At 39.4% G+C, this 227416-nt stretch overlaps 1 protein-coding gene and 1 long non-coding RNA gene across 2 annotated transcripts in view; both read left to right on the top strand.

Annotated features, from left to right (window-relative positions):
* LOC139077936 (uncharacterized) overlaps positions 1 to 8454 on the top strand; it is a 13111-nt gene extending 4657 nt beyond the window's left edge. The window contains exons 4-5 of the long non-coding RNA XR_011530613.1: positions 1 to 59; positions 8118 to 8454. The exon at positions 1 to 59 is cut by the window's left edge and continues 63 nt beyond it. This is a non-coding gene — a long non-coding RNA (uncharacterized lncRNA). The remainder of the gene's footprint in view (positions 60 to 8117) is intronic.
* Positions 8455 to 30075: 21621 nt separating this feature from the next.
* On the top strand, positions 30076 to 198496 carry PLCXD3 (phosphatidylinositol specific phospholipase C X domain containing 3). The gene is made up of 3 exons (XM_070587662.1): positions 30076 to 30686; positions 131048 to 131756; positions 191878 to 198496. The coding sequence occupies exons 1-3, from the start codon at positions 30584 to 30586 to the stop codon at positions 192029 to 192031; spliced, it is 966 nt and encodes a 321-aa protein (XP_070443763.1). The 5' UTR covers positions 30076 to 30583; the 3' UTR covers positions 192032 to 198496.
* The last annotated feature ends 28920 nt before the right edge of the window (positions 198497 to 227416 follow it).

Raw genomic sequence — 227416 nt, forward strand, 5'->3', positions numbered from 1 at the left:
ATTGGCGTGAGGTAGCTGCGAGCCAAGAAGCATCAAGTATTGATGCCCACCACCAGAAGGTAGGAAGAGGCAAGGAAGGATTCTATCCTGAGCTCCAGATGGAGCACGGACTTGCTAATACTTTGATTTTGGACTTCTAGCTTCCAGACTGTGAGAGAATAAATTTCTGTTGTTTCAAGCCACCAAGTTTGTGGCACATCATTATGGCAGCTCTAGCAAACTAATACAGCATGTATCCTACCATCTGATATACTACATATTCTACCTATTCGTTGTGTTTATTCTCTCTCTCCCCAACACTGTAACGTAAGCTGCTGGGTGGACACACCAGTTCTGGCTCTCTGTTCCACATTGCTCTGTTCTCTGCTGGGTTCTATCCAATCTGACTTCTGCCTAAAGGCTGATTTTAGTCAGTAATATTGTAATAAGTTTGTATGGTGACAGAAGGTAACTAGACTTACTGTGGTGATTATTTTGTAGTATATACAAATATTGAATCACTATGATGTACACCTGAAACAAATAGGCTGTTGTATGTCAACTATACTTCAATTAAAAAGAGAGGGAGGGAGGGAATGAGCGAGAAAGGAAGGAGGGGAGGAAGGAAGGAAGGAGGATTGACTGATTGGTCTTAATGCTTCATGGGTGAACCTGCAAATTAATCTCATGAAGCTAAGAACTGAACTCAAAACAAGAAGTGGAAGGGGCTGGCCCCGTGGCCGAGTGGTTAAGTTCACGCGCTCTGCTGCAGGCGGCCCAGTGTTTTGTTGGTTCGAATCCTGGGTGCAGACATGGCACTGCTCGTCAAACCACGCTGAGGCAGCGTCCCACATACCACAACTAGAAGGACCCACAACGAAGAATATACAACCATGTAAGGGGGTGCTTTGGGGAGAAAAAGGAAAAAAAAAATAAAATCTTTAAAAAAAAAAAAACAAGAAGTGGAAGTTCTAGCTCCCATCTAAGGATAGCAAAAAGAGTAATTTTGGATTTGGTAGAATTTGGAGACTATACAGATTGTGGTGCTACCACAGAGAAAGTTATCCATATGAACTCCCGTCTAATGCTGACAGTGTGCCCAGACGGAGTGGTGAAAGGGGTTAGGCAAGTGCCTGCAGATTAGATGAAGAAAATGCTGATGGATTGGTTGGACATAGAAGGACAAATACCATAGAGAATTCCTGACAGTTATGAAAATATCTTGTCCAAAATTTACTTGTCTTTATTTTTTCTCATACTGTTAGTTTTAATAGCTTTTAATTTTTTTCACAGCACTCAAGGTGTCTCAATAACACTACGCCCCAAAGAAAAATATATTATCTTTGTAAAAATTGTGTTATTGGTGAAGCTAAACATGTTAGAAAAGTGATACACAATGTACAAAGCATTCTCTAGAATGCTTTAGAGCATTTAGAATGACACCAAAAAGAAATGTCAATCACCCAGGAGATGTCCTATACCTTATCCCTGGTCTCTGAATATAAATAGAAAATGTTAGGAGGAGAAAAAAGTAAGGAACCGAAAAATAAAGTGAGGGCCCTTAGGACAGGATAGTGCAATATTTGAGGGAATAGACTATGGAGTTAGAGCTGGATGTGAATTCTGGCACCAAGACTCAATAGCTGTGGATGGTCCTTAGCTACTAATCTTAAATTTCCCAGCCATAATACCTGCCTGAGTGTTGTTGTGGGTTATAAATGAAATACACATGGAAAATACTTAGCTCAGTCCTCAGAAAATGGTACCCATTATTGTGATGTCTCCCAGTGCAATTAGTACCTGTAGGTGAGATTTCTTTTAATGTATTGTGAAAGAACATCTAGTGAGAGAGACTCAGCTCGCTGCTGTGGAGCTGCTCAGAATCTCCTTTCAGGCAATGATCTGAATGTGCTTGTTGACAGTAAGTATTATTCTGGAAAACGATTCATTCACAGCCTTCCTGATTAACTGCCGTATCACTTCCCATCATTATCCTTTTCATCTTACTTGACTATAAATACATAATCTAATGATCCTCTCACTTAAATAGCTCCTTTGATGATGGAATTTTCAAAGTGCTTTTCAGTCTTTCCTTCATTAGGCAAATCCACCCATTTTTCTAGAGTCTATCACTGAGACACTTGAGAACTTTGAGGTAGAAAATTCCCCCTGATTTTCTAGAGAAGATAGAGAGACAGCCCTACAAATGTCAAAGCATCATGTAAAGGAGGAGAAAATTTATTCCAGGAGTTAACCTTATTACTATTGCCTTACTAATGCTGTTTCTTTGCAAGTTCCTTGAAAAGCTTTTACCATATGCATGAGTTGACCAGAGTCCATGACGTGACAATTACACCCTCCTGGAAACTATGCCTCCCTATTTTTAATTATCTTCCTCTTTAAGGCCTGGTATCATGAATTCTGATTCTCCAGCATTACTTTCATCTCTCTTATTTCACATCATGGCAAATATTTATCCAGCTGAGTGTTCAATTTTCCCCTACCAAGGCGGAGTTGGCTATCAGATAGCTATGAATTTAAAACTACACAGCTAAGGAAAACATCCACCTGTAAATGAACCAGGAACTTGATTGGATCTGAGATTTGGCTGGCAATCTGAGCAAGGAGCTTGGCTGTCACCAAATGAGGCATGTTTTAATTAAAATTTTTTGTTACATCATTACAGGGCTTAAAGACAGTACGGTCCTTGAGATTGTGCGCTAGCTGCTTAAGGAAGCTCTCTGGCCATGAGACTTGTCAGAATCTGACCTTTGCCATTCTGGATGATGGGAAAGAAAATGCATTATCTTCCTTGGCTTGCACAGTGGTTAAGAAAATAACTAGATTCTTTGAAATTGCGGAAAAAGTATTCCTCTTCAAAACTAGTTATTTTAGAAAAAGAGTATGAGATCTTTACTGTGCCCTCTGCAGGAAATCCACTCCCCAAGGTTGTGTGGCATCCTTCTCACTTTGCTTAGTTCTCTCTACTCAGATGCTTTCTCCTTTATCTTTCTTTATGGCACACGTTGCAACATTCTCATTGCATTTTATAATTTTTGTAAGGTTATTTATTGTCTCTCTCCTCAGCTGGAACGTGAATTCTATGAGAGCAGAGACTTGAGATGGTCACTACTCCATCCCCAGTCAATAATTGTTGAATGAAAGTTGAATGACTTGAAGGGGATGGTGGGAAGATGGAGTTAAAGATGCATGGTGTAAAATAATGAAATGGACACACTAGCTCGTCTAGGGGCTATTGGACTAGTTTCAAAGAAATTTTCTGAAAACCTAACTCTTCTTGTAACAGCCTAGTTTCTGTCACTGTGGTTAGGAGAAACAGAAATAATTACAATCTATACATAATCTACTATTCTCTGCGTCCCTTTTCCATGAGTTTGGGAATGCTTTTCCCTTAAGTTTGTGAGTGTCCACTGTTATGTCTATTCAACATAGTTTTGAAGGTTCCAGTCAGTAGAAGGAAAAGAAGAAAGTTGTAAAAGTATTAAAGAATGAAATAAGTTAAATTGCCTTTATTTACAAATGACGTAATTACATAAGAAATCCAAAAGAAGTTATAAACTACTAGAATTAATAAGTAATCTAGCAAATTTGCTGGATGGAAAATCAATATAGAAAAACTACTTTATTTCTATATATCAGCCAAAAAGAAAATTAGAAAAACAATAACATTTAAAATAGCACCTAAACACCATGTACCTATGGATTAAACTTAACAAAAGATGTATAAAATATAATTAAAAGTACAAAATTTTGCTTAAAGAAATTGAAGAAAACTTAAGAAAATGGAGAGATGTATCAAGTTTGTGAAAGACTCAATATTTTTAAGATGTAATGTCCCAAAATTGATCTATAAATTCAAAATGAGCCCGATCAAAATTCTAGAAGGTTTTCATGTGGAAATTGACAAGCTGATTCTAAAATTTATATGGAAATTAAAGGACTGAAAATAGCTTAGGTAATATTGGAGAAGAACAAAGCTGGAGGGCTTACACAGCCAGGTTTCAAGACTTACTATAAAGCTCCAGTAATTAAGACAGTGTGGTGTTATATAAGGAGAGACAAACAGGTTAATTGGACAGAATTAAGAGTCTAGAAATAGACCCACACATATAGAGTCTCTCAATTTATTACAAAGGTGTCACTGCAGTTCACTGGAAGGAAGGGTGGTCTTTTCGTTTATTGTGATATAGCATTAAATATTCATATGGAAAAAATGAATCTTGCCTCCTACATTACAGCATACAGTAAAATTAATTCGAGATGGAGTATAGATCTATATGTGAAAGACAGAAAAATAAAGCTTCAAGAAAAGAAGATGTCTTTATGACCTTAGCGTAGGAATAGATTTCTTAAATAAGATATGTAAAGCACTCACCATAAAAAACCCTAATAAACCAGACTTGAATAAAATGATGACTGTTGATTCATCAAAAGATATGAATTGTTGGGGTGAGCCTGGTGGCACAGCTGTTAAGTTCGCATGGTCCGGTGGCCCCTGGTTCGCCAGTTCAGATTCTGGGTGTGGACCTAGGCACTGTGTGTCAAGCTATGCTGTGGCAGCTGTCCCACATGTATAAAATAGAGGAAGATGGGCACAGATGTTAGCTCAGGGCCAATCATCCTCAGTCAAAAGAGGAGTATTGGCAGCAGATGTTAGCTCAGGGCTCATCTTCCTCAAAACAAAAGATATCAATTGTTATGAGAATGAAAATCCAAGCCATATACTGGGAGAAGATATCTGTAATTTATATATCTGCCAAAGGACTAGTATCCTGAATATGTAAAGAGTTCATGCAAATTAATATAAAATAAACCATGTAATTTTTTTTTAATTTTAGGCATTTCATAAAGTGGGATATCCAAATAACCAATAAGCATACCAAAATCTAATGAATCTTATTAAGCATAAAGAAAATGCAAATTAAAACCACAATAAAATAACACTTTACATCCACTAAAATGGGAAAAAGTTAAGTGATTTACAGTGTCAACTCTTATTCCCCTTACACTTTTGGTGAGAGTATTGATATAAAATGATTTGGAAAACTGACAGTATCTACTAAACCTGTATACCAATAATTCGAGAATTTTACCCTTAGTTATATAAGAAATAGAAATGTCGACATTTGTTCACCAAAACTTCTACAAGAATGTTAATGGAATTACTATCCATCATAGCTAAAAACACAAAATATCAAAATGTCTGTCAACAAGAGAATGGATTAAAAACCATGGTGCATTCACACAATGGACTGATATAGGCAATAAAAAAGAATCAACTACTGATCAACAGCATACAAGAATATCAAAATAATTGTGCTCTAAGAAACCAGACAAAAAAAGAGTGCATAGTTGTGATTTTATTTACAAGAGATTCATAACAGGTAAAACCAATTTATTTGTAACAGTGGTCAGAACAGTGTTTATCTCAGGAGAGTATAGTTATTGGGAGGAGCCATGAGATAAGTTCCTCCAGTGCTCCTGGTACTCTATGCCTTGATTCAGTGGTGATTACACAGCCTATACATATGTAGAAACACATTCAGCTATATGGTCAAGATTAGCACATTCTATGTACTTTACGGGATGTGCGTTATACTTCATTTCAAAAGGAGGCGAAGCTAAAAATTAGAGTTTAGTGAAAGTAAAAAGCATCAGTTAAAAGACCATAACCAAATAGGATAAAATAATAAAGATAAGACGACAGATGGAAGAACATAAGTCCCAAATTCTCACACCTTTCAGAGACAGGCAGACCACCAGGGTACAGCATCCTGGGGGGGAACATCAGGCAGCATACGCTGAGGTCTGTGCAGGATTTAGGTGCACTAGAGGTCAGCTAATCCCCTGAGCAGCAGGCTTCCGAGCTAACAGCCCTTCAGCTCCTGTGGAAGGCTCAGCTCATACCAAACAGGTATTAACACCTCAAAGAAGACAGAGAACGAAGCAGCCTCAGGCACCCAGCTGAACTCTCTGCAGTCCAGTAGCCTGTAGCAACCAGAAGGGAACTTGGCGTTTAGCCTTCCTTTTCTCACCAGCAGACCCCTGGAGGATGCCTCTGGCATGGGCTGACACAGGACCTTTGCTTTGTGTCCATTATCCACAAAAAATGCAGTTCCATTCTGTGCAGCCCTTCTTTTTGATGAGGGATTTTTAGGCATAGTCAATAGACTACCAGTAAATCATCTTTTTTTAGGATGTTGGAAAACTATTTGTAATCCATTTTGATGGAAGAATTTGTTCAGGAACAGAAAGAGTATTTTAAACCTGGTGTTTGGATTTCATATCACGTTCTCAAACTTTGCTGTGTAAAATGGATGAAATCAACGGCCAAAGAGCTCTGTCCATATCATTGCTTTCTGTTGCCCTAAGCTTGCTCAGTGTGGATGCTGGCCCAGACGCCGAGTTGAACCAAGAACATTGTAAACTTCTAGGCTTTGGTGTCCTAAACTGTAATGACTAAAATAATAGCCCTGTTTGATGGTGGCCATTTGAGCCTCTTATTCATCTCAAGCTGTAAAGGATGGCACATTAGTATCTGTGGTCACATAACTGACCAGTTGAAATCTCGTAGATTGCTTTCAAAATCAAGTGAAAAAGTGGTTTTCAGGGATGAGGCACTGCAGGAGCTACAGAGCATTGTAACTGGTAGCTCTTTGCCCAGCACATATTCAGACCTGATAACATTGTCTTATATTTATATGAGACCTCACAATTTCAACACGCTTCTGTACACATTGTTTTATTTGGTCTTCATAAATTCCCCCCAAATAGGTATCATATCCATTGAAGGTCCATTCAAAGTCGCTCAGTAAGTGAAGGAATTGGGACTAGAACTCATGTTTTAGTTGCAGACTCCAGTCTCTATAGTTGGTGAGGCTGGACTTTCATAAATGGAATCTGTTACTTTTAAGCTCTTAAATTTGCAAGCTTGAACTAGCAAATGTCTTTTTCTCTTTCTATCTCATTTTGGCACAAAACTTTGCAATTATTGACATTTATACAAGAGATGTTCATCACCATCCTATGAGGTAGGTCAGACAAGGAACATGGACCCTGTGGAGATCTTGTTATATTTCTCCAAATTAATAGACAATCATGAGGAAAGTAGGGCGCTTGTACAAAAAGATAAAGCTACACGTTTTGCTTTAGGTTTAGAGAGTTTCAGACAAACTTTTATTAAATCATTAGAGAAGGGAGACAAAATCATAGCTGCCATCTCAAACACCTGAGAAGAGGCCCTAATATTTTTATAAAGAGTAAAATATAGGGCTTAACCGTAAGAAGGAAGTTAATTAAAAAAAATTAAGTTCTCTGTAAGTTCATTCAACATCTGGAGTGGTTAAAAATGTAGTTCATGAACTATCACTATTTCTTACACTAACCATGTTATTTTTCTCCATTGTTTTATTGAGGTATATTTTACATTCAGCAAAATTCCTCAGTTTTAGTGTTTAGTTCTGCAAATTTGTGCTAACACATGCAAATATATAACCACTACCCAAATCAAGACATAGAATAGTTCCATCATCCCCCAAAATCCTATATCATCTATGTTTTACAATTTTGTGTTTTTACAACTATCTAAAATGTGTGGACAGACCATGACACAAGAAACAGAAGTTGTGATATGTGTGTATATACCAAATGCGGGTATATTTGGGCATTATTCGTCCTAAATTTACAGGTTGGGAAATTGAGATTCAGGGAGGTAAATAATTTCCTTAGAATTGAAATCATGTCTGTCAGATTCCTCAACTCTTATCATTCTTCTGGGGTACACACTGCTGAGACATGGAGATATACAGCTACAGAATACCCCAACCTATGTAGATGGACCTAGGAACTGCTGGACTACACTCCAGCTCCATGGTTATTAAAAAAAAATGTATTTTTCTTTGACAGCAACACAAACCCTGCTTCGTAAATAATTTTTGACTTAGCCCAATGTGAGACTTTTCTCCCCTGTATGAATACTGCTCTGATTTTCAGTAGAAATTTGTTAGAGAACAGAATTTACAGAACTGTACAGTACTTGTAGAAATGTTTAATTCCACAATGCTATGCTTCTGGCTGCAACTTAACCATAAAGTAAGGATGGCTAATTTTATCAATAGGCAAGCTATTCCAGACTGAAACCTCATGGAGAAAGAAGAGATGATTAATGGGACAAGTGAAAATTTGCTCCTTATGGCATCATCCAACTGTGTATATAGCAAGCATCATTGTATTTTAACATGCTGGGAACACTCGTCTGGATTGAATGTTAGTCAATAAAAATTCTCTTTTAAAGGATGGCTGCTGTGGGGTCTGCACTTGTTTCCTGAAGCTGCAGCGACATGCTGAGAATTCAAAGAAAAGCATACTGCATAATACTTAATAAAGTGCTAAAAGTACTAAAGAGGCACAGTCCGTTGTCCATTAAAAATGCAGTAAATTTTTCTGAAAACCAGATTTAATATCGTGTGTTATTTTTCTCCTTCTTGGAACCACACATGACTTAAATATTTCCATGAGATCCGAGATAAAGTGAAATGATAAAAATGATGAAATGAAAAATTATAGCTCTCCTTTGGATAGCAGAAGAAAAAGGAGATAGGGAGATTTATAATAAAAAGTAAAACTCAAAGGAATTCAAACTCAGTCTGTTTGTAATTAAAGCACAGATTTAAGTCGTGAGGTTTTGCAGCCTTGGCAGATGAGCTAAGTTAATTTACAGGTATTTAATTCACTCCACAGGGTAGAGCCTCCTGTTGTTGCTTTGTGAATATAATATTTATATTGATAATTATAAAACTCATTTAAAACATTAAAGGAGACCTAAGTAAATACGATAAAGCCCATTCTCTCTCAGACTCCAAATGGTCCATACTAGATAGTGAAAACTGGCCCAGTGTTCAGCAAGTGCTTCACTTAGGACCTCAGGGGTCGGGGAAGGAGAAGGAAGAGGCAGAACAGGAAAATGTAGCAAGATTCCTTCCTTTGTTTTCTTTGGGTGGAGGAATCTAAAGAGTGTCTCTTTCTCTTTTTACTGCCTTGGCTGAAAGAAATATAGGGCAAACAACAGGAAACGCCATCTCCTTTAAAGACACAGACCACTGACAAATCACTCTACCCTTCAATTAGTATTTATTCAATGGAATTTTTTTTACTTCTCTTGCATTCCTCCCACTCCTACACAGGCACATTTTTATTTTCAAAGTCCAAGGTCATCACATGACTGTTTTCTCTCTTCTCCATAAGAACTGACTCTATTCTAGAGTTTGCTCAAGAATCAGCCCACACAAGCTACAGAACTCAGGGGATTGTGGGCATGTCCCTGCTCTCTCAACTGTGGGGAACAACGCTGTTGAGTTTAGTGGGCAGAACTCTCTCAAAAAAATTCCATTGAAGTCAAACTTCTTAGAGGAAGTAATAGAAATGTAAAAAGAGGTGTTAGTTGACAATATTTACTGAGCACTTAATGGACAATGTCTATATAATTTTCTCTAAGCTTTGTCCTACCTGTGTTTGGAAAGGAGAGTGGAAAGTGTTATTTTCTAAATTGTCTTGAGTTAAAGCTCTGATTGATTACAAAAGGAGAAATTGTTAGTAGAGTAAGCATGTTTTTAAAAGAATAAGAACATTATTCACTACTCAGAAGTCTGTACCTAAAATCCAACTTTACAGCTATCTACTATAATACCCAAATCAGAGTAGAACTATAGTGAGAAACTTCCAGTATTTAATGACTAGTTCTTTAACTAAAAGTAAATTTCTTAGCCTAGCATTTAATTGAATCTCAACAGACTTTGCTAGCCTCATCTTCTCCTTCCTTTTGTAAAAACAGAATAATATAAAACTTCTGTTTGAGAAGAAGAATGTGGAAATGAGAAATATGGGATGCAAGAAGAGAATCAGCTCTATTTAATGGAAAGTTTTGAAGCGACCACTTTAAATTTTGTTTATCTAGGTGCAGTGCAATATGTTCCAAAATATTGATAATGACTGGTGGAGCTTAAAGCCCATTGCCTAGATTTATTAGACGAATGTCAATTATTCCAAACCAGACCACACTTTTCCATACTTCATTCTTTCTCATGAAGTTTCATCAACCTTTAGTTTTTGACATCTGAAGTCCAAGAAGAAGTTACTGTAAAAAATAAGGTAGTAAGTACATGGCAGGCAACTTGAGAATGATAGGTATTCAATAAATCATCTCCTTATATTATAATAATTTGGAATACGTACTAGATCTAGGCTATACATTAAATCTAGTCCAAGGGCACTACTGTCTAACACAAGTTCTTCCCCAGTCTAATTTTTGTTCAAGCTTTTTGTTTTGGCTTATATAAAATGAGTCAATTTTGTACCTCCATATATATGTACATAATTAGGAATATTTTTGCTTTTTATAAGTGTTTCCTAGAAAGTACCACAGTAACTCTCAAAGAACTAAAGAGTTTTGATTAATAAAAAGCGCCAGCCATCATGTTACAGTAAATAACTGGTAATTCCATAAAATATATCTTAATCACCAGGAAATTTCCTGCATCTCAGAGCATCACAAGTCTTATAATGGTCTCCATCTGCTTTGGGTAAACAAACACTCAAAGGCATTTAAGCCTATGCTTAACTGGAAGGCAGGAAAGGCAGGCTCTGGCATGAGAGCCTCTCTGGCTCTTCCTTCAAAATCAGAACTTAAGCTCCAGGTACTGGGAAATGATGGAGTGAGACTGGTGAGGCCCATGCTCTAAGGACACTTCAAGTACGGGAAAGCTGGCATATTTTGTATTCACTATATGCCCGGTACAATTCAAAGACCTTTACATGTATTAACTAATTTCATCCTCACACCTACCTAGTGAAGTAGTTTCTATTATCAACCACTTGATATCATCCATTTTGTAGGTAGGAAAGCAAAGCAAACGAAAAAAATGTTAAATACATTGCCAAAGTCGTAGAACTCATAAATGATGAATCAGGAATTTGAATCTAAGCAAACTGGTTCTAGAACTCGCATGCTTAATCATTATCCCCTCCAATGCGAGAAAACAATAAATCTTTCTAAACTCTAAGCGTTTTGAGATTGTGGAGTTCACAAGTGTAGCGTTAGGCCATTTTCCTAGGAAAAGGGAAATTCTGCGACTATTTGTGCCTTTGTCCTCTGAATTCCTTTATTTCCTGAAGAAAGGTTAGCTTTCTTTCTTTTTTTTAATTCAAATGTTCCTGAGTGATTTACATGAATGTCATTCAAACTTGATGTGAATTAGTTTAAAATCTCATTTTCTTTCAAACAACTAGCTGAGATAATTCACACCCAATGATAAATGGGAAACTTTTAAACAATGGGATCAGAGGTACTGTGGAAAGTGGGATATATCCCTCAGACCTCAGCAGACCCTGCCTGTAGGTGCAGACTTGGGTCAAGCACTATATAGAAGGAAGTCATTTATCACCCTAGATTGTGTGGACCCATGAATAGACGTGAGAGATGTCTTCCAACTGGCTTTTACTAGTCTGCAACAGAATTTGGATGTGTGAAAGAAAGTTCATTGTATTTGCCTCTTTGTATATACAAGAAACTACTCTAGAGAAATGTGCTTATCTGGGACAACTGTACAATGAAAGAAAGGATGGGACACCATGCTGAGGTACAGAACTTACATAATTAAAGGAAAGAGATGGACAATTCCATGAGCAGAGGCCAGTGAAACACTGTCCTCTTTTGATAAAGTGATATTGGCAAATGTTAAGAAATGCTAAATCAGGACCTTATGCATTATTTAGTCGGATTCTTCCTTTTGGGACCAAAATCACACTTTGAGAAGCTATGAAGGTACCTACAGTTCCAGTGATCCTGGCTAACCTAAAGCTCAAATAAAATTCTCAGTGGTTTAAACAGAGCAGTTCTGCAGAAATATCCATGACATGCAAGCATGGATTTTGAGAAGTTTCCCCTCCTTGAGACCAGAGACTGCTGAAACGTAAATGTAAAGCATGCTCCTTTTGACCATAATTGTGTTAAACAGACAGATTATTCCTAAGCAATGGATCTCAGGAGAGGAATTTTAGGTAATATGATGGATGGTGGTGGAAACAGTTTGAGGAGCCAGGCATTTTACCACCAGCTGCCCACTTTACTTTCTGACACTCTTCCTACAAAAAACCAGCAGGCCAACTGCAGGCTTTACTGTGACAACTCCATGCTGATTGCTAGCCCGCTGAGAAATCCTATGAAGTAGGTATTCCTAATATTGTCTGGTGTAGTTTTGGGTTCCCCTGCAAGCTGAATCTGAAACAGGAACTTGGGTGCAGAGTTTATTTGGGAGGTGACTCCTGGAAGTAGAGTGAGGAAGCAAGGGAAGAGAGGGAGGGAAGGAGGAAAAACAAAAGAAAAGGCACATTATTGAGCTGGCTACTGGTGGTGGGCAACCACAGAAGAGTGAGCCTCAGAATTATCTCTCTGAAGGATAGGAAGCTGGGCCATTTATCTATCAACATCCATCCTCAACTGTGACTAACGCTGCAATGAACATGAAAACGCAGATATCCCTTTAGATAGCGATTTCATTTCCTTTGGATACAATACATGTTAAAGTTACAATTGGTGAGCTTCTATTCAGCATCCATATAGCTGGCTTCTATCAGAATTGCTGCTGTACTCCAAGGTCTCTGGTAGTGATGTGACCAAGTGGAGAGAAAATTCAACAATTCTTTAGTGACTGAACTAAGGATTAGGTTTTTTTTTTTTACCTATTAAAAATCATTTCACAGGATTAACTGCCTTTGCTAGACTTGTAAGTCTAAGCTATTTGATACCATGTATCTTTAGAATGTATGGAAGTATTTTGACAAAGATAAGATCGGAAAATATTAGCCAGAACGAAGAACATAACACAGAGTTCTGGACTAGAAGTCAGGAAACTGAGCTTTTGATTCCAGTCCCAGGACTGTCGCTATTTAATTTGTGACCTTGAGTGAGTCACTTGATTCCTCTGAAGTCCTTATTTGTAAAGTGAATAAATGAATAGACTTGGAAAGAAGACATCCAATGTCTCCTCTATCTTTATACTAAGGAATAATTTGCATACCGTGAAATGCATAGATCTTCAGTGCACTGTTTGATAAGTTTTGGCAAATGTATACAACATTTTGACACAGGTATACCCATCACCCAAATCAAGATACAGAAAATTCCCATTATCTCAGAAAGTTCCCTCATGACCTTTTACAGTTAATCCCCAACCAGGGTAATGTCTGTTCTGATTATCACCATATTTTAGTTTTGCTTGCTCCCTGACACCATTAGTTAACTGCTGTTTCATAAAAACAACCTCAGAACTTAAAGCAACTATTTATTAACGGATCAGCAATTTGTGCTGTGTTCATTTGTATGGTTCTGCTTTCAGAACGACTCACTCAAGCATCTGTGATCAGCTGTTAAGTCTGCAGCTCTAGCACAGCTTTAGCTCTGACATTGTATCTCTACTTCACATGGTCTCTCATCCTCTAGCAGACTATCTCAGGCTTGTTCACATGGTGTCTGCATCAGGTTCGAAGAGCAAGTGGGTATGTGCGCGATCTGATCTCAGAACTGGCCCATCATCATTTCCATTGCATTTTATTGACAAAAGTCACATTCCAGCACAGACTAAAGGAGATGAATAATTTACCACTCTTGATCGAAGGTGGGAGAAAACATTGCCAAGGGCATGGGTATGGGAGGTGTAAAAGGGCTTTTTTGCCATCCACTATATTTCTATGAAGGGAATGATACAGTATGTGCTCTTTTGTGTCTGTTTTTTTTTTCTCACAGCATAAAATTTTTGAGAGTCATCCCTGTGGTTAGATCAAACTTAAATTTGTTCATTTTTATTGATGAGTGATATTCCATCGGATAAGTAGACTATGATGTATTTATTCATCCTCCTCTTGATGGACAGTTGGCTTGTTTTAGTTTTGAAATTGAATTACTTTCCTAGGGCTGCCGTAACAATGCACAACAAATTTGGTGGTTTAAAACAGCAGAAATTTGTCTCTGGGGGCCAAGAAGTCTGAAATCAAGGTGTCAGAAGGGCCATGTTCTCTCTGCTGGCCCTCTGGGAGAATCCTTCCCTGCCTTTTCTAGCTTCTGGTGTTTGTAGGCAATCCTTGGCTTGTAAATACATCATCACTTTCAGCACACGGTTGTCTTCTCCCTGTGTGTCTTCACTCTGTGTGTGTCTGTCTCTATGCCCAAATTTTCTTTTTTAGAGACACCAGCCATATTGATTAGGGCCTACTAAAAAGACCTCATTTTAACTAGACTATCTTTGTAGAGACTCTGTTTCCAAGTAAGGTCATATTCAAGGTACTAGGGGTTAGGTTGTCAACATATCTCTTTTGGAGGACACAATTCAACCTGTAACAGGGATGCTATGCGTAAAGTTGTTATGAACCTACTTGTGTAATTCTCTTTGTGGTAATATACCTCATTATTTGGGGGTATGCCCCAGAGTGAGTAATAGGTAAAGCACATGTTTAACCTTGTAGGAAGCTACCAAATAGTTTCACAAAAAGCTGTATTATTTTACACATTTATTAGAAACGTATGAGAGTTGTAATGATTCCACATCCTTGCTGAGACTTGATATTGTCATCTTTTTGAAGCATAGACATTCTATTCAGTGTGGCTGATATCTCATTTTGGCTTTAATTTGTATTTCTGTGATGACTAAGAATGATAAACCCCTTTTCATGTATTTTTTGCTGTTTATATATTTCTTTTGGAGAAGTGTCTGCTCGGTATTTTTCCTTGGCTTCGGGGGGAGTGTTGTTTAATTTTCTACCTTCAAAATGTTATCATTTGATACTATGCTGTATTAGTTTCCTATCACTGCTGTAACAAATTACCACAAACTTACTGGCTTAAAACAACAAGAGGAGGAGGTCGGAAGCCCGAAATGAGACTTATGGGACTAAGACCAAGGTACTGGCAGATCTACATTCCTTCAGGAGGTTCTAAGAGAAAGTCTGTTTCCTTGCCTTCCCAGCTTCTAGAGAAACTGCCTGCATTCCTTGGCTTGCAGCCCCTTCCTCCATCTTCAAAGCCAGCAGTATAACACCTTTAAATCTCTCTTTCTCTCTTTCTCTCCTCTGCTTCTCCTCCTTCCCATTTCCTTCTCTGACTCTGATCCTCCTGCCCTCTTGCCTTCCTCTTGTAAGGACCCTTATAATTCCATTGGGCCCACCCAGGTAATTCAGGATAATCTCCCATCTCAAGATCCCTAACATATTCACATCTGCAAAGTCCCTTTTGCTATGTAAGGTAATACATACAAAGGTTTCAGGGATTAGGATGTGGATAACTTTGTGGGAGCCATAATCCCGTCTACCACACATGCCAGTTGCTAAGCTGTTGCTCCTTGGTGAGAAATGCACTTTTCTATATTTCTGATTTGAAATAATCGGTCTCGACAAAATATATTTCTGCTTTAGTAGCTGGTTCTCTCTTAGGTTATGCCAATAGGAGGCATTAAAGGATACTAGAAGGCAGGAAGAGGAAGAAGGGACTTAATTCTTTCTGTTTAGCTTGATGCTTTTAATAGCTTTACCCCGCATTTGTCCTCAGTGGCAGCAGCAGATGGAGCAGATCCCAGCTTTATGCCACATTCCCAGAATGGCCACACTTCCAGAATCAGTCTCATCACCCTTAGAGGTACCCACATAAGCTGGACAATGGATATTCAAAGGTCTGCGTCTTCACTCATCAGAGCCACTGCTCCAAGCATCTCAGTTCTAGTAACTTCAAATTATTTTCTGTTTCTCCAACTAGAGATGATGGCAGCTTCTTGCAATAATTACAATAGTGTACATTTTTAGATTTTTCAGTTCACCAACATCTGTTTAACCCATTCTCTACATTAAAATCTCCTGGTTGAAATATCTAGTATATTTTTGTTTTCTTGATACACTTGCACTATGATCAGTTATTCAACTCCCCCAACAAATGGCTACAAAGTTAGAGTGATAACAGCCTTAGAAGAAAAGGATAGGAATAACTGTGAAGGAAGAGAAGTTATCTCAAGGCTGTCTGATGCTGGTTCTTTCACAGGAAACATTATGGCATAGAAAGGCGAGTCCATCTTCCCAACAGAATCATTTCACAGGATTATAAGGTCAAAATTTTCTTCTTATTGTGGAGCAGCCGAACTCTCAAAGACATTCACACTGGTTTTGATTATTTTGAAACAGAAAAATCATTTTAAGGAATGCAATACAGGATTATTAGAAAGTCTTAATCCAGCTTAAAGTTAAAACTATGCATAAAACTGACGTAGTTTGGCCAAATTTAATACCTATGTAATTTTTAATACTAGTGGTTTAGTAGTCCATCTCAGTCATCTTAATAAAATTTCACAAGCACACATGTATGCACATGCATGCAAGAGATTTATAAGCTACATAGTCTTATTGTCTTCAAATAAGCTGCCTAAAGAAAATACCCATTTGAATTTCTAGATATGTGCCATAGTGAAGCCACACTCACAATTTATGACCTCATTTATTACATGTTTGAACATCCTTTAGATTACACTCTTGCCAGAGATAAATGGGCTCGACATAAAATAATAATGTTTCAATCATGGAAATGTGATCTTAATCATGTTTAAATCTGCCTGTTATATTGACATTAATTAGCAACCCAGAGCCCCTGCTAAAGCTCCCCACCCACCTTTGAAGAGGTTATTCATCAGATAGGAATGATGTTTGTCTAGGAGTGCACTTCTCTTAATGGACTTAATATCATTATTTTTTAAATGTCCAGATCCTCACCTCCATCCCTTCTGCCCCACTTCCTGCTAAACTTCAATGGCCTATGTAGCTCTTTAAGGTCATTGAGACACTGGGTGGAGGTGGTGTGATATAAATCTATCAGAAGTCAAAACAATCAAGTACACATGCATTAAAAAGAGGACACCTTGGGAGTGCGTGGGAAGAGTTGAGGACCTGGAGCAAGTCACACTGAAGAGTACCATATGTCTGAAGTGGGGTTAAAATGAACAATGGCAATTTAAAGAGAAAAATAAAGCACAAAAGGAAAAACTGAAATGGGGTGTGTGTATGTGTGTGTGAGTGTGTGTGTTTAGAGTCAAAGGTAGATCATATTACTGTGTTCCAATCTGAAGTCTAGTGCTGGTAGTAAGGACTCCAGAGAATGTATTGTAGCTTCAAGTGTGTAGATTCTTTTCCACTTGCTGCTCCCTTGAGTCAGTGCCCACCCTTCTCCTGCATCGTCCTCCTCAAGGCACAGAGCCTCGGGGTTATCACAGAATTTTCTGATACTGTAAGAAAGGCTTGTTTACTGAGACTTTAATGAGCTCTTATGATGAGATTAGTTATACAATTGTCTAATATGTTGACCCATCATAGAAATGACCTGAACAGTCTGAATTATGGTGCAATATAAAAGATTCTCAATGTATGCTAGTTAGAAAAAAAAGGAGAGGTTCTACGGGAAAAAATTAATTTTGATTTGAAAATGTAGAGGTAAGGACAAGGACTATCCTTGAAGTTTAAATTCTAGAGGAATAATACCAAACTTAAAGAGATCTGGATTGAAAGGAAGACCAAAGAAGGAATCAAATCAAGGAGCAAAACCCACCTATAAATTAATTTTAAGTTTATAAACCAGATTTATGATTTAAAACTATGGGCAAAGTTCTAACTGGCAACTTTAGTGCTATGCCCAGACTCCCACACACTCTTCCTCTTCATATCAGAGGATAGTGAGCATGGGAAAAGTGAAAATATTGGAAAAACATATATTAAGGGCTATAAAAATGTTATGGTTGTAGAGAGAAGGTTTGAGGATACTTAATACATCAGCAAAAGAAACATGTGGAACATGGCTACAGGCTACAGTGAGCCAAATGGCAAATAAATTTGAGTAGATTTATATTTAATCATGGGGACATTTGCATTTCTTTGATGACTCAACTGAAAGTTCAAGACTGAGAGAGGCCCTTGGGCACTAATGGGTTAATGCATCTTAATCTCCATGTAAGGTAATAACAGAATTATATGCATAATGTGTGGCTCACCCTAGTGCCTATAGTGTGTACTAAGGACTCACTAACTGTACCTAATATTATTAGTGTGCCTGCCTTCTTCCCTGGTAGTGACTTTCTGGTAATATGTGTTTGAGAGTCTGGATCACTGAGTGAAATATGGCTGAATAATTTCTCTTTTAATTAAGTCAGATGAAGCTATATTTTCTGACACTGTTTTAAAAAATGTTTAAAATTATTCTTAAGATGTTATTTTCCACCTTCTTTTATCCTGGTATATATCCCTGGGGATTAAACAAAAATTTGCTACTTAGGTCTAACATCTGTTGGAATGATATATACTGCCAAAATATCTAAACAAAAAATGAAGAAGTTCAGGGGCCGGCCCAGTGGCATAGTGGTTAAGTTTGCATGCTCTGCTTTGGTGGCCCGGGGTTCACAGATTCAGATCTGGGGCACAGACCTACACACCACTCATCAAGCCGTGCTGTGGTGGCATCCCACATACAAAATAGAGGAAGATTGGAATGGATGTTAACTCACGGGCAATCTTCCTCGAGCAAAAAGAGGAAGATTGGCAACAGATGTTAGCTCAGACTCATCTTCCTCACCAAGAAAAAAAAAGAAAGAAAAAACTGAGGCCTTAATGATACAGGCAAAACATCTGAATAATTGAATGAATCACCCCATTTTCCTCTGTATGTTTTGTGCGAGGGTGGTTTTAGGCATAACTACACAATAGAAAGTGAAGTGAAGAGGAACAAGCTAATTAGTGTTGTCAAATAAATAAGAGCTAGAGGTGCCAAACTTGGTATCTTGATCCAAATTAATTGGTCAAATTTTCTACAGTAATTGTATTAACTGAATAACTTCCAAATTTCAGTTTTTCTTTTTATTGCAGAGAATGGTAAAAAAAAAAAGAAAAGTTTGTGATTTATTTCATGGTCATTCCTTTTTACCCTTTGCCATGTTTTTCATCTAACTTGTGTTCTAGTTTCTCTTCTTGTTCCCCTACTTTCGTTCTATGATGGTTTCTGTGTTTCTTCTCCTTCTCTGTCCATTGCTAGTAGTACAGATTACACAGACTTGTCCACAGGCTAATCTCAACATGTTTAATAGTTATCAGTGGGAGAGGCTTAAAATTATTCTTTGTTGGTCTGAAATCCTTGCATCATATTACTTGCTGGCTGACTTGCCAATATTTGCTTCACAAGAAATCTGTCCACATAATTTCCAAATTTGTTACAATATATTTTAATTGCTCCTATAACTATTAACTTCAGCAAACATCCCACCATCAAATCACATCTTTAAACACATGCTTGTGGAAATGTGCTTACTTTACAAAACCTTATTATTGTTTCCAACAACTATTTTGTATAGTTTATTTTAAAATTGTTTTTAACTAAGTGAATGCCTCCCAATTCCCTTCAGAGCCGTTGTAATGAACTGCAGTCAGTTCAAACCCATTCTTTGCAAATGCTGGATTTTCCAGACCCTGTGTCTCTTAGATATAAGCCAAGAGCCACATCTCAGCTTTTTCAAAGCTTGTGAAAGAAAATAAGAGCAGTATGAATAATCATAATAGATGTATTCTTTTTCAATCTCACTAATCAAAGTTAATAATGAGGTATAATGAGTAATATCTTTGTGGAAAATTATACCAACAATTGTCATGTATGAAGAATTCAAGTTTTATAATTACACAAAGTATATGATAATGCTGGGTTATAATTTTCTTGCGATAAATTATTTTAAACAGAAAATTACTTCCCTGTTATTAGCCAGTACATACTGGGACATTCTTCCTTTGTTACTTAACAGCCTGCAGGTGGCCATATTACTTAACCATAACTTTAAGTATTGCATTTTTGAATTTCCATGCAAAATCAAGATTAGTCTTGTGCCCCTTTGTGTCTAGAAACCAGCATTATTCACTTTGAGAAGTGTGTCATTTTTCAGAGCCCTAACTGCGTGGATTTTCTGCCAAACCTATTAATTTGGAGGTTGCACACTTATGATTACTAATTTTTCTGTTTTAGAAAGGAAGTTCCATAACTTCCTCACCGCACAATGATATTTGTGTGTGGGTGTCCTCTCGTGTTATATCTTCTCAGTTCCTATTTTCTTCCATGTGCTTCACAAACTAGAATCACGCAGACAGGGAAATAAGACATTTAGGCATTTGCAGTCTCCTCTTGGACCTTTTTGTCAGTTGGTAACTGATTTATTATAGATTTTGACATTTATCTCTTCTAGGGCCAAAATTATCTTTGTTGGGGCTGGGAAAGCTACTCCTTAGCCATCTTGTATTAATAATAATTTGTTTTTGTTGGATGTTATATAAATTTTTTTAACACTTTCTGCAGAGCATTAAAAAGCAAGTTTATTTACAAGCTCTTTATGTCAGCTTTCAAAGACACTCTGATTCCAAATATAGCCATTTAGTATTCAGTACAAATATTATATAATCATTAGATAGAATGCATTCCTATGTCTTTTAAATATGCTGTTTCTCTATAACTGTAAAATGGTCTTTATAAGTATTTGCAGAGACACTTGCAAATGTATTCTTAGTATTTTTGTCAAATGTTATTTTCAAGCTATATTCAGTAATTAAGTAAAATTATATTATTGCCTATATGGGAAAGTTAAAAATACTATGTCTTACATAAATGTGATACATAATAAAATAACTTAGTAGTCACATGGGTTACTTGATGTGTAGTGGATAAAATGAGCCATAGATCTTAGGTTCGATTTTTTATCAGACATGCATGCATTTTCTTCTGCTTTTTTTAAAAAAAAGACTAACATTTTGGTAAAAAATACACAAACAAATCATTTTAAAAGAGAAAGGCTTTAGACTATAAAGAATAAATGCAATGATTACGACACACATAGATTCATGGAAATTGCTTATCTTTTCAACAGTGTTTGCCCATAGTAATTACAGATCCAGTGGGTGTAGTTACTTTGAATTTAGAGTACTCTATAGTTCTAAAGTTGTAATTTTATTTTTTAAAAATTTTCCTACAAATTGTCTGTAGGGACATATAACATCGCCAAGTAGTGTGTATTTCCCTACAGACAACTGAGTTAAATAAGAGAACTGAAAGCATCACATTTATATTGTATCCAGGTTACTAATCAGTGAAGTCAGAAAAATCTCAGTCAGTTCATTAAATCATTGGTGATTTTTAAAATCTAAAGTGACTGCTTGACTAAATTAAATAACCAACTTAATATATTGAAACATTATGGATGAGATGTTCTCATATATGGAATTTATTTCAAAATAATCCAATATGGTAGAGAAGTGTGTAAAAAGAAATAGAAATTGGCCATGAGCTGCTAATTATTGAGGCTGGGTGATGAGTGTGTGGAGGTTAATTAACTGTTCTCTCCACTTTTGCAAGTGTGTGAAATATTTTGTGATAAAATGTTTTATTTATTTATTTATTTATTTAAAGATTGGCACCTGAGCTACTATCTGTTGCCAATCTTTTCTTCTTCTTCTCCCCAAAGCCCCCCCCCCCCCCATCCCAGTACATAGTTGTATATACTAGTTGCAGGTCCTTCTAGTTCTGCTATGTGAGATGCCACTTCAGCATGGCCTAACGAGCAGTGCTAGGTCCACACACAAGATCCGAACTGGTGAAACCCTGGGCCAGCGAAGTGAAGTGTGCAAACTTAACCTCTCAATCACGGGGCCAGCCCCCATGATAAAATGTTTAAAAAAAAACAAGTCAGAAACCAAGCTGTGGCTGTAAACCACAAAACAAGTTTGGTATTTACCACCAGGACAGTATAGTCACAGGGTTACAATAGCTGGCCATGATAAACACATGCCTAGAGCAAATTATGAATCTGTTCATGTTCAGCACTAGAGTTGTGGACAGCTACTCTGAGCATCTGTAATTATGGCTTGGATTCAAGATCCTCCAAATTTATGCATTTGCTAAGACAAATGGAGGATGTGAACATTTTCTTATATCTTTATGATATTTTTGAAAATCTAAATAATTTACAGATAACTTTCTTCTGGAATGAAGAAAAAATTTAAATGCATTCCACTTTGCTTTCACCCATCCTACCCTCCCCTTTATAATCTCTTTGAAAAGAGTGGTGTGGCCAAATATTACAATGTTGATTTTTAAAACTCAAGACACTATAAATGATGTGGAATTAACTTTTTCAAATAAAGGGGTTACCGTAACATTTCTTTAATGCATGGTTACATTTGAGCCATTGAGCTAAGCATGAGAAAGAGTAGCTTCAATCTTTAAATTGTTTCTTTATATGATGAAAACAAAAGGAAAAATTTCACACTTAAGGGTGAGGGATTGCATAGAGCTGTAAAGAAAGGTTTAGTACTGAATGAAGATGACTGTCCAATCTTTAAAGTAACCTTTATTAGGCAAAGGTGTGCTCTTAAATGATGCTAGTCTGGTAGTCAGAAAAATGAATAAGCACAAATCGTCACTGTCTCTAATTCTTCCTTGTTTCCCAGTGTTGAGCATTACTCAGAGCTCCCTGAACAGCCAGGCACCTGTTCTGCCTCTCACATCCTGCCCAGATTTCTGACACACTCTTCCAGAGCTGCTCTGCAGTTCTCGGACTAGGACTAAACTGAAAGCTCATTATTTGACTTTTCTTCTCAAAATCTCTTGCTCTAAGGTGTGAGTGGTGTCCCACAGCATTATCCATGGCTGTCAGACAGCCCTAGATATAGATGATTGCCTTTGGGGTTTGCAACAAGAGACTGGAAAGAAATGCAAATTTTAAGAGACACCCTGCAGCAGGAATTGTCTTTACTTCTGTGTAGCTGACGAAGTATTCGAGAATGGCAGAAAGATACAAAAGGTTTTGCAAGGCATGCTTGTGCAAGAACACTCATGAGCTTGCACATGGACGCATATAATTTGCTTTATTGCATCAATCTGTTTGTACATAAAGTGTAAGTGAAAATCTTCTTGGTAGGGAATACATATCAACGTTCCCAATGACATCTATCATTGACAAAGGTCTGCTAGTACTAGACTAGCACTCTTAGACACTCAGATAAATTATATTGGGCTGTGTCCTTCTACTTATTGGTGACAAAGAGAAAAATAGTCCCTGACATCTGGGAGTTCTGCTGGTACTATAAGTCAGGCCTTGATGTTCACCTGTTGAACATCAACACGTTCACGGAACATCAACATCAGACAAGGTCATTCTGTGACCTTGATAAATAAAAACAAAAGAACATGAGCCCTCTGTGATCATATATGAAAACAGAGAAAACATTAATATTGTTCATGACACAAAAATGATCCAACATCCCCCACTCTAATGAGTGACTCCTGCTTCTTTTCTTACTACAACTCTAACCTTAGTCTAATCTCTCCTCTTTCAGGTTAAGCTTTATCAAGATACTCATTGAATTAGCCCCCACACCACTTTCTGAAAGCATCCAAATCAGAGCAAAACTCCACCTTCTAAACCTTCCTCCAAATCACCTAACCTATGAGCAAATTCGTAATAAGTTCTTTATAACACCCTCTTACTGAGACGTCCCAGGGTTCCCATGATGTGCATTCTCCTTTGCTGCAAAAGGTAATAAATCCAATTTGTATAATTTCAGGTGTGTTCCTGGCAGTCATTGGCTGGAGTATAAACTATTATTAAATGGTTATGATGGGAATTTTATAATTGACAAAACAAATATGTTTCTTCAGTCTAGCAGTGTCAATGGTCATTAGTTTGTTTGTCTTTTTATTGTGATAAAATATTGCCATCAAGTTGGCTCCAGCTCCTGGTGACACTATGAGTAAGTGATGTCCACAATGTCCTGTCCTCAACAGCTCTGCTCAGCTCCTGCAGACTCATGCCTATGGATTTCTTTATGGAGTCAATCCACCTCATATTTGATCTTCCTCTTTTCCTGCTGCCTTCTACTTTTCCCAACATTATTGTCCTTTCCAAAGAATCCTGCCTTCTCATAAAGTGCCCAAAGTAGAACAGCCTCAGTTTTATTTTTGCCTCCAGTGATAGTTCAAGCTTAATTTGCTCTAGAACCTACTTGTTCATCTTTCTGGCAGCCCAGGGTATACATAGAGCTCTCCTCCAACACCATATTGCAAATGAATCCATTTTTTTCTTATCAGTCCTCTTCACTCTCCAGCTTTCACACTTGTACATAGTAAGTGGAAATACAAGGATGTGGATAATCTTGGCCTTGGTCTCTAGTGATACTTCCATACACTTGACAGTCTTTTTCTTTTTTTGAGCAAGATTAGCCCTGAGCTAACATCTGCCGCCAATCCTCCTCTTTTTGCTGAGGAAGACTGGCCCTGAGCTAACATGCGTGCCCATCTTCCTCTACTTTATATGGGGGACGCTTACCACAGCATGGCTTGACAAGTGGTGCCATGTCCACACCCAGGATCTGAACAGACAAACCCCAGGCTACCAAAGCAGAAAGTGCAGACTTAACCGCTGCGCCACCGGGCTGGCCCCTTGATGGTCTTTCTTAATCCTTTCATTGCCGTCCTTCCAAGACTAAGTCTTCTCTTAATTTCTTGGATGCAGTCTCCATTTAAATTGATGACTGAGCCAAGGTGAACAAAATTTTTAACAATTTCAATGTCTTCATTGTCTATGTTAAAGTTGCGTAGTTCTTCTGTAGTCATGATTTCTGTTTTCTTGAGGTTCACACGCCGTCCTGCTTTGGCTCTTTCTTCCTTTACTTTTGCAAGTGTATAGAGCAGTAGCATTAAGTGCATTTTCATTGCTCTGCAACTATCACCACTATCTATCCATCTCCAGAACTTTTTCATGAGTTAAACTAAAACTCTCTACCCATTAAACAGTGAATCCCCCTTCTCCACTCCTCATCCCCTAATAACACTGTTCTTTACGAATTTGACTATTTTAGGTACCTAATAAGGACAATATTTGTCCTTTTGTGTCTGGTTTATTTCACTTAGCATAATGTCTTCAAAATTCATCCATGTTGTAGCTGAATTGCATTTCTATTTAAGGCTGAATAATATTCTCTTGTATGATTATACCACATTTTATTTATCTATTCATCTGTCGATGGATGTTTGGGTTGTTTCCACCTTGTAGCAATTGTGAACAATACTTCAATGAGCATTGGTGTAACTATGGTCATAATTTTTTTAGCAATGATGAGTAAGACAGTTTCAGGATTTTTCTGATTCTGCACATGATCCTAAAGCATTCTTCCTCTTCCTTCCCATTTGCCATGCTCTGAGAAATCAAGCATAATGCCAGTAGTGACCCCTGGAAATCTAGATAAGTACATCAGTTGTTTCCAAGTGTCATCACTGACTTTACCAAGATAGCAAAAGGGCTGGGAAGACTTAGGGGAGATGGTATAAAGAGGCAAAACAATTCTGAACCAATTTTTCTTTCAAAATATATTTTCAAGTTATGTCTTATGCTACTTAGTGAAGTGCTAAAAAATAGGCATGCTAAAGGAGGGTTTTTGACGTTGAGGTGAGAGATACAGCCAAAGCATTTGTTAGTCAGCCATTAAGCTATCATTTGCCACTTTCTGCTTGAAACACGAACTCAGTCCATTCAGGCACTTGCTGCTCTATCGTGTTTCTCTAGAGTAGAGCACATAATAGACATTCAATAAATATTTATGAAATAAGTGAGCAAATGAATGATTATAATGAGCCCTTATTCTGTCTTAGGCACTGTGAGAGGCATTATAGGGTATCAGATAATACCACCTCTGTCCACATAATGCTTTAAGGCCAGCTGGGGAGTTAGAAACACCTACAAGATTGGTATAAACAAACTTCAGTGGATGTGCAGCAAAAGGAAAGATTGCTTCTACTTATGGATAGTAAGGGAAGTTGCAGAGATGAGTTGGTTCGAATGGAAAGAATTTGGACAGATGAAAGCATGCATGTGCGTGTCATGTGGCGTTAATAGCACGGACAAAGCCATGGTTCCAAGAAGCATAACAATCAACTAGTTTACTGAGCTTCCACTCTGTTCAGTAAACTTTAAATTCTTCACTTCATTTAAGCTTCCTAGAACCTTCCATTTTCTCATGCCCAGAAAGAAATAATTATTCTCTATACTTCACTTAAAGAAACCAAGAAACATATAGTAACTAATTGGGAAAACCTGGATTTGAATCCAAGCCTTTGGATCCCACAGCCTGTGATACCAAGCACTAGATTATGTTCATTGGGTATTGATTAGCTTATTTTTGGCTGGCAGATAAGGCGTAGATGTAGGGAAAGAGAGGAGAGGTAAGGCTGAAAACTCTGCAGGGTTCACGTGCTGGAGAAAAGTGGGGGTTATCAATTTTTCCTATCTTGAATTTAAGCACAAAAAGTATTTTTATACTTAAATACAGTCAAGTTCTTTGGATGAAATATCTAGGTAGAGGTTGTAGAGAATGGTAAAAATGCATTTATTATTAATAGTTAATTTTACAAAGGTTCTTTATTGTCTTTTGGGATACGATTTTTTTAAGTTTGACTCTGTAAATGTATATTTCTGAACATTGTGGGGTTTTTTTAATGATTCAGCTTAATTGTTTTAAACAGAGTTCCTTTTTAAAATATTGTTCAGCTGAAATGTGTGCTAATGTTTTTTGACCTATAAGAATCCTTGTTTTTCAGAACATAATTCAAAATCAATTTATTTGAAAAAATGCATAGCAAAGAGCCATGTATTTGTAAGGGTGGAGGAGGATATGAAGTCAGGAAACGTTCCAAATGAGTAGCAATGTTTATAAACTGTGCATAGTGGGGTTTTGATGGACAGCTGAGGATTATATAAAACCACTGCAATAAGTCATTTATCTCTATTTCTTTTTTTTAAATGATTTATCATGCTGGTTCTTTTTTTTTTTTTTAAATTATGCCTTTTTGTTGTTGTTGTTGAGGAAGATTGGCCCTGAGCTACCATCTGTTGCCAATCTTCCTCTTTTTTTTTTTCTCCATAAAGCCCCAGTATATAGTTGTATATCTGGTTGTAGGTCATTCTAGTTCTTCTATGTCAGAGGCCACCACAGCAGGGCTTGATGAGCAGTGTGTAGATCTGTGCCCAGGATCAGAATCTGCAATCCCCAGGCCACCAAAGCAGAGTATGAAAACTTAACCACTCAGCCACGGGGCCAGCCCCCTTTCCATTTATTCTTAAAAGAGTTGTTTTTGTTTATTTGTTTGTTTGTTTTTTAAGGTTGGCTACTATTGATATCACACTTAAAAACCATTAGTGTTTTCTCATCTCTGTTGTAGTGGTAAACATGTTGATCCACACCTTGAGCTGTCTGGATGGAGTAAAAAAACTAAGGTACCTATTTACATTCCTCCTCTTCCTATCTCCAGCAGATAAATGTATGAGAAAGAATCACAAAGGAAACAGAATTATAGAATAATAGAGTCAAAAGGGACCCTAGAGGTTAGTAACAACTTCTAGTTTAGTTTGCCAGTGGGCGTGATGGTTAATCTTATGTATCAACTAGGCTAGGCTCTGATGCCCAGTAGTTTGGCCAAACACTATTGCAGATGTTGCTGTGAAGGTATTCATGGATATGATTAGCATATACAATTATTTGACTTTGAGTAAAGCAGATTACTTTCTATAATGTGGGTGGGCCTCATCCAATCAGTTGAAGGCCTTAAGAACAAAGACTGAGGTTTCTTGAACAAGAAAAATTGTTCTTCAAGACTGCAACATAGAAATCCTACTGAGTTTCCAGCCCGCTGGCCTTGCCTTTCAGATTTGCCAGCTCTCACAATCACGGGAGCCAATTCCTTAACATCTCTCTCTCTCTCTCTTTCTCATCTGTACACACACATACACACTACTGGTTCTGTTTCTCTGGAAAACCCTGACTAATACTAATAGCAGGAAAGCTGAAGCCCAGAGAAATTATGTGATTTTCCTAATATCATTTAGTAATTGGTGGCAGAGCTGATAATAGAAAGATGGGGAAACTGGGGATAAAATTGCCTAAATGATTATTTTTTATATTCAGGAAAGAAATTCAGAACTATTGACTTCCAGCCCTGTCTTCTCTAGTGGATTGCATGCAGAGAAATGTAAAGTTTTATGCAAAACCAATACATTAAAAATTCTAACATTCAAAACAGGTAAAACAGGGGAGGGGTTGTTCATCTACTTTACCAAAGACACAGTATATGATTCTTTATAGGGCAGCTTTGCTCAACATTTAGGGTGGTTTCATTTTTTAAAAATGCTTTGTAACCTTTTAGAGACACATAAGTTCAACACACTTGAAGGAGATGTTTTTAAAGTGTATCGTATTAAAAAATGTTATCAAGATTCAGTAATTATTTCATCCTCTTGAATATGAATATTTTATAATGACTGAGAAGGCAAAGAGGGCCCACCCCCATGGTGAGTGGTTAAAGTTCCCCACACTCTGCTTCTGCACCTGGGTTTGCAGTTCGAATCCTGGCACAGACCTGCTCCTCTCACCCACTATGCTGTGGAGGTGTCCCACATACAAAAAAAAAATAAAAGGGGAGGATTGGCAACAGATGTTAGGTCAGGGCAAATTTTCCTCAGCCAAAAAAAAAAAAAAATGAAAAAAAGGCAAAGAGAGGGAAATACACATATGTTGCTGTGTTAATAAACTTAACTCTCACATTTCATATGATGCCTTGCTAATAGCAAAGCTCTTTCATATACACTCTTTCCTGGAAGCTTCACCACAAATCTCTGAGTTACTATTGCCATTTTATATAGAGACAACTAGGACTGACAGAGACTAGAAGACTCGCCCAAACTACTCATAGCCAGAGCAGCTGATTCCCAGAGTTGAGCTCTCCGCATTGCCCTGCAGTGATGTCTAGAGCACCAACATTAGCCAGAAGTGTGATGTTTGTAGATCTCTTGACCAAGAATCCTATAGTGAGCTAAATTCTCACTCTCATCAAAAGTATATGTGGGTTCTACCATGCTAGTAAGAATACTAAGATTTACCTTGGGAAAAAAAGTCCCAGTACATCTCTTTCTCATTCTTAAAGATAACACTACCATACCCTCTCGAAGCTATGAAGTTAGTCTATGGGAGAATGGAAAACTTGATCACAAGGCTAAGGCATTACGTCTCCTCTCTCCATCTTTCCCACAATGGTCCTCATTTAGAGTGAATGTTCTTTGGGCTTTGCATCCCTGTACAATAAGCAAGTTTTGGGTGTTTTTAATTCTATATGATTTACTGAAATAAAACGGCCATTCCCATGTTTTACAGGTCTCTCTCCTACCTTGGTTTTCATTTCCCCAACCTAATGGCATTTACTTTAGGAAAAGGATTTACACACCACTGGATCAAAGACCAGAGGTACCTTTACTGCATCTACTTTCTCTGGGTTGCAAAGACCCACCACATTTTCAGTCCATTACTTATTCCTACTCAGGCCATTCCTGGACTTACCACATTTGTAAGACTTGATTCCTCTCCTCTTTCTCGTATGAGAGCAGGTGGACCAAGACAGCTCTTTGGAGGCTCAATGAGTGATTTCTCTTGAGAAAGGTACAGCTCTCTAGTCTGCCAAGGAATGAAAATTCAGACAGTCACAAAGATCATTTCGAATGGTGCCAAATAAATTCCACCAAATGCGACTGGCAATAATTACAGCATGTCACTGAGAAATCTGATGATTTTCCTCTAGCATCAGGCTTCTGCCTGCTCCTGAGTGTCATGAGAACGACAGAGAGAGGACATAGGCAGCTTTATCCCTAGAAATAACATAGATTTCTCATGATCGGGGAAATGAAGGAGTTGAAGTGCTTCTTTACCTTGAAATGTCTGAAACAGGATACTAGGGATTAAGTAGGAACCACCTAGAATTTACTGCCTTTTCATGACAGCACACTTGTCAACTACTCCAAAAATTAGACAAAGTGGTGAATAAAGACCACCATTTTGTTATAAGCAGGGCTGTGGGCTCCAGCTGAGGAAAGCCATAACCTGTTGTAGCTTACAAAAAGGAAAGCTCTCTGGTAAGAATGGAAAGTCCTGAAAGCCAGTATGAGAGTCAGCTCCCCAGGAGACGATAGAATCCCGAAGTCTACTAGGATTTTAGGTCCAACCACAAGACTGTCTTTTTTTTACAAACAAGACCAGGAAGTCACATCAAAGGGCCGAGCAAGACCATAGGCAAAGCTGGGTAAACCAAGTTTTTAAAAAAAAAAGAATAACGATAAGCCAAGGAGAGCTGCAGAATGGCGAGAAAAGGCAGAGACGCATAGGAGGGATAAGACGGGAGGAGGGAGTCGGGGAGGGAGGGGAGAGAGGAGAAAGCCTAACGCGGACGTCAGGAACAAAAGCTCCGGCGGAGTCTGGCGGAGGCACGAAGGGAGCATGGGGTGTTTTGAATAATTATTAAAATTAGCATGTGTCTGCGCCATCCTGTGGGTGTGGCGCAGAGCGGAGTGTAAACTCTAGCGGGGCTGGAGCAAACATTGGATTAGCGGCAGCAACCTGCCAGCCTGCCCAAGGAGTGCGGGGACCTGCGCGCGGCAAGCAGACCAGCACCATGGCCTCGTCTCAGGGGAAGAATGAGCTGAAATTCGCCGACTGGATGGCAACTCTGCCGGAGAGCATCCACAGCATCCCCCTCACCAATTTAGCCATCCCAGGTAGGCGCGCTGAGGCTGCCGACGGGGCGCTTGGCGCCCGCTCCACCTGCCCCGCCCTGCTTTATTTGCCACTAAGTGGTAACTTGCCCCGATGCCCGAGGGAGGGAAACTCATCTCCAGAGGTGGGTCTCGGGCCAGGCGAGCGCGTGCCTGGGAGCCCCGGGCCTCCTCGCCTTTTCCAAACCTCTGGGGACCGTGGCGCGTGGAGTCAAGGTGACTGCTTTTGCGCTGGGCTTTGGAAGCAGGCTGTGTGAGAGGGCTGGGTTAGGGGAAAGGCTCAGCTGTAGGATGCGCTTCGCGTCCCCCTCCCACGGTTTTCCCCGCAGACTCAGGGGGTGGGGGCGATTTCTGGGTCTGTGGGAAGACAGAGCGAGGTGAGCGCGAGCTGGCGTCCTAAGGGCTCGGCTGGTGGACCTCGGACTCCATCCTGTCACAGAATAGAGCGGATTTGGTAGATTTCTCCGCTAGAACCTACTCGAGTCATTGACATTCGTCTCCAGTCTCCTTTAAAGAGACAAAGCGCTTCCCGAAGAGTGATGAAAGTTCAGGGACCGGCGACGGCATGATCGCTGCCCTTGACTGGGAGCTGCAGGGGGCGAGGGGCGAAGGGCGCCGCGTCCTGGGCTGCGTGCATCCCGAGGGCCTGGCCGGGTGGCCACCTTCTGGATTCTGGTCCAAGTGCTGTTAGCAACGTATAGCGCCCGGGTCAGAAAAGCAAACCCTGTAGACTGTGCGTTTGCTGCTTGGGACAGAAGCCGGGTAGGGGACCTTGCGTGAGCAGCGGCTGAGGGATGGGATTGACAGGCAAACCATAGGGAACGGCGATTGCGCGGTGTCCAGACAGCCTAGAAGGAAGGAATCCTGGGCAAAGCAAGGAAGGGATCCAGAGGCTGCAGCATGGTGCGTGCGACTTGGACCAGAGGACTGGGCAGGTTTCTGGGGCAGCAGCCCCTAGCCCAGGTGTGCAGAGCAGACAGTCGTTTCAGGACAGTGTACCATGGTGACAGCTGGGGACACAGCCATACTTTGTTACCAATTTGACTTTTCACTTGGGCTGAGGGTGCAGACAACTGATCCTTCCAGGACCCAGCTAGAGGGCAAATTACCCACAGGTGGTCCATCCCCTGCCCTGAGCCAAGCCCAGTTATCAAGTTCATCCTTCTGGTCTACCTCCTCTTGCTCTGCCCCATTCAGTGCCCTCTCTCAGTCACTGGGAGAAAACATAGAGAAAAGAAAAAAACGGAAAAGAGGGGTACTCCTAAATATCCCAAGAGGCTCAAACCAGCAGCGCTAGAATTGATTAGCAACTCAAATCAATGGCTGTTAGTCAAGCGGATGTTTGGAGGCTGTGATAGGCACAGGCCACGCTGAGCGCTAACCCCAGAAGGGAAAGGATTGTCTCCTTTTGCCCATCATCAAGAGGTAGCTTCCCAAGAGCCCAGCTATCTCTAAGGAAAACAACACCGCAGCTTCTCCACTCTGCACGTACCCTGCTACCTGGGTGAGCCTGGGGATTGCTCTTTTGAAGGAGATAGTAGAAAGTACACAACTTTGTTGGCAAAATTCCACTCTCATTTCCACAGGCATTCTTATCCTCGTTTCTTTCTTTGTTTTTATTTGGTTTTTAGACAGTTACTTTCACATGGTCTCACCTGAGCATTTCTGTACACAGAGAAGGTAAGAAGGGCGAGGACTCTGACGCCAGCTTTCTGACAGGTGGCTCTCCAGGGACACAGAGAGATTAAAAGCCTAAATTCACATTTCTAGTTCTGAGGGATGGAATGATACCATGTCTGAATCTATCTTACATTTCTGTATTACTTCGCTTTGCAAAGCCCTAGTATGTACACCAGATCACATAATCCTTCCCCAAACCTTGGGAAGCAGGCAGTGCTGGTACGCTAAACTCCATTTCACAGACGTCAAAATCGCAGCTCAGTGAAGGCAAATAACCTACTATTAGGTTAGTGATCTGACCCCTAAAGTGGTCCTTAGGGAAGACCTCCTAGGAATTTTGGAGGGAAATGCTTTGGAGTTCATATCTGGATGATTCAGTTGCAACAAGTACTAACCAGGGTGGGGGGCCGAGGAACTGGGCATAAGCAGGAACAGGGAACTTTTTCTTTTCTCCCCATGGCACAAAGTGAAACCTGAGGTCAGAGACTTAGATATTCTGGTAATCTTAGAGACATAAAGATAATGGCATTGGATGCGGTGGGAATTTCCACTGTGTTCCCAACCCCTCTTAGTAAAGTAAAAAACCCCTGCAAAGCCTCCATTCCTACCCCCTGTACTTCTGAGAAAAAAAAAAAAAAAACATATTTCGCCAAGTCTCCATCCTTGAATTCCCCCATGATCCTGTAAAGTTGGTTTGGTAGATCCATATATATAAATCCAGGTTTTAAAATGAGTTTGGTATCTTTCTGCATTACTCAATTGTGAGAATTGGGGAGGAAAAAAGACATTCAAACTTCGATAGTCAGAGAAGACTAATTGGAGACTATTAAACACTAATGGAATAATTGCCTTAAAATCATGCTAATAGCTTCCTGGCTGCTACATGTTTACTTGGCCAGTTGCTACAGCTTGAATTAAGTAATTATCTCCACCATTTAAAACCACTCCTGATGCACCACACAAGTGTTTCTGTGGAAGGGAACTGCTGCTCAGTCATCCTCAAAGCTTCAGGTTTTCTTAGGTGAAGCAACTGGAGAGTGAAGAGCTGTCTAATTATGAGGCCACCCACTTGGGGCAGCTGACCCAGATTACCCAGGGCTAGTGCAGGTGTGTGATATTCCCCACCATGAGCACGGTTCTGGCATCTCGAAACATTTCTCAAGTGTCTGCGTCTCGAATGCTTACAGAACCAAATCTCTCAGTGGCTGTTTTGCATTTAAATGGCTTCATGATTTGGTATTGACTGGCCTTAGGAATTAATTTAGTGATTGGTATTAGTAGTTTTACTTTTCATTTATTTTTCAAAGGAATGTTGGAACACCTTGACAGCTACTCAGATTTCAGTTTCGTCTGTTATTTCTTCCTATCTCTGATGACACCAAACTGAGTTTTCATTCATACATGCTTGTTTAACAATATCCTGGCATTTTGGATTTTGAATGATACCTTCTCTCACCACAAGCAGGTCAGAGAGGACTAACAGGGATGGAAACAGGAAGACAAAGTATAAAATTCAGGTGAGGTGAGTCTGATGAATTTCTGGCTGCTTTGAGGCAGAGTTCTAACTCTATAATCGTGGTGCCTCCAGAACCGTTGTAAAGAGATCCATCGTGGGAACGAGCAAGCTGTTGCTTGATCTGGGTAAGGTGTTGGTGATCTGGATCTATGACAGGGAGTCATTCTGTCCAAAATCCAAAGAATCAGGAAGGGATTTTTCTTTTCCCCATGGGAGGGGTCTGCTATGCATTTTCTGATATGTGATGAAAGTCTTCTTTACATAATACAGCAAATTGACCATGCAATAACAAAAGATGGGCCAAAATATTGTGAGACTAGAACCTCAGACACAGTGCGTCTTTCCTTGATGTTGGAGGAGATCAGCGAGAGGATGTGACCGCAGGTTGACCTGAGAGCTGGACCTGGGCAATAGGAGACCCCTTAACCCCGCCCCTGTCCTTGGAATGTACGATTTGACCACTGTTCCCACAGCCAGAGCTGGTTTCAAGGAGACAGCCTTGAGAGAGAAATGTTTTGTTGAGACCATCTGGATGGTATATGTGCCTGAACCCCATTAAGATCTCTATACAAACGTTTAAGATTCTGGCCGGTGGGTGCAGAGATCTACTCATCTTGTGGCCGCCCAAGACAAGCCTTGGATGTGAGTTCTCTTGCTTATTAAAACTGCTCCCTTCCAGTCTGCAGTGGTCTGCTTCTTTCTTCCGTTTCTCCTTGCCCTCTGTGTACGGGGGCTAGTTTGCAAACTAATGCTTGAACAGGAATTGATTGTACTTTAGATAAGAACACAGAAATGTTTTAGAAATCAATAATTATACCTGTCGATTTTGTTCATTTCTTCCGGAAAATGCCAACACCAGTGAAAAAAGAACAGTTTCCTAAGTTAAACTAGATGTTTATACAGTTCTGATTTTTGTGTTCTTGTGTCGGCTTTTCTTAGTTTTTAATTTCTTCCCTCACAGTGATCTCTTCTTCTTGTTGCCAGTGTTCCTGGAGCCAACTGTCTTCCTTTTTCTTGTGACTTACTATTCCTATTTCAATTGGGATGAAACAATCTAAGGACAAATCTGTGACTAGCTCTAACTATACAAATTTCTTTTGAAAAGCAGGGGATGTTTCATCGTTTTAGTCAGATGGTTATACGAAAGTTAATCTTTCAAAGCACTCAAAAAGCAATAGAATTGTTTAGGATATTTCTTGTGTTGCCTTTCCAAGTCCCAGTTTTGTTTTTGATTTTGCTAAAAAGAAAAAATTGAAGAATATCTGGAACATAACTTATTCTGCTAGAACTTTTTCCTGATGAGTTGTACTGAATCCCCAACTATTACTAATTAATATCAAGTGATACTTATGCCATTTTACAGTTTACAAAGTGTTTTCTCATGTACACGTGTGCTTTTCACATGTCCTATCAATAATCTTCTAAAACCTTGCTATTCAAAGTTGGTCCAGGGACCAGCAGCGTTGACATGCATGGAAGCTTGGTAGAAATGCAACATCTCAGACCCCACCCCTCAGACCAATTTAATCGCAATCTGCAGTTTAACAAGATCCACAGGTGATTTATGTACACATTTAAAGTTTGAAAAACATTGTTTTAGAGCATCTCTAAGGGGATCTTGATGTAAGTGGCAGAGCCAAATTTGAATATACATCTTTGACTAAGCTCTTTCTATTCAATCATGCAGTCTATCCACGAGTGTTCAAATTTACAATCAGGCTTAGAGCCAGAACCCCATATCTGAGTCAAGGCTAATGGCCCAGGCTGGGAACATTTCTGATAAGTGACATTGCAGTCATCATGCATCTTGAGCGATAAATGTATTTAATTGCTACTTAAGTGTTCAAATTAGGTCACTGTGATAAATGTAAAACCTTTCCCCTCCTTTCCTTAAAGTCCTGCTGCTCATTGATATCAGCCATCAACAGCACTTAAAGTCAGCCCATCTGGTGATGCTGGTGGGCACTTATGACAATCTAGGAAACATCCCTGTGTTAGTTCTTTGTCCATTTAATCTCATTCTTTGTTGTGTTATAGCTTCAGCTACTTTTGTTATATTTATGTGTTGCAGATTCATTCAACTCATCTATAAGCTAGAACTTTTCAATATTGCTCTTGAGTGATAGTGACATCATCAATGCAAAATATAGTAATAATCAGCATCAGAAAGCCACCAAAAACTAAGGTAAACAGTAAATTGATTTTTTATGGAAAGAAAATGATCAATCTTGTTTATATTTGCAAACCATGCCTCATTTATTTGAAGCATGGTTTACATGGAATAGAAACATGCATAAATGTGGTTATAACTCACTTGTTTGACTTTTATTAATTTGGGATAATCAGTGTTCTAAAATAGTTAAAATTTAAAAACCCCTCAAATTGCTAAAATGGATACCACAATGTTTATGTTAATATTCACATACTTTATTCATATGAAAATTTCTCATATCCTTACTCAGAGCTTGTTTTCTCTTATTTAATTCTAACCCCACCCAATCAGAATAGAAAGAGTAAATTACAAAGAGGAACGAGACTGCTGAGTGCCATACATCAGCAATAACAACGGGGAATATTCATGAGGGAAGACTAACAAATGAAGACACAGGGACCCAAAAGGTAGTGTCCCTAAACTCTGCCAGCCTGAAAGTAAAATCAGAGTCATGTTGATTGTCACTTTTGACTCCTTCCAAGTACCGCCTTGATGTGCTTCCAAGTAGTTCTGTAAATCTCTGGACAAATTCTTCTGTATGGTTTATCAGCCAATTTGGGGGCTACCACATGGCATCTGCCATTTTCCTTCTTTCCTGTTTTGGGGAAACTTTGGAGAGTTGTCACTTTTACTGCTTTGACATATAGAGAAACTGTACTTCCCTAGTTTTATGCCTAAAACACCACTGCTGCTGGCAGTCCCACTAGGGCCTGTGCTGTCTGCAGAGGCCCAACATTGAGGATGTTAATGTGTAACAAGCACCCTAGATTCCACTATAGTCAAAGGCTCCCAGAGCCCGTTCCCCTGCTGTGCAAGCTGCTGATGCCAACTTCTACTGACTTCTACTTCTGCCATTGCTGCCGAAGCCATGGATGCCAGCCCTACCAGAACTTTTCAATCATTTTGCCTGGTATGGATGTCAACAAAAGAGCTCTTTGAATTTGTATTGATTCTTTTGTTGCCCTCTTGCCCTGGGACTCAGGTATGAGTTTATGAGGGCTGGGCAGAGGACAATATGTGGGATAGATTTTATTCTGTACTCTGCATCATTCTCAATGTTAGCTCACTCTCTGTGTGTATGTGTGCACGTGCACATGAGTGTGTGTGTGCATGCATAGTGTGTACTGATTTCTCTTAAGATAACTTTCTTCCCAAGAAGCTTCTTGATTTTTCCTACAAGTAGATCTCTGGTGGGTGCTGCCTAATTAATCATTCTTCCAGGGAGGTCCATAGTAGGGATACAGTCGGAGTACGTACCATTCCCAGTGAGCAGCTTGGGACAATGTACATCTGACACACCTAAAGTAATTGCTAATATCTCCATTATTTTAAAGCACATTAGTAGAGTAATTGATGTTCACTGAGCCTTCAAGGAAAGGCTAAATTTCACACACATGCACCTGTATGCACATATTTTAATTATTGTTGGTTAAAGGGGTCAGCTCTATTAATCTGGAAATTGCACCCATTACTACCAACAAGGATGCTTCTTACCCATAAGCATTAGTTGTTTGAAACAAGAGGACATGTCACTTTGATGGGCACTCAAGGAACTTCTAGACACAATCATGGGATTTGATATCCTCAAGAAGCTTATACATTCTCTTATCTCTCCTTCTCTGGGTAGGGTTAGGAGTAATCTCCGAAGATGGGGGACCAGAAAAGTGTCTAAATCGTAGGTTCCAGAAGGCAGGGAAAAGTGAGAGAAATTGACCATGGTTCAGATGGAATTCTTCTTCCAGAAGCTTTCTACAGCACCATATGCTTTTATTATGCTCTGTTAAGAGAGGAAGATGGGTCAGGAAGAGGGGCAGGAGGAGATGGTTAAACATTCTTGAGAAGCAGCCAGGATTAGTCACCTCCGGAGATCAGGTACTGAAACAGATGGCCCGTGATGTGTTAGATGTGCTCTTGTTATGTGATCCTATGTTTCATTACAGATCCTGGGAGTGGACAGCTCATATTCCTCTCTATCTAAATGCCAGCTAATATGATGTCTCACATAGAAGAATTCTTCCTGTGAATTAATTTTTATAAAGCAGCCGTGTTTATCCTTAGTCAACATTATAAATGATGGTGTGTTGCTTGATTCACTTGAGGAATTTTTATTTCATGAAGGAAAGTAGACTATGATGAACGGCAATCTTGGTTGCCTGCCAGGCTTTCCTGCAGGTCCCCTTGGCTTGTTGGGTGCTGAAGAGAATGTGCACATGAAGGAGTTCTGATGGGCAAATGGGAACTTGCCTCAATGTGTGTCTCAGGCCATGCTTCGCTGTTGCCGTATATGGAGGAGAAGGAGGAGGAAGTATGTGAGGAGGAGGACCAAGGCTGCCTTAGCAGAGTTAGCTCTAAACACCCTCTTGCCGTGACCTGTTCTGGGCTTTTCTCAGAAAAAAAAAAAAGTGATCAGGGGGATGTAAAGATCCTGCCTTGAAAGTTGCTCGAAGGGAAGGCTGCAGAACTGTGAAATTGGGCTCAGTCTTTATCACCCCCCTCATGTTTTCATTTCTCTTCGTATTAGTTCAAATTCCTTGGGTCCAGCATTAGAGTCTTACTCTTGAAAATATCCTTAATTCCTTTGTCTCACTCTTTCCTGTTCTGCTTGCCTGGAAAAACCCCAACACAATTAATCTCAATTTTTTGCCTATTCGATCCCAGAAAACTTCAATGGCTAAACATTGCTGGAGAAAAATTGCACAGCCTGGATGCCCCAGCCCACTGGAAATTTCTGACCGTGACTCTTACTGCACGTCCCTAGTGTATTCATTTTCCTATTCTCTTAAATGACAATTTCATACTTCTTCTTGCTCCTTAAATCAACACCTCCTTCCCACCTTGCTCTAAACTTAGGACTTCACCTCTTATTTTATAGAAAAAAAATAGACGCAAACAGAAAAGAACTTCCTCAGTTTCCCTCCATTAACCCACCAACCCACTGCATCTATTTCTGCATATTCTGCATTTTCTTTAGAAGTCCTGGACCCGCTCCTACCTGCTTCTCTACTTGTGTCTGGATCCCATCCACTCAAATCTCCTCAAAGTTTACCCCTAAATGTATCCGCTCTCTCTCCCACATCATTATTTTTCTCTACCTGTCCTGAATCATGCTAGTTAGTACACAAACATTTGTTAATATTACCACTCTTAGGAAAAAGAAAAGCTCCCTTTGACTCCACATGTACCTCTCTATCCACTGCACTGTTTCTCTGATATTTGTAAAAATATCCCCTCTGTCTTCAGGTTGTTATTTCCCTTTCTCTCCTGAGCCCATGCCAACCTCATTATTTCCCCACCACTGCACTAAAATTGTTTTTATCAAGGTTGCCAATGACCTGTATTTTGCCAAAGCTAACAGTTAATTCTGTGTCATTTTATTTGAATGTTCAGCATCATTTGATGGAGTTGATCACACCCCTTTTCTTGGAAACATGTTTTTCCTTTGGCTTCTTATGGCATTCTTTATTGTGGTAAAAAAAAACCCCACGTAACATGAGATTTAGCCTCTTAACAATTTTTTGGGAGTACGGTATTGTTAGCTATAAGCACAATGGTGTGCAGCAGATCTCTGTAACTTTTTCATCTTGCATTATGGAAACTTTATACCCCTTAAACAGCAACTCATCTTTTCTCCTTCCCACAAGCCCCTGGCAACCACCATTCTACTTTCTGCTTTGATGTATTTGACTGCTTTAGATATCTCATATAAGTCTAATAATATAGCATTTGTCCTGTGACTGGATTACTTCACTTTGTATAATGTCCTCAAGGTTCATTTACATTGAGGCATATGGCAGGATTTCCTTTTTTCATGGCTGAATAGTATTCCATCGTAGGTACACACCACATTTTGTTTATCTAGTCATTTGTTGATGGACATTTAGATTGTTTCTATATCTTGGCTATTGTGAATAATGGTGCAATGAACACAGGAGTGCTAATGTGTCTTTGATATCCTTATTTAAGTTCTTTTGGATAAATACCCAGAAATAGGATTGCTGGGTCATATAGTAGTTCTCTTAATTTTTTGAAGAACTGCCATATTGTTTTCCATAGCAGCTGCACCATTTTACCACCAACAGTGAACAAGGGTTCCAATTTCTTCACATCTTCACCAACACTTGTTATTTTCTGATTTTGGGTTTTGTTTTTTTAAAAATGAGTATCCTAACAGGTTTGGGGTGATATCTCATTGTGGTTTTGATGTTAATTTCCCTGATTAGTGATGTAGAGCATCTTCTCATCTACCTGTCAGCCATTTTTGTGTCTTTTTTGGAGCAACGTCTTTTCAAGTCTTTTGCCTTTTTTTTTTTTAAAGATTTTATTTTTTTCCTTTTTCTCCCCAAAGCCCCGCAGTACATAGTTGTATATTCTGAGTTGTGGGTCCTTCTAGTTGTGGCATGTGGGACGCTGCCTCACTGTGGCTGGATGAGTGGTGCCATGTCCGCGCCCAGGATTCGAACCAACAAAACACTGGGCCGCCTGCAGTGGAGCGCACGAACTTAACCACTCGGCCACGGGGCCAGCCCCTCTCATCTTTTGCCTTTTTTTAAATTGAGTTATTTGGTATTTTGCTATTTGGTTGTAAGAGTTCATTATTTTGGAAATTAATTTCTTACAAATATATGGTTTTCAAATATTTTCTTCCATTTCATAGGTTTTGCTTTCATTCTATTGATTACTTCCTTTGCCATGCAGAAGTTTTTCAGTTTGATGTATTTCCACTTCTTCTATTGTTTTGTTGTTGTAGTCTGTGCTTTTGGTGTCATATCCAAGAAATTATTGCCAAGACCAATGTCCAGAACTTTTTCCCCATGTTTTCTGCTAGAAGTTTTACATTTTCAGGTCTTAAGTTTAAATCTTTAATTCAATTAGAGCTGATTTTTATGTATGGTGTAAGATAAGGGTCCAGTTTCATTCTTTTTCATTCTTTTGCATGCATTTGATTTTCCCAATATGTTTGTTGAAGAGACTATCCTTTCATCATTATGTTTTCTTGGCACCCTTGTCAAAGATTGGTTGACTGTGTATGTTTCTGGGATCTCCATTTTCTTCCATTGGTGTATATATTTGCCTTCATGCTAGTACCATACTGTTTTGATTACAGTAGTTTTGTAACATGTTTTGAAACGCAAAGTATGAGGTCTGCAGCTTTGTTCTTCTTTCTCAAGACTTGTTTTAACTATTTGGGTCCTTTTTGGTTCTATATGAGTTGTGGTATTGTTTTTTCTCTTTCTGTAGAAAAGCACCATTGGGATTTTGACGGGGATTGCATTGAATCTGTAGGTCACTTTGGGCATTTTAACAGTATTAAGTCTTCCATCCATGAACATGGGATGTCTTTCCATTTGTTTGAATCTTCTTTAATTTCTTTCACAAATCTTTTGCAGTTTTATGAGTAGAAGTATTTCACCTCCTTGGTTAAGGTTATTCTGAAGTATTTTATTCTTTTTGATGCTATTATATATGGGATTGTTTTCTCAATTTCCCTTTTGGATTGTTTATTTTTAGTGTATAGAAATGAGACTGATTTTTGTATATTGATTTTGTATTCTGTAACTTTACTAAATGCATTTGTTCTAACAATTCTTGTGTGTGTGTGAGCGTAATCTTTAGAGTTTTCTACATATAAGATCATGTCATCTGTGAACACAGATAATTTCACTTCTTTCTTTCCTATTTGGATGTCTTTTACTTCTTTTTCTTGCTTAATTGCTCTGCCTATATTTCCAGTATTATGTTGACTAGAAGTGATAAGAGTGGGCATACTTGCTTTGTTCCTGATCTTAGAAGAAAAGCTTTTACCTTTGGATATGATGTTAGCTGTGGGTATTTCATATATGACCTTTTTTATGTTAAGATAATTTCCTTCTATTACCAGTTTGTTGAATGTTTTTATCATGAAAGAATGTTGAATTTTGTCAGGTGCTTTTACTGCATCTACTAAGATGATCATGTGATTTTTATCCATCATTCTGTTGATGTGATGTATTACATTGATTGATCCTTGTATGTCGAACCATCCTTGCACTCTTGGGTTAAATCCCACATGGTCATGATGTATCATCCTTTTAAAGTGTTGTTGAATTTGGTTTGCTAGTATTTTGTTGAGGAGTTTTGCATTTATATTCATCAGGGATATTGACCTGTAGTTTCCTTTTCTTGTAGTGTGTTTGTCTGGCTTTTATATCAGAGTAATGCTGGCCTCACAAAATGAGTTTGGAAGTATTCCCTCATCTTTAATTTTTTTGTAAGGGTTTAAGAAAGATTGGCAGTAATTCTTTAAATGTTTGGTGGAATTCAGCAGTGAACCCATCTGTGGTCCTGGGGTTTTCTGTGTTCAGAGGTTTTTGATTACAGATTCAAATCTCCTTATTAGTTGTAGATCTGTTCAGATTTTCTATTTCTTCAGGATTCAGTCTTGGTAGGCTGTGTGTTTCTAGGAACTTATTCTCAGTTATACAGTTTATTGGCATATAATTGTTTATAGTACTCTCTTTTAATCCTTTTTATTTCTATGGCCTCAGTTGTAATGTCTCCTTTTTCATTTCAGATTTCATTTATTTGTCTTCTCTTTTTTTCTTAGACTTGCTAAAGTTTTGTCAATTTTGTTTGTCTTTTCAAAAAACCAACTCTTAGTTTTGTTGATTTTTTCCATTGTTTTTCTACTCTCAATTTCATTTATTTCCTCTGTAATCTTTATTATTTCCTTCCTTTTACTAACTTTGGGCTTAATTTCTTCTTCTATTTCTAGTTCCTTGCGGTATAGAATTAGGTTGTTTGAGGTCTTTCTTCTTTTTTAATGCAGGCGTTTATTGCTATAAACTTCCGTCTTAGTAATGCTTTTGATGCATTCCATTGGTTTTGGTATGTGGTGTTTTCATTTCCCTTTGTCTCAAGATATTTTCTAATTTCCCTTATGATTTCTTATTTGACCAATTGGTTATTAAAAAGTATATTGTTTAATTTCCACATATTTGAGAATTTTACCATTTTCTTCTCCTATTGATTTCTAGTTTCATTCCATTGTGGTCAGAAAAGATACCTGGTATGATTTCAGTCTTTTAAATCTGTTGAGACTTATTTTGTGACCTAACGTGATCTATCCTGGAGAATGTTGCATATGTGCTTGATAACAATGTGTGTTCTGCTGTGGTTGGATGGAATGTTCTGTATATGTCTGCTAGCTATATTTGGTCTATAGTGTTGTTCAAGTCTTCTCTTTCCTTAATTGATCTTCTGTTTGGATGTCCTATCCATTATTGAAAGTGGAATATTGAAATCTCCTATTATTATTGTGTTGCTGTCTATTTCTCCCTTGAGTTTTGTCAGTGTTTGCTTCATATATTTAGGTATTCTGATATTGGATGCATTTATCTTTATAATTTGTGTATCTTCCTTGTGAATTGACACTTTTGTAGTGATATAATGTCCTTTTTGGTCTCTTGTGACAGTTTTTGACTTAAAGTTTATTTTGTCTGATATAAGTATGGCTACACCTGCTCTCTGGCGGTTACTATTTGCATGGAATATCTTTTTCCATTCTTTCATTTTCAGCCTATATGTGTTCTTAAATCTAAAATGAGTCTCTTGTTTCAACAGCAGATTAAAAGGATCATGCACCATGACCAAGTGGGTTTTATCCCTGAAATGTAAAGATGGTTCAACGTACACAAATCAATAAATGTGATACACCATATTAATAGAATGAAGGATGAAAATCATATGATCCTCTCAATACCTTCCCATGATTTTCATTTGAATGACTTATAGAAATCTCAAGCTTAACATGACCCAGAAAGAACTACTGAGTTCACCATCCATTACCAAGTTTGTTCTTAATCAAGTTTTCCCCATCTAAGCATTTTGCATCACTATCTATCAGTTTCTCAAGCCCAAAAGTTTGGAGCAATTCTTTATTTCTTTTTTTCCCCCTGAAACTCTAAACCATCATATCTGTAAATCCTGTTGGCTCTTTCTCCAAAATGTATCCCAAATCCTTTCATTTCTCACTATTTCCACTATTACAATCCTAATCTAGTTGCTGTTATCTCCCACATGAATTCCTCTGAAGGCCTCCTAACCAATTTCCCTGCCCTCATTTTTGTCCTTCTACACAGAGTGTCGTTCAAAAGTATAAATTGGGTACATCATTCACTTATTTTAAACCCTCTGCATTTACTTACTAAAATTACTGGCCCCTGTCTGTCTTTCTGACCTCAGCTCCTTCTACCTTTCCTCACTCACTTATTCTAGCCATTCCTTCTCCATACCCTCCAGATTTTTTCTTGTTTTAGAGATTTTCTTGGAATCCTCCTCCAGATCATTACCAGTCTGCCTTCTTTTCTTTCTGGCCTTCAATATGATGCCTTCTCCTCAGGAGATATTCCCCAACCATGCTAGCCAATGCAGTTTACTTCCATCCTTAACATTCTTTAAACAATTGCTTGGTTTACCGTTTTCATAGTGCTTGAGTAGCAACAATTAGTTGCTTTATTTATTTGTATGTTTATTATCTGTCAACTGAATAGAATATAAGCTCCTTGAGGACTGGACCTTGTCTGAATCTTTTCTGATGCCCAGAATATGTCTGGCCTGTGGTCAATGTGTGGTAAATAATTGTGGACAAATAACAAATGACAAACCAGTATAGAGGGACTCTGACCTTGCTTCTGTTCTGTTCATTTGAAAACAAGGCAACCCCAAGGAAGTATTCAAGTCAGCTTTATTTTTCAAGTTCTTTAACAAAAACAGGCTCATTTCAGCAAAGGGATGATCTCAATGAACTTTAATAAAGACTATACTGGGCCCAATGTTTTTTGAATGAGTCACATGACAATTGAAAAGGTGAAATAGAAATTTGTTTTATATGGCAGTTTTCAGCCATTACGGCACTACACGTTCAAGCAATTTTCTTGTAATTTCTACGTTTATACACTTAATGATTATTGATGATGATAACGACTTTGAAGAAATATCAGATTGGACTGTGCCTTCAGGAGAAAAAACTATGCTATTTTTAGTACTGTTTTGGTTTTTAAGTTTTGTATTCTAATTATCTGTAAGATGGTAATTCAAGTATGACCTATATAGTAATGTATTTAATGAAAATATAGTAATCATGCTCACCCCCACAATTATTTTAAATACTGCTTTTATTATTTGTTAGCCTCTGTTAAGGAATATGGGAAATTCTACTAAAATACAACGAAAGTATACATGATAGCCACAAGGCAAAAAAAGAGGTTCCACCTAAGAAACCAATATAATAGATTTAAAATGCCTGTACAAAAGATGTAAGAGCTGGCATTTAATTGCAGAAATGTGTCAACATGGCTAAAGTCAAGAAACGGCCTAGACTAAAACAATGAAAACATACCAAGATCTCTCTTCGCTATGCTTGGAGCTAGAAGTGGTAAAAGGACAGGCTAGATCATGGCTTGTGACAGATAGTGTGAAATTAACAGATGGTAAGAAAAAAAATAAGCACTACCTAATTTATACAGAGGAGATGTAATTTTAAAATGTAGGCTCTAGTTTCAAATACCTGGGTTCGAAGCCTGGCTTTGCCGTTTATTAGCTCTGTGACTTCAGGAAAATTACTTAATCTCTCTGTGCTTCAGTTTCGTCAATTAAAAAGTGGGGATAATAATAGTACTTCAGAGGTTGTCAGGAGGACTTCATAGGAAGAGTGCTGCTTAGGTGGTTGTAAGGATTAAATGAGGATCCACGTAAAGCGCCTAACAGTGGCTGCTGTACACGAGGTTACCGATTTATATTTTATTGGTGATTTTCAATCAAGATGAATAATCTTTAGAAGAAAAGTGAGAAAATAGTAAGAAAAAATGTTTTCGAATGTGTAAAGCTTTTGTGCCGAGGTAATATATATCTCCACGTACTAAGACTAAAAAAAAAACCTGATAAAATATTACAGAACCAAACAGTTGTTTCCAGAGATTGTGAAAACTGAGGTATAAAGATACGTAAATGTCACAATTTCTAAAAGAGCAAAAATGGATCCCAGCAACTGTATAGGGTAATACATGAGTGATTTGTGACTAATTAAAACAAGGAAGTGATGCTAACCTACATGCTGGTTAAGGGAGCACCTTATATTGTGCAAAGTGAGCTGCCTGGGATACATGAAACCCCAGCTGCAGTCTTGGATCTGCAACCAAGTCTTGGGCAAGTCACTTAACTCCACTGGGTCTTTGGTGTTAAAGCTGTAAAACTGCATAGCGGTTGATGTTGTGGACAAACTTGGTTCAAACCACGGCTCTGCTAGTTACCAGCTGAGTCATGGGAGGCTCTAAAAATTCTCTGAGTTACAATTTCCTCAGCTCTAAAATGGAGATAATGACAGTCCCAACTTCATATCCTTTGTTGTGAGGATTCAATCGGATAATATATATAGTATACCTGTCACAGAGTAAGGGGTCAATAAATGTAGCTCTTTTTATTATTCCGTCATGCCTAGTTAACCTCATTTATTTTGCTAACAGGGTCCCTGGCAGGGCTTACCTGGTTCTCTGCCTCTCTAATTTCCTTTTTCCTTGACTCCTCTCAGTTAAAGCCTCTCGACTTTTCTCTCTTCCCTTTTCAGGTCCAGCCGTGCCCTACGCTCCAGAACCAGTCCAGTTATAGACAAGGGACTGTGAAGAGGGCTATTTCAACAGTTGCCTTGCTGTGTCCAGAGCTCAGCTTCTGTGATGCAGCTGGTTCTAGAAGATGAGCTGTTGTGGGAGGGGCAGATGTGAGTAGCCCAGAGAGTGGACTGGATCTTCCCACTGGTGGAGAGGATATTGGCTAGGAAACACAGTGACAAGTGACAGGGAGAATATCCATATCCAGAGAGGACAGTGACCAGCAATAGTTCTGGTTCAGCAGAGGGAACACAGTCCAATATATGGACAAGATAATAGGAGATCTGCAAGTAAAATTCCTAGAAACACAGGGAAAATTCAGCCAGATTGGACTTCCTTGTATGAAGTTTCCTTGTCCGAGTCTGAGCTTTGGAGACCACCTTAGATAACTAGACTTTTCTCTCTAAGATGAAGTACTTCAGCCCCAGACTATACCTATATCCTAGGATGAGAAGAATTCTGTATTATTCTTCCCACTCAGTCCCAGAATACCTTGTGCCTGGCTGAGTTCTCTCTCATTGTGATTTATGAGAAAACTCCCAGTTGTTACAAGGCTGATGGATATATTAGGTGAGGAAGATTGGCCCTGAGCTAACACCTGTTGCCAATCTTCCTCTTTTTGCTTGAGGAAGATTGTCACTGAGCTAACATCTGTGCTAATCTTCCTCTATTTTGTATGTGGGTCACTGCCACAACATGGCCTGATGAGTGGGGTGTGGACCATTGCCCGGGATCCAAACCCATGAACCTGGAGCCACTTAAAGTGGAGTGCGTGAACTTAATCACTACACTACTGGGCAGAAAGCCTAAATTTTTAAATGATTTGTAAACCTGAAGATTAATTGAAACTATTCCAATAAGCCTTAACAAGAGTTGAACTGAAAAAAAATGAAATATAAAATATGTAAGAGCAAGTTGATAGAAACCTGACTTTACGATTTTTGAGAAAAAGACCTGGGGCACATAGCCAACTGGAAGCTGACTATAAGTCAGTAGTATGACGTGGCAGTAAATGTACATCTGGGCTGCATCGCCGGATACAGTTCATAGAACAAGGAGGGTGCTAGCCTGACTGACCTTGTGCTGGGCAGAGCCATCTGCAGCCTGGTGCTCAGTTCTGGGCTTCAGACTTTCAGAGAGACTCTGGAAAGCTGCCATGTGTTGGGGGAGTAAGGGGTTGGGGATTGTAGATGGAATTGGAGATTTACCAAGTCATTGACTGAAGTTTCTGGAAGCCAAATTGCATGGGAATATAGTCACTTCTCTTCACACACATGTAGGAGAGATCTCTGGAGTTCTAAATTAAAGCAACCAAAAAATAGAATTTAAAAGGATGAAGCTTTGGGCAAACTGAAAAAGACGGGAAGAACCTTTTATCAATGTGATTTTTAAGTAGTGAACTCACCCTCCCTAGAAGTGTGTAAAGAGAGGCTGGATGGTCATCTTCTGAACATCTGCACTGACACAGCGGTTGACCCAAATGACCTCTCAGGCCTTTTCTGATTCTAAGAAGCTGTGTGATTTTGGGTATGTTACTTCAACTTCAATTTCTTGTATGAAAACGGGGCAGGAATAGTACCCACATTCATATGATTGTTGTGTGAATTAATGGAATAATCTGTGTGAAACATTTAGCATAGTGCCTGACACCTCGTAAGTTCTCAATGAATGTTATGAGTTATACAAAGTTACCTTTGTTAACCTATGAGTTAACAAAGTTACAGTTACCTTGACAGACTGAATAAATCCAATCTTTTCACCAATCACTACTTCTACCTTACCTGTCCTCCATCTATGGCATATTTTTGCTCTTTTACCTGTATTGTTTTTTAGAATGTTTTACTTATTGTTTAATTGCCTAGAAAAACTTAGCAATCTCTTCTAGAAGGCGGGATATGGACTGAAAATTGAATACAGCAGGAACAAAGCCCATTTTAATTTAGAACATGAATATTATTTCCAAAGCTATTAGATTAAGAACAATATTTTGGCATATCAGTAGATAGAACTTACTTTTCTCTTGTGTCAATGTGATTATCGAGACTGCCCTCCCGTGATGGAAGATGTGCAGACTGTCCACTGCGATCATTCCATTACCACACACAGATTGGGATCCCCTGGGCCTTTCCTGAAGTCAAGATGCCCAAATGACCCTAAGGCCCTGATTTTGAGCAGAGTTCTTGAAGGGGAAAACAACAACCCTGAGTTTAAAATTTTTCCAAGAATGGTTTTCTGCTTAAAGCCAGTTTCCTCTTCAGACGTTTCATTATGTTAATGGACAATTCATTGAAGGGCCATTTAAACAATTTAATGGGGTGGACTACAGTATTTAGCAGCAGTACTTGGTTGGTAAATTGTTGATAAAACGAAAGATTGGAGTGAGAAAAAACTTCCGGACTTAAAGCCTAGAAATGTAAGAACAAACACTTTGCAAAAAGTTGCAAAAAAATAAAGGTGTGTGACTCATGGAGGCAGTAACTTACAGATGGCTCACCTACTTTGGTCTCAATTGTTCAATGAATGTGCATGTAAATATTTTAGAATACTGTAGTGTCTGTGTGTGTGTGTGTGTGTTTTAGGATCTTAAATCATACATTTTATTGGTATCAAGCATTTATCAAGTCAATCTGATTAAGCATTGGAATTTATATACATAGAACTAACCTACCAGCCCCCTCAATGCACATGTTAAAATGGACATTACGTTTTTTAGTAATAACTGACAATTTGGACATCTAGGGTGGGGCAAGTCACTCAACATCTTTGTGTTTATTTCCCTACCTATTAGATGGCAATATCAATAATTCCTTTCTCAAAAGGAGAGGGATTCTATGCTAGTGCATATTTACAATATATGTTTGATAACACAAGGATCAGTAAAATTAGAATGCTTAATTTTGTGTGTGTTCGTGATGCTAAAAGTATTTTGGATAGAGGAGGGCAAAAAATGACAATTTAAAATCTAAATACACGTGACTATTAATTTAAATAGGAAAATAGTATGACTATCTACTTCCAAAATGTGTAATCTAATAGAGCAATCATTTTTCAAGATTTAGTGTTGTTTTCTATTTATATATATATATATATATATATATATATATATAATTTTCTTTTTTGCTTGAGGAAGATTAGCCCTGAGCTAACATCAGTGCCAGTCTTCCTCTATGTTGCATGTGGGATGCCTTTCATAGCATGGCTGATTCATGGCATACATCTGCTTCCAGGATCCGAACTCATGAACTCGGGCTGCTGAAGCAGAATGCATGGAACTTCAACCACTTGGCCACAGGGTCGGCCCCTATATATTTTTTTAATAACTTGTTTTTTAAAAATTATGGTAAAATATACATAGCACTGGATTTACCATTTTATCCCTTTTTAAGTGTACAGTTCAGTGGCTTGAAGTACATTCACGTCGTTGTACAACCATCACTGCCGTCCATCCACAGAACATTTTCCATCTTGCAAAACTGGAAGCTGTACCTATTAAACAGTACCATTTTCAAGTTACTTTTAAAATAATTTTCTCTTTCACCTATAAAACACTTTAAATATTACAAAGATGTAGTATATATTTTATCTTATTTGTGCTTCAACAATCTTTTAAGAAAGATGGGGACCCAAGGCTCAGAGACACTTGGTAAGTTGCTAACTCTCACTCCTTCAGTTGAGTGGAGAGCCAGAGCTGGAACTCAGGTCATTTGGCGCCCAATCTAGTATTCCTTCCTGCTTAATCCCATTGATAATGCAAAACCAACTCGTTGTTTGTTTCACCTGATCTCTCAAGTGACCGGGGTTCTTGTTCTCTGATTGTGCTCATCTACTATAAACTTTGTACTTACTTTCCAAGTTCTCTTTCGATCCCCAGTATTTGAGATTTGTGGCTTTTTTTGATAGGATAGTATCAGATTCCCTTTAATTGAAATCGTTTATGGTTTAAATGCTACATGTAGAAACTGATCTTAAAATGAACTTGTCCAATGGATGAACCTTGAGAACATTATAGTAAGTGAAATAAGCCAGTCACAAAAAGGCAAACACTGCATGATTCTGCTTGTATGCAGTATCTAAAATAGTCAAGCTCATAGAATCAGAGTAGAAAGTAGGGGGAGGGGAGAGGGGGACTGGAGAGTTGTTTAATGTGAATAGAGTTTCAGTTTGCAAGATGAGAAAGTTCTGGCCAGCTGGTGCACAACAATGTGAATATACTTAACACTATTGAACAGTAAACTTCAAAGTAGTTAAAAAGGTGAGCTTTTCTTTTTTCTTTTTTTACCACAATTGGAAAAAAAAACCACTTGCCCAGTCAGGTCAACTTTTACAGGTTTTAACATAATTACCCATAGGTTCGCTTTGCAGTTTTCTGCAGTGTTTGTAATTCTTTGAGGCTCTAACACCAAAAAAGGGCATTTTCTCTAGCTTTGCTCCTGGCTACAAGGCTAATAATCTTGTTTTTCCCTCTTCTTATTTCATTCTTATTTCATTCTTGGTTTCACTGATTGAAGATGGCCAAATCACATTACCTTCTCGGGCCTCTGTTTCTTTAGTGTGATATCAGGCTAATGTACTTTGTCCTCTTAAGTATCCTGCTGGTAAGGATTAGTGAAATAATATATGGGAAGCTTTCAAATTCCTTATATTGGAAATATCTTCCTGGGTGTGTAAACATGTTAGGATTCACATTGCCCAGAGTCACCTTCCAAGGACAATTTCTCTTCTTGGAGGGAGGCAGTGGCACCATATTACAACTTGGACAAGATCAAGATTCATCCATTCAGAAATTACATACTAAACACTAAATATGTTCCAGGCTGTTCTAGAGGCTGGAAATGGAGGTAAACAAACCGGATTCGGCAATTCCATTCTAGTAGTAGAAAAGAGACCATAAACAACTACACAGAAAGAGCCTTTGGAAGAATACACCTAAATCAGAGGGGTCATGTTGATTTTTATGGAAATCTCTGAGCTCCAGGTCATAACAAGTCCTCTTGGAGGACTTCATTTTTCATTTTCACATTAAACTTTGGAATATGGGTACAATGGTTGAGAGTCTGTCATATGCTCCCCATAAGCACTCGTGGCTTGGGCTCTCAATAACCAACTAAATAGTGAAAATTCCAGTCTTTCTTTTAGATAGATAGTCACAAATATCTAGATGAAAGCGTGACCTTTTCGTCTTTCACAGGGATGTTTCTGTGGACTGACTCCCTGATCTTCATGCTGGAAGGTGGGAGAAGGCAGGGAGGCGGTGGCTGAAGTGTGGGTACCAGAAGCCTCCCTCCCTTCTTTAACCTTATTCTACACATGGGCTCAGTTTCTTTCACAGTTTCTTCCCAGGCCCAGGCCCCGTGACAGTTGCTTGCAATCATATTGCACTCTTCATTTACCTGCATCCTTAGCTTCAGACCCTGACCAGGGTAATATCGAAAGAAAGTCTCTCCTTTTTCCTGGCCCTTTTAGAAGCTGTTGATCTAGTTGGAGAGCGCTCGCTGAGTTTTAGGGCCGCCCTGCGCCTTAGAAGTCCGAAGGGAGTTCTTTCAGAGGTGATGGAAAGACAATTGTTGAGTCTGCTCCATGTGTGTGATTCCAAAAGAATAATCTGACTCCTCTTCAGTAGGCTGGAAAGCTCTTCCTGACGCAGAAGTATAGTTCTGGGAGATCCAGCTTAAAGTACTCGAGCAGTACGTTCACAGGAAGAGATCACAGTAACATCAAATACAATACCATTTACCAAAGGCCTGCCTTCTGAGAGTCACTTACATGTATTAACTCTAATCCTTATAACACCGCTGTACAGCCAATATTATTCCCATTTTACAAATGTGCAAATAGAGAGATTAGATACTTGGGCTCACAGAAATACTAGGCTATGGGATGGAGAGCTGTCAAGTTTCAGCTTTTTTAAAAAAATTAGATCTTATATCCTGAATAAAACTCCTAGATTTTGAGTAGCAGTCTTTCTTATTTCTCCAGGACTCTCTTCATTGATAATTATAAGTGATATATTTCTGTGTTGTTCTGATTTTAAGTAATTAAGTGCATATTTCTTTGAGCCCTTTTAGAAACAGTCGGTATTCATGCATGCTAATGTTTTAACTTACTTTTCCATTATGTTATAACTTTAAAATGGACCTAGATATTTTATTAAATGCTTAAACAAGAAAAGCACCAAATCTAATGGTACTTAAATTCATCAAGAGTGAGATTAAAAGTTTGCTTTATGCCTTCAATCCCAAATTGTAGTTTTTCTTTACACCCTACACTTGGTTGCAAAATATCATCATACCGTTTTCTATCCAATGAGAATAAAGCAAACGTTATAAATGAGAAAAATGTTCAGTGCAGCTGCATCAGCCTCACCAGGGTGTAAGTGGGACTCTAAATCCCAATGTTATATTCAAAAGGACATTACCGTGTGGTGAAGCTCACAGAGCCTCTCGACGGATGATGCCTTGGTCCTCAACCGTGGGAGATGGCATTTTGACTTTGATTGCTTTTTTATCAAGAATTTAGAACCTTTCTCAGAATATTGCTTTCAGGGGATTTTTCTTGGCTAATGTTTGGGCAAAAAGTCATTTTTCTTCCTGCTGAAAGGGATCTTTTTCACCAGCATTCAGAATGGAATATGACAAAGCTTTAGTGCCCATCTCTAAAATGGCTTGGATCTTTGTGACATTTGCTGGCAGTCAAAACAAACGCACTTTCCCAAATTTTAAGACAATACTCTAATAGAAAATTAGATGAAAGAAATAAATTTTACTAGAATTTTTTTCTCCATTAAAAAAAAAAGTGGAAAATGGAACTAACATTGGATGATTACTTTCTATTGTCTAGACAGTATGTTGGATACTTTGGCAAACATTGGCTAACATTTGTTCGTAATGGAGTCATTTTTTTAAATTATAGAATTTGCCCCTTGAAGGATGACACTATGATTAATTTGAACTATTTTAGACAAGATCTTTTAAAAGAAGACCATCCTTTTTCTCTGTTTTTATTTTTTAGCAGAATACTAAGGGCCAATATAATTTAATCATTTTTATGATTATCATCATTATTATTATCAGCATCAATCATTGAACCGTATATCCTACAGAGATAATGGAAGAATCTATTGGTATGTGCACAGCTGTTTGCGCATACACTCACCGGATCAACATCTATGTTTTTAAGTTTTTTGTTTGATTGTTACAGTTTTATTTTTATCGTGGTAAAATATACACGGTATGAAGTTTACTATTTTAATCTTTCTTAAGTGTATAGTTCTGTAGCATTAAGTACATTCACATTGTTTTGCAACCATCATCACCACTCATCTCCAGGACTTTTTCATCTTCTTCAAGCCTGTTAAACACTGACTCCCTACTCCTCCCTCCCTCCATTCCCTAGCAGCCACCATTTTTCTTTCGGTTTCTATGCATTTGACTACTCTGGGTACCTCATATAAGTGGACTCATATAATATTTGTGCTCTTGTGACTGGCTTATTTCTTGGCATAATATTTTTAAGATTCATCCATGTTGTGGCATTATCACAATTTATTTCCTTTTTAAGATGGAATAATATTGCATTGTATTATGTATATACCACATTTCGTTTATCCATTCATTAGTTAATAGACACTTGTGTTGCTTCCACCTTTTGGCTATTGTGACGAATGCTGCTATGAACGTGAGTGTACAGAGATCTGTTCGAGTCTCTGCTTTCACTTCTATTGGGTATATTCCCAGAAGTGAAATTGCTAGGTCAGATGGTAATTCTTTGTTTACTTGTTTAGGGAATCTGTTATAGTTTTGATCACTCACCTCTGGCTGCCATTTCTTTGTACTATTAGTGTGCCTGCCTTCATAAAATTTTTGCTACTTATTCACACCTCTTTATTTTGACTGTTTATTTTCTTCTAGCTGAAGAGGGATTTAGCTAAGTTGATTATAATTAGGCTTAGTACAGAAGTAAATAGGCTCTGAGGGATGTTTAATTAAGTAAAGTTCATCATCTTTAGGATATAAATTTTATCACATCTATTTGAACACTAAAAAGTCTTTTTATTTTATATACTTTTAATGTTATAACTGAAAATGTTATTGATAGTGTCTTTAGATAATTAAGATCACGGGAGTGGTGACTTCTAGATAAGTAAGATACTATAGTTGTTGGAATTAAGATTTCTTAATCTAGATATTAATTATATGTGATTAATGTTCTGATAATGGACCAAACATTGGATGATATCCATAGCAGAAAATATTTTGGAAATTCATGAATTCTTATAGATGCTTATTATGTATCTGTGTCAGTCCCTAAGCTCAGTTTTAGGTTAGTGTGTGGAAATATTGAGTGAGTCTAGATCTCAGGTGTAAAATGCAAATATAAGCCTTTGTGCTCCTCTCAAAAAAACAAAATAAATAATATATTTTTGGTACAAATGGCTTTAATAATAGCCAATAATTTCACTCAGAATAAATAAATACCAATAAATAACATGACCACATGGAAAGGGGATGTAATAATCAGTGTATTATTAAATATCAATCTTTAGCCATGATATACGTAAGTCATCCTAAGAAAACTTCTCAGTGGTCTCGTCTTTATCCTCAGACTTTTGAAGGATTACCATTACTCCTGCAGCATTTCAGCAAATTGTCTTCTCTGACTCCTAGCCTTCTAGGCGAGCCAAACTACCCAGCAAATACCAGGCACCTCACACTCCAACCCTGATCGAGACATTTATCTTGGACCCTGGTTCTTTTTCTTCATTCCCACTTGTGTTTTGGGTCCATGTTTCCATCCAATGTCTATTTGGATTCTGACCCCTTTGGCTTTGTCTTCAATTTCTACTTGCCTCTCATACTTGATAACAGAAAGAAAATAGTTCTCTGCAAAATAAAACAAGAAAAATTATCTAAATTAGAAACTTCATAAAAACCAAAACCAAAATGGAAAAGACTTCTTTCTCCTAAAATGGAGAAGCTACTTCACTGAGGATTAATAGCAGGAAATCAGTATATCCTCCTTCTCTCCCTCCCTTCCTCCTTGTCTTTCATTCATTCAATGATGATTTACCTTACAGAACTTATTAGACACTGCTAGGTTCTATGCCCACAAAAAAAATGAATAAGATGGCCTCTACCCTCAAGTTGTTCACAGTTTCCTGGAGGAAGCACACATGTTAAAAAGTGCTGAGAATACAGCATGATCCAAACCAAAGTAGAGATCTTCCTAGCTTCTCTGCAATGTAGACATTGCAGGGGGAGTAGACAGGGAAGATTTACCATTAAAAGTAATACTAAGGTTGAGTCTCAAAGAATTAGTTTTCTTGGCAGAAGAGGAGGCTCAGGGCAATTCCAGGCAGAAGGGTCAATATGTGCAAAAATCATCGAGGTGTCAAGTAATACGGCACATTCAAGGAACTGTCAGTTGTTTGACACAGGCCATGTATTTGGAGATGAGATAGAGCAGTGGATGAGAGCTAGAAGAGAATGAGACAGAACTTCAGCTGGAGCTGAGACAGAAATATCCTGGCACCTATGCTTCAGGAACAATTCTAAGGTAAGATGTAAACCATTACATGGTGAGAAGAACTGTCGAATGAGACGTCATACTAGAACAGCAGTAAGTCTAGGGAATCCCGTGTCACTGCAGTCCTTGGTCTTTGGACTGGGACAACTCAGACTTCACCTTGTAGTGTACCCAGATCCAGGTATGTCATCCAAGACCGTCTCTGGGCAATGGGAATATCTCTCCCCATGGCTTATTGCTTAACATTAATTCAGCTTCATTTCCCTGGGCATTAATTTCTCAGTGAAAAGGAGGCTTTGGATTAGATTCTCAGTCCAACTGGTGGTCTCACTCTAACTTTTTACACAAGGTACAGCATTGTGCCCTGAGCTTAGGCTCCACGCCCTATGTTGTAATTTTAAAGGGAGGGGAAGGGCTAAAAATAGCACTCTATTTCTAATTAATTTGAGATATTTTTGGGAAAAGTGGCTTATATTCATAAGCAAATAGGCTTCTTGATACAGAATCCTAAAGTTAGGCTGGCTTACATTTAGGGACTCTGATTGTTACCGCCTGGCAGTGAGGGCAGTGTAACACGTTCTCTGGCAGGGCAGGATGTCTACCGAGGTAGACAGGCTAAACGCAAGAAAGACATTCTTGCAGCCTGCTGGGAAGGACTGCGGAAGTAGGCAGGGATGCTAGGGACGTCAGAAGTCAGGAAGGAATTTTCTCCCCTCAAACACTCTCTACTCAGGTTTCTATAGGACTTGAGTTTTGTCTTTCCCTATAATCCTCCAAAAGACTTAAGTTATGCCTTGAATTGTCATTCCCATGATCGAGCCTGCTATCCAGTTGGACACCAGGATACCGCCTCTATCTTGGCTTTCTTTTCTTGCCTCCTATTTAAACTTTCTCCAGTTGCCTTCTGGGTTTGTCTCAGCTCCATAACCTGTCAACAAAGCCTAACAGCCAAGCGTTGTTTATGCTGGGTGATTTCACTCAATTTTCTAAACTCCTGTTCCTTTAGAGGGGAGGTCGCGGTATGTGTGATTCATTATGGTACTAAAAATGGTTTCCTCTGGCTAGTTGTTATTTAACTTTTCTGGTACTTAGAGTTCTTGTCTTTAAAATTTGAGGCTTGGACTAGATGATCCCTAGATCCTGGAGGCTGTTTTATCCTATGGCTCTATAGTAGATTGAAATATTGGCCCCAATTCTCCACCTCTCCTGCATCCACTTGGCCTAGCCTCATTATGAGCAGAGGGTACTTCCCTCCCCCTTGACTTTGGAATTGGCCACATGACTTGCTGAGAATAAGACAGAAGGTGCAGTATGCCAGTTCTGAGCCTAAGCCTTAGAGAGATCTCCCTCTTGCATTTCTGCCATTGTTGTGAGAGTAGCTTCCCTGGGTCCCAAGAGGAGGATGGGAGAGATGTGGAGGAGAGCCACACAAGCTGTGCCGCCTGAAGTCAAGTCTTCTCAGCCACTTCAAATTGTAAACAAGAAGTGATTGTTCATTGTTGTATGCCACTGAGACTTTGAAGTTGTTTGTTATGCAGCATTATTGTGAGAATCCCTAACTGATACAGCCTCCATGGCTGTAGTGTTTGGCACATAGTAGGCTTAATAAATATTGATTGAGTGATTCTATTATTGAGAATTATTTCATTATACCTGTTTTTGCATGAAGCACAATGGTCAAGAAAATGTCCCCTGCATTATAGGTATTATCAATCTAAAGTACAGTGACTAGAGATTCTTAAAACTTTTCTGTAGGGGAGGGTGGAGTAGTCATTACCCAGTGCTATACTTTGTCAGATATTTCTTAAAGTTCTGTGACCCCTACAACCACACTCCTAGCCAGTACATGTCTGTCACCGATCCTTAGAGACTCACTCCTTGCAAACTCCCTTCAGAAGTTTCTCGAGTGACTTTGTAATTTTTCCAACTGGTTATATTAGGCCATCCTGACCTAGATCATTTAGGGGAGAAAAGAGAGGCTGCTAAAGAGATCAAGGCCTTTAATGAGACTCTTTTCACTGGAGTCTTTACGAATTAGGTCAGTTACAATCTGATAAAAGCAGAGGCTAGTCTGTAGTGGATAATTAGGAAATTGCACTGAGATATAGGACAGCCTCTTCAAAATTACTGCTAATGCCTAGATGAGTTTTTCTGGAGCAAGCTGCAATGCTGAGAAATCCAGAGTTTGGAAGTTACTTGGGTACAAAGGAGGTGGATTTTAGGGATCATGGAAGAGACATCTTGATCCTGAGTACCACTTCAGAGCAAGGATCTGAAAAAAGAGGCACCTAATTCTATGATGTGCCCTTCAAAGAGAACCAGGTGAGGTCACAGACCTATTAACAACAAGGATGCTGAAACTGAGAAGAGGTAAGAAATTGGCCCAAATTATCTCAACTGCCCAGTGAGATCCTTGTTACTTTCTATAGTGCCATGCGAATAAAGTATGTTGGGGTTTTGGGAGTTTTTTGGGGGGTTTTTTATGCTGAGGAAGATTTGCCCTGAGCCCACATCTGTTGTCAATTCTCCTCTTTTTTTTGTTTGAGGAAGATTGGCCCTGAGCTTCCTCCATTTTTTTGTATGTGGGACACCGCCACAGCATGGCTGGTGAGCCTGGGATCTGAACCCACAAACCTGGGCCACCAAAGTGGAACACGTGGAACTTTAACCACTCAGCCAAGGGACCAGGCACAAGTACGTAGTTTTTTTATTGATCATCTACAGTAAACTCTGTACTGTATGAAGAGATAAAAGGATCATTGGACATTATAGGAAATGCAGCTACTCTTAGTAGCAAGTACCATTTCTTGAGTTCTTACTTTGAACTAAATGATTTTTATCTGTATTATTTCATTTAATTTTTATAATTTTACTGTAAATATAATAATATTATTCCCATTTTTCAGATGAAGAAACTGAAGCCCAGAGAAAATAAATGATTTTTCTCTAAGTTCACAGGACCAGAAATATAAAACATGGGCTCCGGCTTTTAGGAGTTTGAGGGTGTTTTCTCAGGATAACAGGCCTAGAAAAATGATATGTGAGAGGTGAGAACAGTAAAAGTGGCATAAGGTTGGCTAGGAGAGGAAGACCTTGAAGATAAAGGGTCTAGAGGAGGGGGTCTCAAATTTTTCTATAAAGGGCTTTCAGGGCCCTCTGGTGTCTGTTGCACACACTCAGCTCTGCCACGTAACATGAAAGCAGCCACAGAAATATGTAAATTAATGGGCATGAATATGTTCCAAGAAAATATATAGGGACATTCAAATTTGAATTTCTCAAAATTTTAATGTCACAAATATTATTCTTCTTTTGCCTTTTTTGTTTTTTAGCCATTTAAAAATATGAAGCCATAGCATGCAAGCTGTAGAAAAACAGGTGGTGGGCTAAATTGTTCTGTGGTCTGTAGTTTACTGACCACTGGTCTAGTGTCCAGCAGTACATATGTATACATATGTGTATGTTTTTTATCTATCTATCTATCTGTCTATCTGTCTATCTATCTATCTATCTATCTATCTACTTATAGTAGCAGGAAATGGGAGAAGCATAGTCACTGAATACTGATAAGACAGGGAAATCTGTAGAAACTGCATTCAGTAACCATCTCAAAAGCAGTGGAAGATTGGGTGTTAAGCACTGTTATGTCGCCCAGAATAATTTTCCCCTTTACTAAATCCTTGATTAGAAATTTGAGATTTCCTTAACCGTTCTGTGCTTCAGTTTTCTCCTCTGTGTAATGTGGATAATAAGAATATTTACTCTCCGGGTCAGGTTCCCCACATCAACCCCAGGTTCAACGATTCACTAGGAGGAATCCCAGGTCTCAGCATATGGTCATACCCACAGCTGTGATTTACTCCAGCTAAAGGATACAAACCGAAATTGGGAGGGGGGGAAAGGCCATGGGGCAAACTCTAGGAAAACCAGGCACAAGCTTCCCACCATCCTCTCCCAGTGGAGTCACGCAGGACGTGCTTAATTCTCTCAGCACTGAGTGGTGAGAACACATGTGGGATGTTGCCAACCAGAGAAGCACATTAGAGATTCAACACCTAGGTTATTTACTGGGGGCTGATCATGTAGGCGTCCTCTGCCTGGCCTGTATCAAACTCCAGACAGCCAGTTGGAAAACACGTATTCAGCATCAACCATATTGTCTGCACATATAGTTTAGGCACAGTGAGTCCCTCTTTCAATTCTAGGAACGGTGGGAACCCTCCTGAAATCCAAGGTCCTAGATGCCAGCCAAGAGTGAAACTGGTAAGCAGACCTTTCAAAGGACAGCACTCAGGCCTGTTAGGTTAACTCTTATCTACACACTCTCCCAAAGTGGTAAGCATTAAATGAGATAATGTGTTGTGCTTAAACAATACTTGGCAGAGAATGAGACCACAAAACTACACATTTCACTCTCAGCTGATTATCAAGGAGGCAAGGAGGCATAAAGAGAAAGTCTCACAGGACTGCAGATATGGCACATTCTTTTGTGGATATATTTGTGTGTTATGAATCATTACACACTCATAGAACCACATGAGAAAGTGTCATTAACTTCACCTATCACACTGCAGCAATTAGGAATATGACCTTCCCAGTAATATCTTGAGTATTACGCCTTATTGGCTAAACAGATACTTAGAAGTCCACACACAAGGGACAATGTTATCCTGATGTTCAGAATTCCTGTGATAGTGGAGGATACTCATGCTCATGGACTCCTGAAGGTTTGCAGATTTGTTTGAAATTAACAAAGAAGAAGGGACTTTTTCTTGTAAGTTTCCCCTGAAGGAGTGGAGGGAACATCCAAATCATGTCTCATAGTAACTGATCAGGTCACTTCTGTGGACTGTTCCACTGTGTGCCTTTCTTTCCACCAACAACCCTTAATACGGAATGGATCTACTACTGGTTCAGTCATTGTGTTACTCACAATTGGCATCAAGGAAGGATGATAAATGTGCTATCAATTTGTATGAAGGAGCAAGTCATTACTTTGTTTTGTGCTATGGAAGTCCCAGTGATTGTAAATTGATTCATTAAAGGCCTAAGATGTCAGAGTTCCCCTTTTGAGATACTGTTAATCTTCAATTACCCACCAATGCATTTTCCACTCCACGGCTAATTTAGATGCTAATGCTTAATACTAGGCAGAGTTTCCCCTGTTATCCAGAATATTTTCCTTCATGTGCAGATTTTTTTAGACAATAAAAATGCTTTAGAGAGTAAAACGTTCAAAAATAAACCTTCATAAGGTATCATATAAATTGTTAAGGAGATAGGGAAGTTTATAATTATATTTATTATTTTGCATTACCCATAATATTGATGCTGATATTTGAATCAAGCATGAGTTTTTTCTTAAAACATTTGTTCTTAAAAGAAAGCAAAAAAGGGGCTGGCCCTGTGGCATAGTGGTTAAGTTCGTGCACTCTGCTTCGGTGGCCTGAGGTTCACAGATTGAAATCCTGGGCGTGGAGCTACACACTGCTCATCAAACCATGTTGTGGTGGTGTCCCATATGCAAAAGAGGGGAAGATTGGCACAGATGTTAGCTCAAGGACAATCTTCCTCAAGCAAACAAAAAAAAGAAAGCCAAAAAATTATTATTCTTTTCTTTACAGATAATTAAACAATTATCCTTCTATAATGGAGATGTAACTTAAGATTGTGTTAGTATCTATAATGAGCAGTTTTTCCTTTTTTGGTTAGCTAATGAATCTCCTGAGTGTTGAGGAATTGATACCAGGCTAAAGATCATCAACTCTCTAATAATCCAGTGCTTTTCTGACAGAACCATAACCTCTAAACCATCATCACTTCTTAGAAAGCAGGGCCTCAAGCCACTGCAATGTCAGTCTCTGAAATAGAGCAACATGACCTGCTTATTCTGGGATGAGATTTTGTTTATTTTATTATATAGAAATTATGGTCTAGATTGTTTAATTATTTTCTTTTTAAGAGCCTGCTTTAACTATTCAAGGACTTTAAAAGAAATCCACTTGGGTGAAAACTCAATAATGCAGCCATTTCCAATTCTATCATGTACAATTTAATATAGTTTATATGCTTCTTCATCACCTTAAATCTCTTCCTGAGTTTTGCAGACCAGGAAATCTTAAGTCAAGAGGAAAATGGTATTGAATTAGATAACGAAGAGAAAGAATGGATTACCCAATTCTTAGGCCATAGTCTTCTTACCAAATGGTCCAAAACCAGGCAGAGCAGATTGGATGCAGCTATTGATGCTTCCAGAACTACCTGCCTGTCCTGAAATGTATGGAATGGCAGTTTGAAGAATTAGGAAACAAACTGCCTCGACAATAAAGCTTTTGTAACCAGATAGGGTATCCTTTATGCCATAGGCCTACTTAAGTATATCATTCAATTTGAAACTTTAAGTTGTGAACTCATTACATTTAGCAACTTAGATTTTAAGTGGGAAATAGATCCAGATATTTTTTTTTTAAGATTGGCACCTGAGCTAACAACTGTTGCCAATCATCCTTTCTTCTTCTTCTTCTTCTTCTTCCCCCCAAAGCCCCCGACTACATAGTTGTATATTCGAGTTGTGAATGCCTCTGGTTGTGCTATGTGGGATGCCGCCTCAGCATGGCTTGATGAGTGATGCCATGTCTGCACCTAGGATCTGAACCAGCGAAACCCTGGGCCACAGAAACCCTGGGCCACCAAAGCGGGGCACGTGAACTTAACCACTCGACCATGGGGCTGCCCTGAGATCCAGATTTTAATGCAGTGGCATTGTTCTGGGATGGGGCCAGGGGCTTGGAGTTTTGGTTTTCAAGAGAGGAGGGAAGGAGATGTAATAATCCTTAAAACCCAGCTGTATAGAGAGGGCAAAAAGTAAAGCAATATGAAAGAGAAATGCCCTTGCATGTAAACAAATAAACTACATTTTGGTTTTGCTAACAAGTATTTCTGTATGTAGTAATAGGAAAGATCATCTTTAGATCCGATAAACAATCATATTGGTATTTAACCTAGGTTATAAATGAGAGATCAAATCCAGTGGGCAAGTTGACGCTCAATCTCAACATCGTAACTTTGATTAGTGAAGTCAGAGGGGTTTTCAGATACCTTCAAAGATGGGCTTAACAAAATGTTCCTACTTTTGTTGATTCAACTAGACTCAAGACTGGATTGCTCATTTTATTAAAATCTACATGGGTTTGTTGCAGGTGTCCACTTAAGCTATCCAATTAAAATCTGACATTAGGTTAACTGTCACTCTCAGTATGAACACACTATGAAACTTGCTTTTACGTAGAAAGTCCACTTCTAGGAATGTATCCTACTGATGTACTTGACATTTGCAACGTGATATATGTATTAAGATGTTTCAGCATTGTTTGCAGTAGTAAAACATTGGAAACAACCTAAATATCTATCAGTTGGGATCTGTTTCATTTATGGTACAATATAATACTATGGCAGTACTTAAAAAAATATGAAGACAGCTCTATATGTCCAATATGGAATGGTCTTCACAGTATTTTAAGTGAAAAACTATCATACAGAAATCTGTATTATGTGCAATCATTCGTATGCAAGTATACTTCTAATGCTTATATATGAATATATATTTATATTCATGCTCAAAATGCATAGAACATCTTTGGAAGGATACATAGTAATTGGTAACGATCACAGTCTCTTCAGAGGTGAAAAGTTGTTGGAGACCGGAGATGAGAGGGAGATTTAAATTTCACCATATATACTATTTTACAACTTTTGACTTTTATAATGTTTGTGTATTATCTATTTAAAATGTTGTTTTCAAAAATTCACCTGCCTGGGAAGAGCAAACGGATTCGTAACCTGTTCTCCACATTACTTTGTCCATATTCCTATTATCACATTTATTAAACTTTCTCCTGTTAAGAATTTGCTGTTGAATTCCCTTGCTAGTTTGTGAGCTTCTTAAGCTTAGAACCGTTTATGTATTTTAACACAGGATGTAGCTTGTCTGGCATATGGTAGGGGATCGATAATGTCTGAATGGGTGAACACATTTTTATATGCCATGATTCCCTTTAGTTACTGCTTTTAATTTTTACTTTATTGTTTTATTATAAATAATTTGTAAACAAAGTGGTAGTTAAAAAATAATTAGTACAAAAAGGCTTATATTGAAAGCAGAAGTCTCCTGCCTTCATCTAGTCCCTTCCTACAGAGAAAACCGCTCTTATCTTCCTTTTAGCTGTGCCTTTTGATATTTACCTCCATATCTCTAAATAGTAGTCTTATACTGATACTTATTGATTTGTCAATTTTAGGCACCATCTATTGACTTCTTGGTATAGTGCCTGAGGACTTAGCTCTCTTACTGACTCCTATTGTGTCCTACCTCCACCCTTTATCATCCTTTCCTTATAATTATATTACCATTTTTGGTTAAATTATTTAGTTGGTGTTCATATTTCTATAGCTAGGTAACTATTCTTCACTACTAAGCCAAGTAATGCATTATGATTATATTTCATACAGTTTTTTTTCTAAAGTCAAAGATCTCATTTTTTTTTTAAGATTTGCACCTGAGCTAACAACTGTTGCCAATCTTTTTTTTCCTTTTCTTCTTTTTCTCCACAAAGTGCCACCCCACCCCCCCGCCCCCCGCCCCAGTACATAGTTGTATATTCTAGTTGTGAGTGCCTCTGGTTGTGGGATGTGGGACGCCGCCTCAACATAGCCTGATGAGCAGTGCCATGTCTGTGCCTAGGATTCTAACCGGTGAAACCCTGGGCCGCCAAAGCAGAGCAAACCAACTTAACCACTTGGCCACAGGACTGGCCCCTTAAAGATCTCATTTTTAAAAAGTGTTTTCATTTTTTTAAGGAAGATTAGCCCTGAGCTAACTGCTGCAAATCCTCCTCGTTTTGCTGAGGAAGTCTGGCCCTGAGCTAACATCCGTGCCTAACTTCCTCTACTTTATATGTGGGACACCTACCACAGCATGGCTTGCCAAGCAATGCCATGTCTGCACCTGGGATCTGAACCTGCAAACCCCAGGCCACTGCAGCGGAATGTGCAAACTCAACCGCTACGCCACAGGGCCAGCCCCCAAAATTTTCTTTATGCTTATGGCTATTATGTTCTGAATGCTCAGAAAGATTTGTAACTTGCCTATTATAATTTTTCCAAATGCTTGCAGTTCCAAATAGAGCTTCAGATCCATTTTTCCCTGGACACCTGACTCCTGAGGCCTCCAAGCTCCTGTTCCAGTATGGATTGCTCTGTAATCTGATGTGCCGCTGTCATCTGGATTTACCTTTTCTAATCCTGTGTAGAATTTCCTATATGCTGTATACTAAGTCTGTATCTTCCATAATCTAATAAAGACAATGATGATACTAATTAGCTTTTATTATGTGCCAGGCACTGTTTACTGAATCCTAATATGCCTATGAGATGGGTACCATTATTATCTCCATTTTACCGATGAGGAAATTGAGGCACATAGTAGTTCAATAGTTTTCTTAATGGCACACACTAGAATGTGAAAGAGTCAATATTCAAACCCAGGATTCTGATTCCAGGGTCTGTGACTTATTCATTTTAATATACTGCCTCGTGTTCTGAAGATATGTCTTCATTACATGTGAAAGGATATATAGGAGGTAAAATTTTGAGATCTTATGTGACAGAAAATATTGTTTTATGCTCATGGTTGATTGATATATTGGCTAGATATAGAATTTTCTCTTGAAAATCATTTTACCTGAGAATTTAGGAGGCATCGTCTTTTATGTGTATGACCTGTTTGTAAATAACCTCTGCAAACTCTTAGGCACTTCTGTTTCTCTCTATTGTTTTGAACTCTGATAATTATTTCCTTTCATTCATTTATTTTGCTGGGTAATTGGTGGTCCTTTCAATCTATAAACTTACGTTTTTAGCTCTCAGAAATATTTCTTTATTGCTTCTTTGCTGAGTTCCTTCTGTTCTTTTTGTTTATTTATTTATTTATAAAAATCCTATTAGTCTGTTTCCTTAGAGATCCCTTTTCTCCTTTGTTTTTTGTCTCTCTCTTTCATGCTGGAGGCTTCATTCAAATACCTGGTGATCCTGGGTTGTCCACTCATATTTAAGAGTGAGACCAGATAAAAGTTTATGGAAAATTCAATGATAATAATGAAGATGGTGGTGATGATGATGATGATGATGTGTGTGTGTGTTGGTGGGGGCTTGGGGATGCAGTTTATCAACTCTTAGGATTCACTCTGAGGTAAACAGATGGTAACTGTGTCTGTTCACTGAGGTAGACACCTCCCCAGGTTGTTTGGTAGAAGTATTTTTTGTTTTTCTCCTCAGAAGCTCTTCAGGTTATCCAGAAAAGAATATTCTAGTCTTTTGCCTGTTTAGGCTCCTAGCATTAGGGGAACCAGGCCAATGAGAGAGCTGGGATTTCTACTGTTGAGTGGCATTTGCCCACTTTCAATTTCCACCATACACATGCTCCTCCTGGATCAATTTCTCCAGAAAAAACCATTGTTCTCCTTCCAGTTTGGGGGAAGAATCCTTGCCCAGTTGTACAGGATGGAGGAAGAGACCTGTGAGTCTAGCTGCTCTGATTCACAGACTTTTGACTATTGCTTACCTCATTTTCAGCGTATCTCCTTATTGCATCTTCTGGTGCTTCTAAATCCTACACTTTTTCAGGATTTTGTGGAATGATTATCTTTCTTTTCATCAGTATCCTCCTCGTCATGCCCTTAGGTTTCAGCTTCCCCTGCTCTTCTAAGTCATTTAGAATTTATTTGTTCATCCACTTTTTATCTTCCAGATATTTGTTGATGTCTCTTTGTTTCCTTTTACATTCTCATTATTCTTGTAATTTTTAAATCTCTCTCTCTCTTTTTTTTAGTTTAGGAAGGGAATGAAGAGATAAACACACATATTTAATCTGCTGTCTTTCCCAAATTCATTCTACATCATGTATTTTTAAATGATGCCTTGGCTAACAAAGTCATCGGACAGAGATGCTGGTTTGGATCACGGCAAAGAAGGCTTTGTTGAGTTCTTTCTCAACTAGCTCTTATCAGCCCATTATCACTTTTGGTCCCACCATTCTCATTCTCCATCTCACCAAAGAGAAGCAAGGTGTTTGAGAAGATAGCATGTGGATAAGTTCTGTTGGTGCCTAAGACCTTCCATTAGGGTGAAAGAATACAGTAGATGAATTTATGACTCACACCACTAAGAAAAGTAATGAAAACAGCGTATGTTATCACACAGAAAGAACATTTTCCTAGCAAAATAAGTATGGCACAGATGAAAATACACTCTAATTTTTTTCTCGCTCATTATTTCATTAAGTTTAAAAAAATAATTATTGCTGCTTTATAAAAATGTAGCTATGATGCATTTTTTGTAGTCCTGTGATATTTCTTCCCACATTATTAGACTCAATTATTAACTTTATAAGCATTTTTACTTGTGCTTTTTCTGTCTGGTGCTCAATTTTCTTACCTATTTGAAAAAATTCTTCAATGAAATCTTTAAAAACAATTTTATGATTCTTAAATCTGTTTTTATTAAACATTTGTATAGTATTTTAAGGTAAGATTCTTATTAGAATTTTAATTCTATTTGGAGACTACAACACTTTAGGAGATTAGAAAAAGAGGACATGAAAGAGAGCAATACTTTTTAAAGTATTAGTTAATGAGATCTAAGGAGAAAGATGAAAGAAACGGGGTTCCTTTTGTGTCTACAGAAGGATAAGGGGAGAAAAGGAAGAAAAGACTTAACTGGGTAGGTTTTTTTTCTTATTCAAGATATCGTTTCCATGGTTTAGGGAAATTTGGGGCTTAAAAAGTCAGCTAATTTCATAGCAGAGGTATATTTTCAAATTGAATTGAGGGGAAAGGTCTTTTGAGGTTAGTAAAGAGCATCAATAAGGGAGCTGAGACAGCAGCTTTTACCCCAGGCTATTTCAAAAGTCAAGAGCAAAGCTAAGAATAGATGTTCGTAATGGTCAGTCTGGTTTTCAGACCACAGACACATGCTCTCTGGTCCCCATGCCTGCTTAGAGCATCATTTTAGAATATGCAGTGGCTGGATATCTCTAAAGAGACTCTGAGTCACTTCCCTACTCGACCTCAATTTTTTCTTTTAATCCTCCAGTTGATTATTGGGTTGAAAGGAAGCCTGAGACAAAGACCAAGGACAAGGCTTCTAATTCAAGAGAGTGAATTGAGAATTGAGTACAGGCTGAATTCTCTCCCATCTGCTCCAAACTCATAAAAAAATACTGGGTAAATATTTACAAAAATTAAGAAAACACATAAATATTCCAAATAGTAAGAAAGGGAAGTCTTTGGAGACCACAAATAGAAATGCTTGAAAAAGAAAAAAAGACAAGAACCCATCAGGTAAGTAGGAACTACAGTATAGGAACATAAAATGGTATTCTTAAGTTGAATTTCCTTAACAGAGCCCGAGTGGTGAGCACTACACTATCAATGCTGGGACCTCCATGGAACTACTACGGATTTACACAGAAGATGATATCCCTGAGTACCTGAAGACGTCAATACAATAAAAAACATGCAAAGAATTTAGCAAGTTTAGGAATCTACATTCCCCAAAATAAGAATCATTGAATAATCTGAAGATATTTTAAAATAGTTTCATGTCCTTTAAAAGATAAAGAACAAAATGGGAACACCAAAGAAAGTATAGTGGATATAAAACAAGAACAAGTGATAATGAAAAGATTTATTGAAAATTACCATTAGAATTCTTAGAACTTAGTAAAATAATTTTTGAAATAAAAAGAAAACGCAATTACATACATTGAATAGAAGCCTAGAAACAGCTGAGGAGAGAATAATGAGCCAGAAGAATACAGCACAAAGATGTAGAAATGGAAAATATGAAAGAAGAGTTAGGAGACATAGAAGATTCCAAAAGTCCAACATATATGTGCTGCAGATTCAGAAAGGAAAAAGTACAGAGAAGGGTGGTCAGACAATGTTTAAAGAGATAATGACTAAGAATTCCCCAGAACATAAGACATAGCTCTTCACATTAGAAACACCTTTTGAGTAGTGAGGAAGATAAACAATGACCAGGGGAAGCGAAAGGAGTAACTTTTGAAAGAGGAGACTGGAAGTAAATACAATTTTTACCCATATTTATTTTATCTCATCTCATCTCCTTGTTTATCATATGCATTGTACTGTTCACAATATACAAAGCAGTACACATAAGGAAATTTTTTTTGACTGATATAGGGGCACAGTCAAAAAGATTTGCAACTAACTCGATATTTATTTCATGAGAGTATAATCTTAGAATATCTTTAACCAATAGGTAATTGAGCTCAACCAAAACTGTGGGAACTCAATAACTGGACCTCAAAACTCCTAAAACTAGAGACCACAGAGCTCTTCAGATTGAAGCTGACCAATAAGTAAACACAGTCAGTGCAGAGTGAGGGATTCAGTCAGACTAGAAAGATGGAATAATGATCATTTTGCAGTCAGTCCTGGGCATGATGTTGGACTGGTCTATGAGTGCCATTGGACAGCACACTTATGGTAGTCAAGGTGGTCAGCAAGAACCTGACCGAAAGTGTCTAGAGCGATGCCTGTGGCATAATTCCCAATAAAATATTTACATTAAAAAGTGTTGTCACTGATTTGTTGAATTCCTAAGAATTTAGGAAGCCTAATTGTCTTTGAGGGGACAAATATTCAAAGAGGAAGGGTGGCCCTGAAAGTGAATGCTTTGATTGGTAGAAAAGAAGGAAAACCAAGCCTAATAGTGGTTCATGCCAAGGCACAATACAGAGGCTTGAAGATAATAGCTCAGCATCAGTATAGGGACACCTGTCATGGTCAGGAATACAAGCCTTGTGTTGTGGTAATTTCACTCTGGGGAGAACATGGAGCCTTTGCACCCAGATAGCAAAGTCTGGGAAGATCCCTAAGAAGTTGCAAACTTGGATTAGAGATGGAAAGCAAACACTAAAACAAAGACCAGAAATGTGAATCTTTTACCAGCAGAAGGAAGTACAATATGACAAATTCTTTTTGAGGTGGGGCTGGTTTTTAGGTGAGACCACAGTTGTTTTATACAATTGGTTATAAAGTACACAGTATATAAATGTTCCTCAAGACAAGCTTGCTCAGAGTTCTACACATGCTGTTTCCAGTTTCTTACTTTCCATTTATTTTCCTACTGAAATCAATCAGGCTGCTACCCTCAACATTCTACTAAAAAATCTCATTCTAATTCACCAATAGCTTTAAGCTGGCAAAGCCAATGGATACTCCATAGTCATCATCTCAGCATCATTTCACAAAGTTGAGCACATCCTCTTTCTTTAAGAAGACACTTTATTCTACAGGCTGTGACACATGGCACTCTCCTGGATTTCTCTCCTACCTTTTGGCCACTCCTCCTCAGCCCTTCTCCACTATCAGATTTCTAAATATTAGATTTATGCTGTTTCCTTGATCCTCTTCTTTTCTCATTCCATCTTCTCACTCTAGATGAGATCATTGAACACCACCTATATGCAAATAACTCCAAAATTTGTATTTCTAGTCCAGATCTTTCATCTGAGTTCCAAGACTACCCAACTGTCAACATGCCATCTCCATTGACATTATAGATAGGTTCAAAACTGCCCTTCTGCTCCTACCCCATTTCCCCTGCTGTCCCCCCAGAGCAAAATGTCACCCATATTTTTAGGCAAAATTGCTTATGTTAAAATGACCTTGGATTTCAAAACTGGATCTTGATTAGGAGTAACTCTACCTGATGTAGACATCATAGCTTTGGACTTTTCTGAATATGGTGACTCTTGTTACTGGGCATGTCTTTTGTAGGGGTGTGACAGCTACTGTCTGGGCTAAATGTCCTGCCAAAGAGCTGAGTACACATGGGACCCTGAAACTCTCTCAGGCTACTGGGTGTGGTTTTAGTACAGTTAGTTTCTCAGGGTTGTGGATAGTACAGAGTTATTGCAGAGGAGGCACCTACTTTTTCAGTTGGTGATCTAGCAGTTAAGGTTCAGCGCTCTCACCACTGTGGCCCAGGTTCGTTTCCTATCAGGGAACCACGTCTCCCGTCTGTCGGTTCTCATACTGTGGTGGCTGTGTGTTGCTGTGATGCTGGAAGCTATGCCACCAGTATTTCAATACCAGCAGAGTCACCTATGGTGGACAGGTTTCAGCAGAGCTTCTAGACTAGACAGACTAGGAAGAAGGACATGGCCACCCACTTTGGAAAAAATTGGCCATGAAAACCCTATGAATAGTGGCGTAGCATTGTCTGTTAGAGTGTCAGAAGGTGAGAGGATGGCGCAAAGAGACCAGGCAGCGTTCCGTTCTGCTGCACACAGGGGCACTAAGAATCAGAATTGACTTGAGAGCACTAACAACAAACTTCTTCAGTGGATATGATACCTGAAATAAAATTGAATCTGTTAATAGGCAACAGAAATATGGTACTAAATTATCACAACTCAGTTTCTGAAGAGTTGTCCCTGTGATAGGCTGATCTGTTGGTGTGGAACCCAATTGGGTTCTGACGAGGACACTGAATTGGTCTGCTGCTGTGATTTGGGAGCAGAATAAGCTGCTTCCTTCTCCAACATCCAGGCAACCACTGTGACTGGTATGCCATCCTTTTCTCTCCCTCGATTGTCTGATCACTTAATCACTTGAAAGATGATCAACACCTCTGAACTATTGTAAAAATAATGCTAAAAGTAGAAATATCAGTGTTGGTTAACAAGTGAGGCAGTGATGAAAAATGTTTCTATACCCCAGTGTCTTAGAAAGGAAGAAACCACCACAGTTCTGCAACACACTTTATGGAGGAGAGAAAACTAAATGCTCAAGCGTATGTGAAACAGATTGCAGTAACTTAGTGAGGAGTTATTACTTCAAAAAATCACGTTATTCCTTCTCCCCTTTTACAGATTTTTGAGGGAGGAGAGATAATTTCCTGATCTTTTCTAAGATACCAAAAAAAAAAAAAAAATGGAAATTATTTGAGTCATCTGTTACACTGTCTGTGTAGCCTTCTCTAACTTAGAATCCTGTCCCCTTCATTCTCGATGTGTAACATGTTAACGCACCCCTTTTGGTTTTGTCTGTTGAGTCAACGTATGGATTATACAGAAGAGTCTGTTCCAATATCTAGAAGGAATATTGTGCTTTAGTTTAGTTACCAATAAGCCAATATAATACCAAAATGTGTTATATAATTTGATTAGCCATTTCATTCTCCAGATATAGCCCAGATAAATTTTGGTCCTTCCAGATAATAACAAGCCAATTGTTAGATTACAAATATTTGACACTACTGAGAATATTCTGAATGCATTGACTGATAAAATATAAAAAATTAACTTCATACCAAATTTGGAAGCCAGAACTTGTTATCATCCCTTTATTCAAAGACAAAATATTTAGGCAATGACAACAATAGCAAGAAGAAAAACACTGACAGTTCCTAAACAATCACAGAACAGTTCCAATGACTTTACACATTCATAAACAAGAATTGTAAATTACTTACAGACTGTAGACCGCAAGCCATTTGTTAATGATAAAACATGAAATGTAATTATCAAAGATTTCAAGTGAAATTTCATTTTATAAATACATAAATTTGTCATAAATAGAGCAATGAATCTTTTAATTCTTACAGGATAATGAGTATTCACTAGGTAAAATTATTTGTATGAAAACACATTTAATTTTTTGGTTACTCAGACTACATGGCAGTGAAATAGGCTGCTTGGTTTTTGTCAATGTGCCAGGTACTCTGTTCTAAATGCTGATGAGCTGCAATAAACCCTGGAATTTCCATGCTAGGATTCGACAGCTTTCACTCCAAAGGTTCTTCAACTTAAAGAAAAAAAAGTAAATCTGATGATGCACTTGTCTTAGTCGATTAGGGCTGTTATAACAAAATATCATAGACTGGGTGGCTTGTAAACAACAGAAATTTATTTCTCACAGTCCTGGAGGCTAAGCCCAAGGTCAAGGTATTGGCAGATTTGGTGTCTGGTGAGAACCTGCTCCCTGGTCCATAGACAGCCATTTGTTCACTGTGTCCTCACATGGCAGAGGGCAAGGGAGCTCTGTGGGGCCTCTTTTTCAAGGGCACTATTTCTCATTCAGGAGGGCTCTACCCTTGTGATCTAGTCACTTCCCTAAAGCCCCACCTCCAAATGCCATCACACTGGGGATTAGTTTTCAACATAGGAATTTGGGGGGACACCTTCAGTCTGTAGCAACATATATGCTAGCAGAAGATGAGGACCACATTTGTATTACCTGTGCACCTGAGTACTTCTATTTACCCACATTTTGAAAAGTTTACAATTCTGCAGGAGCAAAGGTGAGGTGTATTAAAATTAGCCAACATTATTGAGAACTAACAGTGTGGTCACCACAGGGTCAGGCACTGGAGCGCCAAAAATGAAATTTTCCCATCTCTGAAAGGTTTACGACACAAATGAGAAGAGAAAGCATCCATCAAATCACCTTTTAGAGAAGACTGGGGACCATTATGTTATATTTTACACACACATATCTTTGTTGGAAAATCTCGGTTAATTCAGCCTTCTAACTGTAGTTTCTTTTCTCTCTGCATTGCATAGTTAAGCTCTTTGTTACATACAACCTTGACCTACGATTGTTTCTTGAAGCTATTTCTTGACCTTCAGCATTAGCTCCTTGCAAGGTTTGTGTTTATGTATCTAATCATTTCTTCTTCCCTTCTTCTCCATGACACCTTAGCCCAATCATAGGCACAGAATAGATGCTCAGACAATCCTTGTCGCTTGTTTGATTGTATGCTTGATGGAGGTAGGCCTTAAATTCAGCACAAAAGAAGTTGGTAAGAAGAGGTCAGAATCTGACCTGTAGATTGAGAATGCTGACTGAAGACGTTGGCAGAAAAAGAACATAATGGTAGACTGAGAAATTGTAAAGAGGTGTTGCTGATGGAATGGTGTGGAATGTGTTAGGAAGCAATAAGAGATAAATCCAGCTAACCAGCTGGCAATCTAGAAGCCAGGGCTATGAAATTTTCTTAGTGACCTTACAAATGTAGTATTTTAGGAATATTAACTTGGCATTGGCGTGCTAAAGGGACTTGAGTAGCGTGATGCTATTTAGACATAGCCCATTCATTCAAATGAGTTTACCATTCATTTAAAATTATCGAGATTAAGCTGGACTAACAGGATTTATTCATCTTGGCCTTATTTTTTGGTGCCTTATTGTATTGATTGATTTCTAACCTCCATTTATAGCAATGAAATCTAGTTGAAGGGCTTTCAAGCAAACTACTCTGCCACATTGATGTGGGTGATTTTTCATAGCATTTCTGAAATCTTAGAGACTATTTTTTTCCTTTTGTCTAGTCTGAATGCCATTTATATTTGGAAGAATCAAGACATGAAATCCTCCTAACCTGTTCAAACACAAAAGTGGCTGAAAACATATTTTTGTCATTTGTCCTTTAAAGCTATATTTGTCTTTACAGCCTTGAACCCAAGTGAAGAGACTCAGAAAGAGAAGAGAATGTTTAATCAATAACTTTAATATTTTTCTATTTAGTCATTTGAAAAAGTACTTGGCATTTAAGGGAATTATGTTTTTTATAAAAAATAGATAAGAAAGGAAGAAAAAAGATCAAGCAATACTCTATAGAACTGTCTAAACAAAAGATGCTTTTGATAAGGAAATAAGTTGTAGCAACAGAAACTAAAAAAATATGTCCTTTTTATTTGACAATGTACAACTAAAATGTAGCATATGTTGCATATGTTTGCATAACACTAACCAATGTTTGTGTAAATTATTTTACAGGATCTGATAGGGAACGTTCCCTGTTAAATGTGTACATAGCTTCAGAAATGAATGCAATTTACATAGATGTCTTTGAACGTTTTCCCTTGGAACCCTTGTTTTTCATTTCAGCCCATTCTTCCTGCTTTAGCTTTCTCTGGCCTCCCTGTTCAAACAAAAGCATTCAGATTTCCAGGGAATTCAGCATTACTGTGAAATGACTCGACCCTCTTCCTGGGCCATTTGCTTTAAATCCACCGTTTGTTTTGTCCACCACTTGTTCCCAACGCTTACCCAAGTGCCTGGCACAGGATTGACATTTAACTAATGTTTATTGAATGACAATTATTCAACATCCTATATTTACCCCAACTTTCCTTGTCATTGATAAACTTTCACTCTTCAAGGTAAATGAATGTTTATATTTCTTATTCATCCTGGTCACATTTCTCCTTCTCTGTTACTCCTCACAATTATATTTTCATGACTTCTGGTTCTGTTTTCAACTTTTCAGTTTCAGTTTCTAACCTTTCATTTCCACTGGGGATTTTCTGGCTATTCACTGTGTCCTTTATTCCTTCTATATTCAGTTCTCTAAATATGAAATCCCTAAAGCTTCATCTATTTGGGTCTTATCTTAATATGTTTTCTAAAATATTGCACTGACAACCTGCTACCCTCTCACCTCTGACCTAGCTACTTTTTACCACCATGGACATTATCTAGAATGGGGAGAGGGAGAAGGGAAAGCAATTTATGCATGCTGGTGAAACATCATTCCAGTGACAATTCAGATTTCTTCTCTCCTGTTTAAAGTCATTATTGTCTCAGACACATTGTGTATAATGATGGTTGATACTTCCCTAAGTTAAACTCACTGCTCCTATTGGTTCTTTCCACTCATATCTACACAGTTTTTCTTTGCATCCATCCACAAACAGCACTATATTTCTGTGGCTTTTGAACTGTTTTCTTTCTTAGAACTGCAGAACGTCATTTTTTAGGGGGAAGAGTGAGCTGAGACACAATTGTCTACAGAGGATGGGGAAGAGCCAGGCTTCTTGCATTTCCTCGGGGCTCTTCTCCCTCATTGTCCTGTCCCAATGGGTGACCTGATATATTATGAGCTTTCGTGCACCTCCCAGGAGACCTAGTCCCATGGGAGTTTTTTTTTTTTTAATTGAGTTATTGATAGGTTACAATCTTGTGAAATTTCAATTGTACATTAATGTTTGTCAGTCATGTTGTAGGTGCACCACTTCACCCTTTGTGCCCACCCTCCACCCCACCTTTCCCCTGGTATCCACTAAACTGTTCTTGGTCCATAGTTTTAAATTCCTCATATGAGTGGAGTCATACACAGATTATCTTTCTCTCGCTGGCTTATTTCACTTAACATAATTCTCTCAAGGTCCATCCATGTTATTGCAAATGGAATGATTTTGTTCTGTTTTGCAGCTGAGTAGTATTCCATTGTATATATGTATCACATCTTCTTTATCCATTCGTCTGTTGATGGGCACTTAGGTTGCTTCCACATCTTGGCTATTGTAAACAGTGCTGCAATAAACATTGGGGTGCATAGGACTTTTGGGATTGCTGACTTCAAGCTCTTTGGATAAATACCCAATAGTGAGATGGCTGGATCGTATGGTAGTTCTATTTTTAATTTTTTGAGGAATCTCCATACTGTTTTCCATAGTGGCTGCACCAGTTTGCATTCCCACCAGCAGTGTATGAGGGTTCCTTTTTCTCCGCAACCTCTCCAACATTTGTTGCTATTAGTTTTAGATATTTAGAATTCTCGCCTCCCCCATGGGAGTTTTATTAAATGAAAATAAGCAAAAGGAGTTTATGTGAAACACTTGAAAGCGCACCATTTTGAATATAGTCATACTTCTCTGACAGTAAAGGTCACTTGAACACAGCCAGCCTGAGTATGAACGTCCTGCAAGTGTTATATCTGAGGCAGTGGTCCTAAGTACAGGTTCCTCAGGAGCAGGTCATGCTGGAGAATGCGCTCCTAGGTTCCAGTCATCTGAGAGGAGAATGAGCAACCCCTGACCAAGACTAAACCCTGGTATCTGTTTCTCTTAGTGACTTGTCACCTCCAAGGTACATGAGCTTCATGTAGATAGCTGACTATGTCTACCACAGTCATTTAAATATATAAATATCTCCCTCTATTATTAGTAGGCTATTGTCATAGCTGTACTTAATTTTCTTATCATTTAAAAAAGAAAGCATCATGTTCTCAGACAGAACTTCATGCCATTCACTTTCCACTGGCTGTGTGGTGGGAGGACAAAGGTGGATACCAGGTCATGTGAATGTCAATAGGCCCTTAGATTAGTTAACCAGTGAAAGTGAATTACATATTTCAAGTGTTTACATTGGCTTGACTTTTGTTCGTGTTTCTGAGATGGCAAAAGCATTCCCCAAATATATTTTTGCAGAAAGCTCTTATGTCCCATTGGTTCATGTGTGCTGGGTAGGCGCATTTGCCTATTAGTGCTAATGCATTCTCATAATGCACCATCCACTCTAACAAGAGCAAGAAGACAATAGCAAAGTGATCTTCCTTAATAAAAGGAGTAACTCCAGTGTTTGAGAACTTACATTCCTTTTTTTCAACATGAATGGCCATTTTAGTTTTTGTTCCTCCTTGTAAAGATATTTCCATCCTGAATGTACCTGCTTTACAAAAAGAATCAGCCACTGCATATACCTATTTCATACTTAGAAACACAGAGAATTTTTTGGAACAATAGGTTTTAATGAAGTATGGTGGATAGCTCTATTTTTGTTTGCTATGTGGTTGTACAAAGATCATAAACAGGATTCAGGCAGCTTTCACAGAACTAGACAGAATCTAGGATGCCAGGAGAATTCCAGAATTATTGAGAGTAATAACCAACTGCTTATTATCTATCTACATGGATAAATCCACACTTCCTTCAGATCTCTGCTCAAATATCACTTTCATTATGAGCCTACCCTGTCTATCCCATATAAAATTGAGGCACTGTCCCTCAGCATTTACCAGTCCCATTTATCCCATTCTACATAGCTTAGTAAGTATACAGGAGGATTCAATTCTCTATTTCCCTGGCTTTAGACTCCATGCCCCATACTGCCTTGTTATCTAGGAATAATGGACTGGGCAGTAGCAGTAGTAATATCTTATATTTTTTACATTTTGCAACAAATTTTCACATGCATTATTTTTAATAAAATGATGATATGGGACAATAGCCTTATGAGTTTCTCTTTCTCCCAGGACCTGCATTGTCATACTTGAAAATGTGATAGGAGCAATACAGGTTCCTGAAATCTCCTCTTAGGCTTATAACAGAGTTGATAAGGTCCAAAAGGCTTTTGAGAATCTGGTAGAAACAAATATTCTAAAAATATGAGCAGATATTTAAAAAGAGGCATTGTCTATTTTCAGAATTCATGCATTGAACCCTCACATCGCAGGATTATGTCCTTTTGTACTTAGTTTTATTATTCTGGAGTCTATGTTCCTGCACTTCACTCCACATGGCTTTACACCTAACTTTTCTCCTTCTCATGTCCTCTTCCCATCGGATTTGTATTTCCTTTCTCTTCAGCTTTCGGATTCTCCAATACTGTTCAGCCATTGTCTCTGTGGTTAAGGTGTGTCCCTTTTCTCTACCTGACACCTGATCTCATTGTCCTTCTGGGAGAGCTGGACTGGGCATCTTTCTCTGATGTCGCTTACACTTGTCAGTCATATTCAAAATGCAAAACAATGGTTTAGGCTGTTGAGATTGGGAAAAGAGAAAGTCAAGTCAATGGAAAAATAAAGAACTAAAGGATTTTGTGTATTAATTTACTAGGGCTGCTGTAACAAAAATTACCATAAACTGGGTGGCTTAAAACAACAGAAATTTATTCTCCCTCAGTTCTGGAGGCTGGAAGTCGGAAATAAAGGTGTTGGCAAGTTTGATTCCTTCTGGACACTCTGAGGGACAATATGTTCCATATCTCTTTCCTAGGCTCTCGTAGTTGTTGGCAATCCTTGGTGTTCCTTGGCTTGTAGACACATCACTCCAATCTCTGCCTCCATCATCACATGAACCTCTTCCCTTCGTGTGTGTCTGTGTCTTCACATGGTCTTCTTATAAGGACACCAGTCATTGGATTTAGGTCCACCCTAATCCAGTGTGATGTCATCTTAACTTAACAGTTTACATCTGCAAGCACCCTATTTTCAAATAAGGTCACATTCTGAGGTTCTGGGTATATATGAATTTTGGGAAGGATATTATTTAACCCAGTAATTTGTGCTCTGTTTCTAGCTTTCAAAGGAATGCTGGTATTATGACGTGTTCTTCTGTGTTATTTAGCAGATGTCTGGGAGGTCCAAACCCATGCCAATGAAGACATTTTTTTCTTGTCAGTGGAAATAACTTGTGCAGAGGTAGGTGTTGGGAATATGGAAACATAGAAGCATAAACGTCATGATCGTTGTTTTGGATAAAATCTAAAAAGGACACATAAGTGAACCATAGCCCTGCATAACTGAGTTTTCTCATTGCCAGCATCAGCACATAGAGCAAAGTCAGGAAAATGGGATGTTGGTCTCCAGAATACCAGGGACTAGCTGAGTGACTCTGGTCAATGCAGTGGCTGGACCTCTCTGGGGAAAAGTACCTGAGATGAAAATTTTCTATACTTATTCTCCTGTCCAAGGATTAGAGTCTGGGGTTATATAACTCTGTGCCGAGAAAGTTTCTGTGTTCTGTTGAGGAAATATATTTAGCACCTATCACATGCTGGGTGCTATGGTAGCTTCTCTATAAAACATAAGTAACTCATTTATTTCTCAAGACAACCCTGCAAAATACTTTTTAGCTCCATTTTACAGATGAGGCAAAAGTATTAAGAAAGTTTTAAAAATCCATTCAAGATAAGTAGTCCTAACGAGTCGTTGAACCAGGATTTGAACCCATATCTGTCTATGCTTATACCATACAACAGGCACAAAATGAAGCGGACAAATTCCCAGTGAGTGGCTGAATGAGGGGACAGGCCTATGAAAGAAGAAAGATGTCTAGGAAACCAGTTCCCATGTGGTAGGGAATAGAAAATAGAGAGCATAGTAGCAAAACATCCAGCCAAGAGTCTGACACTTGTATCAGTTCTTTGGCAGAAGAATATTGATAGACTCTCTGGCAGAAAATGGAATGGCACAGGCTTTTAAGACTGGAGTTAGCTGTGGGAGCCTCAGAAGTGTGTTTCTTTAAGTGCAAATGCTTTTAAATTTCTGGTACTAGCTGAGTTGGCCAGGATTGCTCGAGAAAATCATTAGCCATTGTTTGAATAAATATGTCTCTGCCCACACTGACCTTGAAGTAGACTATACAGAGATGCTCCGCGTGGGGAGCAGCTCAGGTGTGTCTCACAGCCTTGTGTATCTGCTTGAGATTTTTCCCTTGGAGGTCATGTTTGGCACTATTTTTGTTGATGTTTGTTCTGTTTGCTCTGTAATCTGTGGCATGTCTCCTTGTCAGCAGTTCCACAGGTCTCTTGGACTAGGTTTCACCTGCTCTGGGAGGTTATCGCCTACTCATTTTAGGTGCTGCCCTGGATGAAAGCCTTATAGCCTCTATTTATAAAGTTTAGACCACTTCAAACATGCCTTCTAAATTTGGTGAAAATGTAACCAGCTTCATTTTAGGTAAATGGATTTTTCTTAAATAATTTCCCTTTTACTTTTCCTTAGTATTTAGTAAGGTTCTGCATTTTCGAAATCCTGATGGTACAGTACTAACGAGAACCAAAGGAAGGTGATCTAGTCCAAACTCTGACAAGCGATTTAACAGGAGACAACATCGGCAAAACTGGGAAGAAGAGAACCCCAAGGGAAGGACACACTGGAGAGACAAAATGAGGGCAGCTCAGTCTGCTTTCCCCATCCGACTCCTCGTTCCAGCACCAGTACCTTGGAGTATTTGTTCTATTTCAATAAGGAACGTAATCCTTGTGAGAGGAAAGCAAGACTTGGCTGACAGTGTGGCAATCAAAATATCACTGTTTCTCAGCATAGCCACAAAATTGTCTTCATCTGAGAACTGGGTAAATATTATACTCCAAGTGTCAGGCAGGACTTGGGAAACCTCCAAACCAACAAAAAATATTTTATCTTACTGTTCAGTGAATCAGTTGATTATATTGTTTAAAGAAAATTGCTATCTGAAAGCTCTAGGATAAAGTGACAAATGTGAAAAAAGGAAAAACCCTATGCAGAGCCAGTTCTCAGGGTAGTCTCCTTCTGATGTCTTTCATTAGGTGAGTTTGTCTGGTCCCTTACAGATAACAAAGATTAGGGGTTGACACCCAATGGAAAATAAACAGAGCCCAGATCTACCCAGCAAAATAATCACTCTATTCCTCTTCTGAGGTGTTTCTCTCAAATGTTCCTGGCAAGGCAGTGCTTTTTGCTCCCTACATAAGTGTTCGGGGCATACTACCTTTATTATCACAGTGGTGTATACCCATCTTTTCTGCTAGACTGTGACCTTGTTGACATTAGTGACAATTTTGTTCTTACTTTTGCAATAAGAGGCACATGAATGTCTATCAAATTGAATTGTAAATGCAATCCCACCATTTCCCTCTTCAAGCAGAGATCTTCTATAACATTCCCCAGAGATCATCATATGGCAAATATTCTATACATTTCCTCTATTAAGGAATTCACGGGCTTACAAAATATTCTACATGTGCATCTCAGGAGCCAATAAATAATAAAACAAATTCAGATGTATATTTCTGCTTTTAACTGAGATGTCTCAGGATGCCTTGAGTGTTTGGAACCCTTGAGTCTTCAATATCTTATGAAGTCTCCTCTAGTGTAAAACTCTTTGTTCAACAGGTACCAAAAAAACATTGTTTTCCCAGATTCCATTTATTGCATTTGAAATGTCCACAAGGAGAACCTGCTCCAGCCTTGGAGGCCTCCTCCAGACCAGAGTTGATGAGGAGGACACAGAGGTGCACTCCAGGATCTTGTGAATTTGGCATAGAGGCAGCAGAGGCTCCACCTCCAGCGTTGTTAGTCGACCTCCTATCCTCTCCCTCCATTTTTCTGCTTCCATCCTCCCCACCATCTATGCTGCAATGCCTCTCCTTCTTTTTCCTCTTCCTATTGGCCCTCTTCTCTCTATTCATCTGGGGAATCCCTTGAACAGAGAGGAGAGAATGAGTTGATGCTGCCCCTCTCTACATTCCTCATGGAATCAGAGTCAGCCCAAGGATTCAGAAGTCCTGCGTTTAGAAAATGTGCCACTGGTAAGGAACTTCTATAGAAAGTCTTAACGGGTAAAGCGTTCTTGGAAAGATGAGAATTAAATGGAAAAACAGTAAATTAGATGCTTTGCTTCTGGAGAGACCTGAAGTCAGGTGTGTCTTTGCAGGAAATGTTCAACCTGCTTCCATCAGTGTTAGTCTTGTAAAGTATGTGTAAACTGCCAGCAGCTCTCCTGACAGCCACCTTTGTCAGGCAGTGCCCAGGGAACTTCATCTTTAAACTATTAATGAATTGAAGGTTAAATTTTAATTCTCTGTCAATTGAAACTTGTTAATCAAAATTCTGTGTTCTTTTATCTTAGAGACTTTTGAAAAATGGAGTATAGAAGATTGTCTAGAGATAACATAACTACCACTTGGTTTGAAGCTTTTATACCTAAGATTCTATAAATGTTAATTTCCTATCAATTGCAACTTGTAAGAAAATCAGCAGGTTTTTTCTCTCCTTGCATCAGTCTTTTATACGGCATCTTCTCAAGCCTGTCCTTTGTTCCTACCTTCACCAAGCTCCTCAACATCTTGATCCTGGGGAAATCAAGCTAAAATCAAGGGCAACTTTGAAGATGGAAGAAAGAATGGACTTCCATAGAACAGAGTCACTTTCTTTTGTCTTAGTTTGTTTTCAGGCTACTATTTCTGTATGTAGACATATTAACTATATTGCTACTCTCTTGCATACTCCTCCAAACAATGCCATTGACATCCTCTCTAGAGTTAAAATTATTAAATATTTGGTGTTAATACCATTTCTCTGGTGAGGGTTATAATTATGCTTTAAGATACATGGTGTAGCAGACATTATTGGTGTTCTGCCTGTATCCTCTTGGCACCCATTCCTGTGCTCACCAATGGCTTCTAAATGCAAGGATTCTAAACACAAAAATAGAGACAATATATACTGCGAGAGTTCAGAGGGGAAGACATGTATATGGAAAGAGTCCTGGAAAAGGCATACACTGGGTTTTGTTACCTGGGGAAAAGAAGATGAAGAGAAAGGAGACAAGGATGACTCAGAACTTGGATGATTGAGAAATTAGGAAAATTAAGGAAAACTTGAGTTTGGTTTTAGCCAAATTATGTGTTTATCTAGTTATTCACTAACTTTTCCAGAAAGATTTAAGGCAGGCTACACTGAACCCATATACCAGTCCTGTGTGGTTTCACAACGTGAGAGGTCTTACAAATTTATCTCACTCTCTGATTCTATCCATTTTCTTAGTTTTGGAAAACCTAATTGGCACCAACTCTCAAGGCATTTTTCAAAGGACTAAAGTATTGGCTAGTGGCCAGTTTGGGATGTGGGAAGTTAGAAGACTCTAGACAAAGTAAATCTGCCCTAAGCTCGGCCCCGGGCCTCTCCTCCACAAGGGCAGGTGGCTTTTTCATCCTTCTCAGTTCATTGAGGTCAACAGGGTTCCTAGCTTGGATCAGCTCTGCAGGCTCCAAGAGTGATGGGAGAAATGGGCTCCAGGTGCCAGTCAAGAGCACCTCGTCAGATGCATTGATTTCACGCAGCCTTTGATGTCTGTGTTTGTTCTGGAGATCCAGGGAAATATGATCTGTAGAGTTGATGTTCCAACTCTTTATGGTATTTTCAAAGCTGTTATGAGGCTGTCATTGCACCAGAGTCTGAGGGTAGGCTTCCTTCTTTCCTTCTTCTTTATCCCCCCAGTTTTGGTGTGTGAATGATTAGTGGTGTTTGTACCATTATATTGCATGTCAACCAGCAAAAGCCAGAATGCTTTTGAATCCACCTTTAATTTATTCACAGCACAGTGTGCAGCCACATGATGATGGCAAGTTAATGGGCTTTGCCTTAATGAGATAACAGTTTGCCTCCCAGGTTGGAGGTTTATGCTAGTTTTATTTGTCAGCCTTACCTAAGTAGATATAAGAAATTGTAGCTTTATGCTGACTTATTATCAGGTCCATTTGCAAAGAGAGACAGATTTTATGGTCTCCTCCTGCTGGTCTGTTCTTTGGGCCATTTCAAGTTGTTTTTCCCCTTCTCTTCTTGGCAGTTAAATGCAACAACCCCTGGGGCTCACCCATGTGGCTTAGATGAAGAGGCAATTCAGTTGCATATTCCATGGAGTTGCATCTTCATTCCAATATGTTGTTATAAAATAAGGTCTAGAAGTGTACTGGCTCTGTCACTCTCCCTGCCTTCCTCTTTACTCCCTCCTTCCCTCTCTTAATCCAGCAGGATTTAGGATCCTGGAAATAATATGACATGAAAATCTAACACCTCCCAAGGAAAGAGAAATTGACAAGATGCTTGGCCTTAGCTTTTTAAATATTTTGGCCTTGTCTTTTTTCTTTCAAATTCTTTTTTCTCTGTTCACTTCAATTACCACTGAGTCTTTAACCCTGGCTAATGACCACATCTTCCCCAGTCTACCTTTCTGGTAACTTATTAATGCTTAGCAGTGAGAAGGGCAACAGCTCTATTAACACAACCAAACTGATTCATAATCAGACATGAACCAGGAACTGGTTAAGAGTTTTACAAGCAGTGAAGGTTAATAGAACCATTCTCCTGACCATTTTCCAAACCAACCTTCATGAGTTTTTCTGACCTCCACCCCCAGACATACAGCCATCACATAAGAGCTTTTGGCATGGGGGGAATGTAGGTGGAAGTTATTTATGAACATTAATAGCTTTTGCAAGTATTGAACAATTATTAGAGTGCCCCTACGTGTAGCCTCAGCTAGGTTCAGAATAAAGCTATTATATTGTTAATCTAGCATTTATCTAGAAGACAGGCTTCAAAATTAGAAAGCTTGTTCAGTTGAAACTAGCACTTATTCATTCCACGGGGATTTTTACACAGACTGTTTGCCAGTATGAAACACTATGAAGCTATTTTTTGGAATTGACTAGTTGAGTCAGATCACAGTCTAATCAATTTCAGAACGAACAGCCAGCTGGATAGAAGCCATACTTTGCATTACTGGTTAATTGCTTTGGTATGAATGTGATTGGCTAATCCATCCTCCAAAGCCAAGGAGACCTTAAAATAGTTTGTATGTGGTAATTCATTGGTGGGAAGGAACTAACCCATGGAACTCGCCCTCTGTCCCCCCACCGCACGCACCCATACACTATTCTCGGATTATTCCGAATAATAGTTTCACCTTCCTCAGTCTCCCCCAAAATATACTTTGTCTTGCATTTTGTTTTTGGAGACATTATTTCATTGATCCTTTCCTTAAAGAAGACTCTGCCACAGTTTCGGAGAAGGACTCAAGGAAGTCTCTCCTCATTGGATTCAAGCCTCGCTTCCTGGTGAGAATTGGTGGCATCATTGCCATATTCACATAGAAAGAGTCTTGAAGAATTTAATAATTCTTTACCTGCTGAACAACTCACTTGTTGAAATTCTGTCATGCGTGTGAGGTGTGGTACTAGCTTTCCTTTGACTTACTGGTTGAAAGGTGCACGATAAGGATGTCCAATCAGTATAACTTCCGCGTTGGGAGTCAGGACGATCTGATTTATGTGCCCTTCCTTAATGAGAGACACTGAATATTGGACATAAATAAAGTCATACTTGAAAATAGTCTGTCACCAGGAATTACTCCCCACAATGCAATAAACCAGCCTTGTTGTGAGTTCAGTTGGCAGGATTTTCAAAGTCACAAATCAAAACTGACCTTGCCCCTTGTTGACTCACACATTAATATAAAGACACAGGTTTCTCTTCAGGGCATGGACCTAGATTCTCATCAAAGGAGAATTTTTTCTAGAGCTATGTCCAGGGAGAGCATGTCACATAATTACACTTTGTTACTAGCTCTCTATGTGACGAAAGCTTATTAGATAAGCTCTTTCTCTTCCTTTCACTTTGAGGATATGAACCAATTATTACTTCCCTCTCTTTTTCTTTTTTAAAATGTAATACCCAAAAGTACTTTACTAATTCTAGTGTCAAAATTAATACCCATACTAATAGCAAACCCTTATATAGAATTTACTATATGCTTCCATAATCAAAAACCTACCAGTTGCTAATAAAGTAACTTTGGCATCGCTTTGCTGTGAGTAATTTGTTTGTGTCTGTTGGCTTTGATGCACAAACAGTTAATGGGCTTCAGCCTAGGGTACCTATTTAAAATGGAATTGGTCATGTGATTATTCATTTTTATTAATATCATTATCTGTGGCTATGAAATTGCTGCTTAAAATGTGTCCTCTTTTATTAATTCATGTATTATTAACCTTCCAGCATGTATTGCAGCTTAACCGGTATTATAGGACCTGAATCGTTTGTTTAAGTAATGAGGACAAAATAAGAAGAATTGGGCTTATATTTCAGCAGGTGGAATTTAGTTCAATTACAGGGAAACAGGCTGTTCTTGGCAGACAAGTTTGATATGACTGCCCGGGTGGGAGAGATTGGCTAATGCTATCTGAGAAGCGCTGAAGGAGTCCCTCTAACCCCAACCCAAAATGTGGCTCCATCTGTTTCTCCTGGCACCTGAAGTGCTGGCATTCCTAATTTTGTTATCCTCAGACAGAACAGTTACAGTATTGGTACTCCCAAGAAGGCTGGAGGGCTGTTGGGAACATGTATGAAAAAACTCTCACCTGAGGGAGATACCCATGGTGAGACTAGGGGACATAATTTTGTATACACCTAACAAATAACCAAATGACTGTTGTGTGAGAAATATGGTTGTCACCATGTTCACTTCTAATTAAGATCACCAATTATAGAGTGAAATTTAAAGATACTGGCCTCGAGATGAGTAATAAAACCTGAGAAGGAAATGTATCCACAGACTGATTTGCACTTCACTAATTTTCCCATTTAAAAGAATGCCTACAGTAATTGAAGTAGAAAAACAGGAGATTCCAAACTTTTACCAACAAAATAGCTCAGGGAAAGTACCAAGACAGAATAGGGTTAAAAGAAAAAAAAGCTGAATGGTGTAGAATAGTATACATGGATTCTCAGATGAATTTGTTATTTTTTAGCACAATCACAGGCTGTTCTAGTATTTATACCTAAGTCTGGTCTGTCTGTACTTCACCCAGACTGCCCTGAAATGCTTGTCAAAAAAGGCAATTATTTTGTTTTATGAACACATTCCAAGTTTCCTTAAAGGGAAGACTCAGTTCAGATTTCTTCACTCAGACTGCTGAACTTCTCAGTAGTCTTGCAAAAGATTGGCCCAGTGTTTCCACCCTCCGTGCTGTGCCTCTCTGAAAGAACCACAACAACAATATTTTTAATGCTTACCAAGTCTCAGGTCCTATAATGACTGATTTTATCTATCTATCTATCTATCTATCTATCTATCTATCATCACCTATCTAAATTACCGAACAAATATTGATGTAGGAGGGCTCCCTGGATCTCTTTTACGTCTATTTCTCCTCATGTTAAGGAGAATTCTGTCTTTGCTGTCTTCATTTTTGGGACTTGTGTAGGTTGGAGTAAAGGGGGAAGGGAAAGACTAAAGCAAACCATGACAAATTGGTTGAGTCACATTGGAAAGTATAGATAGAGAAGGTGGGAGAAGGAGGGACAAGAAAGACAAGAGTAATAAATTTGGATTTGAGATGTTTGTGTGAGGAAAGGGGATTCAGGGGCCACTAATGAGATGGGGAAAGAAGACTAAAGTTTTCTCCTTTGTGGTGGGTGGAAACCCCCTTAGGCATTGTTTTGCCCCTGCAACACAATTTGTTTGTTTCCTTAGTTTAATTATCTTTGGTTGTTAGAAAAGTGTTACTTCTCAGTGTTACTCTGTGCTCAGGCATACTATAAAACCTCAATGATGTATTATGTATGGTTTACACATTCATTATCTCATTTAATCCTCACAATATTGACTTTTATTTTTCTTCCACTTACAGACGAGAAAACTGACTTAGAAACATGATGATTTCGCAGGTAGACAGTAGCCTAGTCCTCATGCATGTTTATTATTATTTTAATAATAATAAATTATAGTGATACATAAAGGGATGAGATGTACCAACAAACCAGAACATCCTAAAGAACTTCTTTGGCACTGGAAGAACTCTTTGTGGGAGATTGTTTGCTGAGTCATACAGCGTGCCAGTACATATGAACAGTCAAATTCACTGTTATCCTGGCACATGAAAGTTTTGCTCTTTTTCAGAGTAATTATTTTCTTTCCATAGAAAAGAAAAATCATCATGGATGATTAAAATTTCAATATGATCATCTAAATAAGACTCTGGAGTCCTTTGCTGATCTGCATAATGTTCTTTAATGGACATCAATAATTGAATTGATTTAGGGAGAATCTAAAATGATCTGTAACTGAAAATCTAAATTTTGCTTTTACAAACACAATAGGAGTTTTTAAAAAGAGTAATTTAAACCAGACACTGATACTTCCACAAAAATTAGACCTCACGTAAATTTAAACACTTTTTCTGCTTGGTCGGGGTGATCAAATCAAGTGTCTGTATCCTATGTGTGGTGACACTCCATATCTCTGCATTTATAGCATAGACTGTATTACTATTTTCATTTATAGGCAGGGAACCTGAAATATATGGAGGTGAGATGATCCCTCATGTTCATTTAGCAAAATTGAGATTATCTCCAAAACTTGGCCTGAACTTCTCCTCCAGGTGATACGTAAGACATGCAGAGAGACAAAGGAATCAAGAAACGACCTTCACAGTGCATGCTGAGGTCCAGAATATGTAACTCTACATAGTGAGGTGGTGGCACATGTGGGCAAATGGGGATGCTGTGAAAAAGTCTCTTGGATCCACATAGTACTCCTGCCTGGAGAGAGATTTCCCCATGAGAATGCTTCGAGAAGCTATTCAGGTGAGAAACTTCTCTTGGCCATGAAAAGAGAAACGGACTTCCCATGAGAATGAAGAGAAAGGTTAAAATCAGAGCAGAACTGATGGCTTCTGATGCATTTGTATTTTTCTCTGTGAGAAATAATGATCTTACAAATAGTGGCAGAAAGGATGCCTTGTTTCTGCTAGAGTTGCATCTCGTTTGGTGAGTGATGACATTGACATTGCATAAGCGAGTTTTCTAAGCTAATTCTCTTCTGTGTCTTGGCTAATGCTGTTCCTTCTTGCCAGGTACCTACCCCCTTTCACTGTAACTTTTTTCAAGACTATTATTTTTTGGGTCTGTCATCTTTTCAGGTACCAAAAGCTTGGCTTGAACTACTTTAAGCAAAATCCCCCCAAAATGAATGAATGAATAGACAAGTGGACAAGATTTAGTGGCAAGATGTCTGGGTGGCTCACAAAAATAAAGGAAGGGCTGCCATAACCAGGCAGCTCTGCTTCCACGGGCCTGGAATACCACTAGAACTGCTTCTGTTTTTCCCTCTGCATCTCCCTATGTATTGGCTGTCAGGGTCACCGCTAGACATCCCATTCTGACAGCCCAATCTTGTGCTATCCTGTGAAAGAAATACCACACTGCACAGAAGGAGCATGAAACCAGGGCTTGGGCATTGGCCCTTGGGGTGACCATATAGGCACAAATCCTGGACTTCTTCAGAGCATCTGGTCAACCCTATGTGCAGGGATAGTGGGCCTGAGAGCACCCCAAAGGGAAGAAATGGGGGGTCCTCATCTGGGCTCAGGGCTCACCCAGGTGACAGTCCCAGACCCAGCTGGTCCCAGATACCAGAGAGGACTTAAACATGTTAAAGAAGGCCCTCCAAAGTATAGGGCCCTACTTGCTCAGGACTATTGCCTTTTTCCTCTTAAGCCAGTTTCCTCTCTGAATTTAGACCCATCGTTTCTAGGTCCATCTCTTTCCAGTCTCCCTAAAAGAGAAGAATCCCTCCTTCCCAGCCTCAGTTCTAAAAATTCTAGAGAACATCCTGCCTGTCTTAGGTTAGGTCTCATGTCTACTTCTTGAAATAATCAAAGTGGCCAGGGGGTGAGATATTCTTTGGCCTAACTTGGGCCCTCTTATTCACCTGTGAGGTGGTGGGGGAGAGGAGTACCATGATTACTATGAAGGACGAACAGTTTCCCAAAATGAAGAGAGTGATATTCCCAGGAAAAGGGTCGAAATCAGAATCAGAATCATAACAGTTAACACCTATAGAGCACGTACTATATGCCACACATTCCTCTATGTATTTATATATATTGACTAATAAAATTGTTACAATAACTCTATAAGGTAGATATTATTTCCTCTATTTTATGGGTTAGAAAACTGCAGCTTGAGAGATTATGTAATATGCTCAAGGTCACATAGCTAGTAAGTAGTGGAGTTAGGGCCTGAACCCAGGTGGTCTGGCTCCTGAATCCATAGACTTAATCACTGTCCTCTACTGCTCTTTATAAATGACCATCACAAGCCAAGCCCATGTCCTACCTGTCTATGAATCCTTCCCCTTCTACACCTGCCCCAGCTGACTTCTCCTTTCCACTTCAAAGTCACGGTCACTTCTACTGAATTTAACGCTAGTTATTGTTATTTTTCACTCTCTGTTCTCTAAACTCTGTCTGCCCAAGTAGCCTCAGTGAATATATAAAGAGAGACAATGTTATACGGTTCTCTTGTATCTCTGGAGAATCTAGTACTTGACGAGGGACCATCATACAAGTCAGTGGAAAGTTGAGACATTGAAGGTTTTAGAAATTAGGTTTAAATATATGGAAGACTGTCAATTTAGGAATATGAGTTTCACTGCATATAACAGAAAAAAAGTCCAAACAATAGTAGCTTAAACAAGATGAATTTTTTTTCCCTTCTCACTTGAAGGAAATTTGGAGAAAGTTAGTACAGGGCTGAAATGGTAGCTTTGTGATGCTTTTGGGGACCCAGGAACCTGTCTTCGTGCCTTGGCATCCCTACTCAGCATCTATCCTTAAGATCAGTTACTGGTCCGGTATTACACCTGCATTTCAGACAGCAGAGAAGAAGAAGGGAACTCTTCAATGGGCAAACTTCTTTTCAGGAGACTTCCTGAAGGTCTCAAATGCTTTAGCTTATATCTCATTGAATGGAACTTTTCGTATGGCTTCTCCTAGCTGGGGTGTCTGGGAAATGTAGGTTTTTATTTGGCCCATTCATGTATTCACCTAAAAATCAAGGTTCTTGTACTAAGTTGGACTGGAAGAATGGATATAAATAGGCAACTCTTAAGTTTTGCTACAAGAGGAATGAAAATAACCTTCTGTCAGTTTCTTCTCAGCGACCTTTTATTTTTTATGGACAAATTTTCCATTCATGACCCATGCAAGAAATTTAAATGCACTCTGGATGTCTCCCAGGAGATACAGGACACCTAGAGAGCAGCCCCGTCTCCTTCCTATGGAAATAGTGTAACAGGAAATATCCCTGAGCAGCACTGTAAATCACCAATGATGCTGTTTTCGTTTGCTTAGAAATTTACCTTGATAAATGTGCTTTTATAGTTATGGGAACACATACAAAGCTTTGCTTTCTTTGGTACTTTTCCAAGGAGAAAAACATTTAGCTGATCACTTACATTTTTCACACTCTGATTTCAGGTGATATAAATAGCTTGTAAAGTTGCTTTTCTAATCAGAGGTTCAGTACTAAATAATAATGTCCGAAGGGCTATGCCCAAGTCAACAACCTTGGGTATTCCTAATGGAGAGCCTTTCACATGTGTTAGTAAGCTGCTTTCATTGCCTGTGCATTAATTAAGGTAAAATGGTTAGCTGTTGAAATAAGTATCCCAACAATACTTTGACTTAAAAATGAGGAATTTTATTTCCTTCTCACTTAAAAGTCTAATGCGAGTGTTCCAGCAGCTTTGTTCCACATAGTCATTCAGGGACTCAGTAATGATTCACCTAGTGATAACCTTTCCAGCCAACTTAAGGCGGAAGAAACCAAAGCCCAGGGCTGGGGATTTCTTCCCAAACAAACAAATTACCTTCTGCACGTTCCAATGATAAACGTTACACATGCCAACAAGAGAATTGGGAAATGTCCGATGGCTTTGTGTCCAGGAAGAAGGAAAAACTGGGTTTGGGTGAATGGCTAGCAGTATTTATCATGCATTGATGGACAACAGTTAATCTCCCTTCTTCCGCTCCCTGCTCCTCATAATCGTCTCCCCCAATACCAAAGAAGTCTTGAAAAATTCGATCACTCAACTTTTCTGATCCAATCTCTCCAACAGTGGCCCTAACACTTGAATGAAGTCCAAACTTTTTGCCAGTATCTACCAGACATGACATCATGTGACCTGTGACCCTTCTTCACCCCACCCCCTCCATTCTTGCATCAGTTAAATTCTGCCACATTGGCTTCTTTCTATTTTTAGAATTCACCAAGCTCTTTGCAACTTTAAAGTTGGTGAATGTGCTGTGTCGTGGGTCTGGAATGGAGCCCCCTGAGCGGCTCACATTGCTGCTTCCTTTTCATCATTCCACCTTCTCCTCAAATGTCGCCTCTGCCAGAAGGCTTTCCCCAACCACTTCCCACTGTCCCCAGTTGCTATTACTAGACGGTCTTCTTTAATACTTATTTTCTGAAATTGCCTTCTTTTATGCATTTATTTATTTATAGTGTTTGTTTTATTTGCTAAGTGTTTAACAACACTTAATAGAATGAAAGTTATTATAGCAAGTCTCTATCTGACTGGCTCACAGCCCTTTCCAGTGGGCCTGATGTCTCAGTATTTCATATTTCTGTTAGTTTCATGTATGTTGTCTTGTCACTGTATTTAGGTTATAAGCTCCACAAAGACAGGGGTGATGTCTTCTGATTTAACTGTATATTTAAACTCCTGCTAGGGTGAGTTTATTAAATCAAAGCTAAAAGAGAAAACTATAGAAGGTTTTTAAAGAGAAAATGGGTCATTTTCAGTCAGAAGGTCAGATTTTCTATCACTCCCCCTCCTAACCTCATGAAATTCTGTAACAAAGCTTGCCCATATGATGCTTAAATAAAAGAGTTTTCAGAAAGAATTAAGGGGACACCTTCTTTTAAGTTCGTACTTTTTCTTTGACTTTACTACATATCCCCAAGTACGGAATCCATGAAATAAATTCATTGAACTTCAGTTGAATTCTGCAGATAAATTATTTTGGTTTTCAATACTTTGTTTGGCTTTGAAAAATCTATCCTGAAGTAGATTTATGTCTTTTATCCAGTATGGTTCACAGAAATGTGAAGTTGTTTTGTCCTTTCTGCAAGCCCTGAATTTGGCCCTTTAAGCCCTCTGGCTGCGCACCTGCTGAGTAAGTGCTTAGCAAGTGGGGGTAGTATTCAACTGAGCGATTTCATGGCTGCTTGTCATGGTAGGTAGTGGTGAGAGTCACAAACTTCTACTGCTGGAATTTCTTAGTAGAATGCCTGCTAAGACTGCTACAAAGAGATGCCTGATAAGATCCTCTCAAATAATTCAGCAGTAGTAATAGCTGATGTTTATTGAACAAATTAAGAAGCAAACTCTGAACTTGTCTGTGTAATTGAACTATTTAACCAAGTCTCAGGTTGGAGATGAGTCAACCAACGCTTACAGATATTATGTAACTTGCAAATGATCACACAGCTGGTAAGAGATGAAGCCAGGATTTGAAACCCAATTCAGTTTTATAATAGATCCTGTTCTCTTAAACAATGCTACATTGCCTCATACTAGAGGGCATTTGACAGGGATGATGCTCAGTGATACATATCTTAGGAAATGCTGTCCTAGATAATTGCTAAGGTAGCTTTTAGGATTGACATTTATGAGTCTAACCTGTTATAATATTCAAAATATCTATCAGGCATTCAGTAAGAATGGATACCTAATTAATCCAAGTACATGCCAGCACATCTTACCTGGAGTATACTTCCTGAACATCATTCCAACTTCTCTTTCAATATCTGCCCCTTCCTCAGAGAGTACATCAAGAACCTCTCACCCCCAACAAATGTGTTATTATTAATTGGTATCCACAGGGTAGGTCAGGCTGTCAGACGCAGAGACACCATCCAGCAGGTAGCGTAGAGTGACTTCAAAGACCATGAGGCCACAAAGGGCTCTGTGTAGTGTGATGCTGAATGGTCATTCCTGTTTCTTCATGGGAGAAAGAGAGTCTCCTTTCTCTGCTAAATTCTGAGTAAGAAACTCTGCTCCTTTAACTAGTCTCCATAAATCTTATTTTCCAAACTTTATCCAGTGTTTTGAAACTTATTTTGCAACAGACCCATTATGTATACCAAGGAATACCTATTAACTGTGCTCAGAATTAGTGTTTTGGGAAGTGCTATCTAATCTAAAGTGTCTTCCCCTCCAGCACATGCTCATCCTCTACCCACCCCGCCCCCCGCCTCATTTGCATTGAGAAAATTCAATTCAGAGAGGCCAGGTGACTTTTCTAAGTTTCTCAGGCAAGAGCTGAGATTTTGAGTTTTCAAGATCTTTGCCATCCAGCCCAGCGCTCTTTCCACTACATTCCTCTGCTTGCACACCACAGCTGACCAGTGTCCATTTGAGTGGTATCCAGTAAACCTCAACTATCAGATGGTACAACCAAACACTAATCTTGGGTTTCAAAGGCTGGTTGACATTTGTTTGCATACTCTGGCTTGTCTAAGGATGTTTAACAGAAGGTTACTTATAATAGTCAAATCTTGGAAAATAATATCCAGTAACATGGCACTAGTCCTATAAATTACAGTGCAACCTTATGGTGGCATCCACCACCTTCATGAAAATGATGACAAAGTTGTATACTTGCTGAATTGGAGAAATACCCAGGGCATATCAAAAAAAATGATAAAGGCAGTTTCTGCAATAATATTCTCAGTATGATAGCATTTAAAATCATATGTGTCTTTGTTTATACATGTGGATGCACGTCTGTATGCAAAAAAAAAATATCTGAAATCCTATTTGCCAAAATGCCAATAGACAATTCTTTCAAGAGCGGCATTATATGAATTTTGGTTTCTTCATATACTTTTTCTACTGCTGGAAATGTTTTATAATGAATGTGTACTACCATTAAAATTAAGAGGAAAAAGCTATGAAGCTATTTTCATTTAGAAAAACAAAACATTAGACCTCTTTCCTTCCCTGTTTACCAATTCTAATCCTACCTACCTTCTCCTAGTCTTCTGCATACCTACTAACACCAGCTCCAGGCACAACCCCAGGAATCTTCTAGAGACAATTCCTCCTGCCGCTACTCTCTCCAGGCTCACTTTCACCCAGGTGCTTGATAATAGGTTTCCTACTTTTCTATATAATACCTGCTTCTTCCCCTTTTATCATATTATCTCCACCCACCAAAATTCTATCTTTCAAGGCCCATTCCAAGATTCACCCCTGGAAAACTCAGACTCTTGGTGCCTTGGAAATCACACCATTGCTTGTGTTCTTATTCTGCTTTTACAAGATTTCATAACACAGGATTGGATACACGGCCTCTCTGCTCCTTGTACCCTGCATAAGGCATGGGACTGAGGAAGTAAGTGGAGAATAAAACCCAGGCTGCAATCTGGTCACCAAGCTGGGCTCCCTCATCTCCTTCACTAGGTCAGACCCTTCTATTATTAGCCATTGTCCCAATTGCAACTATAGATTATCAACACCCATCTCTTCATTACTCAGTGAGGAGGAGGTCTGGGTCTTCTTTTACTCATCATCATATTCCCAGCACCGAGTACAGTGTCTGGCACATAGAAAATACTCAATAAATCTCCATTGAATTAATTAATAAATGAGTGAGAGGTCAAGTGACTTGTCCAAAATCACACAGAGACATCAAACCTGGGGTGCTTTGTGATATAGCAACTTGGGTAGCATTACAAGGGCAAATAAAGATAAGCAAAGACATGTAGAAGAACTGCAAGAAGGGCCAACCCTGGTGGCCTGGTGGTTAAAGTTTTGTCTGCTCCGCTTCAGTGGCCAGGGTTTGGTTCCTGGGCATGGAACCACACCACCCATCTGTCAGTAGCCACACTGTGGTGGCAACAGATGTTAGTTCAGGGTGAAACTCTCCCAGCAACAAAAAAAAAAAAGATCCACAAGAATTCACAGCTTTGGGCAAGTAGTCCCCAAGATTTTTCTTATTTAGTTTTATATTATTATAATTTTTTATTGACGAATATTAACATACAGTATTGTGTTAGTTTCAGGTGTACAGCATAGTGATTGGACGTTATTTACATTACAAAGTGGTCACCCTGATAAGACTAGTAGCCATCTATCATCATACAGAGTTATTACAATATTGCTGACTATATTTCCTATGCTAAACAGTACATCCCCGTGACTTCTTATTTATTTTATGACCGGAAGTTTGCACCTCTTCTCCTCTTCACCTGTTTCTTCAGTGGCTGTGTGAGCATCTCCTGTTGTTTGCCTGTGCAGAGGGAGAGGAGTGAAGGGCTCTGGTACTGCTGCTGAATGTGTTTGCAATGTCTGCACCACTCGGGCTGAAACACTCCATTCCGTGGGCTCCAGTCAGATCAAATCACATCACAGCTACAGGAGTGACCCATTCTTTTTCCCTTCCCATCCCGAGGCTTTTAACGGAAGGAGAATAGAGGAGGGGGGAAAAGTCTGATCACCTGAAGGGAGAAGTGTCATTTTATGTTTTTGTTTCTGTTTATTAAAGAATTGCTTCACGAGATTTTAACGTATTGCTTGATATTACAGCAATTTTCTCTCCCTACTCTGAGAGTGCTGATTAGATCAACTGAGAAAGGCTGCATTCACACCACTTTAATCGTTCTCCGGATGAGCATTTTATTTGCTGATTTCTGCTGTCATCTTGGTGAATCAGTAATAGAAGAAACGCTTCAGCACCAGGAGCTCAGGTCTCGTTTCTCCCGTGCCCGAGCAAACATGGAAAAATCTATAAAATTGCTCTCAGACGTCACTGAGAAACTGGTCTAGCTCCCTCTATCTTGAGGTGGAGGAAAGGGGTGTTCCGGCAATGACTGAGTGGGACACTTGATAATAGGAAGGTTTTGAGGAGCCAATGTTGGTCCGTGTTTCTTGCTTCCTCTTTAGCACTACCTGGCTACTTAATAGGTGGAAAAAGAGGCGAAGGGGAAAGAGATAAGTACCACTTCACAAACACTAGCCATATTCCAGGTTATGAGCATTAGGATTTATTATCACATAATCCTCAAACAGGACGATGTGTTTCGTGTGATTACTTTCATTTAGAGTATGGACTCTGAGGCTCAGAGAACCAAAGATTTGCCCAAGGTTACCTGGTTAGTAAGTAGGAGAGTCCAAATTCTCATCCTGGTCAGACCAGGAGAGGAGTAGCCACAAAGGCAAGGAAGGCAGGCTGGTGCCATGGATGTTACCTCTGAGCTCCTCCTTCATGTGGTGGAGAGAGATGGGCCGTGAGGCTGATGAACGGAGTGGGCTGTGTTCTGCAAGGCTAATTGAACGGAGCTTCAGGTGTGCTCATCATCAGCACCAGCTCGCTGCTTTGGGACCTGGAAAATAAAGCCAAGTTCCTTGAGATGTAAGAAAATGGTTCTGGGTTAAGAGAAAATTATGGGTAAGACAAAGTAAGACGTGGACAGAGTAGGCAGCCTCTTATGTTCTTTCGTGGGAAAAGAAAGGATGCATCAGTCAATTCAACCTGTAAAAAGGTCAAAACAAAAAGGCAAAACAACTGGTTGACTACATTTTTTTTTGTTTTCATCTGCTAGTTACATTATTAATTTACGATAAACAGAATCTTCTTGCTCCTATTTATTCACTCAGAAAATTGCTATTACGAACTGACTGGGGCAAATTCTGCTCAGTGCTCAGGGGTCACAGACACGTCCCTTCGCTCATGGAACCTGGCTGTCTTACTTGCTTTCCTCCGGCAGGTTGTGTTTGGAAGGGACAATTTGAAAGTAATTTCTGAAGGAGTAGACATTGAAAAAATGGCATGCAATTTATCACTGAAATTTTTAAAACCTTATCACATAAATAGGGAACAAACCTCGATTCAGGATATCTTCCCCTGCCTTCCCTTCCCCTCCCCTCCCCCCCTCCTTTCCCCTCCCCTAGTCTCCTCTCATTCCCTTCTCTCCTCTCCCCTCCTCTTCTCTTCCCTTCTTACTTTGCTTTATCTTTTGAATAAACCCATGCTGGACACCAGAAAAGCAATTGTAGACCCCCCCCAAAAAAGAGTTTTTCAGCTATGACAAACTTACCCAAATTTCACAAGGGGAACATTTAGAAAGAAACTCCTCTACTTTTAGCACCAATATGAGAATTGCAATTTTTGCATTACAATTTTTACTTTTAATTACATAGTAGGGAGAGGAGGCCTTGTAATATTATTCAGGCTGGGGGCCTCTAAAAGCCTTAATCTGCTCTGGATTGTAAAGGCAATTTAAACAATTTCACAGCATCCAAAGGCAGGAAACCAGGGAAAGTTGCGTCCTTGTGGGTGGACACTGGGCAGATGGGAGCAGTCCCTCTTGTCTCCCAGACACAGGGACCTCTCACCTCTGCTTCATCTTTCTGTCTCCTCCATTCTCTTCTCACCCCTAACTGGCTTCTCCCTCTTGCTTGTCTTGCTCAAGATCCCATGTGGCTGCCTTGGGCTCTTCCATATACAACAAATCTCATGGTCCTAGCATCCATCGTGGACCAATTGTAGGAGGGTGGCTGGAAATTGGAGGGAATCACATTACCATCCCCCTCCTAAATTTCTAAAATCAGTGTCATCTGAACTCTGAAATCATCTGCTTCTCACCATCAAAAACCTTGTCTGTATTAGAGATTTGTAAGTAATGGCTCAGCAAGACAGCCAGGTCAATGAGACCTCCCTCTGTGGGTTTTAATGCGATATACTCCACATTTAGTCTGAAAACAATCAAACAAAAATGATGATTGGATTTTGTTCTGCTAGTTTTCTTTTTGAGTGAAGAATAGAAAGGTGAACTATATAGACAGGTACCCGGGCATTTAATGTAATGTCTTATGAATATTTCCCTCCCAATTCATGTTGTGTAATTTCTAGAACCTCTTTATAAAATTATCTACCTTGACAAGAAAATTTAGGATAAATTTATTACAAAAGTGATTGTGTTGCATCGATAAGGAGAACATAGTCATGGTTACCAGAGGAGAAGGGAGTAGGGAGAGGGCTAAAGGGGTAAAGGGGCACATGTGGATGGTGATGGATAAAAACTAGACTATAGGTAGTGAGCATGATGCAGTCTATACAGAAACTGATCTATAATGTATATCTGAAATTTACACAATGTTATAAACCAATATGACCTCAATGACAGTAATTAGATAAAAAAATTTTAAAAAGTGATTGTTGCAAGAATAAATCTGTAACCTAATACAAAAGGCACCACCAAGTGATGCATAAGAATTTGTAAGTCTAAATATCAAAGATTTTAGAGATATGTTTATTGCATAGATTGTGGTGATGGTTTCATGAACATATACTAATTTCCAAACTCATCAAGTTGTGTACAGTAAATATATATAGCTTTTTGTATGTCACTCATACCTTAATAAAGCAGTTTAAAAAATGAAAATAAATGTCAAGAATTTTGTATACTCAGTGTAGTTTTTACCTTTGCAAACTCTTACCACAGTCTCTCGTATTTACAGAGGAGTATGCAGAAATAACTATTTTTCTCATTCTTGTTCAAACCAGAGAAGAGGACAGTGGTTCAATCTATGACCGTTCTTCAATTAAATAAAATTTTGAGTAATAACCCAAAATCTGGTGCTTGGAATTCAAAACATCATCAGTGAGAGAGAAAAATCCCTACATGGATACAGATTAATGATTTCCAGCCCCGAGAATTGGCACAGATCTTCTCTAATTCTGCTGTTTTGTGCATCTGTGAAGTGACTCTTGCCCGTCGGGTAACAAGCTCCTCAGTAGAGAGCTCCTTTCTCACATATTTCCAAGTGCAGACAATTTGGTCAAATACTCATTCGAGGACAAGCAATTGGCCAGCCAAAGCTGGGGGAAATCGTTCCCAGAGCCAGCTTGGATAAGCTGCAGATGGGAAGATGATGGGCTGGAGTGGCAGAGCTCTGAGGTGCCAAAATTTCCTCCATCTTTCATTGTAACGTTTCTATTTTCTTTATACTTAACGATATGCTTTTAAGGATGATTTTATAATTTAAATATTTCATTCCCTCTCCCAAAGCTTTTGGGAAATTTATATCTTCAAATTATGCGAGCTCCAGATTATACCAGTCTGGTCCTCTGGAAGGTGTCCTGGGGAAAAGGAGGGAAGGACACTAAACAAATGAGCCTTTCCTTTGGTACGCCGCACACCCAGGTCTGAGAATTCTCTTGCAGGCTGGCCAAGTTAATTTTGGATAGGGAAGGCTTGAGCAGCGAGGCAGCGAAAGTCCAACAAGGCTCGTGAAGAATTTTGTGTCCTTCCTAAATATTCCTGCCTCATTAAGCCCCGTTATCAGAGCAAGATGTGGAAATTTTTGCTGCTTCAAGCTGCAGCTATTTTCAGTAAATTGAATTAGTGCTGTTTCCATATTTAACCTTGAAAACTACAGACAGGCCAATTCTTTACAATTTCACTATTTTGGTTTTATAATCTAATCCCGCCAGAGTTCCAAGTAACTGTTTGATTTGCTTCAATTCAGCAAACCTTTCTTGGGTTCTTTCCTCTCTCATGGAAAGCAAATTCATTAAAGGTATGTATTTACTTCATTGGCAAACATTTATATAGCATCTGCTATATGCAAAGAATGGTTAAAATTGCTTTAGAAATATTAACTCATTTAATTCACAACAATTTTATGAGGTAAGTACTATTATTTTTCCTGAGACAGCTAAGGCACAGAGAGGTTATGTAACTTGCTCAAGGTTGCAAAGCTAGCAAGTGGCAAAGCTAGGATTTAAACTCAGGCAGCCTGGTCCTAGAGTTTGCTCTCTTACTTTAGCAGGATCACTGGGAGATTCCTTGCCAACCTGGCATTAGGCCCGTCTTTGGCATTGCTTTCTTCTGATATGTAAAATAGTGTTTCTGGAGGCATCAATGTTCATGAAAAGTTGAATATTTTTCCAACATTGTGATTCTTGTAATTAATTTGTGCCGAATAAGAACATTAAACATAAGTTAAAATTGTAACTTATCTGACTCCTCAAATGACTTTTATGGGTTTTTGGATCAATTTGGATGTGAAGAGATATTATCTCTTGCAGAAAAGTCTCAGATCTGAACTCTCTTCTTGCTCATTTCTTTTTCTTTTTTTCATCCTCCTTCCTTATCATATTTCCTTCTTTCTCTTTTTCAGGGGCATTTATTTCCCAAATCACCCCCACCTTCACAGCATTTACTCCCAATAAACCCAACAGCTCCTCCTTTTATTATTTGAAATCATGTTAATACATTGATGTTCAAGATGATTTGGAACCCAAATTCAGCGACATAGAAATCCCAGTCCCATAAGATACAATCCACAAAATTTTTCCTAAATCATTTGACACACACTCTTCTTTAGCCAATCTTTGCAATTCAGTTTGACCAGGTTGTTGCTAAGGTAACACAAGGTGACATCCTTAGCTCTCTCTCTCTCCTCCTCTCTTCTTTTCCTCCTCCATTCCTCTATGCGCCCCCCTACAGATTATCTCCAGATACTAAATGTGTCCATTCTCCCCACTCCACTCTCAGTGTCTTCTTTGTCCTATTCCACTTAGTTTCCAGTCTAATCCACTTTTAACTTCATTAAAAGATTGCTTGGTCTCTACTAAGCAATTTCTAGCAGAAGACAGACCACAGATCCAATGGCTTCTTTGAATGGTATAAGTTTTCATTGTTAATATTGTATTTCGCTAGGTAATATTGTATTTTTGTTTTGGTGATTGACAGCATGCCTAATGTGATAGACAGAATGAGTAATTTCCCCTTTGAAGGTTGAGTGCTTCCAAAGTTTGGGCTGCTTGGGGACAATCTGAGTAATAGAGATATAGGAAGACTTTCTAGGAAGCTGGAATAATTCAGTACTTCCCCAAGGAAGAAACGCTCTCCTCCAGCTCTCCCAAGTCAGTCCGTAGTCTGCCTATTCCACTCTCTGGAAATAATCTGAACTCAGGGAGCCTTTGAAATTGCAATTTTCAATTGTTTTACCCCATCCCATTTATCTTACTGTGATACCAATTTTTTAAAACTACTTTTCCTCACTAACGGTCTTTTAATAGCATAGGAAGCTTTCTAAGAAAATTTTCCTTGTGTGGAAAAATGCGCTAAATGTTATGGGGTGAAAGTAGGGAGAATGAGGGGATTGATTTTAAAAGTTAAACAATTTCTGAAAAAATACCAGAGTAGACTAGGATGGAGGCTTTTGAGCTAAAACACTGTGTTAGTTTACTAGGGCTGTCTTAATGAATGGCTTAAACAACAAAAATATATTTTTTTACTGTTCTTGAGACTGCAAGTCCAAAGTTAAAGTGTCAGCAGATTTGGTTCTTCTGAGGCCTCTCTCCCTGGCCTGCAGATGCCCACCTTCCCCTCTGTCTTTTCTGGTTTTGAGTAGATTAAAAAAAAGAGTTTCTGAGGGCTGGCCCCATGGCCAGGCGGTTAAGTTCAACACTCCACTTCAGTGGACCGGGGTTTGTGGGTTCGGATCCTGGGTGTGGACCTACACACAGCTCATCAAGCCATGCTGAGGGGGTGTCCCACATAGAAGAACTAGAAGGACTTAACAACTAGGATATACAACTATGTACTGGGGCTTTGGAGAGAAAAAAAAAAGAGGAAGATTGACAACAGATGTTAGCTCAGGGCCAATCTAAAAAAAAAAAAAGAAAAGTTTTCAGTTGTCTTTAGTGGGGTTGGAGCCCGAATTTATCCTACCTAAGTGGTAATTCAAAGCCTAGGCTGAGAAAGTACCAAAAAAGTTGTTCCCATGTGGATGATACTCGTGGGGTGAATGGAGGAAGAAAATGCCAAACTGTTTGGGTGCAGCACTTCAACTACTCAGACTCTCCTAGGAGAAGGAGTTAAGATTCCCTTAGGAAAAACAATACTTGCTTAAAATGACCTCCCAATAAAAAACCCCAAAGCACACCTGGAAATTATCTAGCATAAACATGAGGCAGCAGATAATTAATTTGTAAGGCTGGCTGAAGGATTAGCAACCACAAAACTTGAGACAAATTGTCTGAAAGAGACATTCTCATAAGTATAGCTAAAATTATTGAAGGGATTAAACTAAGATTTAGAAGCCAAAAGGACAGACTAAGGTGTCATTTAAAAGAATAAGAGAAATATGAAAAATATAACAAATAAGACTTCTATATATAGAAGATTCTTCACTGAATTTAAAACAAAATATGCTGGGTAAATATCAGATTATACACAGCTGAAGAAATTTAATTTACTAGAAAATTAACAAGAGTAAAACACTGAGAGAAAGAAATGAAAATATGAATGATAGGGTAAGAGTCATGGAGGACAGAATAGGAAAATCCAAAGTAAAGCTAAGAGGATTTCTGAGAGAAATAGAATAGGATGGGCAATATTCAAAGAAATCATGGCTGAGAATTTTCCAGATTTGATTATCAAGATGAATGCTCCTTTTGAAAAACCCTATGGGTCTTGAGCAGGAAAACAAAAAATAAATCTACGTATGAACATATTGTAGTGAAATTGCAAAACAAAGACAAAGAAAAAGGTCTTAATAGCAACAAGAGAGGAAAGATTGATATGTTACAAAGAATAAAATCAATTAGCAGAATTACAATAAAAGCATTAGTAATCAGAAAGAGGGAAAATACTGATAACTAGTACTAGTCATTCTAGAATTCTCTATTCAAATAAATTATTATTTAAATGAGAACAAAATAAAGACCAGAAAAACAGAAACTGAGAGAAAAGATTACTCAATGACCCTCATCAAATGAATTACCTTAAAAAGAAGGAAACTTTAAGAAGGAATGGGATGCAAGAAGTAATGGTGTGCAAAGAAATTAACAAATACATATGTAAATCTAAATTAACATTAAATGCAAAACTTAATAACAGTTCTAATTAATATGGGCAGAGGATTAAAAGCAAGGTAGAACTAAAATTCTAGAAAATAGTAACATTGCAAGGGAAGGGATAATCAATTTTCTAATATTATATTTTTCAAGAGAAGGATAGAAACATTAATGTTAGCTTGTCAAATAGTGTGTTTGTTAAATTTTGAAGGATAAATGAAATAGAATGTATACCTTCCAAACCAGTAGAAGGAAAAGAGAAATGAAATAAACTTGATCAATACAAAAGAAGGCAGAAAATAACAAGACAGAAAAGTAGAACTGCAAAAAGTGGCAAAAATGATAGAAAAAGTATGGCAAATAGAAGACACAAATAACATGGTAAGAATAAGTCCCAATTTATTGATACAATGAATATAAACAAATTAAAAGACAATTAAGAAACAACTGATAAAAAAAATGGGTCAAAGACCTTAACAGACACCTCACCAAAGAGATATACAAATGGCAAGTAAGCATGTGAAAAGATGCTCCACATCATATATCATCAGGGAAATGCAAATTAAAACAACAATGAGATACACTGCACATCTATTAGAATGGCCAAAATTCAGAACATGGACAACACTAATTGCTGGTGAAGATGCAGAGCAAGAGGAGCTCTCATTCACGGGTTGTGGGAATGCAAAATGGTACAGCCACTTTGGAAGACAGTCTGGCAGTTTCTTACGAAACTAAAAATACTCCTCGTATGATCTAGCAATTGTCCTCTTTGGTATTTACACAAAGAAAGTGAAAACTTATGTTCACACAAAAACCTGCACGTGAATGTTTGTAGCAGCTTTGTTCATAATTGCCCAAACTTGGAAGCAAACAAGATGTCCCTCAGGTGAATGGATGAATAAGCTGTGGTACATCCAGACAGTGGAATATTATTCAGCCCTGTAAAGAAATGAGCTATCAAGCCATAAAAAGACATGGAGGAAGCTTAGATGCATATTACTAACTGAAAGAATCCGATGTGAAAAGGCTACATACATGATTCCAACTGTATGGCATTCTGGAAAAGTCAAAACTATGGTGACAATAACATGAGCAGTGGTTGCCCAAAGGGTTTAGGATGGAGGAAGAGATGAGTAGGCAGAGCACAGAGGATGTGTAGGGCAGTGGAACCATTCTGTATGATACCATAGTGATGAACACACATTTTTATACGTTTGTCCAAATCTGTAGAATGTATACACCAAGAGCGAACCTTAATGTAAACTACGGACTTGGAGTGATAAGGATGCGCCAATCTAAGTGCATCAGTTGTAACAAATGCACCCCTCTGGTAGGGGACGTTGATAATGGGGGAGGCTCTGCATGTGGGAGAGTAGGGATAATGGGAAATCTCTGTACCTTACGCTCAATTTTTCCATGACTCTAAAACTTCTCTAAAAAATAAAGTGTATTAAAAAAAAAAGACTCTTAGGAGACAGTTTCAAAGAATTCTGCTTTTATGGTCTTCACAAGAGACAGACCTGGGACATAAGAACACAGAAAAGTTGAAAGTAAAGGGAAGGAAAAGATATACTAAGTAAATATTAATAAAAGAAAGTTGATGTAGCTATGTTAATATCACACAAATTAGACTGTAAGGCAAAAAGCATTATTATGAGAGAATGATAGGTACTGTACAATGATTAGAAGAACAACTCACCAAGAAGCTCAAACAGCCCTAAATCTGCCTACACCTAACAAAATAGCCTCAGAATATCTACAGTATAAGGTTATTGTACTTCAATAACTAAATCTACAATTTTAGTTGAGGAATATTTCTAGCATAATTCTCATATTGCATGCTAGATCACGCAGTTAAAAAATTACTAAAGGTATGTATGATTTGATAAGACAACAAAAAAACAGTATAATGGGTATATAGAATTGTGCTCCCCCAAATTAAAAATTCCTCATTTGTTTCAAGCACTTTTGGAATATGTTTAAATATTAACCATGTTAGGTCACATAGCATGTCTCAACAAATACCAAGACGATACATACCAAGTTCTTATTTACAGTGCAAAAAAAAAAATAAATAAATAACAAAAATACAGAAAAAATAATTTTAAAAAATTAGGGAATTAAAAAATTAAAATATTTCCTAGATTGAAGAAAAAGTAATGGATATTAAAAGTAGATATTAAAATTTGTATAATGAAGCTAAAATGGTCCTTAGGTGAAATTCAGAGCATTGTATGAATATATTAGAAAATTTGAAAATTCGAGGGACTGGTCCATTGGCGTAGTGGTTAAGTTCATGCATACACATGGGTAGCTCGGGGCTCATGGGTTTGGATCTGGGGCACAGACCTACACACTGCTCACCAAGCCACACTGTGGTGGCATCTCCCATACAAAATGGAGGAAGATTGGCACAGATGTTAGCTCAGGGCGAATCTTCCTCAGAAAAAAACCAAAAAAAAATCTCATACATGAAATATTCAGTATGGTACAATTATGGTCTTTGTTTTGATTTATAGCTTATACCCCACATGCTTTTTTAAAAGATTTGAGCGTATGGTAGCAACAACATATTTGACACAGAATAATTAAAATAAAAAAATAAAAGGAGATTCGTAATTAAGGGAAAGAGAGAAAAGGAAGTACCATTTACCTCTAACATGGAATTATTTAGCTATTAAAGGAGCTTGCTAAGGAAGCTCAGGGAACTAATTTTCTGACAATAATCATAATCATAATCATAATAGCTAATTCTTTGGCGCTTAAGCATTGTACTAAGTGCTGTACATGCATTACCTCATTTAATTCTCACAACAGCCCATTGAGTGGGGTTAGTCTATGCTATTTTCCCCATTTCACAGCTAAGGGAACTGAGGCACAAAGAGATTACGTCATTTCACTTGTTGTCACGTAGCTAAGAAATAGTGGAACTGGGCAATCTAATTCTAGAACTGATGTTACTCTTTCCAGCATGACCATTGATGTGGAATGATTTAGTGGACAATAGGATTATATTATTCTAGAAATAAGAGGATTTTGCCCTAGATTTCTGGGGGTTTAGTCTCAGAAATTTTTAAGTTGCCTTATGGTAAACAGAGAGTGAAATGTTAGCTACCATTTTTCCATGACTCCAACTGTGTCTTGGCGTCATCGAGATTTGTCTGACTTGCCATATATGTTGCCTTCTATTGGAAAGAAAATAGCATGTCCTACGAAACCTCTTAAATCTCCCCCTACCTCTTTGATTCTAATATTCCAGGAAATTACTCTAAATAATGAGTGCATTATATAGGACACTGGTCCTCATTTTTTTGTGAGGTCCTTTTTATTATGATGAAACCTGACGGGAGGGAAGTTTATCTGATTTGAGGGACACATGTGGCTGTCACATCTTGAGCAGAATTGGGAAGAGACGGACTCTTGCTGCTGGCTGCATTTTCCTATTTTCTCTTCTCTTGAAACCCCAGCGGAGGGCGTTTTCCCTCAAGCAATTACTCTTCAACCCCACTCCTCCCAAGATTCCAACTTTTTTTTTTTTTAAAGATTTTTTATTTTTTCCCTTTTTCTCCCCAAAGCTCCCCGGTACATCGTTGTATATTCTTCGTTGTATATTCTTCATTGTGGGTCCTTCTAGTTGTGGCATGTGGGACGCTGCCTCAGCGTGGTTTGATGAGCAGTGCCATGTCCGCGCCCAGGATTCGAACCAATGAAACATTGGGCCGCCTGCAGCGGAGCGCGCAAACTTAACCACTCGGCCACGGGGCCAGCCCCAAGATTCCAACTTTTACGTTTCAAATCTACACACAGAGAGAAGAAGGAACTAATAATAACATAATATAAGACCCACTGTCTGTCAGTCAAGGGCTACCGCTCAGTCACTCCTCCAAGATGGCAGAACCTAGAACTTTCTGTTGCTTGCAGCTCAGCCTTGGCCTCTCTCTGTCTCTACTGCTCTCCACTTACAAGGTGACTTTTATGACGAACAATGTGACCCTATGGGGTGTAATGGTTCATTATTTCATTGTGAATCATAGGAAATGATAAAATATTTGGGGGTCAAATTCTTTCAAAAAGTGATGACCAATTCCATGTCACTGTTGGAATAACAAATGGTTCAGATAGTCAATGAGTGAATGTGTTTTCAGTTGGAAGCCAGGGTGGCAGATTTGGGGCGGGGGTGGGGGGGTGTGCAGGAAGAAGAGAGGGAAACAAGAAGATATCATTTCCCCTTTAGGAACCCCTCAATCCGGTTTAATTCATAAACTGGAGGACTTATGAGTGAGGTGATGTAGTGTTCAGCTTTACGTTTGGTTCGGTGTCTAGGATATTGCCAACCACATGTTAAATATTAAGTAAAGATTACCAAAAAAATTAATTTAACCTTATATAGTCTGTGTCTTCAGCTTCCAGGTTTGTAAAAGACCCTAGGGGCTCCTCCCACTGCCTGTCCCTCTGCTTTTCATAGGGCTGTACATCACCAGAATTGTTTGGAATTTTCCACCCAAGTACTTGTAATGGCTGTATATGAACAGCAGCCCCCAAACAGGGGGCATGCGAGCCTGTGTCATGTTCAAAGTAGTTTACTACACGGGAAAAAGTCTTTGAGGCCGTATGTTTTATCTTAAAAACAAAAGCGAATTTTGTGCTCTTCTCCTTAGTGTGCGTGTGTGTGATATGAAAGCAATCTCTTCCTCCTAAAAAAAATCAAGTTAAATTGATGTTCCAGAAATATATGCCATGCTTATGCATTGACTTCTAGAATACTACACTGTTATGTACCAATATTGCCATTTGAAAAGACTATCCTGAGCCATCCCAGACAAATTTTTCTCTCCAATAATGAAGAGGCAATTACATTTGTTGTCCGTTTGTTTGATAGTCTTAAGTTCAGACGCCTTAATATGCCATTTGATTTCTGAAAACCAATACGTAGATAATTCCGAAGTGTTAGTAAGCCATGAGATGAAACATGGTATTTTTCTTCTTTATCCCATACATCCTAAACTCCAAAAACAAGCTCTGCCAGTTCAGCCACTCTGACATGTGCACCAGATCAGGCTCCACTGTAGGCAAGTTTCTCTGGCCACCCTCCCCGGAGATCCATGGTCACCTTACCCAGGTATCCGAGGGCTCCTTGGAGAAGTCCAGTCATCACAAATTCACACAGTACAGATCTGTGCCATGGCTTGACAGCTTTGTGACGGCAGCAGTCTCCTAACTGTCAGGGAAAAGGCCGGTAAACTCATTTGCAACAATTAGCTGCTAATCAGACAGTCGTTAATATTAATGTGTTTTTCTGTTCCAGGATTTTTAGGATTTCTCCAAGGATTTCTCCAAGGCCTGATGGCCCTCCTTCTGTTGATTCTTCGGTCACCAGCTCTGTCTTCTTGCCTTGCTAGGTAGAACAAGAGGCATGGGAGTACTTTTTCACAGTGTGACAAAACAGCGCTCAGAGCCCCTCTCTTGGTATTGAGCCAAGTGTCATCATCTGCTTTCAGCTCTTAGTTCCTGGGGTGGGAAGGAGGAACCTGACCCAGGAATTCAGCGGGGGCTGAAGACGTGCTCCCTCACCTTATCTACCCAACTGCGGTGGGAAAATTCTCTTTGTAATGCAGGCATCAGCAATAGAATCATCTTCCAGGATAGTGGCCATCCTAAGGGGTAGAAATGGGCATTCCCTCTTGGGACCCTTAGGCAGCCCACAATAGGTAAAAGAACAATTGTCAGGTATAGAGAGCTCTACAACTTACAGAGTGCTATTTTACTTTTTCACTTGATTACTGTAATAGACCAGCGAGGTATGTCTACAAAGGAATAATGGGCACCATTAGTGTTAACTGCATATTTGAGAAGTAAAGAGAGGTCTAGTAGACATCTACTATTTCATCCTGAAATGTTGCCATTATTGCTCTTGTCCGTGCATTCAGGGTTCCCAGTCTCATGACTGGTCCTGGGAAGCGTCTTTTGTTTATATTGGATGAACTGGTATCTCTAGGACTCCGCTGTGGTGGAGGTTTAGGACAGCTGCCTTCAAGTCCACAAGATATGCGCATCTACTCCTGCCTTCTGGAGTTCAGTTCCACGTCTGACTGAGGCAGGGGTCTTAGGTGTGGGCAAAAGGACACCAGTGGTTCCTGAACTTTTTCACTCTGCCAGGCCTCTTCTCACATGGAAAGATACTTCACAGAGTTAACTCTCAAATTCTGAAAACTAGCATGTCTCTTTCAAACCAGACCAGATCTGTCTTTGGCTATGGTCCCACCCTTCTCACAGTGTCCGGCCTGCCATATGCTGGGTTGTGTCACTGTTTAGCAAAAGAGGATGCTGAATGGATCTGGTTTGGAACATTCCACTTACTTGGCCCTGGGCACTACACTGGCTTCCCATCTGCTTCTGAGTACAGCTCTTGGATCTGACTCTAGTTCTGAAAGTCAGAGATGGTCTGAGACCTGCCCTCACTGAGCCCTGACTCAGCATTACATATCCAGAGGCTCCTTCTTGTTGGGGAGTTTTCATTCAATTTGGTTGAACCCAACTCAGTGCATTAGGCATTTTCAGCAAGACAAGAAGAATCATGTCATGATTGATAGCGGACTTAGAGTTAGGAGAGCTCTATTACAAACAAAGCTATAAGTCCTAGATATTGCTTTTTTCCCTCCAGATCTTTCCACCTCTGTCACCTTGCCCTTGGCTCCAGAGGCTGACTAATGGAACTCATTAATGGGCTCCTGTGTTCTTAAGCTTACAAGTAGGTTTGACCTCAGTACAACAGAGGTACCTCAAGAGGATGTAGGAAAGTAATGTCAGGTTATTTATTGCTCCAGACCCCTCTCTGAGCTAGCTTTGGGATGGCTGAGCCCCTTCACTGAAGGTCCTTATTCCTCTCAAGGCAACTATCATTATACCCAACTCCTACTATTTCTGAAAACACTCCTTATCCTTGTCCATTGCTGCCTAGGAGGGGTAACAATTCTTCAACTGTGATTAACCTTTAGACACTACACTGTAATTTGTGCTTTCTCTACATCCCATCCACATGGTCTCATTATAAATAAACTCTCCTTGAATTATCCTAATTGCATTGTGCCTTCTGTTTTCTGTTGATACTCAGATACATTGTGTGATTTTGGGCAAGTCACTTCGTAGGACTAGTTACCTCATATGTAGTATGAGAGATTTAAAGCAGATAATATCTGTCCTAGCTCTAAATTTGGTTGGCAATATAGGGTCTGCAAAATAAATCTTTTCTTTGAGAGATTTTGGATCTTCTTTGGGAGCTTCAGGTCTCTTTGAAGAGATAATCTATACACCTGTGAAATGCAGAATAGAACTAAGTATCTAAGCAATTAGGATGTATAATAAGGGCTCTAAGAGTTCAGAAATGGGGCAAGTCAGTGTGAAATGAATGGTCAAAGGAAACGTATGGATCTGCCAATAAATTCTATCCCAACACCAAAGAACCATTTGTTAGTGGATTTTCTAATCTAGATCCAGGATGAATGTTGTATTCAAGGCTGTACCAAGCAGAAAACCTGTCTTGGAGCTCTTCCAGAGAGCCCAAACAACATTGGTTAATCTTAGACAAGCCCTCCTGGAAATGATTTACTAGAGACTGGACTCAGCCACATCCCACAAGAAAATATAAAACTTCTAGGATTTCTTGAATCGAAATATTCTTTTTTAAAAAAGTGTAGAAAAAGCAAAAGATTTGGAGTTGAGAGGCTGGAGTTCTAATGTTAATTGGCATTAATTAACTTACCTTAAGTGCTTTTTAATCTGAAAATAATTCTATCTTTTATTTGCTGTAGGCTACTTTGGTGTTTTTCCTTTGATTCAGAGATATTAAAGATGTATACACTAATATAAGCATAATATAATAATCACCCTCCTATCCACCAAACAGGTTAAGAAATCAAATATTCTCAATATAACTGAAGTCCATAGTCTATCCTTCCCCAATTGGATACTTCTTTTTTCCCACCAAAGGTAATCCCTGCTCCCTCTCTCCCCCTTCCCACCCCAATCTAGAGCCAAGGCCAAGATGGACGAATTGCTTTGCCAACTCCCCTTGAGTGGGGAAGCCCCACTTTCAGTGAGAGTACAGGGCACAGTATTGCCCTCTGAGGGTCCTAGCTTTATGTGAACACTGCTTGCTCAGGCCCACACCTTTCTCCTGTGTTTCTGTAAAGCCCAGAGCCCTAGGTTTTTATATCAGTAAATGTCCTCATGGCATCCAAGGCTTCAGGGCTGGCTTAGTTTCCTGGACTTCATCTGCTCTTTGGTTTGGTTTTAACCATTGGAGATTTTCTTCATATTATTACTAGCTCAATTGTGCATTTTTTAAATAAAACATTTAAAAACTATATTTTCATGTATTTCTCTTGTAGTAAAAGACTTTTAAAAAATCTAGTTTATCATATTGTAAAGTGCAGAAACAAGAAACTCAGACTCAAAGACTACTCATAGTGAAAGTTTGAAAACCCTTCTCCTCCCTCGCAGGCAAGATGACTGTTGCCTAAACTAATTATAAAAATAGAAAAACTTTTACAGCCAAGGAGCTAATTCAGCTAACCCAAATCTGCTGCAATGCAAGTACACTGACAGTTACAAATAAATAATGAAAAGGGAAGTGATCGTCTCTTTGGCAGTCTTCTCTAGAACCTTTCATTTAAAGTTCCTTGAAGGCAGGGAACATTCTTTTAAAAACATGCATTTGAGTTTATTGGAACTGGAGATTCTCTTTAGTTTTACTTCTCTCCTGGTGTGTAGCACGTTTCCTTTCACATTGCAGGTGTTCAATATGTATTTGCTGATTTGATTTGAATTGCCCCGTCCAAGTTCAATATTTCCTCTTGTTTTGCCTGTCCTGACACTGAAATTGAGCCAGTTCACAGCAATCCCTTCCTTATGCTGCACAGAATTTGTGACTTTCATAATCTAATCTTGGGCTCATTCACTTGCAAAGTATTTGCTTGGCTTGTATAAAATAAATAACTTTTAACTAGGGAGTTGTTTTTTAATTATTTGAATCTTGTGTAGTGTGGCGTTAATTCCCAGATCAAACATAAACTTGAATAAGTGTAATACCATAAATGGCACGGTTTATTATGATTGCTTTGTGTTTTGTTTTGTTTTCCTCTCAACCTGGGATCACTAGAAAATCACTGATTGTCATGGGAGATCATCCCACCTCTCATTACTTCCTTTTTCCCAAAGAGATAAAAAGTGAGTAAGAACATGGAGTGCATATTTGACTACAATTTAAACCAAATCTGAGCAATTCCTACTGGAAGACAATTCACACAGTCTGGTACAATAAAAAGACTTTTCAAAAAAAAGGAATTTCCTTAAGAAGTAAAATAATTATTTGAGATGTGTTTGTTTCTGTGTGGGCTCTAGATAGTGTGCCTCCAAGTCTAAATTATATCAAAGCCTTTTGGTATTGGGGGAATCTTTGAGGTATGCTCTTGAGTGACTAGACACAAGAAGTAAAGGTCAGCAAAAAGAAGATAAATGAGGAAAGAGAGAAGTAAGGCATCAAGGCTGAATCAAGAAATGCCTCTGTCCTGGGATGGGCAGATTGAAGAAGGTGTGTGATTGGAACAGGGTCATTATAAGCATTGCACGGAAAAAGAGCATGTTGCCACCATAATTTTCCTGCTCACAACACCCATGACTTCCACAGCCAGATTGTAGTGTCCTTTACTCCTCTTAAAGTAGTTACACAGCTCTGTGAGGATACAAGGAGAAGTGGTAAAGAAGAGGAGGAGGACGGTCTGTCCCAAAAAGTGGGACTACTGAGTTTCTGAGAATTTACTGTAAAAAAAAAAAAATGGAAGAGGTTCCCCTTAGTATAATTTATGAGAGGAAACTCAGAAATACATACCAATAGGGGAATTGTTAAAGTATGTATTAACATACACAATATATTGCAATCATTTAAACAACATCTGAAGACTATGTAATACTATGGAAAAACATTGATGATATAGTCCAATGTGTTTAGTACACACTGATCAAACTATGTAAAATATGAATGCATATGGACACATACTAAAAGGATATTTGGGTAAATGCGTAGTTTTCTCTAGGATAGCTCTCTTAGGGTAGGAAAATTGCATATCTTGTTTATTTTTCAACTTTCACTTAATGTTATCACGTTTGCTTTGTAGCCAATTAAAACAACATATATATGCTTGGGTGTGGAAGAGACGGTGGGGTGAAGTTGTTATAAGACCACCAGTCCCTGAATGAGACTGTTCGTATCATTGTTCCCAAAATTTTCTTTGCAATCTTCCTTTATATCCACGACTAGCCTGGTATAGGACACATACTAGGTGCTCATTAAATAGTGTTGAACACTAAATTAGTGTTCAATTAATACATTTGAGTGTCATTGCATAATTTTTTCATTTCCCAAACAGCTACGCCCATTATCATTTTAGGTACAATGTAGAGTCATGGGTTTTCCATTTGAAACTAAGATAAATACTATACAGTCATGCATCACTTAATGACAAGGATAGGTTTTGAGAAATGCATCGTTAGGTGATTTTTTCATGTGAACATCATAGACTATATCAAAGGAGAACAAAATTGCCACCCCGAAATGTGTCTCTTTAACATGAGGATTATTTTAGGCTGATTATTTTTAAGAAACAAAGACTCAGAAAGTTTTTCTTGTTACCTCCCTCTTAACCACCTAAAAGAATTCAGATTAAAACTGTCTCAGGAAGCAAGCTATCACCTCAGCATAACATGAACTAGGTGGTAGACAGGGAGGAACTTAGAAAAGCTTGTGTGTTGGGCTCCCCTCTGTGTTCTGTTTCTGTGTGGCTAAACACTTGTTTTTCAAAGGTTTGCTCCTTTGTGCCTACCTGTGAATTGCCTTCCTTCCCTTTGAAGCCCCTGACTTCCTTACTAGCAACGTCTTCTTTTGTCTTTAGCTGAGGATGGTATTTAAGGTGAAAGCTTTGGCCATTTTGTCGAGTTAATCAGTTATTCAGGGTTTTTTCCCTGTATACTTGCTATTAAACTTTTGTTTGTTTGTCTCCTGTTAGTCTGTCTCATGTCAATTTAATTCTTAGACCAGCCAGAAGGACCTAGGAGGACAGAGGAAAATATCTTCCTCTCCTACAGTACTTACACAAACCTAGATGGTATAGCCTACTATACTCCTAGGCTGTATGATACTAATTTTATGAGACCACCATCATATATACAGTTTGTTGTTAGCTGAAACGTTGTTATGCATTGTATGACTATATATAAAGTGTGACCAATGCCATTATAAGAAATAATGCTTTATAACAAATATGTGCTTTGGGGTGAGTGTTTGGGGAATGTTTATATGGCATGTAATATGTGTGTTTTCTTGGATTTATAGGGCAAAATGTCATGTAGCATTAAGGTATTGCTATTCAGAATCTTCTCAGGTCCAATAGTGGTACTTATGTTCTAGTTTTTAGAAACCAGTCTGTATGTGTGGACCATTAGGTATCGTTTGTTATCCTAGTTCTGCTGTGAGTTTGGAAAACAAGAGAGGTATGCTGTTCTCTCCATATCTAGATCTCAAATCCCAAGGCTGGAGGAAGAAAAGGGGAGATTGGAAGGAAGACCAAAGGAATAAACTATCCCCATGCCTCAAACATTTCTTTCATAAAAAAAGATCCAGCTCTTGGCAAGAAGCGGTGTCTTGTGAGGGCATCCTAGAATCAAAGGCTTATATTTCAAGGAGATATTCTTTCTGTAGCGCAAACATGATTAAGGGTAATGTTGTGTTATTTCAGATTTTCATTATTCATAAAAGGAAAACCAATAGTGCCAGACATGCAAGAACAAAGCTAAACAGGCTTCAGAGGCCTTCTGGCTCTCAAACCTAAGAGAATATAATAATTGGACTGTTTGTTTGCCATGTTTCATATTTGTTTTCTTAGAGGGAAAACACAACAGAGACTTTTTTTTTCTTTCAGAAGAGTTGATTTTAGTGATGTGGATTCAGTTTTATCTAAGCTTTCACCTCGCTTTCCCCAGGCCATTCATGCTGTCTGCCCAGCTAACCCGAGCTGCTCCTGTACGTACAGGTATTCAAGGCTGCCCCAAGGTCTGGAGTCTGCAGCTACAGGGGGGTTCTAGTGGAGAAACCAGGGAAGGCAGTGGCATTAAGAAGACACCAACCTCTTGAACAATTAGCTCCTAAAGAGGAAAGGGCAAGACTGGACTGACTGTTTGGCGCCAGTATCTCTTCCCAGCTTCTTTTCCTTTCCCTTTTGATGTATGTTACCTGATATGACATGGAATCTTTTTTTGCTGTTCCTTCAATGTCTGCTGTTGATGCTCAGTTTTAGGTACCTGTCACAAGGATAGGACTACTGGGGAAGAGGTGGTCCTAGAGTAAGCTGCCCTACACTTGGACCGCCTACAGGTGGCCTGGGTTGAGGGAAAGCTGTGGTTCTGGCTCTGGCTATCAGGAGGAGAACCTCCACTTGTAAGAATCTGGAATGGCCTGGGCCTAAGGAGCAGAGCCCTCCAGACCTGGTGGGGCTTAGCATTGCTGCACCTGGTACAGGAGAGGGAACTCATGGTCCACAGACAAAGGGGGAAGACTTTAAAATGCATTTATCTATCTAAAGCACCCCTGGATGCTGTAGCAATATTTTTACTTAGTAGTTCTAAGAACTTATGGCAACCATAGGTGTTTGAATCCTTTTGGAGCAATTTTCATTCATTCATTCAGACAACATTTCGTGAGAACCTCATATGCGCCAGGCACTTAGTGTTCAGAGTTAATAACGAAGAAATAATAATTAATAGTCATACTAAAAGCTAATATTCATGAGCATTTTCTGTGATCCATGTTTAGTGCTTATCACTTATTTTATTTTATCATTTTTATATGTAGAGAGCATTGTCAGTCCCATTTACAGATTAGAATCTTGAAGTTTAGAAACAAGGAAAGGTATTATTTCATACAACAAATATTTATTGAGCATCTTTTATGTGCCAATTTCTGTGCCTTTTGCTGGGGACACAGTAGTGAACAAGACAGATTAGATTCTCATTCTCGTGTAATTTAAATGCCAGTGAGGGGAGTCAGACAATAAGCAAATAAGCAATCATAGAACATGAAACTCAAAGCTAGTGATAAATACTATGAAAAAAATGAAACTCGATCACGTGATAGAGACTGACAGGCAGCAGGGGAAGCTGGGGTGAGTTAGATACTTGAGATACAGGAAGATTTACTAAAGAGGATGACACTTAAGCTGCGACCTGAAGGAAAAGGGGCTGGCCACGCAAACAACCAGGGGCAGAGCATGGCAGGCAGTGGGAATAGCCAGCACAAGGGCTAAGTTGGAATGAGTTTAGTGTATTCAATAAGCAGAAAGAAACCTGGTATAGCTGAGGTCCAGCCAGCAAAGGAAGAGTGACCCATCTTCAGTGGCCATAGGACCCTGGGCTACACACTACTAAAGGCTCCTGGAGTCCAATTTCCTTCAATTTTATGGAGCATCTTTGGAGGCAGCGAATAGGGGAAGAAACAGAGAGTCTGCTGTGCAGATTTTCTTATGTTTCCTCTTAGATAAAGCACATCTCTCTCTTAGGTCCAGACTGTCTTGTCCTTCTCGAGCTGTGCAGGCCCTTTGGTAGTTGAGGCAGAGCAGAATGCCAGGAGGAACATGGTGTTTTTGTTTTTGTTTTTTTAAGATTGGCACCTGAGAGGGGCTGGCCCCGTGGCCGAGTGGTTAAGTTCGCGCGCTCCGCTGCAGGCGGCCCAGTGTTTCGTCATTTAGAATCCTGGGCGCAGACATGGCACTGCTCATCAGACCACGCTGAGGCAGCGTCCCACATGCCACAACTAGAAGAACCCACAACGAAGAATACACAACTATGTACTGGGCGGCTTTGGGGAGAAAAAGGAAAAAATAAAATCTTAAAAAAAAAAAAAAAGATTGGCACCTGAGCTATCATCTGTTGCCAATCTTTTTTTTTCCCTTCTTCTTTTTCTCCCCAATGCCCTCCGGTGCATAGCTGTATATTGTAGTTGTAGTCCTGCTGGTTGTGCTATGTGGGACACCGCCTCAACATGGCCTGATGAGCGGTGCCATGTCCACACCTGTGATCCGAGCTGGCAAAACCCCAGGTCTCCCAAGTGGGGCGCACAAAATTAGCCACTCAGCCCCGGGGCCAGCACTGGAACATGGTTTTCTTCTGGTTCTCTCCCAGATTATTTGCCAACAGACGTGTCCCATTTGAGTTCCTCTCTAGGCTTGCTAAAATAGCCAAAGCCAACATTGTTGACAAAATATGCCATTTTTCTCCCTAATCTTGCCACATTTCTTTCATGGATACCACCTCCCATCTTTCTTATTTAGTCATCCTTGATTCATCCTTCTCCCTGACTCACTGGATTTGGTAGAATGGTCCTGATGAAGCTGGAAGTACAGACATTTGAAAGACAGAGCAGCTTGGTGGCCTCAAGGTTAAGAGGAATGAAGCTTACTACTGCCTTGTTCTTATGGCCAGAGACTTGTGTTTGGCTTGTTAAATAAGATGTGAAGATTGACTTCCAGAGTATATAAGTAAGTGACCTCAGAAAATTTATCAAAATAAATGTTTTATTATAAAAATTATTCATAAATATTTTATTAATAAATAAAAAGAAAGATCAGTTCAGACTTTCTTCTTTGTGACACAGCAAAATATTCAATCAATAACCCACAACACAGGCATTATGACATCTCCCCAAACTTGGAAATTATACAAACAGAAGTGTGTGTATCAATGTGTGTGTGTGTGTGTGTGTGTGTGTGTGTGTGTGAAGATAAAGTGACTGGGAGTGGGGAAGAACAGGAAACTGAGAAGAGAAGGCAGTTGTAACAGGTAGTCAATGAGCAAGAAGATGCCAATATTACCTTAATACCTTGCTATTCAAAGTGTGACCCTTGAAACAACAGCCTTGATAATGCCTGGGAGCTTGTTAGAAATGCAGGATCTCATGCTGAATCCCAGACCAACTTAATTAGATTTTAACAAGATCCTCAAGTGGTCCATATGCCCATTAACATTGGAAAAGGATAGCCTTAAGGATGGCGTGTGTTTGGGCTTTTGTTCTCACCCTTTAGTTTTGGTGATTCATTACCTCTAGAAGATCATGTTGAGCTCAGGACTGAACCACTGTTTGATCAAAAGGTATGACATAGTTTATTATAGCATTTATCATGCTTTATGATAATGGTGGTTTTTCCTTGCCTATTTCTCCTCATTACAATATCAACTCCACAAGGACAGAGCCCAGATGAGTCTTGTATACTGTTTTATTTTCATATGCCTCACTCAATGCATGGCATATAGCAGATACTCAATAAATGTCTACTGAATGCTTAATACCACAGAGCAGGAGATGAGGCATCAGAAATACTTGATGGAAAGAACCCACCTTCCCTTTCCTTACTTTATAAGTGCTGTTATTTTTATCTGCCCAACCCCCTACTTCTTCTCAACCACACGCAGAACTCTTGTCACAGTGTCTTGCATGCAATAGGTGCTCAATTTATTTAATAAATTAAATAAGAGCAACATAAATCTTGTCCCCACAAAACTCATACCATGCAGAAGCTTCTGGAGTAGAGACGGAGATCAATGAATACAAAGTACCTATGTGCATGGTTTAGTTTTATCCTGATTTACTGATGATCTTGATAAATTGTCAGAACAGTTGACAGAAACTTTGAAGTAAAAATCAAGAGATTAGTAGAAGTCAGTGCCAAAACCACATATTCTGTTGGGTTTCAAACAAACTCAAAAGCAATTCCTCATGTGTGGTAGTTTTCAGTTGCTGTAAGTATTCAGAACAGCTTCAAAGTAGAATGGCACAATGAGACGCATGTGAGAGTTGAGTTAGACATGTGGGAAGACGTGTGTATTATGTAATAGGAGGAAGGGGGCAATTCAGAGTGTTTGGTTTCTCCCTCTGGAAATTACTTTATCTGTTTGTATGGTTTCCACTGGAGTAGGCTTTCTCAACCTTGTTACTACTGACATCTTGGGCCTGTTGATTCTTCGTTGTGGGAACAGTCTGGTGCATTGTAGGATGTTCAGCAGCATCCCTGGCTCTCTACCTACTAGATGCCAGTGGCAGCCCCCTTCAGTTGTAACAACACAAAATGTCTCCACGTGTTGTCAAATATCCCCTGGATCAAAATCACCGCTGGGTAAGCACCACTGCTCTAAGGAAGCAGATAGGCCCATTGCTCTTTCTAATTACCTGACAAATACTGCTGCTCTACTGATTTTCCTCTTAAATCTTTATATTTCGAATATAGATTCTTCCCTTTTTGGAAGCTGTCCTCACCAAGGCTGTGTTGCCTGGCTTAGAAGGTTGTTATGCTGTTATTGTTGGCTTTGCAGCACACTGTGCACAGCAGAAACTCAGAGAGTGATTCCGTTTAACTCTGCTGAGAAGAAAGGTCCAGACAGATGCCACAGTAGAAAGGGAGAATGAATGGCTGAGCTGGTTTATGGGAAGTTGACAGTAATTTAGGACTTCTCTATTTCTTAGTGTCTCTTTTAATTATTTTTCTGGCATCCCTATGGATAGAACTTAAAAAGAAATTCCCATGAAAAGGAGGTTTAAGAGTTTCTCCAAGGGTGGCAGTTGGCACAGGCTCTTTTTTCTGCCCCTTGACTGGAACACTGCTGCTCTAAACTATTCACTGTCAGCTCATCTATTGGTTTGAAGAAAGAACCCAGCAAGTTTAAAGAAATTGTGATGAATATTGAGCTTCTCTACTCCTGGGAGCCATCAATGTAATAGGGCTTTTCAAATTTAGCATCTGGGATCCTGGATCAAAAGACTTAAGTAAGGAAACCCGCCTCCTTGGCTTCAGCTTACTGTCTCTGAGACGTGCTGAGGGAGAAGGTTTTACACAATGTGAAAGAGACAGATTTACCCAAAGAGAGATCACAGCATGAGTATTTTGATTTTTCCTTTACAAAAGGATTAATCTCAGTGTTCTGCGAGATATGTCGGGTTTAATTTAATATTTGAAAATGTATTTCCTATACATTTATTATGTCAAGTGAAGTATACATATTAAATTACAAGTGTATGGTTTTTAATTATCTGTTCACTTCTAGAAGTGTTTTGGTCTGTGATACACATTATGTGTCATCTCTGATGATACGAAATGCCTTGTATTATCCACAAAGACCTGATGATGTGCTGGGGGATAGAGACAAGTTTATGTGCCAGGAACAAGGGCTGATCCTTTTTCTCCAAGGTTTGGCCTTTGTCTCCAAAAAAATCCAAATAACTGATCAGTTTAATCAATGGAATAAACAAAAATGAGTGAGATTAACTGTAGGTTGTCAGCTAAGAACTAAGTAATTAATTTTAGATTTATTTTCTGTCAGATTGGGCAAAGTATTTATAATTGGTGAGAACTGATTGACTGGTTGACTTCCAACCTAAGTAAAATTGATTTGAGAATTAGCATTGTTTTCATAATCTGTGTATTTTCTCTCCTCCCTCACAGTTAGAAATCAAGTGGATTTTATTTCTTTGAAATACTACCAGGAATGGGGCAGTACAGATCCATCTGCAGAGAGGATCATGAGCTTAGGTTAGAGTCCCATACTCCGTCAATCAGGATGATAGCCTCTCAAGGCCAGGAACCACGCAAAGGATTGTGTTTAGGAATTTAGCACAAGGTAACAGGGGGTGGAACTGTACTCTGGAGTCAGTAGTATTGAAGGAATACCAACAGACAGGCAGACTCAGCAGAAACCAGGTTCCAGTGATCAGTCTAGCATTTAGAGGTGGGATTTCAGTCTCCTGCATGGGAAGGGGTAATAGGAGCAAATAATCGTCTTAGAAGAGTTGAATACTAGATAAGTTACCAAGTCAAAATTTCTGTTAATGAAAATGGGCCAGAAAGCAAGAGGAACTTGTTGATGACTGCCAGTGTATTGGGTGAGAATCAATTAAATCCTTTCCCTAAGATTAAATCCATTCTAGAGGCCCAGGCAGGGTATTCCCTGTAGAGGGTTGAATGGTGGCAGCTGGGATAAGGGAACAGTACCTGAAAGCTATTTCAATGGTCCCAACAGGAAAGCAGGCCACTGACAATGGAACAGGAAAGAAGAGGCATATCTGCAAGAGGTTTTGGAAGTCAACACATGGGACTTTAAGTCTGATTAAATGTGTGGTTTGAGGGGCAGAAGAATTGAAGTTGAACCCAAGGATGAGACAGAAGAATTATGAGCCAATTAGGTGTGATGGGGGCACATTAAAAGGAGCTGGTTTGAAGGAGAAGATGCTAAGGTCCATCTGGGACATTTTAAGTTTAAAGTTTCCATGGAGTAATGAAATTTAGTTGCCTGGTAGGCAGACAGGGGGTCTGGAATGCAGGTCAACTTAGATGGTATCAATTTATGATGCATGAGGCTTCAAAGGCATGAGGCTAAAGAAATGGATGAGATCACCCAAGAAAAAAAGCAGGGAGCAAGTTGAAGTCTTGACTAGCGCTTTGGCTAACACCCTCATTTAGGAGCTGGAAGAGCAACAAAAGACAGCGAAGGAGACCAAGAAGGGACAATTACAGAGAGAGCAGAAAACCTAGGAAAGAGTCATGTATCAAAAGCCAAGGAGGAAAATATTTCCAGAAGGAAGTAGAGCAGTATCAAATGTTCCAGAAAGGGTGAGCAGGATTCACTCATTTGTTTATTCAACAACATTAACAAAATGCCTACCAAGCTCTGTGCTACAACTTAGGAATGAGGGCATGGAAGTGGCTGCTGGGTCTTCTTTAGTAATCATCAATGATATTTCACAGAGGATTTATATGAGTTGTAATAGTGATAGTCTGATTACAGTGGTTAAAGATGGAACCAGCTAGGGAGAGAAAGCCAAGCTGTGAAGACTAATTTTCTGAGAAATTTGAAAAGAAGTGGTAAACAAGAAGAGGGTGAATAATAGCCTAAGCTGTAAAAATGATTAGTAGTAGAAATAGTTATTTCACTTTTGTAGCACATCCCATGTGAACAATTTTGATCCATGGACTTGAATCAAATGTTTTTATATTAACAAAGCCGGGTGCAGTAGGAGGCATAGGAAATTATTTGCCTTTTAGGAAGTTTACAATCTGGCTCAAAATCAAGCATGTATAAATGGAGGGGAGCACAGTTACAGGAGGAGAGCAAGATACAAAGACAGAAAAAAAGTCAATGAACGTGACAAGTGTTAGTAACAACATCTAATAACGATTACTGGTTGATGAGGGGAGCTTGCAGACCAGAAGAACTGTGGATTCAGGGAAAGGGAAGACCACGAGGAGTGAAAAAAGGCTTTGCCACAGAGGAAGGAATACACGTGGGTCATAAACGAAGACTGGGATTCAGACTTTCACAAAGAGAGGACAAGAGAGTAAGCTTCCCTCCGGGACTGCATGTCCTCCCATGGAAAGTGGAGATAGTGTCAACTGCCTACCCTCCACCTAGAGAAGGGCCGCAAAAACTAAACCTACTCTTTCAGTTCCTCCCCCAGCAGTCTTCTTTTGGTTCTCAGATGGAAGGTACATGTACTTTTCCACTCCTGTGGTGTTGGCTCTATTATTACAAAAGGTACCAAGGCATCAAATATGCAGGAAATCTGTTATCAGAAAGCAATAATCTTCAAAACCTCAGCACTGTGCCAAATAACAACAGACCAAACAGGGAGAGGGAAACACGATGTGCCTTACATAAGCTGTTGCAAGCAAGCTCAGGGCTCTGCAGAGGCAAGGAGTGGAGCACAGAGTCAGAGCCTGAATTCCAAGGTCAGGATGTGGATATTGAAATTGCACACGTGGGCATGTGAACCCTTGGTCCACTGGGCCTTTTCATTCTGAAGGTTCACAGGTGAAATTGACTTGATAGATTTTCTTTGATGTTTATTAAGCCTATAATCTTGTAGAACTTGAAATGGATCTATGACCAAACCAAGAGACCAACCAGAAGTTCATCCCAAACAGCTTTTATAGATAATACTGGAGAGATACTGAATGGGAGAAAGTTAGTACTTAGAATACATCACAGATCAATTTTCTTAACATGGCAGAATGGAAATATTTAGTTTGCTCTTCAAAGCAACAAGAAATGGGGTAATTTTGATTGTCACACATTTGCTAAATCTTTTAGAAATGACGGATAAGAATCTCGTTTTCAAAAAATATTTCTAGGGGCTGGCCCCGTGGCCGAGTGGTTAAGTTCACGCGTTCCACTGCAGCGGCCCAGGGTTTCGCCAGTTCGAATCCTGGGCGCAGACATGGCACTGCTCATCAGGCCATGCTGAGGCGACATCCCACATGCCACAACTAGAAGGACCCGCAACTAAAAATACACAGCTATGTATCAGGGGGCTTTGGGGAGAAAAAGAGAAAAACAATTTATAAACCTAAATCCTGCAACTTAAATCATTTCTCTTCCTACCCTCCCTCCATATGACCTTTCACTGCTCTCCTGATGTGTATTTATCTCAGTAATGTTTTCTTAGCCTCAAGTGAATAGATGTTTTGTGACTAGCTATATCACCCTAAGAAAATAACAGTAATTTAAGTTTTATAGTTCTTTTGTGGAACTTTCATGAACATGGTTTTGTTTGTTTTTTGTAGGAATCCTATGAAGTAAGTGTGGAAAGTATTTTAATTTAAACCAATTAGAAAACTCAAAGCCAGAATGGCTAACAATCCAATGACCTTCCAGTGTTAAACGGTGAGTTAGCAATAGAGCTTGAATTTGAGCCTAGTCCCCCAACACTCCCTTCAATGCTGTTTTCAGTGCACTGCATTGCCTAATTTTCTTTATTCTAAAGGGCAGACTGTGCCAGACTGAAATCGAAGTGTTGGCCAAGGCTGTAATCTCATTTGAGGCTGAGGATCTTCTTGCAAGCTTGAGGATTGTTAGCAGAATCTAGTTCCTTGGGGTGTAGGACTGTGGCCCTCAGCTCCTAGAGGCTGCCTGTTATTCACTATGTTGGGATGAAAACTTTTCCTCTTCCAACTTGGATCGAGTGACTGGCAGTCTGTAAATTAATTGATGATAGACAGATTAACTGGAGAAAAGACAGTTTATTTATGCATGCACTGTGTGCATGCGGGAGTGCTCTGTGAGGAGTAACTCACTGAATAACCAGAAAGAAATGCTTATATACTAAACTTAACAAAGGCGGGGTCTTCACTGGGAGAGTATGGAAGGTTCTTTTGGGTTTTTTGATTCTAACGAGAAGCTGAATTCACACTTGGTGTGAATCCTGGTGCTAAGGGTCAGTTTTCTTCCCAATCAAGAAAATCCCTAGTAGACAGGTCAGTGGCTGCTGTATTTTCAGAGGCTCTGCTTAAATTTAGATAATGCTTCTTTCTGTGGCTGCTGATTGCTCACATGTTTTCAGCTTAAAGTAGTTTTTGTCCTGCTTTGGTGGGATATTAATCCCTTCAACTACCACATGGCTCTCTCTACAATGTTGCATTTTGCTTCCTCAGGATGAACAGAAGAACATGTGTTGCTATTTATTGTCTCTATTTTATGAGATTTCCAGCTTAGGTCAGACCCACCAAGGAGAATCTCTCTTTGGTGAACTCAAAGCCAACTGACGAGGGACCTCAATTACAGCTGGGAAAAATGAACTTTTCCATATAATACAACATAATCATGAGAATGACATCCCATTATATTCGCCACAATCAAGGGGAGGGGATTATACAGGGCATCTATACCAGGGGGTGAAAGTTGGAGGGCCATCCTAGAATTCTTCCTATCACACCAAATAATAGGATGAGAAGCTAAGTCCACTACTACCAGAGACCATAAAAAAGATGATCACACATGTAACACTATTGAGTTAATAAAATGGATGTTTCATGCTAGTTGATTAGATGACATCTAAGATGATTCATAACAGTAGGCAGAATGGAGTAACTCCATTTGTGTATTCAAGAAGATTTTTTAAACAACTCTTCTTCTTTTATTTTTTTCTCTTACCTAATACATAGTTTTCAAGACTAGAAAGATGCATATGAAAATTTTGAATTAAATTAATTTCTCTTCATTAAAACTCCAAGTTCTCATATTAGGCAGTTGGACCTAATATGTAGACAACAAATCCCCTCATTAACCTCAAAGAGTTGATAGTCTGTATTAGTTAAATATTGCTGTGTAGTAAATTACCCCAAACTTAGTCACTTAAAACAACACACCGTTTCTATGGGTCAGGAATCTAGGCAAGGCTTACCCAGGTCCTCTGCTTCAGGGTTTCTCACAAGGCTGGAATAAAGATCCCATGGGGGCAGGACTGCTTCCAAACTTACTCAGGGTTGTTGACAAGATTCACTTCCTTGAAGGCTACTGGACTGAAAGCCTCAGTTTCTAGCTGGCTGTTGGCTGACGGTCACTCCCTACTCTTTGCCACATGGGCCTCTCCAACATGGTGGTTCTCTTCATCAAACCCAGCAAGGGGAGGAGTAGCAAGATGGAAGTCACAATCTTTTTTAATCTAACCTCAGAAGTGGCATCCCATCATGTTTGTGTTATTTAATTCAATAGAAGCAAGTCACTAGATTGAGCCCTCACTCAGGGGAGGAGTGTGAATGCCAAGAGGGCAGGGATTGTTAGGGGCCATCTTAGAAGTAGGCCTACTGCCTCAATGAGCGAATGATTTAACAGACTGAAGAGAAACTAATAAAAGCGACTGTTTCCAAGAAATGAGAGAAACTAGCCTCTTCCACTCACTTACTCAGAGCCGGAGCAAAGGAGCTTGATTGGGGGTGACCAGCTCTTGTCTGAGTTGAGAGGACAAATGAAACCCAAACTTGAGAAGTTAATTTCAGAATCTGAGGAGCAACATTAAGTATCAGGTCCAACGTATGAGTTTGGGGCTGTAGACAAGGGAAGGATACAAGGTCAGGAGCCCAGAAATACTGAGTCAATGTAGACACAAAATATCAGACCAGATTTGGCAGAAAGGTTTGGATGTAGCCAAGAGCAAGATAATGCTTAGCACTATCTTGCTTGTGGGCTGGGCTCCCTGATTTCAAAGATACTGGGCTGGAACAGACTTTTCCTCTCAATTATTGAAAGGTCTAAAATACTACTGTATTTTTCTCTTAAGTTAAAAAAATGGAAAACAATGGATTAGTGAATATGTTGAAATTGGGGAGGAACTAGTATTCCAAATGAAATTAAACGTCATGGAAATATTCCTTTTTTGGCCAACGTTAGATTGTATATTTTCTCTTAAAATGCATGGATAGTGTTTTGCGTCACGTGACGGCATAATTCTCCTCTCTAAATAATATTTACAGTATGAAGCACCCACAGGGCAGCATTCTGCACCAAGTGCTACACGTGCACCTCAGAGTCATACAGCTTAGAACGAATATCGGTGGGGACACTAAGGGTTTCTCCTTCTGTTAGCTGTTTTTTGTTTTTATTTTTAACTTTACCTTATTTTGACCTTAATATTAGATTTTCCTTAAATGTCAACAAGTAATTTATCCAGAAATTACAATGTCCTTTTACAGAATTTTCAAAAGTGATGAATTTCCTAGGCTTTTTGTAAAATTTTCCACATAACCACCTGATAGGATGATGAAACTAAAATTAAGTTGAAAATGAAGAACCACTCATTTCTGGAAATAGAAATCTAGTCACATCGAATTCCCTCTCTGCTTGCTTCCAATCATATCTTCCACTGGATTACAGAAATAACCAATTACTTTCATCTGGCTTTCTTTCACATGCCTGGAAATTAATTTGTTGACTCTTATTTTGAGGGTTTATTCATTTATTTTTACCTATCTTAATCCTAGATCATTCAATTATAACTCTTCTTAAACTCATCTTTTTATTTCTTTCTTTAAAAACACTCTTGTATTTTGAGCCACGGCACAGTTGGTTTAGGTTTTTCATTTATATAGCAGTCACCTGAACAGCAACTAATAAATCAATATTAAGCAAATTAAGTCCCTATTACCATTTGCCAATGCCAAATGCAAACTGCCAGTTTTGCTTCTTCGGAAAATGCTGACATTTTCTTCCCATACCATCTACCAAAGAGAAATAGATCAGATAGTTCCAGATTAAATTAAACATGGCATTCCTGTATTTTGGGGTTACCTTTCACGGTTTTAAAAAATCTAATAATTATGAGGAGTTATCTCTTCCAAATCTTAAAGATTATGATTTGCAAGATATCAAAGTGTTTTCAAAATATTTTCTCTCAACAGCCTACTATGGTGTCTGAAATCCATACCCTGTGATTCCTATGGCCTGTTTAATGCTAGTCATAGATAAATAGATGTAGAAATAGGTACATACATTATCTATGACATAGATATGGAATATAGACGAAGATAAATATTGCATCACTGAAAAAAAATTGCTTCAAATAGCTTCTCTATGGGTCTGGTTACAATTCCGATGTCTGTGTGTATAGGAGGTGGCTATGTCCCCACACAGCCAAACAAGTCTCTGGACCAGCTGTGTGTCCTACAATTTAACTCAATTCTGACACTATCTCCCTGGAGATAACGTCAGATCCCACAGGTTAAGGGTTCAGTCTTAAAGACTAACGCCTCCCCCACCACTTCAGATGCGAATCTCAAGTCCAGGTCATCATGTGTGCTTCTGACCAATCAGCTATAAATCAGAGGTTCCCACGACCCCTTCTTGAGGTTCAATTAATTTGCTAGAGAGGCTCACAGAACTCAGAGAAACATTTCAGTTACTAGGTTACTGGTTTATTATAAAAGGATGTAACTCAGGAACAGCCAGATGGAGGAGATGCCCAGGGCAAGGAATGGGGAAAGGGCCGGAGCTTCCATGCTCTCTGAATGCACCACTCTTCCCCAAATCTCCATGTGTTCACCAACCCGGAAGTTCTGAAGTCCTTTTGGGTTTTATAGAGGCTTCATTACGTAGTCATGACTGATTAAATCATTGGCCATTGGTGGTGGAACTCAATCGCCAGCTCCTGTCCCCTCCCCAGAGTCAGGGGGATGGGACTGAAAGTCCCAACCTTCTAATGACATGATTAGCTCCGCTGGCAACAGCCCCCATTCTTAGGTAGGGTCCAAAAGTCTCTTCATTAACAGCACAAAAGACACCTTTTTCACTCTCATCACCTAGGAAATTCCAAGGGTTTTAGGAGCTCTGTGCCAGAAATGGGGACAAAGACCAAATATATATTTCTTTTTATAAATTAAAATATAGCCCTGAGGTGATGGGTGAGAAACTTAGAGAGGGGGTATGTGTATGTATGTGTGTTTTGGGTTGGTCGAGTGAAAGAACCAGAAAAACATGTGCCTCAAGGGACCCAATCAGGAGTGGGGCTAAAGAGGAAGCCTGAGTAACAGATGGGGAATGATGACATCTGCCCTTTCTAATGGGTGAAAAATCCATGATACGTTATCTAATTTTACCTATTCGGTAGGTCGTGCTCAAGAATTAAAGGAGACTTCAAAAAAGGAATTAAAAGTTGAATTAATTTTTTTATTGGGTCTGATAATATTTTAAATGGCACTCCATACTTACAGGCAAATCATACACAAGTTCATCACTCTATTTCTGGAGTTTTGATATTTGTAACTGCAAAAAATAAACAAATAAACAGGTGGTCCTTGTTGTTCCTAGGAAGAAATTCTTCTAAATTTGGAAGGCAACTCCAAAGAGAGCTTTCAGTGCTGAGAGGAAACATCTGTGAAGAAAATAGTCTATGAGTTAATTTTGAAATGCCGTTAGTTGTGTTAACTTGCAAGAAAACAAATAATTCTTTATTCAATAGATAAAAAGTGCTTGGCCTCATCTAAGCTGACAGTTGCCCAAATGCAGGGTCAGGAAGGATAACTATATCAGCATTGTCCTGGCCTCTTGCCTTATTTCTCCCTTTCTCTATTCTTGTAACCTCTTGCGCTTTCCCAAGTGTATGAGGTAACAACTCACTGATCATCTGCCTGTGAAAAGGGTTTCTTTAGTCAATGAAACAAGCCTTCAGGCTTAAAATCAACCCAAAATAAAGGGAAAGGGCAAGATTGTAGACAAAGTATTTGGGAACTGCTGAGTCCCCATAAATCCTACTTAGTGAATGAACACTTATGACACTGGCATCAAAAGCCAATCCTAATAAATGCATTAAATTCTTAGTTTGTAGAAGTAGATGATCATTTGAATTTTAGAATATTCATCAGAAGGGATTTTTCTTATCATTTTACAATCAATTTGAGCTGTTTAAGTGCTTTGTGTACTGTACTGGGTTTTAAAAAGGACTCTCCTGAGGCCGGCCCAGTGGCGGAGTAGTTAAGTGTGCATGTGCTACTTCTCGGCGGCCCAGGGTTCTCCAGTTCGGATCTCGGGTGCAGACATGGCACTGCTTGGCACACCATGCTGTGGTAGGCGCCCCACGTATAAAGTAGAGGAAGACGGGCACGGATGTTAGCTCAGGGCCAGGCTTCCTCAGCAAAAAAGGAGGAGGTCTGGCAGTAGTTAACTCAGGGCTAATCTTCCTCAAAAAAAAAAAAAAGGGGACTCTCCTTAGACATGAGAATGAACTAGGTAAATATTGCTTAGTATTTCCTTTGGTTTGGTTGAGGGAGAGATATGAATGTTGCAAGAGGGAAAGAAGTTGGGAAGGACAAAGGACTGAAATATAACCACATTATGCCTTGTTATTCTTCTAGGATCTCACGATTCCTTCAGCTTCTACATTGACGAAGCCTCGCCAGTAGGGCCTGAGCAGCCAGAGACAGTCCAGAATTTTGTCTCTGTGTTTGGAACTGTGGCCAAAAAGCTGATGCGGAAATGGCTAGCCACTCAAACAATGAACTTTACTGGTCAGCTAGGAGCTGGGATCCGTTATTTTGATCTTCGAATTTCCACCAAGCCCAGAGACCCCGACAATGAACTCTACTTTGCTCATGGTTTGTTCAGTGCCAAAGTGAATGAAGGCCTTGAGGAGATCAATGCTTTCCTCACAGATCACCATAAGGAGGTAGTGTTCTTGGACTTCAACCATTTTTATGGGATGCAGAAATATCACCATGAAAAACTCGTCCAAATGCTGAAAGACATCTATGGAAATAAAATGTGCCCAGCGATTTTTGCCCAGGAAGTTAGTCTAAAGTACCTGTGGGAAAAGGACTATCAAGTGCTGGTTTTCTACCACAGTCCAGTGGCTCTGGAAGTGCCCTTTCTCTGGCCTGGGCAGATGATGCCAGCACCCTGGGCCAACACCACAGACCCGGAAAAACTGATCCAGTTTCTTCAGGCGTCTATCATTGAGAGAAGAAAGAAGGGCTCGTTTTTTATATCTCAGGTGGTGCTGACCCCCAAAGCTAGCACTGTGGTCAAAGGGGTGGCCAGTGGCCTCAGAGAAACCATCACAGAAAGGTAAGTGGCCTTAAGGTATCAGGGGAAAAGTTTAAGTAACGTATCCCAAATTCATGGAGCTAGTAAGTGATGGAACTAAAATTCGTACCCACGTGCATTAGTTTCCCAAGGCTGCCATAACAAAATGCCACAATCTGGGTAGCCTAAAATCAAAGAAATTTATTGTCTATTGGTTCCAGAGGCTAGAAGTCTAAAATCAAACTGTTAGCAAGGTTGATTCCTTCTGAGGGCTTTGAGGGAGAATCTTTCAGGTTCTAGAATCCCTAGCTTCTGGTGATGGTTGGCAATCCTTGATGTTCCTTGGCTTGTAGAAGTGTCACTCCAATCTCTGCCTCTATCTTCACATGACCTTCTCCCCATGCGTCTCTGTCTTCTCTTCTTAGAGAATCCAGCCATACTGGATTAGGGACCACTCTAAAGATATTATCTTAACTTAATTATGTCTGTAAGCACCCTATTTCCAAATAAGGTCACACTTATATGTACAGGGGATTAGGACTTCAACATAGCTTTTGTAGGACACAGATCAACCCGTGGTACCGTGTATTTTGACTCCGTGTCCAGTTATGTTTTCTTAGCACTGCTTTTCACATTTGCGTAGCACATTCCCTACTGTCTGTGGAGTCTTTTAAATACGCAATTCCATTTGATCTGCATGACAACCCAGGGAAGTAGATATTGTCTTACAGATAAAAATTGCGGTTGAGAGAAGTGAAATGTTTTGCTTAAGGCCACTTGAATAATGAATGATGAAACAAAGACTCAAACCCTGTTCTTTTCAAGCCATATTCTATGTCTTTACACTATACCATAAGCAAAGATCACCCTCCAGAGAGTGAGCAGTCCATTGGTGAAGCCCAGTCATATATGTAGAGTGGTACTTACCTTGTGAGGTGTAGTTTGGGCAATCACCAAGGGTCTCTGTAGCTCTTTCCCACGAGTGTGATACAATGGGTAGAATTGTACATATTATTTGTTCTTTTGAGTTAAAGTATTAAATAATGCAAACATTGAAGAAAAAAACACGATTCCTGTCAGATCTTTTACCTTTAACTTTTTTTTTTTTTGGTGAGGAAGATTGGCCCTGAGCTAACATCTGTGCCAATCTTCCTCCATTTTGTATGTGGGATGCTGCCACAGCATGGCTTGATAAGCAGTGTGTCAGTCTGTACCCGGGATCTGAACCCGCAAACCCTGGGCCGTCGAAGCAGAGCATGCAAACTTAACCACTATGCCACTGGACTGCCCCCCTTTTACCTTTACCCTTAATTGATATTTTGAATTACAGTAAGGAGACAGCATGAATGATTTGCTTGGATTCAAGGTTTTTGTAGGGAAAGACAAGAGAATGAAGAAGAAAGATATGGAGGTGAAAATAGTATGGGTGTCCTTATAGCATAGCATATAGAGTGGGGATTGGCTGGGGGTGAGGCTTGTGGTAGGGCAGGAACACACTTGCAGGAAGGCTTTTAGGCAGGCTACAGGGAACTTCGTCCTGTGAGCAATGGCGAGGCAGGAAATGATCTTTGCAGTAGAATGACTTGACTAGATGCTCATTTTAGACAGATAATTGGCACTGCACGGAGGATAGATGGAACAGAGAGAGTGAGCAGTTAAGAGGTGCTTAGAACTGTTTTGGCAAAGTAATGCAGCTAAACTGAGGAAGTGAGAAAACCTAGAAGGGGACATATGCCACAGCGAAAATTAGGATGATCCGGTGACTATTTAGTTACGTGATGGGAATAGAAAAAAGAGTTGAGGAAAAAGATTCTTCTTGAGAAGTAGAATGAGTGATGGAGGCATTTATAGAGGCAGGAAACAAAGACACAGGGACTTGGGGAAGAAGTGGGGAAAATACAATCCGGGCCATATTAAATTTAAAGTCTTAGTAAGGCATCTAAGTAGATATGGCCAATTGATCATTCGGAATATAGGCCAACTCATTTGGGGATTATTGGCATTTTTTGGCAATGGAAGCCACAAGCCATTGGCTCCTCCATGCAAAATCATTACTTCCTTCTGTTATTCAGATATTAACTGGGATTTCCCTTTTCTTTAAGATTAAAATAGCATACCAAACCCTTCATTTTACACCCTAAGTACAAGGACTTCCCTAAGATTTCTGCTAATGTCTAGATTTCTTACGTTCTTATGGTATGAGCCCTTGCTGCTTCTAGATTGCATCATTTTATGATTTGATTGTCCCATGTGGCCTGTCCATATTCCCAGTCTTTATAACCTGAGACATGAAACCTACTTCATATTCAATTTCCACAATGGTTTTTAGACTTTACTGAAGATCTGAGGAGACAGGGGAGGTTTTATGATGATAATAATGCAGATAATTTAAAATGGAATTTTCGACTTGTCTGTAATTATAAATCTTCTAGCTTGGGACATCTTTCCCTGATGACATCTATACCGGTTTTCACTCCAGCCATAGATGCTCAGAGAGAATCCTCTCCACCTCCTTCTCCTTGTCCTTTTCTCATCTCTTGTCTTCCCTGGCCCCATATTGCCTTGGAGACTCTACACTCTCCTCTAGATTATTATGCCAAACTATTCATCTCTCTCCCGGCCCCAACCTACATTAGGCTAGTCCCATCAAAGTATTCGTCAGAACAAGAAGACTCTTTATTTAATGAAATTTAATTGTTCCAGTAAATAACAATTTACCACCCCTCTCACATATGTGAAAATGAGGGAGTTATATACACATAAGGATGTGTTGTTTTCACATTTACCCCAGAGAGCACCCAGATTTTGAGGAATCCCTGAGGGCCCACTAGAGGTGAGGAAGGGGCAAGGGGGGCCCTGGAACCAGCCAATTCCAATTCTCTTCATTCTTGCTACACCTTTAATGAAGGAAGCCTTATTTCTAACATTTATATATTAGGCACAAAAGGAGTCTTCCCCTCCAGCTTTAGCTTTTGCTGTGTAGTTCTGTGCTTAGGAAGACTCTGCATTTCCATATAACAGGCCTGCTTTGCATTTGGCCAAGAACCATACCATGATTTTACCCATGTAGGGAATAGCCTTTGGGAAGTCAAGAAGAAAACTCTACTCAAGGCATAAATGACTTTCATTTTTCTCTCACGTGGAATTTCACGCAGTTTGGAAGTTATAAGTTGAACTGCTTCTTGGTTACTTATGTTCTAGTACAGTGTTACTAAAGTCAGATTTGTGGATGGAAGATCAAACAAGTTAGAGAAATGCTGAGAATTGTATATCCATACAATTCAATACCACCTCTCAAAAGATTCACAATGCATATTAGCATATAAAAGGCACTGACAAGTATTTTAGTGAAGAATCCTGTTTAAATGTAACTAATCCAATGTTTTCCGAGTGCTTAGTTTTTTTCCTCTTTCCACTTATTAACAACCCATGGGATTAATTTTGAAAAATTATCCTAGGCCATCTACTCTAATTCAGAACTTCTTACTTGCCTCTGGCTTATATCTATCTGGAATAGTAGGACCTGTATCACTGAAAAGAGAAAGTGGGGAAAAAGAATTTAAAAAGTAGAAATGAAGATCCTATAGGTAGAATCAACCTCTTTTCTCTCAAATTATGCAGATTACTTGCAAATGATTTGCAAATATATTTGAATTTTGCCAGGATACTTGTGCTCTAAGCATCCTTGAATGGAGTTTAGTTTCACAAGTACCTCCTTTCTTTTTTTTTTTTTTTTTTAAAGATTGTCACCTGATGGGGCTGGCCTGGTGGCCAAGTGGTTAAGTTCACACGCCCTGCTTCGGAGGCCCAGGGTTTCACCGTTCAAATCCTGGGTGTGGACATAGCACCACTCATCAAGTTATGCTGAGTCAGCATCCCACATGCCACAACTGGAAGGACCCACAACTAAAATATACAACTATGTACCAGGGGGCTTTGGGAGAAAGAGGAAAAATAAAATCTTTTTTTTAAGAAAAAAAAAGATTGGCACCTGAGATAACCACTGTTGCCAATCTTCTTTTTTTTTTTTTCTGTTTTTTCTCTCCAAATCCCCCCAGTACACAGTTACATATTTTTCAGTTGTGAGTCCTTCTAGTTGTGTCATGTAGGACACCACCTCAGCATGGCCTGATGAGCGGTGCCATGTTAGCACCCAGGATCTGAACCAGCGAAACCCTGGGCCGCAGAAGCAGAGTGCGTGAACTTAACCGCTCGGCCACGGGGGCGGCCACCTCAGAAGTACCTCTTTTTAAACCACCTGCAAAGCTGGCATTTGAGTATGATGTTAATGTGAAACTCAGAAGGTTGGTTTTGTTTTGTTTCGACACATTCCAGCTTTCTGGAGGAGGCATATAGGAAAAAAGTTCATTCTCAGCCCTTGGATAGTGCCTTGCAAAGGTCATTTGCTTACCTTTGAAAGAGTCAGTCAAAGAACACCTGACTCCCCACAAACATACTGCCTCTCTCTCCTCGCCAAGTGACAAAACCCATGAAAAAGACTTTTTTTATTTTCTTCTTGCTATTGTGCCAAAGTCACTCATTCAGAAAGTCCTATATTGACACCAAAAGTGTTACTGCACAAAATTGGGGTTCTCTTGCCTGATGCACATCAATAAGAAACGAATTAATTACAGCAGCAGCTTTTGAGAGAGAAATCGGCTTTATTCAGCGAGATCAATCTGCAGGGAGACAGGGCGTGTGCCCTGAGATGTGTTGCCCGGATTCAGGATTTGGGGTGAAGTTTAAAAGGTTAGGGAGAACAGGCTGACAAGTAGAAATGCTGGTGGGATACAGGTTGTGATTGGTGGGCTTCTAGCATTTATGGTAAGGTTTTAGACATTTACGACAGGGTTCTAAACATTTGTGATGAGGTTCTAAACTTTTATGATAGGGTCCTAAGCATTTTTGAGGGGGTAGGGAAGGAATTTTAACAGCAGGTCTTCCTGAAAGCGGGATGCCTTGCTTTTGATGAGAGTCTGACTTTCAAGTTCCTGTCCTTGGGTTCCGTGGGAAGGAGGCTCTTTGGTTCCTCAGTCATTTCAGGTCAAAATTTCTTCTTTTGTGCAGGCTCTGGCTACTTGACTTTGTGAATTTTCTGAAAGGCAATTCTTAATCTCTTTGTTGATAAGAGATGAGGTCTGTTCGAATTGGCTCTAAATGGGCCCATGGTTATAAAAGATGTAACGAGACTCTCATTGGCCACCAAAGGAGAAGTCACTGGGCCGTATTCAGACCTGTCTGGGCCTTAAGTATTTTCAGCAGTAAAATTTGGAGTTTGAATTAGATTATCTCCAAGATCCTTTCCATTTTGTAAATCCTACAATTCTAAGATCCTGATTTTGACTAGTTTCTCTACTTTTTTTTATCTTGTCTAATATTTGGGTCAAAAAAACTCTGAGCACATGCATTTAGAAAACAGTGTTTGAAAGTGTGGGTGGCTTTCAGGGAAACTAAATCCAGCCTGGATTTAGGTACCACAGCTTTCAATCTGGCCACTGGTTCCAAATACTGCAGATGCATTTGCTATATTTTAGCAATGCCAAAAGACACAGATTTTCTTTCTTAAAGACCTATTTTTAATTTATTTTTCAAACACCAGCTTTTGCACCTCACCCCCACGGAATTCACACATTCTTAAAAAGAAGGTGTGTGACTTGAGTCAAGTCTTTCCTTAATTTGTGGAAGTTTATTAAATTATAGGTTTTTTTAGTTAAAAAAAAATTCAGTTAGACCACCTGTCAGAATGTTTAAGGAGCAATGCATCTTTGCAAGTAAATTGATGCTGAATTAATTGAGATAATGTTTACACAGACCAACAATGTAGATGACAATAATGATGATGATGATAATGATGTATTATAAGTGCTCTCTGTAAGTTCACTGCTGCCCTGCCCATACTGTCCTGATCATAGTCATCGCCTTGAAGGTAAGGCAGGATTTTCAGCATGTGGCTGGTTGTTAATAAGTGCCAATGTTATCCAGGTGGCAAAAAGAAGGCAACTGCATTTGGTGAGCCCACATTGTGTGCCAGGCACTGTGTTAAGTGCTTTATACGAATTGCATCCGTTTAATCCTCCCTTCAGCCTTGCAATGTAGGTGTTTTCAGATCCAATAGGAAGGAAAACTGAGCCTCGGAAATGTCTAGTACCTTGCTCAAAAATCCCATATTAATTTAGCAAAGCCTGGATTATTATTTGTGTCTGTTTGACTCCAAGTCCCATGTTAACTCCTACAAATTCTGTAAAATTCACATTTCTTAGCAGTGGGTGCATGTAATAGATTATCTATCACCTTGGAGGGCACAGTCGGGTCTAGGGGTTTGGGAAGGTAAAGTATGCGGAGGTGAGGTGGGCGAGACTATAAGAAGAGCAGGTCTGAAGTGTGTGCCTCTGCCTCAAGAAAGCAAACCCAAGTAGAATGCTGGCATGGGGGCCCCAGGGAAGCATTGCTATTGAATGATAGAAAGGAAGGGAACTTGGAGGTGACCTTGCTCAATCCTCCTTGCCTTGTGCCTAGTGCCCGTTTAACTTTTCCATTTAGTAAGGAAACTGAGGCCAGAGGAATGCTAAACAATCACCCAAGGTCACAGAGCTAACTGGCAGCAAAGATGGGATTAAAATTCTGGTCTTCTGGTCTCCTGGCTTCTGGACAGAATTCTGTCCTCCACACCTCAGGGAGGGATGAAGACAGAGGATGGACAGGAAGAAGAGGGAGCAGCAGAGAATATTGAGCTGCAGGGACCACGATAGAAGGGCGAGCTGGCTCTCGGTCTGTACAGTGCACAACATAACATGGCAGCCTGGAACCTTGACTGGAGGGGTCAGAGGTTGGGCCTGGGGATGAGCCACAGACTTTGTGAAGAGGTGACCTTCCCTGGGCTCTGTCTCTTTCTGCCTCATGAACACAAAAGATGATTTTTTCCATCCAATGGGGACACACTCCAGCTCACAACACCAGCATTAGCATAATCATTGTTTATAAGACACTTTCATTATAAGATCCATTTCTTCAACGTATATTTATTGGAGTCCTCATTTGTTCAACAGGTGTTATTGCCAATTTGCAATTTGAGAAACTGAGGTCAGAAGGATAAATAATTTGTTCAGGTGGTACTGTGAGCCAGTGCTTGGATCAATTCAGAATCCAGATCTTTTCAGTTCAGAATCTAAATCAATTCAGAATCTAGTAGTCTTCAGAACCACTAGAAAGAGGAGTCTGGCTTGTAAATCAGAAGGAAGATCCAGAAAGCAACTCTTTTCCCAGTCCAAGGCTTGGCAAACTGGACTGTGCTTATAGAGAGTTTGTTAAAATGCTAATTCCGGGGCGCCATCCCCAGAGCTTCTGATTCATGAGTCTGCAGCTCAAGGTTTTTCATTTCTAACAGGCTCCAGGAAAGCCTCACTTTGAGTTGCTCTGCTGCTCTCTGCAGACAAGCTGTACCTCAACCACCCCCACCTATACCTGAACTTGGTTTTAAGGAATCTGGAGAGAGACCATCAATCCTAAGATTTATCAGTCTTCTCTCTACCCCAGGGTGAGGTGTTTCTTCCTTAAATCTAAGCTACAACTTCTCTACCCACAGCCCCTGACAGACTTAAGTCCAAATTTGCTTGTTCTATCACTAAGGTAGATCTGCCAATCACTGATTTCCAAAAAGTGGTGCTTTGCTATTCTCTTCCATGCATCCTCTCACTCATGCCACGCAGCTCAATCTTAAGATCATTGTGGGGAGGGACTCTTTGTTCCTCTGGGCTCTAAAGTACATTCCCATGGAAGAGGACTTGGTAACTTCCAGACTCAGTGTTTTCCCCCAAAACCTATTAATGTTACAGCCTTTTGCAATGCAATGGCCTCCGCAGCCCTGATGTTGAACAGTAAAAAAGAAGATTCCATAACAACTTCAACCATGAGGCTGTGTGACAGAAGAGTGATTTCGGCCTGAGTCCTGCTGAGGTATGGCAGGAGGGAGGGCTATCTGTAGCTCTCTCTGTTTTAACAACTTTTGACCCAAGAATTTTTGAAACAGGAGTGCACATAAAAGCTCTCTCTCTCCTTCGTTCTGCTGATGTTGTTAAGATTAAAGTACAGGCAAATACAGGCAAGCGCCTTTCATTACCCGTGTCAGGAAAGTCAAAGACTAGAGAGAATTCCAAGCTGCTGGAAAGTCAGATACCCATTCAGTGCATGGTGAGTATGTCTGTGTGTGTCTGTGTCTGTGTGTGTGTGTGTGTGTGTGTGTGTGAGAGAGAGAGAGAGAGAGAGAGAGAGAGAGAGGATGCATGTACTTTTCTAAAAAGTGTGGCATAGGATAGAGGTTCACCCACTTTAGTGAATCTCTCTGGATCTCAGTTTTCTTACGTGGAGTTACTGAGCAGATTGAGTTTAATGTTTGAAAAGGAACTAGCCTAGTATTTAGCTGGCACTCACGAAAAGCTGAGGGCAGGTGAATTGATGCGGGGTGGAGGGAATAAAGGTGGAGTGTCCAGGCAGCAGGAATGTTTAGTCAATCAGGTTGTGGCATAATAGTTTGGGGACTTCAGCCAGCAACTGAGGGGACAAGGACGCTTGTTTGGGATTTGAAACGCACTGTAACATGAATTGTCAGTAAGTGAGCAAGTAAGAGGTATCTGATTCAAGAAGTAAAATGGACCAGATCTGGACAGCTCGGGCCATATTCAGCTCCCTCCGAAGAGGAGGCTTTGGGGCCAGCTTTCCCTTTCTGCCCTCTGCAGACAGGGCTCCTGGCTTGGAGCACAAGTCCATTCCACTGAAAACTCATCCAAAGAGGAAAAGCCCCTCTCTGGAGAGACCTACTTATGTCAAACTGAGAGGAGAGAGGGCATAAGCGTTCTGTGATTGCCAAATCACCAGACACAAACATACAGTTGAACACACTGAGTTTATTACTTATTGCAGCCAGAGAGAATACAAACAATGGGGACCAGTGGGATACCCCAGTGAGAAGGTGTTGGAGAGGATTTTCTTATTGATTTGGGGCTCAGCTTGGATGACTTGGAGGGAGATTCAAGGAAGTGGAAGTTCTTTCTAGATTGGATGTTGTCAGAAGGCAAGGACAATTCTGCAAGTGGGTATCTCAGTAAGTCAGCTATAGGGCTAGAGTGAGGCTAAACTATAATTGGTAATGAAGTCATAGTGATTCATTGTAATCTAGAAAGATAGATATTTGGTTATTTTGTGGGTGATCTTGTTTTTGTGGTTAGACAAAATTACAAAGTATCCTCTTTTATCTCACTTTCTCCTGATCTCAAGTAACCTTGTCTGAGGTTGGTATTCTGGGAGATTGTTGATGTCCAACAGAAGAATAATATGACCTAGTTGTGAGTGTCAGGCCAGCTTCCAGATGTCAGGGATTGCTTTTTAATTTCTTTTCTCTTTTTCAGTGCAATGTGAAGGAAGAAATATCACTTATTTCCATTTGGTTTGAAAGCCTCTGGTGTAAATTAGGCTTTCCATGTACTTTTTCTTTGATTCTTTTTCTCATTGAAGCAATTGAGGGTGTATGTAGGTAGAAGCCCACACCATATTGATAATGAGGCAAATCAGAGTTAGTGATACCCTAGCCCAGGACTTCACTAAAAATGCAAACTCTTCAAACTGAGCCATATTGACAATCAACTTGACACTGTTCTTTTGTGGTCTTAAGTTTCTGCCTATCTCATTGGGCAAGGGTTGGAATTGATTGACAAGTATAAGGAATCCCAAGTGGTGGAGACTTGAAGGGGTTGGGGAAGGGAAAGAAATGTGAGAACACAGCATTTTATAAAGGGAATCGCTGATTCTTTAATATTTGTGGCTATTCCAACTTCCTTCTCAAGGTTTCACAACTCATTCAGGGCACAAAGAAGCAGAAGGTGAGATGGCCAACTGCCATATTTTCAACCAAATTGTTTTCTTGCCCTTTGTTAAAAAATAAAATTCCACTGAGTAAATTTGAAGATCTACTTGGCTTTATGGGATTCATGAATTGGGCAGCATCTCTTCTAGCAACCGGAGAGATACTCCAAGGAGTTGTATAACTGGAAGGATTTTATAGGGAGAAGGTGGGTGGGGCAGAAGCTATTAGCAAAAGAAAAGAAAGGATTATTTCAAGCCAGGGCATCTTCTTTTGGGGGAAGAAAGAGAATGGCCCTGCTTTATCATGCAGATTACTACTGTGCTAGGAGGGAAATTTCAGCAGTCACATTCCTGGGAGGGGCTGAAATGTAATTAAATCTTGGTTTTGCTGTTGTGGGGGCAAAATGACTGCATTTGGGGCCTGTTATTTCTTTTTTTTCAACATCTTTTTGGCAGCCAGGAGGCATGCTTTTCTTGGCCTTGTTTGAATGGTGCCTCTGAAGGCTTGTTTGTGCTGGGCATCCTTAGTAGACACAGCTTGGGTGACTGATCTACTGATTATCAAGGGTGACTCCAGCAGGTATGAATGTTTATTTCAGGGTGTGTTGACACAAAATAACCAATAACCATTCCATAGATAAGAGAAATAAAGGGAGTTTCACTGGAGCCGGAGTAAGGGTTATAACCCGGGAAGGGCTTAGAAAGTGTTCCAGAGAAGCATGGTTTTCAGCACAGTGTTGGACCTTTTTAGAACAAAGAGCATACATTAAACACACCCAGGATACACTTTCATAAAAGTTTCAAAGAGGTACTCAGTTGCAAATTAGCCGGTCAACATGACCCTGATGTCCTGAATGGGGCTAATATGAGCGTTACCAATAAGGTGTAGGAGGGGAAGTCTGCATTCTTATCTTAAGTGAATGCATTCTTACTTTAATGGGTAAGCAGACTTACAATGTAAGTTTGATAGGCCATAAATCAGGCTTTTCAGTTCAAAACAATCAGTTTTGACCTCGAATAGTTACCACATATACTTCAATATGTGAAAATCTCTTGTCAAGTGATATAAACCAAATCTTCTTTGTCAAAGGACAAAAAGGAGAGGAGTTGCTTTAAGTATGCACCCCACTAACAAAATTATTGCATAAATCTACAATAACTTCCTGACACCACCCTAGGCAATGACTTGTCAGCTTTTCAGTTATCACATTCAGTTGATAAAATGTTTTCTTTCATAATATTTTCGATATAACAACAATAAAAAAGCTGGAAGTATGAAATTTTCTCAGAATATCTGGCCGTGGAGGATTCCAGAAGAAAATACTATATGCATTGACCGCAGACACTAATATTTGGCTTCATTGTATACAGCGCAAACCTCCTGGCTCTTGCTCTGTGTGTCTGGGATTATAGCCTATTGCTAATTAACTTATTCTGAAGTACTAAAGTAATTAGACAAGAATAGCTAGAGACTTGCTTGTCATAATTGATTTTTTTTTTTTTTGCAGAAATCACAAGTATAGCTTAAATTTTTTGCTTTAAAATATTTCCTCCTCCCACCCCCTCATCACTTATTTCCCTGTGGCCTCAGCTGTTAGAAGAAAAGAAGCTTACAAGTTGTTTCTGGAGCTGTGACATCCTATCTTGAAGGAACCCTATGTGTCATTGAGACTGTAATGTGTGATTTCATTAGTGATGCTAAAAGCACAGGCTGCCCTTTGGAAATGTATGTGAGATTTGGCCAATGTAAAACTGAGTAAATTCACCATGTAGCTGCTGCTTATCTGAATACGAAAAGGCTGACAGAAAAGCTGTTGCCAATATGACTTAGCTCAGGTTCAAAAATGAACCGGTCAAGAAAACAAATAATGTAAGTTATTCAGGAATGTACATTTTTCAGATGTTTTTGTTCATTTTTGAAGAGTTTAATTTAGATTGCCTGCTTCTCCAAATAAAATGCTTGTAATAAGTAGCTTGTAATGAATAGATTGTAGGGAAACTTGAATGAGTGCATAGTTCAGTCTAAATTCAGTCTGTTAGAGAGACTGATTATGGTTTTGTGGGAGATGTGATGAAACTATTGCTAAAAAAGTAGCCTGTCTTGGTTTTACATTCATTGGTTAGGAGTTAAAGGTTATTTAATGAATTTAATTCATTGCCATTCACAAATAGAGCAGGCTGCCATGCGCATTTCTACACGGTTTTATGTGACAGAAGGAGAATTTTACACCTTTGCATACACACACAATTCATTGCCACTGTGTGCTTAGACTTCACCCACATGTCCAAGTAGCCCCCAAACAGGATACAGCCAAGGACTCTTATATCTGATTAAAACTGAGAGGCTCCCTAATGCCATGAACACGGACATTTTGATGTCTTCATGACATGGGCTGTGCAAATAAAGGATGTTTCAGTGATCCACAATTTTCTGTTACAACTAGCACTACATAACCAGCCTTAGAGTGAAAATGTATATACGTTTTTTCTGCGTATGTGTATGGGTGTGTTTTGAAAGGAGTGAGAGAGAAGTAATGAAAATAAGTAAAATCTGGTCTTCCCTCAGGATCTGTGAGAATATATTGCTTTACTCCTACTCAGGAAGGACAGGAGAGTTTCATGTGCAATGTGTTCTTATCTTCCAACTGAGAGTGGGAAAAAAGTGCTCAAATAGCCAACGTTGTGCTTTCTCACCTAGTTTCATGATTGTAGTAGAACATGCACTTATATTCTTTTAGCATGCTCTAGACCTCATATTTTCTGTAGTGTTTTTCTTGAGGAATTTCTTTGGCATTTTACTCGTTTTTTTTTTTCTTTGCCAACATTGCTTATATTTGTGATATTTTGGGGCTTTTGTCTTTCTATAACTCTTGCTAAAAACTTCAGACAGAACTTAGATATGGTAGGATGGAGAGGAGAAGAAAATAATATGACCCACTTGGTGACTAGGATGTGATTTATGCTATCACTTTAGAGAATTCTAATTTCTCTTTTTCAAAGTGGACCAAAGTAGTTTTTCCCAGAGTCCCAGCACAAGAATCCTTCAATTTTTCAGTCAGCCAGTCACTCAACCAACAAGAACATAAGACTGTGCAGTGGGCATCGACTGGGGACAGGAGAGGTATGGTATAATGCTACAGGAGGGGAAGAAATTTTCCTCTACTCTTCTAGCTTCTTCTGGCTGGTGTAAGAATTAAATTGACATGAGACAGAATAATAGGAGAAAAGCAAACAAATTTAATAACATATATACATGGGAGAAACCCAGGAAAACTAAGTAACTCATCAACATGGCCAAAGCCACCACCTTAAATACCATCTTCAGCTAAGGCCAAAAGAGGATGTTGGAGGTGGCATTTTGGAACTTCAGAGGAGAGGAAGGCAATTCACATGGAGATGTAAAAGCAAATGCTTGGTAAACAAATGTTTGCCATGCCTTGCAAAGACAATGGGACATGGGAAGGACTTTGATCAAAGGCGCCTTGCTAGTTTCCTCCCTGTCTACCACACCTAGTTCATTTTATACTATAGTTCTCTATGGTGATATCGCCTTCCTGGAAGGGGCCTTCTATCTTAAATTCTTTTAGGCATTTGGGGGAAGGTCAAAATTTCTCTCAGTCTTTTGTTTTCAAAAATAATCAGCCCAAAATAATCCTCAAGCCAAAGGGACATATTTTGGGGTGGCAAATTCTGCTCCCCTACAGATATAAGACAGAGTTTGCCACTAAGTACTAACATTTTGACTTATAGATTTTATATGCCAGAGGGGCTCCAAAGAAAGAAAGATGACACAAGTGACTTCTCCAATGTCTCAGGACAATAATACACTGACCTTTCCTCCCCTTTGCCTTCCCTCAAAACATTGTAACGTTGCACTCAAATATCAGGAGCGCCTCAATTTTCTCTGCTCAAATGTTATCCGCTTATGTGGTTGCCTAATCATTAACCACTGACAATGGTAAAAAGCATCTTTTCTAAGGTAGGAAATTATGCTTACTTTTGGGAACATTTCCAGACCATAAGATTCAGACCAGGCCAACAAGTGAGAGTTCTGTGGAGGTTTGAAAGACCCAGCCTTAGACACCAACATTTTGTGTGCTTATTGGTGCTAGTGACAGCTGTTTATGAGAAAGGGGAAAATAAAACCATTATGTGAAAGGGTTCCCTTTTGACCACAAAATTCAGCAAGTCCCCTGAGAAAATTTGATAACTACATGTTATATATTTTATTTTAAAAATTTGAGGTGGAAAAATATGCTTTTTAGGCTTGACTTCCTGTCCTGCACAGTGTATGTGCCAAGATATATTCCTTTATTATCACAAGTACATATCAAATGAAGTACATTCCTTCACTTATTGAATTAACTTGACAACCAGGATGCCACTTTTGGTACTTCTCAATGACAACTGAGAAGCAACCTTTTGACAAGTGTGGTTGGCCTTTGCCCTGTTTCTTCCTCTCTTCCTTCTCAGTTTTGCAGAGAGAAGGGACAATTTTATAGCAACTTGGCAAAACGATAGCACAGGAAGTCCCAGCTGTTCTTGCCCCAGCTGTCTCTGAGATCTAATAATACAGAGTGGGAATAGCACATCTCCCTAAAGAGCATGCACATTTTAAGTTGCTTTAATTTTCCTGCCAATTAGACTTTTAAGATGCCAAATGTATCTCCAGGCAACCTCCGCGACAATTTAGGACCCTTTGGTAAAGGAGCCAAAAGCAAAGGGAGATTTTCAAGTGGCAAGATAGCATGGGAAAAAATTACTCTTTCATTACCAAAGAAAAAAACACATATTTTTGCTTATGGAAACACGAGGACACAGGGATATTAACACTGACACCAACGAAGGCTACTAAAGAGACTGGGAGTTAGGATTCTCAGCCTAGAACAGGGTTTCTCAGTCTCAGCATAATTGATATTTTGGACAGGCTAATTCTTTGTTGTGGGGGACTGTCCTGTGCATTGCAGAATGTTCAGCAGCATCCCTGGCCTCTACCACACGATTCCAGGAGCACCTTCTCCTGCAGTTACAACAATCAAAAATGTCTCCAGACATTGCCACTATCCCCACCTGGGGAGGGGTGTATGTGAAAGAAAACTCCCCCAGGTGAAAACCACTGGCCTAGAGTAGCCACTGCACAGAAGATCTTGTGACAGTCACTTTTCCTAGAACTTAATTTCTTTCCTTGTTAAACAGATGATACCAACTGCCCAGGGATACGGGAAACATAAAATCTTTAGTTATATGGCTTGTATTTTGTTCAAATGAATATGCCCAAATTTATACATTTCCAGCGTCTGCTGCCTTCGGATTAGTCACCTTGGGAATTTACTCCTCCATCCAAGTGAGGCTGAAGCAATTTTAAGAGTAATTTTTGTAGACAGCAAATCTTTATCCTTTTAAGGTGAATTGGTTTTTGAATTCACTCAGAGCCAAGTTTAGTAAATACAGTGGGTGAGCAAAGCTGACGAATGCTTCTGGAAGTCGAAATCCAGGGGGAACAATAATAAGATCGATTTTCCTTCTGTGCCTCGTGAACATACCCTGAAGGCAATTTCAAAAGAGGAGTCAGAGAGAGAGCCAAGATGGCGCCGTGAGTAGTCCTCTTTGTCTCTCGCCCTTCGAGTCTACAATTATTTGGACACTTATCGCTTGACAAAGGATATCCAGACAGCATCTCAGGACGTCTGAGACACCCACGCGACTATACATCGGAAGGCGGATGGACTTTCCTCCGGGAGGATGTGGAAATAGGTGAAAACTCTCCGACCCCGACGGGCAGCCTAGTACCCGCAAGCGGCTTTCTTCCAACGGACGCCCCCAGAGGATCCACACACATCTAGGGCAGGAGCGAGAACACAACAGAGGAGCGACGGTGGAAACAGGTGACCAGAACCCTACCTAAACCCCCCGCAATTACTCCTAAACGCAGAGGGAAACTTTGGAGTTGCACACCTGAGCCCGCGGGGAGAGTCTCTCCCCGCCATTGGCGGGGAGACCCAGCCTGGTGCTCGGGGCGCCCGGAGGGTCCCAGAGAGAGACACGGAGGGCACGGAGGTCTCCCAGCTGCCGTTGCCCGCCCCGTGGGACTAGGGATTGCCGGAGATCTCGGAGAGGACCGGGGCTGGGGGAACTTTCAAAGGCCGGTTCGGCGACCCGGAGGGGAAGCGCCGGAGCTCCTCCCGGGCAGCAGACAAAACTCTCTGTCTGCCATTAGCAGAGGGGCCACGCCCAGCATTCAGGGCTCCCGGCAGAGGCCCGGAGAGAATCCCAGAGGGCGGGGTGACCCCCAGCTGCCGTTGCCCGCCCCGTGGGGCTAGGGATTGCCAGAGATCTCGGAGAGGACCGGGGCGGGGGAACTTTCAAAGGCCGGTTCGGCGACCCGGAGGGGAAGCACCAGAGCTCCGCCAGGCAGCAGACAAAACTCTCTGTCTGCCATTAGCAGAGGGGCCACGCCCAGCATTCAGGGCTCCCGGCAGAGGCCCGGAGAGAAGCCCAGAGGGCGGGGCGACCCCCAGCTGCCGTTGCCCGCCCCGTGGGACTAGGGATTGCTGGAGATCTCGGAGAGGACCGGGGCTGGGGGAACTTTCAAAGGCCGGTTCAGCGACCCGGAGGGGAAGCGCTGGAGCTCCGCCCGGGCAGCAGACAAAACTCTCTGTGTGCCGTTAGCAGAGGGGCCACGCTGAGCATTCACGGCTCCGGGAGAGGCCCGGAGAGAATCCCAGAGGGCGGGGCGACCCCCAGCTGCCGTTGCCCACCCCGTGAGGCTAGGGATTGCCGGAGATCTCGGAGAGGACTGGGGCTGGAGAGAGTTCCAGAGACCCAGCTTAGTAGCCTAGGGGGAAACCCTACAGGCTCACAGCAGCCTTAGGGAAAGCCTCTGCACAGCACCAGTAGAAGGCACCCAGCCGCCAGCCACAAGGCTGGAAGACCCCAGGGCAAAAGCAGCATAGCTAGGTGTACTAACCACAGACTGTAGAAGATGCCAATAGCTCTCCTGCGACCCATAGAGGACAAGTGAGATTTGGTGGGTGCCGACAGCAACGGAGCGACAAATATAAGTGATCCCACCCCTGGCCGCTGGAAAAGCCCATAACACCGTTGCAGACCCCAAGGAGAGAGCGCATCTAGGTGGGCAACAACAGTAGGCACCTGCAGCCTGAAGCCCCCCTGTGACGGCCCCCACTGCAGAGGAGGGAATCCAAAGGGCCACTGTGGCTACGAAGAGGGGCCCAGGCCCAGTTAGCAACTACGGACAGGGTTCCTGGTTGGTGAAGTATAAACAGCTGCTCCCCCCACCGCAGCAGCTGAAACAAGTGAAAGGAGCAACTAAACTCTATCTCCATGCGGAGGCACAAATCAACATCATCAAGCAATATGAAAAAATACATTAAATCTCCAGAACAGAAAGAAAGTAACAAATACACAGAAAACAATCCCAAAGAAAATGAGATATATAACCTAAATGATGATGACTTCAAAACAGCCATCATTAGGATTCTCAATGAGTTAAGAGAGAATTCTGACCGACAACTCAACGAGTTCAGGAGCTATGTCACAAAAGAGTTTGATACGATAAAGAAGAACCAAACAGAAATATTGGAAATGAAGAACACAATAGAGGAGATTAAGAAAAATCTAGATGCTCTGAACAGTAGGGCTGATAATATGGAGGAAAGAATTAGCAATTTGGAAGATGGCAATATAGAATTGTTGCAGGCAGAGGAGGAGAGAGAAGCAAGACTTAAAAGAAATGAAGAAACTCTCCGAGAATTATCAGACACAATTAGGAGATGCAACGTAAGGATTATAGGTATACCAGAGGGAGAAGAGAAGGAGAAAGGGGCAGAAAACCTATTCAAAGAAATAATGGCTGAGAACTTCCCAAATCTGGTGAGGGAGATGGATCTTCAGGTGACAGAAGCCAATAGATCTCCAAACTTTATCAATGCAAGAAGACCAACTCCACGGCATATAGTAGTGAAGCTAGCAAAAGTCAACGACAAGGAGAAAATATTAAGGACAGCCAGGCAAAAGAAACTAACCTACAAAGGAACCCCCATCAGGCTATCAGCAGACTTCTCAGCAGAAACTTTACAGGCTAGAAGAGAGTGGAATGATATATTCAAAAATCTGAAGAACAAAAATCTACAGCCGAGAATTCTCTACCCAGCGAAAATATCCTTCAAATACGATGGAGAAATAAAAACTTTCCCAGATAAACAAAAATTAAGGGAGTTCATTGCCACAAAACCTCCTCTTCAGGAAATCCTCAGGAAAACCCTCATTCCTGAAAAATCCAAAAAAGGAAAGGGGCTACAAAACCAAGAGCAGAGGAGATAAGTAGAAGGACAACAACAGAGAGTAGCAGCTCTACATCAGAACAGATTAAACCATGGGACGAGAAACAAAGGAAACTGAAGAAAACCGGAAAACAAGACACAAAATGGTAGTGGTAGGCCCCCACGTCTCAATAATCACTCTAAATGTAAATGGATTGAACTCCCCAATCAAAAGACACAGAGTGGCAGGATGGATCAAAGAACAAGATCCAACAATATGCTGCCTCCAGGAAACACACCTCAGCCCCAAAGACAAACACAGACTCAGAGTGAAGGGATGGAGAACAATACTCCAAGCTAATAATGAACAAAAGAAAGCAGGTGTCGCTATACTAATATCAGACAAGGTAGATTTCAAAACAAGACAGATAAAGAAAGATAAAGAGGGACAGTATATAATGATAAAAGGGACTCTCCACCAAGAAGACATAACACTTATAAATATATACGCACCCAACACAGGAGCACCAAAATTTGTAAAGCAACTCTTAATAGAACTAAAAGAAGACATCAACAACAATACAATAATAGTAGGGGACCTCAACACACCATTAACACCAATGGACAGAACATCCAGACAGAAAATCAACAAGGAAATAATAGAATTAAATGAAAAATTAGACCAGATGGACTTAATAGATATATATAGAACACTTCATCCAAAAACAGCAGGTTACACATTCTTCTCAAGTGCACATGGAACATTCTCAAGGATTGACCATATTTTGGGAACCAAAGCAAACATCAATAAATACAAGAGAGTTGAAATAATATCAAGCATCTTTTCTGATCATAACGCTATTAAACTAGAAATCAACTACAAGAAAAAAGCAGAGAAAGGTGCAAAAATGTGGAGACTAAACAACACGCTTCTCAACAAACAATGGATCATTGAAGAAATTAAAGAAGAAATCAAATATTATCTGGAGACAAATGAAAATGAGAACATGACATACCAAATCATTTGGGATGCAGCAAAAGCAGTCCTAAGAGGGAAATTCATCGCAATACAGGCTCACCTCACTAAACAAGAAAAAGCTCACGTAAGCAACCTCAAACGACACCTAACAGAACTAGAAAAAGAAGAACAAACAAAGCCCAGAGTCAGTAGAAGGAGGGAAATAATAAAAATAAGAGCAGAAATAAACGATACTGAAACAAAAAAGACAATAGAAAGGATCAATGAAACAAAGAGTTGGTTCTTTGAAAGAATTAACAAAATTGACAAACCCCTAGCCAGACTCACCAAGAAAAGAAGAGAGAAATCGCAAATTAATAAAATCAGGAATGACAGAGGAGAAATCACAACAGATACCAATGAAATACAAGAGATCATAAGAGAATACTATGAAAAACTATATGCCAACAAATTGAACAACCTGGAAGAAATGGACAAATTCCTAGACTCCTACAATCTCCCCAAACTGAATCAGGAAGAAATGGAGAATCTGAATAGACCAATCACAAGTAAGGAAATAGAAACGGTAATCAAAAACCTCCCCAAAAACAAGAGTCCAGGACCAGACGGCTTCTCTGGAGAATTCTACCAAACATTCAAAGAAGACTTAATACCTATTCTCCTCAAACTGTTCCAGAAAATTGAGAAAGATGGAGAACTCCCTAACACATTCTATGAAGCCAACATCACTCTGATCCCCAAACCTGACAAGGACAACACAAAGAAGGAGAACTACAGGCCGATATCACTGATGAACATAGATGCAAAAATCCTCAACAAAATTTTGGCAAACCGATTACAGCAATACATCAAAAAGATTATACACCATGATCAAGTGGGATTTATACCAGGGACACAGGGATGGTTCAACATCCGCAAGTCAATCAACGTGATACACTACATCAACAAAATGAAAAACAAAAACCACATGATCATCTCAATAGATGCAGAGAAAGCATTCGACAAGATCCAACACCCATTTATGATAAAAACCCTCAGTAAAATGGGTATAGAAGGAAAGTACCTCAACATAATAAAGGCCATATATGATAGACCCACAGCCAACATCATACTCAATGGACAAAAGCTGAAAGCCATCCCTCTGAGGACAGGAACAAGACAAGGGTGCCCACTTTCACCACTCCTATTCAACATAGTACTGGAGGTGCTGGCCAGAGCAATTTGGCAGGAAAAAGAAATAAAAGGAATCCAAATAGGTAACGAAGAAGTAAAACTCTCGTTGTTTGCAGACGACATGATCTTATACATAGAAAACCCCAAAGAATCCACAGAAAAACTATTAGAAATAATCAACAACTACAGCAAAGTAGCAGGGTATAAAATTAACGTGCATAAATCAGTAGCATTTCTATACACTAACAATAAACTAACAGAAAAAGAACTCAAGAACTCTATCCCATTCACAATCGCAACGAAAAGAATAAAATACCTTGGGATAAACTTAACCAAGGAAGTGAAGGATCTATACAATGAAAACTACAAGACTTTCTTGAAAGAAATAGGCGATGACATAAAGAGATGGAAAAACATTCCTTGTACATGGATTGGAAGAATAAACATAGTTAAAATGTCCATACTACCTAAAGCAATATACAGATTCAATTCTATCCCAATCAGAATCCCAAGAACATTCTTCACAGAAATTGAACAAACAATCCTAAAATTCATATGGGGGAACAAAAGACCGCGAATTGCTAAAGCAATCCTGAGCAAGAAAAACAAAGCCGGCGGAATCACAATCCCCGATTTCAAAACATACTACAAAGCTACAGTGATCAAAACAGCATGGTACTGGTACAAAAACAGGTCCACAGATCAATGGAACAGAATTGAAAGCCCAGAGATAAAACCACACATCTATGGACAGCTAATCTTCAACAAAGGAGCAGAGGGCCTACAATGGAGAAAAGAAAGTCTCTTCAACAAATGGTGCTGGGAAAACTGGACAGCCACATGCAAAAGATTGAAAATTGACCATTCTTTTTCACCACACACCAAAATAAACTCAAAATGGATCAAAGACCTAAAGATTAGGCCTGAGACAATAAGTCTTTTGGAAGAGAATATAGGCAGTACACTCTTTGACATCAGTTTCAAAAGAATCTTTTCGGACACTGTAACTCCTCAGTTGAGGGAAACAATAGAAAGAATAAACAAATGGGACTTCATCAGACTAAAGAGCTTCTTCAAGGCAAGGGAAAACAGAATTGAAACAAAAAAACAGCTCACTAATTGGGAAAAAATATTTACAAGCCACTTATCCGACAAAGGGTTAATCTCCATAATATACAAAGAACTCACACTGCTTAACAACAAAAAAACAAACAACCCGATCAAAAAATGGGCAGAGGACATGAACAGACATTTCTCAAAAGAAGATATGAATATGGCCAATAGACACATGAAAAGATGTTCATCATCGCTAATCATCAGGGAAATGCAAATCAAAACTACACTAAGATATCACCTTACCCCCGTTAGATTGGCAAAAACATCCAAAACCAAGAACGACAAATGTTGGAGAGGTTGTGGAGAAAGAGGAACCCTCATACACTGTTGGTGGGAATGCAAACTGGTACAGCCACTATGGAAAACAGTATGGAGATTTCTCAAAAAGTTAAAAATAGAAATACCCTATGACCCAGCCATCCCATTACTGGGTATCTATCCTAAGAACCTGATAACAGATATCTCAAGAGTCCGTTGCACCCCTATGTTCATCGCAGCATTATTTACAATAGCCAAGACGTGGAACCAGCCTACATGCCCAGAAACTGATGACTGGATAAAGAAGATGTGGTATATATACACAATGGAATACTACTCAGCCATAAAAAAAGACGAAATTGGCCCATTCACAACAACGTGGATGGACCTCGAGGGCATTATGTTAAGCGAAATAAGTCAGTCAGAGAAAGACGATCTCTATATGACTCCACTCATAGGTGGAAATTAGTATATTGAGAAGATCTGATCGGTGGTTACCAGGGAAAAGGGGGGGTGGGGGGAGGGTACGAAGGGGGAAATGGTGTACCCACAACATGACTAACAAAAATGTACAACTGAAATCTCACAAGCTTGTAATCTATCATAACATTAATAAAAAAAAAAAAAAAACAAAACTGCATACAGGAAAGCAACTCTGAAAAGCAGAATTTACTTACCCTTTGTTAAGAGACATTTACATTGTAAAGGAAATCTCCATCTGTAAAGGTGTCTCCCTCTCCGTACCAGGAAGAAGGGGGGATGACCTTATCTCTAGAAACTCTTAAATCTGCATCTTCTTTACTGTACTTGTCTGGTAATCTCCCGTAACTGATTGCCCCCACTCCCAACAGCCTCCTTCGTCTTTAGCTGAAGATGATATTTAAGGTGGTGGCTTCAGACATTTTGGCGAGTTGCTCAGGTTGCCTGAGCCTCTCCCATGTATACATTTTATAAAGCTTTGTTTCATTTTCTCCTGTTAAAAAAAAAAAAAAAAAAAAAAGAGGAGTCAGAAAAAGGTTTTGAGTCATCCTACCATTGATGGGGTAAGTGAGAAATTGTCTCCACAGGTCACAAGTCTGAATGACAGCTCACTTTCAGCTTGTAAATTCTGGGGTGTTTGTTATAAAAAGAAAATCCCACTACTTTAGAGTCATATCTCATAGAATAGGATAATGTAAGAGAAAATATTCTTGATTCTTGAAAAAAATGTCTTTCTTTAAATATGTTGATTATTGTTAATGTAACTTGGCTCAAACAATAGATATTTGCAGAACTTTTACCGAGTCTGTGCTAAGTGCCTGCACTTCAAAATGACTAAGACACAGGCCCTGGTCCTCAAGGGGGTGACTTTCTAATGGGGAGACATATACATGAACAGTTTATTTCAACATAGTGTAGTTAATGCTAAGATAAATTAGAAGCAAATATTTACTGGTTTCTCAACCCAGCACTGCCATTTGATAACTAACTGTGTAAGATGGAGGAAGTCACTTAATTTTGCCTGCCCTTTGTTTCCTGATCTTGTAAAGTGAAGGCATTGACCAGCCTTTGTTCCCTCTTTCAGCATCAATACTCTGATTCTATGGTAACAGTGACAATTTCTTTTTTGTTTTCTTTTTTAAAGAGTTTATTTTTCCTTTTTCTCCCTAAAGCCCCAGGTACATAGTTGTATATTTTTAATTGTGGGTCCTTCTAGTTGTGGCATGTGGGATGCCACCTCAGCATGGGTTGATGAGCGGTGCCATGTCCACACCCAGGATCCAAACAGGTGAAACCCTGGGCCACCGAAGCAGAGTGAGCGAACTTAACTGCTCTGCCACGGGGCCAGCCCCTCTTTTTTGTTTTTTGAAGGAAAGAGTTAAACCTTTTTTTATTTTTATTTTTTAAGGTATGCTTTTGGGTGAAGAGGATTGGCCCTGAGCTAGCATCTGTTGCCAATCTTCCTCTTTTTTTTTTTTTCTCCCCAAAGCCCTCATACATAGTTGTATGTCCTAGTTGCAGGTCATTTGAGTTTCTTCTATGTGGGATGCCACCACAGCATGGCTTGATGAGCGGTGTGTAGGTCCGCGCCCAGGATGCAAACAAGCAAACCCCAGGATGTCAAAGTGGAGTGCATGAACTTAACCACTCTCCCAGCGGGCTGGCCCCAACTAAAGGCAATGTTGACATTGGTTGACAATGTTTTCGAAGGGAAATCTAATCACATAGTATCTAAATACCAACCATTAATTTCATTTAAATCATTATCAAAATAGGAAGAAATGCCCAGCTAGATGTTCATGAACATTAACTGTTGAGAGACCTGACCTGGTACTGGTAGTTCATTATTAAAAAATGATCACAGAGGCTGGCCTTATGGCTTGGTGGTTGAGCTCAGCCTGCTCTGCTTTGGCAGCTCGGGTTCGTGGGTTTGGATCCCCAGTATGCACCCACAACACTCGTCTGCTATGCTGTGGCAGTGACCCATATGTAAAATGGAGGAAGGTTGGCACAGGTGTTAGCTCAGGGCTAATCTTCCTCGGCAAAACACAACAACTTTTTTAAATAATCATAAACTAAATGAATTATTCTGACTTTCTTCTTCTTGGACTATGCAGGGTTACAATGAGCTACGTGTAGCCTTGGTTGACCAGAAATTGCTGTATCCCAGGAAAATGGCAATCAGTGAAAAGGGAAGGAAAATGTCTATATTTAAAACTTAACTCATAAATCCTTTGTTATTTAAATTAATGCATTATTGGAAAAAATATGAATACCGTCCATAAACCTAGATTCAAGTTTGTATGACTTTTAGGATGTCAGTTTCTGACCTGAATATTCTCAATTGTAACAGGAAGGGATTGGAATGAGAAAAAATATGTTTTGAATGACTACAATAGATACATAAAATATGTTCTCATTTTAGACCTCCTAACAACTGAGTGATGTAGATCTTTTCACTTCCATTTTATATGTGGAAAAAATGAGGCTCAGCAAAGTAAACCGACTCACCCAGCCTCTATGGCAGAGCTGAGATTCAAACATATGTCTGTCTGACTTCAGAGTCTGTGTTTCTTTTTTTACCCCCTACACATCACTCCAACTTTTGGGTTTTCTTTGATTAAGTTCCAAAATTATATGATTATTTTCACATGTAACCCAAAGCAGTAATATGAAAGTATCAGATATTTGCTAACAACTGAAAAATGAAAGAGAAGAAAATATTTATATCTACTTCCAAATTCAGGAATTTTAAATGACAACTTAAAAATCCTATCAGAAGAGTAGCTTTCCCTAACATGTGAAAACGGCTTCTGAGAAGTGTTGTTGATTCCTAGCTATAATATTTTAAATTCTCAGTGCTTCAGGGATAGAGGAAAAGGCAATCCAATTTTCAGGTTATCTCCTTTCAGTGTGCTAACTGATACGTTAACATAAAAATAAGCATGATATTCTGTTTGGTGGCTTACTCAAAGAGCAGCCACCTCCACTCTAGTTTTTAACTTTCATCTGCGAGAGCCTTGGTGATTCATGACTTTGTAGATCACAACTGTGATAATTAGTTCAAGATTAAAATAGTCAAGTGAAATATCCGTTTTAACTGTACTATTTTTGCATCATGTGGATTAAAAAAAAAAGCTGTAGTGAACTGTAGAACTAGAGATTAACCGATAGCCCTGAGATGTGGCTTCCAGCAGAGAGTGGCAAAGCAGCTATCCATTCATTTCTTCATCCCTTTATTTATTCTTCATCCTGAGAGTGAGTGAGATAGATTCTTTTGTTCATTCCATTAAGCATCTCATTCATGTTTCCAGTATAGTTTAAGTAGCCCAGAGCATTCACTCTGGACACAGAGCTGGGCTTGTCCTGACTCTGCCACTTGCCATTGTGTGATCTTAGGCAAGTTCCTTAAACACTCTGAGCCTCAGTTCCTCCTCTGTAAAATGGAAATAAAAATAAACCTGTCTCATAAGGCTACTGTGAAGCATAAATGTTATACTCACACAGGATGTTTAGCTGAGTGCCTGGCCCATAGTGAGTGGTCAGTAAATGTTGACTTTCGTTACATTATTAACAGCAGTTTTGCAAGGGCACTCACTGGTACTCTGCTAAATTAGAAGAGTAAATAATCCTCTTCAAGAACCTAATTTCCTAGGAAGAGATTTCATTATTGAGACTAATTAAGTTTACTCTAAATAGAACCTTATTGTAATAGAGCCTATTATTATGATTTGGATTTTTCAATACATATGGGCACACATAACAATTCCATACACTAATTGTCGGGTGTTATTTGGCCGTCTTGCAACAGGTATCTTGGGATTTTACTTTTCTGTAACACTAATATTACAGATTTCTGTTGTGTTTGTCATTATTTTTATTTTCTTGTAATCCTTTTAAAACTAAGTTTGAATCTCTTACAGTGATTCTGTGTGTCAGAATTACCAATGGGACTTGACAACCTACACGTGTTCAAGCCTCCTCTCTAGAGACTTGGCAGTGGGCCTGGCTCTCATTTGGTGTCAGGCCAGGTCTGAGAACCACTGATTGACCCTACCATGAGCTCTTTGAAGACAAGGACCACCACCAATTCAGTTTTATATCCCCTAAAATGGCTTATAATAGCTATTAAATATTTTCTAAGTAGTTTTGGAAGTCAGATACCATAGATGATAATAAAAAAGAACTTGAGTTACGTTTTCCAAACAGAAACCAAGTCTTGCATGTTTTAAGAACTGATTATATTGCTTTCTAAAATTTGATCTCTAGTATTTTTCTGCTATCTGTGTTGGTTTATACCAAGGAGTAAAGACTATCTACAATCAACGAACAGTTTAAATCTCTGCCTTTCGGGGATCTATTGACAGGTTGGGCTAACTGAGTGATGTTGACAAGGCACTGTCCTGAGGAAGACAAGTTGTTCTCATTAATCTCGTTTCCATTGTTTAAATACAGCAACCAACCCAGCAGATTCTGTTGCGAGTAACCATATACCCATCTCAGGGTGAGGTCAAGCGTGTCTGCACACACATGGTTGTTATAGTAAAACTGAAAATGGCTCATTAAGTTGCTTCTGTGATCTCCATCACCCTTGGTGACAACTTGGTGTGACTGGGGTAATTGTGCAACTAATTCCAGGAGTTAATGGTGGGCCCCTGGGATGTATGAGTTTTCCACACCCCCATATGGCCCTCCCTGTCTGCCATGTAGTTTGCAATAACACCACATGACCTTCCAGATGGTGTGGCCTGCTGAGCCTTTCCCCCTTCAACCTCATTAGCAGAGAGATGGGATGGGAGAAATGGTCCTCTTATCTCTGGAGTTACATCCCCAGGAGGTTTGGTAAGGGTTCAGAGCATATGTTTCAGAATACATTAATGGCAGAAAGGTTTGTTCAGACATGGTACTCTGTAAACTGAGTTATATGTAAACTAGATTAAAATAAAAGGTGATTTTCATTTTCAAAAGCAAGGATCCATGGGGGCCAGCCCAGTTGCATAGTGGTAAAGTTTGCACACTCTGCTCTGGTGGCCTGGGGTTTGCCAATTCGGATCCTGGGTGTGGACCTACACGCTGCTCATCAAGCCGTGCTGAGGTGGTGCTCCACATAGAAGAACTAGAAGGACATACAACTAGGATATACAACTATGTACGGGGGCTTCAGGGAGGAAAAGAAAAAAATTACATATGTGGCTTACATTTTAAAAAAACGAAAACAGGGGCTGGCCCCGTGGCCAACTGGTTAAGTTCGCGCCCTCCACTGCAGGCGGCCCAGTGTTTTGTTGGTTTGAATCCTGGGCATGGACGTGGCACTGCTCATCAAACCCCGCTGAGGCAGCGTCCCACATGCCACAACTAGAAGGACCCACAACAAAGAATATACAACTATGTACAGGGGGGCTTTGGGGAGAAAAAGGAAACAATAAAATCTTTAAAAAAAAACAAAAACAAAAACCAAATAGGGATGCACATAATTTGGGAATTGTTGATATGCCCAATAATAAGAAGCTTAACATTTATGTTAATGTAGGAACAATTAAAAGATGTGACGCAAAAGTCAGTTAATAATAATAGCATCTCAGCAATGGCTGATGCCTTTGCTCTTAGATCCACACGCCTGAAATGACTTTCCCAAAGGCACTTGCTAATTTTCACTTGGATCAAAATCTCCTGTAATCACGGCCAATCTTCTTTCCACTAACACAAGGCCATCTCTTGGTAGTAAAGCCCATAAATGTAGTAAATTTCTCAGGGACGTCAAGATGCTCAGTTTTTCTGGAGGAGAAGTGATCAGGTAGTAAGGATAAGTGGCCTGGATTTGCAGACAATCATGTCATATAATTTAAAAATTTTAAGCCAAAAGAAACCATTTGATATCCAAAGGAAAACCATACACTAGTGGGAAAATAAATAAGCCCTGAGGTACAGTGAGCAGAAGTTCTTTTCTTCTTCTCCTAATATTAGCCTCACCGGTCTGAGTCCAAACTTCAGCCTGATCAACACTGCCCCACGCCCACTCTCCAGATCTTACATGTAACCCATTCTTGTGACCAGGGCAGTGTGGATGCGGAGGAAGTCATGATTTAGTGAATGAAAACAGTGCAAAGATGCTCCTTTCCTTTAAATGTGTATAATGTGTGTCAAACCAATTAAAGAAAAATTCCTAGGCACGGTCATCCAGCTCTCCTAGCTGATATGGAGGCCCTGCCCAGGAGTGGCAAGGGAAGAGTTTGGACGGAGTGTAAATGGACACTGACGGTCCATGGCATGACTCTGTTAAGAGTTCAAAAAAAGGTGGGACTTCAGGCTGAAGCAGGAGCACGGAGGTTGGAGCAGATGCAGACTGTGCTGTTAGTATTTCAGACAAGTGCCTTATTGCCTAGAAAGATAATTGTGCAAGCTACAAATTGTCCTAGAGTGCATCATCCCTGTTCTGGTTGGAAAGGCATTGCTCCAGGTGCTGTATGGCTCTTTGTAGCTCTGTGTGCTTTAAAATATCATGCCTACAACTCCAAGGGTATTTTCTGTCTGTCATCGGTCTAAGAGGCTGCCTGCTTCTACACTGTTAGTAGCCTCATAACTGGTGTCAGGCCAGGGTTAGGGGAGGGAAGAGACAGTAGTACAGTGAGGTTTGTCTTGGAGTAAACATGGACACAGCTGGTGTGTCAGAAGCTTGGTGTGTGTCTATCTGTATTCTGTTGGGAATTATTATCTAGAGGTGAGAAAAAGCAGAGAGTGTATTAGGGAAATTGCAAGGGGTTCTATGCTATAGCATAGCATTTGGGATTAAAGCAAGAGATAAGTCTAGAGAAAGAAAAACAGTGCACATTAGGAAGGACCTTCCTTGTATTTCATGCTAAGGAATTTGAGAGTTTTCTTGGGAACTAATTGAAGGGTTTTATACAGGGAAGTAATATGGTCAGATTTGGATTTAGACAAATCACTTTCTCTAGAGTAGTGGGAATGGGTTCAAGTGGGACAATACTATAGGCAGGGAGACCAGATAGGAGTGACCAAACCAAAGTCCCCACTGGAGCAGAGACTTTGTCTATTTTTGCTTCTTGAGGTCTAGGTATGTAATAGGTAGTCCATAAATGTTTGCTGTTAAATGAAGCTGTGGTAATAATTTAGATACCATATGATGACAGACTAACTAATATGGTGGCAGGAGGAATTAAAAGAGGGGGACAGAGATTCTAAAAATGTTAGTGAGCTAGAATCTACAAAAGTTGGGCAACTGACTTGTTATAGGGAGAGGAGAAGAAAGGAGTTTGGCGGAGTCAAAATAAAAACAGGCTTGAGTCACTCATGACGCCATTCACTGACGTTCGAAACATTGGACGTAGAGCAGGTGGAGGGAGGGAAGATGATAGTTTGCTTCAAATATGTGGACTTTGAGAGGTTGGTAGGACATCCAACTCCTAATGACTATAACGTAGCCTGGATTAAAGGGTCTGGAGCTCTGGAGAGAGATCTGAGTGGCAAAAGTGTTTGGGGAGGTTACCATCGTACAGCTGGGCATTAAAGCTGTGGGAATAATGAGATCATTGAGAAAGGGGATGGAAATTCGAAAAGAAGTGGACAGAACTCTGATAATCACCAACATTTTAGGTTTGGGTAGGAGAAAAGTGGTTGCAAAAAAACTGGGGAGGGACAAAAGATCAGAAGAAAATACCTCAAGGGGTATGGCTTCCCAGAAACCAAAGCAGATTTCAAGAAGGGGAGCATCTTCTAGCACTGAAGATATAAAGATAAAAGAAAAATCTTCTCTGGAGAAGTTCAAATTCTGGTGAAGAAGGAGGCAATGACGTAGATAATTCAGAGCCATTAATGCTCACAGTAGAGAAATACAGTACTGCTGGACCCAGAGGAAAAGTGCCTCCACCAATCTCTCTACGACTAGGTCTGCAGTCAAAACAAACTCAGAAGTAGAAGAATCCTGAACAATTGCTTCCCTAGTGAGGGATTTCATCACATAGCAGAACTCTATATTTTCCCGATAATTTGTTCATTATGTATCCCTTCAATAAAATTGAAACTTCACAAAGGTATGGTTTTCTGTCTCTTTTGCTTACTTCTGTGTCCCCAGTGCCTAGAACAATGCCTGGCATAGAGCAGATGCTCAATAAATATTTATTGAATGAATGAAATGGCAATCATACATCTGGACCAGATGTGTACTGACCTCAGACCCTATCTAGGAAAGCCTATTTATATAAAACTACTGATGAGTTCATTTTCTTGTGTTTGGCTCTTTCTCTTAAAAGCTGAGTGCTCAAAATATTGGTTTCGACTGAAGTTTCCAGCATGCTGTGTTTTAGTTACCCAAGTGTTCACTGTGTCATGAGGCTTATTCAATGCCTCTAGCAAGCCTTCTTAGCCATAATGTGCACTGTCTTTAAATCATATGAGAAAATCTTCATATTTTCTTGCTTTTTAGAATTCTTCAAATAGGTCCAATTCTAGGAAGTATTCTACAGCCGGTGATGACACAAGGGACCTGTTTTCAAATTAACTTTGCTCATTTAGGATTCTCCTAGAAAATTCCCTGAAACTGAAAAAAAAAGAATCCATAGCTCCAAAAGAACGACCTGCGTGGTCGGCCCGGTGGCTCAGCGGTTAAATTCACATGTTTTGCTTTGGCAGCCTGGGGTTCGCCAGTTTGGATCCCAGGTGCAGACATGACACCGGGTTGGCAGGCCATGCTGTGGTAGGCGTCCCACATATAAAGTAGAGGAAGATGGGCATGGATGATAGCTCAGGGCCAGTCTTCCTCAGCAAAAAAGAGGAGGATTGATAGCAAATGTTAGCTCAGGGCTAATCTTCCTCAAAAAAAAAAAATTAAAAAAAGAATGACCTGTTAAAAAACTGTTTGTCATTTAAACTCTCTAAGCAAAGCATTCTTCAGCTGTCAGGAATCCTTCATATGTATGTTTGATTTTAGCTTGAATAACTCAAGATAGCTGGGTCTTAAAAATTTCAGACTTACTAGTGCAGCATTCAAAATAGAGAAAGGTAGTTTGTACAATGGATTGCTACCATTATTCTTGCCGAGTACACTAAGCAAAACAGGCAGAGATTTAAGACTTGGCTAATTATTGTTCATTAATATCTTGAGCACCTACTTGTGCCAGCATTTGCTAGATGTTGTCCTTTTAAATTTAAATGAGATACTGTCTCTGCCCTCATAAACCCAGAGATTTCCAGGAAAACTTCACAGAGAAAGTGATTTTTGGTCTGAGAATTATAATGAATAGGAATTTGCCAGATGAATCTGGGGAAAAAGAACCCTTGAGGCAGAAGGAATACTGCATGCAAGTTGTAGGAGTTAATAGGCAAGAATGTTCCTATTCGAGATGTACGAAGAGTTTCATGGGTCTTGAACCTTAGTTCATGTGGGAGAGGGCCAGATGAAGTAACTAACCAGAAGTTTAACAGAGGTCAGACAATGGGTGGGTCCCTTGTGTGCTGAGTCTTTCAATTGATAAGGAGACCCGTTCTTTATTTTATAATTTTAAATACATATATGCATAAGAAGAGTGTGTCTGTGGCTATAGTACATACTGTCACTGGTCTTATCATCAGCCAAGTTCACTGATTAAAATTCTCAGGATATGGCCATTCTTGGAACCAGGCATTTCTGGCCTCATTAAGCCCATATAACTTAATGTTGCAATAGATACATTGGGAAAAAGTGACCTAGTTCTGAAATGTAATAGTCACTATGAAATTTAATATTCACCGTGTCAGAACATTGCAATTATTTTCCTCCTTTTTTCAAATGTTCTCTCAAAAAATAAACAGCATATTTCTCATGTTTCAAAGAAGCAAAGTAAAGCACGGAAGTTGGGCGATATGATTTAATTGAAAACTAATTCAGCCTGGTCTTAACATCTCAAGACCAAGATCTATTTGGTCCTTAATGTGTAACGAGCAGTAGTAATATCATTTACATTGCTTATTCATTGAAAAACTAAATAAACAGTTTACTACACTGGCAACAACGAGAACTCTAGAATTTGAAAACTGGAAGGGATCTTAACTGCTCTCCTTATAGCAACTTCATTTTAAATATATGAAAACTGAGGGCCACAAGTCAAAGAGCTATTTAGCAGAGCTGGTCCTAAAATCCAGGCCTCTGGACCCCCAGTCCAGTGGCTCCTTTCTGTTCTATGTCTCGTCTCATCACTGAGATGATGTCTGATCTCCCTCTGTTCTGCAAGGAGCCCAAGTAGGCAGCAGAGTGGGAGCCTCACTTCACTTGTACATACTGAAGTCTACCGTGTGCTCAGACCTTTGCCATGTTCTGGGAACACAATGATGGATGAAAGGAAAGAGAGCCCCTGCTAGCCTGAAGCTCCTGCTGCACTGAGAGCAGATATTAGTGTGATACTAATAAAGTCACGCTGATGTGAAATGGCAAGCTATAGGAATGCTAAGTGGGAAAGGGTATGGTCCAATGAAAGCACATATCAGAGGAAGCTAGTGAGTCAGGATATCTGCCCTGATTTTTTTATTTTCTTAAAAATCCAAGAAAACCAAAGGTTAGAACAAGTTTGCCTCAAAAAAAGTACGTGCTCTGGGGAATTGGGAGTTCCTTGACAGCTTATGAAGCACATTGTCACCTAACTTAGTTTTTCTAATCCTTGCCAAAAAGCAATACTATAACGTACGGTTTGGTGAATTTTGCCACTGTAAGAGCAAGAATCAATTTTTTCTAGAGCTTTTCATTTCAAGGTGGTCGTAAAGGCATAAAGTTGTCAAAGTAGTTACCAGTCCCAAATTACAACGTTAAGAACACAAGATTTAAAAAGGAATTTAAATAACCAGAGATTTTGATTTGTTTGTGCAATATATTTATCAGACCTGAAGAGGCAATTTTCTTGGGAAAATAGTGTCGTCTATAATTGCTCGTTCATAGATCTCTGTGGGACTCTTCTCATACTAATCTTCTAGAATGGATGCTCCGGAAAATTTTCTCTACCTTGTCTTTGGACAGAATTGCACCTAATTTTTCTGATTCATGTTATAGGCTCAGATCACCCTTACTGGGTTCTTTTAAGCGTGGCTTAAGAAAGATGAAATTTACCTTTAGTTACCCAGTTTTCCATCACCTTGACAGGCTTTCCAATGGAGTGTATCTAAACCCTAAGAAAAAAGATAGAATTCCATGAAAGTTCATAGTATCCTTTCCATAATGGAGATGGGACCTAATGTCCTAAGATTCTTTCCCCAGCTCTTACAGCTTCAGATAGAGAAAATGAAAAATTCGAGGCAAAAAGGGGAAGTGAAGAGTCTCAAAGAGAGATGGGGAGTGCAGTGGATGTGGGGTCATCGGGTGGTGGGAACTGTAGGAGACAGAGCTCTCCCAGTACCTCTCTTATGGGATCTGCTGAAGAACTGGCTGAAATCAACATGCCTCATTCATTTTCAGCGACTAAACCAGAGAGGAGAAACTAAAAGAATGAGAGCATTGGGCTCTTAAAGAGAGGGGAGTGGAGGAGAGCCTCAGCCAGGCATAGTGTGTTTCAAGCGCTGTCGTTTCTAGGATTCTCACTGTGGAAATGACCTTGAGTATTTTAAAGCAAGGGTATTCAACCAGCATGTAGCAAAACTGCACACTGAGCTGTCAAATTTTGATCAATGTGTAGAATTTATTTAGTCTTTGTTGTGAAAATAAAGCAAGCAGAGAACAGACTGCCCCTCATGTTTCCTACATGAAGAAGAAAAGACTTGGAAGATACTTAGCCCAGAGGAGAATGATTTGACTTTTCAAGCTCCTTAGTATCTTGAAAATTATGTGTAATGTTGTGCTCATAATGTGTAATGAGCCCTAGTAATATCATTTTACTGGGTCTTGAACCTTAGTTCTATGCGGAACTACTTCAAAACTTGAGTAAGCGGGAGCTATGTAAGGATTATGGTATCTTGTGACACAGGGGATGGTGGAAACTTCTGGCATGGGAGGTGAGTCGGGCCTTCATCAACCTCAACCATCGTGGAGTCATCTGCAGACAGATATTAGCTCAACTGAGCAGGCTGGGCAACAGAGGGTAGAGCTGCATACAATTCTCTGCAACAAAATGGTGCAGAACACTAGGAAAAAAATAAAACCTGCCTGTTCACTGGGTCATTCCAGAAGTTTGCCTTAGGAGTTTATAGGTAGAGTCAGGGCAGGAACTAAAATAAGCACAGTGCTAAGGGACAAGTTTCCGTCATCGTAAAGTGATTTATACACCCTGTGATGCATGTGATTGTGGGGTAATAATTACTCACTTGGTTTGTGCTTTTTTGAGTCTCTTAAGTGTGCAGCCAAAAATTCTAGCATTTTAAAGTGTCATTTAAATCTTCAAAGTACAAGAACCACAGCTTTAAACCCTGGGACCACTTCATGTAGGGAAAATGTGGGATGCTTTTGACAGCCTCTCACCTCCAACTCCACACCCCTGTGAAGTGGGCCGGGCCCTGGTTGCTGCAGTTTAACGGAATGTTGATTTCTCAGGGATAATGTTCTTTTATCACACTCTGTGCAGAATTGAGTGTAACAAAAGGTTAAAGCACTCCATACACTTTTCCCAACAAGAGGACTGGACATCTCTGAATTTGGGAGAAGTTATTCCCCTGAGAATAACAACCCTCCTTTGGAGCTGTTTGATTATCAAAAGGGCATTTTTCATCTAGACATAACACTTTGAACTTCTGATTGCTCCTTTGTTCCTAAAGTTAGGTTGAGTGTCCTAACAGCCTCTAAGAAGCCCAGCCATCTTTTTAAAAAATAAATTTTACTTTTTAAACAGAAGAAAAAACATGGGAACAATTTTCTGGCCGCTTAAACGACTATGGGATAGAATTAGGGGTCTTCTTGCATATGCAGAACTGGTAACATATTGGTATGTAGAATCTTTCTAATACTTTTGCGCTGTCATTATCTGTTGATGGATATTGTCTATAAATCGTAGGAACGATTAGTAAATCACATTACAATCATCCAGGGATTTTGAATTATATGTTTCAGATCCAGTTACTGGATAATTGGAGCAAGTACTTGGACGTCTGATTATTACTTGACTGTGGTAATCCCTACTTTTCACTACCCTTGGCAGACTTTCCAGAGCTCAGTATTTCTAGACTTTCTCTGAAAGTGGTGGCTTGCTCTCACTCTGAGGCAGTTTAAAAGTCTCTCTTCTTCTTTGCCAAGCATTCGTGGATCCACTGCAGGTCCTGATCTCTCCCAGTGCCTTTTTACTTAGTGAACCTGCATTTGAGAGACTGCCAAGCACCTAATGTATTCAACATCACCTCTGGCCCAATGCTCTCGGCACCTAAAAAAAAAAACCAAACCAAAACCGCCAGTAATTTGCTCTATTTTTAAGTCACCATTTTATATAAGGGTTATGGCATTTTTTGGAAAAATAAACTTGTTTCAAAGGTGGAAGACCCTTTGTCATTATACTCACAAAAGCCACGTTGTCCTGTTAATTAACTAGCTAACCCAGAGTAGTAGATATTGACATTGCAAAAGACCACCAGGAATGGCTGGATTTTTTTTCCAGTTTCCCTTATCAACTCAAAATCCTCATTCTCATTCTTGTGACATCAGATACAAAGATACAAGAAAACAATTCCTGACAGGATTTCTCAGCTATGCTGTGATTACTTCTTTTCATCCTCCTGCCTGTATTTTAGGATAATGGTACATTGGGGTCCAGTAGGAGCCTCTATTAGACCATAATATCACACAAGTAGTCATGCCTTTGGTTTGAAAACAGCACCCAAACAGCTGCTCCCTTAACCCATTTAGGACATGAAGCTAATACTATTAACTTACCTTACCAAGTGAGAAACGCTTTACAATAGAGAATCCCATGAAGTGTTAAAAATAATCATTTGGAAAAAATATTTGTTTCACCAAATACCCACTAGAGCTTCCAGAGAACTTCTCTGAAAAATCTCCTCTGAACCATTTTTGCTTAGTGCTTTGGAGGAGCACTGAGTGGTGTTGGCAGGATTACCCACTAGACCTGAAAGAGTGAAGGCTGGAAGAGAGATTCTGGTGTCATCACTACCAGGAGAGGTGGGGAAGAAAAGGGAAAGAGCGATAAGCCAGCAACTTCCACTTTTTAATGGACTCCTTACCCCTTTGGGGGACTATTTGTTTTTCCTTTCTTGCCCCTACTTGGTGGTTCTTGGAGTAATAGTGCCGCCACTTGGTCTAGTGTTAGAACAGGGAAAGCCTGGGACAACTGCAACTCAGGGCAAAACTGTTAGAGAGAAGCTAGCGAAGCTGCAGTCCAGGACGAGTGTGAGTTGTCTCACATTTCCTCCAGTGCTATCTGTCATTATCAGGAACAATTCTAAGCTGATAACCACCACACATAGACTCTGTGCTCAGCTCAGGGATGCAGACCCAAGTACATCAATCTTCCTGCCTTTAGGACCTCAAAGTCCAGTGAGAAAGGCTGGCCTAGCAATAAATTGTTATAGTGTAGTGTGATAAGCAAGTAAGATAAATATGAACAAGGTGCAGTAAGAGTTCAAAGAAGAGATCAATCATTTTGCCTTGGAATGAAAGATTGCTAAAGACCTACGAAACTGATCTAGTAAATATCCAGAGCAGACCAACTCTACTGGTTGGCAAGCTTTGCCAATAATGGACCAGAGATCATTTAAATAATTGAAGCATTTTTTTTCCAGTGCTGAGGCCTCTCTTCAACATTTTAATTTGGAAAGTTCTAAAGCATCCACTTATTAAAACAATGAGATACCACTACACACATATTAGAATGGCTAAAATCCAAAACACTGACGACACCAAATGTGGAGCAATAGGAGCTCTCATCCTTTCCCGGTGGGAATGCAAAATGGAACAGCTATTTTGGAAGATGGTCCAGCAGTTTCTCACAAAGCTAAATCTAATCTCACCGTATGATTCAGCAGTCTCACTCCCAGGTATTTATCAAAGTGAGTTGGAAACTTATGTTCACACAAAAACCTGCACATGGATGTTTATAGCAGCTTTGTTCATAATTGCCAAAACTTGGCAGCAACCAAGATGTCCTTCAATAGGTGAATGAATAGACTGTCATACAAACCGTCATACAACCACACAAGGAAATATTATTCAGTGATAAAAAGAAATGAGCCATGAAACAGCATGGAGGAAACTTAAATGCATATTGATAAGTGAAAGAAGCCAGTCTGGAAAGGCTACATATTGTATAGTTCCAGCAATACAACATTCTGGGAAAGGAAAAACTATAGAGACAGTTGGATAGTGGTGATGGTGGCACAGCAATGTAAATACACTTAATGCCCACTGAATTGTACACTTAAAAATGATTAAAATTGTAAATGTTATGTAATTTATATTTTAGACACACACACACACAAAACTATAGGGACAGCAAAAGATGAACGGTTGCCAAGGGTTTAGGGATAGGGAGGGTGGATTGAATAGGTGGAGCGCAGAGCATTTTTAGGGCAGTGAAACTATGACACTGTAATGGTGGACTCAGGACATTATGCATTTGTCAAAACCCATAGAACTGTACCATGCAAAGAATGAATCCTAATGCAAACTATGGACTTCAGTTAACAATGGATCAATATTGGTTCATTGATCGTAACAAATGAAGCTCACTCACGCAAGTGGTTTCTCTACAGGAGAAACTGTGTATGTGGGGAGATGGCAGAGAGAGTACCTATGGGAACTCTCTGTACTTCCTGTGTAATTTTCCCATAAACTTAAAAATTCTCTAAAAAGTTAGTCTATTAAAAACATATCCATTGGGATAGAGTCAAATAGGTATAGGGCAAAAACTAAACATGGAATTGGCTGTGAGTTAATGTCAGTTTTGATTTGAGAAACGAATAAAAATCTATAAAAGTTAGTGGCTTTAAACCTGAGAATATACATACACACACAATTTAGGGAAAAGGATGAAACATAATAAGTAATTGGAAAGTTGCCAAGATAGTTGGTTGTATGGGTAGCTATTTTTTTCTTTCACCAGTGGCTTGAGCTGAATGAGAGATTGTGTTCAGAAAACAATTGTTACTTCATGAATATTCTCGTTCTCTAGGCTCTGTTATCACATTGGTATTCCAGTTATTGCCTTAGTGCCTCAGAGTAGATAATGATGGATAAACCAGACCCAGAGTGGTATGGATGAGAGGAATGCACTCTGGATGGGATTTTAGCATAATGGGGTTACAATTTCATCTCTGCCACTGAGTGGAAACAACATCAGAGCAGGCTACTCACCCTTCCTCCAGTTCAGTTTCCATATCTATCCAATAACAGGGTGGGACCACCTGGTCTCTGAGCCCCATTCTTGCTCTCAAATTCTTTTGTCCTGTCTAGTTCAATCTAGCCAAAGACATAATTTGGGAAATCTCAAAGAAAATCCATATCTGCAGAGATAATTTTATTTTAAGATAAATCTAATTTTGACTTACTTCATCAGATACAAGTTGGACTCTGAAAAAGAAAATACCCATGTTGGTATCCTGAGTACTCTGACTGGGTCAAATTTGCCCTATTAAATACTCTTACAGAGCCATTTAACTTCTATATATATCTTCCACCACAGTTTGTAATTATACAAACTTCTTCTTTTTATGATTACCTTGTTAATTCCTGCATAAACACCCCCACCACTAAATTTGTGAGCTATGTGAGAGAAGGGAATGAATTTATTTTATTCACCATTAACTCTCCAGTGTCTAGAGCCCAGAGTAGGTGGGCAATGCATATATATTGAATGAATGAACGAATGTATTAGTTTAATGCAACACAAATATAATTTTTAGTTATATGAAGTAAAAGAGACCTATGATTTTTAAAATGTAGCTTACTCTGCATGAATTTCCTGACTGATATCCAACAGAGGCTGTAGGTGTGAGCAGAAAGTTTGCTGATAGGAACTTAGGAATTTTAATTTTTAGTAATGAATAACAAGTTCCTTTATGTAAATGATCTGCTGTTAATTGATGTGAGCCACAGGCATCAGTTGCATTTATATATTTCTCATCTAAAATAATTTCTAGGCAAACAAATGGATCAAAATAGAGTTATAAGAGAAAATTAACAGGAGTTATACTGAGTATAAAACTTGTAACAAAAATAATGATTTCCTTAAGTGACAAAATGGGAATAGCTTTTCATTTTAGATTTAAATATTTCTGCAGTTGATCATTTGATTATTTGGAGTTCGTATTTTCATTTTGCTGTGGAAAAAGAAACTGAAAAATATAAAAAGTCCTACTTTTTATTTGAGTAAGAGCTGAAGAAATCTGAAACGTTAATTATTGAGTCCACTTTTTCTAAAAATGAGTTGCATTTCTGGATGGTTGACTTTGCATTTATTTTTTGGTCAAATATGTCAATAGAATATTGGACAGACTATCTTTTGCCTTCTTCTATCCTGTTTTCATGGAGATGATTCTAAATGCCAGCTTAATGCTTGCCCTTTATGATCAATTTATTATTCATGTTTTAGAAGTCCATCTGAAATCATTCCTTTTAAACATGCCTGTTAATTCAGAACATCAATTTAGAAAGATTATTTCTTCAGTCCAAGTAATGTGTTATGGCAAATGGGGAACCATAGACGCCATTTAAAACTTAGAGCAAGTACAAAATGGTAAAAAAGCCATACAGATTTTTATTACTTATCTGAAATTGAAATAGCTGCCCGAGGTGTAAAGAAAAATTTTTCTTTTCAAACAAACGAATCATCCAGTTCAGCTTAAGCAAGTAAATAACACAATTCATGGAAATGTTTGCCTTGTGTATAGCAAATACATTCTTAGGCTTTAGGGAAAAATGTTTTAATGTGACTGTGACTTGACATTGGAAAACGTTTTCATTAAGATCAGAAAAATGTCAGAATTCACTATTAGCTGATGTCATTCTTTATTTTCTCCAGTTTAAGCACATTGCATTTTCATTATTTCTAAAAATATTCTGTCTAGACATGTGTTACGTTTTTAAATTATTTCAATCCATTGCTCAGGATGTAGTTACACACTGAGTTTAGTGATTTTTTTGGTAGTCCAACAAAGAACCACCTACGGGGGTTAGACATTTTGACTTTAGAACTGAATTGACCATTTATTTTAGCCAAAAGCAAGGCACTTCCTTTCCACATAAACAAAGTTAATTTTCCTTTTGCCTGACAGTAACTCATTTTCAAAATATTCACTGGCTACTTGGAGATATTCTGTTTTGGCTTTGGTTTGGGTCTTTTTTTTCTGTTTATGTAAAAGATTCTTGAAGCAAAACAACTAGATTTCAAGTAAGCAAAACCTTCAGATTGTGTAATAAAGGACAGTCCCTCCATTTGAAGGGAAAAAAATGCTTTTAATATCTTTAGTCCAATTTCCCTGTATGACTGTGGTATATGCAGCGGTCTCCATGTACCCATACTCATAAAAGCTAGGTAAGTGGCTAAGGACCCAAGGCGGGAAAGATAAGCTGCCAGGGTTTAACTCTGAGATCCTACAGCTTGTGTGAAGTTGGAGCAGCTTTGACGTCACAGGTGTGTTGATGGTAATGAGTTAATAAGTAGTAAACTTTCACATGCTTCTGATGAAAAGAAAAACTATACTCCGTCTATATTCACAATCCGGGAAGCATAGATTTTTGAAGCTGCCGATTTTCCAGTTTGGAGAATGTGAGGACTTCTAGGACCCATCCAGCCATCCACCATTATTCTTACTTTTGTCCAGATATTATCTTTCTTGTAAAATGAAAAAAAAGGAGGCATCATTGATCATGTCTTTCTATATGTAAAGCAAGGATATCCGATTATTGAAATAACGAAATATATTACAAAATCTTCTATGTTTGAACTTTGGAATGAATCAGCTCCTTCTTTTTTATTGATTTACATTGATTTTTATGCTGCACTTGGGAGTTTTTCTTCTGTTTTGAAATTTTTCTTAGAACAGTTGCTGCTGATTATTGATATATTAAACAGAGTTAGAGAATGAGATGCTGAAGCTGATAATAGAGCATCATTGTTAAATTTACAAAGCATTCTGAACATCTTATTTTTTATGTTCAATAAGACATAGTTTGTGAGGCTTCATTTCAATCATCAAACTGCCTTTTGGCTCAAGCTTTTTGGGGCCCAAACTTTCCGTACCATTGTTAAGGAGTTTGGGGGACAGAGTCAATGACATCTAACTACTGCACAGATGGTGAAACTAAGGCCATTTCCTGAGTATATGTTCAGGTTTTCTAGTTTAAACCAGAAACCTTAAGGTCTCATCTTAAATACTCTTCTGATCTCACTCTTCAAAACCTAGAACAATGCCTCCATTGCTTAGCACAGTGCCTGACATGCAGTAGCATTTGTTTTAACAGGATTGAACAAAAGCTATGGTGTCACTAGCCAGAAGGAACCCAAGGTGGGATACTCTGCTTGAGCTGATGTTACCATGGCTTGATCAATTAGAGGATATATAGATTACTTTGTGAGGGACAGTGACTTTAAAATCACATCTGCTTGCTGCTGTGCTCATTTCCAAAAGGGGCAGATCCCTTCCTGGCTGCCCAGATTTATTCTTAAATACACAGATGAGAAGACAGGAGACACTACACCTCAGCCCCATAACCAAGTTTCGTTTATTACAATGATTGGAACAAAGCCTTCTTGTGGATGGTGGCAAGTCCAACTGAGAGACAGCTGTAGACTTGTATTTTTAGCAATAAAACATGGTTAAAAATGGGCTCCTTTGCAACCTAGTGGAATCATTTGGTCTTGAAGCAGCATGCTGGAATCTCAGTTTATAACCTTTAGGTACATAGTAACTACATGACTCCAGCTTCATTTTAGATTCAAGTTATTTGAGACTAGCAACATAGGAGAGATTCCAAGAAATGTAGAAAGGAAGAGTGATAGAAACTCTCTTTTCTGCCATGACCCTGACTATTTCCCCACCATCCTTTATGACTTCTAATAAGGTGAGAGGAATGACACACAGCCAAGGGAGGTTGGGTGAGCAAATATTGAAAATCCAATGGCAATCCAACCCATTTACAAGTGAAAAGTTCAACTGAGGGCCAGGAAGATTCCCAGTTTACATACTTCCAAATAATTCATTTAATTGGAACGACTTAAATTTGTAGGGCACTTTGCAATTTTCAAGGATGTTCACAGTGATGATAATATCTGAGTGTCCCAATAACCACGAGGTAGAGTGGTATATTTCCATCCTGCACATTGCACAGAGACAATCAGTCACTTGCAGACATTGTTCAAGTAGGGTTGCAGTCTTGGTTTCAAGAATTACTTTTTCATAGTCAGAAAGGAAGCTGTCCATTCTGGACATTAATGTAGCAGTGTAGAAATGTGATATCGATGGTGTCGTCTTCCATGGGTAGCCTGTTACTAGTAGAGCCAAGTTTAGATTTGCAATTCTCAAGTCAATCTTACTGATTTTGTTTTTCACTCAATTCCACTAGAGATAGTAGTCTAACGTAGCTAGGGAAAGCAAATCAACATTATGAACCCTGCTTTATTTGGCATCAGAAATAGTAATGAGCAGCATTCAAAAATGGCAAGTATTTTAACAGCAACATCTTTAACGTTAATTTAAAATCTTTACTTCAGTAGGATATGAATGAACGTTGCTGTTTATTTGTCTTCGTATCAAATCCTTTATATCTCCTAAAATGAAACTAAATACCAGGGATAAGACCTGTTATAAAATACATTCTATTATTAGTAGCTAAAAAAGCCATACATTTGAAGATATTTTCAAACGAATTCTACTTAATGACTTCCAGTGGGACATGAGTTCCTAACAAAATTAGCAGCCATCTTCTTTGGGCTCTTTCCTGCTGATTTCAACTTTTATTTGAAAAGTATTCATTAATTCTTTCACTTGAAAAATAGCACTGTCCCTCTGAAACAGTTCCCTGTCGGAGAGATTATAACAACTTAGGAGAAGATTCTTTCTTGGCCTCGCCACTCCAGGGGGCAGGCCTGGTAAAGCTGATGAGCAGCCTGCCCACTCCATTTGTCAGCGCCAAGGCCTGTCACTGGTGCTGCTAATTCACCACTGACTTTCCCTTGTGGATTCCTTTTCAAAGTTGAACTCAGGTTCTTTGAAAGAAAAGTTTCCAGTCTACCGTGGTGAAGGAAACATGGGATTTCTATAACTGTACTTCTGGTCTAAGGCAGAGAAACTGAGAACCCTGGCGTTCACTTTATTTTACAACTTTTGATTAATTGATGAGCTGTATCAATTATATATAAAATATATTTTGTTGCCTCTAGGATAGTTTTGATATTTCAGGATATTAGTTATTTAATTTTGTTGATGTTATCTGTTTTCAGGGGCACTCTTCAGTCAAGCTCAAAATTCAGTTGTAGGCAAATGCACTGGTAGAAGGTAGATTGTGGCGCACGCTGGTCACTTCACTCCCTGAATGCAGCTGCTTGTTCATTATCTCAGGGGGGTGCTGCTGATGGAAAGATCGAGGAGAGCAGCCGCTGTATAAAAACATGCAGTTAATACAATTGTAGGTGTGACTCTAGAGAACTTTGGAAGTTCATTGAGATTCCAGAAAACACACAGGCACATGCACACACACACCCCTGAGCCTCTTTTCAGAATTGTGAACAACTCTTTATGTCACCACCAGCAGGCTCCTCTGACTTTCTTTCTCTATGCCAGTGTCTGACCTCCTATTCCAGCCTGAATCAATCCTCAAACAACTTGTAAAGACTTATCCTGCAGACCTCCTCTGAGATATCCCAGGACTCGTCTGTCATGAGGAAGCGTTTTATCTCACCTTTTGGGGGGGCATTTCAATAGCATTATAGATTAAAGTAAAGACAGATTTTAATTAAGAAAAAGTATAGCAAATGGTCACATTTTCAAATGCTTCCCTAAAATGCAATCAGACCAAGTTGCTAAAAATGCTCCTCTTTCATATAGCCCATGGTATGTTCAGTGACTCCTAGAATCAATAGCTATTTAATTAATGACTTAATTAAAGCTAGAGTGAGTACCAGCCCTGAGGAAGGGCAGCATTATTGTCATCACGTCACCTTGCCAAACTCTGCTTCTGTATTCGTTAAGTGCAGACTCAATCAGGCAGGCAGGTAATTTACAAGACCCACTATTCACATGCATGTGTGATTCCAAATTTTGAAAAAATTATATTACTTACAGATTTCTCTGTACCTGTACAAATTTTTCTGATGTTGACCTCTGAATTCTAAAACAGCCCAGAGGAGACTTACCTGGATGGCTAACATCCCCTGACAATACCATTGCTACTGGCCAGCTGGAGCTATCTTTTGGAGGATCAAAACTTCCATATTTCTCATCTGCTCCCATTCTTTAGTTTCCAGCCACTATCCAGCCTCAGACCACTCTTGAGGGCTTTTCTGCAGTTCTGGTGGAATCTTAGCTCCTGCATGCTTTCTATTTTCTTTGGCAGCAGAGAGCAGATTCCCTGAGCTGAAGAGGGAGAAGAGTGTGTAAGGTAGCAAGCTTGTGTTGACTCTTCTAAAAGTAGAACGGCTTCCTTTCCACCAGGACTGCCTAATACCTTCCTGCTTCCTTCAGAAGAAGCTGTGAAAGAATTCCAGGAAAAATGTGATGATGGAATGACTTTGGAAGCATTAATAGAGAAATACTCAAAATAATCTTTGATTGTAGTACGAGAACAATAGTACCCAGAATGAGGGTGGAGATATTCTGTTAAACTCTACACCCAAGTTAGAAAATTGCATTATTTTCCAGGTACTTCTTTTGGAGGAAATATAGGCAAAGTGGAATGTTCAGAAGAGAGTGACAAGGACACTGAGAAGGTTCCAAACTGAATTCTTTAAGGAAAGGAATGGGGATCTTTAAGATGGAGAAGGAGTGATACAGATGGTGAAGTAGGAGGGTCCCAATTATTTTCAAGTATTTAACGGAATATCATGTTGAAGAGTAATAGACTTTTTTTGGATAAACCTAAGGAGGACTAGTAGGTGGTCAGAAAGAACCTTCTAATAGTGGGAGCAGTCCAAAGACGGGAGGGTCTCACTCAGGAGACTGTGAGAATTTCAAGTCCCTGAAACATATGGCAGAGTTGAGCCCTTAAAGAGGATGCTGTAGTGCAATAATTCCAGAACAGTAGAACATTAGATCCACTAGGAGTCCCTTAGTCGTTGTAGGAAGGAATAAAAAGGGTATGTGTGTGTGCATGTTGATAGCTGTGGGACAGTTCTTGGGTCAAATAAGTTTAGGAAACACCAGTTTGAAAACAGGGAAGTCAGTACTTACTTCAATAACATCTCAATGTCCTTAATATGATAATATGCTTAATGTGTATTATGGACATCAAAGAGGCTTCAGCGTTACCTAAATGTATTTGACCAAAGGAATATTTATTTGTCTTAGGAATATCTCTAATATCTCATGAAGCGTTGTTCTGTGGAACTCACTTTAGGAAACGTTTTCATAGAGAACGTGTTTACTGTTTATGAACATCTTAAGGACATTTAAAAACCTGATATCCTCTCACGCTTTCCTAAATGTGGCAAGGAGGAAATATACAAGGAGGAGAGAGGATGTATAACAAATAAGACACCTATGTGGTACCTATGTTGTTTGACAATATTTACTGCATGTTATTAAGTTCCTAGGAATTTTCCATGTTGTCAAAGAATGCTCAAGTGGACAATTTAAAAAGTGTCAGGGAACATGATTTCCTAAAGATGTAATCAACAGATAACACAATGGAAAACAGTCTTTTCAGACTAATTGACTTAAAAGTTTGAACTCTTTTGGTACTATTAAAAGACTGACTTTGTAAGACCGCTGTTGAGAGGAAATTATAGAATTAACAGCATAATGAATATTATTCTCTTGCAGAACAGATGACATATTCATCTACCCTTTGCACCTGCAGTTGTCACTGATTAAAGGGGAAAAGGCCAAAGAAATCACCCCTGATAATTATGCATAATTACATGGGCCCACAGATACGTGAATACATTAGCACCTGGGATATTATGATCAAATTAAATTCTGTTTGCTTCATTCTGCATGTTAGCGTTTTCTCTAAGGAATGTGAAATTTCTGAATTTGGCTTTTTAATAATTGAACATCTGATTCGGCTGCTATAACCACACTCATCTTTGAAAGAATGTGTCAGGGACTTGGAGTTGCACAAAGTACTGTACACAAAAGGTTGTGATGATGTAAGAAATACCCCACAGCTTCTGCTTGGCAGTTTGCACTGGAAAAGTCTCCCATTAGAGTGACCACGACAAATGTTTTCTTTAGAAGTAGGTTTAGATTTTCTGAGCCCCTGATACATTATTCATAGCTTAATGGTACCCAGAGGGAAATTCTAACAGATGACTGAGGTAAGACTATGTGGTCACTGTCTCTAAGTAGTCTAGTTTATGTGGCCTTTCTGCTTTCCCAGAGGAGGTAAAGGTACCCACATGAGTCTACACAGTGCATGGCACTGAGCATAAATGCGGTTTTTTTCAGGTGATCCTCTCTCCCCCACCAAAAAAAAAAAAAAACAACTCTCAAATCAGCCTACACATACCCTGTTTGCATTTTGGAAATGAAAATGTGGTTTTAATTTCTCTATCTCATTAAGGTTGCCAAAGGTTCCTATTGGAGGTGAAGAAGAACCTACTGATGATACAATTTCCTGCCATCAGATTGGACAGTTGTAGGTTGGGTTTCCCGAGAAGCAGACCATAAGACACAGATTTGTGTGCGGAAGTTTCATTCTGACTTTCCTTGGGATCAATGCCTATGGGAGAGTGAAGGAAAGAGGACTGGGTGGAGGGAGAAGCTGAGCTGTGATGCAGTCACAAGAAAGGCCTCAGCCAAGCCTACAGGAAGCTCTGGAGCTGGGGTGGACTTTCAGAGTTGTCCTACCTTGAAGCCAATGCCTTTATACACTCCTCCCCAGAGATCAGTCATTGGATGCAGGTTGTCCCCAGAGAGAGTATGTAACCTTGAATGAGGTGGCTCTCTTTGGCTGAAGGCAATTCTTGGACAGAAACTCAGCCGAGAGCTGATAGCCACCAACAGTTCTAATAGCTGGGAGAATGAGTGCCTCAATCTGGAAGGGAGGATCTGAGCAGTCACTACACATTTATATATAGAGCAACTTTTTCCATCGCTTGCCTTAAAGTAAACTAAAACTAGGAAAAATGAAGGTAACATTTATTTACAGTCTACTGTGTGCTAGGCACTTTAAGCCTTAACACTAAAAATGGAGTAGCTGCTAGCATTTATTTTGAGTTCTCATCTCTCAGGTATTGTGTTAAATTTTATATGCATGTTATTCCATTTAATCTTCTCATTAATCGCTTTTTATTCTCTTTCACGAGTGGGGAAATTGAAGCTAGAAAAGGTTAAGTGACTGGCCTAAAGTAACACAAGTAGGAAGGAGAGTGTCAGGATTTCAATCCAGAGTCTGCTCCGAAGTCCTCACTCTTAACCTCTATGTTGTAACACCCATCTATATTATATTGTTTTGTTGTACTTTTCAAAAACACTATGAACTAGGTACCGTTATTATCCCCATTTTACAGTGAGGAAAATGAGCATCTGAGAGGTTAAGTAACCTTCCTGAAGTCACATATTATTAGTAACTCAAATCAAGCTCTGTCTGATTCTAAAACTCTTGCTCTTTCAACTGCCCCTGTATCGATTATAGGCAGTCCATTAAAACTTGATAAATACTCACTTAACTTATGAGTCCTTGGAGCGTAGTTTTTATTTAGCCTCATGAATTTATAAGAGTCCATGGAATATTTCCATTGGAATTGGAGAATATGCCAAGAAAGAGTTAGTTCATGAGGCCAAAAGAGGCTTCATGGACATCTCCGTCTTCCAATGTTTCCATGCAAGGTGATTCAAAGCAATTAAGCAATTTCTATTTGTAGCAGTTCAGGTAATTCTGGAATTAGTCCCAGAATTAAGGCAAGGACCATGTCTGATCCATCCCTGTATCTTCCCCAACAACTGCCACATGAAAGGTACTCAGTAAACATTTGTTGACTGTCTGAGGGAATATATGACCGTGATGGAGACTGGCAGTTCTCAGGATTTCACCATCAAGGACCTTTTACACCACTTTCCCTCTCAGAGCCCTTCTCCTCTTAATAAATGTATATAAGTAATAACTTACTTCCTGTTCGTTAAAATTAAAGGCATACAGAATTCAGCAAGAACTTCCAATAAGCAATAGGTAGGCAATGTTAAAATTGAATTGAGAGCCAGCCCATGGCCGAGCGGTTAAGTTTGCTCGCTCTGCTTCGGCGACCCAGGGTTTCCCCAGTTCGGATCCTGGGCACGGACATGGCACTGCTCATCAGGCCACGTTGAGGTGGCATCCCACATGCCACAACTAGAAGGACCCACAACTAAAATATACAACTATGTACTGGGGGCTTTTGGGGAGAAAAAGCAGGAAAAAAAAAAAGAAGATCGGAAACAGTTGTTAGCTCAGGTGCCAATCTTCAAAAAGAAATAAAAACTAAATTGATAAAATGGCTCTGCCAAAAATAAAATGGCATTTCAGTTAACTTGTGTGACTCAAGTTCATGGGGGACTGATTTCTGTCATGGCTTTCAAGGTTGCCACCTCTGATATTCCTAGGTCCAGGACTCCCAAGTTGGAAACATTGAGAGCCAAGAGATAAACCTAGATAGTCCTGGAGATGTCTGTTCCAAGCAAAAACAGAAATGTAAAATTTCCTTTCAGCACAAGTTCAGCAGCAGCTCTTTCTTAGCAAATAAAAATCTTTCCAGAGAACAGAAAGGAAGGGCAAGTGGCAGCAACAGAAACTGTATGCTCTGAATAAAGTGGATTGCTTCTGAACTTTGAGCACCCAAATTCCCCGAGTATTTGCGCCGAGTGAGGGGCAGTTGGTACTGAGGGGGAGACGGGTGAGAACACTTGATCCCACATAGACGGGTTCATTATACTGAGACTCTGCCCTTGAAAGAAAACCCATTGTCTGCCTCCTGGCAATCTAAATCTTAAAATACTGAAGAGTCTTTTTGTTTAGAATTTGCAAAGCTTTCTTCCTTCCTTTGCTCCCTCAGAAAATTAGCAGACAGAATAATCCCTGAACAGCAGGAGGCCCGCATCGGAGAGCTGACCGTGCTCTCATTCTGTCTCCCTGCAGGGTTTATGGCTTATCCTGAAACACTGGCTGGGAGCGCAGGATGAGCCTGAGGACACAGTACATTTTATGAACTCTAAACACCATTCTTCTTGTAGTTTATATGATCTTATTTTAAATGAAAATGGATTTTTAACGGTTTTCTTCCATGCCACAATAAAAAGGGCTGCTGTTGCCATCATCAAAGGAAATGGATGGCATCTTTTGCTTTGACTTGACTGCATTGCTTTTTGTTAAACAAACTCAAAAATAAACTAAGCGAACAACCCGCCTGGCATGGGACGGAGATGAGATAACTCCTGGGAGTCCCTAAGGACTTGGAATGTGTCCCTTTGAAAATTTAGAGCAGCTAGTATAGTTAGGGTGATGGTGAAGGTTGGTCAGGCCCAGTGCCCAATATTCCTGGTGTGACAGCAGCTCTTGTGTCTTTATCTTGTGGCTCCCAGGACACGTCTGCATTCATGACTGTGGCCAAGTCATTATGAACAAGCTAGACCTTACATTTGAATAATATTCTCATAAATATCATCACCTTGTATGTGGCTGTGTCTACCTCCAAGTGTTATTATTCCTCATTTTACAGTTAGGGAAAATTGGGGCTCATTGTACTTACATAAATTATGCAAGATTATAAATAAAACACATTACTATAGTCAGGACCAGAACTGAAATTTCTCTTTTAACACCAATCTGGTTGATGTGATAGTTTTTGTTTGTTTGTTTTTAATAAATCTCTCTCCCCTACTAGACCATATGTACCAAGAGAGGAAGGGGTGTGTGTTTCTGAGCGCCATCATGTCCTCAGCACACAGAATATGTAGCACATAGGAGGTGCTTTATAACTATTTATTGAATAGATGTCTTTATCAAGCTACAAACGGAGTTTGAACTTAATTTAAGCAGAGAATCTGGGAAAGTCAAGGAAAGAGGGATTTTTCCCTTCCACAGCCACCGATGGGAAAATGCAGATCGACTATACGTTTCTTCGTGCCTTCATTATTTTCTGTTTTTCACCTAAATGGTTGCAGTAATTTCGTTCTGAATGTACACAGTGCAGGTCACAAGAAGACTTGGGAAGACTCTAGTCTCCTATTCAGGAAAGCCCAGATCTTCCACAATCTCCAGAGTTGCTTGTTAGGACATTGTTTTACACATAATTCATATGACTTCATTCCTTCTCTGAGTGCAATTTTAGGGGAAAAAGGATTTTTTTTAAATGAGCTATTTTTGTCATACATAAATGGGATATGCTGTTTCCTGCACAGAAACAAGTTTGGAAAAAATGATAAGCCCTGTGTTAATGGAAGTTACTATTTATGAGATACACCCGTCTGTCTACCTGAGGTTATTTTGAAGCCCTTTCCAGAGTTTAAACCTGCAGGTGCAAAGGCCCTGCTTTTTATCACTGATAAAAAGCCAATCTTTTGGGCAAGAAGTTCTTTTCATTTGGTTTTCTCTTCTTTACATTTTCAAGTGAAATTTCCAAGTTTTCAGAAATAGCCAGATTTACAGGAAATCACATTTTTGTGTGTGTGTGTGAGGAAGATTGGCCCTGAGCTAACATCTCTTGCCAATCTTCCTCTTTTTGCTTGAGGAAGACTGTTGCTGAGCTAACGTCTGTACCAATCTTCCTCCCCTTTATGTGGCATGCTGCCACAGCATGGCTTGATGAGTCGTACTATGTCTGCACCCGGGATCCGAACCTGCGAACCCTGGGCTTCCGAAGTGGAGTGTATGAACTTAACCAGACCAACCCCAAGAAATAGCATTTTAAAACATGGCAGATTTGATTTTAATTACTTGCTCCAGGCTGACTCAGTTGCTCATGGGATAAAAGACCTGTGATCATTATTTTAAACTTTGCAGATCAACTAAGCTTCTATCTCTCAGGACAGGTTGGGTTTGGGACAGGCAGTAAGGAGGCTCTGACATTTTCATAGTAATCTTTCTCCCCAAGGGCATCAAAGAGTTCTGTAAAAATTAATGAATTGATTTTGGGGATTCTATTTCATTCAATAAAGGAAACATTTCATTGGAAATTAAATGCATTCAGATGAAATTCACTAAAAGGCGTGTCTTATTATCGACATCGTTCACTCATAACTACAAAGTACAACAGTTCAGAGAAGTTGGAGAAGTAGTATATATAAAATGCATTTGTTGTAGCACTATTACATATACACACACACTTGAATATAAATTTGACACGAATTCCTAATAAATTTAAATCTAATTAAATTATAAGTAATTAAAATTAATAGTAAACTGACAATAAATAAATTAAAGGAATCTTATGAATTAAGTTTAATTTTAATAAACTTATTCCTTTTTTTAATTGCAGTAACATTGTATTATAACATTATATAGCTTTCAGATGTACATCATAATATATTTCTAATTCTGTGTAGATTACATCATGTTCGTCACCCAAAAACTAATTATGGTCCATCACCACACATGTGCCTAATCACCCTTTTGCCCTCCCCCTACTTCCCCTATGGTAACCACCAATAAACTTATTCTTATAAATATGAAGATGATCACTGCGATCGTTATCATTAACACAGAATCTCATGTATAATATGCATAATGCAAGGAAAGGCATTTCACAAATTGACTGGTCAATTTGAACATTTGCAAGTAAAACTTGCCAAGTACAGAAAAATTAAAATCCTTCAAGTTAGGGGCTGGCCGGGTGCATTGTGGTTAAGTTTGTGCACTCCACTTTGGTGGCCCAGGGTTCGCAGTTTCCGATCCTGGGCACAGACCTAGCATCTCTCATCAAGCCATGTTGTGGCAGCCTCCCACATAAAATAGAGGAAGATTGGCACAGATGGTAACTCAGTGACAATCTTCCTCAAGCAAAAAGAGGAGAATTGGCAACAGATGTTAGCTCAAGGACAATCTTCCTCATACACACACAAAAATCCTTCTAATTAGTTTAAAAAGAAAACACTTTTGTTCAGAAAAATAGCATTGAATTCACCAAATAAAATCTGTGGCAGTAGCCACAGTGAGGAAAACAGAGCAGGCTTTTCATGAATTATGTTATTGTATATACTTCTATTCTAAAAGTAAATCTTTTGTTTCTAAAAGTGAAGCTGTTCATTTGTTCAACAGATATTTATTGGGCACATAGCCTATGCCAGACAGTGCTAAGCCCTGGGGATACAATAGTTGGAAAATGATCCTGGACCTCAAAGAGATTGCAAGCTAGTTGGGGAGACAGACAGTGATCAAACGCAATACAATTACCATTCTCACTAGTGTTTTGAAAAAGTGACATTTAGAGTATCACCTGAAAGATGAGTAAGTTGGCCAAGTGAAGGGGCAGGGAAGATAAGCCATTCTTGGTAAAGAAAAATCAAAAAGCAAGCCAACAACAAGAACAAAACAGCATTTACACAATTCCCTGAGGATAATTAGGCTGGTCAAGATGAGCAACTGAGGATGTGCCTCGAATTCAGCGAGGGGGAGAGTGACTGGAGATGAAACAGGAGGAGCAGCTAATGGCCATTGTTCAGGACGCTATAGGTCAGTTAAGGATTTTAGCTTTAACCTCAAAGCACTCAGAGGTGATTGAAGCATTCTGAGTAGATGATTGACATGAATTAATCAGTCAAAGTCAGCACATTGAGGATTACTGCACTCAGCACTTCTAACTCCTAAATCTTTTCCTTTAAATCTTCAAAGCCAGCAAAATCAGAAGACTCTGGCTTCCACATCTCTCCCCTCCTGGTGCTTCCTTGTGGGGGGTTTTCTGATTCCTGTAGACTTGCCTGTTTCTCTTCTGAGAAGCCTGCCATCTGTTTGAAGATGCCTTTCCTCAGGAGAGTTCCACATCCAGAGAAGGCCTTTGAGGCTACATGGACCAGTGTTGGTTCTGGACCTCCTCTTTTTCCAACCTAATATAGAATCTATGATGGGAAAAGCAGCTCAGATGTTTGCCACAACTATGTGCCCAGGAAGCAAAGCCCTTCCAAGGATACTTTACAAAAAGCCTCATATCAGTCTTGCCCTGCAGCACCAGGACATTCTCCCCTCCTTTTCCTCTTTGACTGGAACTGTGGAAGTTGGGAAGAAATCCCTCAGGCTCATTTTTACATCACAGCTCTATTCTGGCTGGGTATTGCTCTCAGAATTCCCTGCTGCCTTCCTTCTTTGAGACTGTAGCCTTCGGAGCAGGGCATTGCCAGCTGTCACTCAGTGGATAGTCAACACAATACCTCTTAGAGCTAGGCACTCCTCTAAGCACTTTACATGCACTAACTACTTTAAGTCTCATTATCATGCCCAAATTATAGATGGTGAAACTGAACTTTAGAGTGTTGTTAACTAACTTGCTCTAAAGAAATGCTAATGCTGAGACTTGGGTAGAAAGAGTTTGGCTCCAGACTTGACACTAGTGATAAGCTTTTATTTAAATTTTTATTTATCTCGAAATGATTCTCCTGGTAGTCAGTGAGGTCTTGCAAGTAAACAGTCTAAAAACACACTATAAATCTAATATCTAATGAAAAAGAGCGATTAAGAAAAAGGGGAGCATTTATCAGACAACATTGCCATATTTAATACATCTTTCTAGAACAAAGAAGACCATTCCATAAATAGATACTAAAATATTAATATACAAATTCAAAAGGGATTTAGTAATCTCTTCAGATTATATAACATCACTAAGAAATATTTTCCTTCGTAATATTAATGAACATTATTCAGGTTTCCACTAGAAACTTTTTAGCTATAAATGTGGAAGTAATATGAATGAATGAATGAAGACTTTATTGGACCTCATAGCAATCTCAGAGCTGCCAAAGGAGACAATGAGCCCTTTACTTATATGTGAAGAGAATACAAGTTTCAGTGTCACTAGATGGTAGACTTTTATGGAATGCGTCTAGAGTGATGCTCAGACTCCACAAGCTGTCAAAGGAGGCCCCAACAATCTGCCCCAGAGTACCTTCCTGTTCCTCCCCTCCTCCACTCAGTCCTCCTACTGTCCCCACACCTCCATGGCCCCTACTCTCTGGTCACCTGTCCTTCCTAATCACATCATCTCTTTCACGCACATATGCTTTTTTTTTAACCACTTTATTGAGGTATGATTGACATATAAAAAGCTGTACATATTTAATATATACAACTGGATGAGTTTGGGGATAAGTATATACCTGTGAAACCATCATCACCACCATATCAATCACCTCCCAAAGTTTCCTCCACCTCCTTTATTATTTTTTTATGTGTGTGTGATAAAAACACTTAACATGAGATCTGCCCTCTTAGCAAATTTTGGCATACGGTACGGTATTGTTAGGAGGGCATTATGCTAAGTGAAATAAGCCAGACACTGAAAGACAAATACTGTATGACCTCACTTATATGTGGAATTGAAAATAGTCACACTCAGAAAAGCAGAGGATAGAATGGTGGTTTCCAAGGGCTGAGGGGGAGGGAGAAATGGAGAGGTAATGGTTAAAAGGTACAAAGTTTCAGTTATGCAAGATGAGTAAGTTCTGGAGATCTACAATACAGTCCATATGCTTTTGCACGTGCTGTTCTCTTTTCTTGGAATGTCTTCCTTCCTCTTTATCTAAAGAGTCATGACAAGCTCAAATGTCACCTGTTTTGTGATGTGTTCCTTAAATTCCTCCTTAATTTCTCCTAAATGAAATAAATTATTTCATCTGCTATGCTCCCATGAAATCCTATGCTCACAACTGTTGTACCATGTTATATTGTCATGATTAGTTCACATCCATTTTGGTTGTTAGACTTTGAGAAATCTGAGACCAGGATTTCCAGTTCAACATTTGAGTTCAACAAATGTGTTGTTTTCCTTTTGAGTTCCAGGGATTGTGGTAGGTACAGGGGGTATATTGTTGACTATGATACGATTTTTGTTTACTAAAAAATGTGTGGAGGGCCAGCCCAGTGGTGTAGTGGTTAAGTTTGCACACTCTGCTTTGGTGGCCTGGGGTCCAAGGGTTCAGATCCTGGGTGCAGACCTATGCATTGTTCATCAAGCCATGCTGTGGTGGCATCCCACATGGAAAATGGAGGACGATTGGCACAGATGTTAGCTCAGCAACAATCTTCCTCAAGCAAAAAGAGGAAGATTGGCAACAGATGTTAGCTTAGGGCCAATCTTCCTCACAAAAAAAAAAAAAAAAAAAGCACAGGCACTGATAGAAATAGGCGTGGAAATGAAATGAATTTCAATTCTATGTGCAATGTATAACCACAGAACTACGCTTAAGGAGTATAAAGCCTAAGGAGTACATAAAAGGAGTCAATATAAAGCCTAAGGAGTAAAAATCTTTACCCAGATTTGCATGGGAGAGATTGAGATAATGCCTGGGCCAAATCTTGAGGGGTGAGCAAAAATTAGTCAGACCAAGAAGGGTACTGGAAGAAGGAATGATATTTTACATAGAGGAAAGGCCTGAAAGAATGCCGAGGCATGAAACCACAGGGTGTGTTTGGGGGAAAATACAAGCATTTCAGTATTACTGGAGAAAAAATTAGCAAGTAAGAAGTAACAACAAAAAAGCCTGAAGCGGGATGTGCGTGGCAAATGGTGCGAGGGATGCATCCACACTGCTAAGGAGCTGGGTGTGTTTCGCAAGTGAAAGAAGACTGTGCGATTGTTCATGCAGTGGAATAATGCGCTCGGATGGGAGAAAGATTGTCTGACTGTAGTGTAGAAAAGGCACAAAAGGGAGTGTAGGGGGCAAGACTGTGGCAACATCTCCAAGTTGCTGAGGAAGGTCTGAAGCCCAGGAGGGCTCTGGGAGCTACAACCAGAACACTGCCCTCCACAGGTGCACAGTGCATCTTTGTTGAATGAACGAATGGGTGATTTCAGAAAAATCAGATTTTAACCACTTTATCTTATACCAAGAAAATTGTTATGTTGAGCCAATTATTACCACCAGAGTAGGCTTTTCAATTAGCTGTAATTATCCGTCCAATACTAAGTATAATCGGAACTTGCCAATTAGCTGCAAATCATGCATTCTTAGGTCCATGTTGCCCCCAAGGGGGCAAAAATTGGTTCTTGAGAGGGCAAATAAAAAATTGGCTCTTTTTATGTATACAGCACAGATATACAAACAGTACATAAGCAGATACACAGCTGATCTGTAGTATTAAAATTCCATAGAGGAGAAGGGGGAGTAGGAAAAAAATATTTTAAAAGGCTTCATAGGGAAGCAGTAGTGAAATAAGGATGCTAGTGCTGCTGTAAATAATTATTTTAACTTCAGCAGCATTTGCTAGTTTTAATCCAATATACTGAATCTTTTTGTTTAACCTAATTCTATTTAAGACTGTTGGAGGATTTGAGATTCGACTTGGCGTTATTGCTTGTTTTGTCATATTGACTTTAGGAATGTATACCTGAACAGAAAAATAAAAGTGTTCCCATGACTCAGAGAAATGGTATTTTAAATGTAACACTCCTATTTCATCTGAAGATTACGTTATTCCAAAGAATGTTTCATCAATCCTCAAAACAATCGATTTTATAGAGAAACAGAGGAAGACCACTCTTGTGTTTTGATAACATCTTTCCGAGGGGATAACAATTAATTGTTCTAAATTCAGGCCCAGGAATTTTGATCTTAGAGTCGTAGAGGGCAGCCGAGGAGCTGTTTCTGTGATGCGCGTGGTTCTAAGATGGGAATTTGGTTGCACAGGATCCTCACATGGCCTAGTACCCCTGGGTTCTAGTGAAGCAGGTTCATACAGAATCAGTATCCCTCTCACGCACCCAATCTCTCACCTCTCAAGGTGAAGATATCTGTTGAACAGCCATCCTTCCCAGGAAATGCACTAGTTGTAATTCCCTTTCCAAAGTGTGTCCGCCTTTTCTAGAAGGCCAAGGTGATGCTGCCTTCACAACAGAGATATATCATCTGCTCTAGCAAGTACGGAAGAGAAAGTAATGGAATTCAAACCTGAGTGGCTGCACACACATTGCAGCCGCGTCTGTCTTTCTAATGAACTTGAGCACACTTGTGTCTGTGCTCTAAGGATCCAGATTTTTCATTTTAAGATAGAATTCTCTTCTGAAACTGTTGCTGTGAGGGCCAGATTTCTCCACCTGCCAGTCTATTTTCAGAAGGCGTTGGGTCTTTTAGATCCATGTTACGCTCTTTTGGAAGCAATTGGATCCTCCTCTATCTGTGTCTAACAGAAAAATGGATATGCTGAAAGGCATGCATCAGAATTTTTAAGGGATTACCCACAGGATTAACGTCATCCAAGGCAGTTGACCCAGTTTTTCCTGGATGGATTGGGTTTGCTTAGACTGTACTTTCTGAGATCTGGAGACATGAACAGGTACTACATTCCGTGCTTTAACCTCATGGACACAAAAGAGCATGGCTCCCTTTTTTCCTTGATTTTTATGATGCTATATGCTCCCTATTTTCCTCCTACTTCTATGCCTACTTCTCTTTGTCTTTTATTGAATCAACTTTTCTGCCCATCCGTTAAATGCTGCTGATCTTTAAATCTTCTCCTCTCTCCTCCTCTACCAAATCTCCCCAGGTAATCTTATCTTCCCTCGTAGCTCTTACTATTTTCTCTCTGTGATGGCTCTTGACCAGCTCTGTGTCTTGAATGTCAGACTTGTACTTAACTACCAAGCCAGCCCTGGTGGTCTAGTGGTTAAGATTGGGTGTTCTTACTGCTGCAGCCTTGGTTCACTTCCGGGTCAGGGAACCACACCACCCAACTGCCAGTTGTCATACTGTGGTGGCTACATGTTGCTGTGTTGTTGAAAGCTATGTCACTGGTATTTTAAATACCAGCAGGGTCACCCATGGTGGACAGGTTTCGTCAGAGCTTCCAGACTAAGATAAACTAGGAAGAAGGACCTGACCACCCACTTCCAAAAATATTGGCCATGGAAACCCTATGAAGTACGGGGCATTGTCCCAATCCCATACTAATCAGATGACATTTTATCAACTCACTTCCTTAAATACATCTGTTGCTGCTACTGCCATGTAAGCTACCACCATCTCTGGCCTGGATTATTTCCACAGCTCCCCAGTTACTATTCCTGCCCCGAGTCTAGCTCTCTCCCATTCACTTGTCTGCCCTGAAGGCAAATTAATCTCTCCAAATCACAGATCCAATTATATTCTTTCCTTGTCAACAGCTCTCAGTTGTTCTACATTTCTGAAGGCCTTCTATCACCTGTTTCCTTCTTATCTCTCCAACATTTTTAAGATTTCCTTAAATTTTTTGATATAACTTCTTTGAGATTCTTAACTGCATCATTCTCTTTCCTCTCTCCCCTTCTGTCTCTCTTTTCCTTCCTTCTCCATTTCATCCAGGAATTGAATGTCCACATGTGTTCCCTCACACTTTCTTTGTTATTACAATATCATCTCTCAGGCCTCAGTTTGTTTATCTCTTTCTCGTGGAAACCTCCTTTCCTGCCCTCTTGAGTCATAGTCGATTTCACTCCAATGTGCTGTCACAGGATACTGCATCATTATTAACGTCACCTGTATCTGTCTGTTTGCATCCCCTACTCACAAACACACACCATAGTTCTGTCAATGAATGAAGAAATGCTATTTCCTCTGCCTGAAAATGCATTACACATCCTCCATCCTCCATTCCCACCTTTACTCAGCTAAACCTTCCTAATCCCTCAACATTCAGGGAGCATTCTTCTGATAACTTTTTCTTGACTTCACAGGCTAGGCTAAGTGACTCTCCTCTGTGCTCTCATGGTAATGAATCATCTGTTGTAATGAAAGTTGGATCACACCACACTTCTTCTCAAGATCTTCCAAATACTCCCCATTTCACTCGGACTAAACCTCAAAGCCCTTATAATGCTCTATAGGATCTTCCCCTCTTTCCTCATTATCCCTCTCACTTCATCTCTTACTACCCTCCCCTTTCTTTTTCCAAGCTTAGGCATGCTACCCCTTTAGGGTCCTGGCAGTAGCTGAAATGCTTTCCCCAGATATCCACATGACTCACTTCCTTGTCTCCCTCAAACCTTTGCACAAATGTACCCTTATCAATGAAACCACCCTATAAGTTGCAATTTGCACCACTCCTCTCCACCCGCACCCTCCTTATCCTCCTTATTTTGCTCCATTTTTATAGCACTTATTCCCTCTTTTCAAATGATATCATTTACTTATGATTATTATTTAATGTCTGTCTCTCCTTCCTTGAGTGTAAGCTCCACAAGGGTGGATACTTTTATCTGTTTTGCTCACTCAAGTTTTCCAAGTGCATTTAATGGTGACTGGGATATAAAAGGTGCTAAGTAAACGTGTTTAAAGGGATGAGCCATGGTTGTACTATATTAAAATTTTCTTCTTGTCCACCTGCCCGCCACCAAATGGTGAACTCTTTGAATACAGGGATTTTTGCTGTTATGTCTATTTACAATATCTAGTACATTTCCTGAAAATAGTGGGTTCATAATAAATGTTGGCTAAGTGCCTGTATTCATCTATGATCTTACCGCCCCATAGCTTTGCAAGTTTTGCAGTTGTATCGTGCTAAACCAGAATATAAGTGCAAGGATGTTGTTTTCTTAGTGGAGAAGCTTCACTATGAACTCTCATAGCATCTGAGATCTCCAAAGCTGCAGAGTCCATTATAGACCAATATAGTGAATATTTCTCCTGCAACATCTCTTCAGAGGTTAAGAATTTACCATTGTCCATTTAGCATTTTTTTCTCCATTCTGTACCTATAATTGGGACATTTATTTTAGTAAGGTGGAAAACTAATGGGAAGCCTGAGCTTGAAAAATAATATCTTACCTTCTGTGACTTCTCTTTTTCTTTCCTTTCTCAGGGCTCTTCCTGCCATGATGCAGTGGGTCCGCACACAGAAGCCAGGAGAGAGTGGCATCAATATTGTCACTGCCGATTTTGTAGAACTTGGTGATTTCATCAGCACCGTCATAAAGCTCAACTATGTCTTTGATGAAGGAGAAGCCAACACTTGATAGCACCATTTGGAGTGTTCATGAATAAGACAAAGAAGACTCATCGTATTAGGCATATTATCTATAAACACTCTGATTTTCCTATTCCACTGAGTCTCTGAGGGTATTAGGGCTTGTAGTGGGTGGGAAAAAGGGGAAACCATTTCTTCAGTGATTGTTATCATAGTCTGCATTAGTATAAATACTTCATTTCCCATTTGATGAGTAAACTCTACTTCTAGTGTTAGGGATAAAAAAAGACTGGTGAATTTTGTTTTCCAAAATTAGTCTTTGTAACATATAACTGATGAGTGTTTTGTTGATTGCGTTTCTGATTTCAACCTAGGACTCCTCTACTGTCTTTACCCTCTAACCTGAACTTTCCGTTCCCTCTCTCGCTCGCTCTTTTTAATCAGATGCTGTATGGGACTCAAAACAATTGAATGCCCAACATAACATGTATTTCATTGTTGTACTGAAATTTATCTGTTTTGTGGGACTTGGTATAATAGTCTGTAGTCATCCGCAATTGGGTAATCATTGCTAACTTTTGGTCATAGAAAATACGCATCAAATCAGTTTCCCTGCATCAGTAATATTGGAGGCTATAATCAGTGATTTTTGTGTTATATGAAAATAATAGTGTTTCATGGTATTTCTATTTAAGGCAGCTATAAATATAGAGTAAAAATTTCTTTTGAAGAACTATTAGTGCCAACTCCATAGTGAAAAATGGTGGGGGCGGGGGGGATAGATGCCATTTTAATTCAGGAATCTCTGAAATAATGTTACCCTGAAAATGCTCAGTAAATGAGTAATTATCACATGTGTTAAAATCAGAAAACTCTGAAAAGAACTCTTAGAAAAGCTCTCCTAACAATTTTCCTGATTAAAAGAAAAGCAGAAGAGAAAGCAATGAAAGATTGTGCAAGCTTTCCTACCAAAGTGGAATTTCCTAATATGTAATTCAAAATCTCAGATTTGGAGGAACATATTTCAAGAAGCTTTGATTCTAGTTTTTTACTTGAAGTTGAGGAAGGAGGAAGGGTGGCAGAAAGAGTTAGAGCAATCTTTTTGAAATTATGTCCATAAAATCTCAAGGATCCGTGAATCTTTAGGAGATTCTTAAATACATGTGATTTGGGCAGATTTACTGAAAATCAGCACTGACTCATCACTTCTGGGTTCCATCCTACACTAGGGTCGAGATTTAGGCAGGGCAAAAGTGTCATAGGAAGTTTTTTGGCCAAGATTTGACAGCCCAGGTCTACAGGGAAGAAAAATGATAACACAACTTTGAGCATTGCTTCCTCCTTGTCACCTTTGTGATATTAAACAACTCTGAAATAATCTTAAAAGAGCACAATAACCCTTATCTACATGCCTCACAGGAATATTCTGAGGCACTTAAAAAAATCTACAAAATTTGCTGAAATTCCTACAATTATGAATTATTTTATCTTCATGTTTAGAAATAATCACACCTTAATAGTTTCCTGAGAAAATACAGTCCGTGTAAAGTGGGGCCATAGAGAAATAAAAGCATGGCCTCAGCTTTTAATTAATTTAAATGTAAGACATGTGATTTGATTTCTTAGACCTCGGTAACGGAGTTGATTCCAAGATTATGTATGTCAAGATTATAAATAATCAGAGTTGATTACAGGATTATAATACTCATTATCAGAAAATAGTGTTTATTAGCAACTGCAGGGAGAGGATAGAAATTGTTTATACTGAAGAGAATGTTTATGGAACGTGTATAGGTATGCTTGGTAGATCAAGTATCTTGCACACACATGCAAAAGATATGTTCTACATTCCAGTTGTGTGTAGATGTCTCGCCACACACAATATACCAATGTATGCCCACTCCTGCAGGCAGACAGACACAAATACACACAACCACACACAGACCTGGACAAACACAGTCACAATTCTTCTTTTCAAGTAAAAACATTGATAATATTAAACAATTTAATTTTAAGACTGAAACTCTTAACAATGTATAAAAAAGAGTTATAAGACCTTTGAAAGTAGAGTAGCTGACCAAAATATTTTTGTAAAAATACTGTAGCTTTGGAATTAATTATTTACAAGTATAGGTTTCTTTCTGCTTTCTCTCCTCTTGCAATTTTCTTGTCTTTCTATCTCTTTCCTGTGCTCTTTATGTGCCATTGAATATGAATCCTTTTTAAAAGACTATGGATTATTGAAATTTATGTCCTGTAAATTTGCTTTTTGGGCAGATTATCTCTCTGACTATTCATTATTCATCCTTCAGGAGGATCTTTAGCCAAGCACACTTGCAGTGATACAAGGATTTAACTTATAAATATGACAGACAACAGATCGTTGAACATATTAATGAAAAGTGAATTAAATATAGAGGTAACTATGTTGTATTTTCTTGAACTTAGATGCTTTCTTATAATATTTGCTTAGAATTAGCCTTGTCATTTGGGTGCTGGAAAAAACAAACACGCTGAAGCATTAGACTAATTGTGCAGTTTCTTAACTGGAGAAAGCTTTTAATTGCTGTTAATTATATGCACATAGAAACCTTGTTGACAGAAGATACTTTTGAGCCAATGTTGTGGTTTTCATGTGGACATGCAGTACCTATGTAGCAGGCACTGAGAGTAAATGGATTTGCCTTAATTTCTAGAGGAGGGATCAGGCGGAAGTGAACCATGGGTCCTCCAGCTGGAGGGAGAGTTCACTAAGAGGGATTCCTTTGAAAGACGAATGAAGAGAAGGTGCCATCGGCTGTCTCCTGTCCATTGGCCCTGCCCTGAAGCACACTTAGGGAACAGGCTGTGGACTTTACATAAAGCGATGGGGGTGAGGACTGTGATATGCAATCAGAGCTTACCCTGAGCCTATGCTCCTTTGTCTTAGCTGGGCATTGTCTTTCCAGAAAGCCAGGAGCACAAGGGCTACACATAGGCCCCAAGATGGTAGGAGACACATCTTGGTGCACTTTTTCTTTTGCTTGTTTCTCAAGACTTTACACAACAAGTCTTATAAGGCAAAAAACAGAAACAAAATCTAACTTTTACCCAATCTACAGCAGGAAATCAAAGAAGTGGGTTGAAGGAGGGAAAATACGCAAAGAGTATCATTTCTTGGTTTCCTTTCCTGTCTGCAATTTTGAAGGACTAATATGGTGAAGACTCCTGCCATTATCATTTATGTCTCCCTTATTACAACACAATCATGTGAATGCAGAGAATGAGGAGGCATCTTTTAAAAGCCTTAGGATATTCTATATGATGACCTCAATATTCACTTTCAGCCATACTGGGATAAGTCACTTTTCATGGAGGGCCACCTACTATGAATGTATTAGAGCATAAAGTGTTTGCATGCATGTGCCTGTGTCTGTACACACATGCAAACACACACACATATACACACACACGCAGCATGCACATCTCACACACATACACATTATTCAAGTTGAAACTGCACTCTAAGCAATCAATCTGATTCTATTGTCATTTTAACTCTTACAATCAATATCTCCTACATTAGTACGCATAAACGTAATTCAAATATTTAAATATTTAAGAGAAGAAAAACCCCCAGAAAACCAATGAAAAATGAAACCATCATAAGTAAGAAACACCTAGCAGTAATGGTCTAACTACATTGTCAATTACACTTCAAGCTGGAGAATTGAAGATGGATTTGAACATAAATTACAAGCAAATACGCATCTTCACTTAAAGTTGTTTTTATTTCATTGAGGTTCTTACATATTTTAGCCAAGTTTCCCTGTTCAGGTTCTCCCCTGTTAGGATTCCAGACTGGAAATTGAAAGTCTCAGGAAATGTTTCCTGAGTTTTTCAGTTCTACAGTTTTACAGTTTCGATGACACAATTTTCTAACCTTTGGTTGCTCATCCAAATGAGAGCTCCATAGGTAGAGTGCTCGCATTTTGAATTGCTAGCAGAAAATAATGCACAGTGTCCCTCAGGATATGCTATACAAGGTTTTAAAAGTGTTTTATTTTACAGCACTTTAGTCTTTTCAACTAGATTTCTGTGACACAATGGTGTAAATGCTATATTTGCCATAACTTATTGGTGGCTCCTGTGTTACATTCAGTTTTAAATGATGCTCTAAATTGTTTGTTTTCCGTATGACAACGATAAAATATTCGGTAGAATTTGTAAAACGTGTTGATTGAATCTGTTGAAAATTGTGTAATTTTTATTTCATTCGTGACACTATTTTGCAGGCATCAGTTCTACATGTGTACTTGTATGAGTCAAAACTATGTGCTTCCATGTGACGTGTGTGTCAGTTAGCATATTGTATGCTATCAAAAATCAAACTTATCCTAAAGAAAAAGGGCACATTATGACCAGCCTTAATTCATTGCCATTTTTTGTTGTTGCTGCAATTTGGGATTAAAATTTAAAGAGAAATTATGTTTTCGTTAATGATGAGCTTTAAAAAAGTCATATGAGGAATGTGCTTAAGGATTTATCTGAGTTCCTATGAACAAATAGTTCAGCTGTGGAGCATCTGATGCTTCTCAAAAGTTCCAAATGTCAGTTAATTTATTAACTTCATTATCATGCAGAGACTAAATTCACATTCATTTCCATCAGCAACAGAACCAGCGTATTTCTAAAGCTGTTCTTCCAAACATGGAACCTATTTTGCTTGTAAGGATAAGTTTTCCATGAAAGATTGTTTCTCCAAACCATTACTCTTTGAAAGTTGCATCTTCTCAAGCAACATGAACTGCCTTGGCTCTGTAAGAGTCACTAAAGACCCATCAAGATTAGGTGGTCCCAATCTGGTTCCCTTCTCAAAAACTAAGCGTGCAACACTCTTTCAAACTTTTGTTATCTGCTTCCATGGAATCCAGCTATAGAAAACTCATGACTAATTTGAGAGTGTGCACAGGTTGTCATGCTCGAAGCAAAACTCTGGAATCTTCCTTGGGCCTGGCATCTGGTTATGGAATATTAATCAATCTTCTTATTTCCCCTCTTTCTCTATCCTCAATTATTTTTTTTCTATACTTAAGGTTGCCAGGTGAAACACAGGATGCTCCATGAAATTGGAATTTCAGGTAAGCAATGAATATCTTTTAGTATAAGTACTTCCCAAATATTTCACGAGACAGACTTATACCAAAAAATTATTTACTGTTTATCTGAAATTCGAATTTAACTGGGTGTGTCCTGTATTTTTTTCTAATCTGGCAACCCTACCCATCCTGCCTCTCTCTTTTCAGCTGGGCTACCTATAAGGGGTGAGATCTTACCTCTTTCCATAATCTATGTTAAGATACCTCATAGAAATCTATAGTCCTAATACCCTTCTTGAAGGAAAATGTTGGTCCACGCTAAGTCCCACAGATGCTTTATGAAGGGCCAACTGAAGTGTAGATGGAACAGTCAAGCAAGTACCTCTATAAGATTAACACCACCACCTTCAAAATTTCCCTTCACCGGCCTGTTGCGAAGTCAAGAGTCTCGCCCGTTAATCCCTTAAATAACATTTCCTAGGAATTGAGACGACCAAAAACACACCTACATGTTAAAAACGCCCCTAGAAAGTGGAAGCACCTTCGAACTCAGTACCAGGACCTCCTTTAAAATTCAATTTCTTTTTCTTTCAGAGAAGTAACAAAAGAATCCATTACTCCCCTCATTAACACCTTACCACAAATTATTTTTATCCAATTAGAACTGGCCATCTATGGAATTGCAGAAAATTGACATAAAAAGGAACTTTCTTGACCACCAGAAGAGAGAAGAGTCTGAGGTGTCGACACAGCCCTGTCAGTACCTCCTCAAGGGGTTGGGTGGCAGTTGGGCAGCAGACAGGGGACAGCATATGGACCCTGACAATGAAGCTAGCACCTGACAGACAGACTTGCCAAAGCAAATTATAAAAACCAGCACTTTTTCTGAGGAATTGGAAACCCAGGACACCCCAGAGTAACAGTGAGATCTGAGACCAGTTTCTAGAACAGTTTTTGGAGAACAGAACCGTGTCAGAATTCCTAAATAGAGTTTTCAAATACTGTTGTTTTCAACAGTGAATCCTTGATGTAGTCTGAATGTGGACTGAGTTATGGAACACTTTTGGTACCTACCTCCTCTCTCGAAATTCCTATAAGTGATAAGAAAATCCACATCCCTTAATGTAACACTTCCATCTCATGGTCCCTGATTGCACACATTTGTGTTGATTTGCTTCATTTCTAAAGGATGGGAATTTGCAGAGCTGGTGACATTTCCTTCATTAAGACACCGGAAATTCACCAGAGGGAGACAGATCTGTGCCTTCTCTTTTTAGGATCTGGTCATTGATACTTTAATAAATGTGGTGTAAATAAAATACATGCCTACAGTTCTGTTTAGCAAATGTGAATTTTTTTGATAAGATTGTGTTCTTAACGTAAAAAAAGTTTCTTTGTATCCAGTGAAATGCCTAATAAAGTCCTGGTACCAGTTATCTTTATTCTTTTATTTCAAATTCATCAGTGCTTCATTAGAAGCCCAAAAGTGGATCTCTTAAATAGGACATGACTCAGGGCATCAGAAAATATAATTCTTTTTTAAAAATATGAATCATCATATTAGGATCTCCTCTGTGAAAGAAGATATTCTCCACCAATAAAGATAATGCCATGAGTGCTACCATTACATCAAAATTAGGTATCTCCAAAGTCTGATATTTTAGCTTCTTATATACCACAAAGAAGGCCAATTTCAACATAGTGCTATTATGTTAATAGAGTATATTAATATTGTAAAATACCATCTTGAGGTCAAAAGCTTAGGATGAAGAAAATCTACTTTTGCTGAATCTCTACTATGCCCAATGCATGAAACACTGTTTCAGAAATGAAATTGCCTCTGTATTTCACCAAATAAATCCTACATGATGGGGTTCAAATCAGCCTTAAGACAAAATTTAAGCATTGTAATAGTATTATAAAGACAATCCAACAAAAGAATGTAGTCCAAGATCATCTTTGGGGTTGAACTTGGACCTAAGTGTCCCAAAAAGCTCTGCTTGTTACATACACTAGGAAGTTTATGACATTAGATTTCTCTTTATAAAGCTGTGAGGATTTCTACACTTATGAAAAATTGCATATCTGCAAATAATACTCTACATCGTCATATCTCTGTCCTTGACATAACACTGCTGTAGTTTCATCAGAGCCATTACTCGTTTATTCAGTTATTCAGCAAACATTTGCCAAAAGCCTATTATATAGCAGGCTCCCTGCTAAGCATGACAAAACATTTCTAAGATGTTCCTTAGGAAAATGGATGAGTACATCTTTGGTAGTTTCTCACTAGAGCTAACAGGTGGCACCAGTTTGTCCTCCAAACAAACAAACATCAATTTATTCTCAATGACCTTTTCAAAGTAATATTCCCAGATAGTAAAACTGTTTGAACACAGTTATTGCTGAAAGCCTAAGAAGAAAAGGACAATTTCTACAGCAAGTATAACGGGCGGTAGGTTGGTCACAGCCCCATATAACCAAGAGTGGATTCCCTCCCTCTCCCTGCCACGTTCCCTGTCACCGTGTGCAGGACGCTGTGTACAAGCTTGGCAGCCACATTCTACCTGACTCTAAACCAGTAAAAGCAGAGGCTCCTTCCCTTGCCTTCCTCCCCTCACCTCCAGGGCTTCAGATGAAACTGCTTTTTCTTGACAGGAGAGGCTGACCTCATAAGGTGAAGCAGACTCCATAAAGTAAAGAAGTGCCACCTTTATGTAGTGCAAAAATGGGGACTCTTCTTAGATCAAAGGAGCAAAAGCGTCATCTGGAATTGGAGGAAATATTTCTTTTTAAGTGGAAAGTAATACTGTGGCATGATGGAAGGTTTCAATATTGGCTCTCAACATGTAGTTCAATACACATCTTTAGTAATGAGCCATAATGATGGCCACGCTGGAATTAAGTGGCAAGAAGTGAACCTAAGTGCAACTAGGCACCTTCTACCATATTTGTCCTTTAGTCCTGTGGATAGAAATATTCCTGGAAACGGCTGGAGCTATTAGGCAAAGGTCAACCACATTAAAACACAATAAATTCCAGAAAGTGGGAGGTAGTGCCCCAGGCACCAGGGAGGGGAGGATGGTGGAGAACGCCAATGCTGGCAGTTCCTGAAGCACTCTTTGGCAGAATGCTTATCCTCCCCTCCCACTTTTTTCCTCATAGGAACATGTAAGCTTGACCTCCTGGGGTTTTACCGAGAAATAATTAAGAAAAAATCTTTTGCCTCAACACAACTGCTCAGCTATTATTAAATTGTGCTCTTTTATTTTGGGGGGAAAAAAAATGTGCCTGCAGACTGGTTTCAGTTTTGGCATGGGGAAAAGGCAGAAAATATTAATTTAGAGCCAATAATCCTTTCCTCATTGGACTATAAGATTATTCATCTTTGATTTAAGCTTTGAAGGTAAGAGGTACATCTTAGCTATTTCTATATCCCCAGGAAATGGCAGTTATTAAAACATGTTTGGAAACAATGAAATGGAATTGCGACTAGTTGTGACCCAATTGAATGGTGGACAAGTGTTTGATAAATGTCATACACATGCTGAGCACTTTCAGGTGCAACAAGGGTTCAAAAAGTACGAGGCAGTATCCTCCATCTCCTGAATTCCTTGGAGAAATACAGATAATGGGAGATTTAGGGGGAAATACACTGCATGGCATTCTCTCCAAGTGCAGAAAGACGCTGTCTCTTAGCTGTAATGTCAACAGTAAATCTTTGCGAAGAATATTTACCCAGGGGAACTTGGCTTATGAGGCATTTATTTAAAAGGAGCTGAGAAAGGGTGCAGGAAGAATTACATTTTGAGCTTCAACAAAATCTTTTGTTAGATTTTCCATTCCTCATCTGCTCATAGATACAAGCGGGGTGGCATGAAGACGTTAGAATTCCACAGACTCTCGCTTCCACACAAGGCCTCTGCTCACACACCCTTTGGGAAGACTCTCCCCTCCCTTACACTTTCTTGAGTCCCCAGAAGATGTTTCCTGTGTGCTTAATAAAAAATTACATGGCCTCTGGCTGCTGCCTGATGCTGCTTTCCCATCTTGCTGCTCACTTTGGTCCAGTCTTTGCTCCTTCTCCACCAGACCCAGCAGTCTGCCCAGGAGCACTGTTATCCTCTGTTGAGCATCACTGCAAAGGCAAATCTTCAAATGTCAAAGAGGTGAATGGTCTGTGGCCAAGCGAAGCTAGGTAAGGAAATGTTTCTCCTCCCTTTATGTTGCATTTTAATAGAGGGGCTCTTGTGTCCCCATAACTACCCGAGATTAGGAGTGAAAATCTCATTCAACACTTAGATACAGCTCTCTCTTTCTGTCCCTCTCTCTCTCTCATCTTTGGGCTCAGGACAGAAACTTAATTTCAGTGACAGCCACCACGCTGTTCACAAAGTCACTGGTTCCCTCTGAGCACCAAGAGTGTGGACTGCAAAGCAGACCCAGGGTCCCACTTCCCGTGGCCCTAGCAAGTTAAGACAGCTGTGGAATGTTGTGTGCAGAAACTCCTTTATTTGAAGCTCTGATCCCAGGTTGTGAATTGAAGCTGCTTTCCTGTGTCAAAGTGACTTAGATCCTGCGTGCAAGAGTGGGCTGTTCATTCTTACTGATAGAATTTCAAATAGCCATGGTCACTCAAGGAGGGCGTTATCATGACACTTTAGAGCTGAAGTGTGTCCTTGGGAGAAAGAATGTTTCCTGTTAAGTTTGCAGAGCTGGCTGGATCTGAGTCTGTTGTTCCAGCCTGATGAATGGCCAGGCAGATTTTCCTTTCTCAGTCCAAGCTAATTTTTACTTTCTCTGTTTGTAACTGAGAGAAATCCAATTCAAATTAATTTAAGCCAAAAAAAAAAAAAAGAAAGAAAAAAAGAGGAGAGACTTTTCAGGCTAATTGAAACTGAAAAAGCAGCAGCTTTGGGGATAACTAGGATCTCACACAATATCAGCAGGGCTTGATTTTTCTCCATCTCTCAGTTTTACTTCCCTCTGCATTAACTCTATTTAAGTATGGTTTTTCCACACTGAGTCAAGATGACCAAAGTATTTTTCCCAATAGTTTCAATCAAGAAACAGAATTGTGTCTCACTGGTCTGAGTTGGGCCTGAAGTCACTTTTCCAGTCAAGCACTGCGCACATGAGGATGGGCTGAGAACGGAGAAGCGGTGATTTACAAGGAAAATCAAAGCTCTGCTACTAGAATATGTGAGAAGCTACTCTAGTTAGGCATAAATACAGATGTCCTCTCCAAAGGCTCTCCCAGCGCCTCTGAAATCATGTCGTGGAGGGGGCACTGCCTTTATTTAGTCATCAGGTTGACCTTGATTACTTTGACTTCAATTCTGAACCCAAAGGGAAATTAGAAAGGAAAAATAAACATTAAACAGATATGTTTTGAAGTCTTTTTTTTTTTACTTTTAAATAATTTCAAACTTACAGAAAATTTGCAAAAATATTGGAGAAAATTTCCATGTAAACTTTGCCTGGAGTCCTTTTTTATTTTTGCTGAGGAAGATCAGCCCTGAGCTAACATCTGTACCAGTCTTCCCCTACTTTATATGTGGGTCACTGCCACAGCATGTCTGATGAGTGGTGTAGGTCCAAGCCTGGGATCCAAACCCACAAACCCAGGCTGCCAAAGTGGAGCACACCTAACTTAACTGCTAGGTCAAAGGGCTGGCCCCCAGGAGTCATGTTTTCAATTAATATTTTTTTCAATGTTAGGTTCTTATCATCTGGGAAACAATGTGTTTTAAAGTATTACTCACATTCCAGAAGCAATTAAGATGTCAGAATTGAAAACTTTAAAAATCTGTATCCCTGAAGCCATTCACATAATAAAGTAAGTCTTCATTCAAAAGGCACAATATTCTAAAACACCACAAAGAATATAAAAATAAAGCCAACTGTTTGTAGATAAAGGGGAGAAAGGAAAATCCCTAAGATGAATAATATATGGGAGGATGTTAGGTACTCTGTTTAGTCTGAATAAGATGTAGGCTAGGATTCTTACTGTGGGAGAAGAGACAGGCAATTCTGAGAGACCATTTCCAGAGGAAGATGGTAATGTAGTCAAATTAATGGTTCCATAATGGGAGAAAATTATAGCCTTGGTAGCGCCAAATCATTTTTCCCTAATCAATGCTAATCACAAGGGATCCAGAAGTCATCAGCTCAATTCTCGGGGTCACTGTTGAAATCATTGACTGGGAAAAATCTAGCTGATTCCTGAGATAAAGCATTTCTGAATTAAGAAAGTGGATGAAGTAGAGTGGAGTGTGTGTACACATAGGGGTGGGTGTGTGTGTGTGTGTGTGCGTGTGTTACTGTTTAGGGACTCAACAGGACTTTTTGCAGGATTTTCTCTTAAAAACTACTTATTAATAAGTGAATTGCAAACTTATTAGGTGCCTCATCGAATGAACTCCCCACAAGGCCACATTTCCAAATTTTGGCTGCCATTTCAGCAGCTGCAATTTCTTAGGATGCTGCAAAAGGAAAAAGGCCTTCCAAATAAAAAATATTGCGTAAAAATATTTTTTTAAATCAACTCTGGAAATATCCAAAGATGATTAGCAGCCCATGGGGACATGAATGACTTTTGTCTTATTTACCGGTGAATTCCCAGTACCTAGTACACTAGCTCTGTGTTAGTTTCCTAGAGCTGCTATCACAAACTGGGTGGCTTAAAACAACACAAATTTATTCTCTCACAGTTCTGGACGCTGGAAGTCTGAAACCAATGTGTTGGCAGGGTTCATTGGTGATTTTTGGAGGTTCCTAGCTTCTGGTGGTTGAAGGAAATTCTTGGCATTCTTTGAATTTTGGGTGAAACACTCCGATCTCTGCCTCCATCTTCATGTTGCTTTCTCCTCCATTTTATCTCTGTGTCCTCTCCTTTTCATACAAGGAAACTACTCATTGGCTTTAGGGCCTACCTTAATCCAATATGACTTCATATTAACTAATTACTTCTGCAAAGACCTTGTTTCCAAACTAGGTCATATTCTCAGATTCTGGTGGACACTATTCAACCCACTACCAACTGGCACACATCTCAAAGAAATGCTGGAATAGCCACAGCGTGTTAAAAAATAATATCAACATATTATCCTTCCTTCTTTTGATAGATTCCCCCTTAGTAGGTTAGTTGTTCAGTGAATTTCGTTTAAATCAAAAGAGTGTAAAATAAAATTCAAATTACGAGTTTGTAAAAATCCATCTGGAACATTTTTTTTCTTATATACTGACAATATAAACAAAGAAACACAAGACCTGGACACCAGACACAACATTCTCACACTGTTGTGTAAATTTAAAAAATAATATTCTGGCGTACTCTGCTCAAACAGTGTGTCTTTTTCCTACAATATCTTCCCCATTACTTGTCTCTATAGATTTCTTCTCAATAGAATGACTACACGATCAATATCCTTTTAAACTTTTTTATTTACTATTTTTGAAATGTTGCACTTCAAGAGATACAATAGAATGAGCCCTGTGTTAACATGTTTACAGAATGACACCCTGATAGAATAGGTTTGTTGTCTCACACTCTCATATAAATAATAATAAATTCTAGTGTATCCATCAGGATCAAACGAGGAGATAGAAACCAGCACTAATTTGAACAGGGAAAATTTAGTATAAGTAATTATTAACTGTAACAGGAGATTGAAGTAATGGAGTCTTGAGTAGCATAAAGTGTGGAGAACTAGAACTCTAAAGAATATAGGAATCGCAGAAATAAGGAGCAGGATCTACCCCCTAGGGCTGAGATAGAGCATTCAAAAGAGAGCTGTTCCCAGGGCTGAGATCCATATCTCACTGGGGAGTTGCTGAGATGCTGTGCCGTTGGGCCTTGATGGCAATCTGCCCTCTGGAGACAGCCATCCAGAGGGAGCTGTCATGCCTCAGAACTCCTTGCATGTGGCACAAGTGGATGCAGGGGAAGCCATGGAACAGCATGTGCCCCACCAGAGAGTCTCCACTGCAGAGCCTTCCCAAGGGTTCCTGGGGGAAACTGCTGGCTTCTGGGCTCCATGCACTGTAAGAGCTGGGCACTGGAGAAGCCATGCACTGCAGGAGCCAGCACTAGAAGAATCATGTTGCAGAAGCCTGGCAAGAGGTACAGACAGGAGCCAAGAAGAAAATAACACTTTCTTCCTCCAGTTCCCCTCCAACTTCCTCCACTCCTAAAGCTTAGCATGCGCAAGCTAACAAAGGAAATCTCTTTAAAGGGCCTATCTACATTTTCACAAGGCAGGCAATGAAGTGCAGATTTGAAGCTGTAAATTGATGAGTGGCATATCCAGATATCAATTTCCTTAGCTTGAGAACTGAATTTAATTATCTCTCGATTTCTTAATGAAATATTCTAGACTGCTAACTTTTAGTGGACGCTCATTGCTTAACGAGATATTATACACTGTTAACTAACTTCGATGGAGAAAAGAGAGTTCCTCTAAACTATACAAGTGCTAAAGTATCGCTATAAAACTGGAGGCCAAATACATCCATATCTGATGTGTTCTATCTGAGTAACACTTCATCGTAGAGTCCTTCAATGCTTGGCCTATTACAGTGATTTTCATCTTTAATATGAATAAAATTGAAATCATCATTACACAGAATTATTTTTATTTAAAGCTCTAATTAGTATTATATCTCCTTTAAATTTTTATTTCTCACCTCATGCTTTTTTTACTCTGTCACTACTTTGTTATTTCTTGATAAACATTAACATTAGGAGGATTTAGCGTGTATCAAAAATCTTTTATGTACTAGTACTTTCTTTATATTGTTTTATTTAATTGTGAAATATTTACTTGGGAGCTGAAGTATTATCATCTTCATTTTCTTTCTTTCTTTTTTTTTCTTTTGAGTAAGATTAACCCTGAGCTAACTACTGCCAGTCCTCCTCTTTTTGCTGAGGAAGTCGGCCCTAGCTAACATCCATGCCCATCTTCCTCTACTTTATATGTGGGATACCTACCACAGCATGGCTTGCCAAGCGGTGCCGTGTCTGCACCCGGGATCCAAACCAGCGAACCTGCAGCCACCGAGAAGCGGAACATGCAAACTTAACCGTTGCGCCACCGGGCCGGCCCCCTATTTTCTTTATTTAAAGAAACCAAGACTTTACGTTTAGTAATTTTTCCAAGTACATGCAAACTAATAAATGGTTAAACTGGGATGTAGATGCAGAGTGTCTGGATCAATGACTCATCAGACCCCCATAAAGCCCCCTGAAGAAAAAAATACTAATGATAAGAAAAAAGTGAAAAAATAGTTGTACCATTGCTACCGACTACTCGGTTCCCCCTCCCTTCCACTATAATGGCAGAGAACGCTACTGCTTCTTGCAGAGTTAGACTAGATAAAGCAGATCAATTATGATTATTTTTAAATAACATACATCATAACTTAGGATGCTTATCATGTATGCTTATAGGAACTAACCTTAATCACTTTTCCCGCTTCATCTTCTTGTTTCCATATTCTATTTTCCTCAGAACCTGGCGTTCACAAGCCTTCTGCTATCACTGCCTGACTCACAGAGACTTACTGTTAATGTCTCGGGGAGGGAGGAACAAAAAATGAGCTTGTCACCAATCCTCACGATTACGTCCACAGAGATTTAATGGGACGGATCAATGAAGGAAATTATTGAAAGGCATCTTGGAAGAATAAAGAAGCATGCAAACATATATCCTGTTGGTCAGTGGACATTTATGAATCCTCTCATTCTTTAATTTGCTTTAGGACCCACCTAGGAAATACTCTACCCTGTCTTTTAATGCTTAAAATACTTGATTGTTTGACAAGATAAACAGACGAAACACATGACCGAATAAACACATTCTAATAAACACATTTGTTTGAATGTCCCATATACTTCATTCAAGCATATTGTGAAAACTCACAGCACCAGTTTCAAGAATTTTTATTGACCATTCACCAAATAGTTATTGAAAGTCTACTAAACAGACAAAAATCACAGCTGTCCTAGAGGTTAAAGTCTTGTGAAGAAGACTGACAATAAACAAAAACAAATAAGGAATTTTATGGTATGTTAGAATGTGCTATGGGAAAAATAAAGCAGGGAAATAATGTAGTTGGTGACTACAATTTTAAATGGGAAGTTGAGGAAAAGGCTCACTGAGAAGGTAGCAAAGTGAACCATACCAACATCTGGAGGAGAACACTCTAGACAGAGTTTATCAGACATCTCACACATCTCTGAGAGCCTCTTGGCCTCGTCTGTGTCTTGTTCCAGTTCTGTGTGGACTCGGACTGATTTAACTCCTTTCTTCTGCCCCACGGCTTCCTGTTGATAGTGCAGTAGACTCTTGGGCCCCTAGACTCATACATGAGACAATTGGAAGTGCAGGGGAATTAATGCCCATGGAGGGAAACTTCAGCTAACGCAAGAGAGGATCCTGTGGATAAATTCTTCTCCCTTTATATTCCCCAGGAACACTGCTGCTCAAAGTGCAGTCCTATGAATTGAACAACTAATTGCACTAAATGGCAGCCAGCTCAACGTGTCTTTGCACTGATACTCTCTCCTTCCTGCATCTCTCTTCTTGGCCCTGGGATTCGACTCCCTGATTATCACACAAGCTCTATGCCTCTGTTTCTGGATAGCTCAAGCCAAGACACAAAAGGAAAAGAAAATGTACAAAGCCTTGAGGTAGAAATCTTATTGAGATTGGTAACATAATAGCTTATAAATAGATAATGAGAATAATCCAGTAGGAGGGGAAATTGATGCTGCAGGAGAGGAGAATTACTGGGGCAACATCCATGAGAGTGTGAGGATAATGGACTCTGATGGACAATTGAAGAGGCTGTCCCTACTAGGAACATAGACACTTCATCTTCAGTAGCAAGAGGGAAGGCAGAACATAAGGGTGCAGGTGCTGGTCAGTGGGTAGACATGGTGTGGGAACTTGTGGGCCTTTTCCTGTGATTGCTCCAGTGTACTCAGTGAAACTGAAAGCAAATTCATCAGCTGAGAGTAAGGATGAGAGAGTAGATACTGAAGGTAAGAAGAAAGAGGAGAGGGCACAAAATAGTCATCTATCATCTTTTCTCTTTAAGAATTCTATGTTTCTGTCATTCTAAGACTTCTACTCTGGTCTCACCTACCCTAACCACCAGTGCTGAATGGCAACCAGAATAGAAGAATTCAAAGAGAGGTATCAGAGTGAGCAGAACCTGGTGAGGTAAACAACTCTGCCCAGTCAATTCCTCTATTTCCCATGGGCCACTTGGGATGGGCTAAGAGTGGGTTCCGTTTCTATCACTTAAAATTTTTTGAGCAACAACTCTTCCATCTTCATGTCCAATCTGTGGTCCAATAGACATCAGATTAGTTCTGTGGATGAGGGGTAGGCAGAGCTTTTCTTGCTTGCAATGCCTGCCTGAGAAAAAGCTGAACCAATTTGCCCTGGTAGGCATCCAGGGGATTCTGGATATTTCAATGTTGCAAGATGAATCCAAAGTTTTCTTCCTTGCCTCTGGGGCATCTACCAGAGAAGTATGAGTTAGAATTTCTATGCCCCTGGAAATTCTAAGAATTGAACAAATGTTGACCTCCTTCCTCTCTCTCTACTTCCTTGTGGCTATCCTTTATTATATTCTTTCCCAGATACACAGTTCCAGTCCCTCTTTCGTATGTGCAAAAAAAGGCCTTCTGAATCGCAAACTACTCTTTGCCTTCTCTTACGAAAAAACAAATTACAACATTTAGAGTGCTTTCTGTCTTAAAATAAACTTTATGCATGCATTATTTCATTTAATACTCACAGAAAGCTTATCAAAAAAGCATCCAATTTTATAAATAAAGGAACTGAGTTTTAAAGATATTAAAAGGCCTATTCGAGTTTACATGGCTAATGAGCAAAGGACGATTTTTACCTGTGTCCTTTTACTATAGGTCTCATGAGTTTTTACTAGGCTACATTATAATTGCCCATCTTTCTCTCTGCCATTTACCTCCCTCTCTACAACAATTATACCATTATACTAACCTAATAAGATTCTAGGTGAGCTCAACTAATCTAAGCTCACAATATCCAACTAGAAATTGCTTAACTGTGGACATATAGCATACTGAAGAAAGATTCTAAACTCCTCAATCAATGGAAATAGACACTTCATCGGTAAAACTAGAGAAGTAGAATTTTTCACTAGTTACTATTGTACTTAAGGAAGGCTTATATTTCCCTAAGTTATAGAATTCTGCAGAATCTGCAAGTCAATATTCTAGCCAGCCAATACCCTGGAAGAGCTGGCCAGGAAGACAAAGAAAAAAAGTCAGAGTAAGAAAGAAGAAAGAAAGGGAAAATCAAGGGATGGTGTGTGGGAAGAGAAAACTAGCAATTATCCAGCTTCTATTATCTGTCAAGTATTTCGTACATGTTATTTATTTTAACCTTGACAGCCATGAAGGAGAGAAGCAGGCCCTCTCAAAGGATGTGTTTAAAGCATTGCAAAATTTGTAAGGAGGATTTCAGCCCAAGACTGCCTGTCTACAAAGTTCATGTTCTTTGCACTAAAATAGAAGGTATAAGAAAGGAAGAGGAAAGTCTATTCTACTCCCAAGAGCCCTGAAATAGTTACCAATAACAACATGGTTACAAGAAATATATTTGAGCCAAAAACACACTCCAAGTGGCCTGAAACAGGCCAGACAATATGAAGTTTAACTATGTCACCTCTTTCTGCAATTACTCTTAGTCATCCTTATTGATCTGATTTTATTGCTCTGCATTTTCCATTGACAGCTTCTTAGTGGTGGCTCTCAGTGACCAGCTACAACCTGTGTCTGCCCAACAAGATAGAAACACATATTTATTGAAGGGCTTAAACAAAAGGACAAGGTCTGACTCGCCCATGATGTGCCGACCTAGGCAATTAACTAATACAAGTTCAGAACCGTAAGACCTCTTCTTACCTTGAAGAGCCCTCGATTGAGCTTACTGTCTTCTTGCACATGCTGTTTTCAAGTGTGAAGAGTTTCTTACCAAAGCAGTTACAAGGAAGGCAATTTTGCCAAAAAGAATAATGTGTAGTCTAATGTTTCACCTGTTTTCATCAGTTTAGCCATAGAGATGTCAATCGTACACCCAAGCCAAAATTAAAAATTCAGAATCTCAATAAATAGCTGAACTATTTATTGAATAAATAGAGAAGAGACATTCATTCATTAATTGAATTAATATTTTGATTGAACACCCTTATTTTCTAGGTACTTTCCTATATCCTATAGATACAAAAGTGAACCAGATATAAATACCCTTATCTTCCTGGAAAAACTTACATTATAGCAGGAAAAGCTAAAACCAATTATCACACAAATAATTACATGATCACAAATGTGTTATATATGAAGTGAAAGCAAGGAGTTGTGAGTGAGCATACATACAAAAGAACTGCCTGACTTAATCTCGGGGTCAAAACAGGTTCCTAGAAGAAGTGGTGCTTCATTGGGTTCTAAAGGATAAGTAGGTGTTGGCTGGGTAAAGAGGAAAGAAGATTCTAGGAGAGCATAGGAAACAGCATTAAGTGGAAGCATGGAATGCTCAGTTATCAGAAAGAATTCTAGTGAGGCTCATGAAGATCGGGGAGGGAAGAGCTTGTGATGGAGTTAAAGCAGTTTTACAAAGTCTTGTGCACTGTGAGAAGCATTCTGGACTGTATTTTAAAGTCAATCTGATGCCATTAAAGGATTTAAGCAAGAGAGGAAAGTAATCATATTTGTTTGTTAAAAGATTTCCTTAAATGTGATATGGAGAATACATTGGAAGCAACAAATAGAAATATTTTGCAAGAATTCAGGAAAGAGATGATGATAGTTTGGACTAGAATAAAGGTAGTGAAGGTGGAGAAAAGTGGGTGGGTTTGAAAACACAAGATTTAGTGTTTGACTCAATATGGGGGTCAGGAAGGAATGGAATCCAAGATTACTCCCATGTTTCTAACTTGAGAAGAATCAAGAAATTATTGTACGAACTATAGAAATGGAAGAGTTTCCAAGATGCACACATTTGGAGAGATGGAGTAGTGCTTCAAACTTTGGGCATAATAAATTTTAGATAGTGTGTGATGGGGGGAGCTCTTGAGCAGGCAGCTGGGTAAACTGGCTGAAGATACAAATTGAAGAGCAAGGTGAACATCTCAAGATCTATATAGGAACAGAACCTGGATTTAAACAAGGCTCCCTCTCAATTATTAAGGTTGTAGTAAATGATGACAGCAGGACACAGACGTGGCCAAAGGAGATACCATTAATGGATATCCATTGTGACAAGTATTCTCCACTCATGTAGGCCCTCAAGTTAACTGACCTAACCAAACTTAATCCTCCATCATCTAAGTGGCTTCCTTATGTTTCAGTTCTACTGGGATGGGATTTGAGCCATCAATAAATGGGAATAAAGATGTGAACACAACACTGCTCTAAGAGATGGTAAAAGCTAAACTTTTAAGTATGAAAGGACATATTCATAGATGAAAATTTCACAATATAGATTAAACAGAAACCTGAGACTAGTAGAAAGAAAGAGAACATAGTTCATCAAGTATAAATTCTCAACACCAACCTAGGTGGTATATAGAGTATTTTTTAAATACTTGTTATACATCATGTTTATGATTAACCAAAGGCAATGATGCGTAAATGAAAACTATTTAATTATCAAACAGTACCAATAAAAAAATCAAGATGTGCTCAAACATATGGTGTAGGCTATTTTTTCAATTAACAAACATTTGTTGAGGAACCATCATTTGACAGACTCTGTGTTGTATCTATATATTAAGGTACAGAAATGAATAAAATATTAGTTTCATTATGGAAAGTCAAGTTTTAGGGAAAAGAAACAGATAAACATCAAACACAAAGTACTAGAAATAAATATGCATTTTCCATGGGAATATGTAGACAGGATCAATTAAATTTGTTGAGGGTAATGATGTTTGAGTTTGATATCAAAGGATGAATGTGCCAAATGAAAAATAGTGGAAGGATTTTACAAATATAAGACATAGCACGACAAAAGAATGAAAGATCGTGCTGGGCTCAGTGGCTGATACACAGGCATATGGTGGGAATTGGTAGAAAAGTTTGGAATGGTGGATTAGGGTTTTGTGTGCTGTGCCTGCAGGTAATGAAAGAGTATCTGATCTCTTCCCAAGAGGGAAGTAAGCCATATTTCAGCATGAGACTTAGGTCTGGATACTGCCTCAACAGAATGGTTCTCTGAGTACTCATAGGACTATTACAAATCATGTTCAAAAAAAGAACACAACAGCTCAACATTAAGAAAGCCAAGTCTGTTAAGTGTAAGGGGTAAGTACTAAAGATGAAGTCAAGAGTTTCACAAGGAAAGTTGCAGGAATGAGTGGATAACAAAAAACAAGGATGAGTAAAATCAAGGGTCCCAAGGCCTGGATAAAGAAATATTTGTTTAATTGGCCCCTGGCTAGGACATGGATGAGCTGGCCTGGTTAAAAGGCATGCAGGTTGGGGAGCTCTCACAGAGGGAGACATGGATGGTTGTCAAGCAAGGGGCTAACATATCAGATTGGTATTTTAGAAAGGATTACACCAGGGTAAGGTGAAAGATGGGTGGAGATATGGTAAATGGGGGTCAAGAGAGAATTCTTTTGTGAAAGAGAGAGAAAGAATTTGATGAAGATCTGCACTAGGGCAATGTCCATGGGCTGGAGCAGTTTGATTAGGAAGGGGAAAGATAACACGAAGACACAGTAGTTGAGCAAGACTTCAGGGTCATTTGCAGGATGGGTAGAATTCAGCTTGATAGTGGAGGAATGGGGCAAGGACTCCATATTGGAGGGAAGGGCAGCAGAACTTTTTACAGGAGAGCAGATGTGGGAAACTCCTGAGCCTGACCCCTTCTGGCATTTTGATATTCATATATAGTTCCTAATATGAGCTCCATCTCTTGGAAGGAATTTGTAAGTGGGCCTCGGCACCATATCGGTTACTGTCTAGTGGCTTCCTGCATCAATCACCTCTAGAAGTTTCAGCACGAATGCCTGTGGTTGGAAACCAACACAATAAGAGCTAATCTGTGGGCTCAAGTTTATTTAGGAGTCTAAAAAGGTCCTCAACTGTCCATTCCCACCATCTCCACCGGATATGAACCATTCTCCAATGTGACTGACCTTTTACACAGGACTATGCCCTATGGTGCAGTGGGAAGAATTTGAGCTTTGACCACATATTGGCTAAATGATTGATGAAAATTACCTTACAACAGGAAAAATGGCTGTCTGTCAAAAGAAAAAATGATACGGCTTAAGTATCTGCATGTTGAGCTGCAATAGCTTCCACGGAGACTTTCTGAAGACCGGTCGCTGCTTTTCAATGATTCCATTGACGTCAGATGGTGTCTAGTGCAACCAGCTATTTTTATATATCAATTGAAAATGCAGCAGCTATCTCTCCTCTGAATTAGATCACAGAGCAGCAATGAAACGCGTTCCTCTGCCGTAAGGTAGACAAACAGGCTCTTCTGGGTTATGTTAGAGAGAATGTGAGTTTTTCTCCAACTGCCCTGGAGCAATGGTTGCAGTCATCAATTGTACAAATCACTGGGTGCTTTTTCTGGAAGTATTTGTAAGGAAGGAAGAAAGGGAATATTTTGCTTTGCTGATCTGAGAGTAACTGCAAGAAAGCTGAGCACAGTACACAGAGCAAAACAGTCCTTAGGACAGCAGCAAGATTGCCAATGCCAGACAAGGAAAGGAGTGAGCGTAAAACAGTTGATGTCCTTTTCTCCATCTTCATGCTGATTCCCTTGTTGAAAAGGAAAGTGGATGATCAGATTCAGGGCCCAGGAGGTTATCTGAGCCCCAGGACTCACCTTCGGTGACTTTTGAGGCTATGGCTTCCAGTGTCTCCAAGTGGATATATCCTGATGCAGATGTTACTGACAATACCCCCTGATGTTGCCAGATAGGACTCTCTGGATTAGAAAACCATATGCACAAGCACACAGCCGCAGCACAACCATTACTGGTATTCCCAACAGAATCCCCAGAGTAGCTTTGAATATATTTTCATGACCTTTCATATTTTGGCTAGAAATAAAACAAACAAATGATCAACAAACATCACATGATATACATTCAACAAAAGTCTCTTAACCATGATGGCACGGGTCATATAGTAGATTTTTAAATCCCCCTACATAAAATCAGTTTCTTGTACATACTGATTTGTTTGTAGCAGAATGTAGAAACTCATTATTTTATGAATTTTGGGGGTGAGATGGGGAGGAGTAAACATTCAACTTCAAAACCATCAGCTTTTTTTGACTCTATGCTGTTTTCCCAGAGAAGTCCAGACATTTCAGGAGCCCCTTCATTTGCTGGGCTGTATTACATAACTGCACTTTATAAATTCTGAATTTTAAATTGCAGACGATAATATCAGCTTCCAAATGTCAGACATCATGATGAATTGTCTTTTCAACTTTTCAAGCCATTTGCTTTCTTTCCTTCTGGAATGTCAAATGTAAAGGCTCCTGATAACAAAGCTGTGCAAATCATGTTATTATTAATTTTTTTGAGGCAATCATAATACTTAATGGACAATTCTTCCAAAGCTTGTTTCATATGTAAAAGCCTGTGTTCTTCGCTTGATATTCTAATTGTTCAGACTGAGCCAGCTTTTCAGTAAACTAATCAATAAAATCTAACCCCCCCCAATCTAACACATGTGAAATGACTGTTTTCACCACATCTATAGCACTAAAATTTGTATTTAAAAATGTCAATTGAATGCTTAATTAATCTCTTATTTTGTAATTTTCTTCCAGACACACACAGATGTTCATTGTGCCCTTTTGGAAAGTGAGGGTAGAGCAACTCAAAAAAGAATTTCAAGGCTCATGAATTTTTCTTCCTTAACATCTTAATCTGGCAAAACTGACATGAGAATTGCACCTTGTATTTCATGAAATGTTGTTACAAAGTAGTATTAAAAGCTAGACTGTTATGCCTTTTTTTCTACTTTCATTAAAGCTCAAATGGAAATACTCATCATTGGAAACTACAGAAATTAAACTACATATTGTTTGATGGGTTGGTTGATTTATTTTTAGAGGAATCCTTTCAGCACGTATTTATAGAGCATCTACCGAATTCTAAACACTAGGCTAGGTAAGAAATGCAAGGAAAAATAAAGCACAGTTCTGGCTTAGAGAAGTTGGAATTTAGGTGGGAAGAGATTAAACCATAGCCGTAAATAACAAGAACTCAACAGGGCAAAGACTATTCATTTTTTCTTTCTGGATACGACTTTGAAATTAAGTTCCTGAAGTTTTAAAAATGAATATTATACAATAATTTTTGAAAAACGTACCTAAATATAATCAACATAGCTCTAAAGGATACTCCTCCTTCGCTTGGGTCACAAGGCCATTCAGCGTCTATCCTCGGATTCAGTTATGACTCTTTGATAACATGAGGCAGGGCACAGTGCCCTTATACATTCCACACTACAAACAAATACAGATTTCTAGCAGTGGCTCTCAGCAAAATAATTGCATGTATTGCTTTATCTTCAGTAAATTATTTCTCCATTTTCTTTTTGACATTCTAGCCAATTGTAGTGGCTCCAAGCTTGTCTTTTATTACAGAGGAGACAGTAAATTTCAGATGGCTTAATTGATAAGCAAAACCGTCAACACAGAAGACTCAAAAACCCTTCCTCCATATTGACAATGGAAGAGAATAAATATAATCACATTATAAATGCATCAAATATCTCTGGAAGGATACACAAGGAATGGTAACATCAGTTGCCTCCAGAATTAGAAACTGGGTAGCTTAGAGGTCGTGATTGTAGGAACATTTTCACTCTATGTCTTTGTGATCCTTTTAAACATTTGAAATGTGTATATATGACCTATTTAAACACACATACCACAGTTACGTATCCAGGTATGCTTGAGATTAGAAACCTCTCGGCCCCACTAGGCAGAATCCACACTTGGTTCCAAGCCCCTTCACTGATCTAGCTCTCCTCGAAACCAGAGGTCCTCAAATTGCGTTTCCTCTTCCCGGCCAGGCCAGCATTCTCTTCCTCATTCCATTTCCTTTTTCTGTACCATCGTTCTCAACATCTTACATGCCTACAATCTCCAGCTTCCCATTTCCCATATCCCTACCCCCAGCCCTTCTCTCCTCTTGCCCAAGGTAGTCCAAGACTCTGAGAAGCTGTCTTTGTTAACTAAGCAGGGGAACAATATTTTTAAGAACCTGGACATGGCATATGAACACTGATTCCTCCTAACCTATATGGTGGCCCCTGCCCACCATATAGAAACAATTGTTCTTAAGAAGTAAGTTAAAATCCAAGTGCATATATGAAGAACATATAAAATGTTATCTATCCTTACCTGGTTCTCTCAGGTGAAGCCACAGTTCCATGAGCCTCTCAGGTGCAAAGATGACGTAAAAACACACATTGTCTTGAGGGTGAAGGACATCAGCCTCTCTCACCTGTCTCCAAGATGTCAGCAAGGAAGGATGCTCTCTCTTCCTGGTTAAGGACTTCCAGAGGCCACATAATTTATTCTCCATCCCAGACAACCAGTGGGTAACCTAAGAAAGTATTTTTTTCTTTCCCCCATTAAAAAAAGAAAAGTAGCTTCTTTTTTCTACCTGAAGTTCCTTTTATAGAGAATACTGCTGCCTTTGCTAACTGAGTCCAGGAACTTAACTATTACATCTAAAATGACATTTTAAATGAAATATTAGTCATTTATTTCAGGAAAGAAGTGACTTTCTTTTAAATAATACCCTATTTTGAGTGAGTGCCAGAGATAGTGAATCTAGAAAATGGAGTAAAATTTATTGTAATAATCCTCAAAAAAAAAGAAAATATTGCTGCTTAATAGAATTCATGAATGTATCACCTTTTCAGATCTCATTCTAAAAGAAAAAGAAAGAACTTGTTGCTTTCCTTTAAAAGGGCATTCTTTTATTAGAATTTAGTCTGCTGCCAGGAAAGTAAGGACAATATAATTATATCACTAAACCAGGTCTGGTATATTTGATTTTTAAATCTCTTAAAAGACCTTCAATAAGAAGTTTATATAGAATGTCTTGGACTCTTACTTAAATTACGTATTGTGTATTTTTATGTCTTGTCTCTCCAAATATAGTATGTGCTCCTCAGGAATAGGAACTAAATCTTATTTAATCCACAGCATCTGCCTCAATGTTTGACAGATAGTAAGTCTTTAAGAAATGGTTGTTAAATAATTAGAGAAACTAGAGTTGAGAAACTACAGGGAGGTGGTAACATACAGCCTGGAGGAGAAACATTGCTGCCGGTACGAATAAGGCATTTCCTTAAGGACTGGTAGTATCCTTAAAAGAACAATCAACTGACCATAAAAAATAACTTAAGAGGGTTTGCTTTTTCCACAGAGGGAAATATTCTATCTACTTTAGAAAGTGAAAATAGTTCTTTATTAAATATGTGTAATAAGTTTGAAGGAAAAGTGAACCACCGTGGATCTCAAATCGTGATCAATTAAAGCAAGGGTTCTAAAGAGGCAGAAAAATAAAAAGGTGGAAGATAAGGGGGGAAAAGCAGGGCAGGTTAAGGGAGGAAATTAACAAAGGGAGTAAGAGGAAGGAGTGTGAGGGGCAGAAATGAAGATACAAAAGGAGTAGAGATTTCCAAGACATTGGTTGGTTGTACATTTTTATTGTTTATTTGGGTTGTGTAGCTCAGAGTAAATGATCATTAATCAGCTTAGCCAGACGTTTGATATTTTAAAAGATAGTTGTTGCTTTTTCTTGTTGATGAATTAGTTAATTGGTATGAATTATGAATTAGTGTTCAGGGCTCACCTGCTTGACTCTTGAATGGTCACCTGCTACATTCCACTAGTGAATTATGGTAACAGAAATGGCAGCCCAGCATTTCCATGAAATCACCCCAAGTACAAATGTATCTTGAGAACTAGCTGGCCATCACCCCTGACTTAGGCTTATTCCCCAAATTCAGATTCTAGAGGCCTCTATATTCAAGTTAAAGCTTTCCTGCACCAGAAGAATAGAAATGTTCCACATTTTTCTCAATGAGAAAAGGAGTATCAATGAAGATTGTTACTCTAATACTTAACACTTACTAAATGACTGCTAGGACTACCATGTACTTACTTCCAGATTCTGTGAGTTGCCTTTTACATTCATTCATCATCTCATTTTATCCTCACAAGGGCTCTCACTTTCACTGCTACAATCCTAAAAACAAGTCATGGGCCAAAGGTAGTCTGCTGTTCGTATGATATCTACAAAACCTGCTACATGCAGTCGTATCTGCCATCCACCTGTGCAGTCCAGTGGAACTTGAATATGCAAAGATAACTTTGGGAATAAGGGCCAAAGAAGGTTTCACTACTTTATATATATATATATTTTTTTGCTGAGTAAGATTAGCCCTGAGCTAACATCATTGCCAGTCTTCCTCTTTTTTTGCTTGAAGAAGATTAGCCCTGAGCCAACATCTGTGCCAATCTTCCTCCTCTTGTATGTGGGTCACTGCCACAGCATGGCTGGCAAGTGGTGCAGGTCCATGCCCAGGATCCGAACCCATGAACCTGGGCCACTGAAGCAGAGCATGCTGAACTTAACCACTATGCCACAGGGCCAGCCCCATATTACTCTATATTTTGAGAACAGAGAAGCCAGCAAAGTTGTATGGGGCTGAGAAGGGATTAGAGGGAGTAGAAATGAGAATGAAGCTGCCAAGAAAATGGCCCCAGTGGTATGGTGGCTAAAGGACTTTTCATCCCAATGATCTCTACAGTTTAGTTTGAATTTGTTCAAATGTATGTGATGTACATCTGTACTCGTATATTTCAAGAAAGTCTTCTACTCACACAAAATTACCTTGTATGGAAGTATGTTTATTTTTGTTGATTAATTTGGGGGGAGAGTTGCATTATTTTGCCTGTATGTGGAAAGTAAGGGAAAAGTCTAAGTCCAACCACAGGGTCAACACAGTATGGTTGAGGAATGACAAGAGCAAGACAGGGAGTCAAGTCAACCCTAGTGGCCTAGAGGTTAAGTCTGGTGTGTTCCACTTTGGTGGCCTGGGTTCATTTCCCAGGCACAGACCTACACCGCTCATCTGTCAGTGATCATGCTGTGGCAGCAGCTCACATACAAAAAGAGATACACAGAGAAGACAGGCTCAGATAGTTTGAATAACTTGTCTAAAGTTGTCAAGAAAAAATATTAGGGCTGGATTCACATCTAGTCAGGTTCCTCAAATCATGCTCTTTCTACCTCTTGCAAGGCAATTTCTAGAGGGAGCTCACAGTCGTAATAATGATAACAGTGACATCCATCATTAAACAGTGGTTTCCAATAGCACCTCTGAGGTCAATATACCATCAGTATTATCTCCTTTCCGGAGATGCGAAATCTGAAGAAAGAGTCACAAATGGCCTGTGAGTAGCTCCTTCTCAGCTGAGTTCCTTATCCTCTTGCCACACCCAAGAAACCCAGAAATTGTGGAGTATTGGTCGTCATTTTCCTCTTTGTACTGAGAAGAAGGAGGATATTTCTCCTCCTCTGAGCACCAAGAGGAGCGAGAATTCCTTCAATGCCTTCCTTAGGATGTTCCTTTGCCTCCAGCTTTCTGTCTAAAGGCAGGGGAAATACACTCACTGGGCAGTGACCTCCTCAGAGACCCTCATCTTCCCAGAAGAATGTGTCCTGAAGCCAGCATTCTCCTCCTACCATAATCTCATCTGCTTGCCAGTTGCCCCATCAAGAGATATTGCTTATTGTTAGATTACGAGGCACGGAAGATATAGGAGTAAGGCATCCCTCCTCCCTAGGCTCCCACCAGATACCCAAGCATCTCACATCTTTCTTCAAATCATAGGACCTTCAAACTATCTTACTACAACTTTTTGCCAATCCCTGGTCTGAAGAGGTTAGTAAGCACAGTGTAGAACAGTGGGGTGTGGCGTAAAGAATTCTAACTCAGGGGTGTGATTCATCAACTAAGCACTATGTGGGATGCCACCTCAGCATGGCTTGACGAGCGGCGCCATGTCCGCACCAGGGATCCGAACTGGTGAAACCCTGGACAACCAAAGCAGAGTGCTCGAACTTAACCACTCAGCCATGGGACCAGCCCTGTAAACATGTAGTTATTTCTCTGGAGCTTCAGCATTTACTTCTCTTGGAGAAAGCCTGGAGACCCGGGCTAAGGTGATGGACATGTACAAATATTTTGTGGTAGTAGGATTTTGTTCCCTTGTCTCTGATGGCACATTTCTATAAAATCCATATTTGAATTTTCTGTAAAATGGTCATTGAAGACATTGTCCGTTTTTTTATTCCCTATCTGTGACAGAGCCTACCAGTTGCCTAGCAAATATTTTTAATGGTGTACATTACCACCCAGAAAAAGACTACTTTTCCCAGCCAACTCTACATCCTTACATGATGTGGCATGTGACTAAATTCTAGCCAATAAAACAGATGCAGAAATGTTGTGTGAGACTTCTGGAAAGTTTTCTTAAATGAGCAGAGACAAATAACTTTGGGGCTCACTCCTTCTTGCTGACAGCCTGAAACTCAGAGGTGGTGGCTAAAGCTCCAGGCGCCACCTTGGACCAAAAGATATTTTGAGGATGGAAACCACAAATCTTGAGGATGATGGAGTAGAAAATAGGTCCTGGGTCCTAGGGGACACTATGCAGATTCTCTGAACAAGCTTGGGATTCCCTATGTCTGACCTTCTTTTACGTGAGACAGAAAGAGCTGCTAATTTGTTTAAACCATTTGTATTTGGGGTTTTCCTGTTTTATGCAGCAAATCTAACCACCTGTCTCCTATATAAGGATATGTATTATGTTTAAGTTTCTTGTGGAGTTCAGTGCCAGGAAAGACTAGTTCTTCCCTCATACGTTTACTTCATATCTCACTGCCTTAGCTTTTTTGACCTTGTCTACCATGAAGAACAGAGTTAAATTTAGTGGTTCTTGACAATAATGACTCTTGCCCACGGCTGCTGATATAACAACTTCCATTCCTCCCCACCTTCCTCAGCCTGACCTATTCTTGCATCTTCTGGTAGTTTACCTCCATTTCAATAGTCCTGTTGCATATTTTTATAAACTTCCCGAAAAGTGTTTTTAAAAATATATAATCTCAGGATTTAGTATGATCTGCTGATTAGATGACATTGCATTTTAGCAAGGAATAAAACAGGAAAAGGGAACTGTCACTTAAATCACTGAGATCTGAATCCTAAAACTACTCCGTCTCCCTTAGCTGAAGGCCATTCTCTCTCTGCTCACCAACAAATAAAAGCCAAACAAGACCTATATATATTTACAAAATCAATTCAGATGGTAAATACAGTTCTTAAGCTGTTGCTTCCTTTGTATACACAGAAACCCAAGACATGGCAATTTACAGGTACTGAATTAATTGATGTCGGATAATGAATTTTTTTTGATAACAGCTAGTAAGTGGCAGAGCCAGGATCCAAATCCAGGTCTGTGTGCACACAAATCCTCTGTCCTCTGTCAGTACTGACTCCTACATATGGAAAACAATTATTTATAAGGCACAGTCTCAAAAAGAAAAAACTAATCTGCTAACAGCCACTGTCTCCCTTCCTTTCTAATTAAGAAAATTTTCCCTCTTTTCTAATTAACAAAATACTTTTTTAATTAATAAAATACTTTTCTTAATTAGAAAGAACAGATGGAAAACAGACCTATAAAAACTCCACAGTTGCACCTCTGCCTCCGGTCTGAGGTGCCGGTGTCGTGAAATCAGTGACCTCATGTAGACACGCCTCCTGCCCCTCCCCTACCTGTTCTCTTGCTTCATCTGAGACTGTGGAAACTTCTCGGACCCTTAGGGACTTGCTATAGGTATAAATACATTGGAGAGAAGTGTGGAGTGATTTTTCCCACATTATATCAATAGATGCAGAAAATAGAAGCCTTATTCTCAGTAGAACACAGTTCTGACCTCCATCTCTTTGGTGAGCAGATAAAGCTGTGCTCACAGTACATGATTCTGGTCAACCTGCCGTCAATAGGAGAAGGAAGTTATATTTCCTTCAGGCAATCTCCTACTTAAACACAAAGATTTTCTTAAGCAGATTATTTGCAAAACGTAACCATAGAGGAATGGGAGGGTATTTTTTTTTTCCCTAAGAAATATCCTGAAATAACCTTTTAAAACCTCAGAGAGAGAAATGCCTTAACTTCTCCTGGACAGAGTTTCCAGAATTGTATTGGCCCCCTCTCTCCACTCCTTTGGTCAATACTTGCCTTGGGGTAGTGATGTCATGTTGGTATCTGTTGGTCCTCACTGTTCACTCTTCTAGGGCAGGGATGATAGGACAGTGACAGAAATTCATATAATGGGGACTCAATAAATGTCCAAATGAAACAAGTTTCTAGTTTCAGACCCTCTTGCCAGTTTCCTCTTCTTCACAGAAAAAGAGATCTCCTTCTACTCACACTTCATCCTTTCACTTGAAGATTTACAATCCCCCTCTACATTCTCCTCTCCAGGCCACTTGTGTTTGTTTAATTATATTCTTCTTTCTTAGTTTGACGTGGTTCTTGGTTTTTGACCGCTCCCCTCTCTTTGAATGAGTGGGGAACTAACTCCCTCCTTCACTGATAGATTAAAAGTAGTTCTGACAGCAGTGAAAACACAGCATGCTAATTAAGATGTCAAAGAAGATTCAGGAGGCTGGGGTGAGTGGCTATCTCCCATAAGACCTGGTCTCGTCACTGAGCACCCAGGCCCTAAAAACTAACTCCACAATGCACCTGCCATCTTGTCACATGGCGCCTCTCTGGCATGATTTTTTGTTATTAATCAATTTTTCTAATTAAGAAAAATTAGTCTAATTAGTCCTCAATTGGACTGCCAACTTCCAAGGAATTTAAACACAATAAAATACAATAAAATAACAAAAAATACATTATGCAGATATTTTTTCAAAATCCAGAAAGTATTTCAAGACTGCCTGTAGAGCATCTTACCCAGCTCCTGGAACATACGAAGTTCTCAACTTCAACTGGAATCAATTTTATGTTATAATGGGAATTGTTATATTCGGATACGCCAGTATATTAAGAAGTATAGATAAAAGAGAAGTCATTATACTTAACCTGCCTTGAAAAGTAGTTTTGATGACATCTTAAAATCAGATTGGGTGCCAAAAAAAAGATTATATATGGAAGGGCCAGGCTGAGGAAAAATAACTAAAGCATGACGAGGTAGATATTTATTTTTAAGGAGCTTCATCCAATAACAATTTATTAATATTAAGCTATTAGGACATCTAAGATACCAAGCTAGAGACTCTACAAGAATAACACGATATAATATCCAGATTCTACTCTAAAAAAATCTTGAATGATAGATAACAGTAAACTGCATAACAGTAAACAGTAAACTTAAATAAGAACCATAAACTTGCAGTATAAGGCAAAGCATAAAAACAAAATTGTAGGGGCCGGCCCCATGGCCGAGTGGTTAAGTTTGCACACTCCGCTTCAGCAACCCAGGGTTTCGCCAGTTTGAATCTGGGCGTGGACATGACACCACTCATCAGGCCACGCCGAGGTGGCATCCCACATGCCACAACTAGAAGGACCCACAACTAAAAATATGCAACTATGTACTGGGGAGATTTGGGGAGAAAAAGCAGAAAAAAAAAGAAAAGAAAAACTATAGGAACAGCAAAAAACTCTTTAGAGGTCAGAGGTTTCTTCTCAGAGCAAAACTCACAGGCCACCTAGGAAGTTTCAATAATTCTGCCAAACTCAAGTTAAAGCTTCTAGGAGTCAGTCTGTCCTCTGTTTCATGTTCCAGTTCCCACCTCCACCCCCAAATTCAGTCTTACTCCCTTGCCACTCTCATTGAACAAATCATATTTAATCTCCCAAATATACCATCCAGAAGTCAGTGGACAACAGAGTAAGCAATTTTGTATATGAGACTAAATTTCCAGTCTATTATAGAGGGCTCATGTCACGGAATCTGAGATGGAGATTTACATGTAGGAAGTTTTTTGAGGAGTGTTCCTGGGATCAACAGTGGGGACAGAGAAAGAATCAGTATTGGATAGAGGGAGAATTGGGGCTATGATGCTTTCAAATCAAGGCCTCAGCCAGACACTGGAAACTCCACATTTAGCTGGAAGTCCTTAAGAGTTGTTTCAAGTTGGGTCAATAGGCCCAGGCCATCACTTCCGCAAATCAGCCAGTCAGTGGAGCAATCAGCCCTGGGAAAGGGTTGTGACATTGGGCGAGGTTGGCTCTCTTCAGTCAAGGCAATCCTGAAAGAGGGCAGACAAAGGTAGGGGGATAAGTCTTTCAGTGCTGGAGGAGGATCAGAGTGTCATGGATCAGCATCCACACAGGTTGCACTGTTTTTCCATTTAAATTTTCCAAAGTTGATCCATATTTTTAGAACTGTCTTTAGTAGCTTTATGCGTGTACTCAAAATATTGATGTCTCCTGATTTGTATTATAATTACCAACTCTAAGTAATAAAAAATTCTATAACTTTGTAGGTGATAAAACTTGAAAGCACTGAATTGGTCGTTAAGTTCGTGTCTCCTTGTTCAAATAGAATAGCTCTCCCTTCTCTCTTGCCCAGCTGTTGCCAAGTAATTTACAACTCAGAAAAGGCTAATGGAGGTATAAACAATGCACAGATGTCTCTCTGATTGCCTTTATCGTGTTCCTCTGGGAGGTGTTATGGAAATCATTCCTTGGCTTTGCCAGAGTTCGTTGAGGAGGTTGATCATAATGGAAATGAACAAGTGCGTGCGAACAAAGAGCAGTCCTGTTCTTCCCATCAGAGAAGGCACTCGGAGGTACTATGTCAAGAAGCCATCGGAAGTTAGACTTCCGGAAAATTGTTTCACAGAGAATTTAACTGTGACATATAAGTAGTCATTTGTATCCTGGAACATGCAAAAATATAGTAGTATCGGGTTGAGTTTCTCATTAATAACTTTATTCATTCACCAACAAATTTCTGTGGGCCCACTAATCACCTTGGAGATACAGTAGAAGGTACAACAGATACAGCTATTGCTTTCACAGAGACTGTAGAATAGTTGAGAAGATAAACATTTCAACCAAGAAAATACAATGAAGTCCAACATTTCACAGGAGCATAAGCAGGGTTTCTAATCAAAACTAAGGAAGTTTCTATAGATCTCCAAAAGGAAGTGATATTTAAGCTGAGAGCTGAAAAATGAGTTGAATTTAGGCTTTCAAAGAGGTCAGGGAAAAGTGTTCTAAGTAAAGAGAACAGCATATGCAAAGGTCCAGATAAAAAAGAAAGAATGGTATACTTTAGAAAATAGCCTAGAGAAAATAGTTCAAGAGAAATAGTGAGTGGGAAGAAGTTAGAAGTCAGGGGGGAGAAAAGGGCTAAATCATGAAGGACACTGTAAACTGTTAAAAGGCTTGGAGTTTATTGTGATGTCATCGGGAAGCCACTGAAAGATTTAAAGCAGAGAAGATATGAATATAATTTAATTTTATAAAAATGACTTTGGTGGCAATGCAGAGAGTAAATTGGGGACAGCAAGACTGTGGGTAGAAACCAGAAAGGAGGGAGGAAAGAGATGAGGATGGACTTTACTCAGATATTAGAGATGGAGATGGAGAGAAATGACAAAATTTAAGAGATTTTTGGCAATGAGAAACATGAGTACCCAATGATTGATTAGATGATGAGGGGAAGGGTTGGGGAGTCAGGGAGCACTCCCAGGTCTGACTTGGACAGTTTGGTGGAGATTAGTGCCATTTACTGTCAGGGAAGGCTGGAAGGAGAGAAGAGTCAGGATGGGGCTGACGAGTTCACTTTTGCACATTTGAGGTTAAGGTCCCTTTGAGACGTTGAGGGGTAGAGTTTCAGCAGCAATTTGACTTTTCTTCAGGGGCTTCTTGGCTAGAGATGTACATTATGTCATGCTAAAGAATGATATTGACTAGGGAAAGTTTGGAGACCAAAAAGAGTAGCAGACGTGGAACAGAGCCATGAGGAAAATCAATGTTCTAGGATTGGGTAGCAAATACAGTCACCAACGCATCTGAGAAAGAGCACGAACAGAGGTAGGAAGAAATCGAGGAGAGTTTGTTTGGCAGAGATTGTTGTCTGAGCACCAATCTGCTTCCTTTTCTTTCTAGGCTGTTTTTTCCCAGCCTCCCAGGAAGTTCCGTGTTGCTGTGTGATTGAGCTCTAACTAGTAGAATGGGAGAAAAAGTGATGAAGGCCACTTTCAAAGCTGATGCGGAAAGATCTTCCCTAATGATCTCTCTCTTCCTCATCTATGGCTCAGTGTTAACCCCCAGAGGAGGACAGAAACCTTTCTCATCTCCTGTGGGAAAACACTATTGGACTTTACATGAGTGAGAAATAAACTTCTTTTGTGTTAAGCCACCAAAATTTGGGAGCTTATCTACTGCAGCAGAAGCATTATCTTCACTTATACAGTGTGGAATCACAGAAGCTAAGGGAAGAGACTATTGCAAAAAGGAGGGAGTATTCAACAATGTCAAATGAGTGCTGAGAAGTCAAGCAAGTTATGTACTGAAAAGAGTCTCCCAGATTTAGCAACACAGAGGTCCTGAGGCACCTGCGTGTATCAATCTCTGCAACTGAAGACTTTTAGGCTAAACCTAAACATATCTAAGATCTTGACGGCAGTGGTTGTTTTAAGGCTGTTTCCGCGCTCTTAAATCAATTTGACTATCTTGGCAAACTTTGTGTATGAGGTGTTTTCAATGTCACTTTTCAGTCAAATAAGACTTCTGAGATTAGTTATTCAATTGGATTTTGATTTATTGACTTAGTCCTCAGTTTTCGACTGACTGAGTAGATTATTTGATTCTCTTGACTCAATTTGGATGAAGAAACAAAACCTGTCCAAAGTGTCAGAGAAAACTTTGGGATCTATAGTAATCAATCGATCAAGGGCTGTTTGGCCTGGCTAGAAGACCTACACGTACTGTGAATTCTCTGAATTTTCTAAATCAGTGATATAAATTTTACACGCCTTGAACTTCAGCGTGTGTAAAAGCCATAGGGACCTTGTTAAAAATGTAGAGACCTAGAACCTTGTGTCCAAATATTCTAATTCAGTAAATAGGTTTTATGTCCAAGAATTCACATTTTTTTAACAGGCACTTCAGGTGATCCTGATAGGCGTTGTCCTTAGCCCACACTTTGCTAAGCACTGATCTGCGCCTACTGGAATGCTTTAAAATCCCAATTTGTTC

Source organism: Equus przewalskii, chromosome 20, assembly GCF_037783145.1.
Source record: "Equus przewalskii isolate Varuska chromosome 20, EquPr2, whole genome shotgun sequence".
NCBI classification, from domain to species: Eukaryota; Metazoa; Chordata; class Mammalia; order Perissodactyla; family Equidae; genus Equus; species Equus przewalskii.

What these genes read in the sequence shown, in the direction of transcription:
- PLCXD3 (XM_070587662.1), top strand. Translation starts at nt 30,584, where the DNA reads ATGGCCTCGTCTCAGGGGAAGAATGAGCTGAAATTCGCCGACTGGATG. An exon ending in CACCAATTTAGCCATCCCAG is followed by an intron (nt 30,687 to 131,047) that starts GTAGGCGCGCTG and finishes TTATTCTTCTAG; the next exon opens with GATCTCACGATTCCTTCAGC. An exon ending in AGAGAAACCATCACAGAAAG is followed by an intron (nt 131,757 to 191,877) that starts GTAAGTGGCCTT and finishes TTCCTTTCTCAG; the next exon opens with GGCTCTTCCTGCCATGATGC.